Consider the following 254,032-nt stretch of genomic DNA (forward strand, 5'->3'; position numbering starts at 1 on the left):
TGATGACCACAGCTTTGTAGTCCAACCTGAAATCTGGCATTGTGATGCCCCCAGATAAGGTTTTCTTTTTTAAAATTCCCCTGGCTATTCGGGGTCTTTTCTGATTCCACACAAATCTTAAAATAATTTGTTCTAACTCTCTGAAGAAAGTCCATGGTATTTTGATAGGGATTGCATTAAACATGTAAATTGCCCTGGGTAACATTGACATTTTCACAATATTAATTCTGCCAATCCATGAGCATGGAATATTTTTCCATCTCTTTGTGTCTTCCTCAATTTCTTTCAGAAGTGTTCTATAGTTTTTAGGGTATAGATCCTTTACCTCTTTGGTTAGGTTTATTCCTAGGTATCTTATGCTTTTGGGTGCAATTGTAAATGGGATTGACTCCTTAATTTCTCTTTCTTCAGTCTCATTGTTAGTGTATAGAAATGCCATTGATTTCTGGGCATTGATTTTGTATCCTGCCACGCTACCAAGTTGCTGTATGAGTTCTAGCAATCTTGGGGTGGAGGCTTTTGGGTTTTCTATGTAGAGTATCACGTCATCGGTGAAGAGGGAGAGTTTGACTTCTTCTTTGCCAATTTGAATGCCTTTAATGTCTTTTTGTTGTCTGGTTGCTGAGGCGAGGACTTCCAGTACTATGTTGAACAGCAGTGGTGAGAGTGGACATCCCTGTCTTGTTCCTGATCTTAGGGGAAAAGCTCCCAGTGCTTCCCCATTGAGAATGATATTTGCTGTTGGGCTTTTTGTAGATGGCTTTTAAGATGTCGAGGAAAGTTCCCTCTATCCCAACACTCTGAAGTGTTTTGATCAGGAATGGATGCTGTATTTTGTCAAATGCTAATGAGAGGATCATATGGTTCTTGGTTTTTCTCTTGCTGATATGATGAATCACATTGATGGTTTTACGAGTGTTGAACCAGGCTTGTGTCCCGGGGATAAATCCTACTTGGTCATGGTGAGTAATTTTCTTAATGTGTTGTTGGATCCTATTGGCTAGTATCTTGTTGAGAATTTTTGCATCCATGTGCATCAGGGATATTGGTCTGTAATTCTCCTTTTTGGTGGGGTCTTTGGTTTTGGAATTAAGGTGATGCTGGCCTCATAGAACGAATTTGGAAGTACTCCACCTCTTTCTATCTTTCCAAACAGCTTTAGTAGAATAGGTATGATTTCTTCTTTAAACATTTGATAGAATTCCCCTGGGAAGCCATCTGGCCCTGGACTCTTGTGTCTTAGGAGGTTTTTGATGACTGCTTCAATTTCCTCCCTGGTTATTGGACTGTTCAGGTTTTCTAGTTCTTCCTGTTCCAGTTTTGGTAGTTTGTGGCTTTCCAGGAATGTGTCCATGTCTTCTAGATTTCCTAATTTATTGGCGTACAGCTGTTCATAACATTTTTAAAATCGTTTGTATTTCCTTGGTGTTGGTAGTGATCTCTCCTTTCTCATTCATGATTTTATTAATTTGAGTCTTCTCTCCTTTTTAATAAGGTTGGCTAATGGTTTATGTATCTTATTAATTCTTTCAAAGAATCAACTCCTGGTTCTGTTGATCTGTTCCACAGTTCTTCTGGTCTCGATTTCGTTGAGTTCTGCTCAAATTTTAATTAACTCTCTTCTTCTGTTGGGCGTGGGGTCCATCTGCTGTTTTTTCTCTAGCTCCTTTATGTGTAAGGTGAGCTTTTGTATTTGAGTTCCTTCCAGTGTTTGAAAGGATGCTTGTATTGCGATGTATTTCCCCCTTAGGACTGCTTTTGCTGCATCCCAAAGATTTTGCACGGTTGTATCTTCCTTCTCATTAGTTTCCGTGAATCTTTTTAATTCTTCCTTAATTTCCTGGTTGACCCTTTCATCTTTTAGCAGGATGGTCCTTAACCTCCACGTGTTTGAGGTCCTTCCAAACTTCTTGTTGTGATTTAGTTCTAATTTCAAGGCATTATGGTCTGAGAATATGCAGGGGACGATCCCAATCTTTTGGTATCGGTTCAGACCCGATTTGTGACCCAGTATGTGGTCTATTCTGGAGAAAGTTCCATGTGCACTTGAGAAGAATGTGTATTCAGTTGAGTTTGGATGTAAAGTTCTGTAGCTATCTGTGAAATCCATCTGGTCCAGTGTATCATTTAAAGCTCTCGTTTCTTTGGAGATGTTGTGCTTAGAAGACCTATCTAGTATAGAAAGAGCTAGATTGAAGTCACCAAGTATATAAGTGTATTATTATCTAAGTATTTCTTCACTTTGGTTATTAATTGGTTTAAATATTTGGCGGCTCCCACATTTGGGGCATATATATTGAGGATTGTTAAGTCCTCTTGTTGGATAGATCCTTTGAGTATGAGATAGTGTCCCTCTTCATCTCTCACTACAGTCTTCGGGGTAAATTTTAGTTTATCTGATATGAGGATGGCTACCCCTGCTTTCTTTTGAGGACCATTTGAATGGTAAATGGTTCTCCAACCTTTTATTTTCAGGCTGTAGGTGTCCTTCTGTCTAAAATGAGTCTCTTGTAGACAGCAAATACATGGGACCTGCTTTTTTAATCCAGTCTGAAACCCTGTGCCTTTTGATGGGGTCATTAAGCCCGTTCACGTTCAGAGTTACTATCGACAGATCTGAGTTTAGTGTCACCATGATATCTATTCAGTCCTTGTTTTTGTGGATTGTTCCACTGAACTTCTTAAAGGGGAATTTTAAGAGTCCCCCTCAAAATTTCTTGCAGAGCTGGTTTGGAGGTCACATATTCTTTCAGTTCCTGCCTGTCTTGGAAGCTCTTTATCTCTCCTTCCATTCTGAATGAGAGCCTTGCTGGATAAAGTATTCTTGGTTGCATGTTCTTCTCATTTAGGACCCTGAATATATCCTGCCAGCCCTTTCTGGCCTGCCAGGTCTCTGTGGAGAGGTCTGCTGTTACCCTAATATTCCTCCCCATAAAACTCAGGGATTTCTTGTCTCTTGCTGCTTTAAGGATTTCTCTTTATCTTTGGAATTTGCAAGCTTCACTATGAAATGTCGAGGTGTTGAACGGTTTTTATTGATATTAGGGGGGGATCTATTTCCTGGATCTGAATGCCTGTTTCCCTTCCCAGATTAGGAACGTTTTCAGCTAGGATTTGTTCAAATACATATTGTGGCCCTCTGGCCCTTTCGGCGCCCTCGGGAACCCCAATTAAACGTAGGTTTTTCTTCCTCAGGCTTTCGTTTATTTCCCTTAATCTGTCTTCATAGTCTTTTAATTGTCTGTCTCTTTTTTCCTCAGTTTCCCTCTTTGCCATCAACTTGTCTTCTATGTCACTCACTCGTTCTTCCACCTCGTTAACCCTCATCGTTAGGACTTGTAGTTTGGATTGCATCTCATTCGATTGATTTTTAATTTGTGCCCGATTGGATCTAAATTCTGCAGTCATGAAGTCTCTTGAGTCCTTTATGCTTTTTTCTAGAGCCACCAGTAGCTGTAAAATAGTGCTTCTGAATTGGCTTTCTGACATTGAATTGTAATCCAGATTTTGTAACTCTGTGGGAGAGAGGGCTGTTTCTGATTCTTTCTTTTGAGGTGAGGTTTTCCTTCTAGTCATTTTGCTCAGTGGAGTGGCCAAAAACAAGTTGTATTGGGAAACGGAGAGAGAAGGAAAGAAGAGAGAAGGAAAGAAAAGAGAAAAAGAAAAAAGGAGGAAAAAAGAAGAAAAAGAGAAAGAAAAAGAAAGGAATAAAAGGGTGGGGGAAGCAAACAAATCAAAAAGAAAAAAAAAAAAAAAACAACGGGGGAGAATCTTCTGATTCTGTATACTTTAAGTCTGTTGACTTCCCCTGGAACTGGTCCGTCCAGCTGGTCTTCTGAGGGAGGGGCCTGCTGTGATGATTTTCAGGTGTTAGCACTTGGGGGAGCTGCTCTGCCGCCTGCCTGGTGCAGGGCTCAGTGGGGGGTGTTCACCCCGTGAGGCCCCAGGAGGAACAACCCCAGTGGTGGGGCCAGCTCTGCAGCCCTGGAGTCAGCCCCCGCAGTAACTCCGGAGCTCTCCGTCTGCAGGGCCTGGGGGCTCCCGGGCGGGGCCGCTGATCTGCTCAGCTCGGGGCAGGAGCGTCCTCACTGTCCTGGGCCCTCCCGGCCTCTGCCTGTCCCGGGGGAGGCCGGATCCTGGGCTGTGTCCCGGCGCCCTGTGCTCCGGGGCCTGCGCTGTTGGATTCGCGCTCCCACCCCGCAGCCCCCTCCGCGGAGCCGCCGCCGAGCCCCTCCGAGCTGCTCCGGGTCCCGCCGAGCGCTGCAGCCCTTAGGGAGCTCGGCGCATCTCCCGGGGCGCAGTTCCTCTGTTACTGTCCCCGGGAGCCCGAGGGCGTCCCCGCCCTCCTGGGTCCTGCTCTAACCCCCTGCGGGCCCCTTTCCACCCGGGAAGGTTGGTGCAGCTCCTGCTCCTCCGGGCCGGGGCTCTCCTGTCCTGGGGACACTCGCCCCGGCCTCAGCCCGGCTCCTCGCGGGGCCCCTCCCCCTTGGAGGCCTTTTGTTCCTTTATTCCTTTTTCCCCGTCTTCCTACCTTGATAGAAGCGCGATCTCTTCTCACTGTAGCGTTCCAGCTGGTCTCTCTTTAAATCTCAGGCCGAATTCGTAGGTTTTCAGGATGATTTGCAGGTTATCTAGGTCATGTGGTGGGGACAGGTGACTTGGGGACCCTGCTCTTCCGCCGTCTTGCCCCCCCTCGCATCGGAACGTTCTTAAAGAGACGCGCTCGAATCTGAACGAAAACCGACGACCGAGCCGGCGTCCGTCGCGTTTGCTCGCGCGCTTTGCCTCTGGAAGCAGCTCGGCCGCGGCCTGGCACCGGCGGGGGCGCTGCTGTGGGACCTCGCGAGCGGCCCCGGCTCGGTCGGCGCCCAGAGGCTCGGCTCCGCTCCCGCCGCCGCGCGGCCTCGACCAGTAACGCGGGACCCTGTGGGGGCGGGGGCGGGCGGGAATCGCGGGGGCCCGGGGCGCGGGGAGGCTGAGGCGGGCGGCGCCGCGGCGGAGCCCGGGGCGCGCGGCTGTGGGCCACTCGCCCCTCCCCCTGTTGTGGACCCGCGCGGGCGCGGGCGCAGGCGCAGGTGCGGGCGCGGGCGCAGGTGCGGGCGCGGGCGCAGGTGCGGGCGCGGGCGCGGGCGCGGGCGCAGGTGCGGGCGCGGGCGCAGGCGCAGGTGGGGGCGCAGGAGCCGGTACGCTTTGGCAGCCTTAAGTGCATCGGAAATCTTAAGACGGTTGTTACAGCAGCGTGAACCCAGTCCCTAAAGTCGGAAAAACGGCGCACAAAGGGCACTGCTGCGTTCAACCCGGGTTTAACCCGCTTTAAACGGAGAGTGAGGATGGCGCGGGGCCGCTCGGCACCTCCAGCGCCTGCAGGCGACGCCGCGGGCCCTCCCGGGGCCACTAGGTTTCACAGGACGCCAGTGGGCTCGGCCTGCGTGCACCGGGCCTGCCGGGAGCCTCCTCGGAACAGACCCGCGAGGGGGCTCGGCGGTCGGGCGTCGGCCTGCGGCCCAGGGCGTGACCCCGGGGACCCGGGATCGAGTCCCGCCTCGGGCTCCCCGCGTGGAGCCTGCCTCTCCCCCTGCCTGGGCCTCTGCCTCTCTCCGTGTGTCTCACGAATAAATACATAAAATCTTAAACAACAACAACTTGAGGACAGCAGTCTGACGGCCTCGGTCATGAGCTGTCAGCCCACCAGCTGCAGAGTAGAAAGCGTCCCTGAGGTCAGGAGTCGATCCCATAACTATTTTTTTTTTTTATCACAAGTTTTAGTTTCACGGTAGTGAATTTACAGTCTGTTTCCAAATTTCAGCCAGCACCTGAGCATGTGTACTTGGGGAGGCCACAACCGCCTGCTTCCTTGCTGGCGCTCAGCCCCTCAGCTCCCGCCTCCCCGGTGCAGCCTGTGTGGCTCCTCTGGGTAAAGCTTACCCCTATTCCATGGGCTCGCTCCCTGGCTCTCGTCCCCACGGGGCTCCCCCAACGCCATGCGCTGTGACCAGGGGAGCACACTGCACTATTAAGCAGGCGAATAATAAATTGGTGTTGAAAATGATTATTTGCAATTTTTATCTTTTTTTTCCCCCTTTTAATTCCAGCATAGTTAACCTAGAGGGTTAGTTCCAGGTGTACAGTGATGGAACAACTGTGGATGTTGGTGCTCATCATGGTAAATGTACCCACAAGCTCCTTTACTTTTTTCACACACACACTCCCCACCCCCCCGACTACCCTCCATTCCGGCATCCAATACTTTGTTCTCAGTAGTTAGGTCTGGCTTTTTTTTTTTTTTTTGTCCCCTTTTATCTTTGTTTTGTTTCTTAAATCCTACGTAGTATCATGGTATTTATCTTTCTCGGACTTGCCTCACGTAGCGTCCTGTCCTCTAGCTCCATCCACTTTGCAGATGGTCCGGCTCCATCCTTTCCTGTGGCCAAGTAACCTCCACGGTTCACATACCGCGCCTTTGTCCACTTCTCCATCGGTGGACGCTGGGCTGCCCCCACACCACGGCTCTTGTAAATAGTGCTGCACTGACAGATCAGGGCACGTGTCTCTTCAAACTAGTGTTCTCATATTTGGGTGTGATTACGGGTCACGGGATAGTTCCATTTTTGATTTTTTGAGGACCCTCCATCCTGTTTTCTATAGTGGTCGCACCAGTTTGTATTCCCACCAGCAGTGCATCAAGGTTCCTTTTCCACATCCTTGACAATGCTTTGTTTCTTGTGGGTTGTTGTTGGTTTTTTTTTTTTTATTTTAGTTATTTTGACAGGTGTGAGGTGTATCTACCTCACTGTAGTTTTGATTTGCATTTCCCTGATCCGTGGTGATCCGTGAGTTTGAGCATTTTCTCGTGTCTGTCGGCCACGTATTTGTCTTGGAGAAATGTCTGTTCATTGTGTCTCTTCTGCCCGTTTTTATTTAGGTTGTTTTTTGGTGTTGAATTGCGTTAAGTTCTTTATACACTTTGGATGCTGACCCTGTATCAGGTCACTTGCAAATATCTTCTCCCACTCAGTAGGTTGTCTTTTAGTTTTGTTATTTCCTTTGCTGTGCAGAAGCTTTTTATTTTGAAGTAGTTTCAATAGTTTATTTTCGCTTTTGTGTCCCTTGCCTTAGGAGACCTATCTAGAAAAATCCTGCTATGAAAAAAAAATGTTGTTCTAGTCAGTGTCAGGTATTTCTGCTGGTGCTCTCTTCTAGGATTTTTATGGTTTCAGGTCTCCCATTCAGGTCCTGAATCCACTTGGGGTTTATCTTTGTGTGTGACGTAAGAGAGCGGTCCACTTTGGTTCCTTTGCATGTAACTCTCCAGGTTTCCCCACACCGTTGGTTACAGAGACGCTCTCTCACTGCATAGTCTTTGCCTCTTTCGTGAAAGATTAATTGTACAATCATGAGTGTGTTTCTGGGCTTCCTGTCCCGGTCCATTGATCCAAGCTTCTGCGCCAGCATCATACCACTTGGATTCCTACAGCTTTGTAGCATATCTTGTTATTGAGGATTGTGATACGTTCAGTTGTTGTCTCTTTCAAGATTGCTTTGGCCATTCAGGGTGTTTCGTGGTTCCATACAAGTTTTAAGATGATTCTACTTGTGTGCAAAATGCTGTTGGGATTTTGATAGGGACTGCGTTAAATCTGTAGACTGCTTTGGATAGTAAGGACATTTTAACAATATTTGTTCCCCCAATCCATGCGCATGGAAGATTTTTGGATTTGCTGGTGTCCTCTTCAGGTTCCTCCTCAGCATTCTGTACTTTTTAGACATCAGGTCTCTCACTTCTTTGGTGAAGTTTATTCCTTGGTATTACTTTTGGTGCAACTGCAAAACAATTTGGGGATTGTTTCCTTAATTTCTCTTTCTGTTGTTTCATTATGAGCGTATAGAAATGCAACAGAATTTTGCATATTTGTATCCTGAGGCCTTACCGAATTCATTTATCAGTTCTAATAGGTTTTAGGCGGAGTCTTTAGGGTTTTCTATGTATAGTATCATGTCATCTACAAATAGTGAACGTTGTAGTTCTTCCTTACCAATTTGGATGACTTTTCTTTTTCTTGATAGCTGCAGTTAGGACTTGCAATACTGTGTTGAGTGAAGGTGGCAGGAGTGGACATCTTTGTCTTGTTCTTGACCATTGGGGAAATGCTCTCAGGTTTTCACCAGTGAATAGGATGTTAGCTGTAGGTTTTTTCATATACGGTCTTTATTGAGTATGTTTCCCCTAAACCTACTTTGTTGAGTTTTTATCATGAATGATGTTGTACTTTGTCAGATGATTTTTCTGCATCTGATGGAATGAGCATGTGGTGTTGATCCTTTCCTTTGTTGATGTACTATGTCATGGTGACTGATTTGTGAATATTGAACTACCCTTGTATTCCATAAATCCACTTGATCGTGGTGGATGGTTTTTTCAGTGTATTGTTAGATTCCGTTTGCTAACATTAAATAATCTGTTATTGTTTTCTTAATTTCTATTTTATTTCTGCTCTAATCTTTATTGTTTCTTCTGGTTTTGGGTTTTATTCTTTCTTTTCTAGCTCCTTTATGTATAAGGTTAGGTTGTTTGGTATTTTTCTTGCTTCGTGAATTAAGCTTGTATTGCTATAAACTTGCCTCTTAGAATAGCTTTTGCAGCGTCTCAAGAATTCTGGACTCCTGTTTTCATCTTCTTTTGTCTCCATTTCTGCATTTTTTTTTAGATTTTATTTATTTATTCATGAGAGACACAGAAAGAGAAGCAGAGACATAGGCAGAGGGAGAAGCAGGCTCCATTCAGGGAGCCTGATGTGGGACTCGATCCTGGGACTCCAGGATCATGCCCTGGGCTGAAGGCCGCGCCAAACCGCTGACACCCAGGTGTCCCTGATTTTTTTTTTTTAAGATTTTATTTATTCATGAGAGACACTGAGAGAGGCAGAGATGTAAAAAGAGGGAAAAGCAGGTGGGACTTGATCCCAGGACCCCAGGATCACGGCCAGAGACCAAGGCAGATGCTCAACCACTGAGCCACCCAGGTGTCCCTTGTCTTTGATTTCTTGATTGACCCATTCATTGTCTAGTAGCATATTATTCAACCTCCATGTATTTGTTTTTCCAGATTTTTTTATGGTTAATTTCTAGTGTCATAGTGTCATAATAGGAAGTATCATAGTTTCATACTATGATTTTAATTGAAGTTGTTGACTTACTTTGTGGCCTAATATGTGATCTGTATTGGGGAATGTTCCACGTTCAGTTGAAAAGAATGTGTTTTGCTATTTTAGGATGGGATGTTCTGAATAGACCTGTTAGAACCATCTGGTCCATTGTGTCATTCAGAGCCACTGTTTCCTTGTTGATTTCCTATTTTAATGATCTATCCATTAATGTGTGTGGGGTGTTCTCTATTATTATTGTATTATTATCAGTTACTTCCTTTATGTTTGCTGTTAGCTGCTTTATATATTTGGGTACTTCCCAATTTGCAACATGATCATTATGTTTGTCTAATCTCTACACCCAACGTGGTGGTGCTCCAGCTCACAACCCTGAAATCGAGTGCCCTTCCTACTGAGCCAGCCAGGTGCCCCCAGTTGTTAGGTCTTCTTGTTGGATGTTCCTTTGATTATATAGTATCCTTTGTCTCTAGTTACTGTCTTTTAATCTCTCTCATCTGATGTAAGTATTGCTATCTCAGCTTTCCTCTACTGCCATTTGCATGTAACTGGGTTCCTTCACTTGCTGCTTGCATGCGTCTTTAGGTCTGAAATGAGTCTCCTGTAGGCGGTGTATAGATGGGTCTTTTTATCTGTTCCATCACCTTATGTCTTTTGATTGGTGCATTTACTCCATGTACATTCAGAGTAATTATTGATCTGTCCTGATTGCTACTTTACTTGTTTTATGGTTGTTTTTGTCGTTCTCTGTTGCTTCTCATTTTCTCTCATGGTTTGCTGGCTTTCTTTAGCGATATAGTTGGGTTCCTGTCTTCTTTTTTGCGTATTAGTGGTTTTTGATTTGTGGTTCTATTAGATTATACACAGCATCTTTTGCCTATAGTAGTCTATGTTAAGTTGCCAATAGCTTAAGTCTTAACTCATTCTTCTCTCCTTACCCACAGTGTTTTGGGTATTCAGTGTCATACACTGCAGCCTTATTTTGTGGATTCCTTGACTCACTTTATAGATACTTGAGTTCCAACTGAAAAATACACCAGGAGCCTTATGGAGTTTCCCTTGTATGTAAATGTTTTCTTTTGCTGCTTTTTAAATTCTGTCAGTGCTTTTGCCATCTTAATTACTGTGCATCTTCGTATGGAATTCCTTGGGTATTGTTGAGGACTTTTTGGTGGCTCCTGGATCTGAAATTTGTTTCCTTTCTTAGATTTGGAGAATTTTCAGCAATTTAAGTAAATTTCCTGTCCCCTTTTCTCTCTTCTGAGATCCATGTAATGCAAATGTTATTAGGCTTAATGGTGTCACCTAGTTTTTCCTTAGTCTATTTTATTTATTTATTTATTTATTTATTTATTTATTTATTTATTTTATTTATTTTTTCCTGTTCGGCTTGATTGCTTTCCATTGCTCTGTCCTCTAGGCCATTGATCTGTTCTGCTTCCTCTAAGTCTACTATTTATTCCATTATATTTTTAATTTCAACTACTGAGTTTATCTCTGATTGGTTTCCATGGTTTTCTTTGTTGAACAATGCACCAATGTCCTCAAAGTCTTTTCTCAAGTCCAGAATCCTTGACTATTGCTTTAAACCCTCTATCAGGTGCATTACTTAGCTCTGTTTTTTTCTTTTTTTTTTTTTTTTTTAGATCTCTTGCTGTGATTTGTCCTGGTCTTTCATTTGGGACTTGGTCCTCTGACTTTTCATTTTATCTAACGCTGCATCTGTTTCTGTGTGTTAGGAGAGTCAACTATGTCTCCTGCTTTTGCAAGTAGTAGCCTTATGAAGAAGAGGTCCTGTGGTGCCCTACTGCTCAATATCCTCTGCTCACCAAAACCTGGCTCTTCGGGGCTATCGCCTGTGTGTGTTGCGTGTACCCCGGTTTGTGGCGGAGTCACATTTGCCTTCAGTTCAGTCATCTGCAATAGCTTTCGTTGCCACTTGTGGACAGGGTTTCATTCCTGTGGCTTGAGTGGGCCAGTCTGGGGCCTCCTTGGGCTTGAGTTGAGTCAGACGAGGTGTTCGCCAGAGATGCAGTGGTATGGAACTGCCTTAGGCTTTCCCTGTGTTGTCCTTTGAGAAGCTTTCATTGGTGTGTGGGGCCTACAGTCAGACCTGATGTCTGCCCCGAGTCCATTGCTGGGGCCACACAGCTGGGCTGGGGTGTGTGTTATCCTCCCCTCTCAGCGCAGGAGTCTGTGGAGTGGTGCTGGGCCACTGCCAGGCGGCGGCAGTGCTTTGGATGGAGCGTGCAGTGCCATCCCTTTCCCAGCTGTCCACTGCTGACCCCACAGTGGTTTTTAAAGTGTTATCAGCTGAGCCATAAGGGAAGCTTGCTGAATACAGTATAGTCCTGAGAAAGCCACGTGTGTACATTTTTAACGGTACATTTAAATTTTTTTAGAGAGGTCTAAACTGATGGATTTGCTTTATTGAAATTGATTTGTTGATCAAAACAACCATTAAAAATAAGTTACTACTTCAGTGGTGTTTATTGCAGAATTCTAGACTTTATTGACTATCACCTTTGTAACTTCAGACCTGGAATAGAATTAAAAGCATGAGCATTCAGTGAGCAAGGAGGGTGTTTCTGCCATTGTTCTTTGTGTTTAACATGTTCAGAATCCTTGTTTTAAAAAAAAATGTTAAACATTTTCATAATGGAGAAAGACTCTAGGTTGATACAGCAATAAACATTGCATAAACTTTTAAAATATCTATTCTATAATTAAACTTTAAGGCAATATGGAAAATTTAGTAATGACAGTTTTAAGAATCACAAACCTATGGGTTTAATGTCTCTTAAGTTATATGTGTAAATCCAGAAAATAATGAAGTAGATCTAGTTTAATAATTGGACAATTAGTGATATTAAGATTTGTTTTACTGGAGAATTACTGAGGTTCATATAGAAACAAATTAAGGGATGGTGCAACTGTTAACCATACTGACACAGAAAAACCATTGGGCAGCTTTGAGAACTTAGGAAATAATGGTGGGGAGTCTGAACTGAAACCCTGACTGCAGGATGTGCAGGTCCTGCAGACCAGTGCAATACTCAGAAATGCTTAAATGGCTTCCACGTAGTTGGCTGGCAGCATGCCGGTCCTGCCCGTCCTCTGCACAGTGCCATACATCCAACCCTCGTCGATCGCTTGGACGTTTACAATAGCGTCTCCATCTCTGAAGGACACCTCATCTGCATCAGCAGCCATATAGTCATACATGGCACGGAAGATCTTCTATTTGTGAAGATGGAAAAAGGTAAAAATATATATATATACACACACACACGATTAGATTTGCAACAATCAACCTGAACACCTAATTTTAAGTTCTATCTAAGTTACACAAAGAGAATGTACAACCACCACCAAGAAAGTAAAAAGACTACTCACGACTACTCACAAAAAAGGATCAAGTATTTGCTAATCATACATCCAGTAAGGGATTACATCCAGAAGATAAAAACTCCTACAATTCAAAACTGAAAAAAGGCGGGAGGGAGGCAAAGGATCTGAATTCTCCAAAGGAGATGTACGAATAGCCCATGTTTTTAGTCAGCAGGGAAAACCCCAAGGAACTAAGACTTCAAACACGCTAGAATGGTAGGAGTCAGCGAGGACCCAGAGCCGATACTGGGGAGGGTGTGGAGAAATTTGAAAAGCTGCTGATGGGGGATCCCTGGGTGGCGCAGCGGTTTGGCGCCAGCCTTTGGCCCAGGGCGCGATCCTGGAGACCTGGGATCGAGTCCCACGTCAGGCTCCCGGTGCATGGAGCCTGCTTCTCCCTCTGCCTGTGTCTCTGCCTCTCTCTCTCTGTGTGACTATCATAAATAAATAAAAATTAAAAAAAAAAAAAAGCTGCTGATGGGAAAGTAAGATGGTGCAGCCACTTTGCAAAGAGTTTTTGCAAGCTCCTCCCTTGTTTGATGCAGAGTTACGGTACTACGGCCCTACCTACATCCCCAAGGGGCGCGAGAACGTATGTCCACACGGTAATTCGTGCGTCCACACTCCCGGTGTCCTTCACGGCAGTCAAAAAATGGAAAAGAGCCAAATGCCTATCAATTGATGAAGGAAGGCAGGGTGGTATTTCCACACGATGGAACACTTGGTACTAAGGAGTGTTTACTGCCGTGATACAAGCAGGCGAACCTAGGCATTGAGGACAGGAAGCCCGTCCCTGAAGACCACATACTGTGTGACTGAATTTATGTGAAGTAAGTTGCACAGGCAAATGCAGACAAAGAGCATTAGTGGATCCCTCAGGATGGGATGGGGGTACCGTTGATGGGTACAAGGGGTTTTTTAGGGTGATGAAATGTTATAAAATTAGATGACAGTAGCAGTTGAATAACCAAATGAAATAAAAATCAGTGGACCCATACACTTCAAATGAACTTAACAGTATGTTAATATGTTCATAAAACTATGAGAAAAGAATGGAATGTGCTAATTTTGTATGTGGCCTTTTTCTTTCCTTTTGAAAAAGTCAATTTTGTGTTTTGAAGAATAAAAATTTGAAAGACCACAGCAATACTGCACGTATTCTTTCACTGGGAATTTGGAAGCATGCTGGTTGTAAAAGTTCCTAAAAGCTGTCCTCCACATTAAACAAAAATACCCCAACGAGAGAAGAAGGGAAAGTGGGAACTTTACTAATCAGTAAGCATGGAGTTCCAGTTAAGACGAATGGGCTCTGGAGATCTCTGGCGATCTGTACACAAGCCTGAATGTATCGAACACTTAAAAATGTGGTAAAAAGGTAGAGCTCAAGTGGTTTTACAATTAAAACAAAAAATGTAATTCAGCTCTTGTAACACTACTTGTAGATAAAAATAACAAAAATTGAAAGTGCCCAAATTTCCTTCATAGGAGCCGCACTGGTTAGTAATTGGAAATGTAACCCACGTATTTTTTCCTGGCATTCTGAAATGATCAAAGACAGGTTTCCCCTTACCCCCTGCATTCCTGGAACAGTTGCTGAGATTCATACTCTGACTTGTTCTTTCCATTTAATATAACTTCAGGGTCCTTCCATATATATATATATATATACAGATCTGTCTCTTTTTTTTCTGTCTTATATTTTTTACTGCTGCAGAGAATTCTGTATTGTAAGATCACAAATTAACCATTTCTATACCTCTGGACATTTAATTGTTACTATTTTACACTAATCCCCTAATGTTTGTCTTTAGGCAAGTATTTCAGGAAAAGAGCTTTTTGTTATTTTATTTATTTATCCATGAGACAGAGAGAGAGAGGCAGAGACACAGGCAGAGGGAGAAGCAGGTTCCCTGCGGGGATCCCAGGACCCCGGGGTCACGCCCTGGGCCGAAGACAGATGCTCAACCCCTGAGCCACCCGGGTGTCCCAGGAAAAGACCTGTTAAAGGTGAAGGTAGTAGGTCAAATGGTATGTTCATTTTAATAATAATAAAAAAATTCACTACCATGAGAGGATTCTAACACTATACTTTGCTTTAATTTGCATATTCCTAGTTAGCAGTCATGGTGGACAATTTTGTTGGATGTTTCTATTTCTTTTGCTGTAAGTTGTCTATTCGTTTGCTTCCATATCTTATTTTGACCAGAAGGAATAATTTGCCAATGAATTTTTGGGTGTTATGCCTTTTAGATAGGGCTTTTTGTTATATATGCAGATATTTTCTCCCAGTTTCATAGGTTTCATTTTGTTATAAAAGTGTTTAGGGCCGCCGGGGTGGCTCAGTGGTTTAGCACCACCTTCAGCCCAGGGCGTGACCCCAGAGTCCCGGGATCCCAGGTCGGGCTCCCTGCATGGAGCCTGCTTCTTCGCCTCTCTCTCTGTGTCTGTCATAATAAATAAAGTCTTAAAAAAAAAAAAAAAGTTTAAAATCTTCTGGTCCAGAGGCCTGGGATTAAGTCCCTCCACACTGCTCCTGCTTGCTCACGTTTTTCTCTCAAAATCTCTAAAAAAATTTTATGGTCAGATATGTGGTCTTTTCTTTCACATCCTTAGGTTCTGGAACTTGCTGAGGAAGGCCTTGGTTGTGCCCAATATTATAAAAGTGGCCTCTGGTTTTCTGTAGTATTTTACAATTTCACTGTTTCCCCCTGCTGATTTGTAAGCTATTCTCTTATCTAGTCCCATGCTAAACCCATATTTAATGATAACAGCTTTATAGTGTGTTTTGCTCCTATTTGGTTAATAGTTATCTACTGGAGGGTAGCCGAGGGGCTCATGTGGTTAAGTGGCTGCCTTCGGCTCAGGTTATGATCCCAGCCAGGGCCTGGGACTGGACCCTGCTCGGTGGGGAGTTGGCTGCTCCCTCCCCCTGCTGCTCCCCCTGCTTATGCACTCTGTCAAATAAACAGAATGTTAACTTTAATACACAGAATGCTAGGATTTTGGAGTTGCCTTGAGTTCATGGTTTTATTTCAGGAGAAATGACTACAAGGTTCTGTTCCCGGAATATAATGGGTCTTAATACTTACTTTGTCCTTTCGTAAAGACAGTTTTCTACATACAAATATTTTTGTTCATAGAAATACTTTTATTTCAACCCTAAAGAATTAAGTTTTTGTGATATGGATGAATCCAGGGTTTTAAACTGAGTTTTTAAAGTAGTTTGGTGAACTGTAAACATAACTGACTTATTTATATTTATATGTATTATTTTATATTTATCAATATTTATATCCCTTATATTTAGGGAGATCTAAGATGACATGTTTTACGTGTGACACATGCATAATCCTCTTGAACGAGGATTCCAAGCAGCAGATACTTGAAGGTAGTGGGTAGGACCAGTGAGCCCCAAGGGATCATTAGTTTAAACAATTTGAGCTCGGGAATGAAGCGTTTCCCATACGCCTGGTAATAGGTGTATTAAAAGAGTGCCGAGGGGCCCGCAGGAGGCTCAGAGGCTGAGTGTCTGCCTGCGGCCCAGGGTCTTGGGATCTAGTCCTGGGTCGGGTCCCTGCAGGGAGCCTGCTTCTCCCTCTGCCTGGGTCTCTGCCTCTCTTTCTGTGTCTCTCAGGAATAAATAAATCTTAATTTTAAAAAACGTGTCGCCTACAGCAGGTGGGGCGGGGCTGCACTTACCCCGGCAGTGGAGGGGTGCGACGGGATGGAGGAGAGCGTGGTCTGCTGCGTGGCCGCTGACGAGGACCTCTGCGGGGGCAGCTCCGTGGTCCTGGCGTGCTTGTAGGCTGTTGGGGTGGGGGAGGGTTGGTGAGTGGCAGGCCTGCACCTGCTGGCCGTGGGGGGTGGGGCCTGCACCTGCTGGCCGCGGGGGTGGGGTGGGGGGTGGCCTGCACCTGCTGGCCGCGGGGGGTGGGGCCCACACCAGCTGCCCGCGGGGGGGGGGGGGGCTGCACCTGCTGCCAGCGAGGGAGGCCTGCACCTGCTGCCCGTGGAGGGGGGCGCACCTGCTGGGGGGGCCTGCACCTGCTGCCCAAGCCTCCCCCCGCCCAGGAGGCCTGGAGCCCTGTGAGGCCCACTGCCCAGCCTCTACCGGCCGCTGCAGCCCGAGCCCTGAGGGCGGGCGGCCCCCGCGGTACCTGAGGCGGTGAAGACGATGCCGTCGCTGTAGGTGGACAGGCGCAGGTCGGCGGGCTCTGAGGGCTCCGACTTGTCCTCGCCGCTCAACGCGCTGGCCGAGCCCGCCCGGGAGTGCTCGCGGCTCCGGCGCTGCGCCTGGGCTGTTGGGGCGGGCGGGGGGTTAGGACGCTGTGGCGGGGGGGGGGGGGGGGGGGGGGGGGGGAGGCCGCGGGGGGGCGCCTTAGGACGCGGGGAGGAAGGCCGCTGAGCGGGGGAGAGGGAGACCGCGAGGGGGGGTTAGGACACGGGAAGGGGAGGAGGCCGCGCGGGGGGGGGGCACCGCTAGGTGGGGAAGAGACTGCGGGGGGGGGGGGGGGTTAGGACGTGGTGGGCGGAGACGGGGATTAGGACGCCGCGGGAAGAGGGGAGAGATGGGGGGAGACATGGGGGGAGAGGTGGGGGGGAGTGGGGGGGAGAGGTGGGGGGGAGTGGGGGGGAGTGGTGAGGCCACGTGTGAGGGTGAAGCCTTGTGTGGGGGTGAGGCAGCAGAGGGGAGGCCGCGGGGAGGGGGACCCAGAGTAAAGGGGTGTGGGGGCCGTGCGGGGGGAGTGGGGGTGCAGGGGTGAGGCCGTGGCCGCGGGGGGGAGGGTGTAGAGTAGGGGGCCAGGGGTGAGGCTGAGGTCGTGTGGGGGTAGTGGGGGATCAGGTATGAGGCTGCAGGAATGGGGGTAGCAGGGCAGGGTTGAGGCCAAGGCTGCTAGGGGGGAGAGTGGGAGAGGAGAGGGCAGCAGAGGGGGTAGAGGGGGGGATGGGACAGTGGGGGGTAAGACAGCATGGGGGGGAAGACGGGGGGAGAGACAGTGGGGGGGTGGGAAGACAGCGTGGGGGGGAAGACAGCGTGGGGGGGAAGATGGGGGAGAGACACGGGGGGGGAAGACTGCGTGGGGGGGAAGACGGGGGAGACAGCGTGGGGGAGACAGCGGGTGAGGAAGACAGCGTGGGGGGAAGACTGTGGGGGGGGAGACAGCGTGGGGGAAGATGGGGGGAGACAGAGTAGGGGGGAAGACAGCGTGGGGGAAGACGGGGGGAGACAGCAGGTGGGGGAGACGGGGGAAAGACAGCGTGGGGGGAAAGACAGCGTGGGGGGAAAGACAGCGTGGGGGGGAAGACAGAGTGGGGGGGAAGACGGGGGAGACAGCGTGGGGGGAAGAAGGGGGAGACAGCGGGTGGGGGAGACAGCAGGTGGGGGAGACAGCGGGTGGGGGAGACAGCGGGGGAAAGACAGCGGGGGGGAAGACGGGGGGGAAGACAGCGGGGGGGGGGGGAGACAGCAGGGGGGCAAAAACAGCGTGGGGGGGAGACAGCGGGGGCGGGGGAGACAGAGTGGGGGGGAAGACGGGGGAGACAGAGTGGGGGGGAAGATGGGGGAAGACGGGGGAAACAGCGTGGGGGGGAAGATGGGGGGGTAGACAGCAGGGGGGAGACAGCAGGTGGGGGAGACAGCAGGGGGGGAAGATGGGGGGGAGGACGGGGGAAGACAGCGTGGGGGGGAAGACAGCGTGGGGGGGAAGACAGCGTGGGGGGGAGACAGCGGGGACGGGGAAGACAGCGGGGGGGGGGAAGACGGGGGGAAGACGGGGGGAAGACAGCGGGGGGGGGGGAAGACAGCGGGGACGGGGAAGACAGCGGGGGGGGGGGGAAGACGGGGGGGAAGACGGGGGGGGGAAGACAGCGGGGGGGGGGGGGAAGACAGCGGGGGGAGGAAGACAGCGGGGGGGGAAGACAGCGTGGGGGGGAAGACGGGGGGGGAAGACGGGGGGGGAAGACAGCGGGGGGGGGAAGACAGCGGGGGGGGGAAGACAGCGGGGGGGGGGAAGACAGCGGGGGGGTAAGACAGCGGGGGGGTAAGACAGCGGGGGGGGGAAGACAGTGGGGGGGGAAGACAGTGTGTGGGGGGGAAGACAGTGTGGGGGGGGGAAGACAGTGTGTGTGGGGGAAGACAGTGTGTGGGGGGGAAGACGGCGGGGGGGGGGGGGGGAAGGGTGTGGCCGCGGCGGGCCCTGCGGGTACCCAGGTCTGGGGCACATGGATTCCCGCAGACGCCGCAGCGGCCCGGACCCGGAGGGTCCTGGAGGTGCCTGGCAGCAGGGTGGGGCGCCCCCCCATCCTCGCTCCCGCCTCCCAGAGCGCCTGAGGCCGCAGGCCGTTGCCCTGGGGGGGGCCGCCGGGGTGTCAGCACGTGGGGGGGGCACCCGGCGGCCCCGCACCCTCCCCGGCTGACGGCCGTGCTCCCTGGGTCCCGCCGGCCTCCCCGGGGGTGGAGGGCCTCGCACGCGGCGGCACCGACGGGGCCACACACCCCGACGGGGCCACACACCCCGGCGGCCCCTCCGCGACCTCGGCGCCCAGCACCGACGGGGTCCAGCCCCGAGGGTCCCCGCCAAGCCTGGTCGCCCCCGGCCCGCCGCAGCCGTCCCTACCGTTGAGCAGGTGCAAGCTCCGCGACTGGATGTTGTCCTCCGCGGGGTCGTAGTCGAACACGGAGCCCGGGTTGGTGCGCCACACGCGGAGGCCTGCGCGGGACAGGCACCCAGGTCGGACCCCGGTGGGGGGCGCGTGGAGGTGGGGGGGCTGGGGGAGTGGCGGGGGAGGGTTGCGGGGGGCGGGGGGGTTCCCTGGGGGCGGGACACCTGGTCCTCGCGTGGTGGGCGGAGGGTGTGGTGGTGCCGGGAGCCCCCCCCCCGCGGCCCCCACCTGTGACGGGCTCCTGGGTCTGGCCGCCGCGCCCCGGCTCCATCTCCACCACCCTCCTCCGGATGCCGCGGTAGGTGATGTCGCTGACGTCCTGCGTGTTCTTCTTCACCCGCTCCGTGATGGGGTCCGTGACCACGGGCGTGAAGCAGCCCTTGTGTTTCTCAAAGTCCTCGTGGTACTTCACCTGCAGGGCCGCGGTTCGTGGGCGCCCGTGCGTGGGCCTGGGGCGCCCCCGTTCCCCACCCCGGCCCCCCGCACTCACCGTGGACACGTTGCGCTGGGTCTCGCGCACGCGCCGCATCTCCGGGGTGTCCAGCACGTGCGCAGCCCTGCCCTGGATGTGCCTGCGGAAGCCGTCAGCGTACAGCACCTGCGGGGGGCGCGGGAGGGGGGGGCGTCAGCAGGTGCGGGCCGAGCCGGGGACCGTTGTCGTCACGGCCTTGGGCTTCCCCAGGACATCAGGCGGCGCCACCTGGCATCCCACGCGCCGAGGGGACTGTCCCTGCCCGCGCGCCCGGGGGGGAGACCTGCACCCCGCACCCAGAGCCGGCCCGCATCCCACGGCCACCATCCTTCTCCACTCGGGACCGTTTTCATAGGCCCAGGTGCAGGTGGCGCCGAGCAGTGTGGGCCCCGACTTGGAGCCCCGACGACGCCCAGCCCGGGCCGCACGCGTCTCAGGGCCCTGGCTTAGGGGTCAACGGGCCACGACTGTGACCCGGGCTGCGCCCCCGCCCCCCAGCGGGGCTGCAGGACATCGGCAGGTGTTAGGCAGGTGTTACTGGCTGTGACTTGGGACGCGCCCCCACCCCAGCAGGGCCGCGGGACATCCGCAGGTGTTACGGGCTGTGACCGGGGTCGCCCCCCCCCCCCAGCGGGGCCGCGGGATATCAGCAGGTGTTAGGCGGGTGTTACAGGCTGTGACTTGGGACGCGCCCCCCCCCCCAGCGGGGCCGCGGGACATCGGCAGGTGTTACGGGCTGTGACCCAGGCCGCCCCCACCCCCAGCGGGGCCGCGGGACGCCCGCAGGCGTTCTTTCTTAGTACGGCCACGGGCACCTAAAGGCCGGTTGTGTTAATCGCAGCGTCCACCTGCAGGCGAGCAAGCGGCGCAGGTGTTAACGGGCCGGGCCGCGACCCCCGGGCCACCCTGCCCGCCGGGGCGAGGGCGCGTCCACGCGGGGCGGACATGCTCGAGGCGGCGGCCGCCCAGTACCGAGCTCAGGTTCTCCTGGTTGCGCTTAGCTCGCTCCATCTCTGGGGTGACGGCCGTCGGCGTGCCCTTCCTCACGCTCTCCCGGTAGCACACCTGGGGGCCGAGGGCGCCGGCGTCAGCGAGCGGCGGGGGAGGGGGGGCACACCGGGGCACGGGGTCACACCGGGAGGTCGCACGAGTGGGGGGGTCACACCGGGTGAGGGGGCGCACGGGGGTCACACCGGGGGGTCACACCGGGAGGGGGGTCACAGCGGGAGGAAAGCCGTCCGCTCGTTGCACGTTCCGTGTAAAGCCCAGGATGAGGAATTAATCGGTGGGAGCTGCTGGGGTCGGCTGGTTGGTTTTAGGGGCAAAGAGGGGCTTCCAAAAAGTCAGTTTCGGGGCAACTGCGAGGGGTTAGTGTCGCAGCCAGTCGGCAGGCGCCCCGGCGCCGCGGTCCCCCGTGCTCCCCAGGTACCGAGCTAAAGTTCTCCTGGTTGCGTTTGACTCGCTCCATCTCGGGAGTAAAGGGGGTCGGGGTCGCTTTCCCCACCTGCTCTCGGTACGACACCTGCGGGGGCCACGTGCGGGCTGAGACGGGGGCTCGGGCGGGGGCCGCGCGTACTGGGGCCGGGGGTGGGGGCGGGGGGCCGCGAGGAGTGGGGGTGGGGGCCCCGCGACAGCCCGCTCGGGGGGCGGGGGGGCGGGGGGCCGGGGCCGCACGCGCCCGCTCCCCGCCACGATACCGAGCTAATGTTCTCCTGGTTGCGTTTGACTCTCTGCATCTCCGGCGTGACGGGGGTCGGGGTCGCCTTCCCCACCTGCTCCCGGTACAGAACCTACGCCGCCGGCGGCACCGAGGAGCCAGAAAGAAGAAGAAATTAGTGCCCGCAAGACGAAACGGGACGGCTCAGCTGTTTCGGGGCTCCGGGGCTCCGGGGCTCCGGCCTGTGGCAGCGGGGCTGGGGGCGGCTCCTGGGGGTGCTGGGGTCGCCGCAGGGCCTGGGGGGGGGACAGCGGATCCTAAGGGGGACTGGGGTCACTGCAGGGCATGGAGTGGCGGGGGCGGGCTGGGGTCGCCGCAGGGTGCAGGGGAGGGACGGCGGATCCGGGGGTGCTGGGGTCGCCGCAGAGCACAGGGGGGGGCGGCTCCCGGGGTGCGGGCTGGGGTCACGGCCACCCCCGCGCTCCGGGCAGCAGGTGGCCCCGAGCCAGGACCCAAGGTGCAGGGGCCGCCCCCCAGGGGAGCGGCGGGCCAGGCCGGGGCGCGGCCCCTGGATCCTCTAGAGCGTCCCCAGGCGGTTCTCAGCGCTACACCCGCAGCAGCATGGATGCTGCATCTCAGGGCCTGCCCCGGCGCCCTTCACTGGGGCACCGCGCTTCTTGAAGGGGGTCCCTGAGCGGCAAGGCCCCCGCCAGCAGCGGGACCCGGCAGTGGGGCGTAGCACGTGCTCCGGGAGTCGGAGGCAGTGCTCTCCCGGGAGGCTGGGGGTGGGGTTCCCGGGACCCCAACCCCCTGGTCAGCAAGAAACCTAGGATACACGGAGCGCAGGCTTGCGGCAAACGGCTCACCAGTTAGCAGTTAGACACCATGATAAACACAACGCAAAAAACTAAAATTGGTAAAGCAAAAACCGTTTGAGTGACGCTTCCTTCTTAATTGGTAATTTTCTGAAACAACTGGTGGATCTTAGTTTTTCCATTTCCAAGAGCACAGTACCTCTAAACAACCACCTGGGACTCAAGATTGTTAGAACTCGATTTTCTTGTTATCCAAGCAAACTAAAAGGCAAGTGGTTTTTTTTAAAAAAATATTTTTAAATACCAGATGGAATAGAAATGTCATTATCCTTGGAGGATCAGGGGTTATTTTTCCCAAGGTCTCTTTGTCTAAATCTGACAGGTTAAATTAGAACGTAACGTCACAGGTGCAAAAACAAAACAAGATTACAAGTCCAATTTTCCAGAGAGCGCTCTCCTATCGACCACGCCCCTCCCCCAATTTCAGGAGTAGGTAAAACAAAGAGACCTTGAGGATGGTAGAGAGTGAGTTTGGGGAGAGCTGAGCGAAATTGGAAAAATATGTTACTTCCTGATATTAGAACTTGATTAAAGCAATCTTGTTATTACAGAGTTAAAGCTAAGAGTAGCCTTCTAGGATAGAAGGATACATGGGATAAACAAAATTCACAAAATTTAAGTTGTTTTTTTAAAGTAGGATTAATAAGTATTATTTCAAGTCATTAAAGTAGTAGTTGTTTCTTGTCTTGCCAAAGTACCGAGCTAATATTTTCTTGATTGTGTTTGACTCTCTCCATCTCTGGAGTGACAGGTAAAGGGGTTCCCTTGCCCATGTTTTCTTTGTACAACACCTGTGTGATGAGAAAGCATCCAGAAAAAAGAAAAATAAGTAACATTTCATTGGTTGCAAGATTTTAAGTGTGAGTTCAACCTCCTTGTTACCAAAGGACACAGTCGAGTTCAGGGGGCCAGGAGTTACAGGTCGACCAGCCGCCCCAACCGACTACTGGCAGCAGAGCTCCGGGGCAGCAAGGACCTCGGCTGCTGAGGGAAGGCTGTCCGTCATTGTCATTTTGTCGTTCCTGTGAGCACGTGCCTCCCAATGACAGGGGGGTTTGAGTTTGTTAGAACTCGGTTTTGTTGTTATCCAAGCAAACTAAGAGACAAGCGGTTTAAAAAAATATTTAAAAATACGAGACGGGATAACAGAATTAAATGTTATGAATGTTTTAAGAAGTCGAATCCATAGTAGTAACATAAAAGTATAAAAAGTATGTCCTTTTGCTAAGTGAGGTATATTAGAAACAAAGACAGGGGAGTGGGTTTTAAGGAGGAATACATGTCAAGTGTTATCTAATTATGAGGTTAAGTGGCAGCTGCTTTTCCCTTTCTTTCCAAAATACCGAGCTAAGGTTTTCTTGATTGTGTTTGACTCTCTGCATCTCAGGAGTGATGGAGACTGGAATCCCTGTCCCCAGGTTCTCCTTGTAAAGCACCTGTATGGTAAAAGAGCATCCAGAACAAAAAGAAGGATCAACCACTTTCCCCCTTTTGTGGAGAAGTGGGGGGAGGAAGGGCAAAGAGGAAAGAGAGGAGGTTAGAGGAAGGGAGATACCAGAAGCTTCTAGATCCAACCTGTAGGAGCCTAAAGACATTAAGTAAGGGAATGCAGGAAAGAGCAGCAAAAACTGAGACAGGAAAGGAAAATTTTGTTATTTTTGCTGTTTGGATTAATCTCTGCAGAGTGTGCGGTGAAAGGGAACCGACGATTAGTGCCCCCAGCCGGTTTGTTAAGAGGAAGAGAAGTAAAAAGAGTAAGAGACAAAAGGAGAACCAACGAAGTTATTTTTGATTTGGAAATGTTATTAATAAACCACATAAGGATATCTGATTTTTTTTAAAACATAGTATAAAGATACATGTGCACAAACCTTCTTTTGTTGACTTTCAAAAGAAGTCCAGGTATTTAATTTTTAGTTTGGGTGAACATACTGGGAAGAATTATTTTTAAAGCATATGGAGAGCAATGACAAGATGCTACAAAAAAGCAACTTCAAAATATCTGTGTAGATACCAGTAGGGACAGAGAAGGTTAGAACAGGAAGTGGGGCCAACAGTCCAATCTTTGCTAAATACATTTTTGGAAGCTTTATGTTCAGATCAAATTTGCCAAAGCAGGATAAATGTGGGTCCTTAGACACTGAGAAGGTTATGGTTTTAAAGTTTGGGATATAATACTGAACTTATTTTTTTATAAGTCAAATAATGGTATTAATGTTTAACCAAAGTGGGGCAATGGATTCAGGGGAGATGGCAGCGTTAGGTCATGAACAAGACATGTCAGAGTTTTTATTGGGATAAGCTGATTAGATTTAAAATATAGCCATTAATTTTTGGTATAAAAATAGTTAAAGGGATTTTTTTTTCTTTTAAATACCGAACTAAAGTTTTCTTGATTGTGTTTGACTCGCTCCATCTCTGGAGTGATGGGAATTGGAATCCCCTTCCCGAGGTTTTCTTTGTACAACACCTGTACAACACAAGAAAGCATCCAGAAAAAAACAAGAGCAGTCAAGACAGCCCTTTCATCTGTCCTGGAGGGACCCTAGGATGAGACCACAGCCGTCAAACAGGAAAGACTCTCCAAACACGGATCAGGATGAGAATGTGCTCTGGATTTCCTTAGCTAAAGTTAAAGTGCCAGTATATTTGATATTTACTGCAATATTAACTCATAGTATACTGAAGGTTTCGTTCCTGTGTTGAGAATTAAGGAAAAAAACTACAAATAATTTTCATAAGAGCACTAAAGTGCTTATGTACAACAGAAAAATTAGTTTTTAATTAGATTGCCAAATACTAACGTTCCCTCCATAGAACATCTGTTTTGCAGAGTAACAGATATTTAAAACTCCAGGCCAAATCTATGTAGTATAGCAAAATTGGCCTTTATTGAGTAAATTTAAATTGTGGAGGTGGTCAAGTCTCAAAATTAATATTGTAATACAGAGTGCTATTCATTTCCCACGGAATCTTAGGAGCTCTATGCACTATCAGGACAATTTTTTGCCTAAATGCAACTTGTGCAACAATGAATACAAATGGTTACTTAGGAAAAAAAATTATCTGGGATCATTAAGATCTCAAATATAAACAATATACTTATTCTAATATAAAAAAAATTAAAATATAATTTTGAAAATTAATGCAAACCTTAATTCTTCCAAAATAAGAAATCATCATCATCATCATCCCACAGGGAAAACAGTGAACATTCCAGAAGTAATATTAATTTACATGGACAATTTAACACAATTGAAAGGTTGTTAGTGAATTAAAAACAAAACCAAAAGAGAGTGGGACCAAAGAAAGTTACTAATCTATTTATGTAGGAGAATAAAACTTTCTGAAAATATTTAAACTGACAGTTAAAAGCCACTTTGGATCAAACCTGCCTCCCCTCCCCCCCAAGAAAATGTCCAGCTAAATTTTCCTATTGACATTTGATTTTCTATTTCAGGCCTAAGTGACTCTTAAGTTCCTTATACAGAAGTTTCACAGACTATTACAGAATTTTTCAACAATATTACTAAAATAAAAAGTAACATTAAATATAAATGTATGATCTGATTTGTGTCTTTAAAAGAGTAAATCAGAAGGTCTGGATTTCTATTCATGGAATGGCTCGTTTAGCCAAGTATCAGGATAGGGCTGCTTTGGGTTCCAACCCTGAACCACTTTCTCTTCCCGGCCTGTGTTTATCCAGATGGGATCCGGGTTAAGGCAAGCGCATTCCCAGTCATGAGCCACTACTACCTGTGGCCTCAAGGACTCTAGTCTTCGTGCAAAGCTAACCCAGAGGCATCTTAAATAAAGAGAGTCCTGAGAAATTAAGAGCTACGGTGTTTGTTTTTTTTTTTTTTTGGATATCAATGAACTTCAAAAGTCCCAGCAGCAACATAAAAGTTGAAAAGAGAAGGAAAGGAATGAATTAAAAGTTTTAAGGGACGATTATGAAAGGTACAGAACGTTAGAATCAAATGGTAAGTAAAAGATGTGGAAAACAGGATTCAGTTGATGAAATTCTAAAAATGTTAAACTGATTATTTTAAAGTAGCTAATAGTGAGAAGTTTGTTTTATAGAAAATTATTATTTTTTTAAATACGGAATTAAAGGAACTTTCTCCCGAATACCGAGCTAAAGTTTTCTTGATTGCGTTTGACTCGCTCCATCTCAGGAGTGACAGGAATGGGGGTCCCCTTGCTCAAGTTCTCTTTGTACAAAATCTGTGTGCACAAAACCAACAACCGCATCAGCCTGGACCTATCTTTCAGGTAACTTCATCTTCACAACAGTCCCTGAAAGTATTTTTGTCTTCATAATGACACAAAATAGGCCTCGGCAACTTTAAGAAACAGGACCGACCACTTTGGACACTGAGTCACACACAGTATGAGGTCTGTCCCTGGGTGGCATTGCCACAGACTCAGCCGCCACGCTGCCGGGAGGAGTCACTTAGGTCTCCTCCCAAAGACAGAAGGATCGGGCCTTATCAAGTAGTGGTCAAGTTAACTGAAATTAATATCCATGATAAGTTGCTGGCAACCCCAAAATAGAGAACCAGAGAGAGAGAGAGAGAGATGTTTGGGGGAATAAAATGCTAATAGATATTAAAAGCTAAATATTAGCTCTCGTTGATCCTATTCCAAAGAGATTCTCGTTGATTCCTATTCCAAAGAGAAGCTCATTTATATCTTACATAGTATACAATACACTGCTCCTATCATCTCTGGAATGAAAATATTTAAGAATCACATTCTTTTTACAAAAAGCTACAAACACCAAAAATCCATCCAACAGAGCCAGAATACGCACAAATAAAATTCTAATCAACACTGATCTTTTGAAGGGATGTTAGAGTTTTACACTTTTGACTTGTTCCACACCAGTTAGAAACACCTGTTGTTATTAAAGGCGGGCTTAAGGGTGGGGAAAAAAAAAACAAACACTGAATATTATGGGTTTTTAAGGAAAGTGATCCATAGTTATGTTTTAGGGAAAACAGTTAAGGTTTCACACCAGAACGCAAGTAAATACTAAATTAGAGTTGAAAACTGGGGTAATATTTGGACCATTATTTTCATTATGTGAATTTAGTAATTTTACAGGAAGAAAAGTCATATGTTTATAACGTGTTAAAAATATTATTTTAAATAAGAAGGGATTTTATTTTTTGCCCCCTAAGAAATACCGAGCTAAAGTTCTCTTGATTGCGTTTGACTCTCTCCATCTCTGGAGTGATAGGTGTTGGGGTTCCTTTCCCCAAATTTTCTTTGTACAAAACCTGTGAGATACAAGAAAGTACCCAGAAAACATTCAAAACAGGCACAAAGATGAAGGGAGGGAGAAAATTGAGGCAGGGAGTTTGTGTGAGGAGGGAGTCTTTCCGTGAGTAATATTTAGTACGGATAACGCTTTTACTTTTCCTTCACAACCATGCTAATTCTGGGGATTAAAAGAAAATTACAACACAAAGCACTGAGTTACAGGAAACGAGGATACTGATGAAGAGTCTTGAGTTAACTGTACTCACGGTATTTCAGATCTAAGTATTCACACTTGTCAGCTGCTAAGTGTTAAAGTACCATCAGAAAAAGTAAGTCACTTTGGGTGAGTCCAGGTGGTTTTGGTCAGATAACAACACACACCCTCGCACACACACAGACACAGAACTGTTAAGTTGTTACTTTTTAAAAACGGATAGCGGGTTATTCTGGTAGATGTTTAAGGGGGGAAATAGAGATTCTTAGTTGATATATGTGTAAATACCGAGCTAAAGTTCTCTTGATTGCGTTTGACTCTCTCAATCTCTGGAGTGACGGGGGTTGGGATGCCCGTTCCCAAGTTTTCTTTGTACATAACCTGTAGAAGATAATTAGAATAGCCAAAAAGGTGAGATGGCCGCGAATCCTTTGGATCACAGCTACATGTGTGGGCTACGTGGTAGAAAATCACAGAACAATCTAGCTTTCAACTAGGACACTCGGGATACGGAAAAGAAGCTCCACCAACATTTATGTTCCTGCTCCAACAGTAATCTCACTGCCTTGAACACTTGCTACTAATTTGTGCGTTTTCTGTTGCCAACACCTAATACGTTCCTAAATGCACTTAAAACGTGGTGATAAATTCAATGAGAAAAATCTAACCATTTCATACCGTTTAGTATTAGTAGGTCCACAGTAGATTTGTACTTAATTTAAATGGGTTACTTGGTTTCAAATTTTCTGATCATGTGATGATCTATTCTTTCCAGGGTTGAGAATTTTGGTGGTTTTGTATTTTCTACTGACAATTCCTAGGTGGCCCCTAGTCTGTAGGTACTCTTAATAGGAGGAGACTTAAAAGTACATTTTTCAGAAAGAGTAGCTTTCCTTGAAATTTCTACTGATGGTTGTTGGATCACATAAACTAGTGCTTTTCAAACTGAGGAAGTCCCTATTGTTTTTAGGCGTCCTATCAAAGGTCTCTACATTTTAACGAAAAGAGTAAGGAACTTCTTGAACCTCCGGGCCCCCTTCTTCTCCTCCTTCCCTCTTAATGTTAAGAACTGTCGCCTAAGGGAATGAATGAATTCTTTCTAAATAAACGGGTCCAGTGGCGCCCTTGAGCATGGGGTGGGGAGAAACATGGGCGGGGGGTGCTTGTCACAGATTCATTCCTAGAATCACTGGCACACTCGTGGTGATAACTTTGTTCTGCTGGGAAACTTCTAGGGATCTTTAACAATCTACCATTTTAGTTCAAACTTGTGTTTCTTTACCCCACAAGGCAGCAGAACTGCTCGTGGATAAACAGAACAAAACATAATCAGAGGAAGACAGGGAGTTGCAATCAGTGACTAAAGGGGTTCTCTTGGATTTGTGGACACAAAGCTCTAGATGAGATTTGTGCTGCCGGGAAGCCAGAGTACAAGCAAGAAGAGTGAAACAGGAATGAGACCTAAGTAATACGAACAACCTGCAAGAGAAATAGCAAGTGTCTCCTAATGGCAACAAAATGAGAGTTCAGTCCTCCTGTGACAGCAGAATCTCGGAGGCCAAGGTCCTCACTTTTTATTGGTCATAAACTATTTCCCAAATTCCAAAAAGTCTCTCTAGTAGCCAGCCGTTGCTTAGAGCATGTCTGGGATTGCTTAGAACCGATGGGAAAGCTGAGTGCAAGTGTGAGAGTATGAGCGCGTGTGTGGGCACGCACTCGCAGTGCTGGGGGTGGGGAGCAGAGGTGGGGCTAGCCCGCTAGTGGTCAGGTGTGAGGGACCCCCATCCCTCACCTCCCCACACCTCCGCACTGCACAGGTGCCTGCAACTCCTCAGAGAGAACACGCTTAATACACAGTACGGCACTGCGTAGACGGAGGACCCCCCTTAAACATACACTGCACCTGCAAGACAGAGCGAACAGGGCAAGAGATCTTGGACAGGAGTGGAGAAGTGCAGAGACTTCTCACGCCTACCTAGAGCTTTTCTGGACAAGGGATGAGGTCCTGAGATACACACACATGCAAATACACACATGAGAGTAACACAAAATACTATATATATTATTACAATACATAATATAGAATTTTATACAATTATCTAATGTATCATATAATACACATACTATAATATATAATACTTTTTGTTATTTCTATGGTTATATATATATTTTTAAGGTTTTATTTATTTATTCCTAAGACACAGAGAGAGGCAGAGACAGAGACAGAGGGAGAAGCAGGCTCCATGCAGAGATGGAGGCGGGATTCGATCCTGGGATCACGATCTGAGCCAACCGTGGCGCCCCCATGTTTATATCTTTTAACTCACTTGAGATCATTCTGGAAACCTTATTACCACTTCCTGTTGGCACTACATTACTCAACCCTATTATTATTACTGTTGGCACTTTTTAGTCTAGAAAGTGCAGGTGTGAGGATTAATCAAGAAGCCAAGTCTTTCCTGCTCCTCAGTGGTGTGAAGGCAGGTTTCTCATCTAGGATGGAGGGAGGTTCACCCCATCCCCAGGGCACAGGCGAGGGGAGGACCCAGAGCTGGGTGGCAAGTGGGCGGGGGCTAGCTGCGCAGGTGCCCTTACCGAGCTAATGTGCTTCTGTGTCTCCTTGACGCGTTTTACTTCCGGCAGGTCAGGGATTGGGATTCCTTGCCCGATGGCTTCCTTGTACTTCACCTGCGGATATAAAAATGGGAACACATGCATGTGTTTGGTTAGAAGCTCTGCAGGTTTTCAAGTCACAATTTAAGCAGTAGAAACTCTGCACATAGTGTGAACGGGGCCGCAGTCCAACTCTGGGTCAGAACAGTGCTGTCAGCAAGGACACCTGGCGTCTCTCCTGGGCGTGAGGGTGGGGCCATCCTTCCCGTGCACGCTGGTGATCTTATACCCAGCGGTTCAGTTGGCTCCGACAGATACGGCCACGTGCACACATGCCGGAAGGCTGAACTGCCGACTTTAACACCCTGTATTTTCTAACAAGTGACAAGGCATCTCTCCTGACCAAACTCCAGTCAGGGTCCTTTGGATCTTCTTCCCAACTGGGCCCCTGGTCTACTTCTGGGTCTAACTTAGTACCCATGGTTTCAGAAAGCATCCTGCTAATAAGTCAGCTTAGCCAGAGCCCCCTACCCTTGGGACCCCTTCATCCTTGATACGGGACCAAATTCTGTATCCCGCCCACCCCGCCGGGGCACCCTGGCCTGCCGCCAGCAAGAACCACGTCCGGTAGCCTCAGCCCAAACCACCCTTACCCTTAAATTTTTCTCTAATTTTCTGTTCGCCCCCTTCCTCCTCATCTCCTCCACCCCATCCCTGGTTATAAATCCTTACTCTTCCTGGCAGTGTTTGGAATTGAGCCCAGGTCTATACTGCGACCTCTCTCCCCTACTGCACAAATTTATTTTCACCACTTTACCCACCACCCAGCTCTGGTTTGCTCCAACACTGACCTCTCCACTTCCCATAGGTAGCCCCCCTTCCTCACCACCAGCACCAGCTGCTTCTGCGACAAAGGTTTTGAGCAGCTCGGCCCTCAAAGTACATGATCAGCGGGAGGCAGAGACACAGCAGAGAGTCCGTGGGGGCGGGGAGGGGGATTTACCGAGCTTATGTGGTCTTGTGTTTGCTTCACTCTCATCATCTCAGGGGTCTTTCCGATCGCAGTGCCCGGCGAGACATCTTCTTTATATAAAACCTGGGCATTCAGAATCAGGACAATGTTATAGAGAAAAGAAAGCCCAGCAATTCCCAGAGGAAGACTAGGAAACATGGCTTCTGTGAACACAAAAGACACTAGAGAATGTTCTTGGCCACGTGCTGGAGTATCTGATGCCTTCCACGTCAGCATTGGTAACTCCAGCCATATGTACAACACGGGTAACTTTCCAGATCTTGAGATTTAAGATTATTGTACTGTATTAATGCATGATGATAAAAACCAGAAAAATGTTGATTTTAAAAGACCCCTCCCATAGGAAACACAAAATCCATTAAAGAAATGTGAAGTCAGTTATTCTGGGGAAGGGTAGTGAAAGAAATCACAACGTCAAAAAGAAATCCATCTTCGTAGAACAAGACAACACACGTTACTGCTCTGGGATTAAAAAAAATTAAGAAGGAAGAAAAGTTACTTTGTTAGCAGATTTAAGTGGTTATTTCAAATGGTCTCTGTACTGATGGTTTTCGAGCAAAGTATGGGAAATTGTAACAACTGCTAGTATTAACTGCTGAGGTTAGATGTTAATGGTCTGAATCAACAGGAGGCTAGCATATTTTTAAAGAGGAGAATAGAATTATTAGGTTAGCATTAAACGGAAGATAAATAGTAAATATACCGAGCTGAAATTCTTTTGATTTTCTTTAACACGCAGTATTTCTGGCGTGTCTTGAACAACTGTAATTTTTCCTTTACTGTTTTTAAGGTCACACTGGTATTGGAGCTATGAAGAAAGAGTAAACATCTTGTTAAGATTTCAATGTATTTTAAAATATATTTTAAGTTGTCTCTATTGTGTAAGGGAATTTAAAATCCAAATTAAAACAAAACCCAAATATCTATGCCACAATAATCACGGTCTGAGAGCCAAAAGGGATTTCTTTAATAAGAATTCTATAAAAAAATTTTTTTTTGGTCCCTAAAAAATGGTAAAGTGTCAAATTATATATATACATTTAAAAAAAAATGCATCCCTTCTTGAATTCATTTTGAAAAAGACAGATGTCACCACTAGTGGGAGGTGGAGATAGTTCACATGCAGTGACATGAAGCCACTAACCAAGCAGCAGTGGGTCTTTCACGCTATGATTTGGGATTGAACCAGAAGGTGATCCTGGAGAAGAACGTTTCCTGGGCCACGGGTGGGGGCTGTGCAGGCTGCTCCACAGCCCTTGCAGGCGGAGGCCCAGGTGTGGAGCCCAGGGGCACCCACCGTGCCCACCGCGCCCTGGGTATCAGTGTGCTGTGTCTTAGGTTCAATCAAAACTTACAAGGCTGAAGTTCTTTTGGTTCTCCCGGACTCTCTGCATCTCTGGGGTATCCAAAACAGTCTCATAATAGGACATGCATTTCTCTGCATCTTCTTTGTACTTTTTCTGAGAACAGATTCCAAGAAATAGGGACGGTGAATACCACAGGAACACGGGCCAAGAGAACCTAAAACTGCCATTCCTGGTTAGCTGGAGGTTAAGTCCTCTGTCATGGGTACTAGGGAGCTCTAAAGCAGAGCCCTCTCTTGGTCAGTGAGTGCCATGCCTCCCACCCAGGAAAACTGAGCATGGACATTTATTTTATTTTAATTAATTATAAAAGGTCTTATTTATTTATTCATGAGAGACACACAGAGAGAGGCAGAGACACAGATGGAGGGAGAAGCAGGCTCCCTGCAGGAGCCCGACATGGGACTCGATCCCAGGACCTGGGGTCACACCCTGAGCCCCAGGCAGACCCTCCGGCGCTGAGCCCCCCTGCCCCCCCCCCGCCCCCACCGGGCATCCCTGAGCCACGGGCCTTTAATGAAACCCACTGTCGTGGCAAAGACAGCAGCGGAAGACCCTTGCTGGCTGGCCCACAGCAGGAAGGTGACAGACTAGCAGGCTCCTGGCAGCGGGGTACCTCCTGTGAGCTGGACGCCCGGCCCTTAGTCAGGGGCCAGACTCCCCACGGCAGGTGGAGCAGAGCAGGAGGTTAAGAGGCTCCAACAGGCCTCTCTAATGCTGGCCTTAGCGGGTGACGGGAAGGTTCTCCCTGAGCTGCCAACAGCTGTGTTGGGGGATGCTGGCCTCAGGACCCAAGCCGCAGGAGGACCAGCAGGCGCGGGCAGCTGTGGCCCCGCAGCACTGGGGTCTCCACGACACAGGCCTGGGGCCCCCGCGACGACTCACCCGCGGCCATGGCCTAGGCCGGCCATCATCCAGCCAACGGGCTGCGGAGGCCCCAGGCGTCTGCCCCACGAAGCCTGTGAGCCCCACGTGGCCACAGGAGCCCTGAGCACACGGGAGGGCTCCACCGCCGGAGCGTCTCACCCCCCGCCCCCCAAGCTGTGGCCTCCATCGCCTTGGTTCTGCCGCAGCCCAGGCGTCCGCGGCCAGGTTCGGGGCCTGCAGTCATGAGACTCGGCCTGGCGCCTGGGGGCCACGGCGGGGGCTCTGGGCCAGCCCCGCCGGCCCCGCGCTGACCCCACTCTCCTCCACTCGGCTGGGAGGCCCCGCGCTGACCCCACTCTCCTCCACTCGGCTGGGAGGCCGAGCACCGACTCTGCCCTGGAGCCTATGGCCCTTTGCTGCCGTCCTTTCACTGGTCTCCCAGCTTTATGTGGCTCCAGGGTCTCCCTCCTTTCGGGGAAGTGGGGGCGGGGAGGGCTGAGGAACCCAGCTACTGTTGCCAGGGGATAAAACCACTCTCTAGGTCCCCTTCACCTAAACTACTGCGTGCAAATCACGAATTACATTTACGGCTGAGATATTCAGTCTCCTCAGAGATAACAAAGAACCAATAAGAGATTTCAGCTTAGACTTTGAATGGGAAGCCAGTTAAAACAAAAATTTCTGGAAGGAAAGAATTGTTCACCACTTTCCTTATTCAGGAAAAAAAATCCCCTGAATGACTCCTCTTAGTTATGCAAACGTAAGGCAAACAGTTCTCACGAGGGGGGGGGGGGGGGGGCGAAGGCCAGGCCTGGAGGGGGCGGTTAGACCTCCTTTTCTTTTCATTTTCTTAAGGTTAAGCAGAAGCTGCCTGTCCTGGTTTGCTGAGCTAGTGCTAGACCCTAGGAGGGTGCTGAGTTGGTACTTGGAACCTGGGGGTGTTCTGAGCCCTGGACCCCTGGCATTAGAAAATACTCAGTATATTACCCTGAATTTGTAAGCCCATTCACACTGCTTGCATTAACCCCCAGGACGAGACTTGGAGGTTATATAATACCTACTTTTCACTGAAAACTGAGCAGCAGTTTTGTAGAAAGCACCAGCGCTTCTCCGTCACTCAAAGGGAACCACTCATCTAAATTGGGAAGGAAGACACCTGCCTGACCATATCCTAGGACTTGAGGAACTAGGCTGACGAAAGCTCCAAGAGAGTAAGGCCTGCACTCTGCGGTTTTCCTCAAGGACTGGCTCCAAAGGCTCAGGGCCATGTGGGTGGCAAGCCTCTCAGCCTCAAGAATGCTGGCCTCCCTCAATGAACACCACCTGGTAGTTTGGGTCCCAGATAATTTTGGTAATAAAATGCTTCCCCATCCCTCCAAAAAGATTTATTTTTCCCTTTGAATATATCTGTTTCTTAAATAAACCATTCTCCAGTGATAACTATTTTTTCATGTCTAGTTTTATGATATAAAATTACATGTTGTTAATGAAGGATTTAAACCCATGATTCCCCTGATCCAACTGGCTATTGACAGATCGCCTGTGAAGATTTAAAACACACACACACACACACACACACACACACACCCCAACCAACAAATCAACAAACAAAAACAGATGTCCAGGGCCTACATCAGGCTCATTACCTTCAAAATTCCAAGGTGGGGCCAGGAAAACGACATTCCCAGGTGTTTATAAAGCACAGCCTGGTCGGGTTACTATAGCTTTGTAGCTCACGACTCAGAAGGCAAGCAAAAATTCTAATCTGAAGCTACTTAAATTGCACATCCCTGATATCACCAAGTATCAAAACAAACAAGGGTAGATACTGCTGTATAAAGAACATCGTACTTTCCCTCATTGCTCAGAGTTATCCCTCACCGAGGAACCAGGGTTAGATTGCCTGGTTGCTGTTGATGACATAGGTCAATCTGATTGAGGAGACTGATAATCCTGATACCGGATGTCTACTTTGTTTCTTCCAGAGTTGCACACACATCTTACATCCCCAATATAGGAGATTTTACATGTTCAAATATTGATTCATTACCACACGTGGTACCAAGTAAGAGTTCTTCAGTACCTTCGAGTTCCCTCATACAGTCTCCATTAGTTTTGATACAGAAACCTCACCTCTGACTCAAACTTGCATCACAGATGAACCCTTCCTCCTTTACTGGGCAACACTGTGACTTGAAAGAGCCTACTTAGGTATTAGTGGAAAGACTTACTCTTCATGCTTGGGGGCTAGGAGTAATATTGAGATGAACATCCTTACCTGGCTTGAAAGGTTCTTGACTTGCTGGGCATGAATGATCTCCGGAGTATCAACCACAGAAGTGAAATTGGCTTTCTCCATTTCTGCTGACTGCTTATACTTAATCTGCAAAAGAACACCCAACACTTGGGTAAATGTCTACCATGTATATATTTGGTTTCATTAAATTGAGAAGTGATATTTCTTTTCCAAAAGGGTTCATTCATTTGAGGCTCTCTCTATATATATTATTCCTATTGTGTTCATAGCTTTATACTAGATTCAGAAAAGGTTGAGTCCTGATTGTGGAAAGACTTACTATCTAGTATCTAGGGGCTGGGGAGTAGGGGAGGAGAGAAGTAGTGGGAGAGGGACCAGATAATCAACAGATAGTGAGGTGGGGATTCTTCACATATGTTAAGAGCTGGGAGCTGGACAAAAAACAATGTGGGATGTTAAAAACTACCTTTTATATTTAAGTCTTGAAAGGAGGGAAAGAAAGAACTCCCAAAATGTTCTAAGCAAGGAATTCTTGGTGCTGACTGCTGGGGCCGGTGGGGGGGTGTATTGACTAAAAACAAGACCAGGATATCTGAATCTGCCCCAGCCTCAAGCTCCCCGACTCCTGCCCTTTTCTCTGAATGTCTTCTGTTGCCATAGACTCAGAAAGACGGATGTAAAGAGGGTCCCTGCTCCAGAATGGATTCCACCAGACAGATGTTTAAAAATGCCACTATACACATATGACTGTCAACCAACCAAGTAAGATAATAGAAGGACAACACCGTGTCCCTGTAATCAATTTTTTTTTTTTTTAAAGATTGACACGAATAGAACCACTGACCTGACTGGCAATATCAGTAGCATTCCTGGCCCTCATGAAGTCGGGAGTTTCATTGGCCATGGCATTCAGGCCTCTTCCTTTGACTTCCAGCTCCAAGTCTCTCTTATATTCTTTCTGTAGTAGCATTGAAACGAGTTACCTAACTTCCACAACTGGGTGGTAAATACACAATGACTGTGATTCCACATAATACACCACTACTTGGTTGCTGGTCACCTTTGCCATTCCCTGTGGTCAGATGCAGCAGTGACCACAGAAACCCATTTCAGGAAACGATTCTACTTGTGGTAACACGTAAGGCTTCATTCTGAATACTTTTTAGCATTCTCTACTTAGAAAATCAATGTAAAATGGAAATTTTAAATACGGTTTGCTCCATAACTAGTGTTGAACTTAAGGGTACAATATTGCAATGTGGTGTTTTAGTTTAAGTGAGGACACCCAATGGATCATGGTTAAATCAAATACTACTAGATAAATAACATTATGGTAGCCACTAGACACAAACTGTTACAAATAGCAACTCATCAGACATTGAGATCTATTTTATTTAACAGTCAATAACCATGTTGGATATGGAATTTGAAATTAAAAATTCTTTTTCCCTCTTCTCCTTTTTTGTGTAACTTGCTAGGAAGGAGAAGCTGCTCTCTTAACTACATGCATGCGGTTGACTGCGGGCCTACCTCATTGAGGATTTGAGTGGCGTTCTTTGCTCTCAGCATGTCAGGTGTGTCTTCCATTTCACTGAGACCCTTCCCGCGGATGCTTTCCTCTAGATCTTTCCTGTATTCTTTCTGTATCACAAAATAAAAGCAAACACCACTGACAAGAAAGCCTGGTTTGTTCTTCTTAGGTGAAGAGCCCAAAGACAAAAGAACCCCTTCCAATTTTAAGTAGTTACAGTTTAGTGATTAAAGATATGCATAAAGGAAGGGAATCAGCTTCAACAGTTAATATTAAATAAGGAGCTAGTCATTAATAGGATGCTAAGGTAAGCACATTTCATTAGGTATTCAATTAAAAAATGAGAAGAATTAATCCGGGTGAGAGACTAGGTGGTAATACCAAACACATGTGAACCCAACTTGAAACCCAAAGAAGTTAGATGGTGATGAAAATGGTAGAAGGAACACATTGATGAGCGTCATTAGTGCATTTATTGGGATCAAGAGGGAAAGAAGAGACCAAGTGGGCACTACCTCGCTGGCTATTTTGGTTGCATATTTGACATGTAATAACGCTGGCGTGACCTCCAGGCCTGTCAGGTTTCTGCCTTTAATGGACTCTTCATACTCTTTCCTATATTCTTTCTAATGTGAGTGGGAAGGAAAACAGAAATTAAAAAAAGAATCTTTATTACAACTCATTTCTCAAACCTAGGAAGAAAAAAAATAACAACATTGTTCTTCCACGTATGGTCCCTTAACTGGATCATCGTTTTGCTAAAGGTCACATATTTGAAAGGTGTCTGATTGTTCTGGAAATATTTTGTCTACAACAAACAGCCTCAAGGAGACTCAGGGGTGGAGCAGCTTTGTTAGGCTCATTCAAATGTCTAACACGCAGCTGGTGCTGCTGCCCCACCGACGTCTCACAACAGGGAAGGACAGTGGAAGGACACATGTGCCACCAAGACTCTGAATCCATTGTCATCTCTCCTGAGGCAACAAAAGATTTTACTCCTGAACTAAAAGTAAGTAAGGGCAAAATAACAATGCAGAGAAAGAAGGACCTGACAGCAAGAAATGCAAATTTGGCCCTTTTCATAATCATGACTTATTATTTTTAATCTCTGAATAGACACAGTGGACAATAAAATGGAAAAATCCTATGATTTTGTCTTCCATTGAGAGTCACAACCTCCCCCCCTCCCCCATCTCCTCTCCAATCCCTGGACTAGGTAATCTCACTGGGGACTTGGAATAAATGTTGGAACACCATTTCTATAATTTTTAATTGATAGAACTTTTCTGTAAATTTAAAATTCTAAAACTATGTTAAACTTTTCATTATTTGGACTTCTTTGCACCAGAAAGCGCCACAAAGTGGTGCTTTATTAACAGCCACTTATCTTTATAGTTGGAGATATGCCCCATGAAGGAGAGGTAAAAAGCAGTCCAATGTAAGTGTTTCCCAATGAAAACAGACTTCCTAAAATTCAAAATAAGATTCCATTCTTTTCTGCTGTTGGTTAAAAAGGGAAAAAAAATTTTTTTTAGATGCTTCTCTATACATTTCTAAAATAGCAAATATGGCATCTTGACATCTGATATTTTGATAAACATCTTGATCATTACTCTTTTGTTTGGCTTGGAACTTCCTATTAAGAGCAATCAAAAGCCAATGGTGGGTCAGGTCTTTGCAGAGGGAACTTTTCATTTATCAGAGACAAATTCATATCACATTCAATATAATTTGTTTCAAAGAATAGTTTTATTCTAATGCTATGAAAATGAGAGTTGAAATAAAACATTTATGGTAAATATTTACTATTCAGAACTTTTAGTATAATCAAACCATAAGATTTCTGAGATGGAAAAATTTTAGTGACCACAGGTTAAAAAGTTCCATGACCTACAACCAGAACAGAAGCCTGGAGACATGTGTGTGCAGAGCTTGTTTTTAACAGCTCGATGGTATATTTCTTGTGTGGTGTATTCTTTAGGACTTACGCCACTTTGCATCTGCTGAGACTCTTTGGCGGTGATGTACGTTGGTGTTTCAAAGTCCAACATTGGCTTTCCTCGTTCCTTTTCATACTTTTCTTTGTATTTCACCTAGTGGGGAAAAGCTTTATTAGATAGATCTCCTCTGGTCAATTCTCAGAGACCAGTTTAGGGATAGTATTTTTTAACTGCTACATTAGTCCATTTGGGTGGCATTTCACTGTCACTCAAAACAGGTTCCTGTTATGTTTCAGATCTAGAACCTTTTTGTTGTTGCCTGGGAGAAAACACTGTTACTGTCTGCAAGGCAGAATCAGGATTTGTGCTCAAGGAGACAAAGGATTACTGCAGGAGAACCAGCTGAGAGAAAGGCCGAGGTAAGGAAATGCAGTGGGAAAGTCACCCATCAGAGAAGGTCGGCCAAGATCGGATACGTGTAGATGTGAATGGTGTAACCGCAGCATCTGTCAATATTTCTAAGAAATATCTCCAGTTTTTCTTCCATGAGGACTTTTATTGGAGACCTGGGGTCTCAATTTGAGAGAGAACACATACAACTTTCTTTATATGTCAATAACTGAATCTAGGTCACAACCCAACCATTGAATATGTGACCACATATTCAATGCAGCCAATAAAAGTTCATATAAAGATGAGAACTAGTTTATACGTCAAACGACTTACTAACAAATCTGGCATTCTCAAAAGAGCCCCAGTGCAATTTCACAAATACAATGTTTTCATCATTACAAATACATGTCCCAATCCAAAGGAGGTTGCAGCCACATGATTAGGACTGGGGGCAGCCCACAGATATTCAGAAATGGAAAGTCAGAGAGGCAGAGGCCCTTGTTCATACAGCATCTTCATGGCAATGCTCCATCTCAGCAATCTTGCTGAAAATAGAGACCTGGGGGGCACGGGCTGCTTCAGAGCTGACATGAAGACACTCCTAGTCAGCCCTCTCAGTTAATGCCCAACAGGAGACCTAAATAAGTTATATGATAGCAAACTCCTTCTCGGAGTCCTTTCTTTTGAGAGTCTTAATTATTTTACAATTTTCAATTCCTTAAATACCCAGATACTACAGTGGTAGGTCCAATCATGTCACTTCTCTGCTCAAAATCCTCCTAAGGCTATCACACCATTGCAAGGTTTCCCAAGTGGGGGTGCTGACCCACGAGAGCACTGGGGTTACTGGAAGGGCTCTGTCACCCTTCTTGTAAAATAATCTTCATGCTTCCCGCCCCTGTCAGTGATCTGAATAACACACACTGCAGTGTACAAGCACTATTTCTCTAATACGTGTTGATGCTGTTTTTATAGTATAAAATTTTATTTCAAAATGCTGCTAAATTCCAAGCTCCCTTATACCTTTAAAAAAAAAAAAAGATTTTATTTATTTGCTCATGAGAGACACAGAGAGAGAGAGGCAGAGACACAGGCAGAGGGAGAAGCAGGCTCCTTGCAGGGAGCCCGACATGGGACTCAATCCTGGGGCCCCGGAATCACGCCCTGAGCTGAAGGCAGGTACTCAACCACTGAGCCACTCAGGGGCCCCCCAAGTTCCCTTATGTCTTTGGACATTTCCATCCAGCAATGGTTACTAAAACTGTAACTACCAATCTGAGAGGAATTCAGGTACATTGTTGACACTGCCACTGAGTATGCATCAGGAAAAGGTCCTGAGTGACTTACTATGCTCTGTAATTCTGTGGCCTCCTTTAGATGAAGCTGCTCCAGATTGTCAGGTATCGTGTGGTAGTGCCCTTTACTCTTCTCATAGTTCTTCTTGTACTGGTACTGAGGGGAAGAGGGTGAAAAGGGACATTGGTGGAAAGCTGCTCAGCATTTCTGCTTTTCCTCGTAAGGTTAGACATTTACACAGCAGCAGCATCAAGACCAAACTAAAACCAGCAAACACTAAGTGGGGGGTTACAAAACTGCAAAGGAGGGAGACCCACGTTCAGTACTAACAGTGAATAAAGGATGGTAAACACTGCGATACATGGCATATTCAAAGGAGGTTTTAAAAATCAAGAAGTGAAAGATATTATTCCAAACCATGATTCTATGTCCTTAGAAGGAGAGAAGGGCTTTAATTAACTGGAAAATAAAAAGTTTAAATATTTTAAGAATAAAAGCATTTTTCTATTCTGAGAGGGATCACAGTCCGTGGGGAGTTGATAGACGAATGTTGTAATTTGGAAAAATGCACTCAAACAAAGTAAATCTAGTGTCCCAGGAGCAGAGAAGGGGACAGAAGTAAGTAGTAAGCACAGCACCGGAGTTCAGCGGCACATGGGTGAAACACGCTGGTTCTGGAGCAAACGAATGAGCTTACAGAACTGGCAAGCTGGCTTGTATTCAGCACATGGTTCATTATCAGCGATTCCTTCATGTCAGTCACAGGCTTGTGAAGTTTCTTCAGGTCGGCCTTATATTTCACCTGCGTGTGAAGCAGTAAGAGTGAAATCACATTAATGGGGACCGGAAAAGAGTACTAACGGAAGCCATGGTAAGACCCCCCCTCCCGACATGCAGGCTGGAGATGGGGAGGAATGGCCACACGCCTCGTTCACAGTAGCTCAAAAGCAGAAACAACTCGGGTGTCCATCAGCAGATGAATCAGCAGGCACACACCACGGGATGTGGCTGAGTCACAAGAGGAGATGTAGGTCTGACAAATGCTTCAACAGGGGTGAACCCTGAAAACATTATGCTAAGTCAACTGAGCCAGACAGACAAAAGGACAAGTGTTGTATGATTCCACTGATGTCAGATTCTCTAGTAGGCGAACTCACAAAGTAGGTTATCGAGGTTACAGAGGCTGTGGGGAGAGCGAAGTGGAGAGCTAGGGCTTAAGAGGCGTAGAATATCTCTTTGGGGAGATGGAAATAATGGCGGTAGCTGGACAGCACTGTAAATTTGATCGATGCCACTCAGCAGTACATCTATTTGTTTATGTTAGCAATCTCTGCGCCCAACGTGGGGCTCAAAGTCACGACCCCCAAGATCAAGAGTCTTACGCTCTCCTGACTGAGCCAGCCAGGGGCCCGTCAACTACACATTTAGAAAGTTAAAATGGCAAATTTCACGTTATATATTTTACCCCAATTAGAGAAAACAAACAGACCATACCTCACTCGCGAGATTGTTAGCATCTTTCATGACTTTGTAGAGCTGGCTGTCTTTTGGGTTGTATTTTGGTGTTTTGCCCTTCTCTTTGTTGAAATTTTCTCGGTATTTAACCTAACAGCAAATGCAAAACTCCAAATTATTTCTCAACATCAATTAACTCAAAAACTGAGAAATGGAGAAACTAGAAATACAAAAGAATATGTTACATATAAAGCAATCATATAACTTATTATCCACACTAGGATACTCTTAAAAGTAATAGTTAGCATAACCAGTAGTTGCGTTGGGGCAACACGCAGTCGGGAATAGGACTGGGCGCTATCGTATTTGCCTTGCTCATTTTTATATTATCCAGGAGTGGGAAAGATAACCACCTCTTTTTAGTGCAAAATAAAAGTAAGTGGAAAAAGCTAAAGGCTTTAGGCTACCTTCAGCGACCTCATGAATTTAATTTGGAGCCTTTGGACCCTGTTCCAAGTGGCATGTTCTAGAGGGAGGGGATGGGTGTGCACAAAAGTAGATCCTTCCACAAAGTTCTATAGCATTCGACATGTTCCAACACAAAAATCAACAGAAAAGAGTGTGACCTTGGTCAGTCCCCTGGGGGTAAGGTCAAGAAGGCAGATGAGAGAGAGAGGTGCTAGCTTGCTGGGGTCAGTCTTACATCACTGAGGAGTACATTCGTGTTCTTCAAAGGCCTCATCACAGAGGTGTTGTAAGATGTAGCCCTGCGCCTCTGCAGTATTCTCCCCAAGCATCATCAGGCGGGGACGTCAGGATGGGGGTGGCCCACACGTAAGGAAGCGCTGGGCCCCGGGCCACACGGAGAAGCTATAACCCCGAGGTGAGCCTTCCACAGGAAGTAAAGCTTCTCCGCATCTCAGGTTTCACTTAGGACGAGAAATGCGGGTCATGAAATAATCACAGGGCGCTGAGAGGTAGGAAGACGGAGTGGACTTGCTTGATCAATGTGATTTCATTGAATGAAAGGGAGAACAGGTAAACAGGTAAAACAGCTGAAGATGACTTATGGGAAAATTCAACAGGACAAGGCATTTCCCCTCAGCACCATGGACACACCCCAAACTGTGTTTATTTATCCACGGACGTCAAGCCTGAGGAGGTCAGTTCACCCCCTAGTTCCGAGCGCAGTCATGCAATATACGGATGCTGCATGAAGAATAAAGGGGACTGCATCTGGTTGGGTTCTAGAAGTTGGAATGTCACAACTCACGCCTGTTAAGTTCCCACAGGTGACTCAGGTATGAATCCCACCCCTGGAATGTAATCTCACTGCCTGAGGCTCCAGCAGGACCTCGCAGGCTGATGTGTTTGCTCCACGAAGACAGTGAAGCACACAGACATCTAGAGACACCCCAACAGATGGAGAAGTGGAGAATGAGCAGAGCCTGCGGATGTCCGAGAGGGACAGGAGAGAAGGCCCACTTGAACCCTCTCACTTGTCAAAGCTCAGAAGAGCCCATCAAAGCCTGAGCATCTCTTCCGTTGCTGCGTCTGCACTTCCATGCTGGGGGTCACGCCTTCCTGCAAGGTTTGTCACATGAGAGCGGCCAACCGCCCATCTGTATTATTACCTGGCTGCTCAGCTTGGCTGCCTTCTTGGCCATTTCGATGTCTGGGCGACCAAGCATGCTCAGCCCATGGCTGCCTTCCTTGCGGTGCTTGGCTCTGTACTCCACCTGCATCAAAGACAACCAAAATGGGCAACTCGTTCTAAGAGGTGGGCCTTGTACCACCTGGGGGCAGTGACTTCTGGGCAGCAGGGACATTTCAACCCCACGCTTACCTCACTGGCCTGTTTGGCTGCCTGCGTGGCCTTCTTGATGTCTGGCCGGTCAGCCACCGTGGTGTAATGCAGGTTTTCTTTGGCATCTTTTTTGTAAGCAACCTTTATTTAGAGAGAAAAATGTTTACTCACGTGTGGGAGACATGCTGTCTTTGAAAGAGTCCTCATTGAACACAAAGGAACTTTTTTATTAAAACTAAACCAATTTTTAAAACTACCACCCACTGGAGGCCTGGTATGCACCAATTTGGGATCCACTGACTCAATGGGACCCCTGGGAGTGTAGACAGAGGGAACTTACATTGCTCTGCTTCTTGGCCACCTCCATAGCATGTTTCACATCTGGGGGCTCCAGCATGATGGAGTAGTTGGATTTTCCTTTCTCCTTGACAAACTTCTTTTTGTAATTCGTCTAAACAGAGCCAGAAGTACTTGTGTGAGCAGAGGAATCCGGGAAAAGAAGTTTTAACTTGAAGACCTGTGAGATCTCCAGGAAAAAACACGACCCCCATTTTGACATCAGTCTGGAACCCAGGCCTCTGGTCCATAATCTAGCTCCTTCTTGTCATTTCTGTCCTGAAACCCAACGCTTGAAACACAGCGACCTTTGGAGAACTGACTGCAAGCCAACAGACTCTTTCATTGACCATTTCCAGCTTTACAAAATACATAGAACCAAAGAGGGCTCATAAAAAAACAATAGCAAGATCATCGAAGCATTATTGCTAAGGACGGAGGGCGGGGATTTTACTTCTCTAAGACCGTTCAGCAGCTTAATGGTAGAGAAGCCGCTGTTACTCAGCAACGCGTCCTCATCTCAACGCTGGGCTGCTAACACCCTACGCTGTGGACGACCCGTCCCGCCGCCGCGGGAGGCCTTGTAATGCCAGGCCCTCCATGGACACAGCGGCACCGACAGTGGTGAGGGCCAAGTGCCACACACGAAAGCTCTTGCAGCCAAGAGCTTGTGCCGGGTTGGCCCGGATCCTGAGGTACCGCGGGCCCGCAGCTGGGCACTTACGTCGCTGACGTGCTTGGTCACTTCCTTGACGTGGATGGTGTCCCTGGTCTCTGGCAGTGTCGTGTACGAGCCCTGGGCCAAGTGCTTCTTGACGTAGTCCTTGTACTTGTTCTGCAGGAACCCACAGAGGGCCTGTTAGGGAGTGTGCCTGGGGCCTGGCCAGGGGAGGGGGCCACGGGGGGGTGGGTACCTCGGACACCAGGCCGCTGACGGTCTTCGCCAGGAGGATCTGAGGAGTGTCAGGCACGGCGTGGCAGGACCCTCGTTCCTTGACGTGCTTCTCTTTGTATTTCAGCTGCAGGGGGTAGAGTCCTGCTTTGGTCCCTGGCCCGCGGGTGTGTGTTCAGTCCCCGAGCCCTGGGTAGAGCTCAGGACACAGAACCACGGACGCAGCCCATGTGGGACTCGCTCAAGGCTGCGACATGGGAACCTCGGGGAACACACCACGGAGACTTCGGCTCTTGCAGTGGGGCCTTCCTAGCAGGCAAGCGGGCCTGGCCCGGGTTCGGAGGGCTCTGCGGAGGCAGCGGACACCCAGGGATGCGGGAAGTGTACAGCCCCACGGAAGCAGCGTCCCTTGGGGAAGGCAGTGGGGCTCTGGCCCCAGCCCTGCTGCACCTCCATGTCCCTGGAGGGCGGCCACCCGTGGCCCTGCTGTGCCACTGTGTGGCCGGCGCCCCGGGGCCAGGGCCCCACTTGCAATGGTGCAGCAGCACCTGTGTCCCTCCCAGGGGCACGGCCCTAGTACTTACGTCACTCTCTATCACGGAATTCCTCAGGGCCAGCACCATGTCTTTGTCGTCGGTCACAGACAGCTTGCAGCCCTTAAGGAATTCTCGGTCCAGCTTGTACTCAAACTGAAAGACAGAATAGAGGCCGACGGGGAAGCCGGCGGTTAATTTAATCTGCAGGGGTCCCTCCCTTCCAGGGCACTGCAGGGACTTGCTGCTGAAACGGGGCAGAGGCTTCCAGGCACTCCCCCCAGCCAGGAACCCCCCCAGCCTGCTCACCCCCAACCCCCCCAGCCCTACACCTGCTTACCCCCATCCCCACCACATCCCCCTGGCCTGCTTTCCCCCCATCCCCTCCAGCCCCACAGCCAGGACCACCCCCTGCTGGCTTGCTCACCCCCATCCCCCCCAGCCCCACAGCCAGGACCCCACCCCATCCGGCCTGCTCACCCCCAGGCCCCCCACAGCCCTGCAGCTAGGACATCCCCCCCAGCCTGTTCACCCCCCATCACTCCCCAAGCCCCGCGGCCAGGACTCCCCCACGGCCTGCTCACCCCATTCCCCCCAGGACTGTGCAGCAGGTGCAAGGCCCAGCTGGGAGGCCGGTGGAGGAAGGTCGAGCCCCCTCCCCACCCTCCCCATGAGCTCAGGTGAACTAGGGGCTCCTGCAGCCCTGGAAAGGCCTCTCCGTGCTCCCCTCCAGGTGAGCCCCTGCCTGACTGCACCCCGTCTCACATCGCTCTGCTGCAGGGAGGACTTGGCAGCCTGGATGAAGTCTGGCCGGTCGGGGGTCCACCTCCAGTGGGCCTTGTTGGCTTCGTACTGCTTCTTGTAGTCCAACTGCGTGGAATGAGGTGGAGAGAAACCATTCCCTTCAGGGGCTGGGTTCAGAACCGCGCATGGCAGAAGGACGTGGCCTGCATTGCACGGGGCCACGACCCACGGGCGCAGGACGGAGCCCCGGTCAACACTTCAGTGCAAGTGGTGCGACCCGTCAGCCACTTAGGTCATTTCGGGGGACTGTGAGGTCTCACAACAGGGGCTACACATGTCAAAGGCCTGGGGGTGAAATGACTGTACGCCCCCCTCCGCCCACGGCTTTACCATCTTCAGAGCCAAGGACTTAACTTGTAGCTAAACGCAGGCTTGCTCCCGTTTACATCATGAACTCCCAGTGTTTCCTGAACACCAGGCACTTTCCTGAGCCTCACCACTCCCACCTCTTCAATCTTTGCCAACAACTGCCCGAAACCATCCAGAGGGTTCAATGAAATGCCTGTGGGGAGGCAGCTAGTACTGGCGGAGCTGGAAGGCAAACCGGCCTCAGAGGGGCTGAGCCCTTCCCGGACCTTCACCGGAGCTGGGCGGTTGGCTGCCTGGGGCCAAGTTGGAGGCAGAGGAGCTCACGGATTTAGCTGGAGTGTCCTGGGAGGAGCCCACAGTATCAGCATGTTTCTTTCCTCTCCCACTTTCCTCCCTGTTTTGTCAGGTATAATTTGCTCTACCATAAAATCTGCATGCCTCTGATGAGATTTTCACGAGATTTGCTTTTGATGCCCTGAGTTTTCCCCCTACAAGAATCCTAGAGGACGCCCTACACCCACTGCCCAGGTTCTGTATCGGACGCTGCGCTGCATTTGCCTTTTCACCCGCTCCTCCTGCTGCCCACCCCTCAATCCATCCGCGGGACGCCTGTGAGCTTCCTCCCACCCTACATACCGGAAGGCATTTGCTGTCCTGATTAGGAGATGTTGTCTTGGGCACTCGTGGGCATTCGTTGGGTTATAATGGTTCTGTTTTTAACCATTTATATATTCTTTAAAAGTTTCTACTCATCGAAATGCACAAAAATATTTCTGTGGTTGAGGCTTTAAGGTGTCATCCTACGCACGTGTGTACATGTACACACAGGTCTGCACAGAGAACTCTGAGCAGGCGAAAGACACAGCCCAACTTTGGACAGCCTCAAGTGACTAAAACATGCGTGCTGTCCAGAAGCAGCAGGTTGTAGAGCAGGGCAAGAGGAAGACACAGAGGGTGGAGGGAATGAAGAGATGGTGAGACACCTTCCAAAATGTGACCTTTCCAGAATTAAATCTATTTCTCGGCCACCTAGCTGAGGAGCTGAGGGGTGTGCCACCTGGGGCATGGGGTTAGCCACCCTGGCTCTTCCCCGTTCTTCTCAGAACCAAAGGCTGCATTTAGATTCCAGGGTCATTTATGTTCCTGGAGCCTAACCCGTGATCCACACTCACTGGAGCTCAATCACTAGAAGAGACGTAAAAGGAGGTCACGTGTCCTGCAGAAGCTGGTGAATCCCCCCATTAGACTCGGGAAGGTTTCTGGAACTTACGTTGGTGTTGACCTTGTAGGCGTCCTTCGCTGCTTTGATGTGAACAGCATCTGGCACAATGGTGCAGTTGGACTTATTTCTTTGGTAAACTTCTTTGTATTTCAGCTGTGGGAGGAAGCATAGTGACGAGGTTAATTTTTATAGCAGCCTACTAAACACTGAAAAAACAAGAAACTAAAACCATGACTACAGTACACGTTTTGTAAGGAGGACTAAATCTGCTGTGAAGAAAAAAAATGCAGCCACGCACTTTCCAGTCTCAGATCTTAAAAACTAGCTCCCCCAGAACACACTGGGTATGTTCCCCAGTGTCACCATAGGATTTACGTCCCCTGGGCTTGACTAAAAGGGCCACGTGTGTGGTCTCTTCCCCAACTCAGAAAATCCTGAGCTCAGAACACCTTGAAAACTGATGGAGGAGAAACTTCCCCCCACTGCCTCCCCCATGGGGATAGTCTTGTCCTCCATCTGCACCCCCACAGTAATGGCTGTTACATATCATGTCATAACTACGTACTTAACGGGTCTTCTTCCACTGGGCTGGACCCCTTGGGGGCAAGGACTGGGTACCAATAAGTATTTGACAAGTGAAAGAACTGATGGAGGACATCGATTACCTTATTGCTACAGTCAGACCTAGCAAGCTGGGGCATGTGTGGGTTTGGATGGGACAGACAGGGAAGGCTTGGCTTCTGCGGGCCTACCCCATCCTGGGCCTGGCATTTCTAGTTTCACCCCCTTCTATTACTCTTAAATACAGGGCCTGAGGCATTGCTGGGGCCTTCTCACTACTTGTTGCAGAGGATTTTAGGTTTTTTTTTTTTTTTTTTTTTAAGTTTTACTTATTTATTTGAGAGAGAGACCAAGAAGGAGGGAGAAAGTGGAAGGAGGGGCCGATGGAGAGAATCTTCAAGCAGACTTCCCGCTAAGCATGGACCCCGACGAGGGTTTGATCTCACAATCCTGAGATCACGAATGGGGTGGAGACCAAGAGTCGCATGCTCAACCTACTGGGCCACCCAGGTGCCCCAAGGATTTCAGGTTATTTACTTATTTAGGTTTTATTTATTTATTCATGAGAGACAGAGAGACAGAGGCAGAGACTCAGGCAGAGGGAGAAGCAGGCTCCCTGCAGGCAGCCCAATGCGAGACCGATCCCAGGACCCTGGGGTCATGCCCTGGGCTGAGGAGGTGCTAAACTGCTGAGCCACCCAGAGGCCCCAGATTTTAGGTTTTAACGTGGTTAAGTGTGAAAGTAAAACTGTTCTAAGGAAGCCCCATAGAATCATAAAAATCATAGTTGTCTGCACTTTGCCATAGACCTAATAATCAGTATCTTTAGGGGAAAGGCTAGTAATCCATATTTTTCATCAATATCTCTGGTTATTGTTATAATCAAAGTCTGGAGAAATGGACACATAAATGCACAGTGAGAAGGAATGGGCTGCTCCAGAGAAACGATCTGATATTTATGAACAAGTGATATTCACATCTGAAGTGCCATTGCTTAACATAAAAATATTAAAAAATATTTTATACATTCTGCTTTCATAAACAATACATTAGGTGTTTTTAATATTTTTCATGGCAACTCAGGGCCAACAGTATGAACATTTATCTACCAAAAAATTCCTGTGCACCAACCATAGTCAAGGCTTTGGGGTAGGGGTGAGCTATTACAGCTGCCCTTACGCTGTTCTTCCTTGTACCCATGTAGCCATGGAGTTCTTTAAAATTTTTAATCTATTTTTTAAAGCTAAAATGGAGATAGTTTTCAATTAGAATCTAACTACATATCTGAAAATTTATTAATATAATTTCTCCTCCAATTCAGAGTATTCTAATTTAATGGCTATCTCGTTCCTCTGGGTCAAGATGAAGCTTACATAATATTAGCAGTGTTCATGGCACACTGCATTTTTCAAAATGGCCTCAACAATACCACAATCTGCCCCCTCCCGTCTTCTCTATAACGTGACCTTGCCATTTGATCATCCAAGGTGGCACTGAGCTCTTCATCACTTGAATCTGGGATTCACTGTGAGTCACTGTACCTAGCACAGCGCGGTGGCAGTGGGGAGCAAGTGTCCCCGGCACCCGGGCCTCTCCTCTGTTGAGACGCCGCCCGGAGTGGACGAGCTGGCCTCCCCAGGCCCAGCCACCCAGCCTGAGCAGCCTGGGCCCCCTCCCAGCCAGGTCATCCTCAAGGCTGGGAAGCTGCTCTTTGCCAGTTCTAAGAGTAGCCCTTCACTGGTCTGGAAGCTTCTACTCCAGCCTCTTGGAACCCTCTACTGTGCCGTGAGATGTACAGACCACACAGAAAGGCCACATACAGGTGTTCCCGTCTATACAACAGTCAGCGGCCTAGCCTACAGCTGTCATCAGGGCCAGCTATGGGACTGAGCCATCCTGGATGTCCTGGCCCACGTGGGCTTCAGTTGCCTGCCAACAGCCCGTGGCACAGAGGATCCATTCAGCTGTGCCTAGTCAGTTCACAGAAACATGAGCAAAAAAAAAAAATTTTTTTTTTAAAAAGGGTGATTTTTGTTTCAAGCCACTACGTTTTAAGGTGATTGCTACATAGGAATAGATACCTATTCCTCAGGGTTCACTATATCAAGTAAGAAAGAGCCCCAGATGAGAGGGGCTGCAAAGCCATTCTGGTACTTACATCGCTGACTTCATCTTTGACCTTTCGGACGTGCAGCAACATGGGTGTGTCGTGGATTGTTGTGTAGCCTCTGGGTTTGGCCTTGTTGTATTCCAATTTGTAAAGTATCTGAGGGAGAAGTAAAAGCAGGAGGAGATAATATTGTGCATCTCAACTTACAACATGATGTAATTTAAAATATAAATGCAAAGATTTTTGTATGTTTCTGAGTGTGCATAAAGGAAAGAAAATTCTATAAAGTCTAAATTGGGGTGTCTTCCACTTCAGTTGGAATAATTCTTTATTATAAGGGTCATGAGGACAGCAGGATATTTTATAACCCTGCCTCCCTCCCACTAAATGGCTGTAGAATCTTCCAGACATTGTGACAGTCAAAAATGTCCCTCCACATTTCCAAATGCTCCCTGAGTTTGAGAATCCATTCAGTGTTTCTTGCACTTACATCACTAATTTGTTTGTTGACTTTTGTAGTACGCAGGTGTTCTGGAGTATCCACAATTGAGGTAAATTTGTCCTTTGATTTTTCATAATTTTTCCTGTACTTGATCTAAATTGTAGAAGAGAAGAACAAGTTAACTTGAAGTAGAATAGAGGGCTTTAAGGAATCTAATTTTCCTCAAGAGAGACCCACAGCAAACAGCAGGACTATTAGATAAGCCACACATGTGGGGCATGTTGTCATATTTTCTCTTTTAATCCTAACAGATGTTTAATATAAAACTGTATTCAATAGCAATAGTGTAATGGAGTGGGCAAATAATGATCATAAATTATATTTTCCATGCTTGTCTATATCTGAAGCTCAGGCCCAGAGAGGTTAAGAAAACTAAGGGACACATATAGAAAGAATGAATTCCAGAGCCAGAGTCCGACCCTTGTTCTCTGGACTCCAACAGGGAATGATTCACTTATAATATGCTGCAAATATGTATAATGGCTTAAGGTTGTATCCATGTCAAAGATGAAACAGATATATAATGAAAAATGAGTATGTATGGTTTAAAGTATTTATCATTTTAAAAAGACATTCATTTTTGCAATTTCCAAGACATGAGCTTTTTCATGCACACAAGCTGTTTCAAGCATTACAGATACGAGAGCGCAACGAAATTTCATGCACAACTATTTGATAATCAAATCAGGACAAAGGGAACTAGTTCAGGCAAACAAGATGTTCTTAAGGAAACCGCAGCCCCTCATTTCATGTGTTGATTTAGCATCAAAAAAGTGATAAAATTAGGTTTTAATACAAAAGATTAAAAACTTTTTTCATGTGGGAACTATGGCATTTTATTAACATTTGGTAAATTAAGCAATTATCACTGTTTTTTTTTGTTGTTGTTGCATCAAATATTCCTTTCAGCATGTGATGCAAAAGTGCTGGTGTGTCCTTCAACTGACCTTGTAGGAAGGCAATGTCACCAGCAACATTGCCAGCAAGTAGTATGAGGACAGATATGCTGGAAATAACCTAGCAAATTAGCACCAAACTCAAAAGGGGCCATATATACGTCCCATATTTGAAGAGCTGCCCTGAGACCCCACCCTATTGGTACACTTGTAGTGATCACTGATATTAAATGAAAACATTATTCAGATATTTTAGATGCCGTTAAACCTACCTAAGATCCACAATCTGTAAGGTCTCCATTTCTTTGCAGTAAATGTTTAAAAAATTAAAATTAACGGTATACAATTAGGAGACAAAGTTTGAAAAAGTCTTACTAGGACTTGCTAGATGATGTACAGATGACAGCTGCTGCATCACCACACAGGGCCCCAGCTAGAGTTTATTTATAAGGAATGAATATTTATGCAGCTTTATCTTGTGAAACCAGTTCAGGCAGGGAGCAGGGAAGGAAATCAAGGAAAGCATAAGAGTGAGTGCCCTCGAGGCTTCTCAATCTCTCTTTCACATCGTCTCAGACATTACCTGGCTCCACATGTGTGTGTTGTAGAGGGCAGTCAACAAATCTGGACGCAGAATTTCATTACATCCTTGTTTCAGAAGCATCTTGGCACTAGATTTATATTTTCTCTGTTCATGCAAAGAGCAGTGAAGCACAGAAGAGACTTAGGAAGACAGAAGAGGACATGGCTCTATATCCCCATCACTTCTGAGTGAAGAGATGTAGGCACACACACTCTGTGTACTCAAATATACACATGGGTGAAGACACTAAATATGTTATAGCACAACGCAGAATGACCACGATGCTCGTGGCTGAGCAACCATAACCCGGTGAACGGGGACCCGTAGAGCTAGTCCCACGATACTGCCTTCCAAGGAAGAAGACATCACTGGAGTGGAGAAGACCCCAAGCAGTTCTGTCTTCCTTCCTCCCATTAACTTGTGTCTTGGTTTCGTGTTTGCGACCCAATGTGCAGTTTCCAATTAGACCCTCGAGAAAAATAAAGGGTGGGAGGACCGACTACCATGACTTTTTAGCATAGTCAAATGCTTTTTATCTTCATCACCGCACATGTGAGGACACAGAGCATGCACTGGCACACTCAAACAGCTCCTGGGCTCTTTGGGTGGCTAGACAGATACTTGAAACAGAACATCCCAATATCATAGGCAGAACCTATGACATCCTTGCGGCAGACGGAACGACATCTCATGAGAAATCTGGAGCGCAGTCCTGCCTGGGCTGTCCAGCCAGCCCCATCACAGTACCTGACTGATCTGGTCGCCTGCGATCTTAGCCAGCAGATGTCTAGGCTCATCGACTACCAGGTGGTATTTATCTTTCCGCTGCTCATAATCAGCTCTGTATTTTTTCTGCTCAAACATCATATCAAATTATAGCAAGAGTACAACTTCAAGGCTACACAGAAATGTCCCAAGATAAACACTCCAGAGAGCTAGAAATGGGTTATTACTAAGGGTGGGCTTCCAAAGCATCCAGAGTAGTAATACAGAGGTAAAGAGAGTCAAGTGAAGCTCAGCCTTCTGGAGAAGGCTGGGGCTTGGGCTAGATCTGATTGACGACACCAAAATTGGACTATCTTGTGTTTACACATCTTCTACCTTTAAATGTGATGCCACTGAAAATATTAGGCTTTATGGTATCTTAAATAAGGTACTGATAAGCTACAGGTTTACTGTCTAAAGCTGTGAGACTCAAAAAGCATATTCATAGGCAAATTCTAGCAGTCTTCTAATGGTAGTGAATTTGATTATAAAAGATCCTGGAAATCCTTTGCAAATTATTAAAACAGTAACAAAATATATCAAGATTGTCTTCCTAGGAAGCTACTGACAGTAATTCTTTAGTCATCCCGTGTGGAAATCGACTGAAAATGAACTAAATTAAATTTTAAAATAACAAAAACAAAAAATTCATATATTGAAATAAATATACTGAGGCTACATTTTTACTTTTAGACACATTTTGCTAGTTTTCTAACATTGCTTCTTGACTTACATAAATTCATGGAAAATCCAAGGATAGGAAATTAAATATAAAACCATCCAAAAGTAAGTTAATTCATAGCTTGCTCATTTTGGCCATTTTAAGCTGAATTTAAATTATTGCAACAGTTCCAGGAAAGACTGGATAAGAACATAAGAGATATTTTGGGATATTTTGGGTGCAAATGGATACTTCTCTGCACCGATGTATGAGGAACAGTGGCAATATATGTGAAAGCACGAATCACTGCTCTCCCCTTTGGGCTGGCCCTTCCAACCATTGCCATTTCTGGGCCTCGCTAAGGGATGCCAAATTAACCTTGAGCTTCTGGGCCTTCCAACCCTACACAATATCACGTTTAAGGGAGTTCAGCTGATAAAAATCAACAAAATCCTTGACGTTCCTCCTCTTGCCACCCAAAGGGCTGTGCTATCCTATGTCAGTACAAACAGAGGCAATGACGACAGTGGGGCCCTCACATCACTCTGGACAGTCTCACTCTGCTTTCGGTAGAGCCCATCAAATGGTGACATTATAAGCAGCTTTCCAAATCTTTACCTTGAATCAACGTTTAAATTGACTCTCCTGTCATTTCATATATTGAGTTTGAATCAAACAACTTCATAGACTTCTTAAGGGAACCTAATAGGCTTAGCTGGATCAAGTCATACATACCTCATTCATCAACTGCGTTGCATACTTGAAATGCTTATTGATTGGACAATCTGCGACATACTTGAAATCTGACTTCGTCCTTTCAAATACCTCTTTATACTTATACTAGAGAAAACAGAACATGGGTACTTGAGAGCAGGCTGGGATTACCTTTAGAATGAGATGTCATTTATCCTATACACAACTGAGATAATTTACTCATGGAGGCTAACAAGTAATGAGTGAACATTTACTTTGTCTCCCAAGGCAGTGAAAAGTATACCCATGTGGATACCTAAAAACTAGCCCGCAGTATATACTTTGTTGTACAGATGTCAACTAGATCCATCTTCCATACTAGGCAAAAACACAAATCCATTTCTTCTTTGTTTCTATATATTATAAGGGTTATTATTTTATTTTGTTTTATTCCATGTGAACTTGAAGGCATTTTTAATCCATTAATTTGAAATAACTTTCCAGTAATTAGATAATCATATTTTAAAGCAGAGGTGAGCTAACATCTAAACCACTATCTGTTTTGAAATGACTCAATGATTTTTTTTTAAAACAATTTTAGGGGATTGTAACAAAGACTATGTAACAGAATGAATGTGGGCCACGAGTCTAAAATATCTACTATCTGGCACTTCTCAGAAAAATTTGTTGACTCATATTTCAAACTCAAGGGAAGCTCATCCAGCTTCTTTACTTTGTAAATAGGAAAATGAGGCCATAAAAAACAGTTATTTGCCTCAAGTCACACATCAACTTTGTGGACTAAAATCATCCCACTATGTATGTTACCATGTCAACTTTAACAAAGTTAGTCACCCAGAGACATAGTAAGGAAGAAATTCTGGAAGAGCCATTAGAGTTATGGCTATGGTAGCAAATACTAAGATGACTTTTTATCATACTCAAATTATATAAATAAATGACTATAGTCGGTGAAGACAGTACTAAGAAACTTCCTAAGTAAACAGTTCAGTACGTACTCCAACTACAAGGTCTAAATGCTAGGATAGAGATGGGTACATGAAAAGCCATTTCGTGAGTACTAATTCTCTCTGTGAGCACTGGAATATGTTAAATGCAGGTAGTTCTTATTCTTGAAGTAGATATACCTTGCTGTAGAGAGTCTTGTTCTTTTCAGCCAGAGTGAAGTCAGGGGTATCATAGGCATAGCAACCAATGCCCCTAAGCCAGGTCAAATCTTCTTTATATTTTACCTGGGAGAAGAACATCAAAGAATTTTAAGAACCTATCTCTAAATAGTAGTAGGTTAAGATCAATACAAGCAGAGCAAATAGAAGCTCTGACTACTGAAGTATAAAGAATTCTAAAGTATTAAAACAATCATTTAAGAGAAGTTTCCAGGAATACTTATTTCTGTTCATTTTATGGTGTATTGTTGTATCGTACATGGAAATTTTAATTTTTAATACTAATTAAAGCAATTCAATTTTAACAGGCATATTTTTCCTAGAAAGCATATTAGCTCAGCAGCTATATTTTCATACAGAGAGCTGAAATTTTGAAATGAGCATTGATTTCCTAGAGGAAGTGTATCAGTTCTAGTCCCATACTATGGTATCATACATTTGGAAGAAAATTTAGGTTTATAAATTTGAATATATTTTTCTCTCCCCCAAGTTAAATCTCAGTTACTTAGCAGTGATTTTGGGGATTTAAAGATCCATACAGAAGATCTAAAATCTGGCCAAGTGTTTAATCAATTTTTATGCAGCGTTTGATTTCATAAGTCATATGGGAATATGAATTTATATGTAAAAACAGAAAGTTTTGAGACTCACATCACTGATTGCATCAGTAACTGCCCGATGGTGGAAATGCTCTGGGCGATCAGGAATGGACAGCCAGATTCCCAACTGACTCATATAGTTCTCCTTGTATTTCACCTGTGGTAAAAACACAAAGGCAGCTATAAAGTCTTACCCAACTTTGATATAACAAAGCCTACTTTTCTCTAGAGTTTTAAGAAAGGAAGACTACTTTAAAAAAAAAAAAGAGAAAAAAGATGGTAGGTTATTAGGCCCTACACAACTGGAAATACATAGGGACATACTTTACTAATGTCATCTGTGACTTTGCGATGATAAACAATGTCGAGAGCATCCTTCACAGTGTGATATTTTCCTTTGGTCTTTTGAAATGTTTCTTTGTAGCGTAGCTAGAAAGAGAAACAGCACATTGATTATGAAAATCCATCAAGTTAAATAATTGAGTTCTTTTAAGCTTGAACTCTAGAGTCTTCTCTCAGGTTTTCCCATGAATAAATTTAGGAGAGATTAAACAGCTCATTTTTCATATCCTGGAAGAGAAGAAGGACATTAGGAGACAACTAACGAAATCTGAATAAAGAGTTTACTTAATAATTATGTATCAATATGGATTCCCTCATGACAGATGTACCACGGAAATGTAATGTGTTAACAATAGGGGAAAATGGATATAGGGTATATGGAAACTCTCTGTACTATCTTTGCAACTTTTCTGTAAATCTAAAACTACTTAAAATAAGAAGCTTATTTAAATCTCAAGCAAGCAGGGGCACCTGGGTGGCTCAGTGGTTGAGCATCTGGCTTTGGCTCAGGACGTGATCCCAGGGTCCTGGGATCCAGTCCCACATTAGTCTCCACACAGGGCGCCTGCTTTTCCCTCTGCCTGTGTGTCTCTGCCTCTCTCTCTGGGTCTCTCATGAATAAATAAATAAAATCCTTAAAATAAATAAATAGATAAAACTCAAGCAAGCAAACGAAAAGCTAATTAGGTGGAGGAAAAAAGTAAACTATCTTGTTGAGCTCAAGACTTATTAACGTACAAGAGGAGAAAGATTTAATTTCTAACTCCAAATATCAAAATGCCTTCTCCATGAGGCAGTCCTGAAATTTTATTTTATAATCTTGATCTTTGTGGTATTTCAAGAGATAACATCTCTTAACTTTAATCTAAGAATATCACAGAAGATTCAGCCCATTTACACAAGATGAGCACTTCTCTGAGCAATCTGTTTTCAACCTCAAGTCTTTTGGGTAGCTAAGCCAACCCATAATTAAAGCGGTCTTTTCTCTGACATCATAACTTTAGTTTTCACATGAATAATCTCATAAAATTGCTTAGCTCCACTTGGGGGGACAGCCACTGTAGAAAAGCCAAACTTAATGCCAGATACCACCCTTGTTACATTGGACTATTTTAAAGGTTAGAGTTATCAGCACTGGTAGGGGAGAGGCCTAGGAGTAGGGTCGGGCTGTCCACTGGGGCGTAAGGAGCCCTGGGGCCAATTTCACTGTGTGACCACCCCAGAGAGGGGTGATGTAGAGAAGGCTTGTTCAAATTAACCTTGAAGTGATAAAGACTGGGGATGTCACAAGAAGACTAAAATTATCCTAGGCGATGGACTTTGAGGGTAGTATACAACTCTCTCAGCTTCTCTTTTAAGCAAAATGGTCTGCCCCTGGCCCCCAACAGCAGAGAACCAGTGCCTTGGTGTGTTGGTACAGTGCAGCTCTGAGCAGCACACATGCGCATTATACATTTAGGGAAGAGCATGCTAACTACCTTGGATGTTTCGGGAGATGCCAGCACTATGTGCTCAGCCCACTGGATCTCATGCCACTAGACACCAGGGGTGGGATCTACATATCTCACAGGGTCAGGGGACAAGGTGCTAGTCCAACTAGCTAGCAGACTCCTTTCAGCTCCAAATGAAAATTATGGAACTGAGATACTGTTTCAATTCTGCTGTTTCAATTCACATTTCTCTTTAGAGATCACTCTAATGACTTTAAGATGCCTTGAAGTCCTAGAGCAGTATATTCTTAAATTGAGGGGTTATGAGAGGTTGATGGGGCTTTTGTCTGAGTTTAAGTCCCAGTGTGCAGCCAGTCCTCTAGGGATTCCAGTTCTGGTAATGGGTGTAGTGCATCTGCAGGTGGGCTCTGAAAAATATGCTGCTAAGAACGGACTGTCTACCCTGAATTGATTCATTTCATATGTTTTTAAAGATACTATTTGTTTGAGACAGAGAACAAGAGAGAGAAACAGAGAGAGAGAGAGACCTTGAGCACAGAGGGAGACAGAGAAGTAGACTCCCCACTGAGCAGGAAGCCTGACTCAGGGCTTGATGACCCATGATATTATCACCGGAGCCACCCAGGCTCCTCTAGTTTCATATCTTTACCAACAGGTAATCTCATTATCATTAAAAGCCAGCTGCGTCCTTGATCGTGTGGTATGGGAGATGAAAGCCCGTCCCCTCCTAATTCTAACCAATGTGTCCTTCTCACGATTTAGGTGGTCAAGAGAAGAAAGGGAACGAAGCTTTTCTGAGTGTCCACTAAGAGCCCAGCTCTGTGCCAGGAATGTTATATATGATATCTTGTTCCACCTAATTTAATTATCATAATTCTTATCCATAGTCCACATATAAGAAAACAGAGGCTCAGAGATATTAAGTAAATTATATAGAGTCACAGTGGGCAGGTGACAACAACAGGATTTGAAACCATGTTTGGCTGACTCCAAGACCATGACTGTATGGATAAGTAGCAATGACTTCTCAAGAATCCCTAGCAAATGCTACCAAGGAATTATAAGAAGGGGTCCTAGTTTTGCTAACTGAGAGGACCAATGAGAAAAACAACAGGCTTTTAGCATCTCTTAGCATCATTCTTGGCTCCCGTGCCTGACTGATACTGTTGGTGCCTTTCGTTATTTCGGTGTTGTTGTTTTCACGATCCATGTGGTGGACCAGGTCGTTGAACTGTGGAGGACTGTAATATCTTTTGTTTCTTAGGTACTACAACCTTGGCTGTCCCTATCACAACAGAAGAAAGAGAAAAGGGGTGCATACATCACTGGCGTTCCAGTAAGCCTTCTTGGCTCTGATGAGGACTGGCGTGTCTGGAATGGGAGTATACTTGTCCTTCATTTTTTCATATTGAATCTTGTACTTTGTCTAAGAAATAAAAACAGAAAAAAGAAACAAACTTAAGTTCAATGTCTTCATTCCTCCCAATTCCCAACCATGAATTTATTTATTCATAGGAATAAATGTCACTTGTCGTAACCTGGGGACATAGTATATCGGGCTCGATACCAAAATAGCTTAACCTGTGTTTTGATGCTGCTGAGCATAATAATAGAAATGAGCTCTCTGATCAGAGGCAGCAAGGGAAGTTTTTAAGGAAAGACTTTTTCTTCTTCTTTTTTAATGATTTAGTTTAAGTGAGTGTGTGTGCAGAAAGGGGCAGAGGGAGAGAAGCAGAATCTCAGACTCCCTGTGAGCCTGACACAAGGCTTGCTCGCATGACCCTGAGATCATGACCTGAGCTGAAATCAAGAGCTGGCCATTTAACTAACTGAGCCACCTGGGCACCCCAATATTTTTTTTCTTTAACCCAGTGTAGCTTGGTGCCAAATTCCCAACTTACCTCACTGACCATATTATCCTTTACGTCTTTAGCGTGTTTCAGGGCTTTGGTCTGTTTCCCAGCAAGATGGTGGGGTCTCTCTTTGGTGGCACGTTCAACATAAAGATGCTAAAGGATCAGAGAAGAGGGATCAGACGTTATAGAGACAAAACATTTGTTATTTAGTATTCAGTCATTTTCATTCGTTTCTAACCCTTAAATGGGAGTGTCTACTTGTTTTCGTCCTGATTTTTTCACGTATGATATGCATTTCTTTTCATTTGTTTCCCTCTGTTTCACATTTGGAAACACAGACACACACACCCGAGTCACCTAATACCCTAACTGTTGAGTGTGGCCTGTTCTAAATCCATGTGATAAAGAATGGCGATGGAAGAATGAGAGGATTCTAACAAAGCTCTCAACACATTCTCCCCCCTTTTTGTCTGAATGCATAAAAGTGGTCACGAACAATAGATGGGTCCTACAGTAGGAATCAAGCAGTTCGGTCCACAGACCATTCATCCACCCACCCAATGACGAAAGTTGTACACGATTTAGAGAAATAGACGTGGTATTGCTTGCTTAGGTAAAACACAGCCACAGGTATGACGGCCCCAAAGAGAACTGCTTGAAGTGAAGGGCCACGAGGCTGCATCAGGGACAACCAAGTGTGACAATCTGTTGCTGGGCTGCAGTGGGCAAGTATACATAACCACCCACTGTGATGCCAGCGCCGCAGGTTTGTGAGGCTCTGCTTATGAATCTCACCTGACTCTGAAGCTTCTGCCCTCGCCTGGCTCTTCAAAGATCAGGAGTATCAGGAACTGAGGTGAAGACTGACCCCTGCTTTTTGCCTGCAGCCATGTACACTAGCTGGACATAAAATAGTCATTCTCATTATTTCTGCTTTATTGGCACGTCATGGTCTCTGCTGAGAGATGCCTTTACTGCTTACTTCATAGAGAAATCGGGGCTTGTCCCACTGCAACAATCTTGGTTGCTGCTCAATAAACCAATAATATATTTCCTCCTTAGCCCTCCTTTGCTTTTCTCCTTTGTATCAAGCGAAGAGACATTCTGTAGCTTTCCCACGATTCAAGCCTCCTACTGTGTTCTTGGGTCCTGCTCTCCCCTGTCCCATTCTAGGAGCCTCTGCCAGAAATTATCCGCTTCCCCTCTATATCTTCGACCTTCCTGTTTCTTCAGTCCTTCATCTGCAAACAAATTTTGCTCCCTTCCTTCACTAAGCCTTTTCCAATCTCTACCAGTGATTTTGTTTCTTTCTACCTTTCACAGCCAAGCCGACTACGTATTTCTTCTTTTTCTCCTTAATTAATTTCTCAAGGTAACAGTATGGCTTCCACGCAACCACACCAAGGTAGTCACTCTCCTTATTATTAGGACCGCCAAAATCTTCACAACGACCCAATGCAAGAATGGTTCTCTGTAGCAACTGAAACTGCTCAGCTGTGTCATTCCTGAAAATGTTCTTCCCTGCTTCCCATCCTGGTGCTCTCTCCTAAGTGGCCTTCCTAGGCTCTCCTCCATCTATGGTTCTGCCCTTCCCCAAGGTTGCCACTAGCTGGAGTCAGGGTTGGCTTCTTTTACCTGGTATGTTCTCCTTGGGTAATCTCGTCTGTTCCTGTGACCTCAATCATTAATGTGAGATGGAGGATTTCCAAATGTACATATCCAGTGTTTCTCCTAAGTCAGGCCCGAATTTTCAAAAATGTTCTGAACTTTAACCACGTTCAATGCAGAATTTTTTATATTATCTCCACCTCCAGCCCAAAGCTGCTTCCTTATCTATTTTCTCTACTTTGCTAAATGACTCCTTGATCTCTCCGTCATGCAGACCAGACACTTGGGGGAGTCATCCTAGACTTTTCCCTCATTCCCACAACAAATAATCATGAATTCGGGGCTCCTAACTTTGAGACAGCCTTTAAGTCTGGCCCACCTTCTCCTTTTTCGCAGATCCTGCCCTAGTTCGGCCTCCTATACCATTTCTTCTCAACACTTCTTCAAAAGCCTCCCAAAACACCTCCTCCGTTGGACCACTCATTCATCTTTCACAAGTCTGAGAAGGAGATTTCCTTAAGGCTCTGATCTAATCATATCTTAATGCTCAGAAAGAATTCTAATTCCACATATGAGAAAGATCATATGATATTTGTCTTTTACTCTCTGCATAGTTCACAGTGCATAATGCCCTTGAGGTCCATTCAAGTTGTCACAAAGGGCAAACTTTCATTCATTCTGATATTTGTGGCTGCCTCCTACATGACACCACTTAGTCACTTGGCTCTGAAGGTCAAGGAAGCTTGTGCTCTTGATCCCATGAGACTCTCATAACAAAGAACACCCAGAAAGGAGCTCCTATCCCTGTCTGGGGGTCTGATTTTTAAAACTGTAACCAGGAGACACCCCTATAAGATCTAGCTCTGGTGGCTGGTACGGCTTACTCTTGTGGGTCCCCTAGGACTGTAACCAATGGAGAAAGAGTTCTTCAATAGCAACCACCCCCAGGGCATAGCAAGAGAAAACAGAGTCAGGAGCTCAGTCTTCCTGTAAAGGAGGCGTGTTAGCTAATCGTTGTGACTGCAGCTTGAGGGGCAGGCTTCTAATTAAAAATGCATCTTGGGCTGACTATAATCCTTTTCAGAGAATTTAGAGGGCATATTCTATCTTCGCCTTTAACCCTCTGCTGTGCTTCACAGTGCCAATATATCCTGGAAGGAAGATGTCTACACACCTGGTCCCTGGTTTTTGCAGCTGCCACAGGGGATACCCCTTGACTGACTGTCACTGGTAGCCTGGGGCGCTTGTATTCCTGGGTTCCACAGGACTATGGCAATTGGAAGGACAGTTCTTAGTAGGCTACCACCCCAAAGGCACTGCACAGACAGCATACTGGGGCATGTTCCCAGTCTTTCTGAGCAGGAGGCCTCTTTTCTTGTCCTAGATCTTTGGCCTGAGGGGTAGGCCTTAGGTCTGACACATCTAGTGGTCGATAGAGCTGCTAACAAGGAACATAGGTTGTAGATGCCATCTTGGTGCTCTAAACTTTGCCTTGCTCCAGCTTGCTTGTTTCACCCAGAAAAGAACTTTTACACTTGTTTGGAGTCCTGATTTCTATGACTGCCAGCCAGAGGACACCTACAGATTGCCTGGTTCTGGTGGTCAGCAGGTTTTATGCTTGTAGTGCCTTATGATTGTATTTGCATATATTTAAAAGCTGATGCCTGAGGGTTTGGCCTCCAGTCAGCCCAAATCTAGGTGCTGAGATCCTCCCTTTTGGTACACTGTATGGTCTTGGCAAATCCTCAACTATTCGGAGCTATTAAAAATATAACAGGTTGCTTACACAAGCATGAAGGTTTGAATGACAACCAACAGATGAGACAGGGTTGAACAACAAGCTCCACCTCCTCCATGAAGCCATTCCTTCAAGACTGGAAAGATGGTGGTTTCATTTATTGTATAGAAATTAACACAGAGAGTCAAGCAAAATGAAGAAACAGAGGAATATGTTCCAAATGAAAGAACAAGATAAAACTCAGGGAAAAAACCTTAATAAAATGGAGATGGTTTACTTGATAAAGAGTTTAAGGTAATAATAGTCATAAAGATACTCACCAAACTGGAAATAAGAATGAACGAACGCAGTGAGAATGTCAACAAAAAGATGGAAAATATAGGAAACTATGGAATAGAAGACACAGAGCTGAAGAATACAAAACTGAGCTGAAAAATACACTAGAGGGTTTCAACAGAAAATTAGGTAAAGCAGAAGATCAAGTAACTTGAAGATAAGACAGTGGAGCTCACCTAATCAGAGCACCAAAGGAGAAGAGAATGAAAAAAAAAAGTGAAGATAGCCTCATAAGCTTGTGGATAGCATCAAATGGACTACCATTTGCGTCATAGGGCTTCCCAAAGGAAAAAGAGAGAAAGGGACAGAAATATTATTTGAAAAAATAACGGCTGAAATACTAAATTCCCTAACCAGGAGAAGAAAACAGACATACAGATCTAAGAAGCACAGAGGGTTTCAAATTAGGGGATTCCAAAGAAATCAACACCAAGACACATACTAATTGAAATGTTAAATTTAAAGACAAGAAGAAACCATTAAAAGTACCCCCCCAAAAAAACAACTTGTTACATACAATAGAACACATCCCCCCCACCTCCTAAGAGAATCAGCTATTTTTCAGCAGAAACTTTGCAGACCAGAGGGAGTAACACAATACATTCGAAGGGCTGAAAGAAAAAATCTTCTGACCGACACTAGTCTACTTGGCAAAGTTATCATTCAGAAGTGAAAGAGAGAGACTTTTCTAAACAAGCAAAAGCTAAAGGACTTTATCACCATTAAAACAGCCTTACAAAGGATGTTGAAGAAAAAAAAAAAGCAAGAAAACCCCGAGAGATGCTAAAGAGATTTCTTTCAACTGAAAAGAAAGGGTGCTACTTAGTGATTAGAACACATATGAAGAATAGATCTCACTGGAAAGGTGCATATGTAGTAAAAGACAAAGAATAAAAATAACTGATTACAATTAAGTAAGGGATACACAAAAGAAAAACATGTAAAATGTGACATCAAAAACATAAAACATGGGGGGAAATAATGTTGAGCTTTACGATGGGATCAAACTTAAGTGGTTATCAACTTAAATAGACTGTTGTAGAAGTTGCTTCACGATAGCCATAAAGCAAAAACCTGTAGGAAATATGCAAAAGATAAAAAGAAAGAAATACAAGCATACCACTAAAATAAATCAAAGCACAAAGGAAGAGAGCAAGAGAGGAGGAAAGGAAGAGATAAAGACTATACAAACAGCCAGAAAACAATTAAATAGCACTAAGCCCATAATACATAATCAGTAACTACTCAAAATGTAAACAGACTAAATTCCCGACTGAAAAGACAGAGCGGCCAAATGGATTAAAGAACAAAATCTACCAGGGCACCCGGGTAGCAAAGTCAGTTAAGCATCTGAGTTTTGGTTTAAGCTCAGGTCATGATCTCAGGGATGTGGGACTGAGCCCCGAGTCAGGTTCCATGCTTGGCACAGAAACTGCTTGAGATTCTCCCTCTCCCTCTGCCCCTCCTGCTCCTGCTTATTTGCTCTTTCTCTAAAATGGGTGAATAAATCTTTAAAAAAAAAATAAGACCTATCGGTATGCTGCTTACAAGAGACTCACTTTATATGTAAGGACACACAGAGACTAGAAGTGAAGGGGTAGGAAAAGATATTTTGTGCAAATGAAAACCAAAAGAAACGTGGAGGAGTAGCTATACTTATATGGACAAGACAGACTTTAATAAGAGACAGAGATGGGCATCATATAGTGATAAAGGAGCCAATTCAACAAAACATATAACATTTGTAAATATGCACCCAACACAGGAGCACCTAGATTGCTAAAGCAAATATTAACAGACTTAAGCAGAGAAACAGCAATACAATAAGAGCTGGAGACTCTAATTTCGCACTTATGTCAATGCATAGATTATCCAGAGAGAAAATCGATACGGAAACAATGGCCATAGAGTAGACCAGATACTTAAGAACATTCCATCTAAAAGCATCAGAATACACTTTCTTTTCAAGTGTATGTGGAACATTTTCCAAGACAGATCGTATGTTAGGCATAAAACAAGACTCAATACATTTAAGAGGACTGAAATCCTATCATGCATCTTTTCCAATCATAGTGAGATAAAACTAGAAATTAATTACATGAAGAATATTGGAAAATTCACAAATATGTGGAGATTAAATAGTATGATACTGAACAACAATGGGTCAGAGAAGAAATCAAAAGAGAAATAAAAAAAAATCTTGAGACAAATGAAAATGTAACATACCAAAACTTACGGGATGCAGTTCTAAGGCGAAAGTTTATAACAATGCCTACCTCAAAAAACAAGGAAATTTTCAAACAAAACAAAACAAAACAGCCCAACTTTACACCTAAAGGAACTTGAGAAAGAAGAATAAATAAGCCCAAAGTTAGTGGAAGGAAGGAAATAAAGATCAGGGAAGAAGTAAAATACAAACTAAAAATACAATGGAAAAAAATGGATACAATGGAAATACAATGGAAAAGATCGATGAAAGCACTGGTTCTTTGAAAAGATAAACAAAATTGACAAACCTAGACCTAGACTCACCAACAAAAAGAGAACTCAAACTCAGAATTGAAAGAGGAGATGGAATACTCCATACCACAGAAATACAGAGTATCAAAGAGATTCCTATAAACAATGATGTGCTACACAAACCGGACAACTTGAAAGAAATAGATAAATTCCTAGAGGCATACAACACGCCAACACTGAATTTTTTTTTAAAAGATTTATTTATTCATGAGAGACCGCGGGGGGGGGGGGGGCGCGGGGGGGGGGCAGAGACACAGGCAAAGGGAGAAGCAGGCTCCATGCAGTGAGTCCGATGTGGGACTCGATCCTGGGTTTCCAGGATCACACTCTGGGCTGAAGTCAGGTTCTAAACTGCTGAGCCACTGGGCTGCCCATGTCAACACTGAATGATGGTGAACTAGAAAATCTAAACAGACCAATTACTAGGAAGAAGATGGAATCAATCATCAAAAACCTCCTAACAAACAGAAGTCCAAGATCAGAAGGCTTCATCGCTAAATTCTACCAAACATTCAAAGAATGAATACCAATCCTCTCAGTCTTTTACAAAATAGAGGAGGTGGCTCAGTATTTTATCATGCTCACGTCATTGTTCCAGTGAGGCAAGTGTGGGAGAAAATGAATTACTAAAGGATAGACAGTCTTCTTCCTCAATGTGGATGCACAAGGCCCACAGAATCCTAACAGGAATTGGGAAAAGGAGAAATGGAAGATTTAGATAATTCTGAATCCAAAGAGCCAAGAAAAATAAAGGTATTTCAGAGATACCAATATCCATCTCAAGTTACCATACAATGTTTTACGACGTGGCAGCTGGAGGACAGGCGCGCTACTTAAAGCAGTGGTTTCCAACACTGGCTGCATATTAGAATCATTATTAGAATCATTATGGAGCAGCTAAAAGCACGCAGATGCCTACACGCAGAGAATCAGAAAGTCTGCTGTGAGGCTGGGGAGTCAGAGCCCACTCAAGGGGAGTTTAGAAATACTTCCCAGGTGGTTCTAATATACGGCCAGTGCAGAGCAGCACTTTGCTGAGATACAAGAACATAGGCATTCCTGGCTAAGTGCTGGTGCCAGGGGAAGTGACACAGGTAAGCTTTCAGCAAAGCAAATGGGCTCAATTTAGCATTTATGAAAGCTAAAGAACTTATCACCCTCTGCCACTAGCTCACTAGGAGTGTAGGAAGCTGCCCAAGCCCACCCCCTCACTGCGGGCAGCCTTGTTGCCAGGACATCTTTAAGTCTAAGAGCATAAGTGATTCCTAATAGGCAGTCACTAAAACTATTGAAAATGGGGGGTCAGTCAAGTGGCCTGACTGCCAATGAGTGCTTCGCTCAGCGGAGTCTGATGAAGCTACACGACAAATCGAGTTGAATGAGAATGGCCAACTCATCTGTCATAAGAAAAGCATTTACATCTGTGGAACACCCTCGCCTTTACAAAGCACATTTAATCACTGGCCAACATGGACATCTATTATAGCCAAGGCACTATGGGACACACATCAAAATAAGATGGGGTCCAACCCTCAAGGAATGAGGAATGGAGGGGAGAGCACGAGATCTATACCCAACTAGCTGCGATAGACTGGAAGCCTTGAGGCCAACTGAAAATGAAACAAAATAGTCCAGAATTTGGTGAGTGGGCCGCAGAGCAGGGAGCCATGAAAGACTTTTCAAATGGCACCAGCACTGTTAGGGTTTCTGATGACACGGACTAGAAGAGCAAGTTTTGAAATAAATTTGGTTTGGAGACCACAACAATAGTGTAACATAGGCCTTTCCAATGTATAAAATCAACTCTCAGCAGCTCCAGTCACAGGTAGTCAAGTACCAACATCCTTATCCAAAAGGGGACACAATAAGGAAAATGAGGCAAAACGAGGTCAACTGACTTGCTTAGACACGGTAGCCACTCCATAATTACATTAGAGGGGAGATTTTTTTTTTTTCTAAGCGCAGTTGCCTGTAAAACAGTCAGCAGAGGAATAAGTCACTTGCATTGACAGGTTCAGCATCCTTACCTCGCTCAGATGTGTCTTCAGTTCCTGTACTTTTCTGCATTCTGGAGTGTCAAGCACCCCTTTGTATTTGTCTCACATCTTCCTCGCCTTATCAGTGTACAGGTAGTTAGACCTAAAGAAAAAAACAGAAGCACAAGTTAATCAGTCATTGAAAGAATTATAATGAGGCTGGTGACGTGACATATGGAAGCTGTGCCAGGGTAGCTATGTGTCGTGAAGGTGTGCACTCGCCCAGAGCTTGCGCATGTGTCAGCAGCGGACCGTGTCGGGAATGTCACACAGGAAGCAGCCCAGTCCCCTGAGGATCCGCAAGTCCTCCTTATATTAAATCTGTGTGGCAGAAACAGAAATATACCTGGCCAGGATTAAATGCAAACAAGAACCAATAAGATAGAGTAGTGAGACCTTCATGTTGATATAGGTTTCATTTTGCTTGAACACGTCCAGCCTATATTCTTAGTTGGCTTGCACTCAAATGAATCACAGCTTTTTAAATTTAATCTCTAATTCTGAGCTAAGGAAAATATTGCTATTTGTTCTTATACTGATGGGAGGAAAACATGGATTGAATGGAGTGGTCTTTCAGGAGATGGAAATATTTAAGGAGAAACAAACATGGGAGGAGGAAGTTGCTAATGAGGATGCGAGTGGGGATGAGCAGGAGAAGGATACTACATGGGACCCAGGACGAGACCAGGTAGGGTGAGGGGCTGGTAATGGTTCAGTGTTGAATTTAGAGTGGTGGCCAGCAATGCTTGTAATTCCAAAATGTTCTTCTACTACTGTTTCCGTGGTTGGCGAAATGCGGGGTCCCGCTTCCACACAATTTCACCTCCGAGCTCTCTACCCAGTGTATAAGGACTCAATGCAGAATGCAGTTCAAAGACCACTGGCTTGGTAACATGTACACAGCCCCTTGGTAAGAGCTTTTCAGAAAGACCTAGACGAGATGCTTACATCACTGTGATGTCTCCCACATAGCGGCAATGGATCACTTTGGGATGTGTAAGGCAGTGAGATCACGTGGCCTTGCATCTTGAAGAAGTCGGATTTGTAGATCTACTAAAAAATGGCCCGAAACACACACATCAGAGTCCACATGGCTGACATTCCTCCCGGGGTGCCACAGCCTGCCCTCTCTCTTAAGAAAACACTCACCTCACTGACAGCCTCTTGTGTCTTCTTGACTTGGCAGATTTCAGGTGTATCGGGAGTTGTGTGAATCTTGTCTTCCAGTCTGTGGGACAACGGTCCATACACGTGGATGCAACTAGAGGGTATTATGCTGAGTGAAGTAAGTCTATCGGGGAAGGACAAACATTTTATGGTCTCATTCTTTTGGGGAATATTAAAAATAGTGAAAGGGACTAAAGGGGAAAGGAGAAAAAAATGATTGGGACATATCAGAAAGGGAGACAGAACATGAGAGACTCCTAACTCTGGGATACGAACAAGGGGTGGTGGAAAGGGAGGTGGGTGGGGGTGATTGGGTGATGGGCATTGAGGGGGGCACTTGATGGGATGAGCACTGGGTGTTATGCTCTATGATGGCAAATTGAACTCCAATTTAAAAAAAAACTGTCGATACTATCTCTACACTGGAAGCAAAACCACTGCAGGTATTTAGTGTGGGAAGATGAGGGCATCAGTTGACTAATCAATAATCAAGTATTCTACACAAAGAGCCATGATAGGAGCATTTAAGGATAAAGAAAGTGTCTGACATTAGGAAAAAAGAGGAAATGGTACTTATTTTACTTAGGTGAAGAATTCTGAGCATAAAGTCTTCCACATTCTATCCCATGGTTGGATAGGGTCAGATATACAGACCAACCATGTATATAGAAAACCAGAGTCACAAATTAGACTAAAATGCAATTCATTAGTGATTGTTTCATAACAAATCTCAGAAATAGGAATTAACTTGCATCATAATCTGTGCAATTGACAATGGCATTGCCAAATACAAAAAGACGTCACTGATGGATACAAACTTCAAAATGGTAACAAAGGGATCCCTGGGTGGTGCAGCGGTTTGGCGCCTGCCTTTGGCCCAGGGCGCGATCCTGGAGACCCGGGATCGAGTCCCACATCGGGCTCCCGGTGCGTGGAGCCTGCTTCTCCCTCTGCCTCTCTCTCTCTCTCTCTCTCTCTCTGGGTGACTATCATAAATAAATAAAAAATTTTTTAAAAAAATGGTAACAAAAAGGATCCTCTCATTCCTTGCTGATACAGAAATTTCTAACTAAGACATAGTACAAAGCCTTGGCCTTTGAAACTCAATACGCCCCCCACAGAATCAACATTCACTGTACCTCACTGGTAACATTGTTCACCCTCTGGACATGGACAAATGGGATGTCTTTGGGGCCAAGTGTGTATCTGTGTGCCTTGATGTGTTCCCACACTTCTCTGTATTTGTACTGGGAAGGCAGAGTCAGAACGAGTTCGCTGCTGGGTCACAAAGAGTAGCTGTACATTCCTCACACAGAAAGGAGCTGCTGCTTAAATTTGAAAATCACTCTCCATGTATTAAGTACAAGAAAAAGTCATGGACAAAATATCACTAGTAATCAGGACCTTGACAACTATTTTCTTGGCTATACAAGCCAGGTGCAGAGAGGAATAAAATTCAGTGTTGCCTAGGAAAACCTGCTTGCAGGCAGCTATGAAAAATACAAGGGAAAGCCTTGTATTTAGTCCCAGCACAGCTGGGGAGTTAGAACCTGCAAGGAAGAGAGGAGAGACTACTTCTGAGGCCGATAAGTAACTTTCCAGATGGATTTACCAGAAAAAATGACACATTAGGTAGTTTTATCTGCAAGTGTCTGATTTGGAGACCGTGAGTTTGGGCCTCTGGGTTTGTTTGCTGGCCGCCGGCAGGCTTGGGTCCCAGGACTCCAAAGGCAGAAGAGAGCTTATGGTTCTGCGGACTGCATACAGCTTCCCCCCACTCCGCCCCTGCGTGGAGCTCCCAAGTATCCCCAGTATCCCCGCAGCTGGTGGGAGCCCCTTTGCCCCCAGCTTTCTTCTCAGCAGCGGAGGGTGCACCATGGGGCCAGCATTGGAGCCAGTCGGCCCTCAAAGAACCCCATCTGCCCAAGGGACACACGAGACATCCTCTCCCCAGGCCACTGCCACTGCCCATGGGGTGCCTGGAGTCGCTGGGATGCTTGTGCACTAACGGAGGCAGAGGCGCTGCAACGGCCACACACCAGGTACGTGGGAGAGGGGCATGCTCAGCACAGGCCTGCCCTCCCCAACTCCCCACCCCCAGGGGCCCAGGTCAGTGCCCCTCTCCCGGCAGGCCTCGGGTGTGGGGAGGCACTCACATAGCTGCTCTGATAGCGCTTGTCCTTGGCGTGCTGGAAGGCCACCGTGTCGCCGGGGAGCCGGTATCCTGTGGGAAGGGTGCGCCGGCCGGCACCGCGGTACAGGCCCTATAGAAAGCAAGGGGTTAGGCTGCGCCAGGGCCCATTGAGTCAAACACACCGCACACAGCCCACTCCAGGCTTTCGGTCGAGATGCCACGTGTCCTCGTTTACCAGGCCGATGTCACAAGAAGTCAGGGGAGTTCAAAGGGCCCGGCAACGAATGCATCATCCTTGACCCCCTGCTTCAACAGGGACAGGTGCCTGCGTGCTCCACGGCAGGCCTTGGGCTCGGGTCACATCTCCGAGCCCATCAGGCTCCCTGCTCGGCCCCCACCCTCCTCCCTAATACTCACTCGCTACATCTCTCTTGAGTAAATAAACCAAATCTTTAAGAGAGAGAGACAGAGAGAGTGAGAGAGATGCCTGGGGGGCTCAGTGGTTGAGCACCTGCCTTGGGCTCAGGGCGTGACCCTGGGTCCTGGGATCTGGTCCCCAATGGGGTCCCTGCAGGGAGCCTGCTTCTCCCTCTGCCTGTGTCTCTCAAGAATAAATAAAATCTTAAAAAACAGAGCGAGCAAGCGATGAGTGAAGGGGCCCGTAGGAAATAATTCTTCTATGTTTTGAATGTATGCCCAATTAGCTGCATGGAATCTAGCAAGAAAATGGGAGACGTAGAGAGAACAGGCAGTCAGTGCCTCCGGTGTCGTGAACCCTTAGGTGTCATTCACATCATCACCAGTCCCGGAGACAGTCATAATAATAAGGCACATCCCTGGAACCCCATCCCATCCCTCCCATAAACACAGTGTCAGGCCATGAAGAGGTCATGATTCTCTGATCCCTGGCAGATGGAGGAAAGGAGTTTCTGACCATGATCCTAAATAGCCTGTCTTTTGGGGGAGCTCCAGGAGTAAGAATAGTATCAGAGATATCAGAGACCAAATGTCTTTCAACATTCACTATAGGAGAGTGACATCAAAGACTGAGACCAAAGTAGCCTGACCAGGTAACACCCAAAAGGGATATTAAATACATGAGTGGAATCCAGTTTCTTTCTCTTCTGAATTCCAACAATAATTTCTAGCCCTTTCTCTTACTGTTAGCAGTCCCTTAAGATTATGTGCCTTCTCTTTGTCTTTTTGGTTTTAGGTTGTTTGATGCAGGTTGGCTTTCTCTCTTCCTTGTATCTTGTAAATGTAAATGCAATGTTGCTCAGTGTACTGTTTGGGTTTTTTCTTTGTTTTTTAACTCAGGTGAATGGAACAGCATTGACAACTGAGAAGGTCAGGGTGAGATAAAGCCCAAGCCAAGGAGGGTTCTGACGAAGCCAGTGGCCTGGCCCTCGGAGGCCGCCCCTTGGATTTCTGCTAGCCCCTGCACTGGGTTCTCACTGCTCACCTCACTCTGGAGCTTGTGTGCATGAAGGGCCCGGTCCAGGTCCACAGTTTTCGTCGTTGGAGCCACTTTGCCTCTGACACTGTGCACGTAGTCATGGTGATAGACGGCCTGTGTCAGACAGAAGAGGGGTCAGCTGATTCTGATCACAGCAGCATCGTTGGAAAGAAGTAAATGGAAACCTAAGTCTCTCTTCAAGAAAGGAAGGAAGGTTTCCCTTTGCCTAAACAACTGACCCATCATTGTCTTGTCAACAGTCTCGCAAGTGGCGTGTGCACCCCACAGCGAGAGGGAAGCAGAGGACATGGCTCAGCATAGGGAGGGAACAGTGGCTATCTTAGGGCTCTAAGCTTCAAAACAATGGGTTTTTACATTCTAACTTGCTGGTGGGATTTGATATTTACTTATTTATTTGCGGGGTTAGTGAAAAGAAAAAAAAAAAGAGCAGCTGTGTGCTGGCTCTGCCCCCCACATCAGATAGTGGGTGCGGTGTGCGGCTGAGGCTTGGGCACCAGGCCTGCCCAGACTGTGGACGAAGGGCCCCACGGCACCCACACCACTCACCACGTGGCCTGCCCCCTCCTTCATCCTGCCACGACCAGCTCTAATTTTCCAGAAGGCTGACCCAGCAAGACACAACTGCTGCTCTTGATATGAGGCCTCAAAAAGCAGCTTTAAAGCAAAAAGCTCTAAAACACTGAGTATTCCATAGAGTTATATCATTTCTACCTCCACCCTGGGAACTGATTGAGCACACCGGGTTTTAGGAAATACGAGCAGAACCATAAGTAACTTTCTAAGGCACTAACTCTGGTCTCCCAGTTAGAAAAAGCCACTTTTTTTTTTTTTTTTTTTGCCATGTCTGCTTGAGTGGTGGCCCCATGTTTATTACTGTCCACACGACTTCTCCTCGGGCACTTACATCACTCAGTTGTTTCCCACTTTTCACAGCCTGTACATAGACTGGAGTGTCTGTGACCAACTTGTAGTCATTCCTGGTCTTCTGTGCGTGAGATTTGTACTTGATCTGCCAAGAGGAATAAAAGAAGCCTGTGTTAGACCATTCACGGTTCTAGAAATTGCTGCTTTCACGGAGGGTTTGGTTGCTATTAAAACTCATGACATTTACTTTCATTAGCACTTATTCAATTGACCAGGAGGCATTTGAATTTTATGACAATCTGCATAATGGATGCTTATAGTCCTATGGAGCTTCTAGAGCCTTCTAGCAGGCGTGACAGCTGCTCTTCTAGGAACATTTAAGCTTTTTTACTGAACTCTTGATTACAGTGTTAATTTGCTCAGCAAATTCTCTTTTTAAATAGATCCTGTCTATAGCATCACAAACACCTCACAAGTGAGATTCCCCTAATATGAGAATCATGTGCTTGATAGATCTGAAATAGTCCAAATGTAGAGAGAGGCGCCAGGGAAGGACAACAGGACAGCTTGACCGTGTTGTTTAATAGGAAAGCTATGTGCATTCCAAGAAACAGCCGTTCTCTGCTCCTTAGCATCCTTCTCCAGCTCAGCCATCCTCAATATCATTTAAGACATAGCTGGTCTGTGACAATGTCCATAACTCTCCCTTTGACTTAGACTATGTAGAAAAGGAAATATACTTTTCAAAAAACCCCATAAGATAGGGCAAACTCACATCGTTACGTAGATCATAAGCATGCTTGGCGTGAAGAATTTCAGGAGTGTCCCAGACGTAGCATCCAATGCCCTTTAGCCAGGTGAGGTCATCCTTGTATACAATCTAAAGGATTGCGGTGGATAGAGGGAATCAGAGAAAAGAAACTGACTGTAACTCAAACACCAAAAACACGGACACCCTGTGGGCCGGGGATGACTTTATGGAATGAAATTCAAAAGGTGTTATGCAATGAGGCTGAGGGTGCCCTGAAAACACTGGCACACAGGGCCCTGCTTCCAGGGACAGACCCACAGGTACAGAGGACAGCAATGCTGGAAGAAGGCCAGGGTACAGACGCAGGTGGGTCTGCTTCCCCTCAGGATGGGCATGTGAAGCCAGCGAGGGGGACCTTCACAAGCAGTGGGCTTACGTCGCTGATCTGATCTGTGACTTTCCTGACGTGGCTGTTGACTTGCAAGTCAGGGTGGCAAATCCACTCATGGAGGTGTAGGCGGTAATCAATCTCACTGACTTTCTTCTGAGAATCCTTAGCAGTAACCATCTCTACCATGTCAGGCACGATGTGGATTTTCATCTTGTTCTTTTCATAAACTGATCTGTATAGGCGCTGTGAAGATAAAATAGTATGCCAATTATTTAGGGAATTGTGTAAGGTATCGAGGCAATCTGGTTCTTAAACCCTTGTTATACACCAGAGAAGTCGAGGTAAACAATGTATGGCAATCAGGTGGGATCTGGAATTTTCTGACACTGTCTACAGATTCATAGTAACACCTCGCTTCTTCATATACTCACAGTCAGCGCCATATGCATTGACAGAAAATGTTGTTTTTAAAAATTTTATTTAAATTCAATTTGTCAGCGTGGAAAATGTTCTGATTTGCGATAGACAGCTATACTACTTGGCTTTGCTGTGAAGTAAGGCCTCTGGGATTACTTACATCAATGTTAAACTTGCCGACTCTGAGGCACCGTGCTGTATTTGGATCATCCTCAACGCTTTTTGGTAAAGTATAAAGAGCTTTGAACTTTTCATATTCTTCTCGATATTTGATCTACAGAGAAAAAGTACAAAGGAAGAAAAAGTTTTGGAGAGTAATGGATCTATATTGGTAAAGAGTACAAGACTAAATAGGACGGGCCCAGCTTGTCCAGCCAACTTGGGGTCACCTCTTGTGAGCCTGTTTCCTCATCTGTGCAGAGGTGGAGGTGTAGCATGAGTACCTGAGGATGAAACTATATCTGATACTACTTTTTAAATTGTGGAGAGCCATAAAATTTAATTACTGTTTTAAAAATGTCCATACTCATACTAGTACTTCTGCTACTACACCAAACTCATTTTACAGTTTACATAATTTTTAAATAATCTCTTTCATGATAATGACTTTACTTATCTTAACCACGAATTAAAGGTGAAAAATGTGCTTAGGAATTTGTTTTTAGTAACTGATTACTTTGATGCTTAAGAGACACAGTGCTTGAATTTCAGTTTTTACAAGGTTTTCCAAAAATACACTGTAACCAATTTCTATGGGAATACCAGTTTATGGTTCTTAAATCCTACTGCCAATGAATTAATGCTCCATGATTTCACGAACTAGGAGTTAAGGCCTTTGTGGAGACTAAGATCCAAGCTCCTAGCACATGATAAGATAACAATTCTCTCATTACTCAGAGGCCCACATCTTAGTTTAAAAAAAAAAAAAGGAAAAAGAAGAAGAATATGGGAATATTTGTGCCAGAATTGCAGTGAAGTCCTTTATTGACTGGAAACCAACCAAAATTCCCAGCAGAATTTTCGAGATTAGTTCACATGCTCCTTACCTCTAAACCATTCCTTGGTTATAGAGAAGACAGTACTCAAAGGCACATTTTTAAAGAACTACTGTTGAAATTTTTCTTTTAAAGGATTTCTCTGTGTCCCATCTTTTGTTCCAAAAACAAGTTGCTGAAAATCCTGCATCTATAACTTTTTTCATGACTAAAGGAGAAAACCTCTGTTTAGCTTTCTAAGTTCTAGTTACAAAACTCTTCTTCCCAAATGAAGTTTGCTCCTTTGGGATAGTGTGTTTGCAGCCCTCCAAACAGACATGGTTCTGGGTAAAGTCACATACATTGGTTTTTCCTCCAGGTAAATATTAAATTAATTCCACATACTAACAAAGTCTTTTGCTAAACACATATCTCTAGGCCAGAAGGCACTGAAATCAATTTATTGGACCAGTAGCATTTAAACGAATGGAACAGAATTGAAATGATCAGAGTGTATTGCCTTTAGTTTGGCAGTACATAGTCTTCTGTAAAACATTTATGTCAGAAGGAACTCACATAAACTTCAGGTGTGTGTGTGTATGTGGACTTGAAACACAAAACTCTCACTGGTAAAAAAAAAAAAAAAAGGTTTGAGAAATACTGATCTAAAATGCTATGTAAAAGGTTCACAATTAAGAGGTAAAAGTCCCTAAAGGAGGTTATTTTCTGAAAGAGAACTAGCTTCTTAGGACTGCAATGAAGGTTATAGGTCATTTTACAATAAAAGGTTTTATTATGCTTTATGCTGAGTGAAGTAAGTCAATCGGAGAAGGACAAACATTATATGGTCTCATTCATTTGGGGAATATAAATAACAGTGAAAGGGAAGAGAAGGGAAGGGAGAAGAAATGGGTAGGAAATATCAGAAAGGGAGACAGAACATGAAGACTACTAACTCTGGGAAACGAACTAGGGGTGGTGAAAGGGGAGGAGGGCGGGGAGTGGAGGTGAATGGGAATGGCACTTGACGGGATGAGCACTGGGTGTTACTCTGTATGTTGGCAAATTGAACACCAATAAAAAATAAATTTATTATTAAAAAAATTAAAATAAAAACATTAAAAAAAAGGCTTTACTTAAGAACATTTTGGGCATAAAGGGTTGAAGTTCATAAACCTTACTATGATATGTAAATAGCTCATTGTAATTTCAGATTTTCTTTTACAATATACATAAACATATTATAAAACACATGAGTGAGCTAGAAAAATTCCAGGAGTGGAGAACTGGGGAAGGCAGGGGGTGGGTGAGAGGTCATCACACTTGTACTTGACTTACATGGCTAGCCAGATGCTTCTGGTTCTTGGCATGCGTCAGGGACATGGTACTGGTAGGCAGGATGTAGCTGGTGGCCTTCACTCTATCCCAAGCCTCCTTGTACAGGTTCTACAGGGGTTAAAAACCATCTTGTGAGTATAGAGAAATGCATTCTGGTTGGATTGCAGGGGATTTTTCCTGTATCTTTTTTCAGACACAGCTTAACCACCCCTGATCTTCATACTCGGTAGGACCCATGTCCCCCTCGATGAATAATGGGTTTAATGTTGCGACCATAATTTTATGGTCCATTATTCTGTTCTCTGCCATGGTACTTATTCTAGTTTGGCAGTTATCATGGAGCGATAAAGAGCTTTTCTGTATCTTGACGACAGTGGTGAATGTGTATGACTGTGCATTTGTAAAGTTATAGTATTGTAGGCCACAAAGAGTGAAATTTTACTGTATGGAAATTAAAACAAAGTTTTTGATGCTGTGTTCATTTCCTGTAGGTCTAGGAATTCCTGAAGGGTGAAAACGACTTAAAATCTATTTATCCTTTCTTACTTTTTGGAGCTAGTGGGAACGCAAGAATTGCTTCTATTCCTAGGTATTTATTTACTCAAGAAAATGAAAACTTACATATGCAACATATGCACAAAAACCTATACTCAAATGTATACAGCAGCTTTATTCATAATTGTCAAAAACTAGAAACAGCTCAGATATCCCTAGACTGTGAATGAATAAGTTGTGGTATATTCATACAACGGGATATCACTCTGTAATAAATACAATAAACTACTGGTTTTTACAGCAACGTGTAGAGTACATATGTGGATTTTTACTAAGACAAAGAAACAGACCTGATGGCTGCAGACTTCATAATCCCATTTACATGACATTCTAGAAAAGGTTTTTAAAAGTTTGTTTCTTTAAAAATAGGTGCATAAAATGCTTCTGTGGATCTCAAGGAAGGAAAAGGAAGCAAGAGGGTAATTTTGAGGTGATAGATTTTCTGTGTCTTCACTGGGGTGAACACATGACTTTGCGTTTGTTAAAAGCCATAGTCCAGAGGCGCCTGGGTGGCTCAGTGAAGCATCTGCCTTCAGCTCAGGTCACGATGAGCCTGGAGAACCCTGCTCAGAGGGAAGTCTGCTTCTCCCTCTTCCTCTGCCCCTCTTCCTGCTCATGCTCTCTCTCTCAAATCAATAAAATCTTGTTTTAAAAAAAAATCCTATAGTGCTATATACTACAAAGAGTGATTTACTGTGTGTAAATTAAAACAGAATCAAGCAGAATGGGGAAGGGGATGCCAGTGGAATACAAATCATAACAAATAAACCTAATTGTGTTATAAATGCATGACAAGACTATGCTGAAGGGAGTTAGAAAACAATTTATTTTACTTTTGAAAATGGTATTTTGACTCATTAAGCTATAGACAAAAATAACCAAATAAGATACTGTAGTACATTTGTTTCTCACAGGAATATGGGTTAGCAATCCTAAAAACTATGTGCCTATAAAAGTTCAATAGGAGCGCCTGGAGGGTTCAGGGGTGAGTGTCTGGCTTCAGCCCAGGGCATGACCCCAGGGTCCTGGGATCGAGTCCCACATTGGGCTCCCTGCAGGGAGCCTGCTTCTCCCTCTGCCTGTGTCTCTGCCTCTCTGTGTCTCATGAATAAATACATCTTTAAAAAAAAGTTGAACAAATAAGCAAACATATCATAGGTAATGAGGGCCAGGCTTTCTAGAAAAAAAAAAAGCCACAAGTTGGAAAAATAAGATAGTCTAAAGTCTGTGGTGTTGAATGATATAGGAAGCACCAATAGGAACTCATGGTTTAAGGAATAGATATAATTAGACAATGGAAATAAATACTGATATGTATGCATACAGAGGTTAGTATCCATAATATATTTCTAAGCTCTGTCCATATAATGGTCCCAGCAGCAGTGAGCACGCCTAGTGCTTAGATTTTTGCCTTTTAAATGCCAATCCTTAATACATAGACCAGGGCTCCTTGGAGAGAGGGGGGTCTGGAACAGGGAAAATACAAGATGAATATCTTGTGGTGCCAGAATGTAAGGAAGTGCTCAAAAACAATGACAGAGTATGTTAAGGTCTTATAGGAGCCACCCTGAAAGGTGCCCAATGGGCAAAGGTGAAATGATTTGAGCAACAAAATAAATAACCGTATCAGACTACATCACATAGAAGAAATTTAATATCCATGAGTTCATACTGATACAAGTAAAAAAAAAAAAAAACCCAAATGGTAGGAAGGGTTGTTTCTTACCGAAGAATTCGAGGGATAAAAAATAAAAAAACAAAACAGAAAATCACCAATAGGCATATTCTACAGTAAAAGTTGTTTCAGGCAAGACCCATTAATGATGGTAAAATACATGAGGGAACATTTGAAGAGAAACAGGCTATCTGCAAAGTCCCAAAGTATCTCCCTCCAGGATATGTATTAATAACAAAGGGAAAAATTATGACATTACAGTGGAGAAGCTCAGCAGACAGCCACCTAACCAAGTCACCACGTTCAACATCACCAGCTACCGGCATCACGTCCTACCCGCCATGATGCCGGAGAGAAGTTTTTGTGTTACGCTCACCAAAAATGGACTGTCTTCATCTAATCATAAGACATCATATAAAACCAAATTGAGGGACATTCTACAAAATAACTGGAAAGTATCCCTCAAAAGTGTTACAATCAGAAAAAGTCAAGAAAAAATTGAGAAATGATCAGATTGAAGAAAGCTAATGAGTCATATCAATTAAATGCAAAATGGGACGATGGGCTGTGGCGCCTGACACAGAAAAGCACATTAGTGGAAAAACTCTGGTGAAATCTGGATGAAGTCTATAACACTGCGACAACGTTAATTTAGTTTCCATGGTTGTATTACAGAGAAAACTACACTGGAATTCTCTGGACTATTTTTGCAACTTCTCTGGAAATCTAAAAGAATTTCAAAATGAAGTTTTAAAAAGTTTGTTGAGAACTAGGGGTGGTGGAAGGGGAGGAGCGCGGGGGGTGGGGGTGAATGGGTGACGGGCACTGAGGGGGGCACTTGATGGGATGAGCACTGGGTGCTATTCTGTATGTTGGCAAATTGAACACCAATAAAAAATAAATTTATTATTTAAAAAAAAAAGAAAAAGTTTGTTGAATTAACCAATTCAGAGACCAAAAAAAAAAAAAAAAAAAAAAAAGAAAGAGTGTCTTTGTAGGCTGTAAGCCCCTTGCCTGTGGAGAAGCCAGGGAAGGACAAGTTCAGGGTGAGGGTAGCGTAGCTTCGACCGTACCCGCCTGCAATAAGGAAGGAGCTCCCAATCTGTGCCAATGCATGGCATGGTGTGATACTCCACTTGGGGCTCATTTAATGGTCACTAGGTCTACTGATGAGATAAAGTAGGAATCTGGAGGTGCCTGAAAAAACCTGGGGGATAAGGTCCCTATCCCAACTATTCCGTTATTGTCTCCAGGGAAGATGAGAAAAATAACTCACACTGCTGTAAAGATTCTTCAGGTTCTTGGTTCTGTCATAATCCACTGTTTCTAGGACTGTTGTATATTTGTCCTTAATCTGATGATAGTTTTCTTTATATTTCACCTACACACAAAAAAGGTGGGTTATTCTTTTCTGCTGTTCAAAAATACAGAAGGACAGGAATGGCTTGTCCCGGGAGAGAAGTCTGAGAAGACGCACCTCACTGGCATTAATGCCACTTTGAAGAGCAGTCACGTAAAGTGGTGTATCTGTGACCAGGTTATAATTCTGCAGATTTTCTTTACCTGCTGCCGTGTACAGTATCTGTAAAGAAAAAGCAGGCACCAGAAATGGTAAAATACACGTCTGCCATCAGAATCAGCGGTTTGTGCCAACTTAGATGAGCCTTCATTTCATTCTGGGTTTCTGCTTTAATAGTAACAGAGACGCCATCGTTCTGTGTTCCTGCTGACTTTGTATGGTCATCAAAACCTGGCTCTTTGCCAGATCCTCTTTGTCATTTTGTTGACTTTTCCATGCATGCACCCCCATCCCTGAGTGCCTCAACCATCTGTTACCCCACCCGAGGAGAGCTAAACCATATACATAAACATCTACTTTTTTTTTTTTTTTACTTCAGAACTTACCTCCGTAAGGTCAAAGCATGCATTTGCATTCTACTCTCTGCAAGTTAACCTAAGCAACTTCTGTGTAGATGCTTGAGGGTGGTTCACTCTGAAACACCTCACAGGAAATGTTCTGTACAAACACCAAACGCTTAAACCCCAGGAGAGACCAAAACCGAGAAGGTCCCACACCAAAGCAGGTCATCAGGAGAGGCTGTATCGGGCAGGGGCCTCTGGTTTCTGCGGCTCACGTACTGTTAGAGCAGCTTTCTCTAACCCGGGCACAGGGCTGGCCTGGCTGTCACCCCACTGAAAGCACCACGATTCCACTGACCCACAGAGAGCCAGTCCTTCTGGGAAGATCTCACCTGACTCTGGAGATCATAGGATTTCTTGGCCTGGAGGATCTGAGGCGTATCCCAAACGTAGCATCCAATGCCTTTCAGCCAATTCAAGTCATCCTTATACACGTTCTGCCAGAAAGAAGGCATGATGAGAGGTGACAGGTACTAACTAAATTTATAATCGGGCATTTTGATAACTTCCCATCAGCCACTGGCTGTGCTGAGGGCTTAGCGGTCATAGGGTGGGCCCTGCACCAGCTGGAGGGCTTTTCCACCCTGACCTAAAGAAGCCTAGGAGGAGAGGAAGGGCTAAAGTTTTGTCCGGAGTAAAAAACAGGTTAAATATTTAACATAGGGGTCACATGGCTCAGAGGGGATTCTCACACCAAAAAGTGGTTATGCATGCCACTGTGCTTTAAAAAGCAGCAAAATTTATGAATACGGGGACAAATGGAGCATAGGGGGCCAAGGCACGGTTGAGTGAAGGTGTAACTAAGTCAAGCTGCAGAAAGGGCATCATACATCGCTCAGGATCTCCTGCGCGTTGCGGGCCCGAATAACGCTGGGTTCTTCTGGGAGAGACGTCCACTGGTGGAAGTAGTGCTGGTACTCCAGGTCACTGAGGATGTACTGGCAGTGTTTGGCCAGCACGTGATTCATCATATCGATGGGGATGTGCACATTTGCTTTGGTATCCTCGTAATCTCTTCTGTAGTTCAACTAAAGAAGCACATTTTTTTTTTAAAGACAAAAAGAAGAAAAATTAAAATGTTAATTATTCAGATCCATCTCTCTCGGGGTCTTATCCCTCGTATAGATCAGTACCTTCAGGATAAACAAAGGCTAAAAGATACTTTTTAAATATATTCTTTGTTCCCAATTTCCCTTCCTTTCATAACACAGGGGTAAGTAGTCACCTTGTGTTTTCTCCTTTTTCCAAACAGGTACTTCACTGTGGGTTTGGAAGTGGAGGAGGGAAGGAAAGGGAGGAAAGCCCATCGTTACCAACGGTAACCGGCAGGGGTGGGGATGAATCTCAGGGAAGGAATGACTCCTTCCTCACCACCCCATGGCTCTCTCAACCGAAGAACAGGTCACCAACAGGCCCTAACAGCACCCTCCAGGGTTCAAATCCTCATCACAGTGAGCTTTGCTTACCGCACTCCTCATCTTCTGGAAATCCAGGCAGTGGACCACACCAGGGAACTCACTGATTTCTTTTCCAGCTAGGTAGTGGCCCTTCTGCTTCTCATACGTCTCTTTGTATTTAAGCTGTGAAGTAGGTACAACGTTGAGAATCCCTGGGATTTTCAGACCAGCTCCCCGGAGAAGACTCTCGAACACACGGAGGAAAAACCACCACTGACCTCACTGTTCACGTAGTCGGCATGCTTAGCTCCCACGATGGGAATGTACCGCTCATCCAAGGTGTAGCCGTAGGCCTTGGTCCCTTCCCATGCCCCTTTGTACAGTATCTGGAACAAAGAAATATGTGTCAGCAAGTTTGTAGTCAACTTCCTTCAGGTATTGCTAAAAATAAAATGCTAAAACCAAGGTAAAATATTTATGTTTAAAGGCCAAGAGCCCTTACTGCGTCTACCTAAGAGTACGGGAGAATCTTCTGGCTTACTGCAGATTGAATCTACAGACATCAGGGTGTTTTAGGACATTTATAACAGAGTACAGCTGTACTTAAGTTCTGGTAAAAGTGGAAATACATTTTCACACAGGTAGAGAATCACCAAAGATTGCTTCCCATTGGGCATACACACAGACACACTACGTGCACACACATCATCCCTTAACTCAGCTGAATTAAATTAGTGTTCCATTTGTTGGCTGGAGATATTTACACATGACTTCCAGAGAGGGACTGGCTCTTCCTCTCTTTTTCCTGTTAGCAGGTGTTCAGTCCTCTGCGCACCTACAGCTGATATAGCACCTGCTACCTTATTATCTATTTGCCTGTCCATCCCCCTCATTGGCATGGACTCCTGATGGGCTTCTCTGAGCATTAGCCCCATAGCGCTTTCTACAGTGCCTGGCACATCTTTGGAGCTCAAAACAAAACAAAACAAAACAAACAAACAAAAAACAACAACAACAAAAAAACAGCCGAATAAATGCTACTTCTAATAAACAAGAGCATTTCTAATAAACAAGATTAAACACAATAAAAATGATAGCTCTTATAAGTTCAGTTGTTCACAAAATCAGCCAAGAAGATGAATTAAGAGCTTAAAATTAAGAATTGAGTTGTAAATCACATAAAATAAAACTTACAGTACTGTAGAGTTTTCCCATGTCTTTGGAGTGGGTGATATATGGTGTATCTGGAGAAAATGTATACTTGCCCTTCAATACTTTATTAAATGTTTCTTTATATTTTATCTAAGGAGAGAAAACAAGACAAAACCAATCCAAATCTTTGGTTAATATAAATGTATATTTAAAGTTTCATAGTTTCTACCCAGTAAGATAATAACCAGTCTACATTTAGAGATTTAAAATGAACGAACTGATTAGATTTCAGTTCATTTTACCTAATAGAATAAGTTGGACAAGAATATAGATGTATTTTTGAAAGTGAGTACAGTACACCTCTTACTAGTGACTTTAAAGACATGCCCACCAGAGATGATCTTCTAGTTTCCCGCCCCACTGTCCATTTTCTTACAAGCAGTTACCTGCAGGTGAGCAAATGCAGTCAATGAGACACAATGAACTCCTCAGTCCATGCACACATCACTGTACACAAAGCAAACTTACGTCACTTTGATTGACTGAGTTAATCTTCGCCAAAACAATCTCTGGAGGATCCACCACACTTGTGAAGTTAGGATAGTTGTCAAGAGCAGCTTTCTTGTATTTTATCTGCAAGGAAACAGATGAAGACCGGTCTCCTTCCAGTGGGTACCTGCCCCCACATGGCAGGCAAGGCGGCCAGGCATTAGGTAAGAACAGGGTTTGTGTACCTGATTCACCATTTCCTGGTTCTTCGTAACCCTCACGTAGTCCACAGAGTCCAGGGGTATCCAGCCAATGCCACGGAGCCACTCCAGGTCAGCCTTGTAGACATTCTGAGAGCAGGAAGAGAGATACAACGCAGGCATAAATGACTCAGGCACAGGATTACAGACAGTAGGTCTGAAACAACTTTTTCAGGAGCTTTTTAAGGATTTCCCTCTAGTGACTGTCATCTCATTGATGCAATCATGATTTCACCTGTTCATCTGAGAGGTATTTCGTGAGCCTATTATTATGAGCAAAGTACTGTACTAGGTGCTTTGAGGGATAAGTCCTTTTATATTCCTTTATAAGTGGAGAGTGTAGAAGCAAGAACACTCAAGGGCTATGGGAGCTACGGGCAGGGAGCCATTGTTTTCAGCATTGAGCCTAAGGAAGGGTTTTACCCAGGAGGGTGTGATTTTAGATGAACTTATATTTAATTACTTAGAAATATGTGGGACCTTTAGACTAACTACATAAAGGAAGTGATACAACTAAATGCTCCTGTATGGTAGAGTAGGGGACACGTCCCCCTGGCCAGGCCTAGCTCTCCCCTCCCCACTCCACACCAACCACAATGGAGCTGCTGATCTGGTTAAATGTCCATAACCATCATTTTGCTGCAGCAACAGGGAGGTGGCAAGTTCAAGCTCAACACCTGTGTGGCAGGCAGCCTGACTTCCTGTTTCCAACGTGGTAATGAGAAGACCAGGTGGGTTAGCACCAGGGTACGTCTGAGCATCAGGTCGATGCATGGAGCTTCTGTTCCTTATGAACTGCTGGCAGCAGCTAGAGGTCTGGGCTCAGATCTCACTGCAAGGTGGCCTAGGTCATGTATTCTCTTCCCTACCCTCACCAAAGCTCTGTGTGAGCACATTCTGGGCCCTCAGATAATTTATCAGTATTTTGTTTTCCTTTTGCTTTGATTCTTTGCAAGCAAAAGTCGTTCATAAATGTCAGAAGGAAAAAGAGATGCTTGGCAAAGGGCTTTCCCAGGTCTTTGTCTATGCTAACTGCCACCAAGCATTGTTAAAATCCCAACTCACTCTCCATTCTCACCCCAAGCCACTTATTTTTTTTAAATCAGCTGATAATCTTCCAGGCCGATGTGAGATGTTGGTGATGTCAAAGATGATACAAAAACAAAAAAACCAATTAAAAAAATTGGCTTTGAAAGTTATTCAGAAATACGTAGTCAAAAAGGCAAAGCTCTCAGTCAATCATTGCTCCTGGTCTTTCTTTACATCAGATTCAGCCTCGATTCCCTTCTGGGAACAAATTCAATATTTATGGCTCAAAGTTTCAAAGCCTGGTGCTTCCAGAGTGCGGCTTATAACTCTCAGAGTACACCATACATTCCTAGGTCATTAAGAAACAAAAATCACTTACATCGCTCTGTAGGTCATAGGCCTTCCTTGCCTGGATAACGTCATTTTGGTCAGGATGACAGATCCATTGGTGCAGGTAATTACGGTAATCAATATCACTGACGAGGTCCTGCCCGTGCTTGGCGGCCAACACCGACACCATATCAGCGGGTATATTGATCTTGGCCTTTGTTTTATGGTAGTCCTCTTTGTACAGTCGGTCATTCTGAATCTGGCCTGCGTGCTCAAACCAAACCAGTTTAGGATCATCTCTCATTGTTGGAACACCAACATAATGACCTCTTTGTTTTACATGTTCAGCTTTGTATTTCAGCTGGTGGGAGGGAAAAAAAAATAGAGATTCCATCAGTTTTGACAAGGAAAAGGGGAGCTTGAAACATCAGCACACACAGCCCCTCAGCCTTTTATCACCTGCCCCCGAGAATAAAGAACAAAAAGTACTGACATAATAAATATGAAGAAATACCAATTTAAAAGTAAAAAAAAAATACATTTGTTTTCTAATTCTGCCTATGTTTTATTGGAAAGCTTAGAGATTTTAAGGAAGTGAGGGAATAGAAGAGAGTAAACACTCAAACCATAGCTTTTAAAGAAGCCAACAAAACAACACTCTCAAAGCCCACAGAGAGGGCCAGAAGGGAGCAGGGACTCCAACCATCCCCAAGCCTGGCCAGGCCTGCTAGCCCCAGGAGCCCCCAGCGTGCACTCGTAGAAGGATGAATTACCTCGCTCTGAACGTCACCAGAGTGATGGGCGTGAACAAATGGTACCGCGTCTGGAGGCAAAATGTAACCCGTAGCTTTTTGTTTCTCCCAGCCTTCCTTGTACAGATACTAAAAGACAGAGAGCCACAACAGAGCTTAACCTAAGGAGTCAGAAGGGCGCTAGTCATGTGCATACATCTCTCACCTTTATAGTATCGTCCTCGGTACCCCCTGCCACCCTCCAGGAATATCAGGCATCCGGCTGAAACCCATACCTGGTCCAGTATCCGGGCTGCCTCCTGGGCAGTGTGCAGCAAGGGGGTCTCGGTGAGGGTGTACTTTGATTTGGTATCATTCCAATCTTTCCGGTATTTAATCTGGAAAGGAGAGTCCAGAGGGTTAAGTAACTTGATATTAAGGAAACATAATGTTGTTCAGGCAAATGCTAGCATCATCTCATGATTACAGTCTGTGTCTCAGACAATGACTGCACGCTGAGCTAAAGTAGGTGGAAATCTTTGGAAATGACATTTCACGATCTGACAATTTTAGAATGACAGCCATGTACTTACATCATTTAGGATCTCACCACTTTGTTTTGCAGTCACATAATCAACTCTGTCATCCACGGGAGTAAAGTTCAGAGTTTCTATTTTCGTGCGATATTTTTTCTATTGGAAAGAAAACATCTTTCAGATGGTTTGTCCTGCCTGAGCGGACAAAGAGACACTAGATTTAAGGGTCTTTCTCTACTAGAAGCGTAGAGAGCCATATTTGAATGGCACCTTCTTGACAAATTTCACTTTTTAGCATTTTATTTTTTAACAACTGGGTTGGCCTCTCATATCTCCCATGGATTTTAAAGTAGCGGTTTGCTTAGTTACCAGAGTCATATATCATCTTATGCATCATGTTACTCAATACATTTTTTTCAATTGAACAAACTTCTCCCACATGTATTGCCATTGGTGACAAAAGAAGTTTTCAATTCATACAGTTCCAAGCAACAGCTGAATACACTGCATATTATACTGTGGTTGTGTTTCCCTGTGATAGGGACAGTACGGGATTGTTTTGGGAAAAAGTATGTCTGACGTAAATGACAGCAATTGTGATTGTTAAAATGGAGGATGGGGAACGGCTGCATTTTGGCTGTACATTTTTGTTCAGTCTCCCAGGAAATGCACTGAATGGCAGGGTAAGATCTTGTGATACCTCACTGAAGATGTCCGCAGCATGTTTGGCATGGTTGACAGAAACAGAATCGTTCGGCATCCACCCGATTCCACGTAACCATTCCAAGTCCGCCTTGTAGACAGCCTGTGGAAACAAAGCTGAGTGATGTCAGCAACCCCGGTCACATGGTCCTATTTATTCTACCCCTTGGTGTGACGGACAGATATAACATAAGGATGACATACTCAAGCAGCCTGGCAGGTAACATAAATAAATTCATTAGGTCAGGTGATATGGAAAATTGGGGGACATATTTTCTGTTTAAAGGGGGTTAGCCTCAATTCAGCTCCAGCTATTGTGGCCAAAGGGTAATGCATGTCCAGAGCTTCATTCTCTGATTTTTCTAAAGAGCTAAGAAATCTTAGATTTGTACTCCAAATTTCCTGATTTAAAAGCATTGGCAACTTAATTCAAAGATTTTTTAAACACTCTATCAACTAAAAAATCTTCTCTGTGCCTATATCCTGTGCCCTATAAGACTGCCAAGGTCTGTCTTATGGTATCAACCTCTGTTGTTCCACTTAAATTCCACAAATAATATTTTCATAGTAGTTGTCTTTATACTGTTACTGTTAAGATTAAGATTTAGATTCACACAACCATTTACTCCTTGATACAGAATATAAATCTTTCATGGCTTTGGTGATTTCTGACACCATATTACAAGGTCTAACTAAAACCAAACTCTTGGCATATAAAGCAGGATGTGATGATACAAAATTCAATGATATAAACTTTCTGGGAGTCTTTGCAAAACGATAGAAAAGCTCATTCTAAAATGTAGCCCACTCACATCACTTTGCAGTTGGTAGGCTTTCTTGGCCTGAATCACATCGTTCTGGTCAGGCATGCATGTCCACTGGTGTAGGTAATTGCGATAATCAATGTCGCTGACCAGGGTCTGGCAATTTTTAGAATGCACGATGGAAAGCATATCCACAGGGCTTTGGAACTTGGTCTTCCATTTGGCCCAGTGCAGCCGGTATTCTCTTTCATTCTGAATCTTGCCAGCTATGAGGGCCCAGCGGATCTTGTTGTCATCCCTGGCAGTGGGGGTACCCACGTAGTGTCCCTTCTGCTTCTCATGGTCAAGCTTGTATTTATACTGGAGATGGAAAAACAAAGCAGATGGATCACAATATGTGCTCCCGATGCACCTAAGCTGTTTGCTTAAAAATGGGCAAGTCAAACAAGGTCACACTTACATCACTGGCAATCTCCCTGGAGGCCTTGGCAGCCTGGATCGGGATGGCATCCAGCCGTACATCGCAGCTCATCTTCATTTCATCCCAACCTTCGCGGTAGATTTTCTGAAGAGGAGAAAAAATAAGGTAGCATTTCAGATTCAGATGTACTGTTAACTTCAGGGGTTCAAGTAGAATTAATATCAAAGCAGGACAGTTTGAAACCCCAGAATCATTTAAGAAGGGAATAGGTAAAAGGTTAATTCTGTACCACGCTCCTGGAATATGAAACTGCATCTAGAGTCCAAAGATCTGGGCTTGATGAGAGTTCTAATTTAAATCATGGCTTCTAAGTAGTTGTTCACAGTTTATATAACAGAGCTTAATGGCTCTTTGTACCGGTGTATTGGCAGCATTGAAATACAGTTAAGATCAAACAACGATGATTACTGGATTTCTTTAATTCAATAATTCAATTTATTTAATTTTAGAATTAAACTCAATTTTGTAATCTTCAGTATTATAAACATTTTGTGGGGAGGTTTTTCCCAGGATGATTTCTTAGATCTTCTTATACGGTTGATGATGAATATTATTTGGGAATTTTCGATGTTCCTTCTGAGGCACAGAGGTTAACAGCCATTTTTTTTTTTAAAGCAGGCTCCGTACTCAGCGTGGAGCCCAATGTGGGCTGAGATCACAACCCTGAGATCAAGACCTGAGCTGAAATCAAGAGTTGGATGCTTAACCGACTGAGCCACCTAGGCACCCCAGTAGCCGTTAAAAAAAAAAAAAGATTTATTTGAGAGAGAAAGAAAGAGAGAGCATGCAGGGGGAGGGGCAGAGAGAGAGAATCTGAAGCAGCAGGCACACTGAGCACAGAGCCTGATCCTGAGATCACCACCTGAGCTGAAATCAACAGTCAGATGCTTAACTGACTGAGCCACCCAAGTGCCTCCACAATAGCCATTTTCTAAATGCAGCGTGTTTTTATTTATACAGAGAAGTTAATTAAGGTAGTGGCTGATTTACAGACAGCTTTTAAAATATATGTTCATATTCAAATGGAATCATTCTGTATCGACAATGTCAGAAAGACTCAAATAACAATAATTTAAATGTATAATTCAGAAATCATACTAATCAATATGGAAGCTTTAATAACAGTGTAGAAAGGAGAGATGAATTTTAATTCTTAAGACTTTCATGGGCTTTGCATGTTTGAAATAAGAGTACTCACACGAATTTTGCCCTTGTAAGTATAGGCAAGTTTTGTATGAATTTTCATTCATGTATTTTTATGAATTTTGGGTGGTCCTATTTAACAATTGACTCTTTTTGTACAAAAGAAAAAGTATTCTCCATATTTCAATGTACTAAAGGATATTTAATGTAAACTTATGTTATTTAAAAATCTTTTGTTTTTATTTAGTTTTATTACATATATTGTTATACTCTTCTAAATTATGTAATACATTTTTGTGTAGTCAAATATATTTTTTATCTGAACTAAAAAAATCTGGGTTTGAGAGTAAACTTCATCTACTAACTTGGAGAACACGGATCAATCCTCAATCACTTAAAGTCTTAACCTTTTGAAAGTATTCTCCTATGAGATCACCTGGATGACCCTGACATCTGAGAGGAGAAAGAAGAGTCCTTAATAATCTTAATTTCTTGCTATATGTTTTTATTCTTTTTCCGGAGTCATTTTGTTAATTTATGATTTCCTAAAAATCCCCTACAGATCCAGGTTTTAAAGTTAATTTGTATAAAGTTTTGCAAAGAATTCCCAAAATTATTTTGTGTTCGTCTGTCATTAATGCCCCTTTCTTGTTCATATGTCTCTTCATTCATTCTTTTTTCAGCTTTCCTGTAACTTATTTTCTTCTCCCTTTTGTCACGTTGACTTTGGCTCACCGGGTTGGTCGCTGACCTTGCTGGGTGACTCAGAGCCAGGGATCTGCTCCTTTCCTCACTCCTGGTAAGAAAGCTGATGGTAAAGAGTTCTCCCCATCCCCAGCCAGCCAATCTTTTCTCTCTTGCCTATAAAGAGCTCCCCAGGGATATCATAGCACCAACTGGGTGACTTTCTAAGCAAAAAGGGAGTCTGTTGAGGTACTTACATTGCTCACATTAAGAGCATTGGCTCTAGCGAGATTAATTTCTGGAGTATCTGGCATGATGTGGACTGAAGTTTTATCCTTGTCCCAAACTTCTCTGTACTTTGGCTGCGGAAGAAAACACAATAACAACATTACTTTGCAATTTTTAATTTTTCTAGTTCAGTGCACAACTTTTAACTTTTCTGATCCCAAATTTTTCATATTAAGGAAAAACACCTAAAAGTTTTTCACATAAGTTACTCAAATTTAATATGAAATTAATATTTTTGTTTAAAATCTATAAATAACAATAAAACAATCCTACTAACATTACATATTAAAACCTAAAATCATCAATGGAATAATTTTACAGATAGATTATTGGGTTAATTATCAGTCACAAACATGACTTAATTTTAACATAGATGAGGAAAAGTGACTTACAATACTAATATTTTCAGCATTCGACTTAGCAAGGACAACTTCTGGTGTGTCAACAATACTTGTGTACTTGAGGCTCACTACAGGTGTCCGATAGACACTGTCTAGTAGGATCTTCTGAGCATTTTTGACTCTCAACACTTCAGGAGACCCTTCGGGCATCCAGCCAATGCCACGTAACCACTCCAAGTCAGCCTTATAGATGGCCTGGGAAAGAAAACAAAGTTAGGTAGAAGCAGGGTTTGTTTTTAATTATGATAAAGTAAGAAAGAAGTTTTATGGTATATTTTACCTCCCACAAACTAATTAAAATTGAGCACTGGCCCAATAAACACAATTCATCATGTGCAGAGCAGGATGCATTAGAGCCCAGCAACGTTCTAGTCTGCTTTTTCTGTGGCAGGGCACCTATGCACTCATAAAGCAGAATGATGCAGAAGGAGCTCTCTCTCTATGGGATGCAGGGAAGGTTTTCAATAATATTTAAGTAACCTCATACTAGCTCGGGTGGACTTTTAAAGCAATAATATAGGGTTTCCAGTAAGTTCTCTGCACAGCAGCCAGAACAATCCTCATAAAATTCACAATTCAAATCTGACACCACAACATTCCTCCCATTGCATGGTTTCCCACTGGCCTTAGGAAAAAGATCAAATTCTTTACATGGACTAGAAGGTAATGATAATCTAGCACCATCTTATATGCTTCCCTTTGACCTATGCATTCTGACCACACTGGCTTTTTGGTTTGTGGTTCGTATACAGCCCTCCCCCTTTGCATATATTGGTCATTCTGTAGGAATGCGCTGTGTCTTCCTCACAGAACCAGCTCCTGTGCTCCCTTGCAATCCCCATTAATGTAGTAATTCCTTAGATAATCTTTTCCCACCTCACTTTTTCATAGCACCATCGATCATTATTTCTCAGCCATCAGATTTTTTATTGATATTGTCTAGTTAATATCTGTTTATTTGTTATCAATGTAAACTCTGTAAAGTCTGAAACTTTGTCTTGGTTCTTCCTCTTCATTCACCATTGTATCTTCAGTGCTTAGCACAATACCTGGCACATGGTGTATTTTAAAGGGGTAATTAAGAATCCAATCCTACGGTGGTAAACAGTAACAAGGTTCTTCAAAAAATTAAGTATAGAAATACTGTATGATCCAGTAATTCCACTACTGGGTATTTACCCAAAGAAAATGAAAACACTAATTCAAAAACATACATGCAACCTAAATGTTTACTGCAGCATTATTGACAATAGCCAAGGTATGGAAGCAACCAAGAGATGGATGGATAACAAAGATGTGGTGTGTGTGTACACACACACATGCACGCACACACACACACGCATGCATGCATGAAATATTGCTCAGGATAAAAAAAAGGATGAGGTTTTGCCATTTGTGACAACATAGATGGACCTAGAGGGTACTATGCTAAGCGAAATAAGTCAAACTGAGAAAGACAAACACCACACGATTTCACTTATATGTGGAATCTAAAACACAAAAACAAATGAATAAAAACAAGCAAACAAAAAAAGCAGAAGCAGATCCACAGATATAGAAAAACCTTGACGATTATAAAGAGGGAAGGGGTGGGGGGTTGGGCAAAATGGGTGAAGGGGAATGGGGGATACAGGCTTCCAGTTATGGAATGAATAAGTCATTAGGATGAAAGGTATGGCACGGGGAATATAGTCAACAGTGTTGAAATAGCACTGTATGGTCACAGACGGTAGCTACACTTCTGGTGAGCAAAGACTGGTTGAATCACTATGTTTTACACTTGAAACTAATGTGATATTATGTACTTTACTTATGTAAACTGTACTTTAATTTTAAAACAAAGAATTCAATCCCTGGTTCCACAATTTTGATCTCAGTTGGCTTTTCATTTTCCCAAGATAACACTTCCTTTTGAATTAGGATTTACATTTTCTTGGTTATTTGAACTTGTTTTCTCAGATATAGATAGGTAAGTGGTTAACCAGATAAAATTGCTCTATGTCAAACACAAGTTATTAATTTCATAAAAAAATCATTCTGTTCTTCAGAAATGGTATTTTAGTAACTAGTTAATAGGATACAAATAACAAGCTAGAAAGATAGTATGAGGAGTGAATTATGGAGTAAAACTTCTATCTTAGTGAAGAAGGACATTTTATGTTTTAGCGTATAAAGTATGATGGATACCCAAAATTCAAAAGAAGGGATTCCCAAAAAAGATTACATATGGATTTTGAAGTTTCCCTTTCTCATTCTTTAGAAACTTGATTCATATGCATTCCTTCGTATACTAATGTTATTCAGGTTAATGCACAGACTGCATTTCTCTAAAAACTGGCCTAAATCCACCACTTGGCAACTCATTTCATGATGGGTATACTTTTCTGTATCAAATTTATTCATTATGAGAAAGCATTCCTTGAAGTTCATGGGAACCAAGTTTAAATAATTAAAAGAACCCATGATTTCCAGTAGAATGGGCAAAAAATATAAATAAATCTAAAAACACTTTAGGTAAACTAATGAAACACCACACTGTGAAGACTACTACATTAAGGGAAACTAGGGAGTTTGGAGCATGCTGCTAACCTTTGAAATTAATTTTAAGGAAATATCCCTGTCATTCTTCAATTGAGAGGCCATGGGAATTTTCATGTTTAGGAAACTACAAACACAGCACACATTAAGGAATCTACAGAAAAATTCTGGTAGCACCACCAACAGTAAAAAAGAAAACTTTCTAAATAAGCCTAGCAGTAAGGTAGGCATTCAGTAAAGTTGGTAAAACACTAAAGGGAAGGGCTTATTAGGGAGTTGTATTTTCCCAAGGCCTAGGAGGAATGACCAGGCAAAGCTGTGGAAGGCTTTCTCCCTAGAGGACAGCTCACTACTCAGGCACCTCGGCTGGTACTCTCTGCACAAGCAACAACTTACATCACTCTGCAGGTCGTAGGCTTTCCTGGCTTGGATCACATCATTCTGGTCGGGAAAGCAAGACCAGTGGTGCAGGTACTGGCGATAATCCACATCACTTGCTAAGGCCTGGCCTTCTTTGGCAGCACTGATGGACACCATGTCCACTGGGATGGAGATCTTGGCCTTGTGGTCATTGTAGGCCTTTTTGTACAGCCTGTCATTCTGCATTTTTAACACACTTGCTGCCCAAGCCAGCTTAGGGTCTTCCTTGGCATTGCGACATCCAATATAATGGCCTTTCTGTTTCTCGTAAGCGGTTTTGTATAGATACTGGTATATGTGAACAAAAAAGAAGAGTCATTTTTCTCAATTCACTTTTTCTAAACAGTCTGCTCCAAATAAATCCATCTTCCCTACATTAGCCTCTTTTGGGCACTGTTTTTAAGTCCATACTCTAAGTTTTATGATTCTTAACACACTGGTTTGTCTTCTATGTCTACATGCATGAATACATTATGAGCATCTCTAAGGCAAGAAGCGTGCTTCTAAATTATCCCCAATATAGGCTTATCTAGTGTTTCCCAACCTTGAGTCACTGTCGTCTACTACCTTCATGTTTTGCCACAATCAAGTAGCACCAGTGCTTCATACTTTAAATTTATTTAAACAAAGAATCTAGTCAATAAACTAAAGTGTAAACTTTGAAATATTTTTATTCTAAAATTTATAATCCCGTAAATGGAAAAATATATTTCTAGCACATTTTAACATATACATTTTTTAAAATGCTTGTCCATCCACTGGACAAGAACATTCTGTATGTTTAAAATTATCACAGGAGAAACTTATGCATGACTTCAAGAAACAGAACTTTTTGTATCCATTGAATTTTTATAAGTGCTTGTAAATTACATGATTTTGAGAAGATAGTGAAAAGAAAATAAAAATCTGTGCTTAAACATAAGAAGAACAGAACCAAGCCCGATGCAAAAGGGGCACCTAACTGTTGTACAAGTTATTCTTGGATTTGAGATTTCAAAGCAAGACACTAATCACGATGATCTCCATTCTACTTAAGTGTATTGGGAATTAAGCTAAAGACTAGAAAAGTATTGACTCCCATATGTCATCTATTAGTGTTGGTTAAGGCTGGGAAAAAAGGAGCTCTCACATCACTGGCGATATCCCTGGAAGCCCTGGCGTGCTGAATTGGGATGGCATCTTCCCGCAGGTCATAACCCGTCATCTTGACATCTTCCCAAGCTTGTTTATAATGTTTCTGCAAATGGAGATTGCAATGCCACAGTTAATATGAAGAGGGAGCCACTGAGTCAGCCTTACTGATGTGTAAGAAAACCTGTTAAGTCACATGGAAAATTAGTCTCCCCTTAAGATTTATAAAATAGGCTAGTTTCATAATGAAATTAAGTTCCAGTAGATTTTTATTTTTTTCCAGTAGATTTTTAAATGCAATTTAGTAAAGTTCATTTTTTTCAAGAAAGAAATTAGGAGACAGTAAATCATGTAAAAATGAGAAAAATACATAGCGTTCGGCTTTAAAAGGAAAAATCAATGATGAGCCACTAAAAAGAGAACCAAGTAATACTATACTTGCATATGTATGTTTTTATGTGGTGTTTTTGGTGAAAGCAGTGCATTTTTCCTTTCAACAAAGGACACACATCACTATTTATAAACACAACGTGCATATGCATACGCATGCCTGTGTACATGGGTGCTCACACGTGGCACTTCTCATTTGTTTAAATACTAGAAATCAAAGGAATGATAGGGAAATGCCTTTTGATAAATTTCCTCTGGAACATATCAACTTAAGTTTCAGTGAGGCAGAAAATATTGTGTAAACCAAGTGAGTGTGTAGCTCCTTACATCACTGATCTGTATGGCATTGATCTTGGACTGCAGCATCCCTGGAGTGTCCGCTGGCACATTCACATTCGCTTTCTCTCTCTCCCAGGCATCACGATACAATGGCTGGTAAAAAGGAAAAAAGGTGGTTAATAAGTAAATAGGCCAATTACTGCATGAATAAAATTATAGGGACAATTAACAGTTCTCTTTGGATGTTCGCAGATATAAATGCTATAAATCTAGATCACATTTTGTTTTCATTGTGTGAATTTTTTTGTTGTTGTTGTTAAGTACTCTCCACAGCAGCGTGGAGCCCAACATGGAGCTTGAACTCACAACCTTAAGATCAAGACCTGAGCTGAGATCAAGAATCAAATGCTCAACTGACTGAACCACCCAGGCACCCCTTCATTTGTGTTATTTAAAAGGTGCCAATAATGACTCCAACAAGAAGAATACATTAATGTGTGGTGTAATATAAGTGGAAAATGAATCAGAAATACAGTAGTAAAATGATCCTTTTTCATTAAGTCACATGTAATCATCTGGCAGGTAAACCTACATGGCAGGTAACTATGATAATCCACATCACTAATAAAATCCTGGCTTTCTTGGCCCAAATAACTATCACGGTATCTAATATTCAGGCCACCCCTGGACTTTTCCATTTCCCTCATGATTAAAAAGCAATAAAAGGTGGCAGTTCTGTGATCATGGTATTACCTAGTAGACTTGCATTATAAGCAAGACCTCAAAATGTATTCAGAATGTGTATCAGAGTCTGCGGAATATAAAGATGCCCACCGCATCTATGTCAAAGAGTCATCTAGGTAACTGAACTGTGGATACCATTAATTGATTGTGAAATTCTATCTGGGTACATGAATGTACAAGGTTCTAATCCTGGTAGTAGCAACTTAAAGTCACAAAGTTCTTATGGAGACTTCTTCAATACGTCTGAACGCATCATCAACCCCGCTTACCTCACTGATCTGTACAGCATTGATCTTTGCCTGGATGACTTCAGGGGTATCAACAATGCTGGTGAATTTGAAGTCCTCAGGCTTTATACGATACAACCTCTCATTCAGGAGATTCTGGGCATTCTTCACTCTCATCACTTCCACAGAACCCTCTGGCAACCATCCTATGCCCTTTAACCATTCCAGGTCTGATTTGTACACGTTCTGTATGAAGGAAGGGACCACAGAGTTCAAAAGAGTCAAGTCTGCTCACTAGACCACGATGCCAGCAGGCCACACAGTACCTCTATTTAAACTAGCTGGGTGGCCAGTCCCATGGAACGGAAGAATCAACATTAAATATTAATATTTGGGTGTTATATCTCTGGCACACATCTCTGGGAGAAGTTCACGTAATCCTACAGGAATTGGAGCAGCGCTGATGAGTGACCCTTGTGGAATCACAGCAATGGCACATTGTTTTGTTTTTATACAAGGTTGAGCATCTGTGCTCACCACTTGAAATCTGCCTTTTTTTGCACTACAGAGAATAACATCTGTAAGAATTTGGGAGAATAAGGTCTTCAGAGGCATATATAATGAGGAAAAAATATATACTTTTATCTGTATACACCGCTCTATCTATAAATATATGTACATATACATTTTTTCTATATGTACCAGATAAACTTAAAATCCAACATTTCCTTACGTTCAAATTTGTTTCTGAAATTTAGATATCTGATCATGCAAACATAATGGGTTAAAAACAATTGGGACTGAAATTTTCTATCTAATTACATAGAATAAGAGATATTTTTTTTTGTCTTAAAAAAATAAGACCTTGGTACATAAGAAGGAATCCTCCACAAGACAATGTTCCAAATGATTCTATAACCATGAAATATACAGATTATGTTAGGTTCTATTAAGATTACCATTTAAATTATATCCCTAGGGAGTACACCATGACGCTATTCACAGAGACACACATCTCCCCCAAGAGTCTGGTGATAAATATACGCACATCACTCTGCAGTTCGTAGGCCTTCTTGGCCTGGATCACATCATTCTGATCTGGCAAACACGTCCACTGGTGCAGATAATTGCGATAATCAATATCGCTAACCAGGACCTGGCACTTCTTGGCCTGAACAATTGACATCATGTCCAATGGTGTGTTGTGAATTCCTTTAGACTTCTCATAAGCTTTCTTGTATTCTCTGTCACTCTGGATCTTGGCAGCGTGTATAGACCATACCAATTTGGGGTCATCTTGTAGGGTGCGGAAACCCACATGGTGGCCCAGTTGCTTACGGTAACCTTCTTTGTACTTGTACTAAAGTGGTGAAAAATCAGATAAACAGACATATGAAAATAATGTAGTAAGAGGACTTTTCATTAAATGTTTTCTGAATATTGGCAGTCATTATATATTTCAGTTCACTTTGAGGAAAATAGGGCTATTTTAGGTAGTTTGATAGAGAATGGGAATAAATCAGGAGGGAAATAGTATGGTGAATAAGGGTAATTACAAAAAATTATAGCTGACATTTACTGAGCAATGACTATACGCCAGACACTATTATGAGTGCTTCAAATGTATTAGGTTGATCGGTGTAAAACTGCTGAGTTTTTTAGTAAAAAATAGTTTAGTAGCAACTACAATCCCATTTAATCTTCCCAACATCTCTGTGAAGTACATACTATTATTATTATTACATTTTTCAGATGTGGAAAATAAGACACAGTGGGTTTAATCATGGGTCTCCAAGGTTGCCTGAATGGTGGAACATTAAGTCAGTTGGTCCCCAAGAGTACTAACAATACCTCAGTAGGAAAAAGTTATTTGTGTGGTTTTGGAGACAGTTAAAAAAGGTGCATATTTCACAAGAATGGAAGCAAGGTCATTGGTTTGAATTAGATGACAACAAAGGCCTGGGAACAAGAGTTTCCATCTTGTTCACACTTGTCCTAAAAGCGTCTTAGGACTAGAGTAAGATAATGTTTTGTCTTTTCTATATTTGGATAACATAGAAAAGCTTGGACAAAAGGGAGGGAGAGACAAGTGGGAATAAGGCAGATACTATAGATTGGCTATTGTATTTAGAGATAAAAATGAGAAATAAGAGGGAAGAAACAGGTGGATATACAAGATAAAAAATAGAGAAGAACCCAGACAAAGGGAACAGGATTGCTTAAAGATTTGGAGCTGAGGGTGGGAGGTAGGGAGCTTGGTAGGATAATTATTTTGACTAAGTTTTTAAATTACCATTAAATGAACTTCAAAAGGTTGCTGAGAGCATTATACATAAGCCTCCAGTATAAAATCTTACGTATAAAATGTGATTTCAGTCTTATCTTACATGAAACTTTCAACTGCGATCTATATTTATGGAGAATGTCATAAATATTTGGGGGATAAAATGACACTGGTCAATAATCAAATCTATTGGTTCCTGAATTTTTCCCAAGAATTCTGCATAGATTCTTCGTGTTTTTTTCACTTCTACTTAGAAACAACCAAGAAGTTATACACATACCTCATCTATGCTAACCTTAATGTGCTTCATTCCATTTTAATGTTTTTATTTTTTTAAAGATGTATTTGACAGGGAGAGAGAATGAGAGAGAGCATGAACACAGGCAGGAAGAGCAGCAGGCAGAGGGAGAGGGAGAAGCAGGCTCCCCACTGAGCACAAAACCTGACATGGGGCTTGATCCCAGGACCCTGAGATCATGACCTGAGCTGAAGGGAGATGCTTAACTGTATGAGCCACCCAGGTGACCCCATTCTAATGTTTTTAAATAGAGAAAGTCTTTAGTGCAAAACAAAATTGTTTACATAGATTTTTTTTTAACCACCCCCCTCAATTCTTAAAAAAAAAAAAACTCTATTTGTTAAAAGAAGAGATAAACCACAAGGAAATAGAGGCCATACCTCACTGGCAATATCTCTGGAGGCTTTGGCTTGCTTGATTTCAATGGCATCTGCCTTGAAGTCATAGCCTTTCTGCTTGGTCTCATTCCAGTCTTTTTGGTAAAGTTTCTATTGAGGGAAAACACAGGTTTGTTTACAAAAATTGAAAATAAGTGAATACTCAAAGTACTCAAAATATGAATATGACAAAATGTAAATGAAGACAGGATAAGGAAAAACAGGCATTTCTGAGTTCCTCTGGTTATTGGCTATTTCTTAATAGACTGCAGGATACTTCTGAACTAAGATTTTAAAGCTAAACATCTAGATCTACTAAATATTTGAATACTTGTCTTCATCACAATACGGTACACATCTGAAAATACCCCAACACACAATACATGGAAACTAAGAATCAACTGTGAAGCTAGAAAACCTTCATCAAGGTATCATGTAAGGTCCGGTAAGATTTTTTTTCCTAATGTTGCCTTTTGACTTTTCAGAGGTCCCTGCTAAAGGGATGTGACATAGATATCTTATCCTTTGGATATGACTTAAAATTGTCTTTTAACTTTCTGACATGGAAAATAAGACACAAAGCTAATGGCTTTGAAATGTCAAACAATGTTCTGGATCAATCAAAAACCTATAAAGATAAATGAGACTGTCACCTCATACTCCCTCAAGAGAAATTCAACTAGGTATTTCAATATTCTCAATTAATATATGATGAAACTGAGCTATGGACATTGGATATAGAACAATGCTTTCAAGATTGAAAGGAAGACAACAATAGAATTCAGATATCCCAACTCTTTGCAGTCCTGGGACCCAGCCATGTATTTAAACTAACATTTAAAAGAGAGAATTTCCATTCATATTGCATTAGGAATGGAAGCTAAAGAGAAAATGTTTAGCACCAAAAGCTGTACACATTTCTAAGATAGGTAATTTGTCCATTATACCACACTCCCAAAGCTGACATATATTTTCCTATGAAGGTATTTTCACTTCATATTTATGCCTCTTACATCGCTGATTTGCAGGGCATTTATATGGGCCTGCAGCATGACTGGCGTGTCAGAAGGAATGGTGATGTTGGTTTTATCTTTATTCCATGCATCTTGATATAGTTTCTGTAGAGAGAAGGGAAATATTACTTGAGTAGTGAATATATGAAACATTAAGACTTAGAGACTAACCTGAAAAAAATTTTTGGGTGGTTAATTATATGTCTTAACTTGGCTTAGGCCACAATACCCAGATATTTAGTCATACATCATTAAAGATGTTTCTGTGAAGGTAGTTTGCAGATGAGATTAACGTTCTTCTCAGTAGACTTTGATAAAGTAGACTACCCTCTGTAATGTGGCTGGGTCTTGTCCAAACAGCTGAAGGCCTTAATAGAGAAAAGACTGACCTCTGCGGAGCAAGAAGGAACTTTGTCGGCAAACTGCCTTTGGACTTGAACTGCGACTCTCTGCTAGGTCTCCAGCCTTTTCTGCAGGTTTTAGGCTTGCCAGCTTCCATAACCATATGGCCCAGTTCCATCACATAAAGCTCTCTTCCTCTGTGTATGTGTATGTATACAGACATAGTCTATAGATCTATCTACATCTCTCATATACATATACGTGCACACATCTATACACATATGTACACACATATCTACATGTATCTATACATATCGACATCACCTATTGGCTCTATTTCTCTGGAGAACCCTGACCAATACAATGTCAAACCATTTAAAATGCAGCATTATGCTATGTGTTTTAGTATTTAATAGGAGTTAAAGAAATATTTGTTCTACTTTGCATGTGCTTTTACCAAACTAGTCAACAGATTCTTAGAAATGCTCCCCTCACTATAAGTCTTCCAAGGGGAACAGTCTACTTGTTCAGTTTGGGTGGCAACCTTTGAAAACAGAGTCCCGCAAAAGGAATGCTTGGTAATAGGATGGTTCTTACCTCACTTATTTGCAGAGAATTGGCTTTTGCCAGGACAACATCTGGAGTGTCAACAATGGAAGTGAATTTCAAGGCCTCTGGCCGTGTTCTGTAAAGTCTTTCATTCACCAGGCCTTGAGCATTCTTCACTCTGTTCATTTCTACTGAGTCTTCTGGCATCCAGCCGATGCCACGCAGCCACTCCAGATCTGCCTTATATACACTCTACAAAGATGTTAGACAGAAATTATGTTCTATGGTTAGACACACCATCTCATAATTGAAAAATAAAGTACATGGGATCTAGGGATTGATAAGCACAGAAGATGGTAGTTCCAAAAAAGTAGGACCTGCGATTTTATAGGACTCAGGGGTTTTAATATCAATGGCACAGTAATTTGTAAAAGCATAATTATACATCCTAGCTGTGAGGAGCGATAAAATCGTAATAATACTGAATTTCATGGTAATTATTTGATATTTCCAAAAAATTATAGAACTAAAAACACTTTTATAAAGGAAATTTTGTTGAATCTCATTCCGTTTTAATTCTATAATAACTGAAGAAAACTTTGGTCCATGGATTATAGTACAATAGTGGCAGTTACTTTAAAAGTAGTCAGATAATTTGTGTTTGTTGGCAATATATTTCCATTGCCAGAAAGTACAGATGACATGAAGAAAACAGTCTGGAATCTAGGCCAGTAAATGAAATACATGGCCTTAGTAGGATTCTTCATCTCTATTCTTTGATTCCTAGGGCATAACTCCTGAATATGGGTTATGTATTAAACAATGCGAGTGGTGCCCTCCTGGGTGTGTGCAGTGCATAATCCATGAGTCTATTCACAGAAGGGTCCACAGGAGTGGACAATTAATAAATCTATGCCCTCTCATTCCGTCTTTCCCAAAGTCTGTGTTACGTACATCGCTCTGCAGTTCATAGGCCTTCTTTGCTTGGATAATGTCGTTTTGATCAGGTAAGCATGTCCAGTGATGTAGGTAATTTCGATAATCAATGTCACTGACCAAAGTTTGACATTGCTTGGCCATCACGATGCCTAACATGTCCACTGGGCTACTGAATTTGGTCTTCCATTTCTGGAATTCCTTCTTGTACTCCCTTTCACTTTGAATCTTCCCTGCATGTATGGCACACATAATCTTGGGATCATCTTCAACGCTCTGGGCTCCAATGTGGTGGCCTTTCTGTCTCTCATATGCTTCTTTGTATTTGTACTAAAATGAGAGAAATGCAGCTTTAGAAACCTAGTTTTAACGTGAACACCCACAAGAAAATGGATAAGAACTTCATATCACAAACATTTTGCCATCTCTAAATAATCTTAAGCTCTATCATAAGCATAACGGTGGTATATTCATTTATCTTCACTGGTGCAGGCATTACAGCTACAATTCCAAACTATTCTTCTCTGTGACAACAAAGGGAAAAAGTCATAGAAAGTAGGAAGCAGGAGTAGGGAATACATGTGGAAACAATTGCAAAATGTGGCCAACCGACCTCACAGTGGCCATTCTGCAGTGTGACACCAAAGGGGGTTAGATAAAGGGCACTTACATCACTGGCGATATCCCTTGAGGCCTTGGCACTTTTGATGGAAATAGCATCAGCCCTCAGATCATAGTCCTTCATCTTTGATTCATCCCATCCCTTGGTGTAAAGTTTCTAGATAGAGGATAATACATAACAGAAAAATAAGAGTGGTTTAGAAAAGTTAATAGGCCAATTCCAGACAGGAAAGTGTAAGGTAGAAGTAGGTTAATGAATCCGAGAAAGGCTTAAGAGACAATAAGGAAGCTTCTTACTTGGCTGATATTGGCAGAATTGCTCTTGGCCAATATGATTTCTGGGGTGTCTGGCATCACGTGGATGGAGGCTTTGTCAGCATTCCAAGCTTCTGTATATAAATGCTATGGGGGAAGTGAGGTAAAACCCTTTGTTAAAGCTCATATATTACAGTTATTTTCAAATTTAACACATTTTAGTGTAAAAAAAAAAATCCTAAAAGCCCTCGTAAGGCTATTTTACAGGTGAGGGAAGCAAAAGGGTACTGGGGAGAGTGAAACATGATGATATTTAAGCTGCCATATGATAGCTTCATAGCTAATATGAAGTGATATAATGGTTTCAATTATTAATTCTTTTCTTCCAGTGAATCTCAAGCTTACTCATAGGATCTCCAAGGATGGAACCCGGCTATAGTATTATGATATAGTAGAAGTCCCTAGACTCCAGAGTTAATCCCAAATTCAAACCCAATTCCACTATGTCCAAGCTGTGTAATCTTGAGAAAGGTACATAATGCCTTAAATTCCTCATTTCTAAGAGGTAGATAATCATATTTTTACTGAGTGCTTTTGAAGATTAACCATAACATATGTAAGATGCCAGAGTCTTAGTAGGCACTCAGCAGATTTTATGGTGTTTCCTATTCTTATCACTGTAGTTGCTGTGATAGGCCTGGGATAAAATAGAATTTCTGGGGTTTTAATACTTCAAGCTTTGGATTTTGCTGAGAGTTGATGTCATACTCTGCATTGAGCACCCAATGTTGGAAGATGTCCAAGCAGGTGCAGAAGAATTCAGGTAAGTTCAATTCAATCTAAAATGTGAATATTAAGGACCTATCCATTGGATAAAGAATGAGCCCAGTATCAATAAACAGATTGCTAGAACTCCAGAAAAAAGAAGTGATTATCTATCCTGTGTAATGACACTAAAAGCAATAGTAGCAGCTCACTTCCTAAAGTAGACTTCCACAATCAAACATGGAAGAGAAACCAAGGAACTAATTTGAGTTGTTCACTGGCATTGCTATAAACACGGTCTCCCAGAGTTCAGAACAAAATACTAAAGGGCTGTTTATTCCTTCCAGTATGCATAAAGAGAAGTCAATGGTTTGAGTCTGCTCTGCCTAGAAGAATGTACAAGGACAAGTAATGGATTGATGGATGCCTCCATGTCACTGCTCAGAAAAGTACGTGCATTACTCCCGAGAAATTATCCTAGGCTACGCTTCCTCATGCACACAGAGAACTGGGGGATACAGTGTTGAAAAGCACATGCAGGTCCAACTAGAAATCAAATAGATGCTCTGTTGAAGACATGTGTGAGAATCAGGCCCATTACCTCTCCTTTCTCTGAAAACCCTTTAGGGCGTTTCTCACTTTATGAGCCAAGTCCATGGAAGGTAGAACTCAGGAAATGGAAACAGTTGGATACTCACTTTGCTCATCGTCAGGGCATTATTCTTTGCCAGGACAATCTCTGGGGTGTCTGTAATGCATGTGAATTTGAGCTGGTCTGCTGGCTGGCGGTACTTCCTTTCACTCAGGATTTCTCCAGCTCTCTTCACCTTCTCGATCTCTACAGAACCAATGGGCACCCATCCAATGCCCCTCAGCCACTCCAGATCAGACTTGTAAATAACCTGAAAATGAAATAATGCCAAATATTACCTAGACAGCCTGGTGTCTGACCTGGAGTTAGCATAAAGAGACACTGTATAGCTCTGAATCTTACTGTGTGAATTTCTGGGAAGACCCAAGACTGACTGACTTTGCTGTAGAGTGGCTAGCCCAACACTCTGTCCCTGAAGGTAGCCAGTGTTTGCTGGTTTAAAGACTCCTCAGGATCCCTGGGTGGCGCAGCAGTTTAGCGCCTGCCTTTGGCCCAGGGCGCGATCCTGGAGACCCGGGATTGAATCCCACATCAGGCTCCCAGTGCATGGAGCCTGCTACTCCCTCTGCCTGTGTCTCTGCCCCCACCCCCTCTCATAAATAAATAAATAAATAATAAATAAATAAAAATAAATAAATAAATAAATATAAAATAAAATAAAGACTCCTCAACTCTGTACTCACTTTGGCAGCACGTAAAGACTCATAAAATCTAACAATATGAAATTTTGTTGATGCAAAACCATTTTAAGGAAATTAGTGACTGCCACCTGATAGAAAGCATTCTCCAATTCGATTGCCTGTGCTCCCTGTGTGGGAATACTACTCCATCAGAATATGGCTTCTTCCTATCCCAGCAGGCACTGGCCCTATATCATAAAGATGAACACTACTAGCTGATCACATGTTGAGTTCATGTGTTTTCTGGGGACAACAAAAAGGGCATCTTTTTTTCATGTGATTCTATATACATGCTTCTAAACCAAAGAGTACCTGTATTTTTTTACTCTTATCTTACTTATTCTCCATCCCCTTTCTTATGTCATAATTCAAGGAAAAAAATGTATTTTATCTCTCCATCATTTTTCTTCTTTGAATTTAAATAACTGGCTAAAGGAAAATTTTTCTCATCAGTAAAGGTAACATTCTTTCTGTTTGTATGGCTTTTTGGGAAAAATTCTTTTTTTTTTTTTTTTTTTTACAATGCCACTATGTTTATCACTCTTTCAAAAGTGACTGCTTGTGAGAGCCTGATCAAAAAACCAAGGAGATACTATACCAACGAAGTAGTAATCGGTATAGTGTGTATGTATGTATGTATGTGTGATTTATATATATATATATATAAATCATACAATATATATATATATATATATATATATATATATATATATATATATATATAAGAGTCCCAGGGATAATCTGCTGGAGGACAACAAAAGTGCCTCACGTGTTTCTAGAGAGTTATATTGTTTTCAGCTTCTTAGAAAAATTCTCTTAATAGGTACAGTTCATTCTTAAACTTCCTTGTACAAGTAATGGGTTAAATTAAGCAGTCAGAAAAATGGAAATGTGGTCAATTCATTTGGAAATTTAGATTGTATTAAACCAGCAATTCTGAACCTGGCATCAATGAACTTGAACAGAAAAATATAATGTCTTTAATTTTATTAACCTCTAATTGAAATACAGCATTTCTCTCAGTTATAAGTATAGGCTACAGATCACAGTAGCATTAGCACTATATGAGACTTTGTCAGCAATAAAAATCCCAAGTATTTTCATATGCTATTGCAGTTGTTGCAGGCATCTTCAAATATTTATGCTCGTTACTTCTTTGAAATGAAACTGTTATTAAATCCAGTGCTAGATCTTTTATTTAATGTTAAAAAGCATGCATATTACTACATCATAAATTCAATTTAATACTTCCATAACTATATTTTGATTTGATCAATTTCTTCTGAAACATAATATATACTGCATCTTGTGCATCTCATGACATTGTCTTGGGAAGCTGTCCCTGGTCTCAAGGGACTGCCAAAAGATTCCATGACATGAAAAGTTAGAACCCCTTTAAAAAAATCTTTTAAATATGTGCTGATGTGGTCAGCACCACAGAGGTAATCTGTCATATGGACACTCTCTAGTCCCAAAAGAAAAGAAAGGTAATTCACCTGATAAGATCACTTTCTCTTCCCCCCAAGGGAAGGTGACCCTGTCTGAAACAATCCTTTCCTTTCTTATGCTAATAACTTCCTTGTCCTACTCTCCTTCCAATAAAAACCTTCCATTTTTACAATTCTTTGGAGTTACTCTCTACTTGCTGGATGGATTGCAGCCCCATTCATGAACTGGTTAATAAAGCTATTTAAATCTTTAAAATAAATAAACACATGCTTAGACCCACTCACATCGCTCTGAAGGTCATATGCCTTCCGGGCCTGAATGACATCGTTCTGGTCAGGCAAGCACATCCATTCATGTAGGGGATGCTTGTAGTCTATGTCGCTTACGAGGACCTGACATTTCTTGGCCAGCACCAACCCCAACATGTCCACGGGGCTGCTGAACTTGGTCTTCCACTTCTCAAAGTCTTTCTTGTACTCCCTGTCACTCTGGATCTTGGCCACATGTATTGACCACATTATCTTGGGGTCATCCTCAACATTTCGGGCCCCAATGTGGTGGCCAAGCTGTTTGCGGTAGCCTTCCTTGTATTTGTACTGAAAAAAGAAAAATGATAGGAGCCTAATGATAAGAACATCTCATTTATATAACATCTTATAATTTCATATACACATTATTTCTTTGGAGTTTTCCTTCCTAGCATAAGCAGAAAGGTTAATGTTATTGACTCCATTTTATAAAGTAGAAGCCTAAAGGCTTCTATAAGAGGGATTTTAGGCAATTTGTTCAAAATGACATCACAAGTAGGTGAGAGCTACTAGTTCTTAATATTTTTCCCTTCTGTTAAACTACACTACCTACTTTACATTTGATTACTTAACATGGAAAGAGAAAAGATCTTGTACAATCTAAAAGAATATCTACTTAAAGATGTGGCTATTTTTTTTTCTAAAAATGTATTAAAGATATGTTAGAATATCTCTCTTGTAATTAGAGTTTATACTGAATGCCCTGATTGAGAGAATGGGCTATATTAGATAGTCTCACCAGAAGATATCTCCCCTTATTAACCTGTTATGTCATTGAACTTTCATCATGAGAGAGTCATGCCTCAGGTTAACATTCTGTACTTTTAAAATTCAAGAATAACATGTTATGGTCCATTTTTACCATGAAACGATCAGTGTGAGCTTTTCTAGAAAATGTTTTGATAATAAAAGGAATGAAGCCTAAGTCTCAGGCATGGGGCCCCTCCAGAAGATGGAAAGCCTGGATTGGGTTCCTGAGGAGCCCTGGTACAAAATGAGGGCCCTAGATATCCTCAAGAGAAGCTTCTCATGAGAAGGGAAGGGCTACTGAGAAGAGACAAGTAGGTGCTGAGGAAAAGCTTTGCTTACTTCTCAATTTGTCCTTTCAACGAGTTGAGTTAGGGGTATTCTGGTAGGAGAACCTCACTGAAAGTTACAAAGGATGAAAGAAAACTCTAAAACGCATCCATCAACTAGTCTTCCTTTAACGCCAGAATAAGGAGATAGAAGTAGTAGGAAAGGATTCCCATGTATGTTAGGGGACTTACATTTGCTTTCAATGTTTTCTACAAACATCTGCATCAATTGCTGCTCAACTTCTGGGGCTCCAAAATATGAACCCATTTTTAGTGCCTATAAAACACCCATTTTTAAAGAATATACTTCTATCCCCGATTGATTAGCAGGTATAATGGACACGGTATCTTATGGTTTTCTTAGTCTTTTTTTTATTTGCAACTTTCTACATGTGGGAATCACTAATTGAAGCTGAGACTTGTAGGGACAACCACAATTCTGGCAAGAAAAATTATAAAACTGCCATTTGGGAACATCTTTGAGTAAGAAATGCCTCTTCCAAAAACATCAACTTACATCACTAGCAATATCTCTCGAAGCCTTGGCTGCCTGGATCGGGATGGCATCCAAACGCAAGTCATAGCCTTCCTTCTTTGACTCTTCCAAAGCAAGTTTGTAGAGTTTCTGTAGAAAAGAGAGTCATCAATCATAACTCCTTTCATAAAAAATAAAGCTGTTTATTATTAAATCTTCCCTGTCCTCATTTAAACTATAGAAAGAAATCTACAAAATCAAGTATGAGAGTGGGTTGGGTTCCTACAAAATTATCTAACGACTTTTAAGGCACATGTTCTAAACTTTGGGATTTCACTGATTGTTAAATTAAAAAAAAGAATTGGGGGAGAGATCAACATGTGGTTGCCAAAATTTTGTTTTGCCAAATAAGTACATGTAGAAAAAAATAACTATTTACTTTCACCATCCTAATATAAAAGAAAGGTCATCTTAATACTAGAGAAAGAGAAAAAAATAAGGACATTATTTTCAAATTGAATATATTTGGATTTAAGAAAAATCCAATGTATTTTATTTTTTTCCTCATTTTTTGCTATGGACTATCATCACAGACTATGATCAATCTGTTGAGTAGGGTTTCAGAATGATCGCCCTGATGAAAATGCTGTTCCTGAAAGAGATTCCTAGGAAAATGCTTGCAAAGAACATTAAATGGTAATCAGAATATTCCTGAAGCAGCAAAATAATATAGGGCATGATAACCCATTGGGTTCCAGTACAGCACCTGCCTGCTAAATAATTGTTTAATCAAATAATGAGTTGACATTCACACTGACTTGTTGGGAGGGGAAGGCATTAGGAATATAATTCCTATTGAAATATTTCTCCATAAGCATTCCATTCCCTGGTATCCTGTTGGTAAAAGCTGGTCTACACCATGGACCTACCACATAGTCCAAAATTGAATCAATAGACAACTCTCTTCTACCAACATTAGTTTGGACTATATATAATAAATTAGTTGAAATATTTCACTAAAAAAATAGTTACAATGGTTCTTTTTTGCCTTTCTGTTCATTTTTGATCAATAGTTTACTCACATCACTGTAGTTTATGCTGTTGAGTTTGGCTAGCATGATTTCTGGTGTATCTGGCATGACATGAATCGTTTTCTTATCATTGTCCCAGGCTTCAGTATATAAGCGCTATGAGAAAAAAAAAAAAAAGATGAGCAAAATTATTTTGGTACTCACGGACTTTTTTTTTTTATTATGTGTACCTCTAACAAAAGTAGAAATAAAATTATTAAAGTTGCATAAATTCCTACTTTTCATGTAAATTATTAGTTCTTAGAGTATTTAGTTTACTTGTTTACTATTTCATTGACTCAGTTGTTACTGTTTCTTATTTCAATTCTTTAACCATTTGGAAGTGTAATTGGGTTACAGTATTTAAACTCTGTAATTATGAAATTGGTATTTCTCATAGTTTAATGTCTTAAAGTATTATTAAGCAACTATGGTATTATAATGGAAAAATCATTTTTAAAGGTATCATAAGTCCTAAAGGAATTACAGGAATTCAGTAACATGTCAGGTTTTTTTGTTTTGTTTTGTTTTTTACCTTTTTCTACAGTGAATTCCTCTATCTAGCAGTGAGGAGTAAAAACTCACCTTACTCATATTTATAGCATTGCTCTTTGCCAGCACCTGCTCCGGAGTGTCAGTTATGCTGGTAAATTTCAGTGTTTCTGGACGCTGACGGTAGATCGTATCACTCAGTATCTCGGTGGCCCTCTTGGCTTTAACAACATCCACGGAACCAATTGGAACCCAGCCAATGCCTTTCAACCATTCAAGGTCTGACTTGTATAAATTCTGCAAATCAATGGATAAGAAACATTTACTAAAATTTCAGATTCATAGTCACTAAATGGCCTATACTAGAGAAATGAAAAAGTACTGATGAACAGATAAAGCTCCCAGCATAGCTGATCACTCATTCACAGGCATTACTGAATCCTGAGAATATATTTTTTTCCCTGAGCATTTTTTGGTACAGAGGATTGTACCAAGAATGATGAAATAATTTTTCTAAAAAGTAGAAGGCACCTGCCTTCAAGGGTATTACAAGATGTTTACACAAAAGCAGAGCTTCTTTAGCTTTGGAAAATGTGCTCTAATAGCTTCCAGTAAGACCCCAAACTCAGACCAGTGCTGTGTGAGTGTTGCAATCATAAGACCTCTTGCTTTTTAAGGGAAAAGAGGTGAAATTAAACTATAGTAGTGAGTTTCAACACGTAGTAATGTTAACCTCTGCAAATCACACTCTTGCATTTTTAAAATTGTGATATAGTTGACATGTAATATATTAGCTTCAAGTGCACCACATAATGATTCAGTATATGCATATATTGTGAAATGATCGTCACAGTAAGTCTAGTTAACATCCACACATACCTACATTTTTTTGTGTAATGAGAACTTTAAAAACATCTTTATATCCATCTTCAAAATCACAAAATCGGGTGTGTAATGTGGTGTTGTAAACATAGTATATTAGATATTACCCTATTTATTTTATTTTCTTCTCAATAGTACATGCTAACTGTTCAGAAGAATTAGATGACTAGTTTTGAAAAAGACAAGGATATCTTAGTATTTCCTTGTCAGTAGGTATAAAATGTTTATTAAAATAACTTGGCATTATATACTTCTGTTCCTCCTCCTTCCACCTCCATCCACACCCGCAACGTTCTATCTCTTTAGACAAAAATGTGCATTTATAGATCTTTGAGAACTCAGTCTCATCTAACTCATGCAAAGGAAGCCTGAATCACAAGAAATATACCTGTAGGTAATTGCTAATATATATTTGATTTCCTCTTCTACATATGACTTTTGGGGAAGAAAAATTGAAGTAAATTGTAGTGATTTCTATGGGAGACTCTTTTTAAACATTTAATCACATATTGTTTAAAACACACAAATAAGGGACGCCTGGGTGGCTCAGCGGTTGAGCATCTCCCTTTGGCTCAGAGTGTGATCCTGGTGTCCTGGAATTGAGTCCCACATCGGGCTCCCTGCATAGAGCTGCTTCTCCCTCTGGCCGTATCTCTCCCTCTCTGTGTCTCTTATGAATAAATAAATAAAATCTTTAAAAATATATACAAATAAGTCCCGGTCCATTGACATTTGTCAGAACCTAAGAACACGTCTCAGAGCTGTTTTTAATATGCAGAACCAGCCTCAGGGATACTCACATCGCTCTGGAGGTCATAAGCTTTCCGAGCTTGGATGATGTCATTCTGGTCAGGCAGGCAGGTCCACTCATGCAGAGGATGTTTATAGTCCACATCGCTGACCAAGATCTGGCACTGCTTGGCCTGAACGATACCAAGCATGTCCACTGGGCTGCTGTACCTGGTCTTGTATTTCTCAAATTCTTTCTTGTACTCACGGTCACTCTGCACTTTGGCAATGTGCAGAGACCACATTATCTTGGGGTCGTCATGTACTGCTCTGGCACCAATGTGGTGACCCAACTGCTTACGATAAGCTTCCTTATATTTGTACTGAAAAAGAGAAACCGGTGAATAATGAGGGAGCACCAAGGGCTATTTCCTGTCTTTCTTTTTATGATGAGGCTTTGCTATGAAACCCTTAAGACACTAGAGGAATTTCAGGGCACCTGGGTGGCTCAGTTGGTTAAGCGGCTGCCTTTGGCTCTGGTCATATCTCATGGGTCCTGAGATCAAGCCCTGAGTCAGGCTCCCTCCTCAGCAGGGAGTCTGCTTCTGTCTCTGCCTCTCCCCTGACCCCTACTTATGCTCATACTTTCTCTCTCAAATAAATAAAATCTTTAAAAAAAATAAATAAAAGACACTAGGGGAGTTTGATCACATGCTGTTTTACATAATGAAAAGCTCTGGAAGGCTGTACAATAGTGAGAATACACTTACAACACTGCTGAACTAACTATACACTTGAAGATGGTTAAGATAGTAAATTTTATGTTATGTATTTTTAAATCATGATTAAAAAGAACCAACAAAAACTGACAACTTGTGACTATTCAAATTAATACTGAAGTTGTCCAGGAATCTGGGGTCTTCATTCTTAGGGTAAAGGAATATTGATTTTGTGCGACCCCTCAAGCAAGGGCACATAGCTTTTTAGCTATCCTCTGTCATTCCTCAAGTCACGGGGGAGAGCTCTGTTAAAGCCTGCTTCTCTCCTGGCATCTTTGTCTTGAGTGCATCCTGAGGAGAGCTTATGAGATTTTACGAGAAGCTCAACATATCTCTACCTAGCTTTAATCAAGGTGCTCGATCTTATTAAGCAAAGACCAGAGGACAAGAGTCAAAAGAACCACATTCCAGTCCAGGCCTTGTCTCTATGCTACTTACGATCTTGGGCAGGTTACCTACTATCTCAAATACTCAATTTATTTGCTTGTACAATGAAGGCAGTTAAGACTGAGGACTACAGCTCCACGGATGAGGACTACAGAGACTTCCAGCTATGACCCCCTGTGCAGGGGGCTTGGCCTGTTGGTAGCAAAGGGAAGGATTTGATCAGCTCGTACATCACTGGCAATGTCCCGAGAGGCCTTGGCAGCCACGATGGGAATGGCGTCGCTTCTCAAGTCATAGCCTTCTTTCTTGGCTTCTTCCATGGCCTGGCGATAGAAGTTCTGAGGAAAGAAAAAGTGGCTTTTAGATATAGTATTCACTTTCACTCTAAAAATGCATTTTTGTCAAAAGACGACTACTTTGGATACAGAACTAACTGCACTACTATGTTTAGCCTTCAATCTTTAAAAATATATATATATTTTACTTTCTATTTAACTGAGGTATTTAAGTTGAATTTTTATATTCAGCAGGTTTTAACATTCCAAGTTCTCTCACTCAAATCCTTATAGGTTTTAGATGTTAATAGATTTCAAATGTGTTGGATTGTTCAGCACTTGGCTCTGCTCATGAAACAATCAAGAAATGTTGATTTATTTAACTCCAAATTTGCATTAGGAATTTTATTCGCAAAGAATATGAGTGTATAACAATACATACTACCATGTGAGTACGTAAGCAAAATCGAACAGTGCTGATCTGAGGATAATCTGCTGGTCCTAAAATCTTTGTTAATATGGACTTGTTCCCTATTCATTTTGTCAACTGCTAGAAATTGCTAGCAGTCATAGGAATAGCGGGTACTAAGGATTTATGAGTTGAAAGCACAAAAATGATAAAATTATATTTGATAATTTTTTCTGTAAATTAGAAAAAAAAAACACCTGTTCGGTTTCTGTGGTAGGACAGATACACACAGAAGGTGGAGCACAGGTGTTCCATTGGAACATAGTTTGAGAACCAGTGCATTAGACAGATCATCTATACTGGAAATCATTAGCCTTTTTGCTTGTGAGCCACCTACAGGAATTTTGACCAATCCCATACAATGTTAAAATAAATGTTAAATAATTGCTAATATATTTTTAGTCAATCAAAACATAATAAAATATGGATTTTGATGATTTTTAAACATAGAAGTAAAAATTATTGCATCTCCCAATGTTATTTTTGTGATTTATAGAAACTGGCGGTACCTTAACTGAAAAAGCTTTGGGTGGACATTAATAAATTGTGTGGCAGAGTTTTTTCCTTTCTTTTTTTTTTTTTTTTTTTTTTAATACTCTCAGGCATGTATCACATTAACTTTTTTTCTCTTTTTGGAAATAAAATATTCATAATATCTAAGTATTTTAATGTATGTTTTAATTTTTAAAAATATCTCTTTTCCTTAGTTTGAAAAATTTCAAACCTATAGAAAAGTTTTAAGAATAGTACAATGAACCAGCTACCTAATTATTAACGCTTTTGCCATATTTATCTTTCTCTTGTGTGTATGTGTGGTATATTCCTTATTTTCAATAGTAAGAACCAATGGAGAATTGTAATCATCATGACTTTCACTTTTATATATACTTAAGCTCATGTTTTTTTTTTTTTTTTACAACCATGATATTTTTATTAAATTTGGGAAGTTTAAGATCTATGTGTAGATAGGAAGTATTCAAATTTCACCAACTGTCCAAGTAATGTCATTTCTGGCAATATTGTTTTTTTTTGTTTTGTTTTGTTTTTTTTTTTTTTTTACCTAAAATCCAATTCAGGAGCATGAGTGGCATTTGGCTGTCTCTTTTGTTTCTAGGCCTTTATTCTGTGCTTTTTGTTTTAAAGTGAAAGAAGAGTGGCTAAGAAAGAAGTGATATCACCTTAAAGCAGAGGCCCTCTCAGGTGAGTAACGTAGAAGAGCATTAGGGAAGCTGAAGCTACATTAAGTGATTTGCTCAAACAAATGCAAGCCAGAAAACCTGCTGGAAAGATTTTGTTACCCCATAGACCCCTGAAGTTTGAAGGTAGCTCATCTTTGTCCCCCCCGCCTCCTCCCCGCCCCAGACAGACTGGTCCTATGATGGAATAACTTAATCCCTAATTTCAGTTTCTCCCCTTTCCTCTATTAAGAGAGTTACTGACCCCAGGAATGTAGTCACAGAACCCGTAGATAGTTCTGGAAAAGGATACAGAAATCACTTATGGTTTTAAGAGCAAAACAACAATGACCTCAATTCTCTAGGGTTTTATCTTTCTTCCTACTTTATAACATTCAATATTTTTGTCATTCTTGAAGCTGTCTAAAGACAAAATTTTAAGTGTAAGGAAAATCTTTAAATAGTGTGACAGAAATAATGAAAACTAATTGCTTCATTATTATGCCCCATTCTCATGTTAGATTGAATTAAAAATACTGGAATAAGATCTGAATTTTAAACATGATGCAGAGACCATTTTTAAATGACCTAAGAGTCCTTGAAGGAAGTTAGTGTGTTTTTAATGTAGATTAACATGTGACAAATTACATTCTTCCCAAGATAAGATTTTACAAGGAAAGGCTAGAGTGAAAATAATAAATTTGATACACTTGAGATAAAATCCCAAGGGCATTTTGTCTTCTTAAAAATTTCTAGAGAACTGGAGAGTCAAATAGCTACTCTATTATATTTTTCCTTGGAGGTCTCTGTCCTTAAAATGTGTTTAGATCATCTCATATCTCGAGGCCAAGCAAATAGGTTAATTTCATTCTTAAAAAAAATTTTTCATTCTTTCAACGTTTGAAAAAGATGCAGGGCTTCAAAGAAGAGAACACTGGTTACCATCAAGATTATGTTTTAAAGCTTGTTTGGTAAGTTATTTACCCAAGAGAACTAGAACAGGTAAATGAGAATTTAAGAGGGGAAAAAAAAAGTGAAATGTGGTTGCTTTGTTTTTTGGTTTATATTTATTGAGCTAAATATGGAAAGAAGGTACCAGTTGGGTTGAGAAAAAATTCAAGAGAGCCATTTTGAAATCTAATCCTTGCTCTCGGGGAGGGGCAAGATGGCGGAGGAGCAGGGTCTCCAGGTCCCCTGTCCTCAGCAAATTACCTAGAAAACCATCCAATCATCCTGAAAACCTACGAATTCGGCCTGAGATTTAAAGAGAGACCAGCTGGAACGCTCCAGTGAGAAGAGTTCGCACTTCTATCAAGGTAGGAAGACGGGGAAAAAGAAATAAAGAAACAAAAGGCCTCCAAGGGGGAGGGGCCCCGCGAGGAGCCGGGCTGAGGCCGGGGCGAGTGTCCCCAGGACAGGAGAGCCCCGTCCCGGAGGAGCAGGAGCTGCACCAACCTTCCCCGCGGAAAGGGGCTCCCCGGGAATTGGAGCAGGATCCCCAGAAAGGCGGGGACGCCCTCGGGCTCCCTGGGACAGTAACAGAGGAACTGCGCCCCGGAGAGTGCGCCGAGCTCCCTAAGGGCTGCAGCGCTCGGCGGGACCCGGAGCAGCTCGGAGGGGCTCGGGCGGCGGCTCCGCGGAGGGGGCTGCGGGGCTCCGGGAACAGCTCAGCGGCGGCGGCTCGGGCGGAGGAAGAAGCTCCGCGGAGGGGGCTGCGCGGCTCCGGGAACAGCTCGGAGAGGCTCGGGCGGCGGCTCCGCGGAGGGGGCTGCACCGCCGGGAGCGCGAATCCAACAGCGCAGGCCCCGGAGCACAGGGCGCCGGGACACAGCCCAGGATCCGGCCTCCCCCGGGACAGGCAGAGGCCGGGAGGGCCCAGGACAGCAAGGACGCTCCTGCCTGGAACTGAGCAGATCAGCGGCCCCGCCCCGGAGCCCCCAGGCCCTGCAGAAGGAGAGCCTCGGAGCTACTGCGGGGGCTGGATCCAGGGTCCCAGAGCTGCCCCCGCCACTGTGGCTTCCTCCCGGGGCCTCACGGGGTGAACAACCCCCACCGAGCCCTGCACCAGGCAGGGGCAGAGCAGCTCCCCCAAGTGCCAACACCTGAGAATCAGCACAGCAGGCCCCTCCCCCAGAAGACCAGCGAGACGGACCAGTTCCAAGGGAAGTCAAGGGACTTAAACTACACAGAATCGGAAGATACTCCCCCGTGGTTTTTTTTGTTTTTTGTTTTTTTGTTTTTGTTTTTGTTTTTTTTGTTTTTGTTTTTGTTTTGTTTTGTGCTTTTTTTTCTCTCTTCTTGATTTCTGATTGCTTCCCCCACCCCCCCTTTTTTCTTTTTTCTCCTTTCTTTCTTTTTCTTTCTTTTTCTTCTCTTTTTCCCCTATTTTTTTTCTTCTTTCTCTTTTTTCTTTTTCTCTTTTCTTTCCTTCTCTCTCTTTTTCTCCTTTTCCCAATACAACTTGTTTTTGGCCACTCTGCACTGAGCAAAATGACTAGAAGGAAAACCCCTCAAAAAAAAGAATCAGAAACAACCCACTCTCCCACAGAGTTACAAAATATGGATTACAATTCAATGTCAGAAAGCCAATTCAGAAGCACTATTTTACAGCTACTGGTGGCTCTAGAAAAAACCATAAAGGACTCAAGAGACTTCATGACTGCAGAATTTAGATCTAATCAGGCAGAAATTAAAAATCAATTAAATGAGATGCAATCCAAGCTAGAAGTCCTAACGACGAGGCTTGACGAGGTGGAAGAACGAGTGAGTGACATAGAAGACAAGTTGATGGCAAAGAGGGAAACTGAGGAAAAAAGAGACAGGCAATTAAAAGACCATGAGGATAGATTAAGGGAAATAAATGATAGCCTGAGGAAGAAAAACCTACGTTTAATTGGGGTTCCCGAGGGCGCGGAAAGGGACAGAGGGCCAGAATATGTATTTGAACAAATCCTAGCTGAAAACTTTCCGAATCTGGGAAGGGAAACAGGCATTCAGATCCAGGAAATAGAGAGATCCCCCCCCTAAAATCAACAAAAACCGTTCAACACCTCGACATTTAATAGTGAAGCTTGCAAATTCCAAAGATAAGGAGAAGATCCTTAAAGCAGCAAGAGAAAAAAAGTCCCTGACTTTTATGGGGAGGAATATTAGGGTAACAGCAGACCTCTCCACAGAGACCTGGCAGGCCAGAAAGGGCTGGCAGGATATATTCAGGGTCCTAAATGAAAAGAACATGCAACCAAGAATACTTTACCCCGCAAGGCTTTCATTCAAAATGGAAGGAGAGATAAAGAGCTTCCAAGACAGGCAGGAACTGAAAGAATATGTAACCTCCAAACCAGCTCTGCAAGAAATTTTAAGGGGGACTCTTAAAATTCCCCTTTAAGAAGAAGTTCAGTGGAACAATCCACAAAAACAAGGACTGAATAGATATGATGACACTAAACTCATATCTATCAATAGTAACTCTGAATGTGAACGGGCTTAATGACCCCATCAAAAGGCGCAGGGTTTCAGACTGGATAAAAAAGCAGGACCCATCTATTTGCTGTCTACAAGAGACTCATTTTAGACAGAAGGACACCTACAACCTGAAAATAAAAGGTTGGAGAACCATTTACCATTCAAATGGTCCTCAAAAGAAAGCAGGGGTTGCCATCCTTATATCAGATAAATTAAAATTTACCCCGAAGACTATAGTGAGAGATGAAGAGGGACACTATCTCATACTCAAAGGATCTATCCAACAAGAGGACTTAACACTCCTCAATATATATGCCCCGAATGTGGGAGCTGCCAAATATTTAAACCAATTAATAACCAAACTCAAGAAATACCTTGATAATAATACACTTATACTTGGTGACTTCAATCTAGCTCTTTCTACCCTGGATAGGTCTTCTAAGCACAACATCTCCAAAGAAACGAGAGCTTTAAATGATACACTGGACCAGATGGATTTCACAGATATCTACAGAACTTTACATCCAAACTCAACTGAATACACATTCTTCTCAAGTGCACATGGAACTTTCTCCAGAATAGACCACATACTGGGTCACAAATCGGGTCTGAACCGATACCAAAAGATCGGGATCGTCCCCTGCATATTCTCAGACCATAATGCCTTGAAATTAGAACTTAATCACAACAAGAAATATGGAAGGGCCACAAACACGTGGAGGTTAAGGACCATCCTGCTAAAAGATGAAAAGGTCAACCAGGAAATTAAGGAAGAATTAAAAAGATTCATGGAAACTAATGAAAATGAAGATACAACCGTTCAAAATCTTTGGGATGCAGCAAAAGCAGTCCTGAGGGGGAAATACATCGCAATACAAGCATACATTGAAATCTAATCCTTAGGAGAGACCCCTTTAAGAAATAACATGCTCACATAATTCTAAAGAAAATAAATCCCCCCCAAAAAAGAAAGAAAATAAATCCAGCTGAAAATTATAGAAATAAAAGCCCAATTTCCTCTCAGTCTGAAAAAAAAATTACCCCAAAAAACATCTACCTCATCTGACCTAATTTCAACAAAAGGGAAAATGTCATTACAGTTTGGGATAGAAACTAACTTCGTCTGGGGTGAGACAGGCTTCTTGGGAAAAGCCTAACCAACTGAGAAGCTCTGTGGCCAAGAAAATTGCTCAAATTGCTCAAATTGCCAATGGCAATCAAATACTTATGATCAGGCTTGTCCTTGGGTCTGTTTTTTTAAAAAATCCTATCCTCTTCATTTCACTTGTCATGGTTACTTCATATGAGCCTCTGTCTTCTTTAGGGTCACATTATTATAACCAGAAGTAGTTAATATAGAAGAATGACTATGGTCAAGTCTTGAAAATAAGTACTTAATTTTCCAGTGTTCTCAAACTGAAGAAAAGTCCCTCCAATTTTTTTTTTTTTTAAGGAAGACACACAAACGTAGGAAATCTAGCTTTTCTTGAATAAACCAAATAATTACTGACTTTGGCAAGTAGGATTGGGCAAGAAGCTATTTCTGCCACAGTATTTCTGGACTGCAAAGATATGTGATGACAAGTTTAGTGCAGCCAGAGATAACACATAAAAAATATATTTTATTTTCCTTAGGCAATTTTGAAATGGATGGATTCGAGAATTCTCATATTAGTTCTTGTAAACAAACTTCAAGTTATTTTGAGTACATTACATAAATCTAATATGCATGGTAAGTTGAGTGTACAGGGAAGAAATTAAAGTTTATTAAGCAACTATTCTGTGCCAGGCTCCATGCTGGGCATATTACATACACAACCTTATTTAGTTACCACAAAAATTCTTCAAGATGTGTATTTTAATCCCATTTCACAGGTGAGGTAACTGAAGAAAAACAGAATACTGAAGTACTAATCTGGTAAATAGCAATCATTATTTTAAAATTAAAGTTATAAGTTCTAATCATTAATAATTGGCTTTGAGTTCATTTATCATCCTGACATGGAGACATTTTTGTATTTATTTCTGTATCTTTTTATCTATCTATTCCTAAATAGATGGCACATATATTCAGGGTAGGGTGATGGGCATAAAAAAACAAAATTAAGCTAATTGGTGTACATGAGAATTAAATCCAGACTTCTAACCTTTTACTATATCAGCAAAAAATCAACATGGCCAGATCAAGAAAACAAAACAAATGGTCTTACCTCACTATAATTTATTTTATTTTGTCTTGCCAACATAATTTCAGGTGTATCAGGCATGATGTGGACTTGGGTCTTGTCTTTGTCCCAGGCTTCTGTGTATAAGCGCTGTGAACGATAAAAAGGTTAATAAATCAGAAAAACAATGTTGTAAACAGAAGTTTCTAATTTAAAGAACAAGACAAAGTTGAAAGGCAGTCTCTCCTCGCTAACTATACTGTATGCTGTGTACCAATACTCTTCCATCTCTTTGATATTATAAGACACTTATTGTCATTAAATATAAACCTAGATACCTCCAGTTAAATTGCAAGCAAGTATTTTCCAATCATATACACCTATCCCTATGTACTGTGGCTACGTTAAGTTAAATTCTTCCCATGGTTTTGTTTTTTGTTTATTAACTGCAAATGTAACTGGATCCGCCACCTCCAGATTTCTTTTTTGATAAATGTTATGGAGATTTGCATCTGACTTGTTTGTTTTATTCTCACTTAGATAAGTCCCAACAGAGAAGAAACATTAATATCAAATCACGTGTAACTCTCATTGACTGCAAACAAGATGAACTCCAAATTCTGTCCTATTCGTAACTCTGGCTATTTCACAAGAGATGTCAAAGCAGAAATTCCCACATACATTTTTGGAATACTGATGTAACCGAATAGAGAATGCAACCGAATCACTAAACACAATATGGCAATTTGATAAAATAAAAAAGACTAAGGTAACCATAGATATCCTCAAGGATGTATGATTCCGTTTTAGTTTCCCCCAAACTGGGAGCTCACCTTGTTCATGTTGATGGCATTGTTCTTGGCCAGCACCTGTTCCAGGGAATCCGTCACACTGGTAAACTTCAGCTTGTCTGGAGGCTGGCGGTAGATGTTGTCACTCAGTATCTCTGCAGCTTTCTTGCACTTGACCATATCCACAGACTCAATGGGGACCCAGCCAATGCCTCTCAGCCACTGGAGATCGGACTTGTAAATGTTCTGGTAAGATCAAACACAAAAGCAAGTCTTACTTTAGCTGTTATGACACTTGATTTTAAAAAAAATGAAAGAAAAAACTGTAAAACTTTAATAGCCAAACATCATATCTATGTCTTTGAAAATATTAAGCACAATTAGATATAGCTTCATGGCATTATATTCTGTCTAAAAGAAAAGTAAGGCACAGTGAATGAGAGGCAGTGAGAAAAAATGTTATTAATTCTGAGGGCTCCACCTAATGCTAGCCCATTATCTATGTATCACTGTGTATTACTATCATAAGCACGGTCACCAGTGGTGTATAATGGGTTCTAGCACTCACGTCACTCTGGAGGTCATAGGCCTTCCGAGCATGGATGACATCGTTCTGGTCAGGCAGGCACGTCCATTGGTGCAGGAAATTCTTATAGTCTATGTCACTGACTAAGGTCTGGCACTTCTTGGCCAGGACCACCCCCAGCATGTCCACAGGGCTGCTGAACTTGGTCTTCCACTTCTCGAAGTCCTTCTTGTACTCCCTGTCACTCTGGATCTTGGCCACATGCATGGACCACATCATCTTGGGGTCATCCTCGATGTTTCGGGCTCCAATGTGGTGGCCAAGCTGCTTTCGGTAACCATCTTTGTATTTGTACTGAAATAAAAGTAGTCATTTAAAAAAAACAAACATGAATAGAGAGGGCTAAAAATCTTATTAGTTTAAAACATCATGATTTTAAATTTGGAATCATCCGAATATCAACTTATCTCCTCATCCTAAACTCTGATTTGACTTCACAGCAGTACTCGAATGGGAAAACAGGCCAAACTACATAGTTCTATGGTTTGCAGATATTAAGTCCCTGGAAATAAAGGCAGCAACACTTCCAGAAAATCAATCACAACAGTATATTTCCTTTTCTCCATCTTGGCCAGTGAAATCACTAACCTAGAAATTTTCCATATGATTTTGAGAATGCTACTACCCAGTCCACAGGCACCATAGGACCTGCCCCCCACCCCCTATCCCTCAGGTCTCCCAATGCTCGCTCTGTTGACTTTCACTGGGTCACCTGACTCCCTAAAATGGACTGGCTTGTGTTTTCTATTCTGCATACTCTGCTCTGTTGGAGATCAAATTTGGTTTGGGTTTCCTGGGATTGAGTGAGAAAACAGATTATATAACTACAGGAAAGCATCTTGGTGGTGGTGGTGGTGGTAACTACTGACTGGATATTCTCTCTTCACTTTAGACAACAACATCACACAAATCCTTACACATATTTATGTAAGTTTGAATTCTTCACCAAAGGACCCATTTCTTTCAGAGACAGCAGAAAGAGAAATCAGGATCAACCATTTTATTGTTTTTGGTTGTCTTTGTTTTTCTGTTTTCATTTAAAAACAACTCAAAAGGAAGCACTTAGGGTAATTTTCCAAAGAAAGAGTTGGCAAATATCCAGAACACTTTCAGGGAAAGGTACATTTTCCTAAACCTGGCTAAACCAGGTCATTTTCTGATGTTGAGCCAACACATGTAACCAAGTTACTTAAAGTCTTCTGGTATTTTCTCATTTCTTTGTAAGCTATGTGCTCAAAATATGGAGATGAATGTCTCATAATTGTAGATATGAACAACTATAGATTTAAATTCAATTTTATACTGAAGTTTAGGATACCCTCTCCACCTATGAGACATGAATATAAAGGTTGTTTGGAGTTATAAGTATGAAAGAGCTTTCTTTCTCTAATGAAAACCTTTTTTTTCTTCATTCAAAGCACAATAAATACGCTTTAATTGGCACCCAGATGCACTTCCTGGCTATGATGATGATCATTCCCTCACTTCCATCCAGCCACGTAAATACATGGTGTCGCTACTCACATCACTGGCAATGTCCCTGGAGGCCTTGGCCGCCACGATTGGGATGGCATCAACTCGCAGGTCGTAGCCTTTCTTCTTCGCTTCTTCATTGGCAAGTTTATACAGAGTCTACAGAAAGAGTGTCAGAGCTTAAAAGGTTTGACAGCAACAATTGGGAGATTGCTAAGTGAAGTACCAAATAATTTTAAAAAGGACAGGAAGTGTAAAGGTAAAAAGAGTGTTTTATGGAAATGATGAAGCTCTTGTGACTCAGTGTGGTGAGTCCCTATAGAAAGTATATATTATATCAATCACATTTTAATATAAACCTTTAAATCACATGTAATGGCTGTGGTAAACCTTGTGGTACATGTACCACCTGTAAATAAACACTGGAAGTAAGATTCAAAAAAAAAATTTTTAAAAAGGACAGGTTCTGGAAATAACCTGAATTTCTCGAAATACTGAAAGTAAATCAATTAGATCTTATCAAAAACAAAAAACCCCATATATATAGCTTTGGAAATCAATGAGTACTACCAATGGGTATTAGCATAGATTGATAGATCAATCCATTATATAATATTGTAGATTAATATAGATCATGTAGTTTGACATATTATGCACATTAACATAGGTTAATATCATCTAATACTATAAATCAATTGACAATGTATCAATCTACACATATTCCTAAGTGGAAAAAATGTAGAGCAATGTTTATTATTCATTTATACATAAAATATATACTTATAGACTTCCTTCATTAAAATATCTTTCACAATCACGTACTACTTTATAATATTTAAAAAACAAATGAGAAAAAGATTGAAGTACAATCCAAAACATAGCTAACTGGACTATAATCACAACTCTAAGTTTCTAAGTTTTGGCTGTATCCTATTAGTAAAACATGTGCCTATAAATTGCATTTTACTTTAAAAAAAAAAGTAATCAGTGCTGTTAACGGAGAACACTTCTTTCTTATGCCTGATGCTTTCTTTCTAAAGGAGGAGCTCAATTATTTTTCTCTGACCTTCTGCCTTTCTCTGCCCCCTTACTCTCTGCTTGTGAAGAGGTACACTGACTTACTGATTTCTTCAGCTGGTAGGAATGGGATAACTAGCCTCTCCCCGCCCAGCTTTGACCTGCTCCCTTTAGGAGTAAGCCTAATGTCCTTCTCTGTTTCTCTGGGCTCTAAGACGACCTCACCCCTGAGCAGACTGGAGCTGATTGCCCTCCACCAGTGTGACTTTTGTCCAGATGGAAACTTAATTCTGGGGTTCAGTTAGGTTCATTTAGTTCTCATACAAATGTACCCTTGAACCTAACTTGAGTGGTAAAAAAATGTGAGTTTTCAACTTCTATTTATACTCTTTTTTTTTTACCTCTCAATTTTATTCCTAATCCAGGTAGAGAAGAGGTACACATTATCAGTTCCCCCTTGGTAAATTTGCCAGGCTTAGCAAATAAAAAAACACCGTGTCCAGTTGGACTTGAATTTTAGGTGAAAAACAAATAGTGTTTCAGTATAAATATTGAGCCAATATTTTGTGTGGCTGTCTTACCAGTTGCAAATGCCAAGAAAACTACTCCGCCCCCACTGACCCACATGGCAGTGACCAGTTTGCCAACAGAATCCTATAGCGTATGATATTCAACTTGGAGAGGAAGGACTGGATGGATGGAGTGTTCATATCACAGAGCCACGTGCACCATGGTAGCTGAGGCCTGAGAATCTCCACAAAAGTACAGGAAAACAGAGTAACAGTGATCACAACGTCAGTGCAGCATTAGAGCCTCTTGCGCTTACCTCACTGTAGTTGAGCTTGTTCTGTCTTGCCAGCATGATTTCCGGGGTATCAGGCATTATGTGAATTTGAGTCTTATCCTTGTCCCAGGCCTCTGTGTATAGACGCTATCAAAGATGTTGATAGAAAACCATTTGAAGATGTGAGATAGATAGATAGGCATCATGGAATACTACTCAGCCATCAAAAAGAATGGAATCTTGCCATTTGCAATGACATGGTTGGAGCTAGAGGGTATTATCCTAAGTGAAATAGGTCAGTCAGAGAAAGACAAATATCCTATGATTTTACTCCTATGTGGAATTTAAGAAACAAAACAGATGAACATAGGGGAAGGGAAGGAAAAATAAGGTGAAAACAGAGAGGGAGGCACACCATAAGGGGCTCTTAACTCTTGGAAACAAATGGAGGGTTACTGGAGGGCAAGAGGGGGTGGGAGGTTGGCATAACTGGGTGATGGGCATTAAGGAAGACATGTGATGTGATGAGCACTGGGCACTGGATGCAACTGAGGAATCACTAAATTCTACCTATGAAACTAATAACAGAGTATATATTAATTACATTAAATTTAAATAATAAAAAAATTTGAAATAGGAATTGCAAAAAGTCCAATAAAGCATAAATCTTATTAATACAATTAGGAAAAATAAGCCAAACTTGGATATGAGGTATTTAATTTGAGGTTTGACTCTTGATACTAGTTATTGAGGTTAAAACTGAAAATAATAGAAATTTAGAGGATTTCAAGTATGGAATTCAGGACCTAAATGTGACCCTACACTTCAATGGATAATTTTAACTTCACTAGTCTTTTTGGCGTCTTAGAAAAGCCTGAGGCAGCTGAGGCTCACCTTGTTCATGTTGATGGCATTGTTCTTGGCCAGCACCTGTTCCAGGGAATCCGTCACACTGGTAAACTTCAGCTTGTCTGGAGGCTGGCGGTAGATGTTGTCACTCAGTATCTCTGCAGCTTTCTTGCACTTGACCATATCCACAGACTCAATGGGGACCCAGCCAATGCCTCTCAGCCACTGGAGATCTGATTTGTAAATGTTCTGTCAAGAGGAAAAATGTCAAACTCTTTAGCAAGACTAAAAGATTTAGGGCACAAAATTCAGGGCCAATGCAATCAGTAAGGATGCACAATACTGGTCATTTGTTTGTTTTCATAGAAAACCAGCTCATCTGTGTTAGGCAGACTGATAGGGCAACTATATTTAAAAATGACCCAGAAATGTCTCGTAACCATAACAAAAAAATGACCATACGTTTCTGATTGTAAGGAGAGGAATAATCTGATACCTTCAGTTGGTCAGTTCAGTGAATATTCTTATAATGTCCGTGTGTGCAGGGAAACAATGCCAATCCAGAGTGGGAGAAACCACAGATACATCCAACAGAACGCTAGCGGTAAGTAAATGTTAGGCCTAGTCAAATGAAATCCTCTGTAGCTTTTAAAAGCCATATTTTAAAGAATTGGACACTCATAGAAATGTCACTAATATTACACAAAGGAAAAACAAAAACAAAAAAATGAGGTATGTGGATAAATTACATGAACAGGAGTGGGCTCTCTCAGGGGTTGTATTATGTTGGGTTTTATTGCCTTCTGTTTTATTCTTCTCTTTCAAAATATCTGTAATGCTCTTTAAGAATAAACAGAAAAAGAAGTTGAGATATAATAATGAGAATCGCTGAAGCACTGAGGCAGACCTTTCATAGCCTTAACACTGTCCAAGGCTCAGGGCATTAAACACCCATGTCATTGGTCCAAAGCCCCAAGTGCTCTTTTCCCACCAAGTGCTCAAGACAAGAAGATTGACTGCTTTCCAGAATTGTCTTTCCATACCTTTCTCTTGTGATTTAATTATTTTTTTAAAGATTTTATTTATTCATGAGAGACACAGAGAGGGGGGGCAGAAACATAGGCAGAGGGAGAAGCAGGCTCCCTGTGGAGAGCCCGATGTGGGACTCAATTCAAGGACCCCAGGATCATGACCTGAGCCAAAGATAGATGCTCAACAACTGAGCACCCCAGGTGTCCTTCTTGTGATTTATTTTATTATGTTTTTATTTTCTTATTGGAGTTTGATTTGCCAAAATATGGTATAACATTGATTTATTTTAAATCATTTTTCTGCTATGGATTTTTGTGAACCTATTAAGTACTCATAACTACTTCACAACAAAGGAATCGGACCTTTGCCCAGCTCACTTGAGGGATTTTACCCATAACATCCATTAAGTAGAAAATAGAAACTGCTATTTTGCAGTCTAGACAAAAAGCCTTTTGGAATTGCCCTATGCTGACTGCTACTTGCCCCCTAAATAACAACAGTAAGAATGAGAACAACAACCTTTTATACCTCTGGAGTGCTTCTTAACTTTCAAAGGACTGTTAACTTTCAAATAACCATTAAGACTGTATATCACAATGTTAGGGAAGAGATCTTGAAAAGGCACTCAACAAACAGATGCAAGCAGTCTGTCAATGCTGTCACTCCATGGGCGACACTAGCCATTTTAGCTTTCTTTCATGTGCAGGCAAAGCCTTTCTTTTTGGACACAATTGCAAAACAGGGTTCTGTATGTCAAAAACTACAGAATAAGTGTGGGCATTTCCACAGGTGGGCTGTACAGTTTCCAATACAGCTATATGTATAATTATTATTGACTTATTTTATTCTCTAAAATCCTCTAATGCTTAATAATCCCTTCAAATATTTATAAACTATTTGCTGGAGGAAATGTGCTTCTCACACCCATATTTGATATCAAAAGCAGGTGCACTAGCTCCTAGGGTCTGTCATTACCATGTGACCCCTCAACCGAGAGCCATGCTAAGAGAAGAGGCCAGTGAACTGACCCTAAACATAGCAACTTCTTTTATTTCATAAGAATAACAATTAGCATTGTAGTAGGCATCAGAATGCTAATTATAACCTCATTTGGTTTGCAAAGAAGCTAAAAACAAATTTCAGAGTAATTTTTTTAAAATAAAAATGTGTGGTTTCTAGCCCCCTAAAAGAATAAAAGAAAATGTCTCCATCTGGTGGACTCTGAATTCGAACATTGCTTAAGTCCAGTTTTGTTTTTATAGGACCAAATCCAGTCTGTAAACTTCCCTTCCTTATCAAGCCTATTAAACATATTCATGATAAAGCAATCAAAGTATATTCTGATTGAAATCTCATTCACTGATCAATAAATCCTAACTTAATTGGGCCAGTTGGGTTGCAAATAAAGGATAACTTTTATATAGTTTAATTTATGAACACAGCTCTTTCATAGATGCTGTACTCACATCGCTCTGGAGGTCATAGGCCTGCCGAGCGTGGATGACATCGTTCTGGTCAGGCAGGCACGTCCATTGGTGCAGGTAGTTCTTGTAGTCTATGTCACTGACTAAGGTCTGGCACTTCTTGGCCAGGACCACCCCCAGCATGTCCACAGGGCTGCTGAACTTGGTCTTCCACTTCTCGAAGTCCTTCTTGTACTCCCTGTCACTCTGGATCTTGGCCACATGCATGGACCACATCATCTTGGGGTCATCCTCGATGTTTCGGGCTCCAATGTGGTGGCCAAGCTGCTTTCGGTAACCATCTTTGTATTTGTACTGAGATGAAAACACACAAATCAGGTTTTTATTAGAAGCCCTTGGAGGTCAAAATCTGTGCAAAATCACCTTTCTTACATCAAAGTTGTAAGTTAACTTTTGCTAATAAACACTAACTCAAGGCAGTATCTTGACCTTTACCCTCGAAGCTTCTAGAGCTAAGAAAATAGATGGAGTCTGTATAGTTGTAGTTCATATTCCAAATCACTTTTGGCCTAGTGATCAGGAATAATTCTGGAGGAAGGTGTTGCCCACAATAGGGAGAGGCCGTTTGAACAAAGGAATTTGGAAAAATGAATTTTAGGTACTAAAAGTAGGTCAGGAAAGAGATGTACTTGGTGACATGGTATGTTTAATAAGTCATAAAATGAATGGTTCCTGTAAGGATGTAGTACTCTAGGGTCAAGGATCTTGTTTAGTATTAGTATACTAGTTATTATACTACTATGAACTAATAGCATACTATTAGTATACCAACATAATACTGGTATTATTTTACTACTAAAACTGACATAGGACCGAGGAGGGGCAAGATGGTGGAGTAAGGTCCCCAAATCACCTGTCCCACCAAATTACCTAGATAACCTTCAAATCATCCTGAAAATCTATGAATTTGGCCTGAGATTTAAAGAAAGAACAGCTGAAACGCTACAGTGAGATGAGTTCGTGCTTCTATCAGGTAGGAAGACGGGGAAAAAGAAAGAAAGAAACAAAAGGCCTCCAAGGGGGAGGGGCCCCGTGAGGAGCCGGGCTGAGGCCGGGGCGAGTGTCCCCAGGACAGGAAAGCCCCATCCCGGAGGAGCAGGAGCTGCACCAAACTTCCCGGGTGGAAAGGGGCTCACAGGGAGTTAGAGCAGGACCCAGGAGGGCGGGGATGCCCTAGGGCTCCCTGGGACACTAACAGACACCTGCCCCCGGAGAGAGTGTGCCGAGCTTCCTAAGGGCTGCAGCGCACACGGCGGGACCCGGAGCAGCTCGGGGGGGCTCGGGCGGCGGCTCCACAGTGGGGGCTGCGGGGCGGGAGCGCAGATCCAACAGCGCAGGCCCCGGAGCACAGGGCGCCGGGACACAGCCCAGGATCCGGCCTCCCCCGGGACAGGCAGAGGCCGGGAGGGCCCAGGACAGCAAGGACGCTCCTGCCCCAAGCTGAGCAGATCAGCGGCCCCGCCCCGGAGCCTCCAGGCCCTGCAGTCGGAGACCAGAGTTACTGCCGGGGCTGAATCCAGGTTTCCAGAGCTGCCACAGCCACTGGGGTTGTTCCTCCTGGGGCCTCACGGAGTAAACAACCCCCACTGAGCCCTGCACCAGGCAGGGGGCAGAGCAGCTCCCCCACGTGCTAACACCTAAAAATCAGCACAACAGGCCCCTCCCCCAGAAGACCAGCTAGAGGGACCAGTTCCAGGGGATTCAAGGGATTTAAAGTACACAGAATCAGAAGATACTCCCCCATGGTATTTTTTTTTTCTTTTTGATTTCTGATTGCATCCCCCACCCTTTTTTTTCACCTTTCTTTTTCTCCTCTTTTTTCCTTGTTTTCTTCCTTTTTTCTTTTTTCTTTTTCTCTTTTCTTTCCTTCTCTCTCTCTCTTTTTCGCCTTTTCCCAATACAACTGTTTTTGGCCACTCTGCACTGAGCAAAATGACTAGAAGGAAAACCTCACCTCAAAAGAAGGAATCAGAAACAGTCCTCTCTCCCACAGAGTTACAAAACCTGGATTACAATTCAATGTCAGAAAGCCAATTCAGAAGCACTATTATGCAGCTACTGGTGGCTCTAGAAAAAAGCATAAAGGACTCAAGAGACTTCATGACTGCAGAATTTAGATCCAATCAGGCAGAAATTAAAAATCAATCGAATGAGATGTAATCCAAACTAGAAGTCCTAACGACGAGGGTTAACGAGGTGGAAAAACGAGTGAGTGACATAGAAGACAAGTTGATGGCAAAGAGGGAAACTGAGGAAAAAAGAGACAATTAAAAGACCATGAAGACAGATTAAGGGAAATAAACGACAGCCTGAGGAAGAAAAACCTACATTTAATTGGGGTTCCCGAGGGCGCCGAAAGGGCCAGAGGGCCAGAATATGTATTTGAACAAATCCTAGCTGAAAACTTTCCTAATCTGGGAAGGGAAACAGGCATTCAGATCCAGGAAATAGAGAGATCCCCCCCTAAAATCAATAAAAACCCTTCAACACCTCGACATTTAATAGTGAAGCTTGCAAATTCTAAAGATAAAGAGAAGATCCTTAAAGCAGCAAGAGACAAAAAATCCCTGAGTTTTATGGGGAGGAATATTAGGGTAACAGCAGACCTCTCCACAGAGACCTGGCAGGCCAGAAAGGGCTGGCAGGATATATTCAGGGTCCTAAATGAGAAGAACATGCAACCAAGAATACTTTATCCAGCAAGGCTCTCATTCAGAATGGAAGGAGAGATAAAGAGCTTCCAAGACAGGCAGGAACTGAAAGAATATGTGACCTCCAAACCAGCTCTGCAAGAAATTTTGAGGGGGACTCTTAAAATTCCCCTTTAAGAAGAAGTTCAGTGGAACAATCCACAAAAACAAGGACTGAATAGATATCACGATGACACTAAACTCAGATCTGTCAATAGTAACTCTGAACGTGAACGGGCTTAATGACCCCATCAAAAGGCACAGGGTTTCAGACTGGATAAAAAAGCAGGACCCATGTATTTGCTGTCTACAAGAGACTCATTTTAGACAGAAGGACACCTACGCCTGAAAATAAAAGGTTAGAGAACCATTTACCATTCAAATGGTCCTCAAAAGAAAGCAGGGGTAGCCATCCTTATATCAGATAAACTAAAATTTACCCCGAAGACTGTAGTGAGAGATGAAGAGGGACACTATCTCATACTTAAAGGATCTATCCAACAAGAGGACTTAACAATCCTCAATATATATGCCCCGAATGTGGGAGCTGCCAAATATTTAAACCAATTAATAACCAAAGTGAAGAAATACTTAGATAATAATACACTTATATACTTGGTGACTTCAATCTAGCTCTTTCTATGCTCGATAGGTCTTCTAAGCACAACATCTCCAAAGAAACGAGAGCTTTAAATGATACACTGGACCAGATGGATTTCACAGATATCTACAGAACTTTACATCCAAACTCAACTGAATACACATTCTTCTCAAGTGCACATGGAACTCTCTCCAGAATAGACCACATACTGGGTCACAAATTGGGTCTGAACCGATACCAAAAGTTTGGAATCGTCCCCTGCATATTCTCAGACCATAATGCCTTGAAATTAGAACTAAATCACAACAAGAAGTTTGGAAGGACCTCAAACACGTGGAGGTTAAGGACCATCCTGCTAAAAGATGAAAGGGTCAACCAGGAAATTAAGGAAGAATTAAAAAGATTCATGGAAACTAATGAGAATGAAGATACAACCGTTCAAAATCTTTGGGATGCAGCAAAAGCAGTCCTAAGGGGGAAATACATCGCAATACAAGCATCCATTCAAAAACTGGAAAGAACTCAAACACAAAAGCTCACCTTACACATAAAGGAGCTAGAGAAAAAACAGCAGATGGACCCTACGCCCAGCAGAAGAAGAGAGTTAATTAAAATTCGAGCAGAACTCAATGAAATTGAGACCAGAAGAACTGTGGAACAGATCAACAGAACCAGGAGTTGGTTCTTTGAAAGAATTAATAAGATACATAAACCATTAGCCAACCTTATTAAAAAGAAGAGAGAGAAGACTCAAATTAATAAAATCATGAATGAGAAAGGAGAGATCACTACCAACACCAAGGAAATACAAACGATTTTAAAAACATATTATGAACAGCTATACGCCAATAAATTAGGCAATCTAGAAGACATGGACACATTCCTGGAAAGCCACAAACTACCAAAACTGGAACAGGAAGAACTAGAAAACCTGAACAGGCCAATAACCAGGGAGGAAATTGAAGCAGTCATGAAAAACCTCCCAAGACACAAGAGTCCAGGGCTAGATGGCTTCCCAGGGGAATTCTATCAAACATTTAAAGGAGAAATCATACCTATTCTACTAAAGCTGTTTGGAAAGATAGAAAGAGATGGAGTACTTCCAAATTTGTTCTATGAGGCCAGCATCACCTTAATTCCAAAACCAAAGACCCCACCAAAAAGGAGAATTACAGACCAATATCCCTGATGAACATGGATGCAAAAATTCTCAACAAGACACTAGCCAATAGGATTCAACAGCACATTAAGAAAATTATTCACCATGAACACGGGACACAAGCCTGGTTCAACACTCGTAAAACAATCAATGTGATTCATCATATCAGCAAGAGAAAAACCAAGAACCATATGATCCTCTCAATAGATGCAGAGAAAGCATTTGACAAAATACAGCATCCATTCCTGATCAAAACTCTTCAGAGTGTAGGGATGGAGGGAACTTTCCTCGACATCTTAAAAGCCATCTATAAAAAGCCCAAAGCAAATATCATTCTCAATGGGGGAAGCACTGGGAGCCTTTCCCCTAAGATCAGGAACAAGACAGGGATGTCCACTCTCACCACTGCTATTCAACATAGTATTGGAAGTCCTAGCCTCAGCAATCAGACAACAAAAAGACATTAAAGGCATTCAAATTCGCAAAGAAGAAGTCAAACTCTCCCTCTTCGCCGATGACATGATACTCTACATAGAAAACCCAAAAGCCTCCACCCCAAGATTGCTAGAACTCATACAGCAACTTGGTAGCGTGGCAGGATACAAAATCAATGCCCAGAAATCAATGGCATTTCTATACACTAACAATGAGACTGAAGAAAGAGAAATTAAGGAGTCAATCCCATTTACAATTGCACCCAAAAGCATAAGATACCTAGGAATAAACCTAACCAAAGAGGTAAAAGATCTATACCCTAAAAACTATAGAACACTTCTGAAAGAAATTGAGGAAGACACAAAGAGATGGAAAAATATTCCATGCTCATGGATTGGCAGAATTAATATTGTGAAAATGTCAATGTTACCCAGGGCAATTTACACATTTAATGCAATCCCTATCAAAATACCTTGGGCTTTCTTCAGAGAGTTAGAACAAATTATTTTAAGATTTGTGTGGAATCAGAAAAGACCCCGAATAGCCAGGGGAATTTTAAAAAAGAAAACCATAGCTGGAGGCATCACAATGCCAGATTTCAGGTTGGACTACAAAGCTGTGGTCATCAAGATAGTGTGGTACTGGCACAAAAACAGACACATAGATCAATGGAACAGAATAGAGAACCCAGAAGTGGACCCTGAACTTTACGGTCAACTAATATTCGATAAAGGAGGAAACACTATCCACTGGAATAAAGACAGTCTCTTCAATAAATGGTGCTGGGAAAATTGGACATCCACATGCAGAAGAATGAAACTAGACCACTCTATTTCACCATACACAAATATAAACTCAAAATGGATGAAAGATCTAAATGTGAGACAAGATTCCATCAAAATCCTAGAGGAGAACACAGGCAACACCCTTTTTGAACTCGGCCACAGTAACTTCTTGCAAGATACATCCACGAAGGCAAAAGAAACAAAAACAAAAATGAACTATTGGGACTTCATCAAGATAAGAAGCTTTTGCACAGCAAAGGATACAGTCAACAAAACTCAAAGACAACGTACAGGATGGAAGAAGATATTTGCAAATGACATATCAGATAAAGGGCTAGTTTCCAAAATCTATAAAGAACTTATTAGACTCAACACCAAAGAAACAAACAATGCAATCATGAAATGGGCAAAAGACATGAACAGAAATCTCACAGAGGAAGACATGGACATGGCCAACATGCACATGAGAAAATGCTCTGAATCACTTGCCATCAGGGAAATACAAATCAAAACCACAATGAGATCCCACCTCACACCAGTGAGAATGGGGAAAATTAACAAGGCAGGAAACCACAAATGTTGGAGAGGATGCGGAGAAAAGGGAACCCTCTTACACTGTTGGCGGGAATGTGAACTGGTGCAGCCACTCTGGAAAACTGTGTGGATGTTCTTCAAAGAGTTAAAAATAGACCTGCCCTATGACCCAGCAATTGCACTGTTGGGGATTTACCCCAAAGATTCAGATGCAATAAAACGCTGGGACACCTGCACTCCGATGTTTCTAGCAGCAATGTCCACAATAGCCAAACTGTGGAAGGAGCCTCGGTGTCCATCGAAAGATGAATGGATAAAGAAGATGTGGTTTATGTATACAATGGAATATTACTCAGCCATTAGAAACGACAAATACCCACCATTTGCTTCATCGTGGATGGAACTGAAGGGTATTATGCTGAGTGAAGTGAGTCAATCATAAGAGGACAGTGTATGTTCTCATTCATTTGGGGAATATAAATAATAGTGAAAGGGAATATAAGGGAAGGGAGAAGAAATGTGTGGGAAATATCAGAAAGGGAGACAGAACATAAAGACTCCTGACTCTGGGAAACAAACTAGGGGTGGTGGAAGGGGAGGAGGGGGGGTGGGGGTGAGTGGGTGATGGGCACTGAGTGGGACACCTGACGGGATGAGCACTGGGTGTTATTCTGTATGTTGGGAAATTGAACACCAATAAAAAATTAATTTATTAAAAAAAAACTGACATAGCAGTCCGATTGGGTAGAGCATGCTCCAAAAAACTCATGGGTTCTACACCTGCATAAATCAAGAATGTTTTTACTATTCTATGTCCAATGATCTTGTCCTGGGATCTGAGCCAGTTATTCAAAATACGTGCCTCTAGTCTCAAAGATAAGTATGAAAAGTACAGATGGGTCATCGGGAGGTAATATGGTACAGTAGGAAGGAATAAGGTTGTCTGGAGTTTCAATTCTACCAGATGCAAAGAGTTTGATTTTAGATAAGTTGCTTAAGCTATCCATAAAACAGGGATAATGACAAAGACTTACATCCTAGGATAATTATGAAGTATAACACATGTCAAGCTCTTAGCACAGAATTCTCAATACTTTTTAGTTATGATTCTTATTTATAATTGTTGACATAAAGCCATTTGTAGGGAAGGTCCAACATATATAAACTGAGTCACTAACACACTATAACGGGCAGTGTTACCATATTCCCAAATATTAGGCCCTTGATTTTTAGAGCAGTTGTCTGTTCCTCAAGAATCTTCTGTGCTAGAGACCCAGGAGCTGTTATTAAGGGTACAATATTGGGCTAGTAGCCTCCTCTGATACTGATCCACTGCCTTCTTTTCATAATCTTAGATGAATTATAATAGCAAGTGTCATTAATTTTGTGAATATTGTACATTCTACTTTCTAGAAGCATTTTGATGATTACTCTATCTCCAACCCTACAGATGTGCTCTAAATATTTCCATGTGAATGGATCTTTCTCTGTTTTTGGTGGGTCAGTTTTCATTGAAGATACTGTGTCCTAAAGGTTATAAACCCCTTGTATGAACATCTAAAAACATTTTTCTCGATTTTCGAAAAATCCCACATAAATACATTAGGACATATTTCCAAAGGGTGAGGAAAGTTCTTTTTGAAGATTTAGTTCAGTGAAAACATCACATCAGCCTGATTATATATTTGGGGTGACACCGGAACTCACATCACTGGCGATGTCCCTGGAGGCCTTGGCAGCCACGATTGGGATGGCATCAACTCGCAGGTCATAGCCTCTCTTCTTTGCTTCTTCATTGGCGAGTTTATACAGACTCTAAGTTTGGGCAGAAAATATGTAAATATACATAGATTTTGACATTCATATCCAAAAACCCACAGGGGACTAAGATAATTCATTAAGTTCAACACAGGTAGGGTGCCTATAATAATCTCACTCAGAGTTCTAAGCCTTTGCACTGTTTGCTGAAGACTTAAAAATGATGCATATAGAGAACATTGCAGCTTTGTGTTAACAATTAGGTTGAACTAACTAAACATAGGTATTGGGACAGCTGGATGGCTCAGCGGTTGAGCATCTGCCTTTGGTTCAGGGTGTGATCCTGGAGTCCCAGGATCGAGTCCCACATCAGGCTCCCTGCATGAAGCCTGCTTCTCTGCCTATATCTCTGCACCTCTCTGTCTCTCTCATGAATAAATAAAAATCTAAAAAAAGAAAAAAGAAAAAAATAAACATAGGTATTATCCGCTGTTTCAAGATTTTTAGTTATAACTATGAATAAGTTTTGAAGAGAACTAAAATATGAAGTTGAAACACAAGGGTCTACAGTGGCAAAATGTGGATAAGAGGGAAAGACTTGATTAAGTGTTGATCATGGAAGCTAATTCAATCCACGTTTATTCTGCACTGACTGTGTGCTGTGACTGTGCTGGGTACTTGGAAATCAAAGATGAGTTTGAGATGTCTTCCATTGTCAAGGTTCCTACGGGAATTGACAAAAAGACTGGTGACCTACAGACTAAGCTACCAAAAAGTCAAACCACGAGAGGTGGTTTAATCATATTATTAACCAAGAGCTCCGTGAAGCAGTAATTATGAATTAAGAATCAGGAGAGTTTGTGTAGAGGGACTAATTTTTGCCCTGGACCATGAGTGATTAGTATGGTTTCAGTAGACTGCAATGGCAGTCAAGGCCTGAGGGAGTTGCATGAATCAAACCACAAGGGAGTGAAGGTGCAGGTGTGTCAAAGGAAGAGGGGAGTAGTGCCAAGGACAAGTGGCAGGAAAGAACTGAAAAGCATCTGGAGATGGACCGTCTTGTTGCTGAACAATTTTGTTTAATTTCACAGGAAACAGGAAACCAATAATAATCTTTGAGGAAGAGTGACATAATCAAACTTGCATTTTACCTTCCTATCCCAAATGAAGAAAAAAAAATATACAAAAGCACTGAACTAAGCTGAGAGAGAACGCAGACCAGGCAGGTTAGAACCTCAGTTCGGGGCATTATCCCTGGGTCTCTTTGAACCAATTACAGTATTTGAGCTTTTGCAGCAAATAGAGTCCAGAATTCCAAAACTGCTAAGTGGTCAGATAGGCTCTTTGCCTCCTGAAATTCCTGCATACACAGTCCATGCTTTCCTATAAATATACAGGATCTATATTATAGGTTTAGCTAAAAAATTCACTCCTTTTAGCTTGGCAAGTGGGACTTGATTTTTGTGTTTAAGGACAATTAAGAGTTATAGGAGTGCTAAAATTATAGTTTGCACTCGCCAAGCTTAAGATGGTGGCTCATCTAGCTAAATTCTCTAGTTATATAAGAGTGATATGCTGTTGACTTATACTTTCAAAGAAACGATATTTTCTTTGCTGGTAGCACAAAGCTGGGAGAAATAACTAATATACCAGCTGACAGAAAAATCAGGTTCACAAAAATCTCCACACAGTTAAATAGGCTTAATCTATCTAGGAAGAAGAAATTGTAGAGATAAAGGTTACTCTTTGAACTGATTTTAATATATTTTTTAAAGATTTTTTTATTCATGAGAGACACAGACACACACACACACACACACACACACACACACACACACACGCAGAGGGAGAAGCAGGCCCTGATGCAGGACCCGATCCCAGGATCATGCCCTGAGCCAAAGGCAGACGCTCAACCGCTGAGCCACCCAGGGATCCCTGAGCTTATTTTAAACAATTTTTTTTTTCTTCATCATCAGGATTTTAAACTGAATTTAAGCTGCCAAATGTATAAACGCAGGAGAGAGGAAACCTAGCTTAAGCCCATGTAAAATGTCTTAGGGTTTGAAGTGATCCTAAGTTCCATGTCTCCCAGCAGCGACAGAGCTGCCCGTGTGCTCTGAGGCACTGAGTGCTGAAATGGGAGGTCGTATGTCTAGAAGAGGAAAGATGTCAACTGTATTTCACACTTGCAGGATCTTGTTTGGTTTGGAGGGTCATATTCTAGCAGGGAGGTCATGTGACAAATGGCCAGGAACTGGGGATTGTCTGGATCAGAAAGAGATGCTGGGACGAGAAGGCAGGGGAGGCACCACAGTAGCTACCCTTATCTCCAAAATTGGCAGAGACTGGTTTTGTACTGCCTCAGAGGACTATGTAAGTCTGCAGAGAGAACTCTATATCAGAAGCATCTTCTCATGGAATTTTCCAGAAATGGGCTGATTTAAACTCCTTGTGAATGAGAACACAAAGGTAGGATGACAACCTGTTGGGTGGGGACGCTTGCACTAGAAGAGAGGCTGACCTTTCCACCTAACCATTCATGGTTCTGACATGGGGGTACACAGCCTGATGCTCACAGAAAGTGAGAAGGAATGGGCTTGCTAATGCATACCCTGGAGGGGTCCTCTCTCTCTCTCTTTTTCTTACTGATAATACTGTAATTTTAGTCCTTGACTTAATTTTCTACATTAAAAAATCTTAAATCATGACTTTAAACCACAATTTGAAAAAAATCACATATGGAAAATATATCTAGCACAGCAATACAGCATAAGGAGAAGACACGAATAGAAGATTATTCTATTGCTAATTTCCTAACTTAAAAAATTGCTAAAAGAAAAAGGTCTGATCCATCTTATGATTACCACTTAAATCATTAGAGTTCACATATCTTTCACTTCATAAGTGATAATTTGAATTAAAGTTTGATGTTTAGGATGAGGATTGAGAAATGCACGAGTTACTAGTCACATGGAGCAAGAAAAAAGATTCTCTATGAAGTTGTTATGTAGTCTTACATCACCTTGGACAGATTAGCTGAAATAAGAAATGGCATGCAAACTTCATAGAATTAGCATCTGCTCCTACCTCACTGTAGTTGATTTTGTTCATTCTTGCCAACATAATTTCTGGTGTGTCTGGCATGATGTGGACCTGGGTCTTGTCTTTGTCCCAGGCTTCTGTGTATAAACGCTATCAAAGAATATATAACATATCATCAGAAAAAAATTCAGTTTTATAATTAATAAGAATTTCAGGGCCACCAAAATTTTATAAACAAATAACAAAAGGTTATACATTTTATCCACATTATGTATGGTAGACACATCTTCAAGTAATTAGTTCATAAAACATATTTAGTACCTTATGATAATCTGAAGTGTATGTTAACAAAAGGAAATTGAGAGTATCTTTTATATGCAAAGATGATTTTCTATTAAAATATACCATTGTAGCAAAACTATGAAATAATTACTGAAATAAATATTAAATATAAGCGACACATAGATAGATATGGGTAGATAGATAGATGTCTTTTGTTGCTCAACGCTTTCTTTCTTTCTTTGATTATACTTCTTTTTGATTTGGCTGTCCTACCATGGTTCTCTGAATTTTGAAGCCTCACCTTGTTCATGGTGATGGCATTATTCTTGGCTAACACTTGTTCCAAAGAATCAGTCACACTGGTAAATTTGAATTTGTCTGGAGGCTGGCGATAGATTTTATCACTCAAAATTTCAGTTGCCCTTTTGCATTTTTCCACATCCAAAGAGCCTATAGGAACCCAGCCGATGCCTCTCAACCACTGCAGATCTGACTTGTATATATTCTGTTGAGACAAATAGTCAATAAATATTTATCTCTGCATTAGGAAAACGTTTCATTTAAAAGATATGAAACAAAAAACACTCTTAAAAACACAGTTTGATGGACAGGCAGTATATGAGACAATATTCCTTTCTGGCCTGGAAAGTTAATTAATACTCCCAAGGAAAGAAGAAATGCCATTCCTACCTTGCAGGGGCTGATAAGCTTGGTGCCAACTATTGCTACCTTCTCCAAGAGGAATTAGTTCACTGATTTCCTACCTTTGCATGCCATCATGATCCTCACATACTCACATCACTCTGGAGGTCGTAGGCCTGCCGAGCGTGGATGACATCGTTCTGGTCAGGCAGGCACGTCCATTGGTGCAGGTAGTTCTTGTAGTCTATGTCACTGACTAAGGTCTGGCACTTCTTGGCCAGGACCAAGTCCAGCATGTCCACGGGGCTGCTGAACTTGGTCTTCCACTTCTCGAAGTCCTTCTTGTACTCTCTGTCACTCTGGACCTTGGCCACATGCATGGACCACATCATCTTGGGGTCATCATGTATCGCTCGGGCACCAATGTGATGGCCAAGCTGCTGACGATAGCCTTCTTTGTACTTGTACTAGAAGAAGAAAGATACTGATAATCAACTCTTTTAGCTTTTAGTAAAAAACTACAAGGTCCCAACTTTTTATTCATTAAAAATACACTAATTTTCCCCTGTATATAAATATGTGTACTCTGTAAACCACTTAAAAAATAAAGAATACATATGTATACAAAAACTAAAGACATTATTCTATTATTCAGTGATAACCACCATATAACTGCTTTTTATAGTGTGTGTGACAAAATAAAATTAAAATAGGACCTGCAAAAAAAAATAATAAAATAAAATAAATAAAATAAAATAAATAAATAAAATAAATAAAATAAAATAAATAAAAAATAAATAAAATAAAATAAATAAAATAAATAAATAAATAAATAAAATAAAATAAATAAAATAAATAAATAAAATAAATAAAATAAAATAAATAAATAATAAATAAAATAAAATAAATAAAATAAAATAAATAAAATAAAATAAATAAATAATAAATAAAATAAAATAAATAAAATAAAATAAATAAAATAAAATAAATAAAATAGGACCTGCTTTTTCTAAGTATTATATAAGCATTCTTCTGTGTCCTTAAATATTTTCTACAAATATGAATTTTAATGGCAGGTCTTACACGTTATATTGGTATATGTTAATACTTTTAACGTTTCTGTGATTGTTGACCATTTATTTTTAAATTATGATGGTTACTTCTTGTATTTTGAAAATAAAAATATATTTTTGACTTCATGGACTAATAAAATAGAAGGATAAAAGTTCCTAGAAATGTAAGCAAAGCCATCACTTAAAAAAGATAAATATTGGCAACCAATCACCAGATGCAGAAACAAACATATAGTACATGTGGATGCTTGGACTATGAATAACATGTCCTATTCATTCAGCCCTTGTAGGTTCCCTGGCTCATAAGGCACGGGTTAGTTTTGAAGGAATCCTACAATGGGTTCAATTGTATGTAAGAATGTATCATGTGGAAAAGCCCAAAGGATGTCTGAGCTATAGTCAAGTATCCAGTGCTTTCATTCAGCAGGAAATGGCCAATATTTCGAAATGCATGTTATTATGGACTCAACCATAGTTTTGTGTTGAGAATTTTATTATCATTATTTTAAACTATTTACTTAGAAAAAAGACTGTGAGCAAGAACTTTAACCTCATGGCTTTCTTGCCGTGCTATATAACCAGGAGACAGAAAGAAATCTTCGAGCCAAAGAACTTTTTAGGTGCACTTACTTCACTTGCAATGTCTCTGGAGGCCTTGGCTGCCCTGATGGGAATGGCATCCAGCCGCATATCATAGCCTTTCTTCTTGGCTTCTTCTAGGCCAAGTTTATATAGTTTCTGAAAAAGACATAAATTATCCTAAGTTTCATTTATAAAGTGCAGTGTAAGTAAAATATATCATGCACCACGAATATACTGCTTACCTCACTGTAATTTATTTTGTTTTGTTTAGCTAGTAAAACTTCAGGGGTATCTGGCATAATGTGGACAGTGGTTTTATCTTTATCCCAAGCTTCTGTATAAAGGCGCTAAAACAAACAAAGAAGTGATTAATAATACAGACTAGTAATGAGTAATGAATAGACACATAAAAATAATCTGGTTCTTTTTTTTTAATAATCTGGTTTTTAATGAGAATATAGTCTGCTCTGTATTTGTGACACCTTCAGGTCTAGAGGTCTCATATCAGTAAGAGCACAGCCCTTACTTAAAAAATCACTTTAAGGGCAGCCCTGGTGGCGCAGTGGTTTAGCACCGCCTACAGCCTAGGGCATGATCCTGGAGACCTGGGATCGAGTCCCACGTCAGGCTTCCTGCATGAAGCCTGCTTCTCCCTCTGTCTGTGTCTCTGCCCCTCTCTCTCTCTCTCTCTCTGAATAAATAAATAAATCTTTAAAAAAAACCACTTTAATACCAAGCAAAAGAATTATATAGATTTTTCTTTATAGAAATAGCTGTCCATGTTTACACACATATACACATACACATACATAAGTACCCCCTTCAAGTACAGACAAGACTTACATGGTTCATGGTAATAGCATTGTTTTTTGCCAAAACCATTGGGATGGAGTCCATAAGGCTAGAAAACTTGAATTTATCTGGGTGCTGACGGTAAACGTGATCACTCAAAATCTGGGTAGCTCTCTTGTTCTTCTCATCCTCAAGGGAGCCACTAGGTAACCAGCCAATGCCTCTTAGCCACTGAAGGTCAGACTTGTACAAATTCTGAAATTATAGTTGACAAACCATTTAACATAAGCATAATGATATCCCCCTAAAGAAATAAAATTATGTATTATATATTTTACTATACTGTGTATTTTAATGCTTGAATTCTTGGGAAATTTACAAATTTTGGTATGTGTTGTGAATTGATGAATATTTAAATTAGAAGCATATGTTGGAAAACCTTTTATTTTAGAAAACATTTTAAATAGCAGCACAAAGAGAATGGCCCAACTCTTCTAGATCAGCATATTAGAAGCTTTCATCAAAGCAATCGGGACGTTGCTCTTTCTCTGTGGGATAATGGTGCCTCCAGATATTTGGGGGACTGGATAGGGCATGGGCATTAATTTAGGGACATAGAATTCAGTAGTGTAAACTCAACTCTGGTTACTTTAGGGAAAATTTGCTTCTTAGGAAAGCAGACATGGTGTTTAGTTGGCCAAAGGAAAATCTTAGACTCACATCGCTCTGGAGGTCGTAGGCATGTCGAGCATGGGTGACATCATTTTGGTCAGGCAGGCACGTCCACTGGTGCAGGTAGTTCTTATAGTCTATGTCACTGACTAAGGTCTGGCACTTCTTGGCCAGGACCAAGTCCAGCATGTCCACGGGGCTGCTGAACTTGGTCTTCCACTTCTCGAAGTCCTTCTTGTACTCCCTGTCACTCTGGATCTTGGCCACATGCATGGACCACATCATCTTGGGGTCATCCTCGATGTTTCGGGCTCCAATGTGGTGGCCAAGCTGCTTCCGAAAGCCTTCCTTGTACTTGTACTGAAGGAAAAAAATATGTCTTGTTCCTTTCAAGATTAACTCATGTTGCAATTGCAAAGCACATTAACACCCCATATTTCTCAAAGCCTAGAGAGCCACAAATTTAATTTTTTTGATAGGAAAGATTTAAAACTAACTCCTGGTACAAATTTCATACATAATACATTTCATATGAATTCTAGCTACAGCTACAAATACCTTGAGTTTATCCTCATTCCACATTACATCTTTGGGGTCATTTCACTCTGTTTTGATTTGTTATGCCTCGGAAAATTTTATTCAATTTAAGGTTAAATTGAAACTGCTTTAAAGTGACAAATTGCAATCAAATCAATATAAATAGCGGATAAAGTCTTACTTCACTAGCAATTTCTCGGGATGCTTTTGCTGCTTTGATTGGTATGGCATCAAGGGGAAGATCGTAACCTTTTTTCTTCAATTCTTCATAACCCATTCGATAGATTTTCTGTTAAGAGATGAAGATCACTTTGTGAAAAACTGTTTTCCATAAACAACTGCAGCATAATGAAAGCAATGTGCTAAATATTTTAAGAGTCCCTGAAAATAGTATCTGCTCTAGAATAGTCAGATGTAATTGGAAATTATGCCCATTGATTGCTAATGATCCTATTTCAAACTTTAAAGCTCTTCGATTACCCAAATCAACAAAATTAAATTTCAGCTCTTCCCAAATACTTATGAGAATGAGGCAGAAGTAAATTGATAGAGAAATGATAAAATATCATTTAGGTGCTGTTTTCCAATTAACTTTGAGTGTTTCATTAGAAGTTTTTGTTAGAAAAGAGCAATGCCTTTTATGGGGAAAAATTATGCCTAATGGGCTCTTTCTTCCACATAGCTAACATGTAAAATTGTCTATTTCATAACATAGGGCTGTCCATAATAGGATCCACATCAGTAGGTAAGAAACATAAATCCTTCAATTTTTTAAATCTAAGATTTTTTGGAGGAAATTTTAATTGTTGAATTTAAAAGCTTAAGTGAAATAATTTGTTTCTTCAGATTTGTTACATAATGAAATAATTGAAAATGCAATTTAATGTACTTTATCCAGAAACGAGACTGTTTAAAATGCCCATTGATCTTGGAATGTGTTTATATTTTAGTCATTTGTGGCATTATTCTAATACATTATGTAACACTGAAGTCTTTCTATTAGAGTTTGAAATTTACCTTAAAAATATTTAATATCTACAGATTTCAGGTGATTATGCTATGATGACAATAAAAATAAAAATAGGGGACGTCCGGGTGGTACAGCAGTTGAGCATCTGCCTTCGGCTCAGGGCGAGATCCCGGGTCCGGGGATCAAGTCCGGCATCAGGCTCCCCATGGGGAGCCTGCTTCTCCCTCTGCCTGTGTCTCTGCCTCTCTCTTTCATGGATAAATAAATAAAATCTTTTTTAAAAAACAATCTAAAAACAAAAAAATCTGCATGGGTTTTTTTATACTCATTCATTTGAAATTTTATTGAATTCCATGCGTGCTGGGCACTCTACTAGCTAAGCACTGCAGGCCCAAGACAAACTGTCTGATCCTGAGAAGCTCCCATCCACATAGGGGAGAGCAATATAAACCATGATGTTATGATGGTGTGTGTGGATAAAGGACTACAAGGAACAACAGCAGACTCCCAACTCTACCTGAGGCAGGGAATGCCAATTATTTTGATACTCAAGCTAAAAATGACTAAATAAGGAATCTAAGTCACATGTAGTTTATTAATTAAAATCATTCAGACCTGCAAAATTTACTTCCAAATAAATTCACTGCCTTAGATGCAATTAAAAGCTTTCTGAAATACATGCTGAATTTGGATACTTACATCACTTGTATTAATTAAATTTGCTTTAGCCAGAATAATGTCAGGTGTATCAGGCATGATGTGGATTTGAGTCTTGTCCTTGTCCCAAGCTTCTCTATAAAGTCTCTAAAATGAGAAATAAGAGCTTTTCAGTGTTTTGCTAGATTAGTGAATGACATCATTAACTTCAAACAGGATTAATGAATTCATCTGAAGTGATGAATTCATCTTAACTGATGAATTCTTCTTAACATAAGCAGTTAATATAAGCAGAAAGTAGGTATATTTTTTTACTTGTCTGGGATATAACTGCCTTTCAAAATAGAACATATGGATTACATTTTTAAGGTTACAAAAACCCTGCCCATTAGGAGTCAATCCCGGTAATCAGAATCTTGTCATGATCATCAAATAGAGAAGTTCTCCATCTGAATTTAAAAGTTCCCCTTAGTGTTTAACCAGGAGATGGCCCTTCCCTTCTCAAAAAATGACATATTTGAGGTGTATCTAGAAATCAGGGAGTCGCATTCCCTATGCATTTATAGATATATTTTATAATACCTTGGGTGGATTACAAATCCTAAGAGAATTTTGTATGGAATTTATCAAAATCTCTTATATGTCCCAGAGCCATCCTGTCTTTCTTCAACAGAAGACAACCCAAACAAAAATCTCATTGGTTTACTAAAACGAGGGGGTGAAAGTCTGATGAAAAACAATTGTCAGAGAATATTATCAATTACATAAGATAAAACAGTAATTTGACAATGGAGGAACCTCGCAATACCATTTTAACCAAGTAATAAAAACTTAAAATGATCAATAATGAACTGAAATCATATACCACTTGATATGACATATGGAGGAGGATACAACACATGATGTCCTGCTACAAGTACAAAACCTGACCCTAATCATAAGGAAACAATAGACCCAAACTGAGGGAGATTCTACAAAATACCTAGCCTGTGCTCTTCCCAAATGTCAAGGACTTGGAAGACAAAGGAATAGTGAAGAGCCAGCCCACATTAAAGGAGACTACAGATATGAAAACCAAATGCAGTGTGTGATCTTGGATTGGATTCTGGACCAGAAAATATTTTTTATTTTGTATAAAGGGTATTAGTGTAGAACTGAATAAATTCTACAGCAGTGTTTCAACATTAATTTCCTGATTTTGATCATTGCACTGTGGTTTCATAAGAGAATGTTCTTGTCTTCAGGAGATGTACACTGAAATATTTCAGGAGAGGCAAACCTGCAGCAACTTACATATATATGAAACAAAAAATAGAGAAGGAAAAAAGCAAATGTGACTAATGCTAACAATTGGGGAACTGGGATGAAGATATACACATACATAATTATATTTATATATTTGTTGTGTGTATACAGATGTATAAATTATTTGTACTATTTTGGCAACTTCTGTATGCCTGAAATTATTTAAATATAAAAAACTTTAGAAGTCTCATTGGTTCCTTGGACTTGTCAATTCCTCCTTGAGGCATGCAGCAAGGTGTACAGGGGTTGGTGCTTTTCTCCCTCCTGAACATGCTAACTACAGTTCACATAACCCAGAGAAGCTAAGACCTTCAGGACTAAAACAAAGCAAGGCTTGTGATTTCCACATACATTCATCCTGGTTCTGTACTAACCTTTCTTATGAAGATCAGAGATTCTCAACCTCAGCACTACTGGTGTTATATACTGGAGGATTCTTGGTTGTAGGGGCACTGTCCTGTATGTTTCTGGAAAGTTTAGCAGCACCCCTGACTTCTATCCACTAGATGCCAGTAGCATGCCACCCTCAAGTTGTGACAACTGCAAAGGTCTCTAAGTGATGTCAAATGTCCCCTGTGGGACAAAATTGTCCCTGGTTGAGAACCACTAAGTTGGACCATTACTTCCATGGCATGTGTCATTTTTACCACAACCCTGTGCCCCTCCATCCCTGAAAAACAGAAAATACTAATATTTGTTTACACTGAGATCGATGTATTGGTTTATTATTTAAAGGAAAAACAGCAGGCTCAAGGATCCAAGTGGCCCTCTTCCGAGGCCTAAGGGGATCTGTATCTCAGCATTCCCATAACCAGGACATACTACTGAAAAGGTTTGTCAGGAGGCATTTTTAACATTGATAAATTTCGTGATTGAGGGTTTTTCTCTTGCCTACATTACTAGTTCAGAGCTCTGTAAATAGCTCTGTTTCATAGAAAATAAACTTGGATTCCAAAGGGGGAGATATTTTGCATAAATCTGCTGCTTTATTAGCCAGCCTGTTGGATTCAAATTACCATGGTAAAAACAAACAAAAGAAATGAAAACTTGAATATTTATAATAAAATGCTGATGGGTCAGCATTTATTATAAATTTTGGATATAAAAATTGTGAGAAGTCTGTGTGGGGTTGATTGGGAAGAGAGGCGCTACAATTTATCAAATGCTTACTCTAAGCTGGTTATGAGCTTTATAATAAAACTAATATATATGACATGTGTAAAATATATAGCATAAGTATTCAGATCTTTCTAAGACCCAAACAATTATTATATCAATTAAAACTTTCTTATCAGTTCCAGAATCTCAGTGCACATAATCAACTTTCTATAGTTTTCAGGGTTATGGTTCTCACTGAATAATGAGTAATCTTTCTCTTTGCATAGAATTACTCTACACTGCTATCTTTCGTTTATTCCATTCAATAAATATTTAGAGTTACATGCCAGACACTGCTATCAGTGGAGAGAAAAGTAAGTTGAAGATTGGGATACACACACACACACACACACACACACACACACATGTGCGCAAACACATATGTGTATGTATAGTATTATTACTTGTCTTGATTTGGCTAAGCTAAATTCATTATATCACATTTCCACTTTGCCTGTGAAAAATACTCAAAATATTGCCCTCTCATACACTTTATCCCAACACAAAATTTGGGTCTTTAATGCATTCAAGTTTCAAAAGAAAAAAAAAATGTTTAAAAATTTCTCATTTACAGGATGGATGAGTGGGTGGATAAATAGGTAGAAAATAAGTAAATAAGAAAGCTTTAGGTGACAGAAATTGATATTAACCCATTTTACATGATCCAGGATAGGGTAGTTGAGTTGATAATTCAAATGAAGCAACCAATATTACACGTTATACTGTCTTGTGCTATGCTGTATGATACAATGCTACACTATTCTACTAATTAATTAAGCAAATGCTATGGAGCACCAACCGGGTATTAGGCACTATAATTTTTCTATTTATTTATAAAGAGTTACTCACATCACTCCTATTTTTGGCATTTGTCTTTGCCAGAACTATGTCCATGGCATCTGGAATGCTGGTGAATTTGTATCTGTCTGGAGGCTGACGGTATTTCTTCTCACTGATGATTTCTGAGGCCCGCTTGTTCTTTTCTGCTTCCAAAGAACCCAGGGGACTCCATCCTATGCCTCTCAGCCATTCAAGGTCAGACTTATACAAATTCTGTGAAAATACAAAGTACTCCATCAAAACCCCATCCCCATTTCAACCCTTGCCTCACGTGATTCTACATAGCACAAACAGATGCCTTTTAGATATTCAATAATAATTCCTCTTTGTGACTAAATGGTTACTCAAATGGTAATATATAAGCTATTCAATGAAATAGAAACTGACCTCACTCTGCAGTTGATAAACTTTTTTAGCTTGAATAACATCATTCTGGTCAGGCAGGCATGTCCATTGATGCAGGTAATTCTTATAGTCCACATCACTGACTAAGGCCTGACATTTCTTGGCCAGCACCACTCCTAACATGTCCACTGGGCTGCTGAACTTAGTCTTCCACTTCTCAAAGTCCTTCTTGTATTCTCTTTCACTCTGCATTTTGGCTACATTCATGGACAGCACAAGCTTTGGGTCATCTTGCAGATTCCGGAATCCAATATGGTGGCCAAGTTGTTTGCGGTAGCCTTGTTTGTATTTAAACTGCAGTTGAAGGAATCAGTTCTCTTATTAACATAAACAGAGATCAAGTGAAGCTCAACAACAATTAAAAGCTCAACTTGCATTGTTTGCATGTTTGTTTCCCAAAACCAAGATGAGAAAAGGGATGTCCATATTAGCAGGAAATGTAAGAACTTACATAGAGGCTTCGAAAAAAATGTAATGTAGTTGATTATTGAGAGGTTATGAGAAAAAATTCTAATTAGAGATAAAAATATATGCCACAATGTACTACACATTGGGTATGCTGACCTTAGGGTAACATTTGGTACAGCTCTTGTGATAGCCTTATGGAAGTGATCAGAAAGTATGGGCTGAATGACAAAAAAATAAGATTCAACACTCGAGCAAGCCTCATTGTATAAATTTATTAATGGAGTAGGAGTTTTGTGGTTTGCCATACAGTTATGTCCTATAAACTTGACCTGTTCAGGATCCATTTCTGCATGTACACATAGCTATTAATAGCTAAATATGTTAGAGTAGAAAGAGAATTCCACAAGATCTGAACATATTGCCAAGATGAGTCAAAATGAACTATATAAATTTAAGAAAAGTAAAATCCTGTATTTAGATTCAATTAGGAAAACACTGTATTAGTACTGGAGGACAGTCATAATAGTAACAATTAATAATGATAGTAATAATAGCATTTACGTGCTGCCAGATGCCCAGTGTACATTATTCTTTATGGATTTATGTTCTAATCTCTCTTGACCACCCAGCTTCACAGTTACATATATTAAAAATACTCAGGAGTGGGGATCCCTGGGTGGCTCAGCAGTTTGGTGCCTGCCTTTGGCCCAGGGCGCGATCCTGGAGTCCCGGGATCGAGTCCCGCATCAGGCTCCCAGCATGGAGCCTGCTTCTCCCTCCTCCTGTATCTCTGCCTCTCTCTATGTCTATCATAAATCAATCAATCAATCAATCAATCTTTAAAAAAATTTAAAAAATACTCAGGAGTTTAGGTTGACTAGAAAGAAGCTCAATATGGGCAATCTGACAAAGTTGCTTATAAAAGTAGTGTTATAGATTCTTTAGGGGCACAGACAAAAGTCAGAAGCTCATTTACTCTGACCTGACCTTTTGTGACAGGAAAACGCTAAGTTTTGGGGTACTATTTTGAGAGCTGCACTGAAAAAAATCACAAGTAGAGTGAAGGATTTTTTTAAAATAGTGAATATTCAAAATATTAAAGGGCTTATAGAACTAAAACCAAAGGAGAGTAAGTTAAAAAATTGTAATGTGTAGAGATATCAGGTGGAAGAGGAAATAAGCTACTTTGTGATGTTCCAGAACACAGACCTAGAGTTGATCAACAACATATTCAAGTTCAAAATAGGGAACCATACAATGACAATGAGAGATGATCCAACAAGGAAATGACCTGCTCTGATAGGCACAAAAATTCTTATATGTGTCAGTGTTCACAGACAGATGATTACCTGTTGGAGATGGAGAGAAGGCAGGACGCTGAGTGGGAGACCATATTAAATAGACTTTATGTTGTTGTCTAACTAAATTCTATTATTCTAATTTATTAAATTAAGTAATCATAAAAATATCTCAAATTTCCTTAATTTTATAGAATATAAAAACCACTTGAGGGGCACCTGGGTGATTCAGTCAGTTAAGCATCCAGGTCTTGATTTCAGCTCACGTCATGATCTTATGGTTGTGAGATCAAGACCCACGCTCAGCAGGGAGTCTGCTTGAGATTCTCTCTCTCCTTCTCTCTCTGCTCCTTCCCCCCACTTGCCCTCTCTCTCTAAAATAAATAAATCTCAAAAAAAAAAACATTTGAAACTGAGAAGAGATATAATCTCCACAATGGTGGGAAAGTTCATGTAAAGTTAATTTTAAGGGAAGATTTCAGAAGTTTCTAACTAATGGTTTCACACAAAAAGAAATTAGGTACCATCGAATGTATAGTTAGGAGGTCACTGTTGCTATTTCTTCAATTTCTAAATAATCTTCACCTTATGGAGACTACATAACATTAAATGCTCCCCCAGGAACATTCAAGCATCATTATCGCTGTAATTCTTCAGCATGTTGATTCATTTTAATAAGGAACAAACTTATTATTTAATAAATAATACTCTGAAAGCCAGTAATAAATCATCTAATTTTCCAACATTTCTAGAGTGCCACAAATTAATTGATTTAAAGGAAATCTTCCCTTATATTCTTAGAATTCATTACCAGATTCTGTCTTTAGACACTCTTTTTCTCCATCCCAAGTCCGCATCTCATTTTAAAGAATTTAAGAGACAGTGTTTCCCTCTGAAATGCCAAAGTCCTCTGAATTTTTTGAGGTTGATTCTTAGAATTAACAAAATGACATGTTTATCTAAATGCAGACTATCAAATATTTATAAAAATTATTCACCAAATTGACCATCCTTTCCAATCATAACTAGAAGTTCCACTGGAGAACAAATATCCCTGTTTTATGAACTTTGGGACCAGATAACAAAACAGCAAGTTAAGCTTTCTGGATCTTAAACCAAAATTCCTGAATATTTTTATGCCCCAAGTTAATTTATTATAATTATGTAGATGCAAGAATGGGTTAAATATAAAGAACTGGCAAAAAAAAAAAAAAAAAAAAAAAAAAGAACTGGCAGCTAATTTTTAAATATGTGCATATAAAAATTTATCAACATCAGGTGTTGAGGTTGATTTATTATCTGGCACTTTGAATTTGTCTAAAATAGACAAGTAGAAAACAGGAAATTATTTTCAGGCAAGCAAGGGAAAACTGAAATCTCTGGTTTCTTTGTCTGGTCTAGAAACATAGCATCTTAGTGTAATGGGTCTTATAGGTCCTCTGCCTCAACTTCTATTCAGGGAGCCCTTATTTCGATACTGGATCGGTAAGAAAGAAAAGTAAATTTTCGGTAAACGACGAGCATAGGTAGGAGAAGATGAAGGGAATGGCATTACATTTTGAAAGGCAAGGCGTACCTGTAAAAATAATTACCAGCATTAAGATACCTGATTCAGGTAAAAAATATATCAAAATAAGCCAAACAAGTACTTACATCACTAACAATGTCTCTAGAAGCTTTGGCTGCCTGCACAGAAATTGCATCAAGTGGAAGATCATAGCCTTTCTTCAAAGCTTCTTCCCATCCAAGTTTATAGAGTTTCTGGAAATTAAATTTATAATTTAGTATATATTCAGTATATATTAAACCCCCCCAAAAAAAATAAAATAAAATAAAACCCCAACAGATTACAAAATGAACAAATATTTATCCAGAGAGTAGACGTCAGATTCTATCATCTACCTTATCTTTAAAGATATGTATAAAAACAAATCAAGCTGTTTTATGGAGCAGTGACTTAGCATTATAGGATCTTGCTTCAATTTTCTGGCTCTGAGAATAGTCTTAGCTGTGAGATACACAGTGCAATTTTAGAGTAGCTTTTCTGATCAGACACAATTTGGGCATATCAAGTATATCAGATACTTTCCCCCTGCCATCAAGTATAGTGCACGCTCATTATTTTACTCACAGGTGTTAAAATAATTGGTAACAAAAAAAAAAGTCAGGTAACAAAATTTTGATTATCTAAGTGATAACAGATACTGAAATGCCTTTTATGAGGTACAACAGATGAATTAAACTTTATGAATGAAATTCACTGAATGGATGCATGTGTGTTAAAACTGAATAGTAATAAAAACAGTTGGAAATCACCCAGAACTTCCTATGTGCCAGGTCCTGTGTTAAGAGCCTTACATGGAAATTTCTCATTTGGTCCTCATAATAATTCAACCTCATAAGCACTACTATGGTCCTAATTTTAGGGATGAGGAAACTAAGGCTTAGACCTGAAACGATGTAACTTACAAATGGCAAAGCCAAAACCCATATCAGGTCTGTCTGGTGCAATTTTTTCTTTCAACAATTATCTGTTGATTTCCTACTCTGTGCCAAGTACAAGCAGCACTGAGATAAACCAAACAGGCACGCACGGTGCCTGCCTCCATGGAGCAGAAGAGTCACAGCTAAAGCCCTTGCTTTTAACCACCATATTCTGCAGCATCTCCAGCTAGCCAGTGTGAGTCACTGATTTCTATTGCTTCAGCATGTACATAAGTTATTTATCCTTACATCATTTAAGAAGGTCAATTAGCTTCAAGCCAAATTTTTATATAGCTTTACCTGACTATACAGAGCTTGATTCTGCTTGGCTTGTAAAATATCTGGTGTGTCTGGCATCACGTGAATCTTGGTTTTATCTTTGTTCCAGTCAATGGTATACAAGTGCTAGGAAGTTAGGAGAAAAAAAAGACATTTGAAATTTGAATAGCTTTTTAGAACAAACATGAAAGAAAAAAAATGTAACCGAGCATTTGAATGCACTAAATTTGAATTAGATTAAGTTTAGTAATAAAGTGGCATATGACTCAGAAAAGACACTAAAAACAAACTGAGATATAAAAAAAAAATAGTATTTTGGTTATTTTCTATCTTTTAGAATTAATTAAAAGTACTTAATATAATAATAATTTAAAAACACAAAGGATTCCTAACAATTAGAAGGTCAGAGGAAGGGACACCTGGGTGGCTCAGTGGTTGAGCGTCTGCCTTTGACTCAGGTCGTGATCCCAGGGTCCTGGGATCGAGTCCTGCATTGGGCTCCTGCAGGGAGCCTGCTTCTCCCTCTCCCTGTGTCTCTGCCTCTCTCATGAATAAATAAATAAAATCTTTATAAGGAAAGGAAGAAGGAAGAAAGAAAAGAAAGGGAAAAAAAAAGGAAAGAAAGATTGTTCAGGGGAAATAAAAAGAAGTAGACAGAAGAAAATGATGTAGAGACACGCTCTGGGACTGTCACTGCCCGGAAGTGGTGGGCCCAAATCAAATTTCCCAAACACAAACCAGAGGCTGCTAGCTCTGCCTTGCTGGGAGCCGTGTGGAAGGACAGCGTACAGCTATATAAGAGAGATGGCTATCTACCTTGTTCATGGTCTGTGCATTCTGTTTGGCAAGAACCATGTCCATGGAGTCATTCAGCTTCTTAAACTGGAAGTTGCTAGGATGCTGCCGGTATTTCTGATCACTGGCATATTCAGTTGCTTTCTTGGCCTTCTCCACTTCCAGGGAACCAGCTGGACTCCAGCCAAGCCCTTTGTACCACTCATTGTAGTCCTGCTTGTATTCATTCTATAAAAAGAAGAGAAAAATTCTATTTTATCTTAACAATTACTTTACCTTCACCAGTTCAGACACATAAGAATAGCATAGAAGACTAATCTCCATTCCCATGCTTGGAATCCAACCACCACCCAGGAAGAAGAGAGACTTACATCACTCTGTATGTGATTCATATTCCTGCTCAGCTCAATACTCATGGCATCTGGAAGGAGGATGTACTTGTGAATCAAATGCTTGTAGTTGGTGTTGGTGATGTTGGCTTGGGCATCCTTGGCAGCCGTGACACTGAGCATATCAGCAGGGGTGTGGTAGCTGGTCTTTGTCTTCTCATAGTTTTTCTTGTACTCCCGATCAGACTGCATCTTAGCCACTTGCATGGAATGGACTAATTTGGGATCATCCTCAAGGCTGCGGAAACCAACCATCTTCCCCCTCTCCTTTTCATAATTGTATTTGTATTTATACTGTGAAAAAAATTAGTTTATTAGAGCAATTTCCTTGACTAGAAACATTCCAGTATCAATATTCTGTATTTCATAAAATCAATACTTGTGTAGAATTCTACAGTTTACAAAACATGTTTTTCACACTTGTTTGTGTAACTTGATACTCACAACTATATGTTGTGAGGCAGATAGCAAAGTTATTACTGCCCCCATTTTGCAGATGAGTAAGCTGAGACCCAGAGAGGTGAGTGATGAGGCTATGGTCACTGAGGATTAGAACCCAGAACTTATGATGATACCCCACATTGACTTCCATAAAAACTCTGTTGTGTTAGAGATTTTTAGTAGGTGACAACAATACAACAAATAAGAGAAAAAAGCAGAATGTTCTAAGCAGTCTCCTGCTGCCCTAAGGAATCATCCAGCCAGTCTTTTGCTGCAGAGAATAGGCTTAGCTTATGACATACACAGTATCACTGGAGAGTAGTTTTATATTTGTGGAGCCCCTTTTTCCCTTAAGATTTTTTATACTGGTATAATGGGGAAGAAATTTTACTACCTATCACTCAACTTCCTTCTACAGAGGGAAGATCCTGATACATGGAAGCCTTCTTATTTGGCCTATCTCTCTTGAGTTTAAGTGTGCAATTTCAGGAGTAGAAGCTTGAGGAGTCCAATTACTCCAGGACAGAGGAAAAAGTAGTTTGAGATTTTCAGGACAATGCAGTAGTGGCAGAGGGATGGACAGGTAGGAAAGATGAAGAACAGGCATAGAATACGAGAAAGAATGTGTCACTGGGGGATGGGATGGGGAGGTGGGATGTGGCTAAGGAAAGAGTCCTCTGAAATGTGTTCCTCCCTTATCCCCAAATCACTCAGTGGTCACCAGGAGAAGATTTCTTGCAGAAACAGCCACATGAAAGAAATGAGTTTCATACAGGTGGTATGTTATGGCAGTGCCATGCTTGCACACCAGCTCTCTGGAGGGGAAAAGCCCTGGTGTCAAGCCACCAAGAATTTAATATCTGGCTTGCCAAAATTTCTGATTATTTAATAAGCAGCTAGCATACGTTCAAAAGATCAGCATCCCCAGCACACCATTTAATGAGATATCCTGCTAGGAGGATACTTCCTAAGAGGCAGGAAGCAAAAACCACCATGTCTTTCATCAGGAAAGTTTGGTGGAGAGCTCTGGGTTTCTGTAGGCCATATCCTTGGGGATGGAGTTCAAAGAAAATTCACTAGATCTCATGAGCCAGGGAGCACATGGATATGTGTCATAATGTGGTTAGCATTTCGTTTTTTTAGAAATATAACAGGAAACAAAAGAGCAAGCCTAAAAGGCATTCACAGAATAGGAGGCCATTGTTAGCAGGCATGCTTTTTCCCTCATATCTTTTCCACTGAGTGTTTGCAAAATTCATCCCTTATTATTTTGGTAAATTGGAGGGGGGGAGGGACCAGTAAGGTGAGTGCTTTCCTACAAACTTACATCACTTGCAATATCTCTTGAGGCTTTGGCAGCTTTGATAGGAATTGCATCAGTTCTGAGATCATAGCCTTTCTTTTTAGATTCTTCCAAAGAAAGTTTGTAGAGTTTCTGTAAAGAGAGGCAAGGGAATAATGGTCTTCTAAATAGGAAAGCCTGAGCTTATTTGAAGAGAATAAACTAGCACTGTGACATCATTTCTGTTTTTCAGCAGATGTTCCACTGGTGGTTCGATGGCTAAATGTTCTTATACATAACAAAATTGTGTTTGAAAAAAGTCTATTACATACCCAAGCTATCTTTAAGAAACCACCAGAAAAAGACTGAACAGTCTCTATTAGGTTGTAAATATGCTCTATAAAAATGAGAAAGCCCTGTAGCTGCTCACTGATACATCTTTATCAATTAAAAGTCAAAGAAGACTACAAAATAACCATATTCTTACATTAAAAGAAAAATCCACTGTTTTGCAATTGATACTCCTATTTTTGTTAACTGTGTGGATTCTACAACCCCAAAATAAGTCATCAATCACAAATCTCTGAGTAATTCAAGGAAAACAGAAAACACTGGTAGGATTAGAGATTCCTGGCAACAACGGTTGAGGAAGAAAGTAAAAAAAAAAAAAAGAAAGAAAGTAAAAAAAACCCACACATATTCTAACACTAAGTGTTGAACATTCATTGTTATGGAGCTTTCCCCCAAATTCCCAAATTCTTCAAAATGTTCCTCTTCCTTTTCCACTTAATTTTTCCCAAGATCCCTTCTTTAGGACGGTCTCAAAGCCTTGGTAGAGAGACTCCAGGAACCAGGCCTTAGGAATCTCACTTCCTTTTTTTTCTCTTTTGGGGCCCCCAAGCCCTTCTCTTCCTGCCAAATATCTTAGTTTGAGACTAAACAAAATCCGACTGCTCTTCAAATTCCTAACTGCTGGGCCTAAGTCCCACCCACAGGTCTGCTCCAGCTCTTAGCAAAGCATGATTAGAGAGAGAAAGATTCTCATTTGTGGATTCCTTTTTTTTCTTTCATTAAACAGTTTATTGAGATATAATTCATATACCATAAAATTCATCCACTCAAAGTGTACAATTCAATATATTTTGGAAATTCAGAGTTGTGAAACCATCACCACAATTTTAGGATATTTAAATCACCCCCAAAATAACACCATACACATTAGCAGTCACGTCCCATTTACCCCACCCTGCAATTGCTCTGCATATTTAACACAATCCTTAAGTTCATGTAAAAACTAAAGGGACTTAGAATAGCCAAAGTTATCTTAGAAAAGAAGAATAAAGTTGGAGGACTCAGAGTTCCCAATTTCAAAACTTATGACAAAGCAGCAATAAGACAGTGGTATAAAGGTAAACATATAGATCAATGGAATCAAATTGATTCCTACTCTTATTTTCAAAACATTCGCTTTTATAGTTGAGAGACATGAATCAATTTGTACTGGTTCAAATAAACCAGGAAGAATTATACTTACATCACTCATATTAATCGCATTTGCCTTTGCCAAGATAATTTGGGGGATATCGGGCATAATGTGGACTTTGGTCTTATCAGCCTCCCATGCTTGTTTGTAGAGGTGCTGGAAAGATAAAAGAAAAAAAAGTGGAAGTTAGTATTTAAATCTTAAATACTTCTATCTTAAAAGGTGCTCATTTAGTGTGTGTACACACAGATATATATGTATATGTATATATATATAAAATTGTACATAAATACCAGTATCTTATGCACTTTTAATAGCTAGATCTTACTTGTTTAAATGAAAAGGTGCTAATTCAAACAAGATCGTGGAGAGGATGTAAGATAGAAACTAAAATGATGCCAAGATGAGAATTACAGAAATAGCAAACGCTACACTGAGTGAGAGATATCTTGGTGATCATCTGTTGAATCCTTTTATCGCAGAGTTGACAAAATCATAGCCCAGAGAAGCAATGCACCTTGTCTGAAGACACACAGCAGGTCTGGGCCATAATGTCCAGACCTTTGCAATAAGAGAATGAAGATTCTCATCTTGGCATCATTATTCTGAAATGATTAATAAATCATTACACTGAAAAAGAAATGAAAGGTTTAACATCTAAAAAATAAATGTGAGCTTGTGATAGTTTAAATACTAAATCTTAAAAGGGACACTGAGATCCATGTTTTGTCTTTTAGGAAAGTCCCTGTCAAAGAGATTGGTTAACTTGACAAATGCAGTTTTCTCTCTCAGAAGACTCCGAGGGATTTACTCAGACACTTAGCATAATATAGCTCTCTCTCGTGCAAGTAGGATCATCATTTTCTGCAACTGTTTAAAGTCCAAATAATTTTTTTTTTGCTCATCAATGACATTCAAATTATGATCCACACAATATAATGAATGCTGCTGCAATTATTGTATCATTTATAACTTAAAAACAGAAGGCCAAGGTTGATGTGCTTGTGGTCTTGGTATCTATCATGGCTAATACACTTAAAAAATACAGTAAGGCTCTTCTAAAGTCTGGAATAATTAACGATCCAAGGAACTACTTGTAGAGAACAACTGGTCTCATGGTTTGCCCAGAGAAGGTTCTGGCTCAGAATGCTGCTATAGCCACAGGAGCTAGGAGTCTTCTTCGATTCCATCAATGCAGCTAGTCAGCAGGGTGGGCTGCAATATCTGGCTGTTGTCAGGCAAACAATCTGCCAGTTCAATGTCCCGTACTTCTAACTCAACCTCACCTTAGACAAACAAGAGTTCTTTTCAAAGTTTGCACAAAAAGAAACAATTCATATTTATTTTCTTATGTCTGTTGGACAGAGTGGTTCATTGAACATTTGGGAGGCCAGAAGTTAGGACTAATTTCTATCTTTTTTAACCACAATTTCCTTTTTCAAAGCTGAATCAAAAGGAATTGTGAAACCCTAAAACTATTAGCAAAACTTGTAGACCAAATACAAGAATGCCTGGATTTTTCCTGTTATGTAAGAAACATTACATTATTGATAGACTTACTTCATTCATAATTTTTGCATTATTCTGGGCCAAAACCATGTTCATTGAGTCCATCAAAGTGGAATACTTCAAAGTGTCTGGGTGCTGGCGGTACTTTTTTTCACTGATTATCTCCATGGCTTTCTTGTTTTTCTCAGCCTCCAGGGAGCCCAGAGGGAGCCATCCAATGCCCTTCATGAAGTCCGCATAGTCAGCTTTGTACTGATTCTGCAAAAGAGGAAAAGTTCAGGGATCAGAAGAAACCAAAGCTATCAAGAATGGTGAGTGGATATTCAATATTCCCTAAGTTCCACTTCAATTTTCCACCAACAGTATATCCAACTTCAATGATTTTTGTCCCTAAACATTATCTTTAGGTTTCCTTGCGTGAGAAATTAAAAATAAATAGTAATATCTTTGTGATTTTTCCATAATGCCTTCATAAGAAAAAAATGCTATGAAATACCCACTAGATTATCTATCACGTGACTATTATCTTGAGAAAGGTGACTATGCTGGCCTTTCTTACAAAAATTCCCAAGTTCCCTTGGTTGACATGTGACTCACCGGAATCCTGGTTATCTCTTTCCTTGTATGTAAGCTTTGATCACCCACCACGGTTACAATTTCCCTTGGATCTGCCAGAAACCTCAATGGTGCTCTATGCAAATTTTAGACTTTTGTCCCCTCAGTTCTGGTATTTTCCTCTACAACTCTACCGTGGTTGCCTGTATAGGGGCACTGTGTACCTCCCTGGCAATGAAGAGCTCAGCACTTACATTCCTGAAAAGAAACCCAGGCTTGGCATAGCCTGCCTTTGGTTCATAATTTAAATTCCCTTTTCCCAGCTGCCAAATAAATGGCCTCTATAGCTAAATTCTTGGCTCTACTCTGTGCCTTCCTCACATTTGCTCCAATAGCTTCCACCTCTTCGATGTTTCATCAGCAAGTAATACAGGCAATTGCAAAGCTGGAAGTAGCAGAATGAAAGCTGCTTAGGAGTGAGGGGCAGGAGCTATCAAATGATCAGACTTTCTGACTTTTCTCTTACTCATTTATCAGAAGCTTCTGATTCTCTTTGAGTGACACGTTTCCTTCAACGTGTTCTCTGAAACAAATTTTTACTTGCTCCAGCTGAATCCAGCATCCACCAATCCTCACAGCAGTAATGGTACAAAATAAGCCTGTGGTTTCTAGAATTTGTCCCCTTTTGTTAAAGGAAATAAATTCCATTTAAGATAAAAAAATAAGCAATTTTGATGGGAAATTACACATGAATTTCTTTCAGGATTTTCGAAAGGTCACCACTTAGAGTCATTCGTTATTAACCATGTAAATGTTCTATAAATGATGTGGCTGTCACGTACATCACTTTGAATCTGCATCATATTTTTGGCCAATTCAAAGCTCATGGCATCAGGAAGCATGTTGTAGGAATGGATCACATTCCTGTAGTTGGCGTTGGTGGCCACTTCCTGAGACTTCTTGGCTGCCACCACACTTAACATGTCCACTGGGGTGTGGAAGGAGGTCTTGGATTTCTCATATGCTTTCTTGTATTCCCGGTCTGACTGCATCTTGGCCACTTGCATGAAGTGCACCAACTTGGGGTCGTCCTCTAGGCTCCGGAAGCCAATGTGTTTCCCTTTAGCTTGTTCATAGGCTTGCTTGTATTTGTACTGTGGATGGGGAAGGAAGCATTGTGATGAAGTCAGTGAAGGAAAAGAACAAAATATGATTCATTAGATGCCATTAGCTTTGTCAAAGGTGTACGGTTTTACAGCTCATAGGGGAACAGAACAAAATCTTTTTACTTCAATTTTTTTGCCAGACTTGAGTCTATGGAAAGAAAATGATCACAGAGTTAATCAAATAGATGCATAAATAAGTTGTTTCAGGGTGCTTTAGGAAACAGCTTTTCCACTCAGCTGTCTCATCAGAATAGGCTACAGGCACAATTTCTCATGGTGCATCTTTTATTCAGGAAAGAGCCTAATCAAGGGTCTCTTGGGTAAAATGTGTAGACTGCATCCAATACTTGCTCATAATTGCTTATAAATGATTTGAATACTTGAAAAGCAATTTATTTCAACAAGACCCAGTCACTTTTTACATCAAATAATGAACAAATGATTAGAGGGTCCTTGGACTGGGTGAAGGAAAATGTCTTGTACATGCCACCCATGATGGTTCCAGCAAGGCTGGGTAGGGTTGACGGAAGCTCTTGAACACGAACACACACACACACACACACACACACACACACACACGAAGTTGGCTCATTTGCTTCTCATTTTCTCAGCCTAAAGAAGTCCAGTGGAAGCACTTACATCACTGGCAATGTCTCTACAGGCTTTTGCAGCCTTTATTGGGATGGCATCAGGCCTCAGGTCATATCCTTTCTTCTTTTCCTCTTCCCAGCCAGCCTTGTACAGTTTCTAAACGATGAAATAGAATAACACCAGCAACTTGTTATTTGGGTTAGAATGGGAATCCGGATTTTGAAGTGGTTGGCATATAAAAGAGACATTCCATAAATATTAGTTCCCCCCAACCTTCTCTCCCAGTTTATTGTTGTTGGTAATGTACTTACATCACTCATGGTGATTTGGTTTATTCTGGAAAGTAAAATGTCTGGAGTATCAGGCATGACGTGAATGGTGGTCTTGTCTTTGTTCCACTTTTCAGTGTAGAGCCTCTATAACAAAGAAGATACGCACATGACTATACAGCAAGACAAGTTTGTAACAGTGCTACTGAGAGAAAGAGACTCACTCACATCTCTAAGATAGAAGAGAGATTAAATCTTATTTTGGCAAATGAATGACCTAACAAGAAGATGGGCTGATGAGACTGAACATACAATGAGGGAAAAAAAAAAAAAAAAAAACATCAAACAAGGGATCCCTCTTCCACTGAAGCAACAAATGTCATCTTGCCCCAACCTCACACAACATGGAATTTTGCAATTCTGTTGCACCCTCAGTGTGGGTGGTGTGGACAGACAGACAGCCTGAGGGTCAGTGTATGTGAGAGCTCTCTAGACATGGTGAAAGTTACAGAACGCCCTCTTCCCACCACCACCACCACCATTACCACCCCCCACCAAGACCATGATAAAGAAAAGTGCTGACGATGATTGTAGTGGCACTGCCAGTGCTCAAGGATTCGAACACTGCTAGGGATCTCAGGCTGAGGCTGGTGGGTGAGTTCTTACCTTATCCATATTCAGTTTGTTACTTTTGTTAAGTGCTTGTTCCATTGTGTCCATGGCATAGGTGAATTTCAGCTTCTCAGGGTGCTGGCGATACTTCTTCTCACTGAGGATCTCTCCTGCTTTCTTTGCTTTCTCCACCTCCAGGGACTCGATAGGGACCCAGCCGATCCCTTTCATCCAGTTGGTGAAGTCTGATTTGTATAGATTCTTTACCATGAAAAAGGAAATTTTCATTTCAGAAAGAGTCAAGGTTTGGGTTTCTTTGGCTAGATGATTTACTCATTATCAAAAAAACAAAAACAAAAAAAGAGGGGGGAAGAAGAGAATAATCCACTTTTTATTCCCTACCATCTTTAGGAAAAAACTAAGTATAAAAGCGATTGCATTCAGGGGCTCCTGGCTGGCTCAGTCAATAGACCATATCACCTCTTGATCTCAGGATTGTGAGTTTAAGCCCCACATTGAGTTAGAGATTATTTAAAAATAAAATCTTAAAAACAAAAAGTGATTGCATTCATAGTGGTTTTGATCAGGAGAACCTGACCCAATAATTCCTTTTTAAAATTTAACTTTCAAAAAAATAAAAATAAAAAATAAAATTTAACTTTCTGGGAGAAAGGGTAAAATAATTCTACACTGGAAAAGATACTATATTGCACCCACTTGAACCTCTTAGTTTTTCAGTTTTGAGTGAAATTCTAAAACTCTAAAATCTGGAGAGGATCTCTAATTACAGCGAGTCCAGCCAGGTTTCAGAGGAAGTAAGTGGAATTGCCAAGTTCTCGTTCTTCCCTCCCACCGGTTAGAAATGGATAATGAATTCTATGCCAATAATCTGTTGACCATTACATACATCGCTTTGGATCTGCATTGCATTCCTGGAATGTTCCACATTCAAGGCATCAGGCAGCAGCGTGTAGTTGTGGAAGGGTTGTTTGTAGTTGGTGTTGGTAACAGCTTCCTGAGATTTCTTGGCTGCTGTCACGCTGAACATGTCCAAGGGTGTGTGGTACCTGGTCTTGCTGGCTTCATAGCCCTTTTTGTATTCACGATCTGACTGTATTTTGGCTACATTCATGTAATGAACCAGTTTAGGATCATCCTGAAGACTGAGAAATCCAATTTGCCTGCCTTTGGCTTTCTCATAAGCTTCCTTGTACTTGAACTATATGAAAAAGAAAGGCAGACAGAATTTGACAGCATCAATCATAGGGAATGCTTAAGTGACAGACTGAATTTACATACTAAATTTAGCAATAGCCAAATTCAGTCTGAATCAAGGTAACATCTAAACTTTTCAAATATTTTTAAACAAACAGCTAGTAAAATATTTCTAATGGAGGGTCTTGACATATGCTCTGGGGATAATTAAAAACGGGGTAATTTGTGGTTTATACATTACCACATTCATAAGCAGATTCTCTGAATATTCTCGAAGGTTCCTAAAAAGTTTATTAAGGATTTTGGTGTATGTTGTTTTATGATGTCTTTCCAAATAATTTGCATTACTTTATAAAGTGCTTACATAATCCTCAGTAAATTTCAGCAAAGCTCTTATTCAAATTAGTTTATTAGCCTCCAAATGAATGAGTTTTACTCTATCAAGATATTATATCAATTCATATAGAAACTATAACTTAATTAATAAAAAGTAAGCAAGTAGGTAAGTAACTAAAATCCTGTACTTTTTTTTTTTAATCCTGTACTTAATCTATAATTATTCCTGGTTTTCCTATCTTACCAGATTTTTTTCTTTGTGAAAATTATATTAAAGAAGAATATTCCTTTAAAAACCTGGAACCTTTTTTTTTTGTGACAGTGACATTTTAGTATGCGCCAAGGCTTTTTTTCTTGAAAACAAAATCCAAATAAAAAGCAGTTTCCAAGTTTATGACAATGATACCAATGAGAGTTCCAACTATTTCATAGTTTAAAACAAATAATTTTCTTCTTTGTAAAAACTGTATTGAATTGCTAAAGATGTTAAAGTAATATAAAAAAGTCATCAGCATTTAGGATGTTAAAAAAAAACCCATAATATAAAAATATTTCCTATTTCCTAATACGGATCATATTACCTCATATGCCATGTAAAGATTTTGAAAATATACAGAAAGAGAGTTTTCTGCTTTCAAGTCACACTTACGTCACTGGCGATATTCCTTGAACTTTTTGCAGCAACAATGGGAATGGCATCTGGTCTCAAATCATAGCCCTTAGCAAGGGTTTTCTTCCAGTCTGCCTTATAATGAGACTTGAAGAAAGGAAACAGTAGTTTATTATTTGGCCGCTCTACTTGGATAGATTTCTATAGTCTCAAGCTTTTGTATAATAAGCACGCACTCCTTTATTTTCTTACATTTTTCGTAACGAAGCAATTTAAACTTACAGAAAGGAGTGAATAGTCAATTTAAAACGTTCAGACGTGGGACCGCCCAGATTTGGTCAAGTCGTTTTAAAGATTTTAGGGATCTACCACCTGCCCCCTCCAGGCCGAGGGCAGCGGGCTCGGCGCACCCCGGGGTCGCGGCCTGGGCCCGTCCCCGCCCCCACTCCCCCCCCCTCCCCCCGGGGCTCGGAGGCCGCCCCGCGGGTCCCACACTCACGTCACTCAGGTTGAGGGCGTTGACCTTGGCCTGGATGAAGGGCGGCAGCGCGGGGTCCAGGGTGTACGTGTGCTTCCGCTTCTCCCCCTCCGCCTTGTACTTCAGCTGCAAGCACAGGCGCGGCCGTCAGGGCGGGAGGCGGCTCCCCACGCAGCCCCTCACGCCGCCCATTGCTCCCGCCGCGCACCAGGCCGGCGCCCCGGCCCCCACCTCCCGGCGGGCCTTGCGGCGCGGGCGTCCGCGTGAGGGGCCGCAGACGGGGCCGCACAGGCCGCCTGTGCTCCCGGAGGCCACGCGGACGAGCCCGGACGCCGGAACCTGCGCTGACCCGGGCCGCGGCGCGTGGGGGCGGCGGAGGCTCTCCAGGGAGGCCCCTCTGCGCCCACGGGCGGGGTCCCAAGGGCAAGCCCGACATGAGGAACCCAACGCGGCCCGGGTCCCAGAGCCCCCGGGGTGGGAGAGTGGGCGGCGGGGGCCCGGAGCCTGCAGCCAAGGTAAGGGGAGATTTTTACTTCAAGAAGTTACTAAGGGCCGTTAAGCATAAGAGGGCTGCGATTTATATGTAAATATATATAGGCGCTTAGTTATAAATATATAAATATATATAGTTTTATTTACCCATAAGGCACGGAGGCCGAGACCAAGGCAGAGGGAGCAGCAGGCCCCATGCAGGAGCCCGACGTGGGACTTGACCCCAGGACCCCGGTCCCGCCCTGGGCCGCAGGCAGAGCCCACCCGCTGGGCCGCCCCGGTGTCCCTGTGACGTGTGTGTTAAGGCCGTTCCCCCGGGGGTCATGTGTGACCCGGGGCGGGAGCCCGCACACCAGCCGACTGCGGTTGTCCCCAGAGAGAAGGCCACGCTGACCGACTGCAGCCGCTGAACAGCAGGCGGGTGCCCGGAGGCTGGGAGGCCTGGGGAGGCTGCCCCGGATCAGTGGGTAGGCGGCCGAAGGACACCGCCCTCCGGGGGCCGCGGGCACCAGGTACACGTGCGCGGCCTGGGTCAGGGTGGCGAAGACGAGGACCCGGGGGCAGTCCTAGCTCGCTGGGAACCGCGCTGGGAACAGAGTCCGAAGCATCTGCACGTTTAGTACCCCCCACCCCCGTGGAGCTAACACCCCCTACGTGGAGCTAACACACACACACACACACACACACACACCCATCCGCGTGGAGCTAACACCCCCCACATGGAACTAACATACACACCCACCGCCATGGAGCTAACACCCCCGCACGTGGAGCTAACACACACACACACACACCCATCCCTGTGGAGCTAACACCCCCAACGTGGAGCTCACACACACACACACCCATCCCCGTGGAGCTAACACCCCGACGTGGAGCTCACACACACCCACCGCCATGGAGCTAATACCCCCGCACATGGAGCTAACACCCTCCAACGTGGAGCTAACACATACACATTCACTGCCATGGAGCTAACACCCCCGCACGTGGAGCTAACACACACACACACACACACACACACATACATCTCGCCATGGAGCTAACATCCACCCCCCACCCCACATGGAGCTAATCTCAACTATCCATGGTAAGGTGACAACAGAGATGGGCCTGAGAAATGACATCCACAGAGGATTCTCAAATCTGAGCCACGCAAAGCCTCCCCCCCACCTTCGACATCTGGGGCTAAAACACACATCATCTCTGGGCTGCTTTCCTCGCTGCTCTTTCTGTCGGAGGGATTTTAACAGAACTCTGAAATCCCAAATGAGGTGAGGCACTGAGCGTTGCAACCAGGCTCTGAGGCAGTGAGGGGCCAGGTAGATGTGGGCTCGGGAAGTGAGGTGCTTGCCTCCCCCCCAGAAGCGACTCGCCTTCCAGAACCTCGAGCTGTCATGCCAGAGGCTGAAGACAGGCCTTCTGCCCGGGTAGCCACGGAGAGCGCTTGCAACTCAGAGCAATAAATAGCTTGGCTTACGATTCAGCAGGAATCACAGATGATAACAGTAATCATTTCATTTTTTGTGTATAATGATAGGGGTCTGCCTATAAATAGCACAGATCCTCTACATTTGGAAAATAAATCTGGAAAATCCTCCTTCTTCTGAAGCAACTGGGAACTTGGACATAAAGAGAACAGGGAGGAGAGAAGGCCTTTCTAATGTACCCCTGAAAGCAGTTGACACACATAGATGCACCTTGACATGTGGAATTAAGAAGGATGGTGGAATGGGGTTATTCATGGATAAATCTTGGGTGGGGGGGAGGGGTATTTATTTGAGAGAACGCGAGCAAGCACACATGTGAGCGGCAGGAAGGAACAGAGGAAGGAGGAGAGAGAGCGGATCCTCAAGCCAACTCCCTGCTGAGTGCAGAGCCCGACTCAGGGCTCAATCCCAGGACCCTGAGGATCATGACCTAAGCCAAAATGAAGAGTCAGCAGCCTGACAGCCTGAGCCACCATGCGCCCCTGGATATCTATGATAATGTGACAACTGAGACTGGCATGGGAAATAAAATCCACAGATAATCCCAGGCCCCCCCTGGATAAGCCCCGTGTGGAGGGAACCACTTACATCACTTAGCTGCTTGGTGTTCTGCTGAGCCAGAACCATGCCCATGGAATCCGGCACACTTGTGAACTTGATGGTATCCGGGTGCTGCCGGTACTTCCTCTCGTTTAAGGCATCACCCGCTTTCTTGGCCTTCTCAACCTCCAGAGAACCAATAGGGATCCATCCAATGCCCTTGAAGAAGTTGTTATACTCGTCTTTATACACATTCTGTAAAAGAATAATTTCATATGAGGAGATAGCCTACAAAGGTGGTCTCTGAAATCTGCAATTATATCCAGAGGAAATCAATAGCCGCCCTTTCAGCATGCTCAGGTCCGTAAAGAAGCCTTTCACTACGTATGCCACTGAGCTTCCCCAGAATCTGGTACTAAGAAACAGCAGTTCTGCTTTTCCGAGTGCATTCTATAACACAGAGGGAATCTAGGCCACATACTTCCATGGGTAATGCTAAAAAAAAAAACAAAACAAAAAACTGTGTCTCTTCTGACAATAAGTTGGGCTTTCTTTTTTATTTCACTGAAAACCCCACAACTTTGAATTTCACCCATACTGTCTGCCTAGGCTATTCCTGGGGAGAGACATCTCAGCTGAGGAAAGACATCTTTGTCGAGTGACAATAAACGGATGCCATATCTTTCCCTACAGAGGATGATTCTTACAGAAATCTGGTTCCTGCAGAAGGAAATGCCCTGAATATTAAACAGCCTCCCCATGCAGCTCTCCATGAATCATGCTGCAATGCAATCACAAAGCCTCCCTGGTTCATTTTAGATGACTCACTACATAGATTAACATGCATGAGAATGAATTTCAGTTAAAAAAAAAAAAAAGAAAAAATGTTCCTGAATTCAGAAAGAGTAGAGAATACTATTTTTCATTCTACATGTCACCATTGAAACAGGTCTGCCAAGAGCGACCATGGCCTCTTGCTGGGAATCAAAGTGGTTTATATACTTAGTGGAATATGGTTTTATCTTTGATCCGTGCATTAATAAAGACAATGTCAATGATTAACAGGAGAACAGAAAGCCAGCAAAACCCCTGCTCGGCTACCATGCCTTTGTTAAAGGTGCATTTCTCAAATATCTTCCTGTATTGTGAAGCCTATTATGACAGAAGAGGATCACCCCTGAAGTACCAACATTCCTGGGCCTGTCATACTCACATCGCTCTGAATTTGATTCATATTCCTGGAGTGCTCGAGACTCAGGGCATCGGGTAGGTACGTGTAATGGTGTATGGGCTGTTTGTAGTTGACGTTGGTGACAACATCCTGGGCCGACTTCGCAGCAGTAATGCTAACCATGTCCCTAGGGGTATGGTAGCTTGTTTTGGTGTTCTCATAGTTCTTCTTGTATTCACGATCCGACTGCAGTTTTGCCACATTCATATAATGGACCAGCTTGGGATCATCCTGAAGGCTTCTAAAACCCACATGCTTTCCCTTTGACTTCTCATAAGCTTCCTTGTATTTATACTGCGAGGGCAAAATTTGGTTAGCAAAGTTGATAACATTAGGTATAGCAAGTATAGTCACACACAAAGGCATTTCGAACATTGTGACTTTCTGGAAGACTGTACAAGAAATGCAGACATACCTCCCCACTCCCATGTGCCCCAGAAAGTTCAGAGTGAAAACAGTTATTTCCAACACTGCTGGGTTACAAATGGGTATCATGATAGATTCAGGACCAGTTTTTTTCTTTGCTATAAATCCTACAAATGCTTTTGCATGTCGGACTTTACTTAAATCCATCTGAATGTTCATGCTTAATGCAACAAGACACATTCCAAATATAAGGCAGTACCTCTTGGTTTCCTAGGGATGTGAATTTTCCCAATCCATTACTACCACCACAGAATGTTATCATACATCACAGAACGTTAGAAATTAGTGAGAAGACCTTCCATATACTGCTCCCATTGACCGAGTGATACGTATGCAACTGACGTAGAAGAAACTCCAAAGGACTCTGTATGTGAGTTCACACAGTTTTTCTTGGGAGTAGGGGGTGGAAACCTTTACTGTGTTGTCTCAGGCTGCTGGAGTAAGGTTAGAACAAACCCCTCTTCTTTCTAGGGGGCATCAATTTAGATATTGCATAAGCAGGTAGCCCGGCCTTCTCCACCCACTTCTCGGCAGCCTCTTTCCAAGCTCCCTGCTGAAGCAGCTGCAGAGGAGTTCAGGAACAGGAAGGGCAGGAATGGCTGGGAGCTTCCCCTGGCAGTAAAAACCTCAGCACAAAGGCTCTGCGGCCCAAGCTCTCTTGCTGCTGGCACCGGCAATGGGGTGTAGACGGAGTTGTAGGGTAGGTAACAGGTCAAAACCTCAATTTTTATAGAAGAGAGCTCAAATCCACTTAAATTCTGCAGAAACTCTGCTCATGTCATTTATGCAGCAATTTATAAACAAGAACTTAGCAGGCAAAAGGGTCATCGAGGCATTTCTAGGTATGTTAGAAAGAGCCCTGCACAAGGCCTAAAACAATGATAAAGTCATATTTAGACTTTCACTTTGTCCTTAACCTAGAGATGTACTCCATAGTGGTGTGCACATCTCTGAGGGACGCATTTTCAGGGACCTCTCTCTAAGGAAAGCTGAGCTCCCCTGTGGTCTGCACACATGGGTGGCTTCTTTCTTCTCCTTTCCCAAACCGTGATTGTAGCCCTCAGAATAGTAGGTGACAGTGAAGTCTACGGGGCATGCATGCTGTTTGAGATTTTTGATCTTCAATGAGAAGAAGTAGAAGTGTATACATTTCCTATTATAGATGAAATGGGCATTGATTTACATAAATGAAAATTAAATTCAAGAAAAATGGACCTTTACCCATTTGGTTTACAAAATCCTTACATTTAATAGAACATCTTTTCAATCTTCTTAATACAATTATTATGCAGGCAGTCATTTGAATTTAATGTGTTAGTGTCAGGTAGGGTGTTCTCACTGAAAATAAATGTGGGCTGTCAAGGAAATGTGTCAGTAGAGGTAATTTGGCCTATGAATCAGGGGAGAAAGTGGTTGTCAGATTTACAACAGCTCTACCAAGTGGGGTCAACGGAAAAGAATCAAGGAATTTTGAAAAAATGACAGCTTTTCAAAACAGTGTCTTGTGGAGAATTTCAACGTCATTACCTCAACATATTGTTTTCAATGTGGCATCATTTAGACAAGCACACATTTGATTAGTTTTTAAAAAGGCAATGCACCCACATTTCCCCTAAAATTTTTACTCACATCACTGGCAATGTTTCTGGATGCTTTGGCCGCAGTGATGGGAATTGCGTCACCCAGCACATTGTTGCCCTTGGCTATTAAATCATGCCAGTCCCGTTTGTAGCAGACCTGGGATATGAAGGAAAGAAGGAGGTCAGCATGCTGTGCATGGATCAGCTGAAGTGAGTCCCCAATTGCTGGGACTGTTTTGTTCGTTTCCAGATAGAAGCTAAAGGAATCTCCTACAGTACATTCTGTTTTGGGAAGTCACATTAGCAAAATGTCACACCTTGTATAGCATGAAATTACAGGATGCTGCACCAATTATACACCCAAACCTGGTTTGGGTGCAGAGCAAAGCAGGATGCAGAGAAACTGGAGTGGATCTAGAAGAGAGGGATAAATGTTCTTTCTGGAAACCTTGGTGTGTGAGGACCAACTAGAGAAAAAATGAAGTTGTCCACTCTTACGGAAGGAAGGTCAAGGGAAGATCTGGTGGTTAGCTTTAGAAATTTCAGGTTTGCTGTAATAAAAGGATTTCATTCATTCTTATTTTTCTGCAGGATAAAAACTCTCTCCACTTGCAAAATGAGGAAAACTAACTCGAAGTTTTAGAGGAACAGATGTTGGGCTCCATGTAAGGGAAAATGTCACATCCTTTTGGAATTATACTGCCCTTGAAGAGGCCAACTGAAGAGGCAGAGAGCCATCGTCATGAGATAGGCCCCATCCAGTATGTGTATGGGAAACTGACCTAAATAGTTATCAAGGCCCCATCCTACTCTGCGATTCTATTACTTTACCACCTTGTCTGGGTTTCACACCCCATTGAAAACCCTACTTACGTCACTTATATTGTAAGCATTGCACTTGGCCTGGAGAAACTGAGGGAGATCAGGACTCATAGTGTATTTATGTTTCACATCTTCTCCTTTAGCTTTGTATAAGATCTGCAATACACAATCACAAAAATAACATGTATCACAGTACAAAAAAAGAAAATGTTTGAATTGCACACTTAAAGGAGTTACTCCCAGCACAGTCCCTCTACTACTTCTATTGTTAAAAATCAAAGGTATTTCCCTATTTTTTAAAAACTCAAGCATTTTGTCATTTTTAGAAAGACCTATAAACTCTGTGTATTAAAATAGAAAAGTAGAAAACAGTGATCTTTGACTGCTAGAAATGAATGGAAAATCATTTCAAATGCGAAACCCTAACTTGAATAAACAGAATTTACGAAAATCAGAAAAGTCCAATCTTTACTAGTGGAGTAAACAGGTCTTGTTTTTTAGTTTTGGGTTTTTGATTCTTAGAAAATGGCATTTAGAAGGAGTCTTTCACTTCTGCTATAAAAAAAAAACCAAACCTTTCCAATTACAATTGTAGCACTAAAGCCATATAATAATCTCCTCATGCTATGAGGGCACTTCTACATTACCCAGTGTACTTAAGAGATTTACCGTTTCATATTTACCCTATCTTATCCTTTTTACAGATGTCAGAAAGACAGCTAGGTGCAGGATATAGAACTTAGATTGTGTCCTCCTCTTGGTAATAGAAAAGAAATTGCTTGATTTCTAAAAATCTAAAATACAACTGGAATCACTAGATTTTCAATCTCTTGACTGTCATTTATCACATAAACCCTCAAGTAGATATCACATGTAAATTGCCGTCTATGTATCACAAAGTCTAAAGAGGCTGATATCTATTTGAATTCTCAAATCCTAAATAACTTCTTCTAGGCATCCAAGAGGTAACTTTACTTCCTCACTGCCTTTAGAAACCATAGGTAGGCATTCACAGAGTCTCACTGATTCTGTCCTCTACACATCTCCTCTGCCATTGCTAGTGCTTTAGTTGAAGTCCAAAGGAGTCTTTTGCTAGGTTTCTGTAAGCGCTTTTAATCTATCTTCTTACCTCCAATCTCTCCCCTAACCAGTGCCATCTCAGCACTCTTTGTCAGAGCTATCTTTTAGAACACATATCTGATAATCAACTCCATGGATTAAGATCTTCAGTACCTCCAATTACCTACCCCACAATATCCAGAGTATAAGTTAGCACGCAAGATCCTCAATTATCAGATAATAATCCCAAACCCTTCACCGTCCTTCCAGTTCATTAACTCTTCTTGGTCATTATGTTTTTTTTCTTTCACCAAGAATGCACCCTCTTCCCTTATTTGCCAGGGAAGCCTTGGTGGGGGGTTACCCTCTTCTCTTGCACTTGGCACACACCTCTCCTGTAGCATTCACCTCTTGGTGTGGCAATGCTCTGGTTCTATCCATGCCTTTGTCTTACACTCTTATATCCTTGTTATATCCTATATCTCACTACTCCTCATCTATGGCATCTTTATAGCATCAGCGTATAATACAATGCCCAGCACAGGGAAGGAGTTCAAAAGCATTCATTCAATGAATTAATAAATAAATGCTTTCCATGTCCCTTTAATTCTTCTATACACTAAGCTTCCCTTTAGGTCTGACTTTAGCCAGGTCATACACATTGTTCATGGACAGCCGAGCAAACAACATACTAATCTCCAAGATGTAAGTTTTCAAAAGCCTCTATAATATTTGTGTATGATGAAATCTGAGAAGCAAAACCATATACTCATGTGAATTATTGCCCTGTACTAGTATTTTATATATGAAACAGCAAATATATGCAACTTAATATGGACTTGAAGGTGATGAGTTTGTTAAAGTGTCTGGAATTTAAATTTTGTGTGTGTATATACAGGTGTAGTACAAGAGTAGAACTTTTTCATCATGACAAATTTATCCAGTAACACAGTATTTCAAAGGCAGCTAAAAAGGAAGATGTTATAAAAAGATAAATAGTAATATAGAAGAAAATGTTAGTGCCCAAACTAAAAATAATTGTTGTGGGTGTTTTGTTTGTTTTTCTAATGGAGCCCAATGAAGGGCTTGAACTCATGACTCTGAGATTAAGACCTGATATGAGATATCAAGAGTCTGACGCTTAATCAAACTGAGCCACTCAGGTGACCCCCAAACTAAAAATAACTGTAATTATTATTTTAAATTAAATAAAGTAAAAGGAAAATTAATGGCTCTGAAGAATAAAACTTTTGAGCTCCTAATTATTTTGTTGAAGCCTCCCTCCATTCTTGGCCCCCTGTTTTGTACTTACATCACTGACTTGCTTTGTGTTCTGTTTTGCCTGGACCATAACTGGGGAGTCCACGATGCTGGTAAATTTGATGGTGTCTGGATGCTGCCTGTACTTCTTTTCATTCAGGGCATCACCTGCTTTCCTAACTTTTTCTACATCCAGACTGCCAATAGGTATCCAGCCTATGCCTTTCATCCAGGTGTTGTAGTCTTCCTTATAGGCATTCTATAGCAAAGGGGAAAAAAAAGGAGTAAGTGCCCCAAGCAGTGGGTTCTCATGCAGTTTCTGACCTTAGGAGAGGATTATCCTGTGAAGTAAGTGTCACTTACATCACTCTGTATGTGCATCATATTTTTAGACAACTCCAGGTCCATGGCATCAGGCAGGTAGGTGTAATGATGGAGTGTATGCTTATAGTTGACATTGCTGGCAACATCCTGAGCTTTCTTGGCTGCCACAACATTGAACATATCATGGGGTGTGTTGTATTTTGTTTTTGTCTTCTCATAGTCTTTTTTATATTCTCGGTCAGATTGTATCTTGGCTACATTCATATAGTGAACCAGTTTAGGATCATCTTGGAGACTTTGGAAGCCAACCATTTTCCCTTTGGCTTTTTCATAATCTTTTTTGTATTGAACCTATTGGAAACAAAGTGGGTATATTTTAAAATGTAGTTATGAAGATTTTACTGAACAATGAGACCATGACTTAAAGCAATTGAGCGTCCCAGGAATTACTTCAACAACCAATTAGATGTATTCATTTGTATATAGTTTGAAATGTAGCCTGGTAAAATTAAAATGTTACTTAGAGCCCATTTAATTGTCTGTAGCTGCTTCAGCCACCTGAGAGAGGTTGGGGTGGGGAACATTTCCATAATTCATGTCAGAGACAAGGTAGTAAGTTCCTTTCTACTTATACACTGGTAGAGATAAATGAAAGGATAAACATTCTGCAATCATTACCAGTTATATTGTGCTGCTCCAGGAGACCCCCAAAGAGCTGGCTATCTTAGTTATAGTAGAATTTTAATGAGTATTTGGATATTCAAAGGAAGACCCAGAGCCAGTTGTGTGTAAACATGAATTGGCTCTGAATTATAAAGTGAGAAGAACTGAACTTGCTTGGGTAGATCTGGGAAGAAGCATGGGAAACTGAGAAGTAGAGATGTGAAGGAAAGCTTATGTGTGAATTGGGGTGGGGAGTAGCTGGAAGAATGTACCCAGAGAGAAAGGGAATGGGTAAGAAATTTTGGATGGCAGGACTTTGATGATACAAGTATTTATTATTCAATTGTAACTTATTTACATCGGTGCAATGTCAACTTCATTTCAAGCAATCAGTGAAGTTGCGCTTGGGACTTGGGGTCGGGGGACCAAAAGACGGGGCTGTGTTCCATCTCTGGACCATGCAGACCAGAAAAAGAAGTGAATCCAGGACAGGAGAGTCCAGGTGAGCATGAGCGAAACCACTGTGTACAAAGTAGGAGCCAGAAGTAATGGAAAGACAAACCTCAGAATATCTGCATTAAGCAGAAGAAAGGGTATCCTACTTCCTAAAGGTTAGCAGGTGGGGGTTGAGTCAATTTGATTTGAATCTCAAAGAGGAAAGTAACTAGTTCATAGTTACAAGTATGATAAGGAAAAAAGACAAAATTTCTAACTTTCATGGAACCTAATGACTGCTATGGACCTTGGGGCCAATTAATCCATCTCTGGAAGCAATTAATTAAAAAGAAATAAGGGAAAGAGGGAATTCATATAAATTAAAGTTTTGAGACAAAAATGTTACCACGAGGAGGCTATTAGGACTTAAATAGTGAGTGACTTGTTTATTTCCATGAGGAGAATAATGTGAATTTGTACAGAAATACGGAGGAGACCTTAGAGTGTTTCATTAGAATGGGTTAGTAAAGGTTCTACAAATCCTTACTGCCAGGAAAATTCAGACCTGTTTAGGGAACTTTCTTTTCTAAATAGTTTTCAACAGGACTCACTTCCCGCTGGGGACAGCAGACACGGTGACTTCTGGATAGCGAGTCCACCCCACCCATACTTCCTAGTTACACACCAGGGACCACCAGCGGCACTTACATCACTTGCTGCCTGCCGGGCAGCTTTGGCGGCTCTGATGGGAATCGCGTCCGTTCTTAGGTCATAGCCCTTCTTGCTCAAATCTTTCAAGTCTGTTTTGTACATATTCTGAAAGAAAAAAGTCCTTTGCATATAACTGAGGCCACATTTAGAAAGGCCTTCACACGCAGCCAGCAGCTGAGCTCACGTGCATACCTCACTGATATTGTAGGCATTAACTTTAGCCTGGATGAACTGGGGCAGGTCGGCTGGCAGGTTGTACTTGTGAAGAATTTCTTCTCCTTTGGCTTTGTATGCAACCTGAAAGATGAAAAGAAATGCATGAACAAAACAAGGGAGGGAAAAGGGTTTATCGACACAGGAAAATAATTTCAGAACAGATCACATTACACAGAGGTGCTTTTTATGAATGACGTTCTCTGGGTCATCCCCACATTCACCTGCACAGATCTGTGGGCCTTCAAGGTCTCACATGCAATGCACAGGGTCCCATCCTAGTGCCCTGAAAATGTTAACCTGCAGATACTTCCCTGAGCACAGAAAAGGCTAACTGGGTGGGATACACAAGCCATCTATCTTCTGCTTGGTGGGTGACTGATGGGACTCTGGGGTGGTTTTTACTCTACATGATTATTGTCTTAGCTCTGACTTACAACGTAGCTCCTCCAGAAGGTGTGCTGCATACCTTCATTTTCCTGGTCTTTCCTAGAAATAGGCTTATAGTGTTTCTTGTCATCAAGAGAAGCCCCTGATCTTCAATGTTAAATGGCTGGAAGGACGGTCAGCATAGCATACATAACACCCTGGAGAGGTGACTTATGTGTGTCTTATTAATGAAAAGCTGGGAGAGTTACAGAGTTGCTCACGGAACTGAGTCTCTTTGGATTGCAGAATAACCACAGGTGGTCAGCACGTTTAGAACCAAATGTATTTGTTTCCATTAACATTTATTAAAATACAGATAGAATTAGCACTCACATCACTTCTCTGGGCCTGGTTGATTTTGGACTGTACTATAATCGGAGCATCTTCAATCGAAGTAAACTTGAGAGTGTCTGGATGTTGGCGGTATTTTTTCTGTTTGGTGAATTAAAACAAGATAAACAGCAATATTACTTTCACTGAAGGCTAATATATAAAAATCCTTGAGGTTTATTTTGGAGGAACAAGGGTTTTTTTTTTTCCTGATTTTAAAATGTTAAGATACCAGCTTCTTGGTTGGCTTGGGGGAAAGATGAATACAATACAAGAGACAAGGTTCCAAAAATTGGCTTAATATTGGATGTCTGGGGCACTACAGACCAATCAATATAACTTTCAGGAACCAGACTACTTGTTGCTTATGAAATGAAAGAGGGTACTCAGCTAAATAGAACCCAGAAACACCACAAAGTTTTCTAAAGCATCAGAAAAGCATGCAAGGAAATTTGGAGTGTCTTGTGTGTGACACTAACAGGCTCTCAGATTCCTGTCAGTGGAACAGAGGTAAAGCAGCTCTCTGGTTGAGGGGAAGGACCTGGGGAATTAGGCAATGGCTAGGGGTTCCTATAAGAAAGGGAGAACTTCTGCTCTGCAGCCTCCGTGTGACTAATCCACAGCTTATCACTAAAGTGCTGAGGAGCTACAGGAGAGAAGACAGTGGGTGGAAGGGGTTCCGACGGGACCTTCTAGCTACATTCCTATGTTTTCCTCCATCTAGTCTCCCAGTCTTCTTCCCTCCTGCATCTTCCACATCCCACTTCTGTGTATGAAGTAGCATCACTCAGTTTCAGACTTCTGAAAACCACCAACTCAGAGGAACTTTTATGAAAAATCTCTGAGGAGATAAAATGTTGTTCGCCAAAAGCAAGCAAATCCCAGAACAACAGAAACAAGAACCTTCACTCAGTACCTCCGTCCCTTCTTTATGTAGGCTAACCTCCCTGATGGGTTCACCTGCCAGCCATGGGAATGTGCCTCTGTCGGAGGGGAAGGGACCGATCACCTGGCCATTTAGAGTGCAAAGTCATCGCTGCTTTTTCTTAGACTGAATAACAACTTATCTAGTACTTCAAAATCATCAAGAATAGGACATAGGGTGTAATACTTAAAGGACAATTTCCATAGTATTCATCTATGCATTATTCATAATTGCCAAAATTGGAAAGAATCTACATGTCTACCACTGGACAGCCAAAAATATAGCTATGCAAAGGAATACTACTCAATATAATAAGGAATGAATTGCAGATACGTGCAGATATATAGATGAGCCTCTAAAGCATGGTGCTAAGTGAAGGAAGGCTCATACAAAAGAAATTTCTAGAAAAGTACAACTATAGGGACGGAAAGCAAGATCTCTGGTTACTGGGTATTGCAGATGGGAGTTGGAGTTTTTCAAGGAAACTTTGGCATACTAGCAGCATTTTAAAATCCAGTTATAGTGATGACCATAAAACTACATGAACTTATTAAAAATGGGTGAATTTTGTGGCATGCAAATTATGCCTTGATACAGTTTAAAAATAATTTAATCATGAATGGTTAATATAAAGGGTTTGGGTGATGTAAAGCTTATCTATCTGGATAATTCATGCACGTGGTAAGTGCTTTTTTCTCAGTAACAATCATGAAAGAATGAAGAGGGAAAAGAAGGTGCTTCCATGGTTCTGGAGGCTTTAACACAGCACAATCCCAACCCTCTCTGTGGCACGTGGGATGGCTTTACCTCATTTAGGATGTCTGAAGCTCTCTTTGCCTTTTCCATTTCTAAGGATCCAAAAGGCACCCAGCCACAACCTTTCATCCAGCTGTTGTAGTCAGCCTTGTATTCAACCTAAAACACCAAGAGAAAGGTTACAGGTTTTTTCGTTCAGCATCATCCTTACTCCTGAAATCATTAACGTTTCACCCAAAACAGTGTTAAGATTTCTGACCAGCTTCCTTACTCCAAATCTTAAGTTTTTTGTTTTTTTTTTTTTAAGATTTTACTTATTTGAGAGAGTGCGTGCACAAGCATCAGTGGGGGAGGGGCAAAGGAAGAGAGAAAGAAACGCAAGCAGATTCCACGTTGAGCACAGAGCCCAACACAGAGCTCGATCTCAGACCCAGAGAGATCATAACCTGAGCCAAAATCAAGAATCGGATGCTTAATTGACTGAGCCTCCCAGATGCCCCATATTGAGTTATGTTAAGTATTTCCTTGGTGGGAGATTTTAACAGCCCTTAGGTCATCAGTGTTCCAGCTGGCAAGTAGTCCATCTCATCCTTATTTCCAACTGAAAGGAGGTATGTGGGACTCTAACTCCAATATGGACAAATACTACATTTAAAGCTATACTTCATAAAAATAAAAACTTCATAAAAATAAAAAAAATTGTTATATTTAGATAATCAAAGGTGAGGTGTTTGCTCCCTGGAACTCTAAGTATTATGTTTCTTTGGTCAAATTAGGACTGATGGCCACATTGAAGGTAGATAATTTTGCTCATCTTCTGATAAGACTTGATAACACTTATTTGTACTATATGTTTACACACGTTGCCCTTCATGTGTAATGGTTAACTTTGGAGTGTTTCTATATTGGTTAACAATGCACTTTAAAATAGTTATGCTAGGGGCACCTCGGTGGCTCAGTTGGTTAAGCGTCTGCCTTTGGTTCAGGTTGTGATCCCCGGTCCTGGGATTGAGCCCCACATTGGGCTTCCTGCTCAGCAGGGAGTCTGCTTCTCTACCTCCTTCTGCCCCTCCTTGCTGCTCGTTATCTGCTCAAATAAAGTATTTAAAAAATAAAATAGTTACACTCAATTTGCTTGTAGAAGGCTGTTATTACTTGGAATTTTTCCTATTTCGGGGACACACTTGATGCCATTAAAATAATAGGTTATTCTTGGGGTGCTTGGGTGGCTCAGTTGCTTCAACGTTCAGCTCTTGATTTTGGTTCAGGTCATGATCTCACTGTTGTGGAATTTAAGCCCCATATCAGGCTCTGTGCTGGGTGTGCAGCCTGCTTGGGTTCTCTCTCACTCTCCCTCTCCCTCTTCCCCAGCCCTCCATACACACCCCTACTCTCACTCTCTAAGAGAATAAAATAATAAAATAATAGGCTACTCTTATTGTCTGGCTATATGTGGTACCTAAAACTTATATTCTAGATACAAAATTCAAACCATTGCTTTTTAGTGCGGGCCTTTTAATTGGAATGAAAAATCAAGAAACTATTTGGTTTCTGCCTTTGAAAGGCTTACCATCTACTTGGGAGAAAGAAACATAGCAAAATTTAAAAAATAAATAACAATGCATGAAATAGGATTGTTAGTGATGGTAATTTAAAATCGTTCAGGTGCTGTAGAAAAGAGTAGAGTGGTTCCTCAAAAAATTAAAAATAGAATTACCATGTGATCTAGCAAACCCATTTCTGAGTGTATACCCAGAAGAATTGAGAGCAGGCTCTCAAAGGAATATTTGTCACCTACATTTGTAGAAGCGTTATTCAGAATAGCCAAAAAGATGGGAGAAACACAAATGTTCACTGATGGATAAAGGGACAAACAAAATGTGGTATGCACATACAATGCGATATTATTCAACCTCAAGAAGGAAGGAAATTCTGATACATGCTACAACATGAATGAACTTTGAGGACATTTCATTAAGTGAAATAGGCCAGTAACAAGAAGACAAATACTGAATGACTCTACATATACATGGTCTACAGAGCAGCCCAGCTAAAGTAGAAGGGTGGTTGCCAGGAGCTAGGGAGAGGGGAAAACAGGGAGTTAACTGCTATAGAGTTTCAGTTTTATAAGATGAAAAGGCTTTGAAGACTGAGTGCACAACAATGTGAATATAATTAGCTGCTACTGAATGGCACACTTAAAAAATGATAAAGGTGGCTAGTTTTATGTTATGTGTATTTTGCTACATTAAAAAAATAAGATTGTTAGAATGAAGTGTTCAATTGTGTAGCTCAAATTAATTTGCCTAGATGAGTTTTCATCTGCAGGAAATACCTTCCATGATTATGAAAATTGATGTTATAAATGATAGAAGATATTTTATTTTCAGGCAAGATAGCTATGTAGGTAAAAAATTATTGATAACAATGAATGAGGTAACAGTGAATACTGAGAATGCACTAGGGCCTGTCACTAAGCTAAATATTTTGCATGCATTTATATTCTCAAAATAATTCTTTTACCTTATTCCGATTTTACAAGGAGCACTCTAGGCTCAGCAACGTTGATAGCTTTCCCGAAGGGATATAGGGATGAGTTCATGCTAGATCTAGGTCTAACTCTGAAGGGCATGCTCTCATCAAGCCACAAGGGTCATTTTCCCATTACATACATGCTACATACAGAAGACAATGCCAACACCTCTGAGAATGGTCAAAAACACCATTCCACTTATTTCTGTTTCCACCTTAGAAAAAGGGAATAGACAAAATCTGATTACTCACATCACTCTGCAGTGCATAAGCCTTCTTGGCGAGATCCACGTTGATGCTGTCAGGTGGGTAGCTGTAATTGTGTAAGATGTGCTTATAGTCCACATCACTGGCAATTTCCTGAGATTTCTTAGCTTGAGTGACTTGGAGCATATCAAGAGGTGCTGTGTAAATAGTCTTTGACTTCTCATAATCTTTTCGATATTCACGCTGTGAATAGGAATTTTCCATTTATTACCATAAATCCTCAATGGGTTTCCGGTCACGCACAGAAATATCTCATAAACAACAGACAGGAGTTAGAGAAACACATTCAAACATCCGAGTAGTTATTTTTTTTCTAAAATTTGTTCGTATGTTACACATTATTGAACCCTTTCCCTCCAAAAAAGTCAAACGTGGACATATGTTATCAAATCTCCTTTTAGATCAAAGAGCAACTGTCAGACAACAGGAAGGGGGCACAGCTTCTACTTCAGCAAGGTATTTTATTTTAACACAGGGTTTTTTCAAGACCATTAACAAGCATTATTTTTACCAAAGTAATCTAATCTTTTGTTTTCCAATAAAGAAGTATTTTTTTAATAGATGAAAATTATAGGACAATCATTTCATGCTTCTGATTTTATAAAATGACTACTTCATGAATAAAGCTGTCCACTTGACTACTTAGCTTTTCTAACATCATGTTTATGGGGTTACTGATTTTTTCAACCTGACTAGTCTACTCTTGACAGTAGATAAGCTCCACTGAGAATCCCCTTGGTTTTTTCATACGAAGTTTAATTTCAGTAACAGTTTAAAAGAAGCTTCAGATTGCAGCAGTAATAAGACCTCAAAGGAGAAAAGTTTGTGAAACTGAGCCATTAAAGTAACCTTGGCACTTATTCCAGTGTTCTCATAAACCAAATGACTGGGCCTCAGAAAGCACTTTCACTAGCTGGTTTTCTGGAATGTTAGACAGGGTGCTAATTAGGTCAAGGTCCCAGCTTCATCATGTCCACTCAACCAATTACCTTAACAGAGAGAAAAATTCTACCCCAGTGCCTGTAGGAAAATTCTAAACCATTCTATCTCCCCATGATCACATAAGCATTAAAGATAGTGACCCAAGCTAGCAAGTTTATAAATCTTCTGTAGAAATTCCTGTTGCAAACAATCTGATCTTTTAGCTTTCTTAGGGAATGTGATCTTCCTCCCAAATATTTTGTGGGCAATCACTCTCACTGAATAAACATCACTTAATTGTAAAATCTAGCCTCTGGTTTATGAAAATAAAATATGGAAACTTTCTGATCATATGTAAGAACATTGAAAAAATACAGTTTGTCTTTATTAGAAATAAGCTGATAGGGTGCCTAAGTGGTGCAGCTGGTTGAGAGTCTGACTTACAGTTTCAGCTCAGGTCAGGATTTTGGGGTTGTGGGATTGAGCCCCACGTTGGGCTCCATGCTGATTGTGGAGTTTTTCTCTCTCTCTTCCTCTGCCCCTCCCCCGCTCATGCTCTCTCCTTCCTTCTCTAAAATAAATAAACCTTTAATAAATAAGCAAACAAACTGATAATGTTGCCACAGCATTGCTGTGTGGAAGTGTTTTTGACTAAACCGTTTGATTCTTTTGTTCATGTTCATACCAGTTCACACATATCTGCACATACAAAATGTTGTCAAAGGTCCAAATGGCTTTAAAAGATTCTCTTTAAAAGCTATGCATGTTCTATATCTGCAGCTTAGCACTTAGCTTGGATGTATGTGAAAATGATTCATCATTGACTAGCTCTCTTGGTTACCAATATCAATTAACAAATATTTACTGAAGATACTAAGTGCTTAGTGTTGTAATGGGTACTGTGATAGGATAAAGATGCATGTACTGTCAACAGACAGATATAACCTTCTGAACTGAGAAAGGATAAGGAGCTGGTAAAAAACATAATATGATGTATGTGATCACTATATACGGACATAAATCAGTGTGAAGTTATTAGAGAAAACTACTGACCACGGGATGTTTTAAACTGCCATAAGACTACATAGCACATGCAAAATGAATTAATGAAGATACATATAGATTATATGAACACATGGTTGAAATGAAAGTAAAGGATACAAGCATCCTTCTATTTAATTATGAAAAAAATAATATTTGCAAGCTATGTTGAACACTCTTAAGGAATTCTCTAAACATTTTTTAAACACAGCATATAGTGCAATTTGCAATAGATTTTTTCCCCTCTATAGTAAGAACTTCAACCAAAAGAGGAGACTTGGCCCATAGACAAGCCATAGGGAATTTATATTCTCTGAAATTCAGACAAAAGGCAGGAAGAAAAAGTTCAATTTTCTAGATGAATGATCAAGTCTTTTATCAGATGTTCAAAGGAGCCTATAATCAATGGAGTATTTTTCTTGAACCTATGCCAGTACTAATTACTGAAGTCAATAAAGAACAATAATTAACAATAAGATTTTTATCTCTGACTCATGATTTTCTTCCAATATAGACAGTTTTAAAATCATCATTTTAAAGGTTATTTTTTAATCTGAATATGAAACCATCTAGTGATGTTTTCAAGAAGTTTTGAGAATTAAAATCAATATTCTATTAAATATTTTTAAAATGGTTTTCAAAGTGAAATGGACATCAAGTATAAATCAGAAATTTTTCTCCTCAAAGGTACAAGAATCTGGGAAATCATTCTACTTCTAAAGTTCATTCCCAGCAGTTTGTTGTGAACATGACAGAGCCCGTAGACATGGTATCCTTCTACGTGCTACCCCCCTTGGGCATATTAAGAGGGATGTCATCTTGAAAGCAAGCTAGATCTACAAAGACACTCACGTCACTCTGGTTTTTGGCTGTCTTCAAAGAATGCAGCATCTTGGGATCATCATTAATGCTCAGGGCTCCAATCATCTTCCCTTTGCTTTTCTCATAGTCTTTCTTGTACATCACCTGTGAAGATATCACACATGCCAGATCCCACCCATCAGGCAGCATCACTGGGGGCCCCCTGCCCGGGTGCCCAGGCCACACTCACATCGCTGGCGATCCTGCTGTTGGCTTTGGCTGCCAGCAGGGGGATGGCATCCACCTTAATGTCAAACTTCTTTGCTTTGCTCTTCTCCCAGTCATGCTTATAGATATTCTGAACAGGAGATTTCAGCAGAAAAATTGTTAGAACAACATCTAACACAGAGTCATTCAGTAACAAGAAACAGACTGAAGACTTCTATATGTAGACTTTTTTCACCTACAAACACTATATGTACCAACTGATAGTATAATTATTTATTAACGTGTCATCCAGCTTCTCCCCTCCCACCGCATAAGGATAATACGCTTTCTTAATATCCTATGAGCTTTCTAAAATTTCTGCCACGCTGATGTATAAAGGACAACGTAAAAAGACAACCACTTAGAGAAGGTAAAATGTGACGTTCATAGGTAAGAGCTTGCCAAACGCTACAGAGATGAGCTGAGGGTAATAAAGAGGATGTTTCTGATGGTAACAGAAAATGTGGAAAGTGAATTAGAAGAGCAAAGTAAGAGCCTTCTGAGCAGTTCAGCCTTAAAAGCTCCACTTATACTCTGGAAACAATTGCCACCGTTGTTTAATTGCGTAACTCCTGATTTGGTCTTTCAAACACCCATCACATTTCCCCTTCACACGGGCACATAATGGTAGATTTCAGTAGCTTTGATACTTACGTCACTTAAGTTATAGGCATTGACTCTGTGCTGGATAAACTGTGGAGCATCTGCTGGCACGTTGCACTTGAACTTCTCACTTTCATGTTTTGCTTTGTAATTCAGCTGGAAAACAGAAGATATCCAAACAGTTCAGGGCCGGGATTTCCTTGAGCGCACGTGGGAGAGTGTATATGAACGGCTAAGTTACTTCTACCCTTTTATAAAACACACCTCAAAGCAATGGTCTATCCAAAGTCCATTACAAGGCCTAGACTCTCCCTCCCACTTTCAGGATTGTGGTATAATCCAGTTTGGGCTGTCATTTTTATAAACGCTATCACAATGTACGTGTGGGAAACTCATTGTTGGATCTAAACTTTTAGGCTGTGACTTCAGGACACGAACACTCAAAGTCTATTAAATTCTATGATCAGAGAAATAAAAATAGAAATAATTCTAAATAATTAAAATGCTAGTACAGTCAGATTATTGAAAATGTAAAGTACAGCACTGTATTTAAAATTTTTTAAAGGTGACACAGGTGGAAGGAAGGGGATATATAGAGAGAATGAGGCTGAATTCTGGAGCTAAAGGCAAATGTACGATTGAATGTCGTCGACAACAGCGCCCGTGGCCAGTCCAGGCCAGTGAGAAGAGCAGGCGGTGATGACACACGTCCTAGGACACCCTGTTCCTCATCAGCTTCCCAGGCTCAGCTGGGCCAGGATGTTAGCGTTTAGCTGTTCCTTCTTGTGGCATAAAATACTAATATGCTAGAAATGCCGCGTGATGAACTGATAGGACTCCTGGGGTGCAGTGAGGTTGTTCACTACTTTCCCGGTTGCAAACGAGCTGATCCTAAACCACGTCTTCTCGTAGGCCAGGCTGGACTTTCCTCCCCGAGAAGGCTGTGCGGCTCTTAGCCCTGCGGGCACCGTGCAGCCCGGAGCGCGGGCCAGCAGTGGCAGCGGCTCCGAGGAGCTGGCGAGAGTCCGCGTCTCCTCCAGACCAACCGAATCAGAATCTGTGTTCTAACCGGGTCGCCAGGTGGCCCACAGGAGTGTGGCCGAGAAGCACCTCTGCTCTTCCCCGACCCCCGCCCGGCTGGGCCAACCCACTTTGGATGGTGATTGGCCACCCTCGCTCTCTCTCCCCATCCCGCTTGGACTCCATATGGGCATCCCATGCTCATTTCCTTATCACTGCCTGAGGTCTTTCTTGTCTCTGTGCTCTTTATCTTTTTGTAAAGCCTTTGTTAGCAAACTCAAGAATGGGAAATGCTCGCCTTGTTACCCACACAAATACATGCTTCTGTTGTTTCCAAATTCATGAAGTTTAGTATGCATTATTTTGGGTGTGTGACAGATCCCAATGGGCAAATTCCCCACTAAAAATTGGTGACTTATTGAGGAAATATTATTTTTATTATCGTCCAATACCATTTTTCCCAAAGCTGCAATTCAGTCTAGCAGCTTCATTTGCATCTTATTAAATCTTGAAAAACGACATTGTTGGGTAGATAGATGAGCCCGTGAAAATGCTTATATTTCAAATAAACACAGCATTCGAGGTCATCCACACTTGCACAGATCAAGGCACTTACATCGCTAAGCTGTTTCGTGTTGAGTTGGGCTTGCAACAGTACCGGAGTGTCGGTGACGGCCGTGAATTTGGTCTTATCTGGATGAACTTTGTACGTATGCTAGAAAAGATGTTCTTTGATGAAATATCATAATAACATATCTTTATATTCTTGTTTACATACATACTACATATAGAGTTTCCAGTTAAAAATAGAGTTTATTTTCTGAAAACTTGGTTGACATATTGTCACTTCTCTCTCTCTCTCAATCTCCATCCCCTGATGTTGCCTCTAAATTGGTCTCCCTGCCGCAATTCAGCAACCAGATTAATCTTCCTCTGGCTCACGCCTTACAACGGCTCTCCATATGACTTGACCTAAACTGTGCTGTGGCTGATGAGCCCTACCCTACAGAATCTGCACCCCCCCATCCCCGACCATTTCACTTCTTACCGCTGTCTCCGTCTCCAGAACATTTCTGCTACTTCGTCCTTGCAATTCCTTAAGTGCCCAGCTGTTCTCTCCTTAGACCATCTTCCAGTTGCTCTCCCCTTGATCTTGGCATGACTGCACATTCCTGCCTTAGACCCTCCCAGAGCACCCGGCCTATGGAGCCCATCCACTCTCTCTCCCACATCACCCTATTCCAATCCTATAGCATCATTCTACATAGGTTGTTTTATCATTGTCTAGTAGCTTCCTTCTTTATACGTTTTTTGTTTATTATCTATTTCTCCCTCTCAAATGCATGTTCCCCCAGAGGCAGCCCACCTTGTTCCCTTTTCTTTCTCAGTGTCAAGGACAGTGCCTGACATAAGCTATAATAATAATTCACAATAACTTTTGTGCTCCCCAGTTCCACCCCAAATTTAAAATTTACCATCTGCTAACCACTAGGCATTAGCATGTTAACTCCTGCTGAATTCACCACTAGATGGCACAGGAACCCCAAACCCCATTTGGAGAAGTCCGGGCAGCTGACTTACGTCTTTACACTGGTCTAGCTTCTTGATTGCTTCATATTCTTGTGTGATTGTCTGAGGGAAAAAGCATTTCCCTTTATCTTCTTCATACTCGGCTTTGTAATTTTTCTATGATGAGAAAGAACGAAAATAGATCATGACTGTTCTTACTCCCAAAGAATGTCATCGAGACACAGAACAATGGTCTTCAACTTACGTCACTGTTTTGAGCTGAGACTTTCATGCAGTGTATTTGATATGGGTCCTCGAAGCTGCCCACGTAATGGCCCAAGACGTTCTGTACATAGGAATCTTTGTATTTAGCCTGAAAGAGAAGCATATTGACAGATATGTCGATTGTGTACGTTATTTGTCACATCGTAGAGAAACCCTCAAACCCCAGGGGCAACCACGGCCTTTCCAACCTCGCTGAAGTTCTTCAGCAGAGTGTCGAGTTGGTATTTAGGGGTCTCACAGTAGTTCATGCTCTTTGCTTTTGTCTTCTCATAGTTTTCCCTGTATAATCTCTGTCAAAGGAAGAAGAAAATCAAAGAGAAGAAAAATCTATGTCATAGTGTAGAAGCCATTCCCATCATTGCTATACCAAAAAGGCAAATTTTGTATTTTTTCAGAATTTATTTTCCACATGGCCAAAAAGGCAGTATTCCTATGGTAGAGGCTCACGTCTTAGATAATCTAGTCTGCTAACAACTGTATATGCGCTTGTGTTATTTATCGTAACATTGCTCAGCCAGGATATCCCATGACATACCAACACTGCTTGAGCAATTTTTTTTTTTTTTGCAATTTTGTCTTAATGTAATTCTATCCACTTGAATGCGTTTGAAGGAAAATGAGTTTTTTAAATACTGCAAAATTAGGTAAAAGGTATAAGGTGGACCTTAGATACTTAGGCTCAGTCCTAGAAAAGTCTTCAGCTCATTACTTGATGAAAACGCATTTTATTTACAATAGCTTTGGAAGCTGGCTTTTCTCCTTGAGTTCTAATATTTTTCTTTACAGTAATACACACTAATATGGTTTTTCCATTTTATTATAGGTTTCATGTATTCTACACATTCTCCTTAATTTTACCATGTAGAAATCCAAAAATATACGCAGTAAAGACAAGCATACTTATAAATGATACAGAATAGGGAATATTTATTTAATGCCACGAGTTAGAGAAGCAATTTTTATAAAGAATTTTTAATATTTTAGTCTTTGAAACGAGATCAGTGTTTTATAAAATTTTTAAAATACTTTGTTCTTGAGGTTATGCTTCATCTAGTTTTCCTACTTTATTGGTCTTTAGCCTGGTTTTCTCACTTTTTGCCTTTTATTTTTCTATATATATTTTTGCAGAGTACCTGAAGTCATATCATTACATGGAATGAATATGTGTTTATACATACTGAGATATTAAATCCATTTCTAGGAAATAATGATAAAGAAAATGCTATTGCTAGTGTATTTTCCCCCTAATAAAACAGAGGGCACTAAAGAGATTAAGGAAACATTTAAAATTTCACTGATGTCTCAAAGTACAGAGATGTCATAAGAATAAGGAACTTAATCATTTCTTAACCCTGGGCTTTTGTGTTTGACTTGTCATCCTGAATCAGAGATTTCATATAGGCTAACATCTCATCCAAAGTTATAGTAAACAGTAAATGCAGCCATATCTGAAAGTAAGGGTGATTTACAAAGACACTCACGTCACTCTGGTTTTTGGCTGTCTTCAAAGAATGCAGCATCTTGGGATCATCATTAATGCTCAGGGCTCCAATCATCTTCCCTTTGCTTTTCTCATAGTCTTTCTTGTACATCACCTGTGAAGACATCACACATGCCAGATCCCACCCATCAGGCAGCGTCACTGGGGGCCCTCTGCCCGGGTGCCCAGGCCACACTCACATCGCTGGCGATCCTGCTGTTGGCTTTGGCTGCCAGCAGGGGGATGGCATCCACTTTAATGTCAAACTTCTTGGCTTTGCTCTTCTCCCAGTCTTGCTTATAGATATTCTGAACAGGAAAATTTTAACAAAGGAATTGGCAAAGGTGATATGCATGTTATCACACTGTCAAGACTAATGAGTATCTCAATACTCTGTCTTAATATGAAATAAATGAACCATTTTAACTGTAGAAAATCATGCATATTTTAGTTATTTCTCTTCAAGCTGAAGCTTCTAATTTTCCAAGATCAAGGTTCTCTCCTCCTCATTAGAATCTTTCATTAAATTAACCTAATCCTAGTTACCATACTAATATCTAAGTCCTGATACTGAGCATTTCACAGAGTGGCACAAATATTCTACAGTTAATTTACTTTTTATGATCTAAAGATATCACTTTCATTTGATCTCAAAGTTCTCTGTAAAGGTTATTTCCTGAATCATTACAATACTCATTGATGCTAGATAATTTAAGTACTTATTTATAGAATTGTTGAAGAAATTGAGATCTCCCTTTCCAAGGGGGATTTGACCTTTCTATAAAATTAAGTTTTGAAAATGAAAGGTAGCAATGGATACCTGGCCTTATGCTTTTTGTGCAAGCTCTCTTACATGTAAAAATAAGCATAATTTGTGTGAAATAAGGGACATTATACATCTGAGGAATAAATAAAATGAAACCGTATCTGAAAAAACAGGTCCTGGATGAAAATTAATCATTGTATAACATAAATGAACATATGGCTAAAATATCTAACATTATGATTTGCAGTCAAACCTACATGAGTGGTGGCATTTTGGGGGTTGGTTAAAACATATCAAGACTGTCTAATTGTATGAAGCTACCTACAACATTGCTACACACATTTATAAGGTAAATTGAGAGATACATGGGTAGAGGCATAAGGACATGGTGCAAATGCTAAATGTTCTTCCCATATTTTTTTAAGATTTTATTTATTTATGAGAGAGAGAGAGAGAGAGAGAGAGAGAGAGAGAGAGGGAGAAGCAGGCTCCATGCAGGAGCCTGATGTGGGACTCGATCCGGGGATGCCAGGATCACGCCCTGGGCCAAAGGCAGGCTCTGAACTGCTGAGCCACCCAGGGATCCCTGTTCTTCCCATCTTTAACACTGAAGTGTTTATTCAGTGAAGCCACCCAGAAATAAAAGCACAGGTTGTCAGGATATCCCACAGCATAGTATATAGGAACTTACATCACTCAGGTTATAAGCATTGACTTTGTGCTGGAGGAGGGCAGGAGTATCCGGGGGTATGTGGCACTTGAACTTTTCACTTTCATGCTTTGCTTTGTAGTTCAGCTGAGATAGAGAGTGAAAGAGACAGAGACAGACGGAGAGACAGAAAAAAGGAGACCATTAGCTCGAAAGAAGAATTGTCCCCAAATACAAAAATCTTGGGTGGTACATTTCACAGAATAAAACATAAAATACATTTTGTTAAATAACAACTGACAATATTGTTGAGACCAATACAGAAGTCCAGAGCTAGGGTAGTCCACCCTGCCCGACTGACAACCTGCATGACAGCACGTCTGTCACCATGGTAGGACTATCCTTGAAGGAGGTGGCTCTTCCATATATGTTCCCTCTCCAGGCACATCACAACCGGACCCAGAATCAGGAGATTCTGAGACTCCCAGCCCTTTCATTCCATGGTCAATGCGCACTTTCTGGAGAAACACGTCCCCTCACATACATTATGATTTGTTAATACTCTTATCTGAAGACTTTATTTCTGGCCATAAATTGATGGAGGTTACTTTTATTGTTTTGCTTAGTTCAGCACAAGCTTGGAAGTTCATACTTAAAAGTCATGTGATAAAATTATCTCAAAAGCTCCATTTTTCCGAGACTTATTTGAGACAGAGACATCCCGTGCATTAAACATGTACTCCGGGCCAGGGTATTTACTCTGCTCAGATCTCCTTTCGTTTACCCTCAAAACAACTGCAAATTACAAAAGGGAAACGCGAGGCATGGCGAGGTTAAACAATGTGCCTAGGCTGCCAGGTTATATATAAATGACAGAGCTGGAGTCTCACCCTGATTTGCTGGACTCAAGGCCTCATGTTCCTTCCAGCATAAGCTACATTAGTCGCCCTTAGAGAACCATTCTGCTATCCTTGCTATACATCCCGGAAGATGCAAGGCAACTAAATAGGGAGATATTTTAGGTGATGACAAATATAGACAAGTTAAATTTGCTAAACTCACTTAGCCTTTTTTGGTAAATGTGACAAGTCACTGGATTTTATATACAGAGTTATGATATGTTATCCCTCAAAATTGGATTTCCTGCCTATTTAAAGGAACTTACATCACTCAGTTGCTTGGAATTGACTTGGGCTTGCACCAGCACAGGAGAGTCAGTGACTTGAGTGAATTTTGTTTTATCTGGATGGACTTTGTAGGTGTGCTGTGGAGGGAAAAAAAAGGAATAGTCTTAGCAATCAAATCCTATAGTCCAAGCAAGGAGAACCCATTCCCCAAAATAAAAGAAGCTTGTAGTTAATAAAACACAAGGCTCTTTTCTAATTAGACTGCAGTGTTTTTAGAGATGCTTTCATAGCTGTACAAGAAACTTTCTCATTCTTCAGATTTCTGATAACTCCTCTTTGGGGAAATGTACTAGAATTAGCTCTTGAAATGTATGGATGACAGCTAAGGAAAACAGTTCATCACCTACAAAATAAATTTTGTTTCTTATAATTTCCTTGCTTGCATATATTTGAAAAGTGTTAAAATCTTAAATATCTCTCGACTGCTAGATGCTCTGGAGGACAGGACGTTCGAAGGTCACACTACAGACTTACATCTTTACATTGATCCAGTTTCTTGATTGTTTCATATTCTTGAGTTATAGTCTGGGGGAAGAAGCCTTTGCCTCGGTCTTCTTCAAATTCTGCTTTGTAGTTTTTCTGGGAGGAAGAGAAATCAGACACGAGGATGCAACCATTTTATCCATGCCCTAAAGAGGTGTTATTCGGAAAGCTGAACAACCATCTTAGAACTTACGTCACTGTTTTGAGCTGCAACTTTCATGCAGTGTGTATGATATGGATCCTCAAAGCTGCCCACGTAGTGTCCCAAAATATTCTTTAAGTAGGAATCTTTGTATTTGGTCTGAAAGACAAAACATATTTCATGTATTTATTGGGGGAAAATAATGGATCTTAACAGAAGTAGTAACCACAGAATTGCTTACATCACTAGTGAAATTGTGCAGAACTGTATCAAGCTGGAATTTGGGGGTTTCACAGTAATTTATGCTCTTTGCCTTTGTCTTTTCATAGTTTTCCTTGTATAGTTTCTGTTGAAGGAAAAAAAATCAATTAGATTCTTGTCACTCCCACACTGATTGTAACACTTGTATTTCTCAACAATAAACAAGAAGAAGAAGAAAAGATATATCCTGTCAACTGTCTTAAAAACTGACAATATTGGGATCCCTGGGTGGCGCAGCGGTTTGGCGCCTGCCTTTGGCCCAGGGCGCGATCCTGGAGACCCAGGATCGAATCCCACATCAGGCTCCCGGTGCATGGAGCCTGCTTCTCCCTCCACCTGTGTCTCTGCCTCTCTCTCTCTCTCTCTCTCTCTGTATGACTATCATAAATAAAAAAATAAAAAAATAAAAAAAAATTAAAAAACTGACAATATTGGGGTGTAGTGAATGAAAAGTTTCTTCTATTAGCAATTACTGTAAAGTTTAGGTTTTTAACATTCACAAAAAAAAGTCAAGAAACCAGTATTCTGCCTCAGACCAAGCCCTTAGCTGTGGAGATTTGTGTGTACTTCAGGACTGCTACATCCGCTCTCCCTCAACTCAGACTCGTCTTTCACTGATGGTGCCACAACAGACAGGAATCTTCTGAGAAACAGGGAATTCTTTTTTAAACAAACCTTCACAAAAATGTTTAAGTTGAGAAACACACTCTCTCTTCCTCCTTCCACCAAGGGAAAAACCCCCTTATACAAACAGATAGTATATCTTAAAATTAAGGTATATACAGGAACTCAGATGATAAAGCTACTCACTCTTCTCCCCAGCTAGGACCTAAATTTAGCTCTAATGATGACAATAAACAACCGTTGGATTTTAAATGCACAGCTGATAAAGTGAGAGCTTTGTCCCTTTCTCATGTTGGGTTTTGAGGTTGTAAATGGTGTTTTGGTTTTTAAATATTTATATTGTTCTCTTTATCAACAAAGTAGGTTTGAACCTCAGCTTTGCTATGTTTGATAAAGAGGACCTTTATTTAGGAAACAGAAGACATGCTTTGCATTGACTTCCCAAACAGGGCTATTTGGACAGATCCACTCACGCTCTCACCTGCCACCCCAACTCCACTCGCCTCATTCCTCAATCACAGGTACGCATTTCTATGGTGCTGACTTAATCCGAGGGACAAAGAAAAGATAACTAACCCACAGGGGAACCATGTATAATCCTCAAATATTGGGAAAGCTTAATACTTTGGGAATAACCTAACTGATCACATGTTCTCTCTTATTTATATAGTCAAAGCGGTCTTGGGCTGTTAGTCTCTTAACGCCATCTCTCACTTATCCGATTTTATTTTAAATCTTATGGATTGGTCAGACTCTTAATTCTACAAGTAGAAACTCCTGTGAAGACTTAGGGAACCATTTTGTTGTTGTTGTTGTTTGTTTTTCTGGGAGAGTCATCTTTTAAGTTGCGCTTTCTGCAAATGATGGTTTCTAGGGCCAAGATTTGCACAGAGAATGATAGAGGTGAGGGGAAGAACCTGTGGAACCCAGGACATTTGTTTTTGCCCTGCTTGAAGAACACAAGGGCAGGGTGCACACCAACTTCATCTCTCACTCTCTGCTCCTTTCAAAGCCTCTTTCTGGGTCAGGATCATGGAGAAGCACAGGCACTAGAGCCTATAAGCAAATGAGGATTTCTCTGCCCATTGAGCTAAATCCACAGGCGCCCCCCCCCAAAAAAAAACTAACACACATCATGCTCAGAGGCATTCCTGTCTTCCTGTTAAATAGTTCCAGGGAAACTGCTACACTAGAATCCTAAAGTATTTGCAAAATTATATATGCATTTAGTCATTATAGAAAGAGAGAGATTTCATCTCTCTAGCAGCTAAGGTTAAAAAAAACACTTTCTGACAAGAATGTACTTACATCACTCAGGGCATCTCCTGCCGCCTTCAGCTGCTTGAGCAGTGGGTTCTCTGAGGCAGGAAGTACATTATAATCTGCTTTTCCTTTATTCTTTTCATAGTCTTCTTTGTATTTTACCTGTAGGAGTGAAATGATAAAGTAACTGGGTTATTTTTGCTCTTGTCTCTATTATGGATATTATGATATAGTTCTACAAATCAATTTTCTCTCTAGAAAAGTGGCAGCTTGACATTTTACAAACAAAATACTCATAGTAACTCATAACAGCAGCAAAGAAACTGCATAAATCTCCAGGATAACTTTTCTTCCCGTTCATTTATTCCTTCAAAAACATCCATAGGGTATTGATTACGTGCTGGCCCTGGGACAAGTACAAGAAAGAATAACACCTGGTCCTTGCCCTCAAAGAGAAAAAGACACACGCAAATAATGGCAGTGTATCATGTCCCAGACACTTGCTGCTCCACAACTCTCATTTAACTTAGCCTCCAGCGGCCAAACTACCAACACATTTTTCAAGAAAGCAAGCCAGAAGGATCATCAATCTGCCCTCTGACGCCTCATCTGACTGTGCGTGAGCATGTGTGCAATTCACGTGTATGAAGAGACCATACATTGGTAAATTCAATTTAGAAACATTTTAAATAGCTGATCGCTCCTTTCTCCCTTCACTCACTTCTCACTCTCTCCCGACTCTACTCCTACCTCGTCTCACTGATGTGTTCACATGGAGATATCCAGAGTTCAGTCCTTAGGGTTTTCTGTCTATGCTTGCTCCCTTGATGGTCTCCAGTCTTAGGACATTAAATACTCTCCATATACTGACGTCTCCCAAATTTATACAACCCTCCCATATATTTCCCCTGAAACTTCAGACTTGTATAATCAACTGTCCACTTATTATTTCCTTCCACTTGGATGTCTAAAAGGCATCTCAAATCTTACATATTGGAAGCTGAGCCCACATTTTCCCTCCAAAAATAATTATGCACTCCTTCTACACTCTTCTCTCTCTTGATAAAGAGAAATCCCATCCTCCAGTTGCTTAAACCCAAAAGCATTCTTCTCATATCCCACATCCAACCCAATAGCAAACCAGGTCAGCTCTATTCTCAAAGTACATTTCATCGATCAGCCCTGCTCCCCTCTTGATCTAAAACATCACTATTTTGCACCTGGATACTGAAATGGCTTCCTGGTGATGTGATCTCCCTGCTTTCACTCCCTTAGCAGGGCCAAGGCCAGGGTTTCAACCAAGTCTGATTGGTTTTGAAGTTTATACTCTGTCTAGTGCTTTAGAATGTCAAGGATTCTTTTTACCAAAGTCTACAGAGTATAGGAGCATATCCATGGATTTGTGTATCTTGTCTGTGACTAGATTTTCACCAATTAGTAGGAAAATAAGAAAAATCACGGTAACAGATTGTGTGGGAGTGTCCATATTCAGAGAAGGTTGACAGTTGTCCCTTCTTGAGGGGTCCTTCTGTCTAAGAGTACAAACTAACTGCAGGTATCAAAAGGTCTTTTAACAAATACTGAAGATGGTACTTGACTATTGTTAAAAGTCATCCATAGCAACATTTTTCAAAAATTTGTACCATGATAACCCCAAATTGCTTTTTTTGTTGAGCCCCAAGAACCTTTTTTTTCATTACATATAAAAGCAAGATTTATAAGAAATTCGCCCACAATAAGACTGTCATGACAACTAAGAGCATTTCTTCATACCTTGCTCGCTGCCACTCCAGCTTGTTTATTCACTTTGTACTCTGGTGTTTCAGTCTGCATGAAGTAGATCTGGTCTTTCATATTCTCAAAGTCTTCCTGGTATTTCCTCTGTAAGACATTACACACACCGGGGAATGCCATGAGCACAGACTGTGCAAGGGTTCACATGGGAGGACAGGGGCCTCTTCAAGAGCTCACGCACAACCACAGCCACGCTCCTCTTGGCTTACACATGGGTCAGGTTAGAGAGAGATGGTAGTGCCACCATCAAAACAATTAGCAACTCAACAGAGATTTGGAGCAATTACAAGAGGCTGAACCAGCCTCTAAGGAGCTCTCAAAGGCCAGGGGCAGAGAACTTCTGAGGGGGGGGAAAAAGCGCACTTTTACAGTGAAGAAAATCTGGGAAGAAACGAAATCAGTTTCATAAAATGTACTGGTTGGGTTCTCCAGGCAAATAATACATTAAAAAGGGCCCCTTTAACCTGTATTCACTTTGGAAACATCGTTCATATGAAAATTGAGGCAAGAATAATGGAATTTAATTAAAATAGTATTTCTCAAAAGGAAGGAAAGATGGAGAGATTTCTCTCAGCAGGAACTCTACACAGGTCTTGTCCCCATGAAGAGGAACCTGGACTCCAATGTTCTGGTAACACTGCAGGTGCAGCTGAGGGCCAGAAATCCGAAAGGAAAGGGTCACTCTTTCAACCTAAGAACATCTGGCCGTTCCTTCCTACTTACTGTGCTGATGTTATCAGCATTCATTCTGGCGGTTGCAATTTCAAAGCAGGGGGTCTCACTCCATTTGCCTTTGATTTTATTTTCATAGTCTTCCTTGTATTTTTGCTAGGAGAAAAAAAATAAATACTGAAAATATAGAAATTGATAAATAAGACAGAAAAGTGGCAATGGCCAGCTTTTAAAAATATCTTTTGGGGCGCCTGGGTGGCTCAGGTGGTTAAGTGTCTGCCTTCAGCTCAGGTCATGATCCCACGGTCCTGGGAGATCAAGATCGAGCTCCCACGCTCGTTCTCTTGCTCACTGTCTCCCCTACTGCTTCCTCTCTCTCTCTCTCTCTCTCTCTCAAATAAATAAAAACAAAAATGAATAAATAAATGTAATAAAAATAAATATAAATATAAAAGTATCTTGACCATGGCCCTTCTTAAGTTTTTAAAATAGATGTCTTCAGGGCAGCCTGGGTGGCTCAGCAGTTTAGCGACGCCTTCGGCCCAAGGCATAATCCTGGGGTCCTGGGATCGAGTCCCAGGTCGGGCTCCCTGCATGGAGCCTGCTTCTCACTCTGCCTGTGTCTCTGCCTCTCTCTCTCTGTTTCTCATGAATAAATAAATGAAATCTTTAAAATAAATAGATGTCTTCAAACCTTCTAGTATAGTGTCAACAAGAAAGTTGGGTAAGAGGGTAGAGGTAATAACTGACCCTCTTCTTGTTGAATCTAGAGACTTAGTTGATTCAGAACTTAAGGCTATTCTCTGATGTTTGAGGGAGAAGAGTCAGAAGCATCCTGCCCTTATATTTCAGAGTTCTAATGAAACCACTCACCCCCAGATTTCCATGCCACATGAACTTGGACATAAACTTCTGAGCTTTACCAAAGCTTCTAGTTATCTAGAAACAATACCACCACAAAATTTGGTTTGCAGACTAGTTAATAAGACTTTCTAGTTGAGACTTAAGGAAGTTTTAGTGAGAACTTGCAAGCAATTCAAAAATTGCTCCATCTTACTCCCAAATACCACCCCACCCGAATCCCAGGCAGTGAGCATTTTGAAGAGGGGAATTAGGTCTTCTTTATGTTCATATCCTGAGAATCTAACACAAAATGCAGCACACAAAAGTGACCTAGAAAATGCATGTACAAATACACTAAATTGTATGGAGTCCACGATATGTGGCTTCAAACTATCTTGGTCTACCTCAGGATAAAATTAAACTAGTCAACCCCAAACCTGGGCATATGAGCCAGAGCCAGAGCCGGGTTACAGCAATTTCCTCTTCTTGGAAAATGTGTTAACAGACACAACCAGTGAATCTCAGGGTGTCTGCATGCCTACACCCCCACTACACTCTTCAAGAGAAAAGAAAGTGGTTTTCTGGTATCCCTTTAACAGAACCAGTAACAAGGATGAGTGATGTGCAGAGCCAGTGAGTTTGAGCTAAAAGATACTCAACCCTTTCTCAAATATCTATATCCTTTCTTATTAAGACCTTAATATGCTAATAAATAGCCAAGTGGTTTTCATAACTGTAAGTTTTAGAGCCCTGGGCTTGAGCCTGGAAGTACCGGGCCAAAAACTAGACTCTATCATTACCAAAGGTATGACTGAGCCTCTCCAAGTTCTCAACCACAGCACTGGCACTAATAATACCTTCCACAGAGGATTGTTGGAAAGATTAAATAAGTTCAATACCCCCCAAAGAGTCCTTTGCAAACTCTACAGTGCTAAACAAATGTAGGCTAGGATATTTGTAGCAATAATGATGAGAACATTGCTAGCATGACAGAGTAAGAAACTCTGGAGAAAATTGTGTGTGTGTACTCTTCAATGGAAATCCTTGTTGAGAGTATAGTTACATTAAAGGGCCAATTAATTTGCCTACTCTTCTCTTTTTGAAACTTTAAAAATTGAAGTCAACTCTTTAGCCATTCAAAACAGACTGAGTTCAATCAATCAAAAGGAATTTTTTGATTTGCTAATTGCCAAAAAAGTATTTCTAATCTTTTTTGGAGAATAGACCTCTTCAGAAATCTGAGGAAACCATAAAATGCCCATAAACACTTCACGGGTCTTGATGTACAAGTACCCCAGGTTAAGATCTCCAATCTGCATTGTTGGTGGGGGATACTGTCCTTCCTCTGCTTGCTATCAAAGGAAGAAACCTCCAAGATTAGGGGGTACGGACAAGAGGGCCTGATACACCCCCAAAACTTTGTAATATAACTTAAAATTGAGAAGGCAGCAGACATTCTTAATGAGGTCCAAAAGTTGGGCCATTATGGAGAAATAGTAAGAATCGCATATGTATATTTGTTAAGGAAAATTAAAAATTAATTCTCACATCAAGAAATAGATATCTGATGTTTAGAAGAAACTAAAACCAGATGCTGGAGCACCTGGGTGGCTCAGTCAGTTAAGCATCCGACTCTTGGATTCAGCTCAGGTCATGATTTCATGTGTCAGGAGATTGAGCTCCGCACTGGGTATAGAGCCTGATTAAGATTCTCTCTCTTGCCCTCTGCCCCTTCCCCACCCGCATTCTCATGTTCTCTCTCCCCCCAAAAAGTAAAATAAACCAAGATGCAAAACAAGAGTATAAGACCACCCAGCACTCTCGCCCAAAGTCCTTGCCCACTTTTTCCTCTTCATGAACCTAAATGGGTTCAGTTCAGAGGGGATCCCTCACAATCTGTCGCGGGGTACTCCCGAGTCTGGGAAGATTTTCACTACAAAGGAGGAGGCTGCAGTTTGTTAACTGTTGAAGAAGTTATGGCCTTCCCCTTCATCCGTAGGTAGGAGAGGAGTTTAAAGAATAAAGGCCTGTAGCTTGAGGAACGAGAGGGAGAGGGAGATGTGTGACCTCCTCTATCAACGAAGCGGTCTCACTCTACAGGTCTGCAGCAAGGACTGAGTGTTCACATGGTACAAAGAGGTGGGGGAGCCGTATCAGGAGTCCAACACCCAACCTTCCCTCTAACCCCACCCTAACCCTTCTGTCGAAGTCTGTCATGTTTGAAGTCCATTCATAGGAACCTGGCAGCAAGAGTCGATTTAACTCTCTCTAGGGTTCTGTGTTTGTTCATTTAACAGAGGACAGCACTGGGCCAGTTCCAAGCTCTGGAACACCTTCTGTGGGCAAGACAGTAACCACATGTCGGTAGATCTAGTAAAATTGCTTCCCCAGGCCATAGTGTCTCCTCCTCAGAAATGAGCTGAGAGACTTTCATTAGGCCACGGATTAGACACCCTGATGTCCTATGTAAACACGTGGTTTCATTTTCTACTTTCCACATCTGCTTCTGTGGTTTTGATGAGTTTATCAAATGGAAGGAATACAAAGCCAGTTAATCACACTTCACTTTTTCTGTGAGCAGCTAAATACTGGGACTTCCAACCGCTTTGTTCATAGAAGAGTTGTCCTCTCAGAACTGTAGAGGGTCCCAACGGATATTTTCATTGCCCATAGTGGGCCTAGGCTGTTTTCCTAAGTCCATCAACTCTCCTCTGGTGAAATCAATGGAAATTCCTCCCTAATTCTTTGTGATAAAGGAGTTTCCATGGTTTTAGATCATCAGAGCTTCGCATCTTTGTCCTATGCAGCAATATTCACTGAAAGAGGTTTTTTTTAAAAAACATTCTAGTGAAATACTAAACTCTAAATATTGGTCTCCACCCTCAGTTCCTAATACAGAGCTCCTAAACTGCCGTAACCTCCTGAGTGACATGGTTGTCTTTTTTTTTTTTAAGATTTTATTAGAGAAAAGCAGAGAGAGAGAGAGAGAGAGAGAGAGAGAGAGAGAGAGAGAGACAAGCAGATTCTGCAGCAAATACAGAGCCCGACATGGGGCTCAATCCCACGACCCTGAGCTGAAACCAAGAATTGGAGGCTTACCCAATTAAACTACGCAGGGACCCTGGGTTGTCTTTTGTTCCAAGGAGACCACCCCTGGATAGCTTTATGACGGGGTCTGGTCACCAGAAAGACCAAGTCATACTTTCTGCCCCACCCTTCATCTTCTAAGGAGGGGAAAGGGGCCAGACACGGAGTTAGATCAGATAGGTTGTGAGGCAACCACCATAAAAGTCCTTGAAGTACGCGATTCAGAGAGCTTCCAGGTTGGTGAACACATCTACATGCCAAGAGAATATCACAACCCTGCTCCACAGGGACAGAAGTTCCTGTGTTGGGACCCTTCAGGACCCCACCCCAGGTACCTCTATCTTGGTTGTTAATCTGTACCCTTTATCATGTAAGAAACCTAAGAAAATGTTTCCCTGAGTTCTGTGAGCTCATTATAAGCAAATTAAACCTGAAGAGAGGGTCGTGGGAACCCTGGATTAAAGCCAGTCAGTCAGAAGCATGGGAGGTCCAGATTCATGACCAGTTGTCATGATGGGGGCAGTCACGTGCCTCTGAGCCCTTAAACTGGTGAGACCTGAGGCTAAGCCCTGGTAGATAATGTCGGAATTGAATTGAATTATAGGACACAGAGCTTGTGTCAGAGCATTGGTCGGTGTGGTAAAAACCCACTTGGAGGCAGAAGCAGGCATAGGGAGTAGAGGAAACAGAGCTTTTCCTTTCAGCTCTAGATCGCAGTTAGGTATCACTGGAAATTCTAGCCTGAAATCTCACATTTTTCCTATCATGAATCTGGAAGGAAGCAGAGAGGTAAGCACAGAGAAACTAAAGGGCCTTCCCAGGGTTGCATTCAGAACCCCACTTTCAGCTGGAGTCTGCACAGTAACCTCTCCTCACCTGGAACGCTCGCTTACATGGATATTTCTGCCTCCCTGTCCATCTGTGTTAGGGTCACAAAATGCAGCTGAGCCAGGATGAGTGCTGGGACCAGCTGGTGCTTTGGCCAAAGACAAAGGTGAGAGAAGAGATTCTGACAGGTACAGTACGGAAAGCTGACAAACAAGGTCATCGATATAGAAGCAATATAATCATTACAGATACACGATCATTAAATTAACATAGGAACTGAAGGCTATAAGACCAAGGGATGGATCTGGGAAACATAGACAAGAAAATGCTGAATTTAAATACCTAAGGGTGAGGAGATAAAGGAGATTTTTCTCTATTTTGGAAAGAAAGGAAATGATGGTACTGAGACATGGTGATAGGCCAGGATAGTGGGGAATATTTCAAGAGGGAAGAGGCAAGTCACGCAGCTAAATCACCTCTCTCTCCTCCACCCCCAGGCCCACTCCTCTCTTACTGGAGGGTCTGTTGTCGGATGGACTGCTACCAATCACAAGCATTTCTTCCCAAAGTGAATATTACTTTGGATGTACAGCAGCCATTAAAAACTTGGAATTTGGGTAAGACTGGGACGAGCAGCCAAATCTGGTGACTTGCATCCACAGCCATCCTCCCTTGGCTCATATTATTATTCCACAAGGACACACCCAGCACTGGTGAGGTTTTTTGGTTTCCAATGATGCCACCATATCTGGGTGGAGCGGTGCAGTCCAACAGGTATATAATGCAAGCCACCACTGTATTTAAATTTTCTAGTAGTTTATTTTTAAAATATAAAAAGGAAGAGGTGGGAATTTAACAATATATTTTACTTATCCCAATAGATCCAAAAATATTATTCCGATATGCAATCAATATAAAAACAATTAATGAGCTATTTTACATTCTTTTTGTCATACTAAGCGTTCAGGACCCAATGTATACTTCCCACATATAGGACCCTCAGTTCATATAATCACATTTCAAATGCTCAACGGTCACATGTGGACGATGGCTACTGTATTGAAGAGCGCAGGTCTAGACTAACTGGCATGTCTAAGTTAGTGGAGAGACTGATAATAGAGCAGTTTGAATGGGATTTTTTTTTTTTTAAATCCTGTTCAGGTACCCACACTCCACACTCAAATAAGGTAAAAGTATGTTGCATTAGAAAGAAAGCTTTTAAGAAATACTTCAAATAAAAAAAATATTTTTTTCTTTCTAAATGACTTTTTGAAAGCAGCTTTTTCTTTGAAAAAGACCCATTGTCCTTGTTTCCTAATCTTATTTAGGTATCAATAGTTTCAGTAGGCCAGCTCTTTATGGACAGTTCTAGAATTTATTTCTCCTTAGCCATGGGCAAATTTCAGGTTCACAGCATTCCTATTAGTGAAGATTTACTGCACTTAGAGGATCTATCATCCAAGTAGCCTTGGTTACAGTTAGTAGCCTGCAATATCAGACACTAAAAACATCACTGGATAGACTTCATCATCCACAACTTTTCTTCCTCCTCCTTTACCAGACATCCTCACCCAAAAATATCTGTACAAGATAGAAACCTTGAGGTTCCACCAAAATGCAAGCAGAAGACCAAGTTGGGACTGTACTCCACAGAGGGCCAAGAAAAGTTGTTAGAAGCAGCAGTATCAAAAAATTAATTAATTAATTAATTAATTAATTAAATTAAACAACAACAACAAAAAAGGCAGCAGCAGCAGTATCCCAGGAGAAAGTGGCCTGATTTGAGCCAATTTGAAATAAGATTTAGCTCGGGCCTGGTCATCAGCTGAACATCGGCCTCTCGGCCTTCTCTGTCAGGTGCTCCTTCCTTGGGGCTGGCGTACCAGGCTAACTATAGACCGACCAGGCTGTGTAGACCAACCAGGCACAACCGAGGGGGTGCACTGCCCAGGGCAGGCAAACCAAGCCACGTCTGAAGCTCACTCATGTGCTCTCATTTCCTCCATGCCTGACAGCATAAAACCGTAGGAGGTCTTCACACTGAATTAAAGCAATCAGACCCTCCAAGAGGACACGCGGGGACCGGGTTCTTGGTTAGCAGCATTTCCACAGGTCAAGGTGTTAAATGACATCAGGACACAGGTGCTGTTTTCAAAACGCGGCTTTCACGCTTTCTGATCACGGAGTCATTAAGCAGGCAGAGTGTTTATTAACATGGTTCCAGGATGTCAACGGATGGATTATTTCTGCTATGGACCTTTTCGGGTCATATAGCAAAAACATGCTCAGTTTTTGGTCTCCCTTACTTACTTTCTCTGATGTTTGAGATTATTAAACCAGAGTTTTCAAGGGAGACGACGTCCCGGCCCGATTTACTCACCTTGCTCACTTGATTGGTCACTTTCTTAGCAAATTCTATATCTGGAGGGTCCGGCAAGGTTGTGAATTGAGATTGCTGTTCAGCATGACCTTTTTTGTAGGCAATCTGACAAAATAAAAGACAGGAACACTCATGAGGCATGGAAAAATCATTCTACCTCCCATATTCCATTTGTTTGCATTAAAAAAAAAAAAAAGCCTATGGCTTCATCCATACCTGAAGTTTTAAACTTTAGCGTATTCACGTAACAGTAACGTGTCCTTGCAGATGTCACACGCCCCTGCTCTCAGCGTTTCTAGTGATTTCTATTTCATTAAGTCTTCCCTGTTCTCCCAGATTATTAACCCTACATCTATTTCCTTCCATGTGTCTCTGTGCCATGATGTACAATTGAGATTGCTCTGTTAACTGGGGTCTTCACTGCCCAACCTCTGGTCTTTACATCACACCAGCTACCAAGTCCCTGGGCTCTGGATCAACTCAACGACACTGCCCTGTTCTTATGTGCAGGATGCTGAGTGCTGCTGAAGGAAGTCATGCCCCTCGACGGATTGGATAATGACGATGTGCTAAGCACGATTAAAAGAGCTACTGGAAGAAGGTGCAGAGGTGGAAAAGCGAGTCTCCTGAACCTAAGCCCTTAGCTTGAAGTCTAGGTGTCTACCCAGTGGTACACTCTGTGAACAAGAGCTTGCTTGGGGCTCTCTGCCCAATACTCTGAATTTATGGTAACCGATCGCTACTTTGCCTTCAGTGAAGCTTGAACACCCCCTTATGCATCCCTGGTCAGTCTCTACTCACAGCGGCTAGTGCAAACCCCCAAGACTGTCCTTTAGCCCCCAATCACTCTCAGCTTGCTCTTTCATAAAGTAAAGGAAGGCTGTATAGACACTTACCTTCCCCTGTGCTCGTCCCTGCCCTTCCCACCTGCTACACGGGCTCAGAGAAGCCGCTTTCTCGGGGTGACTCTGCACGCAGACTGCTATTCCCACCTGCAGCCCTCTGCACCATCTCCAGAGTCACCCCTTCTCTTTCGACAGCTTCAAACACTCTTCATTAGCTCCTTTCCTTTAACCGACTAAAGGCCTCCCTTGTGTTAAAGTGTCATGTCCATCAAGCATGCAGCCCCTTCACCCTTGCCCTCTTTTTTCTTCACTACTGACTACTCAGGGCTTTTCTTCCATCAACCTTGAACACTGCCTCCAAAAATGCAGAACTATTTGTCAATCTGCAGGTACATGAAGCCCTCTTACGCCTTGTGGACCTTGTACCTGCTGCTCCCTTTCGCTGACATGCCCCAGCTCCACGCTCTCGCCATCTGCCTACAAGCTGCTGCTCATTCTCCACAGCTCCGGACCAGCACAGGTTCCCCTCCTGTGCCCTCCATGACCTGAAGACCTTCTCCTGGGGTCTCACTCAATGTGGCCCTTAGCTCCTTGGAAGGAACTATCGGATGATGCCATGGTTGGTTGTTTACCTATCTGCCCCTCCTTGGTCTGTGAGCCCTGGATGACAGCAAACATAGCCTCTCATCTGGGAGCTCTCATGGCTTGGGCAGACCCCGACCAGAGCAAAAGTTTAATGATGGATTTCTAAATGTGTGTTTTATATACTGAGGCCATTGGCTACTCACTTGTGAGACTTCTACAAATTACTTCTTCCATGTGGTGGTATTCTTATTTATAACGTAAAGAGGCTGGATAGTTCTGGGACTCCTGGGGGGCTCAGTGGTTGAGTATGTGTCTTTGGCTCAGGGTGTGACTCCCGGGTCCCGGGATTGAGTCCCACATCAGGCCCCCGTGGGGAGCCTGCTTTTCCCTCTGCCTGGGTCTCTGCCTCTGTGTTTCTCATGAATAAATAAAAATCTTTTAAAAAAAGAGGCTGGATAGTTCCAAGGTCCCAGTCATCTTCATGCTTTAACCAAGTCTAACTAGGTCCTAACAACATCTCCCTCCTGCCTATAACAAGAGCTTTTACGAACATCAATGGGTCAATGGAGATACAAAAGACCAGTTTTAAAATGCATTGATATTAGTTCCACTGCTCAGTCTTTAAGGAGCGAAGGCTCAATTTTAGGCATAGGGCGATTGGGATTTTTCCATGGCTGGCCGAGTCCCCAGAGTGAGCAATGTCCTATCAGGAGGAATGCTTACTAAGGGGGACATCCTGTCAGGAAGCTCCAGAGAAACTGGATCTAGAAGTCCTCATTTCTCAGGAACTTTGTTCAGAATTCAGCCTTGTTAGAATTCTGTACTCTGGATCCACTTAAAGTGTCTCTTGGTATTTGTGAACTCTTTTGTTTCTGCTCAGATTACAAGAGAAACCTGGTAAGTAGGTTCCAGAGAAACTGGAAGGCGACACAGGCGAGGGGGACAGGAAGCCTCCAGACCCAAGCCCTCAGCTGGGATCTGCTCGGCCTGGCAAGAGTGTTCTGTGAACAACAGCCCGCAGGCGCCCCGTGCCTGAGAACCATAGGGGCTCCTGCTGCGGACGACAGCATTCTATTAATATTGTCCCAGCAGCCTAGGAACCTGATGCTCGGGGCAGTTAGTCTGCAATAAAGTTACAACCTGCATCATAACTGCCAAGTTTCTCTGAGGAAGGACGGGAAGACTCTCCTTCCCCAGGCAGTCTCCTTTATGCATGTGGAGGGATCCCCAGACGTGGTCACCTGTACCTGTTCGAAGTCCCTGGCACCAGAGCGGCACGCAGGACCCCTCTATCTGTCCATCTCATGGGTAAAGGGAGGCTGGAGATCAAGTGTCTTCTTGGACACTCTTCCCGAGGTCACGTGACACGGCATTTCCTGGTTCTCCTTCAACTTCTCTGACCATTTGTTCCCTCATTCTTCTGCTGGCTACTTTCCAGATGTCCTAAGTATGGGTGTCCTCCAGAACTCTGCCCTTGGCCATACCCTCCGCAGCCTCCCCCATGTATTTTCATGTCCTCAGCTATCACTTTTATTCCGAGGACTCTCCAATATTAATATTTTGTCCTGTTCTCATGCCTATGCAATAGGACACAGTTTCTAATGGAAGATCCAGATCAAGGCATCTTATGGATGCAGCGTCTCAACTCCATTTCTCTGTTCACTAGTACATCATTACCTGTTGCACCCCTATACACCCAGGCTACCAGTCTCTGTTATAAACTCCTTTGTGGCTCCTTTCACTCTTTCATCTCCAATATCCAATGTCCTTAACACTTTTAAAATACTTATTGCCCTCAGATTCCTTTCTTCTTCTCCGTTGTCCTCCCTTTGATTCCACAATATTACTAAAATAGTCTTCGATTTATCACATTTTTTCCTAGTCCCAATCCACTATATTGTCCAAAGTTTTTCCATATCCTACTTTTACCATACTGTTTCCCCTCCCCCAAAAAATCATAGGATATCTCTTAAGGACTACCATATCACGTCAAAGCTATTTGGTCTGATTTTCAAGGTCCTGCCGCCACTTTCTTAAAAGTACCCTCCTAACTAGGTATCCACAGCATTCAATTTGTTTGTCCCCTCCAGACTCATTCCACCTCTGTCCCTCATTTCAAGTGTACTCCCTACTTGAAATGCCTTTTCTGTTCATCATTGCCCTTTCCCTTGGGATTACCACTTCCACATGGCCTTCCCTAATTACTTGCGTGTGTCTTTTCAGCAAGTATTAGACTGTACAATCTGCTTCCTAAAATTTGTGAAAAATGTTTTCTTATTGTTTAATATATAACAATTTCATCTTACCAGCCTGATTATAAAATCTCAAGGGAAAGGATGAAATCTTTTCTATCCTGCCAGCTATGCATGCATAGACTTTCAACAACTATTGATCACTTGATAAAAGTTACACAATATTATATATTCATAAGATACAGAACCAAAAAATGAACTTAAAAGAGAAAAGGTCCCTACACATTAAAATTGGTACCGTGCACTAGAGAGCCTTAAGTTTTTGTTACGGCTTCTCTAGTTCCTATCTTACTCTATGGAAAGATAGGAGCATAACCTATGCCATATTTTAACCAATTATATGAAAACTGAGATAGAAATAGGTCCCCTAAATTTACAAATGATATAGAGTGAGAGGCAATAAAAGACCTCAAAAGTTGGAGACACCATCAAAGGAGTCTGCATAATTCCAGTACAGGGCAAGATAGGATCCTAAGACCCACTGGAAGGAAATCCCAGTAATTTTCAAGATGCCAACTGACTTGTTAAGTCCATAGTGAATGTAAGAAGTTCTAGGAGTCTGACTGACAACTGAATGAAAAACAACTTGTTGTTTTATACAAGAGTGCTGTCCCGAAGACTAGAGCAGTAGTCTTTGGATTTTCAATATAGTTTCTAGCAAATCCAGAGGTCAAGAACTAAAGCTCCTCAAAACAAGGGGAAGTGCTAAAATCAAGTAGAGTTCTCTGCTGCGGAAATAGCTTTCAGCCTAAGGACTCTATTAGGCCTTTTAAGTCCCTCTAAAAAAAATCTGTTCAAGATGAAACACACTAAAATTCTGGTCAGTGGAGACAGCTGATTTATTTTTCTTTTTACTAACTTTGAAATATCCTCCATCTCTTTGAAACATCCTCTGCGTATTATCCGATGGCAAGAGCTTTTGTGAGATAACCACACAAGCATGTTTGGACAAGTGTGTCAGTTCATGTAGAGAAAGGGGGACACACCACAATTCAGACTTTATAACTAGGATAGCAAATCAAACTCCTTCAATAACATTTTTCACTTAATATATTTGGGGAAATGGTTATGATTCCAATAGGGTTTTTTTTTTTTTTTTTAAAGTGGCACTCTACTGTCACTAAAGAACTTCAACTCCAGCCAAGGGGACAGAGGGCATATGCTACAGTGGAAAGAACACCAGTCTTGGGATCACAAGACCAGGCTTCTAATCTGGGTTTTGCCCACTAATGACCTCAGGTTCTTCACCTAATAAAAAAACAAGATTGGGTTTAATTATATCTAATATAAATTATGCATTTAAGTACACATCATAAATTACAACGATTCTAGATGGAATCATCTGCTATTATGACGTTTCATCTTTCTGAAAGAGGAATTGCAATGGACATGTGGCCAGAAGACATAACCGGAGGTGTCCCGATCCCACACTCCCAAACATTGTTGACTGCACTGGACTTACATCACTGAGAGCTTTCTGGGCCTGGGCCACCCGTCTCAGCTCTGGGCTATCGTTGTATGGGTAAAACAAGCTCTTGTCAGCCTCCCAGTCCTCAGTGTACAGTTTCTAAATCAGAAAAGGGTGAGAAGTTATGAGGTAGGAGCTCCCGCTTACACGAAATACACAATTTTGAATTCACCCAGCAGTAGCCAGAAGAACCAAGGGCAGGCTAAAAGCAAAGGCAAATGGAATCCCCAGACAGCCTCCCCCATTCCACTCAGTCCAAGTCATCTTTATTAATAGCGTGTCCTGCTTCTGCTGACAAATCTTGTTTTCAGGAGGGCAGACGTGTCTGATTTTGTTTCATCTCCCCTCTTGGACCTTACCTGCTTCCCACAACAAGCATGAATGCAAGCGGAAGGAGGCAGGAGGCACCTCGCATGGTTCCTCGTCACGGAATAAACATTTCATGAGAGCGATGGCCCGAAATCACGCAAAGCGCAGCCTGGGCTCTGAGAGCCACTTCTCGGCCACATCTCCATTCTCCCCACGTGTTCAGCTTCCCACCAGGACCCTCCCTCCCACTCAAGAGCTTTCCCCTCAGTTCCCCCTTGCCAGCCGCAACCCCTGCAACCCCCACGGCTCAAGGACACTCTCAGAAAGGCTGGGCCACCACGCGCCGGGTCGCACGAGCACCCAGGGTTCCTCTGCATCAGGAGGAGGAGGACAGATTTCGCGACAGAGCAGAAGCCCTCACCTTACTGAACAAGGCCGTGTTCTTGACTGCCTGGACGAGTTCAGGGGCATCAGGGGGAAGCAGGTACTTATCCTTGGTGTCTTCCCAGTTCTGCTTGTATAAAACCTAGACAGACAGGGAAGAGGACCCGTGGCTGAGGTCTCCCGCGAGGTAGGAGGGCTCAGAGAGCAGTGCCATCGAGTCTTCCACAGCCAGAGTGCTCTCACGGAGGGGCTGCCCTGGTGCCCGTTGTCACCAGCCCCAACTGGGAGAGCAGTGACCATGTCAACATCCCACAATACTTTCCCTGCGTTGCAAGCTTTTACTTCAAAAGTCTGATCTCTTAAACTAAGTCATGATCATGATTCTCCACAGATTCCTTTTAAGGGCTGCAACCTTTGAAAGTCATTGGCCGATTCTGGAGAGGAGGCATGTTCCTCTTGACCCACGTGGTAGTTTTTCCATGTTTTGATCAGTTGCTTACATTGGAAATTTAAGGATTTCTTGTAAAAATTAAGCTCCCTGACTTCCCTAAAAATAAGTAGGAGACTCTGGCAACACTGGGATTGCATTCTGCACGGCAGCTGCCTGGAGCCGAGCTGCCAGGCAGAGGCGTCCCAACCCACTTCAGTCATCTGCGCAGCCTCCCTGACAGGTGTGGGCACCAAGCTCATGACGCCCCTGGATTCAGGTAAGACCGGCGAGCAGGATCAGGCCTGTCGGGTTTCTCCTCTAAGGCCAGGTAGAGGAAACCCACATGCTATATAGCATCCCAGCCATCCACACCGTGACCTCACCTTACTGACTTGCTGCGACACTTTCTTTGCATGTTCAATGTCCTTTGCTTTTTCATCCACGTGACAGATAGTTTTGGCAACATCGCCATCCATTCGATACTTAACCTGCAGAAGTAATGCACAGCATTCGTGACAGGAGGGCCAATGTGAGTATATTAAAGAATATCTTACAACCAAAAAGCATTAACCCAAGGACTCAACGTCTGTGCCGCAAAGCGAAGTTTCTGCACTTTAGAAAGTAGGAAACTATCATAGGAGAAAGCTATGATCCCCAAAGATGTGCAGAGCACCTGCATTCGCTGCATATCTGCCTTCCTGGTGCAATTCCAGCCTCCCTGCCCTCCTCTGTGGGGGACCACAGTGAATTCGAACTTCCCATCTCTTATCTTGTAAGCTAGTTTACTTAGCTGAGAAGTCTCTGCGGGTTCACATTTAGAGCCACATAATCTATAGCCAAAGCTTCCTCTAGATTTCTCGGCTGTCTCAGAGTAATTTGACTCCTCGTTTTCTCTACACCCATTAAAGTCCTCAATTCCCAGTTGGTGGGCATGTTTTCCACCTAGCTCTCTATTTTAACCAAGGCCACCCACCTCACTGAGTTGATCTTGTACTTTCTTGATTCGGCGAAGTTCTGGGGTATCTGTCGTGATGGCGTATGGCTGTCCTTTTGCTTTCTCATAGTTCTCCTTATATTTATTCTGAAAATAATAGCAGAGATTAGCCTAAAACCTGACAAGACGGCAGCAGAAACTTCAGGCAATGCATTCATCTCCTTGTGTTAAAAAAAAAAAAAAAAACACCCTGCAAGTTCTAACGATTATCAGTTATAACAGCTTTCTTTTTGTCCCCTACTCGATTCTCAGCAAAAACTAAAATAGATTTGTTAATTGTTCTTCCTAACATGATTGGACACTTGAGACAGTAGATTACAAGCTATTGTCTTGAAATGCCCTAGAATGATTCTCTCAATGTTTTTATTCTCTGGAAGCACACATAAAAAGCCTGAACCTCAACAGTTTTAGAAAGTAAATATAGAAATTGTCTGAAAAGATTTGATTGCTAATACAATGCAAAAATATTCAATTCAGAATTTGCAGCTAAATCTCGGTGGTTTGGATAGCTGAGACACCAGCTGAATTAATGGGAAGTCTGAATTATGGAGTATTTTGAAAAGGAATGAGATTTTATTATTTCTGCTAAATATACAATGAGTTCTTGCTTTAATAACAATGTGCATAATTTATCATTATTAATGCTTCAATCGTACTCCTGGATGTACTTACTGACTTGCTGCGACACTTTCTTTGCACTCGACAATCTAAATTACACTCTTGATTTTATCACTAACCACTTTAAAAATACTACAAACCTTTGCCATTTTGTTCAGACTATCAAAATTCTAGGGTGTTATTGTCAGTTTAGGAGTTTTACGGCAATAAATTGAATAAAAAAATTTTTTGTTTTGGCTGAAGACTGCAATGATAAAAGGAGGCAAGATAATCTTATTTTTAGAGATTGAAATCTTAGAAAACTAGATTTTAATCATTCAAGAATCTAAACTAGAAATTTATCAAATAGTGTCCAGGAGTGAACCCTAAACCAAGTGTGAACACTTATTGACCAATCACAACAGGATGCCTTTGACAGAAGCATTTAGTCCTATTTAATCCAATGTTCCCCTAAGCCGCTTTTCATTTTTTCAAGCCACTTAGTGATACCTCAAGCCCACACGGACACTCAACTGTCCACTCAAATGGATCTCCATCTGCTGTCGGTCAGTAGAACATGTCGCAGCATAACTGTACGCGGAAAGTTAAGGACCAGGTACCTTCAGCAGCGGAGATTATGCACCTGACCCTGGTTTTTTAAACTACAGGTTCTTCTTCCCTATAGGACTCTTAAAGACCTTTTTATATATTGTTAACTAGTCTACTTAGGGGGCATCCTGCTCAGACACAGTGTAAAGAGGTGTTATTTAGCTTTGGTGAATGGATTTCAATTGAATCTATATTTATGACTTCAGGATTCTAGATTAGCCAACAAACTGTGATTAAATACCAATAAATGCCTCCTAATAGGCTTCCTGTTTATTTTGTGGGAATAATTTCAGTAAGGATGTTTCTCTGAAGCTGCAATGGTACAAATGAATTACATGGAAAGGAAGATTCAAGAGTCACAAGAGCTTATGTTTCTGCAGGTAAGTTTTTGTCTCCCACAAGGTTGAGGAACAATCTAGCTGGCGCCCAAAACAGAGTCACTGGAGATCAGTAATTTCTCAATAATAAAACCAGATTAGCACAAGATGTTGGAAACGCACCGGGCTAAAGAGTTCCTGCATCTTCTGGCTGTGTACAATGTAGGGGGTCATGAACTTCGAAGAATCCAGTTTCTTCCGGATAACCTTCTTCCTCTCCACTGGCTTGGCTGGTACTGGCTGTGCCGATACTGGCGACGCCAGTGCCGGTTTGGAAGGTCCTGATGGCTCATAGTCCGATGTGGTCGTAGTTTCATAGACTTCTGTTATGGTCTGAAAATGTGACATGTGGTTCCAGTGGTTATGGAAATAAAAACTGTGATAGCACGATCTAGGTGCATGCGCATTATTCTGACCTCAAGTCAGACTTGCATCCCTAGGTGTGCTTCTACGCATCTGAAACAGGCCAGTGGTTTAGCGCCTGCCTTTGGCCCAGGGCTTGATCCTGGAGACCCAGGATCGAGTCCCACATCGGGCTCCTGGTGCATGGGGCCTGCTTCTCCCTCTGCCTATGTCTCCGCCTCTCTCTCTCTCTCTCTCTGTGACTATCATAAATAAATAAAAAGTTAAAAAAAAAAAAAAAAACCAAATGAAACAGGCCAAGGCGGGAAGCCATGGGCTCTCTACTCCACGTTAGGGAAATCTGAATGCTGATTGCTCGGGAGGGTGTGGAATCAAGAGGTCACTCCCTGTTCATTTGCTACAGTGCCTTAAAATTCCATTGGTAGGAAGGAACTCAAACACTTTCAGGTTGGGTGAAACTCAGAAACTCAACATTCTTAGACATTTAAGATCTTCTCAAATCGTTTGGGTAGAGTCAAAGCCGTCTTGGCATCAGGGAACAAAAACAATTAAGATGATCAAATAAAGCTCAACTTGTTGACTTCATATTAACTCTAAATGGGTCCAAGAAAAACCTGCTTGCTTTTTCCACAGGTCTTTAGGCTGTTCCCCTGCAGGCCTAGGCCAAGGATTATGAACTTTAAAGGAATGAATCACATCAGTATTACAAGTGATTACCATCCTTTTGGCTTAGTCAGTTAACGTGAAGTGGAATGCCATTTACACTAACGAATGCTCAGGTGGACCAGGATAAGGACGGCAACACAAGGGGGTAACCATCCTTACGACAGTCCTACGCGTGCAGTAGGTGGGAAATTACTGTTTCTTACGCCAGGCCGTATAGAAGAAACTAAGGCCAAAGTTTAGGTCTAGTCCAAGGTTAAAAGTAGTGTATGTAAGAAAAAAAGGTAAGCAGCCAAGTGGTCCCTGTGATAGCAGGGCTTCCCTCCCAGCTAATATCCTCTGTACCAAAGGAAGAGTTCTTGCATCAATTATGGAAAGGGAAGCTGAATCAGCAAGGAAACCGGCATCTGGGACAACTTCCCAGGTGTCCTCAGGTCGTTGCTGATGGGCCGCTTTCTGCCGCGTTGCTGGCCTACAGGGATGGGGGGAGACTAAGCGACCCGCAGCAGCTGCTAATGTTAGGTCTCATGCAGTCGCGAGCCCTGAGACGGCCACACGCTGCATGTCAGTGCTCAAGAGAAACCTCTCCATCCAGAAAGGAAGCGCGAGTGAGCTGGCTCACCCTAAAAAAAGTTCCACCTTGGAACATTCACGGGAAAGGCTTGGTGCTAAAACCTCCGGAACGTTTCGTTGTACCATCGGGGGGACAAAGGCAGAGACGGTGCCCAACAGGCTACAACTCTACGACAAAGCTGCTGGTCGGCCTGGAAGCCTCCGGTCCGAGGCCCTGGGATTGCTGCAGGCACCACGTGCTGGCAGCCGCTGGCATTAGTTACTGCAATTAGCACCCCCTGCACCAACAGCGCCCCACGAACGGCGGGGAACGATGCCCAAGCACCCTGGGTGCGCTGGGGAGCAAGAGTGGGGACCCGGCCTGTTGGGGCACAGCATTCCTTACCCGGTCCCGCGGCTGCAGGGCACACAGGTGGGGGATGGTCGCTCCCCACCCCCCAACCCCCACCCCGTGCCAGCTCGCAGCCCTGGGAGCCCGTGGCCGGGAGGGCCTGGCGGCCTCAGCGTGCACCTTGGCGGCCTTACCTGTCAGGGCCTTACCTGTCCCGGCACCTCCTCGTACACGGTCTCCTCCGTGTAGTACTGCAAACAGAGTGCAGAGCGGGCGTGAGAGCGCAGCAGGCGGCCCCGTCCTGTGCCCGCGGCCGGGCGCCTCCCGTGCCTCCCGCGGGGAAGGGGCAGCATCCAAGCCCGGGTGATGTGGGGGGCTGGGGGTCCCCAGAGGGCTGCCGGCCTGGGCGGGATGCCCAGGCGCATAGTTAATGGGCGGCAATTGCCCCCGAGGCCAGGGAACCTCTCCCAGGAGCCAGGGCCGGGTGGTGGCCAGGCGGCGGGACAAGCCCGTGGCCGCGGGCTGCGCAGGAAGGACCTCGGGGCCATGCACGGCGACCAACAGGACGGCAGGCTGGGAACGAGGGCGGCAGGGAGAGGATGGCCAGCGGGACGCAGCACCCAGACCACCCTCGCCCCCAAGGCCGCCTGATGGCCCTGCGGGGCGCGGAGACGGAGCCCCGGGGACGAGGGCGGCAGGGACCCTGTGGCACGAGGTGCCCGACCTGAGGTCAGAGCCACTCCGTCCCGCTCCTGGTGTCACCACCCACGGCAGGAGCAGGTGCGGTCGGGTGGCCACAAACTCGGGGGCCACAGTCTCGGCCCCGCCACCGAGGCCCCCGGGACAGGCACGGGCCCCTCGGCTCGCTCTCCCAGGCCTCACAGTGCACCTTGTTCTAGGCTTCACATGTCCCTTCTCTGCCACCGACACAGACACTCGGGGGGAGGGGAAAGCTGAGGACCAGCCCCCCGGCAGCCGGGGTCCCACCTGCCCCCCGGGTCAGGGAACTGCTCCAAGTTACTTGGCTTTTGCCCCGAGGCCACCGGCTCTAGCCCATCGGCAGGGACTCGCCCCAGGTCCCCGTCTCGTGCTTCCCCTGCTCCCCCACCGTTTAACCTCAACCCCAATAGCCATCTGGGTTCCCAGGCAGAGCCAGAGATTCCCCGGCTCCTGCGGGACACGGGGCTCCTCCTGGACGGGCTCAGCTCTCGCCACATGGGAAATTGCATTTGGCCGCTTAGGGGCGGCTGTTTGGTGGGGAGCCACAGAGAACCCCGTCTCTGGCCACACAAAGCATCGTCAGGGACTTGAGAAGGGACATTACATGAAAGTGAATGATTCACAACTATTTTGGATTTTCTTAGCACCCAGGGAAAAGCAGTCCTTTGGTAGCTGTCCAACTTTACCTTTGTGGGGCTCTCGCCCTTGGCAGATGTAGCTTAGAAATAAGCTTATAAAAAAAGCAACATTACCTAAATGGTTGGCATTAACTTACATGCCAAATCCCACTTTTTTTTTTTTTTTTTAGAGCTATGCCCCTAATTGGTTAGTGCATACTTGCTTCTTTTCCTTTCCATCCAAATTTAGGCTTCAGTCAAGAGGGATAGTATGATTTTATTTAGACGTGCAAGACCCCTAAAAGATAGGTTTTTAAAGCTAGTTCCTGGTTTTGAACTCTCCCCTGTCCATCTTCCCAGATTTGCCACCATTCCAGTCTCCGTGACATCTTTTCTGAGGTCAGGGAGACCTTGGGTGAACACTCCCTGGCAGGAAGTCTAGCAGGTCAGCAACTGCTGGTCAGACCCAGCAGCAGTAATAGGAACAAAATGGCAAGGATGAGATGCCTAAAAATAGCCCCTTCCATTCTTATGGCATCTAGTTAAATCAAGTCTAATACCGAGGACAACTTCCAATGACCACTGAACGCCGTTATTTTAAGAAAAACAAGGGGTTTTTTTTTTGTTTTTTTCTTTTTGTTTTGTTTTTTTTAAGTTGAAGGCTAAAAAGTATTACTGGCATTACTACCGGAGGGAAGGCAATTTGATTTAGAACTGTGTCATCGCTTAATCGTGATTATTCTGACCCATAGGGACATATGTAAAATGCCCACTAGGGACATTGAACATGGAAAATGTGGCCTTTGGCATTTAAGCCAGAGAGGTTCATTGTTATGCTGTAGGAGATTCATTCTGTGTTTCCTTCCTGAATCCTTTGGCAATAAAAAATGACTTTAATTTCTCTTAATCTAAATATAGTCTGGTCACTAAAATCATCTTCCAAAGACAAATTTTGGCACAGTCATTTGAAATTTGGTTCAGAATTCCATTCTGAGGAGAAAGCACAGATTTTCAAGACTGCCTCCAAGCACTTGAGGCCCTTGGAGATTTTCATACGTTTGGATCATCATTAATTGTAAATTATCAAGCACTTTCAGATTCAGTGGGAATATATTAATATGGCTTGTAGCCCCCAAGCCTTGAGGTTCTAGAACGTGAAGCTGAAGGCAAGAGGTGAAGGAAAAACTGTAACATGATAAAAATAAAGTTTCATAAAATAACTATAAAATAAACAACTAACAGCTTTGTCAAATGTGTCAGATGTCCACAAATAACCTGGAGGAAATTTTTTGAGATGTCCACTTTTTATTTTCCCCCTCAAAAAAACTTAAAAGCAAAAGGTAGTCTTGTTCCCTTAGGTAAGTATGATGGGAGTTGGTCGGAAAGCGTGGTTCCAGATGTCACTTGTGAGCATGATCAGCTCGTATTTCCAGGTGTGGGCACATTTCCATATATGCAAATTCTCCCCTATGCCCAGAATCTGGTAGATTATTCTGAACATTTAATCCATATCATGCTGTAGGTCATCAGCTGGTTGAAGCAAAGAGGAAGTAGCCCCTTTTCCCCTATTGCTATGTGGAAACTGAAATACAGAGTTTTCAGGACTTTCCCTTATCTCCTCTGTCCCTTGGATCAGAAGGGCTGGCAGGTGGGGAGAAAGGTAGTTTTAGAAGACAAAGTAAAACCTGCCTTTACCCCACGCCATGTTCTTTGGAGAGTTTTAAAAAAGGCAGAAGTGGGAAACAGCGCTATTTCTTTTCAGTTCTAAATCCCACATAATTACAGTGAAACTGAACATAAAATATTCCCTCCTCACGCTCTCCTAACGATGCTTTGTGAAGTCATAATAGATTTTGCAAAGGACTGATTCACCTACAGTGCGGCTTTGGTTGTCGCCACATCAAACACTTGGCTGTCAGAGGCCGTTTTTGTCATCTTACCTCCACCACCTCCTCATATTCTTCGTCATCTGCCATTTTCCCGGAGTAGGGGTGGCACCTACAGACTTCTCAGGTTGCAGACAAATGAGAAATACATTAGAATCTGCCCCTCGGACTGATCAGAACATCAGAACAACAGAACTTAAGACGTGGCCGCGCTACACATCCATCGCTCCTGGTGGGCTAAGCGAGAGGGGGGATCCGAGCAGGTGTAAGAACTCGGGCCCCAGGGCCTTTCTCCGGACCCTCAGCCACATGCGGGGGGCGAGGGGGTGTCCAGCTCCACCAGCAGCTTAGCTCGCTGTGGGGAAGGAGGTGGAGGCGACAAAGCGAGAGGGTTTGGATCCAGAGAAATGCTATTTAAATTGCTAAATACTTGCCGAAAAAACACTTTTAAGCAAGAGTACTAGTTAAAGGGAGGTGGGCCCGGCTCCCAGAAGTCAGTTTTGGGCCCGCGCCGGGTGCTGCGAGGGTGCTATGGCCTCTGCCCCGCTCTCGCACCTGGATTGCACGCGGACAAGCAAATCTGTCAGTAGCTTTAAAAGAAAAACAGAAACCTCAAGGCGATGGGGTTATTCTTGTCCCAAACACCATTGGCTTCTATGGGTTTTTCTCTTCCGTGTCCGTGGCTCTTCCTCAAACCTGAAAAACAAGACACGTCTAAAGCGAGGCGGGACCGGGCCTTGGGGCCGAGCTGCTAATTCGGGAGCTGGGGAAGGGCCTCCGGGCCTCCGGGTTGTCGCCAGGGAATGGGACCTGCTCGATCAAAGCGGATGACGGCCCGGAGCAGCTGTCCCTTGTGTCGCCCGAAGCTATTTGCCCTGTAAACCAACACCAGCCCGGCTGCTAGGCTGGGAACCGCGCCCTTCTGCGGCGGAGGCCCAGGACGGATAAATATAGGAAGCCGGGACCCAGAGCCCTTTTCATACTCATATTTAGAGAAAATTAAAAAAGGCAAAAAAAATTTTAAGATTCTGTCTGTTAGGCGAGGAAGCCCACTGGGCCAAGCAAGCCGGGGCTCGCCAGGGCCCGAGGACGCCCACAGCACAGGCAGACGCCCGTGGGCCCGGGGCGGCAGGGCCACGGCCTCGAGGGTTTCGAGGTCTCGCAGGTCACGGTCTCGCCGCGGGCCTCCCCGGCCAGGACAGCGAACTGGAACTCCCTCCCAGGGAAGCTGCGGAACAGAACGCTCCAGCAAGAACAGAAGGAGAAGCAGTGCCAGCGGCCCTACCTGTCCTCCGCACCTCGACCTCCCCGGCAGCAAGGCCGCTCCCGACTCTCCCCTCCCGAGAGCCCCAGGCAGAGCCGGCCGTGCCCGCCCGTTATCACCGGCCGCCGCAGCCAATCACACCCGAGTCGCTCGAATTTCAGCAGCTAAATATACCGCGTGATCTTCTGAAAACCACCTGTTCACCAATTCCACCAAAGGAGAAAGGGTAGCAAACTGCTTGCCCAGAACTATTCGAAGGTGATGGAATTGCACTTCACTTCCAGCATCTGGGCCTCAAGTTTAGGTTGATCTGTCGTTCCCTGCAACCCTGCTTAATTCCACATTCGTGCAAAAGAATCTAGGATAAAATAAGCACGTCTTTGAGGGGCTGTGACCCTTCTGTGGCTGGTTTCCTGAGGTCACTTGTCCCACTTTCATGGAAGTAAACCTGCTCCCTCTTGTACAGCTCACCAGGTGAGCTACAGGTAAGCTACAGGCACAAGGAAGGAATAAAATCCATGAAACCCCAAGTTGGCAAAAACAATGTTTAAAATTGTGAAAAAAGACATGACAGTTGGAAATACTTGATGTGACCCTAGATAAGCTGGACGCAGAATGTAATTAGAATAGGCTCCATCCTTTTTCTGTTACTAGGCCAGAAGGGGATGCGGAGACCTCACCCGTTATCTTCTCCCTCCCTGGTCAGGCCGCCTGCTAGCAAGACTGAGCCGCCTTCCGATCTAACCGGGCTTCTGATTTTCAATTTAGTCCGGTGGCTTCTAGAGGCAGAGTGTGAACGCAAGCACAGAAGGGTTCAATTTTCAAACAGCAGAAGCAGATAAAATCTAAATCAGTCAATTACTAGGAGAAGGTAATACCTTATTAGGTGAGTCGAGTGTGTGACACCGAGTATAAAAATTACCCAGCAATTTTCCTTCTGAAGACAATTTTCACTGATTTAGTCTCTCTCTAAACCTCCGTACTAAAGCAAAACCCCTGTGGGTCACCGGTTTCTTGACATGGGTTTAAAATTAAACATGTTGTAATAGTTCTTTTTTAGCTAAACGTTAGGAAGCGTAGCCACATTTCAAACATATGTACCTCTCCGCCTTCTGTGATTCAGATGGTGGTAAATAAAATTGAACAGCATTTTTATCATATAAACCAATTAAACCTTGTTCACTTTCTATGTTCTCACAGGTTTTACGACCAAGGGATATGTGTGTAGTAGGACATCATTCCATTGGCAGATGTCAACTAGAACTGACTTACTCTTCATTTTGTTTTAAAAGATGGTGTTAAATTGGAAAAGAATTCAGGCCCATTTTCTTCTTTTTTTAAAATTATTTATTTATTTATTCATGAGAGACACAGAGAGAGAGGCACAGACCCAGGCAGAGGGAGAAGCAGGCCCCATGCTGGGAGCCCAACGTGGGACTTGATCCCGGGTCTCCAGGATCATGCTCTGGGCTGAAGGCGGCGCTAAACCGCCGAGCCACCTGGGCTGCCCTCAGGCCCATTTTCTATGACACATAGTATAAAGCCATATAAAGTAGAAAAATTAGCATAGACACTCGAATGCTAGCCTGGTACTCTGTCACCTAGGCATGAAAGAGCCAGTCTATATTTCTGTCCTATCTATGACCTTCCCTGTGGAAAAAAAATAAATGACCCCTGATTTATTGATGGGCTCTTATCACATGCCTTGCACGTAGTAAGTGCTCCGTAAATATTAGCTATTATTATTTTTATTATTATACTTAATATTTATTATTTTATTTGGTATATTATCTAGTTAATAATAATATTATTATTTAATAATTATAATCACCATTTTAAAATATTTTATATATTTATTTCAGACAGAGAGGGCGAACAAGGGGAGGGCAGAGGAAGAGGGAGAAACAGGCTCCCTGCTGAGCACTAAGGCCCAGGCGCACCTGAGCCAAAGGCAGACGCTGAACCGACTGAGCCACTCAGGAGTCCCTTATTATTACCATTTTACAACATTTTATTGGAGTCTTCATGCTTTACTCTGTATTAGACTGAAATATTGTGACACTTCTGAAATCAGACAGTAGTTTGTCCAGGAATTTATGAACCAATAGGAGTTGACGATAAGCCTACATAATTGACCCGGAGCAAGGCAGGGTGAGGTTAGGTGCCAGGAGCAGAGTTTCAGAGGACGCATCCCTAAACGTCAGACGACAGAAGTATCATGTCTGGGGACCAGAGCAGGCCTGACGTAGAAGATGGCACTGGAACAGAGCTTTTGTCTTTGCAGTTGCTTCTTCTTCTTCTTCTTCTTCTTTTTTTTTTTAAGATTTATTTGAGAGAGAGCGCGAGAGCAAGCACGTGCACAAGAGGGAGACCCAGAGGCAGAGAATCTCGTGCAGACTCCGTGCTGGGCGTGGAGCCCATCTCACAGCCCTGAGAGAAGAACCTGAGCCGAAATCAAGAGTCAGAGGCTGACCTGACCAAGCCACCCAGGTGCACCTGCTCTTGCAGTTCATTCTATTTTATATTATTTTAATCAAATCATATCTGCATATCATTTAAGAATCTAATAGTTTTTGTGAGGCTTGTTCCTAAATTGACGCCCCCTGTTCCCACCATTCCTCTAGTTTCTCCCTCCACGGAGACCATCGTTTTAACTCTTTTAGTTGAACCTTTCATTATTTATCTGTACACGTTTAACAAAACGTCTCTGTTACTCTTTTCTGGTATTTCTGAGATCTCACGGGCACTATCTGTTCAGTTCCCACCTCGGGATGTGAGGCTTTACAGCTCTTCCCTACGAACCCCCACTCTTACCAGACGCACGCCTCATCTCAGCCCAGCTTCCTCCCCAGCCATCCTCTCTACTTGTGGAACTCAGAATTCAATGCTTATGATTGGCAAAGGCTCTTCACAGAGGAACCCCATACACTAGGATTATTTTTCTTTTCCTGCACAAGAGTTTGTTTTTCTGCAAATTGGGATTTCTCTCCTTCTCTCTCTCTCTCTCTTTTCCCTTGGCTCAACTCTTCTAGACAAGCAATCCTCAACAGGACTTTCTGCAGCGCCGAGAACGTTCCATACCAGCGCCATCCACCACGGAAGCCACCAGCCACAAGGGGCTATTGAGCATTCAAAATGTGACTAATGTGACTGCAGAACTGAGTTATTCTGCTTTTTATTTAATCTAACCCTAAAAAACCACACATGGCTGGTGGTGGCGGCCCTGAACAGCGCAATTCCAGAGACGGATCACGACTATCTCACACCTTGTGTCCGACTCTGCTCTCAGGGTTTTCAGTGACCTCAGGCAGCAGGGCATCACGTACCCACCTCATCCTTGATCTCAGGGAGCCTTCCGTTCCGTGGGCCCTCGTTTCCTCTGTAGCTGATGCTCGGCCCTCATCTTGGTCCCCCCTTCACTGTCATTCTGGGGGATTATGTAGATGATAATATAAGAATAAAATCCCATTTCTTTAATGTTTATTGAGTATGTTCAACGTACCAAGGACTAGTCTCGGTGCTTCCTTCCCACAGCATCACTAGTTGACCAAGCAAGATACATGCTCCACTTCTTGCTTATTAACAAAACCACATTTTAGTTTGGCACAAAAATATCTTCATTTAAAAAATATGCTCCTCCTCAAATCCCTAAGAGTTAGGAGTAAACCATGTCACAGTTTTTCCAGTAAGATTGAAGTGTCAGTCTAGAGAATAAGGCTTCTAGGAAAGGTGCAGGCTTACTGTTGTGTAGGGCCGATCGGCTGGCATGTACGGTTCTCCTTTTGCCTTTCTTCCCTTCTCTGTGCCTAGAACCCGGGTGTAATGTCTGGGACACAGCAGCCACCTTGAGACTATGAGTAGGTTGTACAGCAAGAATGATAAAGCCAGAAGGAGACTTAGCCTTTAATGACTTCCTTAGTTCTTATATTTTGTGATTATTTTATAGCTTAATAAGTTTTGTATATGATTTTACAGATGATTATATTGTGATTATTTTAAATTACCCTACATTTTACATATTATTTTTTTCTATTTTGCACTTAACCAAATCCTAATGAAATGTATTATTTTTTCATGCTTATTGATCCCTTGCAACCTTCACTGTGTGTTGCCTGCCCACATCTCTTTTACATTATTTATAGGCATTCTTCATATACTATGGATATTAGCCATTTGTGTCTTGTAGACATTGTGAATATTTTCTCCGAGTTGTTTGTTGTATCTGTGGCCATAGAGATGTTTTAAATTTATTTGCGGTCAAATTTGGCAATCCCTTCTTTCCAGTTTTGACACTACCTATTGAATGAATTGAATTTGGAATTTGAATTTGAACTATTATTTTTGGCACCCATTGAAATAGCATGTATGTCTGTCTAGTGGCTTTCATGTTTTTTCCATTTTCTTTTTACTTTCTGGGTTTTTATTTTTTACTTTGATTGTGAGGCATAATAAACAGAGAACTATATAAATCTTATGTGTACAGTTTAGCAAATGATGGTAAAATAAGCATCCATATAATGACCACTCAGGTACAGAAAGGTCATTTCTATCCTGACCTTGATGGTAATTATTTCCTTGCTTTTATTTTTAGTTTTACCATGGCCTGAATGCATTGCTAAACAATATAGTTTTGTCTATTATTAAATTTTATATAATAGATTCATGCTATATGCAATTTTATAACTTCACTTTTTACTTACTATCATGTTTGTTGATTATTATTTTGTTGTTATTATTGTACAATATTCCACTGTATGACTACACTTCCGTTTACCCATTCTACTGTTGAGGCAGAATGGAGTATTTCCAGCTTTTGTCATTTAAGAACAAGATGAAATGAACAATCTCGCATGTGGATTCTGGTAGTTGTAAACAATTAAATGATGAGAGCATGTAAGTAAGAAGGAGTATGCTCATCTTCAACTTTAATAAACCATGCTACCTGCTTTCCAATATTGGTATCAATTTACATTCTCACCAGTTGTGTGCCCTTCTAACTTGGCTACCACTTGAGATAAAGCTTTCTAAATTTTGTCTATCTTGTAGGTGTGTAATGGCATCATCTTGTAGTGTTATTAATTTATTTTTCATCTTGTGGTCTTAATTTTGCAATTCTATGACTTGCTGGTAAAGTTGAACTCCTTTTCATATGTTTATTAGATATTTGGGCATTCTATCATTTTTTGAGAAGTGTCTGCTTAATTCTGTTGCCTATTTTTCTGTTAAGTCGCTGGCCTTTTGCTCACTCATCTATAAATCCTCTTTTTCCAGATAATAGTCCTTTGGTAGTTAATATGTGTTGTAAATATCCTCACCCTCTCTTTGTCTTTTTATTATTTTCATATTGGCATCTGATGAACAGGAGTTCTTAATTTTCATGTAGTCAACTTCATCAAGGTTCTCCTTTGTGACTAGGAGAGTAAAAATCCTTCTACCACAAGGTCATAAAGATATATATATTCTTCTAAAAGCCTGGACTTTTACCCTTCACATTTAAGTCTTTAATTTACCTGGAAATAATTATGTTCCTGGATATGATATGAACGAGAGGTTTTATTTTATTTTTTGCATGTGGATAGCCAATTGTGCCAACACCTTTTACTAAAAAAATCCATTATAGCTCTCTAGTATGTTTTGATATTTGTAGGGTAAGCTGCCCTCATTCTTCTAAGATTCACTTGGCTATTTATACTTTCATTCTTTTAGAAGTACTAAGAAATAGCTTATCGAGTTTCATGAAAATTATCCTTGGATTTTTTATGATTGCATTGAATTCATGGATTTATTTTGTAAGAATTGACACTTTCATACTTCAGTCTTGCCATCCAGATCCTTGTTTACATCCATCAGCAAAGTTTTATGTTTTCTTTATATAGATCTTGCACATTAAGCAGGACAAGTGAATTCCTAGGTATATTAAGCATTCATTTTCACTGTAAATAAATTCTTTTTTTGTTATTATTGATTTATCATTTGTTATTAACTTTTTCATGAAATTCATTAGGATTTTGAGAAAGGTGAATATAAATGTGGGTACTCAGTCAGCCATCTTGAATCCCAGGCATGGACATAGCATTTGGAGCAAATTTTGGGTAGGACTTGAAGAGCTGGAAATGACAGGACGAAGAGCATTCTAGGCTTATGGATAGTATGAGGAATCACATAAAGGGGGGAAAGTGTGTGGCATATTTGGGGAATGAAGATTAATCTGGTTTAGGTCAAGAAAGGAATATGTGGAGATGTAACGGAGGACTATAGAGTAGAAGCTCGGCTGTGGAGGACCCTGAATGCCTAGCTAGGCGGGAGAAAGTGATACAGACGGGCATTTCAAATTGCTCCTCTCTTCTACATGGTGTAGAGCTGTCAGTCACACATTAGCAGAGTGGAAATACATCACAAACATATATCGTACAGCATAGAATTAAACATACTCAATGTGGGACATGCAGACCCAGTAACACAGCAGGATATATAGATATGAATAAGAGCTTTCTCAAATTATCAAAACACCCAGGTGTTATCCACCTTCCAAAATCTATATTGAACCCAGTAAGTTTTACCAATGTTGCACACTCATCTAAATACTTGTACTTCTTCCTACTGATGTTGCCTAAGTCAGACACCACAAAAAACATGTAAACATGAAAGAGGGAGATTTTAAAATGCTGAATTACCCTATGACCCATTTCCCTGATTTCTTGTAGGACTTAGACATAGGCTTGTCTTCTGTGTGAGCTCTTATTAAGTTTTATTGCAGGAGAGTCCTGATTTTGAGGCAACATGTCTCTCAATCTCTGCCCTGGAATGAGAACAGGCAAGGATGTTTTGTGTGTTTTGCTTCTATTCTCCTTCTCCACAGTCTAATCTAAAATTGTTCTTTGAACCCACTATGTCTGGGATGCCTGGGTGGCTCAGCAGTTGAGCGCACCTGCCTTCTGCTAAGGGCGTGATCCCGGGATCCAGGATCGAGTCCCACATTGGGCTCCCTTTGGGGAGCCTCTCTCTCTCTGTTTCTCATGAATAAATAAAATCTTAAAAAAAAATGAACCCACTATACCAGTTATTCAATGGCTATGGAATAAATGATCAGAATCTACAACCTTTTGCCCATTGCCAGTGCTACTTCACAAATGAATGTGGCCTCAAAAATGCCAGCCTTAAACTGTGGACTTCTAAGGAGTTTCCAATAGATATAAACCAGCAAAGCTGATTATCTTGGGTGACTTTTAAGGCACAATTACCTCCAACTGTCCCCTCATACACAAATTGTATGTGAATATGTGCATGTGTGCCCATACATATGTGTGTACATGTGTGTGTGTCTGTGTGTTTCCCCAGGAAAAAAGACTTCCCAATTACTAGTTTGAATATATAAGTCTTTACATTGTTGTTAAAAATAAGGCCTAATGTTCAGAAATTATCCATGATGTCTATTTATGAATATATGCACGTGTATGTAAATGTGAACATAGAGGCAGCCACACAATTTACAACATAGAAGCTTCCTCTAGCTCAGATGATAGTTTTTAAAGTTGAATACATATTTCCGTGTGCATTGGATTTCATACAAACAGGTCTGGGGAGGAAGCTGTTGTTTTACTCCTAGGTAGCAAGAGAAGCTCTATAGAGGAGGTGGCATTTTATGAGGTCCTCTATATGACAAGCCAACCCACCTAGGCCATCTTTAGACAATGACTTACTAAATAGTTCTTTTTTAAAAAAAAATTGATTAAGTAGTTCTTAACGCTCTGCATGAATACTGAGCAGTCTGGAAATGCCTAACTCACTTGACAGAGTTTGAACTAACACCTAGCTCATCTTTCTGTCATTGTCAGAACAGATTGTTTTCCAAGGAAGAAAATGAAAATGAGAGTGTTTGTTGTTTTCGTGGTCGGTCACATAACAGTAGAGGTTGGACTGTTCAACAATATAGCAAACATGGGCAGGTAAATAGACGACCATTATCCCATCAATTCCCAGTTCAGTTTAGTCCCAGGAAGATCCCTAGCGTTCAGGTCTGTTGTTGAAATCCAGTTCATCCCAGACTGGACAGGCAAGCTGACCTATTGAATGTAAACGGTTTGGAAATCACCAAAAAACTGAGCCAATTCTATCCTTTCCAGTGGCCTAAGCTGTACCTTGGGGACAGCCAAGATGGCACTTTGGGCCTGAATTAAACAGACATCTTCAGATCCAAACTGAAGCCAACTTGCTAGACTTTTGCAATTATTATTTCGGTAGACAGCTGCCCAGAGTGGGCATGAGCTGGGACTTGCTTAAACTTGAGGACAGTTTTTTGTGAAAAGGAAGCCACGGTCCCTGGGTGGCTCAGTCTGTTGAGTGTCCAGCTCTTGGCTTTGGCTCAGGTCATGATCGCAGGCCATGAGATTGAGTTCCACGTCAGGCTTTGCACTCAGCAGGAAATCTGCTTGAGAATCTCATTCTCTTCCTCCGCTCCTCCCCACCCTCCCCTTGCTCTCTCAATAAATAAATAAATCTTTAAAAAAATAACAGAAGCCTGGCCCCATAAGGCCTCTTTGTGGCTTCCTTTCCCTATAAGTAAATAAGGGAGTCAGGACTGGCTTTTCCCAGTACAAGTTCCTGAGAATCATTAGTCTCACAGCTTGGTCCACGAGAAGAGGGTTCCATTGCCGACGGGTGTGGGAAATGCAGAGTGTGACAACCCTTCTCTGAGACGTGCAGGCACACTCACTTGTGACGGCTCCAAGGAGCAGAGCCACAAAGCGAAGAAAGAACCGTGTTGCCTTCTTTTTTCATCTGCATGACTAATACATGCCCACAGAACAGTGTCTTTAAGTAACATCAGTCAACTTCACCCCATAAAATACAGTTTGTGAATCCCTATGTGACTGCTTGTCCCATTGGCAACCTGGATCTGCCTTGGTCTAAACCCAAAGGCTTGGGGCGGCACAGAGAACGCTGGCACCCACGGCCGGGAAGGGCCTGTTTGCCATCCTCCCTGTCTCCAGCCTGTGTGCTGTGCAGTTTACGACTAAACGACATATTACTCTCACTCCCCTGCTTTGGGACTCATTTTCCTCATCTGCAGAATGAGTGAGCTGCGTGCCCCTTTCAGCTGTGTCACGGCATGAGCTATGTGCCCACGTGTGAGTTCACTTCAGACCTTGCCCTCTGCACTGGCCCGCTGTGCGGCAGAGTGACAGGCACCGCAGCTCATCCTCCATAAATAGATGTCCCATATCTTGGGTCTCAGGATGAATTTATAGCTAAAGATTGACACAGAGTAACTTTCAAACAAGACCAGTTTGACCTCCAAGAAAAACTACTTTACATTATTTTTAAGCCATTAAATTACATTACAAAGCAACTATATACATACATACATATATATATATATATATATATATATATTTTAATTTAACAAATACAAATAGCAGTCCTGATGTTTCTTTTTAGAAAAATTTAAAGCTGAACAATACTTAATACTTTCTCTGGACAGGAAGACATCCAAGAGGCATTTTTGATGTACTGAGAGCTACCACGGGAGCCCCTGGGGTTAATGATGACTTTTTACCTAGAAAATTCCTACTGCTGTTTCCTTTTGCTTTATGTGAACAGCGATAAAAATAAAACCCTTCGGGGTGATTTCTTGATTGGTCACACCTATACCGACACCCCCAGGAGTTTAACAAGCAGCAGAGACGTTTGGTTTCTGTGCCATTGTGTTTAAACCCCGGTGATGACAGAGCATCATTCCAAGGGATCTCAAAAGGAATCCAGGGCTGCAGAGACTGGAGGGGCTGCAAATGCACCTAAGGTGCCCAGGGGGCGAGAGGGCGACCTGAGTCAGGGCACTCTCCCGGCACATCCCGCCCAGAACCTGGCCCTCTTAGTGCTTTGTGACTGGCTTCTACTTTCTGGAACCAGCAGAGAATGTTCCTCCGACCGGGGACAGCTAAACAAGCGTCCTACAGGCAGGGAACAGGCAGAGAAGAGGAACTCGGACATGCCCCCCGAGCACCCTCGGAGAAGCCAGAGGAGCCCCCGGCCCGCTCCCTCCAGCTCGGTTCTCCTCGAGGACTGTTTGTGCAGGTGCACCAGGAGGAAGTGAGGGCAGACTCACAGGCGGGCGCCCCTCCCACCCCCAGGACACAGTTGGGCTGCAGCCCCCCCAAGCTGCAGCTCAGGACCCAGGGGTCTGCTGCCGCCTGGAGCCCAGGAAACTGCGAGGCCTCCATCCGCACACCCGACGGTCCCCTGCACCCTGTTTGGCTGCACCTGGTGCCCTGCACCCTGCAGCGCGCCCACCGCCAGGCGGCACCTGCCCTTCCCCGCGGGAGCTGCCTGCGCTTAGAGCACCGCCACCAAGGTCCCTCCCCGCTCGCTGCGCTCGGGCTCTTCCAATCCCACGGCCGCTCCCCAAAACGAGCAAGGGAAGTCCCCAGAAACAGGTGGCATGGCAGAGGGGGCGTGGCTGTTAAGGGAAGCCTCCCCTGCACCTGCCTGGGTCTCAGGAGGCCACTGTGCGGGGGGAGTCACGGCCTCACAGGCTCGCGGACCCACCTCGCCGCAGCCCTCTGGCGCACCTGCAGCCCCGCGTCCCAGCTGCTGTGTCGAGGTCCCTCCTAGGACTTGGGTCAACACGAAAGCACGCTGCCCTCTAGGACACTGGCTCTCAAAGTGTGGTCCCAGGACCGGCAGCCCTAGGATCAGCCGGGAACTTGCTAGAATTGTAGATTTGGAGTCTTGCTCCAGCCTCTGGAATCAGACATTCTTGGGTCAGAACCTAGCCTCCCTATTTTCACGGGCCCTCCGAGTATCCCACAAGATTTGAGAAGTTGGAGACCTACCTACCCTTGCAGGAGGTGTGTCCTGGCACTCGAGGTCGTGACGATGTCCTGCTCCAGCTCCCACTCGGCGCCCACATCCACGCGGTGCCCGAGACCACAGCGCTGCCCGTACACCTCTCCCATGGCGGCTGCTCTCCTCCGTGGCCTCCACTGCTCGCTGCTGGTCCACGCAGCCTCCCCGCAGGCCCCCCACCTCTTCTCCATCCGCCACCAGGCTTGCGTGTGTAAAATGCACATCCCCAGTGCTTCAACCCCTCAGGGTCTCAGGGGCCCCTCCAGGGCCCATCTCTGAAGGCACCGTGGGCACCAAGGGGCGGGGCTGGAAGGCAACGTCAACCTTGGCCGGGCTCCTGGGCCCATGGGCCCACGGCAGGGCTCTGTCCGGGAGGGGAGTGGGGGGCCGGAGCTAGGTCTTTCCCTGCTCCCGAAGTCTGTTCCGGGGCCATCGGGCCCTGTGGCTCTGGCCCTTGCTGCACGATTCTCTTCGGCTCCAGGATTTCTCCCGAGAGGAGTTTTCCCTCGGCGGCTGGAGATAAATGCTTGCACATTTCTCTATCACGCGGGGCTGGCGGGGGCTGAAATGAGAACTTTCTTTTTTTACTAAGTTCACGTATCTATTTAAGCGACCTGTACACCTGGGGTGGGGCTCCAACTCACAACTCCAAGATCAAGAGTCCCCTGCTCGTCCGTCTGAACCAGCCAGGTGCCCCTCGAATGAGAAAATACTTTTAATAAGCTTTGAGAGCTATTTTGTGGCACTGATTAATTTGCCAATTGGTAACACCAAGTGTCCCGCCCTGTTTACGACGTTGCCAACCCTGCTCAACATTTTCTAAAAATCATTTTTTGAAAGCTTTTACCTATCTGACAGCGAGCTAGTGCGCACAAGCAGGGGGAGCGGCAAAGGGAGGTGCAGGCTCCCCGCGGAGCAGGGGGCCCGGTGGGAGCTCGATCCCAGGACACTGGGGCACACCCAGAGCAGAAGGCAGGTGCTCACCCACTGAGGCCCCCCCTGGGGGGCCCCATAATTCTTTTAGGGTCTAGGCTGTGGTCCTTGCAGCAGCCCCAGAATACTACTGCACCAAGCGACATGTTCCTGTTTCAGTTACAGCCCCAGCCTCTCTTAGGCCAGGGTGCCGGGGGCAGGGGTCCCCGCTCTGCACCACGTCGTCCCTCACAGGCTACAGACCGCAGGGGTGGGTTCGCCTGTAACTGGACACAGGCCCCCCCAGGATTTGCTGGCGGGTCCAACGCCACCCCAGCCCCCCGCTACTGAAGTACCCTCGGCTCAGTAAGGATGCAGAGGCGGCAGGTGCCAGATGCGGGGGGCAGCCACGGCCCTGGAGGACACTGTGCGGCCTAGACACGCGCCCCCCGCCCCCAGCCCTGAGCACACACGCAGCCCTTGGGTCTTTTTAAAAGTAAGTCATGGGGCAGCCCGGGTGGCTCAGTGGTTTAACGCTGCCTTGGGCCCAGGGTGTCACCCGGGGTCCCAGGATTGAGTCCCCCATCAGGCTCCCTGCATGGAGCCTGCTTCTCCCTCTGCCTGGGTCTCTGCCTCTCTCTCTGTGTCTCTCATGAATAAATAAGTAAATAAAATCTTAAAAAAAAAAAAAAAAAAGTAAGTCACAGACCGTCAGCTGCCTCACTGCTTTGCCTGCGAAACAACTGCTTAAAATTAAAAACGAGTGTGACATTGTGTTCAGCACACATCCGGGCGACGATGTCCACTGTTGGTGGGTTTGTTCCTCTGTGATCATTAAGCACACATACGTGTGTGTGGGTGTGTGTGGTCATTTCTGGTGTTGCTGTCAGCACCGCTGGATGTGACACATTGTGACCTTTACCGTGAGGCTGAGGCGATGATCATTTGGTTGGAAATAATCACGTTATCATCCAACACGTCCATCACATAAAGAGGAAATTAATAAGAAAAGGAAAACAACAGTGATTCTTTAGATCGTTAAAGGTCACGGGTTTTCAAGGCTGGACATTTAAAATTCCTGCAGACGTATTACTTCGAAGATATCCCATGTACACCTCGCTCAGAGAAAAGCTGTATTTTGTTATTTATCCTTAGATGCAAATCTAGTTATTTGTAACAGAGCCATGGAGCCTTGAACACTGGAACCACCGGGTCCACCTCAAGAGCTGCCCAGGGCGTCGGCTGGGGAGCGGGGGACCGTGTGCTCACCATCTGTTGCCCATGTCGCCTGAGAGACGATCCAGAAGATCCAAGCACTCGGAGTGACCTGCGGGTCGGCTGCCAACAGGACAAACACCTCCTGCCACCCTGTGAGGTGCCCGCGGTGTGGTCTCTGCGCCTCCAGCTCAGTGGTCCGAGCCGCGGTGGGGCTCAGGTCAGCGTCCCGGGTCACTGTCCTGGGTCACCGTCCCCCAGGTCACTGTCCCAGGTCACCATCCCAGGGATGCGCAAGCTTGTGGGGCCTGGCATCCCCGAGGGTGCCCTGCTCAGCGGGCTCTGCTGGGGCCCTGTCTGTGCCCTCCTGCCTGCCGCTCCTGTGCTCGCTTGCCCGCTAAAAAATAAAGAAATTCTTAAGAGAGACAAAAATTAGGGGCATGTTACGTAAAATCAACCGTACATAGCCCTGAAAGGAACACTTTTCTGTCCAACATCTGAAACAAGTCTTCGTGGCCGGCGGGGGGCGGCCTTCTGCCTGCGGCCCAGGGCGTGACCCCGGTCCCGGGATCGAGTCCCGCCAGGGGCTCCCCGCGTGGAGCCTGCTGCTCCCTCCGCCTGGCCTCTGCCCCCCTCTCCGTGTGTCTCATGAATAAGTAACATCTTAAGGAAACCGCGTGAGGAGGGGAATGTCTGTGTGGCGCAGGGCACGAGGCACGACTCGCGGTCATGATGCTCCTGGACACGGAGGCCCCGGTGGGGGCGGGGCTGCACCTGCGCCTGTCTCGGGCGCTCCCGCCTCAGCTCGCGGCCCGACTCGGCAGGTGCCCGCGGCCCAGGGCTCCGGGTTCGCCCCCCGCCCCCGCCCCCGCCCCCACCCCGCGGTCCCCCCACTCCCCCCCCACCTGGCCTCGGCCCCAGGGCCCGTGTGCTGGGGGGGCGCTGGGCGGACCCGGCTCACCCCTGGCTGGCGACCGCGTGTCCCCGCGGGTCCCGGCGGCGCTGGACGGTGGGTCGGGGCGGCTCCACCGCGGCCGCAGCACTGCCTCGCTTCGCCTGCCCTCCGTCCCCGCCCTAGGGCGCCTGCGCGCGCTCCTGCACACGCGCCTGCCCGCACACGCACCTGCACACGCACCTGTACAGAGACACGCACCTGGCCGCACACGCACCTGCACACGCACCTGTACAGAGACACGCACCTGCCCGCACACGCACCTGCACACGCACCTGTACAGAGACACGCACCTGCACACACACGCACCTGCCCGCACACGCACCTGCACATGCACCTGTACAGAAACACGCACCTGCACACACACGCACCTGCACACACACGCACCTGCACACGCACACGCGCAGGCGCACACGGTGTTATGACCTCGGTCAGAGGCAGGAGCGCCGTCTGCGGTTGGCGGCCGTCGCAGGTGCGGCCGCGGAGGAGCCGAACCCCCCCGCCCCCCGTCTGCAGCGACTCCACAAGCAGGTGTACTTGTAACTGGGGCCGTGGGGGGCGGGGGGTCCGCGGGGATCCGCGGCGGGTCCTCGTGGGGTCCTCGTGGGGTCTGCGGGGGTGCACGTGGCGCGGCAGCAGCTCCCGGACCTCGGGATGCGGGAGACGCTGCGCCCCACGAGGAAGGGCCCGGGCAGTGGGTCCCTGGCACGGATCCGGAGCCCCCGAGGTCATGCAGGCAGCCCGCGGTCAGCCCTGAGCGCCCCGCCCGCGGCAGGTGGCGGCGCGCAGGTGGCGGGATGACAGGTGGCGCCCCGGGGGCCCTGCAGAGCCAGATGGAAGCCGCGGGGCCTGGCGCTGCTACCCTGAGCGCAACCCGCGGGGTGAGCTGCAAGGGGGCGCAGAGCCCCTGCAGAGCCCCCAGGACACTGCAGGCTGCGTGTATTCCACTGGCCAGAGCGCACCCCCAGGACCGCCCTTTTTTTTTTTTTTTTAAGATTTTATTTATTTATCATGAGAGACATAGAGAGGCAGAGGGAGAAGCAGGCCCCATGCAGGGACCCTGACATGGGACTGGATCCTGGGTCTCCAGGATCAGGCCCTGGGCTGAAGGCGGGGTAAACCGCTGAGCCACCCGGACTGCCTCCCAGGACTGCACTCAACTGCAGAAAAGGCTGCAGATTTTAATGCTTAGCTCTGAGCAGCAGGAAGCTCCCCCAAAAGTCAGGGTCCGGGTTCTGGGAAGGAAGAGGAGCCACGGGGCAGGCAGCCAGCAGCAGTGGCGAGGTCCTTGCACCCCTTCCATCGGACCTCGGCCGCTTGCTCTCGGCCGGCGGCTAGGGGCGCATCTCCTCCGTCTCAGGGACCCGTCAGGCTTGTGGCCTGGAGCAGCCCCCACCTCCTCTTCCCTCAGGGTCTCCTCCAAGTCCTGGCAGTGCTCTCTGCATCCACGAAGCAGCTGATCCCATTCTCCTTTGAAATCCCCCAGATGCTCTCCCCCTGTGTTTTCCCTTGTCATTTAAAATTTACCTCCACCATGACCATGAGCCTGTTGGGCAAAAGGCGGATTGTTTTTTGTGTTTCTTTTTGTTTTAATTTTATGTATGCTCCATGTGCAACGTGGGCTTGGACTTAGGGCCTTGATACCAAGAGTCGCTCTACTGAGTGAGGCAGCCAGGTGCCCAAAAGCTGATTTTGTTTTTAACCAAGTTCCTGACATAGTAAATTCCTCCCTTATTGTGAATATTCAACATATTTGTTTCTCTTATCAGTGACCACACAGGTATCAGTCCCGATTATGGTTCCATCATGTCAAACTCCTTGTGTTCCAATAAATGGAATCACGAAATCCTGCCATCTCCCTAAACCTTTTCAGGGTACGAGGTCTAAGAACTAGGATTCAGGGAGTGGCAAAACTTTTATAAAATTCCTACAAAGGACATTTCAAACAATCTTTACGTGTCCTATTTATGGATGAAGTCAAGGTCTCTTGGGTAGTTTCTGGTCTCTCTTTAACTGTTGCAAAGGTTAATGGAGCCTTGGAATGACAGGCCAGACAAGGCCTCAGGGATCATCTAATGAAGTGTGGCCCCCGTTACACAAGGGGAAGACTGGGCATCAACCCGTCTGGAAACAAAACGTGTTGGCCCGAGTGGAGCCAGACCAAGGAGGCTGTTCTGCAGAGACACGGCGGGCCCCTCAGGCCCACGGTGCAGCCGCGTGGGGGGATCCTCTCCCTTCTCGCCGCTGCCCTGGCCAGCAGCCCCCTGCAGGACGGCCGCATCCGAGGAATCTTCGCGATAAGTTAATCCAGACTTCTGGAGGCCTCGACTCGGAAAGGGGCGCCCCGGCTCTCAGCTCAGCCACAGCCTGGCCAGCGTGGACGCTCCCCGTAGGAGGCAGAGCAGCCGCTTTCATCACCGTGTCATGTTTACACGTGAGAGTTTGCTGTTTTGTGTTTTCTTTTCTCAGATCCAGCGCATGGGCTAAACAGAGAGGTGACCTCAACGGTTGGGCAGACCCAGCTGTCGGAAGCCAACCCCGCGCACTCCGGGACAGAGGTTGGTCCTGCTCCAGGAATGCTTGGGAGACGGCTCTCACTGAAAGGTCATTGGCCACTGAACAGCAAACCTGCTCCGACGTGCCAGAGACGTGACCGTTGTTGGGAGCCTCCTGATGCTGGTTTCACTCAAGGGCTTGTGTTTTGAGGCACCCACGCATTACTATGACTCCCATCACTTGCTGTTTGTTGGGTGTCATGGTGTAAACAGAACAGGGGACGTGTCCATTGTCAAGGAGTAGCCAGCAGGACGCAGGGCACGCATGCCGGGCAGGGCTACACCGCCTTCTGATCAACAGGTGACCCCACAACAGCCTGCAGACACCTCCCACGTCACACAAACCTCCTCCTCTTCCCCACCTGTACCCCACCTGCTGGGACTTCCAAGGGCAGAGGTGCGTGGGCATGTGTTGGGAATGGAGGATGTTGGCCATAGCCCAAGCTACGTCTCCAAGCTCATTTCCTTCCGGAAGGCCACGAGGGTTTAAATCACAGCCACGAAAGAAAACTCCCCTATGATACACGCACGAAAACACAGACCACGAAGGGGACTAGAAAACGCTCATTCTGAAAGACTCCAAACAAACTTCGTAGCACCACGGACTTTACTGAGAATTGGGAGGGATTCTAGTATCTTCTAGTCCAGTCTCCCGGTCCTCCGCATACCATTCCTCTCAGATAACCCTTGGTGCCTGCCTGAACCGTTCCAGGGTCTGGGATGCCTCAAATTGGGAAGCGGCTTCATCCACAACGCCCTGCTTCGGGTCTGTGATTGTTCGACAGGAAGCCTCGGAGTGGCAAGAGCTCAGTCAAGGTGACGAGAGAAAAGTAAGAAAGAATCCAATTCCGCAGCGTCTTGTCACTTAATACCAGACGCAGAGTCAAGAGAAAAGAAATTGGTTTAGAAAAAGGTGTGATATTTTTGAGACTGGGGTTAACTTCCGTCATATAGTAATTGGAAAAAGAAATTCAATTTAAAAAATGAGAAAAGGCTAAGAATAGGCAGTTCAAAGGAAAAAAAATATAAAGGACCAATAAACAAAGGAGAAGAGTTTATAATTTCACACATGGCTGAGGAAACACAAATTAAAGCAGCAAAATGCCATTTTTCAATGCGTGCGTGCATGGGTGCCTCACGTTGACTCGATGATACCCCGAATGTGGGCCAGCAGGCACTCTTGTGCTTTTTGAAGGGCAATCTCGTTATGTCTACCAAACTTTAAAATGAGCACAGCCTTTGAAATTTAGGTCGAGATACACTTTTCTGAGTACGTCGAAATACCTTCCACAGTGTCTGTAATACAGGCATGTCGGCCTCAGAGGAAAGTTAACAACTTGGGCACCCATCGGTAAGACACCGGTACTAGATTAGGGCACATCTAATGCGGGCTGCTCGCCAGCTGTGCCACCGAACGAGGTCGGGCTCTATGGGTGAACATACAAGGACATGGAAGAGTCACGAGGTGAAAAACGGTGTAGGAGGGAGTGTGCGTGTGCATGTTTACGCATCCACGGGCATTTCTGCAAGACGCCAGCTATTCATTAATGGTGGTTACCATTTATTTGAGGTGTAAAATATGCCAAAGCAACACTATTTCGTGTCCAGATACACGATATACAGCAGGGAGGAAACACGCGGGAGCCGAGACGTGACTATAATTTGAGCCCACTAGGAAAAGAGGAACGAGGTTGGTGGGGAGCCCATGAGCATCTCTAAACGTATTTCATTGTTTTATTTCAATAAGAATGTATCTGTGCGGTTCTGTAGGAGTATTTGGAGGGGAAACCATAAAATGAGAAGACTCATTTGACTCTCCACCTGTTAACCTTTATAAAATCTCTTAAAATAATCAGTGATACAATAATGACTCAGTGTACTGCGGTGTGAGAGCCTGTGGTGAGCAGGGATCAACCTATCCTTGGAGAAACCGGATCTCCCGGATGGAACATTCTTGTACTAATCGTTCTCGTTTGTCAGATTCTTCTGTTAATGCGGTCCGAGCGACAGTTGTGCTTTCTGCTATGCTCCCGTTTGTTGTCAAACAGCAGCTGGTGCCTCCCGTTAGCGCCGCCGTAGCCACGCCGGGAGATGGGGCCTGGCCTCCCCCTTGGCGTGGGGGGCTCCCCAGGAGCGCTGTGCCCTTACTGAGGGCGGGGGCCCCCGGCCAGGTCCCCCGGGTGGCCAGTCCTTGAAACCTGGGGAAGGGTCTTGGTTCCCTACAGAAGCCAACCCATCGGATCACGGGCTGTGGGCTGTGGCAAGGACCACGCGTGGGGGGCCCCCCAGCACCCTCACCCACCCCGTGGCCGGATGCCCCGACACCTGCTTCTGGGAGCTCCCTGTGCCAGGCGAGCCCGAGTCCCCACTTGGCCTGCTCGGCCTCCGGGAGCTGCGCCGCCGGCCTGGCCATGGCCGCCCGTGGTCCTGGGCCCGGGGGACGCCACGGACGAGGTCACAGGGTCCTGGGCACCCCCCGTGTGGCCCCCGCCCCAGAGCGGGGAGCCTGCTGCCCCAGGTTGCCCTGAGCACGAGCTGCCCTTGGCGGCCCCATGGGGGCGGCCCAGGCCTACACAGGCTGCCGGCCTTGGCCAAGGACATGGCCCGGGCGCCCACAGCCGGTTGCAGAGGCCCTGGGCCTGTTCCTCCGCCTGCTGCCTGCGGGTCCCGGGCTGCGGGGAGGGGATGCTGGGGCCCACCTAGCTGCCCTGACGGCCTCCTTTATGTCACCCCCCCACACATGGGGCGCAGCTTGTCCTCTCAGCCGGCGGTCCCCAGCGCCCGGCCCGTGGCCTCTGCGGGAGGCCTTCTACCAGGAGCCCCAAAGTCAGGGGTTCACATCCCACCTCCTCTGCCCATGCCCCTGAGCCCCCGGGATCCCCCCGTACAGCAGGTGTTCCTGCCATTTGGGAACAGCACAGCTGGAGGTGGCTGAGGACTGTCCTGAACCAGCGGTGCATGGAGCCTGGGAACTGAATCCCGGGGAGCCCAGAGATAGGGGGCGCTGCCCGGCTCCGGCTCCCCTCAGCCACGCTCCCAGGCCAGGGTCGCCTTTGCCACGCAGCTCACCCTCTGGAAAGCCGCTTCCCCTGCATCGCTGGGGGCCCCGGGGAACAAATTCCGTGGAATCTGCGTGACCACGAGTGTGTTCGAAGTCAGCGCCATTCCCCCCAGGAATGAAGCGCTGAGGCCTTCCCCCGAGGACGGACTGTGCGCCCAGGAGTTCGCAAGCCGCTCGCATTCCTGCTCCTTGACTCTAACAGGCCTTTGTGGCCCATGCGTCCCGGGGACGTTGTGCCAGGTGGCCCTTTCTGGGAGTCTCGGCCGACAGAAGAGAGTGGCCAAGTTCGGAGAACTTGCGCCGGTGACACGAGGCTCACTCTGATGCTCAATCTTCAGATTCCCGGAGTCTTGATGGGAAGGAGCAAGACCCTGGCAACGGCCGGTGGCGGTGACAGCGGTAGTAGGAGGACCAGGAGCGAGGTGCGAACATCTGCCCTTACTTCGTGGCATGTCCCGTCCCAACCACTCATTCCTCACGTCGACTCGGTTAAGCTGTTGCTATTATTATCCTCATTTTACTCAATTTCTGAGAATAAATTAAGTCTTAGAGAAATAACCCAACTCGTCCAAGCATACAGAGTCTGCACTTTCTATCCTAAAACCTTGTGGACCTGGGCGTCTGGCCGGCCAGCTCAGCAGATGGAGCGCATGATGCTTGATCTGGGGGTTGGGAGTCCAAGTATTGGGTGTTGAGATTACTTCAAAACCAAACCAAACCAAACCACGTGGGTTTCTGAGGCTCTTTAGTAAGACTAAGTGCATAGGAACCTGTGTGAAGGTCAGGCCCCAAAGCCTCTTCCAGCTCACAGGGCATCTAGAAAAGACAAGCATCTATTGGGTGTTATTAAGGGTGGACACATGAACCAGATGCCCGTCACACCTACTGATACATTATTTAAGGCAGAAATTAAGTTGTATTTGGGTTGCACCATTTATTCACTGATGTTTTATTTAATTTATCACAATTGAATGAATTTGATTCTTTTGCTCATTTATTCATTCACCACCTGACATATGCCAGGTGGTGCAAGGCACGGAGGGTACAAGGACGAGTAAGAGACTACACTGTAGCGCCAGTGCACTCTCCTCTGAGTAGTGCGGAGCCTAGAAGGTGGTGGTCCAGCCTGGCAGGGGGAGACCTTTCTTCCAGGACTATGGTAGAAGGTGGGGTCCTCCTGTGCTGTGACGTCTCAGCAGGTACACGACCACCCCAGGTTGTTTTTCAGACCCAAGGCGGGGGCTTCCTTTCGCTTTCTCCTTTTCATTTTAGGATTGGAAACTCCTGTTTTCCCATTTCTAAGAAAATGGCCACTGATACTTGAGGCCATGGCACAAGACACAACCACGCTGAAAGCCCCAGGGGTGGAGAGGCCTGAAGCTCTAGCAGGAGAGAGTTGGGAGCAAGAGACTACCCAGGAGGGCAGAGAAGACTTAAGAGACTGCACCCTCTGTGCTAAGTGTCGGGGGCAGCTAAGGGGTCTCAGAGAAAGATTCTGCACCCATAAGGGTTTTGTTTTCAGCAAAATAATGTTGTCCATCTTGCTGAATTAATGGCAATTATAGTTTTTTGAATTGCATTTGTACATGTGTTTTGGTTTTTAAATGTATAAACATTTATAAAACATACTTGATTTAAATGTGTACTATTACATGGAATTTTAATAAAACCACTATTATTCAAATTATTTTATTTTCTATTTTTTTATTTAAGGCGTAATTTATATACAGTAAAATTTCCCCTCTTTTGAGTGTAGATTTCTGTGAACTGACAAATGCATATAGTCATGTGGACATCACAGTTTCCAAAATGTCCAAAAATGTCCCCCATGCCACTTTTTGGTTAACCCTCCTGTGACCATAGCTAATTCCTGATGTGTTTTGTCCCAGGGGAGAATCTCTCAAGCAGACTCCATGCTGAGCGCAGAGCCTGATGCAGGGGCTCAATCTCATGACCTGAGCCAAGACCAAGAGTCCAACGATAACCAACTGAGCCACCCAGGTGCTTCCCTTTTAAGTTTTATAGTTAGGTATTCTATATTCTCAATTTTTTTTATAGGGTACAAGTATGGATCAGGTTTTTTAAAAAACAATTCATGTTCATGTGTCCTTAAGATTTAGAAACACTATAGTATGATATTTTCTTGAGACGCTTGGCTGATAAGGGAGGGAAGTGATAAGTAGTAACAAGGGGGCATAAAGTCAAGAAACATTAACGATTTTATCTGTTCATAATAGGGAGACCATTAGATGCGGCTTTTAGATTACAGAGATGGCACCATTTAAGAGAAAGAGATCGAAAAATCCAGTTAAGATTCCTCTTGTTAATATTGACCATGACCATCTTAATTATCATACATCTATTCCCAGCATCCAGCACAGCGGCATGTACATAGCAGGTGTTCAAGAAAATGTTTTGAAACAAAGAAAACAAAGAATCAACACAAGAGGACATAGAACCAAGAGTACAGTTATGTAAGGAGTCTTGACTCAGTGAGTAAAGAGAGGGAACAGATTCTCAAAAACAAGCATAACTATGTAGATAAGAAGTTCATACCCCAGAGCCTTGATTTTTTTTTTTTTTTTTAATCATGAGGCAAGGTTTCATCTGCTGGGGAAGGAGAGAGGGAAGTGTGACCACCTGACTTGTCCGCTGAGGTGTTGCAATACCTCACATGGATGAGCAGGACTATGTGCTGAGCTAGGTGCCTTGGGAGACACTGTGTAAGAGGGGATTTCTAGGATTTAGTTATTCATGTCTCCATGTCACATAGGGATATTTCCCCTGTACTCCGAGACATAAAAGTCTCACCCCAACCAACAGAATGACATTTTAATACCAAGCCCTTTGCAAAGTTCTTGGGGTTAGTGAGGGGTTGCAGGGAGGCATCTTGAATAGGAAATCCTTGCAGAAATGCCCCTCCTATCACATCCTATAGGTAACTGTGTCAAAGTTTGCTCTAGAACTCTGAACTTTCTCCTTTTCTAAAACTATTCCTTGGGTCTAAGGAAGGCACTTGTGAAAAGTGCATTTTCTTTTAAAGGTTTTTATTTATTAGAGAGAGAGAGAGAGAGAGAGGGAGCGCACAAGTGGGAAGGAGAGGAAGAAGCAGACTCCCTGTGAGCAAGGAGCCTGATGCAGGACTCGATCCCAGGACCCTGGGATCACCACCTGAGCCAAAGGCCAACATGCAACCAACTGAGCCGCCCAGGCGCCCTGAAAAGTGCATTTTCTGATTATCATGTCTCAGATTCCTACTTAAAGCAGGAGTTTTCTAATTTACAATTCTCTTTAATTTCTCTTGAACTCTTTCTAGAATCCACTGGCCAGTGGGCTCCATGGACTCCAGCAAGAGAATCAGGGCACAGCCTTTGGGAGAAATGATGCCATTATCTTACAGGAGGGTAACTTTCCTGTGGGGGACCTCCCCCAACACTGAATCTTGGCTTCACTTTTGCAAAACCATACCCTAAATGTTTCATTTAAAAAAAAAATTAAGATTAGCAACATTCAGCATTCCCCCCTCCCTATGCCTGTTCTTACCCTATTCTTGTTGTATGTGAACTTGTTTTTCTTATTATGAGACAGCTGAGAATATCAATTCAAATAACCTATCAATGTCATTCTAAAATGACAAATTCTACACTAGTACACTACATTGACTTGCACCATTTAGAAAACACCATTTTGGGGGAGAATATATTTGTTATGACTGAATAAATACGTGTCCTTAGTGTAGTCTCATTGTACAGAGATGTCACTCCCCTACGTAAAATCTTCCAGCAACTCTCCACCGTATTTAGAATAAAATTCAAAATTTCCTCATGATTTACAGGACCTTGGTGATGTGGCCTCTTCCCACCTCTCAGACCTCAGCTCCTCCCACATATGCTCCAGCCAGAAGCCTCTGTTCTCCCCCAACACACCAACCCCGTTCCCACCTGAGGCCTTTGCACTTGCTAATTCTCTCTGCCCGCCACATGGCGATCTAGACCCGCAGGGACTTGCCTTTTTCTCCTCGTTGAGGTCGCATCTCATTCCAAACCCTGTGGATTCTATATCCTAAAAATTTCTTGAATACCTAATTTTGCCTTTGAACCCAAAGAATCTTTGCCACAGCCCTTGGCTCACATTTTCATCGTGGTTCCACGATACGGTCCCCCTACACTGTATTCCTGTTGTCCCCCTCATAGGCCATTTTCCTTCATACTTCCTTACCTTCTGCATGTATCTTCTCTGCCTGACATTTTTTCCCTCTTTTTTGCCTGGTTAGCGTACATGCTTAAGACCTAGCTCAAATGCCATTTCCTCCCAAAAACCTCTCTTGATCTGTCCCCCACTCCGAGTTAACTGAGTCTAATGTATTCTCTGTGGTGTTATAATAATCATGCTAACTTGTCCAAATGCCCTACACGACAGAGAGCAAACCAAACCCCATGCTTCCCACCGATTGTACATATGGGGGTAAGGCAGAAGTGGATGACCCTCAGGGATTACATTTTCCAGCCTCCCCTGCATCTCGGGGTGGCCACACGGCTAGATCTTGCCAATGGAATGTGAAAAGAAGTGAGAGCTTCCAGAGCTGAAGACTTTAAGCAGACCTACCTCCTCCTGTCTCTGTCCTTCAGGCTTGATGCAGGTGACAGCAAGGACTTCTGGATGGTGCCACAAGATGGACGGACCTGGCCTTCAAACTGGAACACCTGGCCTCGACAATTATGGCAGAAATAAACAACTTCCAGGAATCTCCAACTTATTTTGTTGTAAAGAAAGTTGTTAAGAAAAATACAATACCAAAGACAAAGAATTGGTTTAAGGCAGATCTGTGGAAAGTTAGCCAGCTGAATTCAGAAGCATCCGATCCTTTTATAGGCTTTCTGGTTCTTGTATATGAAAAGATTCAATAAGCTTATTTAGGCTGTTCCAATGTATTTGTTAAAGATTTATTGTTTTGAGAAAGAGAGCACAAGCGGGCATGGGGCAGAGGGAGAGGAACGAGCAGACTCCCCACTGAGCACAGAACACTGACAAGGAGCAATCTCAGGACCCTGAGATCATGATCTGAGCTGAAAGTCAGATGCTTAATGACTGAGCTACCAAGCCACCCCTAGGTTGTTCCAATATTTGAAGAAGGAGAGAATAAAGGCTTAACTCAGAGCTGTTCCCTATCCATTTACTTTCAAGCAATATCTTAGAATTGTTTTAATCCCATTATTGTTGAGTGGTCAGGGAATTCAAGACACACGTGCATTCGGAACATTATTAATTTAAATGTGTGATTACCAGAAATCATCCACTTGAAATAATGTTGCTCTTGTTCTACTAAATCTGTCACTTAAAAGCATGTGGTATACCAGCAGTTTTGTAACACCGTAACTGATTAACTTGAGTGGTATTTTCAAAGAGCAAACTTGAAAGAGTAGTTTCATGAGTTAAATCAGAACCTTCCTAAAATTTGTTGATTGGGAGTTTGAAGGAAGGAATGAAACTTAGTGGTAACAAAGGTAGAAGGGAGAGAGGGAGGAAGAAAAAAAGGAGAGGCCATCCTATTTAAGGAGGTTGCTACTTTGCAGGATCGCAAGAAGATCAATGGTACTCAAATTTGGGGAGATTTGGGAAGAAGGAAGCAAGAACTGGATCATAACTAAAGATGAATTCTTTCTGATGTACACATGACATTTCAGACATCATCTCAACAATCACATAGGGAACATGAGTCAGTAGGTGACATAGTAGGTGACATAAGTCTAAGTAAAGAACAAAAGGTCAAGGATGGAGAGGGAGGTTTGGCAAAACCCCGCATGCCTTCAAGTAGCAGAGTAGTGGTATGTCCTGAAAAATGCCCGCAACGGAAGGATGAAAACGGCAGTAGGCAAAATACGAAAAAGCATCCCAGTAGAGCCAAGCTTGTAAGCTTGGCAGCTAATAAAAGGAGAGAGGCTCTGGAATAGGTTTGTTTCTTTTAAGTCTTTAGGTCATTCCAAGAGTACATGGGTTGGAAATTTTAGGACTAGAAGCAGGAATACTTCTATTTGTTATGTCTCTAAAACTGTACAAGCCATTTGTTCATAAATCCATCCCCTCAGATTAAACAACCTTGGAACCTACATTGTTTCATACTCTGCATCCATGAAGCCTAGCACAGCTTCCAAGACGTGGTAGGTACAGGTATCTGTTTAGTTATATTTTGCTGTTGTATATAGGAAGCCAAAGGACACATTTTTGGGCTCTAGAAAAGGAGGTGAGGAGATAAATACGGTATCAGAAAATCATTTGTAGCTCAAATATTGTCCTAAGAATATTAGATATGAATTCAATGAGTGCTACTGACTTCGCTTGTGTTTCCTCAGAGCCAAGGAAGGTGGGGATTCTGTTTCCAAGCCAATGGGACTCGTGCGCTTATATGCTTGTCAGCCTGACACTGTGAGGGAACAGAAAACTAATAAACAATTCTGAAACATATTTCTTAAATGTCTTAAATGAAATTAGCAATGTAAGTTTAAACTCCAGACACCTATATAATCCCCCCCACCCCCAAATGTCTCACTCTAAAGAACTTTTCCATAAAGCAAAATTCTGAACACTGGCCTCTTTTCCTGTATTCCTAAGATGGGCTTTGGCACGCTGGTATGCTTACACTTTAAAGAGACAAAAATAAAACTACAAGGTTTCCTTTGATTTTAATGAGTAGAGTTCCAGCTCACTTCCTTTAAAATATTGCCCCTGAATTGCAAATTACTTCATGATCTTTTTTTAAGTGAGCTCCCTTCCTAGACTGACAGAGCCAGCTGCAGCATTGTACTGTCTATGGAAATGATATCATCAGCACTCTGTCCTTGAATAAGACCACAATCATTACATTTGGCTCCTTTTCACATAGCAGGAACCCAAGAGATGTTTGTTTATAGCAACGGTATTCAGAAAGTTATCCCTTCTGCACTCATCAGTTGGCAGCTTAAAATCAAAAGTTTAGCATGAATTACCTGAATCCCCTTTTAAAGCAAAAGTAGTTTTAATTTTAATAAATTTACAATTAATGTTGAAAGTGTTAGCTTGTTTTCTAATTTTCACTGTTTTAATAGTTTTGATACTAAGGGCAGAGTGTAATTTATTATTGCTTATATTCATTATTCATTAGCTATATATTTATTTTTTTTAAAATATTTTATTTATTTATTCATGAGAGACAGAGAGAGAGAGAGAGAGAGAGACAGAGACAGAGACAGAGACAGAGACAGAGACACAGGCAGAGGGAGAAACAGGCTCCATGCAGGGAGCCTGACGTGGGACTCGATCCCGGGTCCCCAGGATCAGGCCCTGGGCTGAAGGCGGTGCTAAACCACTGGGCCACCAGGGCTGCCCTATTTATATTTCTTATACTTCTGTGTTTCAACTTATTATCAATAATATAATTAATACTATTTGTTACAATTTGATAACTAATTATAACAATTCAACCTAATAATTAAATTTTAAAAATTAATTTTACAGCTGAATCATTTTTATACATGGTATAAAACAGACTGTGTTCCCATCATCCCATTCCTTAGAGAAAGCCACCGTTAACCATTTGGTGTCATTCCCTTCTGATCTTTGTTCATATATCAATTTTGCTTTTTCATGGATGGGCTCTTACATTCATTTTAAGGGGTAGCAAATGATTTTGTCCAATTAAATGACTTAATTTATTTAATCAAATAACAGAAAAAAAAATACCTGAGAGCCATATTCACCACGAAAAACATGTTGCATAAATTCAACTCACATCTTTTATTAAAGATTCTCATCTGACAAATATTAGTGAAGCAGTCCATTAAACTATAATTTTAAGTACAAAAATAAGCAGGAGATTTTATAATCTGAAAAAGATTTTACATTTTCTTAAAAAAATGACTACCATTCTCCTTAAGAAACATCATTTAGGTTTTATTAACATGAAGCCAAAATGTTAGCACCATTTATATGCACAGTAAGACCATTAATTTCAAATTTATCATTTTTATCTTTAGTAAATCTATCTTTTCCACTGTCAATTATTTTCCGACTTTCGAAAATTGATTAGTGTAAGACATTTGAAACTAAGTGTAAAATTTAATCAAATTTAATTAAATTTGATTTTAATTAAACCACTCTTGTTTTTACCCAGTAAATATTATGGTGTCTAACAGAAACTGCACATAAATAAAACATTAACTTTACCTGTTTTGTACACGAGGGTTCCATTGCTAAAAAGATTTTGAAAAATGGTGAAGTTGAGGTCTTAAAGCACTGGCGATATGCATAAAACCACGCATACGGTTACAGCAGGCCTAGCTTACAACCCAGGCTGTGGTCCAGTCCAGGGTCTGGTTTACAATACCACCCTGCTTACACGAAGCCTTCCTGAGTCCCCCCACTGGAAATAATACCATTTTCTTCTAATTCTCACTGCATTTTGTTTGTATCTTTTTAAAACAATCATCTGAGTATAGATGATCTATGTTCAAGCATTGTTCAAAAGCAGTGAAATATCAAGTAATAAACTAAAGGAGTAGTTAATCTTTTTTACCCACAATGATTGATGAGAATTCTATCAAAATCATTCAACCTTGCACTGGAGTCTGCAACTGGCATAGCATTAGTTAATTAATTCTTATTAATCATCTTGATCTGTCTTCATAATGCTCCCAAATGCAAAATATCAGAAAGGGAGACAGAACATAAAGACTCCTAACTCTGGGAAATGAACTAGGGGTGGTGGAAGGGGAGGAGGGCGGGGGGTGGGGGTGAATGGGTGACGGGCACTGAGGGGGACACTTGACGGGATGAGCACTGGGTGTTATTCTGTATGTTGGTAAATTGAACACCAATAAAAAATTAATTTATTAAAACAAATGCTCCCAAATGCAGTGTTAGATGAAGAAAAAAAGGAAGAAAATAAACAAAACCTAAGAGAAGCTTATTTACTCATAAATTAAAAATTATTTTTGTATTCCTTCCCATCCCAATTAAAATGATTCTAAAAACAAACAAAAATGATCCAACACTGTTTTCTAATTATCAATGGCTTGATATAGAGTAGTATCTAGGATACACAAAAGCATCAAGAATCAGAAAAATATCAACCATAATGCTATTGCCTTACAATAACCTGTAATGTTATATTTTCTTCCATACTTTCTAAACATAGTTGAGATCATATTAGGTAGAACAGTTTGAATCCTTCTTTTCCTCCACTTAACACGTCACAATCACTATTTCCCCATGTTATTAAACTCTCCTTATAAAAAAATTTTAATGGCACATGTTTCAGCATGCAATTTAACAAATTCCTTAGTATGTTGGTCCTTAACAGATGGATACTGAATGTATTTCTTAAATGAATTAACACAGGACTTCCAACACTTATTTTTACAACCGAACTGTATTCAATGTAGGGCTTAGAAAGCATCTGGGTGGGGGGGGGCAGGAAGCAAAACCTTATAATAAACACTTAAAGAAAATGTAGGATATATATTCCAATAGGCCAAAAAGCCAATCAGCCCTCTTTATTGATCCTATCACATTAACCATTAACTGTTTATTAAGGGGAAAAAAGAAACAGGACTATCAGCTACTCAGAGTACAGATAAAAGTATCCTACCAACCATTAGCTATGTTATTTTTCATCTTCTCCACACAAAAATTTTGAACAGGAGGCACAAACCATAAAGAAAGCCTAACACATTCAACTAAAATTTTAAATTCTTATGAGACCAACTTAAGAATCCACAAAAAAGGCGAAAGGTTTCATGACACATGGGCAAAGGATTAATATTCTTTAAAAGAACTTTCACAAAAAAAAAAAAAAAAAAAGAACTTTCACAAAAGCCAGTAGCAAAATGTATGAAGGACACTGAAAATTTTATATAAAGTAAAATGACCAAAAATCTATGAAGACGTTCAAAGTCAGTAGTAAACCAAAAAATGTAATCATACAGGAGAGGTGTCACTTTTCACCCAGGGGTCAGCTGAGATTTAAAAAATTCAAATGGGTGTTAACTTGAAATAAGCAATGATGTGTTCCTGAAACTTAAAAACTTGCTAGTCAAAAGCCATTTTCTTACAAAGATAATGACGAAATGGGAATTCAGTCACACCTGGGAAAGAGTACAATCTATATTATTAAACTGAATATAAACTTCTATAAGACAATGAACCTTTAACAGAAAAGTCAAAGGACTAGCACTGAAGGCTGACATGCTTGCAGGAAAGCATCACCAAGGAGGAAGACAGGTCATCCGACGTTAGATGATAACAAGTGTTGGAGTATCCTTCCCCAATATTAAAAAAGGTCAGCTGGAAATACATGTTTATAGGTTTTTCCCTCTATACTTCCAAAAAGTACTGATTAGCACATGTTGGATCCATTACCACAAGTAAGCTCTGCACAACAGGTTAAAAGCTAAAGATCACAGAGGCCTGCATTTTGCTGACTGGGGAAGACTGGTGAACATACACAGATGCACAGCAGAAATGCCCGGGCAGAGTGGCAGTGGCCTGCGAACAGTGAGGAGCAGGTGACTGTAGCATAAACTATTTTAATATAAAGATGGCCATGTGTTGGAGTGAAGAACTGACCAGGATGTGGGCGGGCTTTGGGGAAGACAACTGAGCAACATGCAACTAACGTCTTTTAAAAGTCCATATACTTTGACACAGAAATTCGACTTGTAAGCTAAATGAAAACTAAATTTAAGTATTAACTGCAGTATTGTTTTTAATGGCAGGAAGCAACAAGCTAATGTACATTAACAGAAGACTGGTTAAATAAATTGGGACAACCCAAGCAGCAAATATATCATTAAAACAGTTTTTTCATATGTGAAAAATGCTTATAGGGCATTTTAGAATTCTATATTGAAAACATACACTCAAATATATACATATGCATCCCAAAGTGCCAATACTGGTTTTCTTAGAATGGTGGGACAATGGATGATTTTAATTGTCTTTTTGTTTACGATCTCTTTTCCGGTTTACAGTCAAAGAAATATGTATTTCTTATGTAATTTTTTTACATTAACAAACACTTTTATATGCTAAAAAGATAATTATAAAAATTAAAGGGGCAAACTAGGAAGTCTGTAAAATCATGATTAAGGGTTAATATATTTACTACTTAAAGGATTTAACTGATTTATATGAAAAACACTAAGATTCTAATAATAAATGTACAAACAAAAGAATTTGAAATATATAAAAAAATAGTATCAATAAACAATTAGGTGCAAAATAAGACAACATACTTATCCTTTTATTTAAGTGGAAAGGGTTTTAAAAAACACCCACAATATTAATTATGAATAGGCACTCTCAAATCCCATGGTATCATTTAATCCAGTAGCTGCACTTCTGAAATTCTAGCCAAAAGAAATATAGCTAACTATGAAAAAAATATTTCTAACAATGAAAAAGCTTTCAACAGAGTATGTCCATCACAATGTTCCTTGTACAAAGAAATAATGAACCCCAAACCTAGAAGAATCCAAACAGTGGGACTGCTTCAAAAACATTTCATCTATGCTGAGATAGAATGGTTTGCTAAACTACAAGGCATGTGGTGATGTGAATAAATGGTCACTTAGGCAGGTCAAAGTCACAGAATCGCAAAGGGTTGGTAGGAGTCATAAGGAACACATTCAAAAGTCAGAGGCTGTTTTATGTTGTGAAATCTCATTCTTTAGCAAAAGGGGGATATTCCAGATGTGAAAATGAAAAAAGGGCATAAAGATCGAGATGATGATAGAGACTTTCTTCCAAAAGAGCTGTTGTGCCATTTGCCATTTCAGTGTCTGCAGACGCTTACAATATACTCTGGTGTGTTCCTGACATTCCTACACGCAGATCCACACAGATTTCAAGTAAATAAAATCTGTATACACTTATTGCACTGCATGATGCTTTGGGGCCATTTTTAAGGAAATAAATCTGATTTCTACCACAAGAGCCAATGAGTAAGACATATGGTCACCTTGAATCCTTTTTGAAAGAAGGCGAATTAAGTAAGAATGGAATCCGTCGGTGTGCTAGAATAACAGAGGTAAGGGAAACCTACATGGGGGAGAAGCTCACAAACATCATTAGTTCTCATTCACTCATTTACCGACACATATAAGCCAGACACATGTCACATAC

General features: G+C 42.7%; 1 protein-coding gene across 1 annotated transcript; it reads right to left on the reverse strand.

Moving 5' to 3' along the window:
- Positions 1-11,649: 11,649 nt before the first annotated feature.
- NEB (nebulin) lies at positions 11,650-222,463 on the reverse strand. Its single transcript, XM_041739331.1, is given in 166 exon segments — positions 11,650-12,401; positions 16,251-16,357; positions 16,709-16,849; positions 19,169-19,261; positions 19,443-19,626; positions 19,705-19,812; positions 20,659-20,751; positions 21,116-21,208; positions 21,384-21,476; positions 22,917-23,009; positions 23,562-23,654; positions 24,596-24,688; positions 26,353-26,445; positions 27,411-27,503; positions 27,989-28,081; positions 30,296-30,388; positions 31,317-31,409; positions 32,050-32,154; positions 32,702-32,806; positions 35,856-35,960; positions 36,679-36,792; positions 37,365-37,475; positions 37,881-37,991; positions 39,354-39,458; positions 41,046-41,150; positions 41,692-41,796; positions 42,489-42,599; positions 44,084-44,188; positions 44,296-44,397; positions 44,597-44,707; positions 45,317-45,427; positions 45,507-45,611; positions 46,069-46,173; positions 46,783-46,887; positions 48,401-48,505; positions 51,072-51,179; positions 51,514-51,618; positions 53,005-53,109; positions 53,752-53,856; positions 55,166-55,270; positions 56,272-56,376; positions 56,962-57,066; positions 57,234-57,338; positions 60,024-60,128; positions 60,604-60,711; positions 61,354-61,458; positions 68,788-68,900; positions 69,021-69,117; positions 69,750-69,788; positions 69,790-69,849; positions 69,946-70,057; positions 71,098-71,210; positions 72,120-72,227; positions 73,560-73,667; positions 74,479-74,583; positions 75,214-75,318; positions 75,626-75,823; positions 76,158-76,271; positions 78,310-78,417; positions 81,816-81,920; positions 82,017-82,121; positions 82,792-82,896; positions 83,290-83,487; positions 83,926-84,039; positions 84,135-84,242; positions 85,051-85,158; positions 85,537-85,641; positions 85,743-85,847; positions 87,166-87,477; positions 87,890-87,997; positions 88,144-88,245; positions 88,441-88,539; positions 89,084-89,188; positions 89,898-90,209; positions 90,310-90,414; positions 92,415-92,519; positions 92,838-93,041; positions 95,781-96,092; positions 96,934-97,041; positions 97,653-97,757; positions 98,618-98,821; positions 99,624-99,935; positions 101,538-101,645; positions 102,548-102,652; positions 103,487-103,690; positions 104,393-104,704; positions 105,045-105,152; positions 105,293-105,397; positions 106,714-106,917; positions 109,081-109,392; positions 110,698-110,805; positions 111,738-111,842; positions 112,311-112,514; positions 113,900-114,211; positions 115,225-115,332; positions 122,589-122,693; positions 123,377-123,580; positions 123,903-124,214; positions 125,445-125,552; positions 127,237-127,341; positions 128,089-128,292; positions 130,542-130,853; positions 138,471-138,578; positions 141,609-141,713; positions 142,147-142,350; positions 142,643-142,954; positions 144,191-144,298; positions 144,385-144,489; positions 144,986-145,189; positions 145,655-145,966; positions 146,325-146,432; positions 147,813-147,917; positions 151,083-151,286; positions 151,461-151,772; positions 154,838-154,945; positions 155,969-156,073; positions 156,764-156,970; positions 157,114-157,425; positions 158,900-159,007; positions 160,389-160,493; positions 161,898-162,104; positions 163,244-163,555; positions 164,207-164,314; positions 164,470-164,574; positions 165,094-165,300; positions 165,947-166,258; positions 167,240-167,347; positions 167,700-167,804; positions 170,249-170,455; positions 171,414-171,725; positions 173,487-173,594; positions 174,311-174,415; positions 176,631-176,837; positions 176,942-177,253; positions 178,709-178,816; positions 178,904-179,008; positions 179,687-179,785; positions 181,416-181,523; positions 184,149-184,346; positions 186,978-187,091; positions 187,177-187,284; positions 187,848-187,952; positions 189,433-189,531; positions 190,398-190,502; positions 190,591-190,698; positions 190,799-190,900; positions 192,092-192,205; positions 192,291-192,398; positions 193,548-193,652; positions 194,671-194,769; positions 195,167-195,271; positions 195,369-195,476; positions 195,559-195,663; positions 197,511-197,627; positions 199,239-199,346; positions 199,983-200,087; positions 207,070-207,174; positions 212,214-212,318; positions 212,950-213,054; positions 213,726-213,830; positions 214,316-214,423; positions 216,043-216,252; positions 218,059-218,100; positions 221,127-221,191; positions 221,684-221,768; positions 222,358-222,463. Coding segments are annotated over 164 exon segments (22,584 nt in total). The 5' UTR covers positions 221,163-221,191; positions 221,684-221,768; positions 222,358-222,463; the 3' UTR covers positions 11,650-12,227.
- Positions 222,464-254,032: the final 31,569 nt, after the last annotated feature.

The sequence above is a fragment of the Vulpes lagopus genome, chromosome 24 (genome assembly GCF_018345385.1).
Source record: "Vulpes lagopus strain Blue_001 chromosome 24, ASM1834538v1, whole genome shotgun sequence".
In the NCBI taxonomy this organism is placed as follows: domain Eukaryota; kingdom Metazoa; phylum Chordata; class Mammalia; order Carnivora; family Canidae; genus Vulpes; species Vulpes lagopus.